The 259,673-nt window shown below is 41.2% G+C and overlaps 3 protein-coding genes and 3 long non-coding RNA genes across 14 annotated transcripts; 3 read left to right on the forward strand and 3 right to left on the reverse strand.

Moving 5' to 3' along the window:
* Positions 1 to 8,563: 8,563 nt before the first annotated feature.
* UCK2 (uridine-cytidine kinase 2) lies at positions 8,564 to 128,073 on the reverse strand. Of its 7 annotated transcripts, none has more exons than XM_081491341.1 (9): positions 87,740 to 87,885; positions 86,072 to 86,351; positions 72,836 to 72,950; positions 26,176 to 26,335; positions 25,281 to 25,377; positions 18,403 to 18,545; positions 12,470 to 12,567; positions 10,409 to 10,457; positions 8,564 to 8,807 (listed from the first exon to the last, which is right to left on the reverse strand). In XM_081491341.1, the coding sequence occupies exons 6-9, from the start codon at positions 18,449 to 18,451 to the stop codon at positions 8,668 to 8,670; spliced, it is 336 nt and encodes a 111-aa protein (XP_081347467.1). In that variant the 5' UTR covers positions 18,452 to 18,545; positions 25,281 to 25,377; positions 26,176 to 26,335; positions 72,836 to 72,950; positions 86,072 to 86,351; positions 87,740 to 87,885; the 3' UTR covers positions 8,564 to 8,667. The 7 variants fall into 7 exon arrangements, with proteins under 7 accessions (XP_081347467.1, XP_081347465.1, XP_081347463.1 ...); XM_081491339.1 differs by lacking the exon at positions 72,836 to 72,950 and adding an exon at positions 83,448 to 83,604; XM_081491337.1 differs by lacking the exons at positions 72,836 to 72,950; positions 86,072 to 86,351; positions 87,740 to 87,885 and adding exons at positions 127,521 to 127,657; positions 128,023 to 128,073.
* LOC145506510 (uncharacterized) lies at positions 82,554 to 100,717 on the forward strand. The gene is made up of 4 exons (XR_014053984.1): positions 82,554 to 82,991; positions 88,340 to 88,466; positions 94,115 to 94,367; positions 99,385 to 100,717. It is a non-coding gene; the product is annotated as an uncharacterized LOC145506510 (long non-coding RNA).
* Positions 96,327 to 127,028, reverse strand: LOC145506509 (uncharacterized). Of its 3 annotated transcripts, XR_014053981.1 has the most exons (7): positions 126,954 to 127,028; positions 125,898 to 125,988; positions 125,357 to 125,479; positions 111,185 to 113,307; positions 109,345 to 109,517; positions 100,297 to 100,464; positions 96,327 to 96,563 (listed from the first exon to the last, which is right to left on the reverse strand). It is a non-coding gene; the product is annotated as an uncharacterized LOC145506509 (long non-coding RNA). The 3 variants fall into 3 exon arrangements; XR_014053983.1 differs by lacking the exons at positions 96,327 to 96,563; positions 111,185 to 113,307 and having other exon boundaries at positions 99,611 to 100,464; XR_014053982.1 differs by lacking the exons at positions 96,327 to 96,563; positions 109,345 to 109,517; positions 111,185 to 113,307 and having other exon boundaries at positions 99,611 to 100,464.
* TMCO1 (transmembrane and coiled-coil domains 1) lies at positions 127,170 to 192,433 on the forward strand. Its single transcript, XM_081491343.1, has 7 exons — positions 127,170 to 127,360; positions 127,773 to 127,850; positions 138,536 to 138,595; positions 147,721 to 147,767; positions 149,347 to 149,414; positions 170,905 to 171,049; positions 191,876 to 192,433. Exons 1-7 carry the CDS (start codon positions 127,291 to 127,293, stop codon positions 191,972 to 191,974), a joined length of 567 nt encoding a protein of 188 aa, XP_081347469.1. The 5' UTR covers positions 127,170 to 127,290; the 3' UTR covers positions 191,975 to 192,433.
* A 27,100-nt stretch (positions 192,434 to 219,533) lies between these two features.
* Positions 219,534 to 249,050, forward strand: ALDH9A1 (aldehyde dehydrogenase 9 family member A1). Its single transcript, XM_081491333.1, is given in 12 exon segments — positions 219,534 to 219,616; positions 219,618 to 219,775; positions 221,690 to 221,835; positions 232,542 to 232,671; positions 233,510 to 233,644; positions 234,968 to 235,164; positions 236,067 to 236,207; positions 239,458 to 239,646; positions 239,878 to 239,965; positions 243,498 to 243,639; positions 246,457 to 246,569; positions 248,320 to 249,050. Coding segments are annotated over 12 exon segments (1,608 nt in total). The 5' UTR covers positions 219,534 to 219,542; the 3' UTR covers positions 248,415 to 249,050.
* Positions 234,968 to 244,918, reverse strand: LOC145506511 (uncharacterized). The gene is made up of 2 exons (XR_014053985.1): positions 243,229 to 244,918; positions 234,968 to 236,529 (listed from the first exon to the last, which is right to left on the reverse strand). It is a non-coding gene; the product is annotated as an uncharacterized LOC145506511 (long non-coding RNA).
* Positions 249,051 to 259,673: the final 10,623 nt, after the last annotated feature.

The raw sequence follows: 259,673 nt of genomic DNA on the forward strand, positions 1-259,673 counted from the left end.
GCTTTTATATTTTGGTAAATATGTCTCAGTATAATTTATTTTCTTAAATGTTTTTTGGATGCTATTTCATATGCATAAAAACATTATTATTCTGAGAAGTGGTCCTTAGACTGCTAGAGGGGTCCATGGCACGCACGCGCGCGCACACACACACACACACACACACACACACACACACACAAAAAGACTAAAAACCCAGTCAAGGAAGACAAGCCATTTTCATTCGCAGGGGTACCGGCAGGCCCTGAGTGTAAGGTGAACTCCCACCTTGAAGGGGCTGCCAGGACAACCTAGGCTGTCCCCCTGGAGATGCCTGGTGCCCCTCAGTGTTTGCCCCATGGACTCTTCAGTTACAGAGCAAGAGAACATAGTATCTGACCACTCTGGTTTGGTGCAAGGACTTTTTGATATTCGCCATTTTGAGGTCCTAAAGAGCAGACCATCAAGTATTTGAATCCATTTTAAATTACTAAATGATTGTACAACAGATATCTTTCCTATTCCATCCCTAATCTATCTCCCATCTCAGAGCCTCACACTGGGGTCAGGGTGAACAAGAGGCCCAGAAATGGGAGGGTTTACTTAGCATGTATATTGTCACCCTGCTTATTTAACTTATATGCAGAGTACATCATGAGAAATGCTGGTCTAGACAAAGCACAAGCTGGAATCAAGACTGTTGAGAGAAATATTAATATCAATAACCTCAGATATGCAGATGACATCACACTTTTGGCAGAAAGCAAAGAACCAAAGAGCCTCTTGGTGAAAGTGAAAGAGAGTGAAAAAGTTGGCTTTAAACTCAACATTCAGAAAACTAAGATCATGGCATCTGGTCCCATGACTTCATGGTAAACAGATGGGGAAACAGTGGAAACAATGACAGACTATTTTTGGGGGCTCCAAAATCACTGCAGATTGGAAATTAAAAGACACTTTAATTGGTGACTGCAGCCATGAAATTAAAAGACACTTACTCCTTGGAAGAAAAGCTATGACCAACCTAGACAGCATATTAAAAAGCACAGACATTACCAATGAAGGTCTGTCTAGTCAAAGGTCCATTTAGTCACTGAGCGACTGAACTGTTACTTAGCATGCAAGCAGGCACAGCCAGGGATGTTCTTAGCCCCAGGGCTGGGGTAGGCTAAAGCTCTGAACCCTTTCGGTTGGTCTGTGCATGACAGTGACAATAATCCTGTTTTGGTTTTGCTAAACCCTCCTCTGGCAACTAGCCTGAGGGCAGGGCTCTGACAGAAGCTACAGAGAAATATGGTTGAGGGATTCTTCCCCATCAGCCAACTTCTTCCAGGTACCCTGGACTACTAAGAAAAGGCCTTCTAGGAATTCAGTTGCACCCATGGAGCTCAACTACTAAGTGTATAAAGACAGCTGCCCCTCTCAGGACACCGTATGCCCAGGCAGTCCTGCCTCTGTGTACCAGCTTTCATTCAACACAGAGCAAAGCAGGGGCCCTTATCCCTACAGTACAGCTTGCCCAAGACCACACAGTCATTATGTAAAGCGGCCAACATTTAAACTAAATCTGTCAACTCCAGAGTGATTTCCCCCAACAGGCTACCTCCCCTTTGAGTTGAAACCAGACAACACTGAAATCGATGAGCAGAAGGTGGAAGCCCTTTTACAGAACTCAGCTGACCTCCAACTAACCAAATGCAAATCAGTCCAGTAGTAGCACCTCAACTTCTGCTACCAACACTTGCCCTGAAGAAGCCTTAAAAGGAAGAGGGGCTTTTGCTTCCAATCCCAAATCAAATCCACTACAGACCTACAGCCCAGTAGTGGGATCTGGACCCAGTCATTTTGCCTATGGGCCTTAGGTTCCTCATCTGTGAAATGAAGGGATTGGACTTCAGTGGTTTCAAAGAAAACCCTGAGAATTCTCAAGGGAGATGCTGCGTTTCTGCTTTCAACATTGAGACTCCAAGGAAGACTTGACAAAGGGTTTCATGACTAAAAGCACGTTTGAAGACGCTGGACTAGCTGACTTCTGAAAGCTTGCCCCACTTGCCAGGACATCCTAGAACTCTCCAAGGGCAGCCATACTCTAGTGTTTCCTGGTGACGGGGTGTGGGGTGAAGATGTCTAACAACTTAAGAGGGCAGTGCTGTATTTGAATGAGCTTCTGAGCAGAATTTAACACCCCTTTCCAGTCCCCATGCAGGCAGGGAAGGGCTTTAAACAGCACAGATGACATTTGGGGGAGAAATGGGCTCCCCAGTGCTATGAACAGTCTATAAGATTAAATACACAAGGCTTCAATTCGGCCTATACATCTGATCTTGTAGTTTGTTATAAAAGGTCCTCTACCTAGGCCTACAGAATCAGAATCTGCAGGAATGGATCATAGTAGTATCTTTAATGAGCCCCAGTGATGATGGCCAACTTTGGGAAACACCACAGTAGATTGTAGCAGTAGAGAAACTAAGAAGTAGGAGCTGATGCTCCTGTCTCCCTAGTGAAGACTTTAATAAAGATCTTCCAGGAAAAAAAAAAAAAGTCTAGACTTCTAGGCCCTGACAACTCTCATAAATAGCATTAGTCCAACAACCCAAGGCCAACTTCTGTTAAGAAATGAGTTCTACCACTAGATGGCAGACATGTGCCAGACCCATTTCCAGCTTGACCCACTTCCTAGCTTCCTCTGTAAAACTGGAGCAGGACCACATTGCTTACATACTTTGCAGGACTGAAGACTGGTAAAGTCCCAGGAATTATCATCAAAGTTAGGAATTTCAGGAACTGAAAAGAAAGTACATGGTGTACATGGTACTCACTGATAAAGAGGAATCTGGAAATATCCTCAACTCTAATTCCCTTGGTAAGAGCCTCCTGGGCCTGTCAGATAAAACCCCATGTGACACATGAGCCTGTAAGGAGAAGTTAGGCTGGCTTTCCCTGGCCCAGGGCAGTCAGCACTCAACTATGGTGAGCCCAAGGCCACTTCATCCTCACTCAGCAACACATCACGAGCACCTCATTGTAAAAGGACATGCCAAGCATCGATTGCCCGGTGTGAAAAATGAGTTTGTGTAATGCACAACTTCACATTCTCCCACCTTTTACCTCCATCCATTTATTCAAGGAGATATGTCTGGATAAATCTTTGTTGTTGTTGTTTAGTTGCTCAGTCGTGTCTGATTCTTTGTGACCCAATGGACTGTAGCCCACCAGGCTCCTCTGTCCATGGGATTTCCCAGGCAAGAATACTGGAGTGAGTTACCATTTTCTTCTCCAGGGGATCTTCCCAGCCCTGGGATCAAACCCCGTGTCTCCTGCATTGACAGGTGGATTCTTTACCATTGGGCCACCAGGGAAGCCCCGGATAAATCTTTAGTCCGGGCTCAAATTGATTCCACTGGCTAGTTTGTTGTTTCAGTTCCCGGTTTATTGAGAAGATAAACCATGGAAAGTTAACTTCATGTTGGGTTTTAGCAAATGTGTTTAAACTGTTTTAAACTGCCCTCAGCACCAGATGATGACAGAAATCAATCCCCGTGGTCCCCTCCTCTCAAAGCTACTTTCCCACATCCTAGGTCTCCTTCTCCACCTCTCATATGTAGAACTTTTATGCAGGTCCTAACAGGTTTCTTTCAATCTGAGTCGAGGTGGTTTGAATCAAGCAGCACTTACTCACTCATCAAACTAGTGAGTCCAGGCTGTGGAGCAGTAGGTGGCTCAAAGGACATTGTGACAGATGGGTGGGGAGGCAAAGCGAACGGCTCAAGAGCTTCACTGGCCTGCACCACTGCCCCTCCAGTTACAATAAGGAAGCAGAACTGAGTTCTGAGAAATGAGTGAAGACCCAAGCAAAGCATCCAGCTCCAGACATGGTACACGGATAGGGGAGATGTGAGAGCAATGTGTAGAGAAAACCAGATCGCAGCTAAAGTGGTTGTAAAACCATGACTCACAAGGTCTTCATCTGCCTGCAGATAATCACCAAGCTTGATAATACACACCTGTGTGTTATTTAGACACATACCAGCCTTCTGAGAGGGATTCCTCTTAAACTCAAGTTCTTTTGGACCCAAACTCCTCGGTGGGTTTGCCTCTGTCCTTGGGACAAGTGGCTGGAAATAGCAGGGCAGCTTTGCACACTGATGAGGGTCATGTGGTGCCTGGGGACTGCAGGTAAAAGGATGAAAGGGAAACTGAGAAGGTGGGGGGCGAGGGGGGACTGGGGTGCTACAAAGAGGGCAAAAGCCAATGATTTTAATTATTTTAAGATCTCTGGGGGTGGGTGGCCTAGATCTTTTAATAACAAGGAGGTCGATGGTTATCTGCATTGATTGTATGACTATAAACTAAATAGATATAGTCACTTAAGGTAATCACACACATGTATGTATGTGTATTCAGCTTGAAGTTGTTCATTGTTATAATGCCAACTTTCCTCCACCCAATAAGGGTTTAGAAGGTTTTGTTCTGGCTTTTATTATTAAAATTGAGGGAGGGACAGAAAAGGGAGGGGAGGGAGGGAAGACACTGCACAAACTGGATGACCTCAGAGGACGCAGAGCCAGCTAGAACCAGAGAACAGAAGCCTCCCAGGGACATTGGCCTGGCTTTCGGGGACGGAGCAGAAATGCGCAAGTGCACACATGGAGGCTGCGGCACAGTAGAGGATGGGGAAGCTTAGCGACAACAGGCTGGTGCCCATGTCCAGCCAGTGAAGGCCTAGAGCGTTACCCTCCCGTCACCTGCTGGCCTCAGTCACTGTTCCTCCTGCACAAACACCACAAAGAAGGCAAGAGTGGGTTCTTTTCTGTTCAGGTTTTATTTACAGCAAAGTACAGAGTATGTGGTCATTTAAGTAAGTGCTAACAAGTAAGTGCAGGGCAGTAGAAGGAAAAGGGGAAAGTGCAAGCATCCGAAAGACCAAAAAAAAAAAAAAAAGGCCTACGTCTCTATTTACCTACTCACCCTGTTCCTGAGGCAGGACCAGCTAGGCACTCACCACCTCTAAGGGTGACCGGACACTGCCTTGAAGCCAGCCCGCTGGCTGAGGAGGGCCGCAGAAGGCGCAGAGACCAAGTTCAAAGGGGGGGACTCAGCTCCAGACTCGCCCCAACGGTTTCCCGAGCGTGCTCTCACTCTCTCATCTGCTGGGACACTGAGACTTTGCCCACTCCACCCTGAGGTCAGGGTGAAGGGTAGGAGTGGCAGAAAAGCCAGCCCTTTCCAGAAGCCCAGCCCTGAGACCCAGAACCACCCTAGCCTGCCTCACCCACGTGGTCATTGACAGGCAGGTGGGAGACTCCAGGGTAGAGGAAAACATTTCCCTGCAAGAGGCTGCTAGCTTCTCCCAATGGCTTTGGGCCTCAGGGAAGCCGCACAACAGCAGCAAAGGAGGTGATGCACAAAAAAGCTGGGCTCCGGCCCCTGCTGCACACAAGCCTGACCTCTCAGCCTCCCAAGAGGCTGGCAATTCACCCTGGGCACCAAGACAAGCGTCCAAGCCACCCCAGGAGAGGCAGGAAGCCAAAATCCTTGACCATCCAGCAGCCAAGACCACAGTGGGTTGTTGCAGTTCACAGGTTCTGAAGGGTGAACTGGAGACTTCTGTGTTACCCTCCCCGGCCTGTTCTTCACAGACCATCGCCTCTCGAGGGCCCACCTTATCCACTCCAAATCCAATTACGCCTGAGGTAACAACACTGCATCGTCCTTATACACACTCCCATCTCTCTGCTCCTGCTGGTCTCAAGCTGCCCGAGAACAGGAAACCCAGGATGGCAGAAATTCCATTAGCGTGAAGGACCAGGACTTCCCACGACACAACGCCTGTTGACTAAGCACATGGTCCTTGGACAACACCTACACAGCAGGAGAAGCAGGCGCCCCTGGGCGTCTCTGAGGCCAAGAGACTCCCATGCATGCACAACCAACACTGCCCTACTCTGCTCATCCGTGTTGCCTCCCCAGACAGCACACAGTATCCATTCCTGGCCTAATAATTCTATCCAATGCTCCAGCAAAAACAGAGATCCAGTGGCTCTTAAAATACCAATTCCAGGATTTGCTGCATAGAAAGCTCAAGTTCAGATAGATACACAGTTGGCTAAATGCTGGGGTCCCCACAGGGCAGAGCTTCCTATCCCTTCCTTGCCCCAGACTTTCTGTGAACCAGAGGAGTCATTAGCACAGCCACCGAGCCCCTAGCCAAGAGGCCAAGATATCAAGAGGCGGGGCTTCCCTGGTGGCTCACACAGCAGAGAATCTGCCTGCAATGCAGAAGACCCAGGTTCAGTCCCTGGGTCTGGAAAATCCCCTGCAAAAGGGAATGGCTACTCACTCCAGTCGTTCTACCTGGAGAACTCCATGGACAGAGGAGCCTGGTGGGCTACAGTCCATTGGATTGCAGAGTCAGACATGACTGAGTGACTAACACTTTGACTTTTCCAAGAGGCAGGGCAGCCTGAGAACTGTTTCCTACCCAGGACAGGGCTACTCGGAAACCCTGGAGGCTTGGTCCCAACACCACAAGTAGATGAAAAAGCAGCTAAGTAAGTCAAGGCTCAGAGATGAGAAGACTCCATCTTCCAAGGCAGTAGGATAGACAGCCAAGGCACTGAATGGTTTGGCACCTGGGAGCTTCAAGTAAAGTTGAGCGTGCTACCCACCAAAGGGCCAAGGCTCCCCGAGATAGGGATGGGCTTCCCCTGAACACAGACAGGCCCAACAAAGCAGGAGGCCCTTGGGTCCTCAGGATCCTAACCCAGGCCTGCCATCCACCCTTCACCTTAGAACTACACAAGGCATGACTGGAAAGATAATCAATACTGATTTAGAAATGTGCACTTCAGAACTCAGCCAACCCACCGGGCACTGGCCTTCAGAGCAGGCACCTTGGGGGCCTTCCTTTGCTCCAACTCAGCAATTGCTACCCTCGGGGGCTCCTTCCAGAGCCTGTAGTACAGTCTCCTGAAGGTCTCAGGGGTGGCCAAGCCCTGTTGCAGATTAGGTTTGACTTTTAGACACAGCCCAACAGAGTTAGAGTCAAATGGAGTCCAGAAAAGGGGAAGCAAACCGGGTGAGGCTGAGCCTACAGGAACAATTTGATGTGACTAGAGTTAATGATGTTGGATTTATCAGAATGGCTCCAAGGGGCTACAAAAGCAATGGAAGGTGAAGGGGTCCCCAAAATCTTTCAGGTTGTGGCGCCACAAGGGAATAACTAAGGGCGTAGCCTATCAAGCACTGAGATGGTCCATGCTGAGATGAAAAGGTTCTGGCTCTTCTGCAGTTAAAAGATGAGGCTTTAGAACACTATACTCACAGGTCCTCCATCTTACTAGGTCCCCTGCTTCCTCCAGCCCTCCCCACCAAGAATCTTCAGGAATCAGTACTGCTTCCAAAGAAGGAAGTTTCCACCAAGAGGGAGCCTCGGGGAAAGCTAGAACTCTCCACCCCAAATGTTTTCAGCCTAAGACTCCAACTTGCAATTTAAAAACGCTACTCTTCCTCCCTGCCTCTTGTGCCCAGCTGCCAGGTGATGTGGCTGTATGGTAAATAAGTAAATCAGCGTGGCCGTGATGCTGCCTGTCATGGTCCCTGCTGTCTTCACCTCGTTGCAAATCCCTCAGGTTGGGGAACAAACGCTATAGCTCCCTACACAGCAGAGCTCTCTGGCTGCCCTGGGAGGAGCTGGCTGCCAGGAGAGGTCCTCAACCAAAGCCCAGGCTGCTAGGGTCCACTGTGCGCCCCACAATCTGGGGGAAAGCCCAAGGACTATCATTGGTGACCTCCCCGGAAGACATCAGCATCTCAGACACTGTGACAGGCACATCCCTCTTTCCCCACTCTGTCAGGAAGCAACCCCATCACATCCCCACCAGGGAAGGAGAGAGAAGCAGCTCTGGTTTTCGGAAGCAGGTGAGTAAGGAAGGAAACAGCGAGCTGCCTGAGCAGCCAGGGGCTGGGGGGCGGGGAGGGAGGGGGCAAGAAGAAAACACAGAAGACTCGTTCCCCTCAGTGGGCTTCTTCCCTGAGTTTGATTTTTTCATTGAGGTCTTGCCTAATTTCAACTCAGAAAAAAAAAAGAGAGAGAGAGAGAGAAGAAAAAATAATAGAGGATCTCTTCTCCACATTATCCTAAAGCTCCAGCTCCAAGAAGGTAGCATCTGGCAGGGGAGGCGAACCAAGGTTCCAAACTCCACTTCCAGTAAGTCGCACAGATGCTGAGAGCCACAAGCCATGAGCCTCCCTTCCACAGCCACCTGAGCCTGCCCCACCGGGCGCACGCTGGGTACCAGGCCTCCAGTGAAACCCTAGGTCCAGCCCCCAACACACTCAAGGACAGGCCCTCCTGCAGAATACTTACGGCAAACAGCTGTACAGTATTTGTACATTTACACAAAAATAGATCCTTTTATATATATATATATGTATATATATATGTATTTATAACTGGTTACACGTTGGACTCATAATTAGGCATCACCAGTAGTAGTTGGCACAGTTTGTCATTTAAGCTCAAGTTAAACTTCTGTTTCATTTCGTCGCTCCAAAGTACCAAAAAAAAAAAAAAAAAAAGGCATTTCATCTCCATGGTGTTTTCTTAAATACAGCAATGTCATAGGAAACCATATGTATAGATGCACAGTGCCTCCTGCCCCCTCTTCCTGTCCCTTGGAGACAGGGTCAGTGTGGCCGGCTGCTAGACTCCGAGGCCTGCCTCTTGCGTGAAGGGGTGTAGCCGTTGAGATAGCCATTGGTCTGCCGTTTGGAGAGCCCGCCGTTCAGGATGTCCTGGATGTGCTGCACAATGAGGTTGATGGCCACTGTGGAGCAGAGAAGGGCAGAGTGTCAGGGGCACATGGGGGTGGGAGCAGGTCTGCGGGGCTGTGGATCTGTTTGGGTGGAGGGCACACAGGAACCGGAGATTAAAAACTGTTCCAGGAAGCTGGCTCTGCTGCTTGTGGGCAAGTCACCCACCCTCCCCAAACCTCTATGGGGGCTAATATGACCCCGCAGGAGAGTTCTCAGAGTCAGACCATCCGGGACACAGTAAGCCCTGAGTGTAAGGCTTGTGACCAGAGGCACGAACTCGATGGAAGCAGTCAACCCAAATTCTGCAGACATGAGGACTGGCCTTTGTTCTGACACCATCAGTTAGCTGTGAGACCTGTCCACCAAGGAACCCAGCAGCTCCCCACCCCAAAGACAGGGAACCCCACAGAAGACCCTCTCCTCCAAAAGTAAGACTGAACTCTCCTTCCTTCGCCTTAGAAACAAATCATATGCTTCAAGCTCATGATCAATGTTAACATCACCAAAAACAAGATAGATATCAAGTGCTTTCTGGGACGATGCCCCAGGAACATGGCTCCCCCGGGGCATTCTCCACATTGTATGAGCTGAAGCCAATCATGAGGACACAAAGGCAAACCCAGGCTGAGGGCTGTTCTATAAAAACAGCGGGCCTGTACTCCTCAAGAATGTAGTGTCACAAAAAACAAAGAAAGGCTGAGGAAGGTTAAAGGAGATTAAGTCAATATTAAGTGTCCTGGATGTGACGAGCACACTGTGGCTTGAATGAAGAAATACACAGTGAAATTTTCATTGCTGTGACTAACTCCCAAATGGCTCGGCAAAAAATTAACTTTTTAAACAGAGGAAAACTGAAATAAATTATAAAGAGAATAGGAAAACAGAGTCTTCTCCCAATTCAACTCTGCCCCATTATGCCTAAATCCAGAGATATTCCTACTTTCTAGACAAGGCAAAGCTAATGCATAAATTCACAGTGGTAAAAATCCTTTTCCCCTCAGAAAAAGCTACCTTGATCTTTCTAAATGAAATTAAGAAGGAACTCTGCTTTAACTAAAAAATGGCCTTAGATACAAGGTGCCCGGGTATCACTGGGAACAACAGCAGAAGGTATCCACCACCCTCTGATCACTGCCAGAGAAGCAAGAACAAATTCACATCTGTCCCTGTTTATGTACATGCGTAAACAGTGGCCTGTCCTTGATGCTGGGTATGTAGGTATAAATCCCTTTCTGGCAATTCGTTTCAATGCCAGTCCAGGTTCAGTGCATGATACAGGGTGCTCGGGGCAGGTGCACTGGGATGACCCAGAGGGATGATTGGGGAGGGAGGTGGAAGGGGGTTTCTGGAAGGGGAAAACATGTACACCCATGGTGGATTCATGTCAATGTATGGCAAAACAAATACAACATGGTAAAGTTAAACAATAGAAAATAAACTAATTTAAAAAAAGTAAAATAAAATAAAATAAATAAATCCCTTTCTAGCTCACAGCAGCAGCCAGAGCCTCAACCACACCTATAGAGCCTTGTTTGGTTACCGCATTCTATCCAAAGTATACCTGACAAAGGGAGGAGTCATGCCCCATGGATGGCACCCCACGAGGACTCACCGAGATTATCTGCACCTCTAGGAATGATCACGTCAGCGTATTTCTTTGTCTGTGGAGAAAGATATTTATAACACGTTAGATGGATTACAAACCCTCCTCCAAGGGAATGTGGAGAAAGGGCCAGCCTTCACCTACTAATCCCAGAAGGCAATAATCTGTATTTTATCCACTTTATCTAATTTATAATAGATCAGTTTTTTCCTGAGTTCTCATTAACATTTAACACTTTTTCAGCTTACAACCTGCGCAATGAACATGGTCTTGGAAACCAAATATATAACTGCCTCTTCACCACTATGAAAAGCCTCAATTCGTAAAACCCAAACTTATGTAGAAGCAGTTCACCTTGGACTTCAACAGTTCATCTAGTTGGAAAAAGTAAGTCCCACTGATGACCATCTTCACTGGCTCTGTTATGACACAGCCTTAAAAAAAGAAAAAATAAAGCCCACAGTTTTTGGGTTTTTTAGTTTACTAAGACTTTGTGGACCATTTTACAAACTACTGTGTCCTGGTGAGACTGTGTAAACAATGCCTTAGGACATAGATCTTCACCCTGCGCCATGTCCACACTACAACTGTTGAATGGCCACTGAGGCCCAACTTGAACTAGGCAGACGATGTATCAGGTCCAAGCTCCTGGCTTACACAGAATGAGCTGCTCTTCCCTGAGCTGAGAGGCTGCATAGTGGGAACTAGTAGAAACAACCTAGAAAATACTTACGTAAAATTCTGAGTTCCACTACAGCTAAGTTAAACAGCAGAAAGTTGGCAGTAAACTCTAATCTATGTCCAAAAAGAATACTTTGTATTCTTATTATTAAGCTAGAAAGAGCAGAGAGGTCCTCAGATGGATGGACAGAATTTCAGAGCGCCACAGCCACCTCTGCCCTCTTCCCAGAAACCTAATCCTGTGACCCAGGCCTCTCCAGGGAATGAGCAGGGCATCAGGGTTACTCAGGCTGACTCACACAGCCTGCCTGGTTCCGGATCTGAAACAAAAGTCAAGTCTGTTTTGAAGCAAAACCTACTAACATACTTGAAGAAACAAAGACAGCTTGGAATCATATTTTTCCAGTACAGAAGAAAGAAGTTAATTATTAATATTAAGAGAAGTAAAGAAATCCCCACCCTACACTGCTTCCCAAAAGCCCCACATGAGCCAGTCTCCCTAAAGGCATCAGCCAAGACCAGGTGAAGACCCAGCCTCTCTCACTCTCTCTCAGAACTGAACTCTAAATTCTTAAGGAGTGAGAACACGGTTTGGCCAACCTGAAGAAGACGTATGAGGAGGTATGAGTCTCCTGAGTTAAAACTCTTTCCAAAGCTAGGCTATCTCCGACACCTTCCTCTTTCACACTCCTACCACTCCACACCTCTTGTCCCTGACAGCCTTCCCCAAACGTTCACCTATCTTTCCTCAGGAAGCCGGGGTGTTTCCTAGGCTGAGGGCCGATTCACTAAAAGCTGAACATTCCCCAGTCCCTACCCTTCCTTCTCTGAAAGTCATCTCACTAGAGAGTTTCCAGCTCATGGGGAGGCCTGACAAGCCTGTGCTAAGGTAGAAGTACAGGAAGCCTGTTCCTACATGGTATACTTCCCAAATGGGAACTTATATAGGGACCAATGACAAGCTCAAAATAGGGCTCAAAGGTGGTGGCAGAAGAGATTCAGAAGGGAATACTTTGCAGCTGAGGTCTCATGCACCAACACGCCAACCATCACTAATCTTCTGAAGACCCAAGTGGTCAAGTCTATCCTTGGATATGATGCACCCTCAATAAAATGTCTCCCACCATGAGCTCACCAAGCAAGAAGTATACAGCTTGCAGGAATATCAGACAGCAGGATCCCAAAGGGCCACCCCAAAAAAGAGTGACAGGACAGAGCCCCCATGGTAGGAGACAAAGCACCAGAGACTGCCCTTTCTTAGGACTCGAGGACAGAGGAGCAGTCAGAGGAGTGAGTGGGATCCTGGCTGGGGAGCTCAACTGGAAGACCTTTATTTGTTTGATTACATTTTAAAGACTAAATTCAATGAAAAACAAGAACACAACTCACTGGCAAGCAGAATTCCTCAAAGGCTGGCTTGACGAATGTAATGTACTGAGATAAAATCTGCTCAAGGTCCCTCCCTCTTTCGCTGATGTCCCTTAATACTAGAAGAGAAGGAAAAACAAGAATCAAGAAAACGGTGCATGAGTCAACACATGTCTTCCCTTTGCGAGGCTGATCAGGATCATACAAGCTCCACAAGGACTCTGGATGATTCACATGCCGGATTCCTGACAGACTGGACCAAGAGCCAGTTAGCAGCTGCTTTGGGAAAAACAAGTTGCATTTTTCTTGCTACAGTCAAATTCAGCTATGACGAAACGCTCTCTGAAGCAAAAGGTTTCCTGGAAAGGCCATTAGTCTTCTCATTTCAAGCAACAGTTGTCCCAAATAAAACTTCATTGTGAACCCCCAAAAAAGGTAAGACAAAGTCATAACAGGAAGTAGACTGGGCCCAGAGAAGTGGTGGGGCTTCCTGGCAAAAGGGGCAGGTTGCCAGGAGACTTCTCCTTTGCCCATCCTCATCCTGTTACCCTTGCACGTACTCACCTGTGTTCAGGCTGGCAACCCTCTGTGGATGTGCCACCTCTGTCTGCCTGGCTCCCATCCACACTGGAGCCCCTCCACCACGTAGAAGTAGGGCAGAGGGCCCAGCTGTGGTCAGCCACTCCTGCCCACCTCAAACACAGAGGTTTTTGCAAAGAGAAGACCACTAAGAAAAAGATGAGAAAACTATGGTGTCAGAAACCATGGGCCAGAGCTGTGAAGCAGCCCAGAGAGACCCAAACTTACCATCTTCCACCTTCTTCCTCCTTGAGGGCGGGGCATGTTTACCGCATCAAACGCTGCTTTTAACAGAGTCTTTTGTCAAAGCACAGAAAAGGGTCCAGAATCCTGGTTCTGCCACTGTACACTAGCCTCCCTGGGCCTGAGCTTCTCCCAAACTCAGCAAGTGAGTTTGATTCCCATATCAAAAGCAACCCCTCCCTACAAATGTTTTCAATCATGGCTATGAAAATCTTTCCCTCCCACCCCAGAAGGGTATCAATTTATCTACAATCATTTGCAGTGGACCTTTGGCTCCTCTCAATCACTTCTCAAGTAATCATTTCAGCCTGGGATGAAACAAACACAGGGAATACTTGTGAGTGCATTTATGGAAAGTCGTGTCTGTAAATAATCCTGTTGACATGTATGCATGCACACAGGAACACACGCACGTGGGCAGGGGCAGGAAACAGACAGCGTCTGTGGTTACAGTCCAGGCTGGCATGAACTCTGTAAGATCACATGGCTAGAAAGCTGTCAGGAAGACCCCACTCCAGAAACCCAGGTAATATATTGCTACCACCACTGACTGCCAGCTCCACAATTCACAAGGGTCTTCCCCCAATGAGCCCTGGTAATAAAAATGGTTGGTTGGTCCCTAACTGGTCAGGATTTGCTTCACAAACCCCACTGCCTGCATGCACAGCCCAGCCAGGAAATGGTCTTCTCGGGCATTTGGACATGGGGCCCTGCTGCCGCTGCTCTGCCAGGGACACTTGGCAGCCAAGTAGGAGCTCCAATAGCTGCCACGTGGCTCAGCCCCACGGGCCTCCAGAGTGTGGGCCTGTGAGCCAAGGGGCTGAGCTTGCCAAAACACACAGCCCGTGTGGCCTCCAGCTCTTCACATGTCTCCAGATAAAGCCCAAAGGAAAAAGGAAATCAGACGAAAAGGGCATTAGAGCTGGGGGAAATAAAAGCAAACACATGCCTGCACTTCAGCAGCTTTGATTCAAAATCCTGCAAAGGCCTGACGTTGGATTTGTTTTGCAAGACATACATTTCATACAATTGCTGACAGCTTCAGCACTGTGGAAATCTCCATCCTTCCCCCAGGACACACACATGCAGGTACTCTCCCCTTTCACAGTGCTCTACCACTGCCCTCGGCTCAGGTCTGCAGCTCTCCTCTGTCTTGCGGACCTAGAGCATCACCTGTCATGTCACGGGAGTGAGGAACAGGAGGGGAGAGGGCGGGTGGAGCAGGTGAATCACACCTGCATCTGCTCTGGAGCCCAAAGCTGCTTCTTGCCCCATCATCTAGAGTGATGGGGGCAAAACTGACCCTACTTGAATCCTGACCCCATTAACTATTACCTTTGTGGCCTCAGACCAAAAGCTCATTTTCCTTAACTGTAAAGCAGAGACCACAATAGCAACTTGTCTCACAAAGCTGTCACTTAGGAAGACTGGAGATGTGCAGAAAATTCTTCAGCACCATGACTGGCACGTGGTGTGTGTTCAGTAAGCTAAGCCTAAAATACTACAATTATGAAGGCGACAGGACCTGAGGAAGCTTCAGGAGAGGGATAGGTCCCTGATAAAGCAGACCATCACGAGGACATGAACTGTGAATTCAGCTCAGCAGGTTGGACCCGGTGGGGGTGGGGCTTCAGTGTGGGAGGGGAGGGCAGACACGTGGAAAGACAAGACGGTGAGGGAGAAACAGGAAGACAGGAAGGAGACATCCTGCAGCTTCCACACTGGAAAAGGAGACAGCAGTGGGCCAGAATGCTGTCCAGACAACAGGAACACGCAAAACCAGAAGGCATCGCCCACCTCTGCTCCCAAGAGCCTTCCATCAAATTATCACCTTAGACAGTCGGGACCCCCTCCTTGAGTCAAGGACAACTTGGGACCAGCTAGTTCACTACACTGAAATGGCCTCCTCCTCAGAGTCAGGAAATGTAACCAAGCCAACCACTGAATCAGAACAAGGTCTTGGCACAAACTGGAAACTCCAGAGACTCAAAACTGGGCTCCCTCGTCATCACTCTGACCCTGGCACACTTGCTGGGCCGGGACAGGTCATCTCAGAGCGCCTGGCAGGGTAAAGGGCAGGAAACTCCAGGCCTGCTCTTCCTTGCCTGGCTTCCACTCAGCCCTTCCAAATCAGCCTGTGCTGCTTCTGGTCAGCCAGAGCCAAGAACCAAATGTAGAAGGACCAGAATAAACACAATTCCTCCATGGTTGTCAATTCCCTTTAAAGATCAGTTGAGGAGATGTGTTATTCTAGTAAAAGAACAAACTGACTATTCCAAGGCTCAATGAAGCCCTAACTCAGTGTAAACTGGACAGAGATCCGTGGCAGGAGAGAGCCCTCAGGAGAGAGCCCTGAAGCCAGCAGTCCCAGAGCCCCCACCTCAGATCCTCTCTGTTCCTGATCCAAGGGTAGGTTAAATTCACACAGAAAAGGAAGGCAAGGCAGGCTTTGCTGGGAGGAAACCAATTCCCTAGACACCAAGGGTCCCCCTGGGAAGGAAGGAAATCCTTCCAAAGGCTGTAGGACTTGATGCAGATCCCCCTCCCTTCCACATGAGGGTCAACCTGGAATGTGCCCGGGAGGATGTGACCCACAGACAGTAAGACCATGGCACTCACTCAAGTCCCCAGGAATGTTCTTCCGCTCCACAGCTCCTGACTAACCCTCCTCCCCTCTCCCTTACCCCCACCCCGCCCCAGCCCACAAATCATGTTTTCCTGTCCTACGTAGACAGAGAGTGAGTCTGTAGAAACAGCATTTGGGAAGTCCCACTAGACCAGTAGGAGAGTAACTCAGCAGTAGGTGACATGACAGGATGGCAGATCTGAAAGAAGACAGTGAACTGCCACAGGGGCACCAGGGAAGGCAAGGGGTGCAGAACTGGCCCTAAGAAACCCCAGAAAAGGCCACTGTTATCTCAAGTCTCTCCTCCATTTCACATAAGGATCCTAGTATAAGATCTACCTAATCTATCCCAGAATTATCCATCTAAATCAGACATGTCGCACCACAAAATGTGGTTCCAATTTCCACATTTTTTGTACTTGCTTCTCTCTCAGGCATCACTCCATCCCTTGGGACGTTAGTACCACCTGCTGGACTAATGATGAATGATATCAGCCCAGGTGTTACCAGCTCCCAAGGACATGTCTACTGAGGTTCTGACAAGTCCTGACAGAACACTAGGGAAAACAGAACATCAGCTACCATCTCAAATGAAGCAGGTTTCTGATCTGCCACACTGACATTTATCAACTAAAGCCACCACCAGGCATTACCTCTAACAGCACAACTATCCTAGGAGTTTTAACTAATCATTACATGATCAACCAATAGGAAAATAAGGTACAAAAAGGTTAAAACACAACCTGCTCCAAGTCACACATCTACTAAACAGTGAAAAGTGAAAGAAACTGCAAGTGTTAGTTGCTCAGTTACATCCAACTCCTTGCGACTCCACGGACTGTAGCCCGCCAGGCTTTTCTGTCCACGGGATTCTCCAGGCAAGAATACTGGAGTGGGTTGCCATTCCCTTCCTCAGGGGATCTAAATGGTGAAACCAGGATTAAAACAAAGTCCAGTTCATCTGACTCCCATTTTTCCCCCAATGATGCCTCCCAAATCTGGCCAGCTAACATGGATTTCCGAGCAGATGAGCTGAGAGTAGAGCAGCCTAGGCAGGACCTGGATTCATGGATGAGGTTACGAACCAGACCCTGCGATGAGATGCATAAGAGATTCTCAGGCTCAAGTCTCAATTATCTGTCAAAAAAGACCATGCAACCCTTATCTGGCCTGTGTCATGACCTTAAAAACAGGACTGTTTCCTTCGTATTACCCATTTAAAAAAAAAAAAGGCCTAGGAGATCACAAGAGCCACCAAAGTCACAAAGCTAGGGGGAGGCTCTACTGGGACTAGAATTCTCTTCATTCCATCAGATTACCCCACTCCCACATGCCACCTGGGAGGCGAAGTACAGCTTCCCTGACTTACAGAGTATGAATCCTATTACTTCTTAGGAGGGCAAATCCCAGGGACTCATTTCTCTAGAGTCTGCCATTTCCATTTACAGTTCTTGCGATAAGCATACTAAATTGGATAAACAACAAATTTGTTTCATGAACTGGAAAAGGGAAAACATCATACACTTTGAGGTTGGAAGGCTCTGGCTTGGGGCTTAAGAAATCTGAATCTGCCACTGACTTGCCCTGTGACCAAGGGCTAAGCCTGGAGTATCCTGTGTCACTCCTCCTCCACATGATGGGGACTCAAACCTTAGTCACCCTTCATCCCTCTCCTCAGTCACTTCCACTCCACTGCCTAGGCTGTGTCCTGTCGGCTCCAACTCTGCTGGGTTCCCCATCTCTTCTCAATGGTTCATGCCCCAAGATGCCACCCACAGACAACAGCCTTCCCTGTCATCCAGATCAGAAAACAGTCCTAACCAGCCACAGTGTCTATGTTTGCAGCGAGTGCCTTCTGAGGTTGCCTACGCCAGCAGCCCACTACATCCACGTCCAGACTCCGCTTCTCCCACGAAGCCTCCCGAGCTCTCTGCTCTGTGCCCCAGGGCTCAATTCACAGGCTCCGCTTCCCTGCCAACAAGCATTTCAGTGTCTTCCGCACACGCTTAAATAAGGTGTTCAGAGGGAACAACCAACTGTGCTCCTGAGCTAGCTGGACAGAGTGACCAAAGCTTCACAGAACTTTCTGGACAGCAAAGGGTAAGGGGAATGGGCAGATGGGACTAGCTGCCCAGAGCTGCCAGCAGAGGGTGTTCCTGCCCCCAGATGTGCTACAGTGAGTCCTCATCTTGACTGGGACACCTATGGGGAAATCATAGGGAACTGAGCACTTAGCCAAACTTCTCCCCAGCAAAACCAGAAGGTAAACTTCTTATTTCATGTCTGTGACCTCACGAACCTTTAACAAAACAGTGAGTGAAACTAATCCCTTCTCAAATGTCACCAAGTGTTTGGGCAGCAGGACATCCCTGGGGCAAGACTGACTGGCCTGGGCTGGGCCCCAGGGACATGAGGCCACCTAGGGGAAAGCCCGGGCCCCAGACTCGGGGAGGTCAGGGGCCTGTCACAGGCCACCAACAGGCTGTCGGCAGCTTCTGGAACGCACCTCTGCGAGAGAGCCGGGTGTCCGCATCTGTGTCCACAAAAAGCTTCATCTGGAACAGGTCTCGCACCTCCTGGGAGTAGAAGGCCAGGATCCCTTCAAAGAGCACCACGTCTGCGGGGTAGACAGTAACCGTCTCCTCCTTCCTGCAAACCAGAGGGCATAAGATGGGCTGGGTCAGGTGGGAGCAGCAGGGGAGGGGAAGTCTAGAGTTCCATCCCCTTGACTGAAAGGGGGCTGAAAGGGTTTAAGCATAGCCTCACAGAGCCCTTGGACCACTATGGAAGACCTAAGAATGAGAGCCAGCATGCCTGGGACAAAGGTCTCCTGTAACCAGCTCTTTGGAGCTTTCACCATAAAGGAGAAATAGAGGGCCTGCGTCCCTCACTTTGGAATAAAGACACCTGCTGTTAAATGAAGAATAAAGACAGACAAAAGGAGATGTGAGCACTTTTTTTTCCCCCTGGAGGCATCCCTAGGAAAGCTCTGAGTCCTGGCATGTATGGAACCTCACAATCTGAACTTTCAAAAACAGAAACTCAGTTTTCTCCCAAGAAGCCCATCCGCTCCCCCAATGCCGAGGCAACTGTGAGGAAGACAGAAGGGGCAGAGGGAAAGGTAGGGATAAGAAAGCTTTAGATAAGAGGCTGGGAAGGGGAAGGATGTCGGTGGAAGGAGGAAACAGCCCCAGACCTGCCTGGTTTGGCTCGCTTCCTCATCAGCAAAGCAGAGACACACATTATGTCACACATCTACCCATGGGGTTGGGAAACCCAAGGCAGAGAGATACTAATGTAAACATGACTTTTCAAAAGCCAGGGCAGTGAAAACAAGAGGAGGGGCCTGATGGGGCCTAGCTCTGCCCTGCCTCTACTTTCACTGCACTCTTTTAACTTTTGCTTCTGTCCTAAAACCACCCTGCACCTCACTTCAAAATTCACTGGAAGGAAAGCAAGGATACCACTGCAAGGTTCACCGCTGACCCTGACTGGCAGAGCAGCAAACATTCGTGAAGAAAACCAAACATTTATTTCAAAAGCTCTTTAAGATGATAGGTTTTATTTGTGCAAACATAGGGAAGTCAATAGCAGCTGCCCGCTAACATAAACATGCTTCCCATAAACATGCTTTGATTCTTTATTGGCTCAGTCCCTTGGGCTCGGGTCTAAATTCTAAGGGAGCACTGTTGGAGCAGCTACCAAGGTAGCAGAACATGGAGCATAAAAGACGGCAGAAAAGGACCAGGTTAGAGCAGTTAGGAGACTCTCTAGAACAGTGGTGTAACTCTTGATGCACAAAGAATCATCTGGGGAGCTTTTAAAAATATTTATTCCTGGACCCTACTCCCCTGGGGCTCTGATTTCATTAGTCTAGGGTGTAGCTAGGGCATCAGTACTTTTTAAAAGCTCCCCAGGTATTTCTTTCTTTCTTTTTTTTAAAGTCATGAAACTTTATTTACTTAACAACAGAGGTTTGCAGTATATCGAGCAGATAAAAATACCAAGAGAAACTGCATCCACATTCGTATTGGAGAGACTTCTAACTTCTTTATTTTAGAAACTGACAGATAAAGAAGGAAATGGAAAGTCTGAATAACACAACTAACAAAAATATGTGGTTTGAGTATTCACACGACTTTGTACAAAACTTTGAAATACAACTGCAGCAGGCACAAAAATTAACTGTCAGGCCACAATGGAATATTAATCAATTCTAAAAAGTAGAACTCACTTGTACATTTGTTTTTTATCTATCCTGTTTGGGATTGTAGGGCATGAAATCTTTGGATTTGATTTCATTAGTTCTGGAAAAAAATTAAGCTAGTATCTCTTCAGATATTGCCTTTATTCTCTTCCCTTTCCTTCTGATTAAATATTTTTCAGATCTGAACTATCTTCCACATCTCTTAATCTTTTTGTTTTTTTTTTCTTTTTCTTTCTTCATCCATTAAGGCATTGTTGCATTAATGGATGATTTCTTCAGATCAATCCTCTATTGTCTGAATTGAGTTTTTTTTTTCCACTTTGCTGCTGATACATCTACTGAGTTTGAAAATTTTGCCATTGTGTTTCCCATTTCTAGAAGTAATTTCTTTTTTCATATTTATACATTATTTTTTTTTAAATTTACATTTGCTTCTCCTGATTTTATTAAGATATAAAGCTCTGTATAAGTTTAAGGTATACACATAATGATTTGACTTACACTATGAAATGATAACCATAATGGGATTAGTGAACATCCATCACCTCATATAAAACAAGTATCAAAGAAATAGAAAACAAATTTTGTGAGGAGAACTCTTAGGATTTACTCTTAACTACTTGAACACAGAACGTACAGCAGTGTTACCTATATTGTGTTGTACATTACATCCCTAGTTCTTATTTTTCTTTACAAGCTGGAGCGTGTACCTTTTGATTATCTTCATTTAATTCTCCCTCCTCCACAAACCCTATCTCGCCATTCCCCAACACCTATGGCGGTAGCAACAATCTGATCTCTTTTTCTATTAGTCAGTCAGTCTGTTTTTCTGCAGTATGATTGACCTACAATACTATGTCAGTTGCTGGCACACAACACAGTGATTTGATATTTCTATACATTTCAAAATCATTACCATGGTAAGTCTAGTTATCACCTGTCACCACACAAAGATATTATTATTGAGTAAATTCCCCACACTGTACACTTCACATCTGTAATTCATTTATTTTGTAGCTGAAAATTTGTACCTCTTAATCTCCCTGACTATTTCTTCTTCGCTACTCCATTCATTTCTGGCAACTACCAGTTTGTTCTCTATATCTGTGACTCTTGTCTCTGTTTTCTTGTTTGTTCATTTGTTTTGTTTTTAAAGTCTACATAATACATAAAATCATACCGTATTTGTCTTTGGCTGATTGATTTCACTTGGCATAATACCCTCTAGGTCTACCAATGTTGTCACAAATGGCAAGATTTCAGTGTTTTTTTTTTTTTTTTTTTTAAAAAAAAAAAAAAGCTTCTCCAGCTATGTCTGCAGCCAGGGTTGAGACATGTCAGTCTCCGGGATAATGTCAGGTACTGGAAAATGGTGCCCACTGTGGTTCAGGATAAGGAACCAAACTGGGCAGAGTTCAGAAGCAAGATGGACAGAAAAAGAGATCAACAAGTGAGTGAAATAATGAGTTGTTCTAGGCAGCTGCCCCGGGCCAAGAAGAGGGTGGAAGAGGTCGGAAAGGCAGCTGGGAAACTAAGAGCACATGTGTTTTCCTGGGATTTCTAGGGTTCCCACTGGAAAACACAGACTGTGCTACACTCACACAGACTGACACTGTCTGCTGGTGCTCATCAGCTTGCCTAACTGATAAATACTAAAAAGACTGCTGACTGTTTCAATTCAGTCATGCCTCTTCAATCCTGGGACAGTAAGGAGAACAGAACTGCCTGCTCCATGGGTGGTGCCCCAGGAAGCTGGAATCAATCACTTCCCTAGCCTACATGAAGGCCTAGGTGGGAGAAAATTTCAGTTTAGAGCTAAAAGCAACATTTATTGAGCAACTACTAGCGCAAGATGTGCCAGAAGCCACATATGGTGCAATATTCTGTTTAGGAGTTTAGAGATAGGCTGTGAGGTTCACATAAGAAACCTGGAGTATTAGAGCATTTGGGATAATCTAGCACAACCTTCTCATTTGAGAATTATTCCTTACAATAAAGAAGGGGAAAATCAGAGAAAGGTATTTACAGAGAATAGGTGACTTCTCAGTTTTCACCCAACATTCATTTGTAGTCACCACAAAAAACCCAAGGGTGGAACGGGATCAGTTAACCCTGAATGGCTGGGTCCCTCACAAGTGGCCCTTGAGAGCTGGGGGGACTGTTGGGGTCTTAGATGGTCACAAAGCCTCACAGAAGAGTTGGACTCTGGGCCACTAAAGAACAGGATTTTAAAATAAAAGATATGAGAGCAGAATTAGGAGAAAAAAGTAAAACACATCTGGATGTGCAACTCTGTGGGGTTTTTTGTTAATACATGAACTTGGAGCTCATGCCAAGAAGATACTCATCTTCACCTCCTGCCACCTGACTGCACTGGCCCGGCCCTGACTCCTCCGAACTCCCCTCACTCCACTCCCCTCCACTGGGCCTTTATGAGTGTCTCACCTGGGCCACTCAAAGGGCTTCATAAACAGCATTGTGTATCCTCTTTTCCTGTCACCAGAATGACCTCTCCACTCCTACATAAGAGCCGTCTTTGGCTGCCTACTGCCAACACGTTTGTGCTCTGGCTCTAAGGTCTGTGCCCTTCCTAATCTGAGGCCTATCTACCTCCCAGCCTCCTCCACCTCCTGCCATTCTCCCCACATACCGATCCCCTTCCCTCCATACCCAACCCATTGCAATCTCCCACCAAGCTTGCCCCTGAAATGCCTCCCTACCCATCACCTGGAGATCCCTTTCCCAATAACTTCTTATGCTTTTCAATGCACAGCTTAAGTATCACCTCCTATACAAGTGCCTGTTCTAACTACTCTAGCCTTCCTTCCTCCTTTACATCCCTCCACAGGCCTGTGCCTTAGTTGTCAGGCTGCATTTTAATTCTATAGCAGTGCCCCGCCCTAGACCTGAAAAGGGGGTGGGCTTGACTGTCTCTTGTCAATCTGACATCACTACCAATCTCTACTAAGGCTAGAAACTACAATTTCCAGAATCTCTTTCCCTAAATGGTCCCAGCTACTTTGCCAAAGGAAAACTTAGAAGATGAAAGTGAAACAAAATCTAAAATTTTTAGGAGAGCATAATATCTAGAAAGGAAACTGTGGACACTCCACACAAAGGCTGTGGGGGCTTCCCTGGTGGTCCAGTGACTAAGACTCCACACTCTGAATGCCCCCCTGAATACAGGGGGCCTGGGTTCGATCCTTGGTCAGGGAACTAGATCCCACATACTGTGACATGGTACAGCCAGGAAAAAAAAAAAGACTGTGGGCCCCGATGCAGCAGATTCATGGACTTGCCATGAACATGGTTTCTTTTCCAGTGGCCTAGTCAGCCATCAGTGGGAACTGATTCCTCTGATTCTTCACCTGCAGCCTCCCAGATCTTCGCTCTCCCAGCCCCTCATTATTTATGTTAGCTCCAATTTCTACCTAAACGTCCCTTTATTCCTGCACAGTCTGTAGAGGCAGATACAGGAGGGGTATCTTGTTCTTTGAATGTCAGTAGAACTGGGTTCATAATAGGAAGTGCTTCCATAGATACCAGAGAGATATGAAGGTGAGAACCAAAGCAACTGGACTTTTGATCACAGTGTGCTATCTCTTTTCTCCTCCTCCAACCAAACCTCTGCCGCACTCTCAAGTTCTGAGAAAGTTCCAGAGAGCAGCACAGAATGTGTGAGCTAAACTGCATTAAAAGCTGACATGTGTCCTAAAGGAATACATAGGGAGAAATGGAGAAAAAGACATAGAGAATAGACTTATGGACATGCGGAGGGGGAGGAGAGGGCGAGATGTATGGAGACAGTAACATGGAAATTTATGTTATCGTATGTAAAAGATAGCCAACAGGAATTTGCTGTATGGCTCAGGGAACTCAAACAGGGCCTCTGTATCAACCTAGAGGGGTGGGATGGGGAGGGAGGTTCAAGAGGGAGGGGACCTATGGCTGATTCATGTTGATTCACACTGATGACAGAAAACAACAAAATTCTGTAAAACAATTATCCTTCGATTAAAAAATAAATTAATTAAACAAGATCAGGTTTTTAATCATAGAAATATTTAGTAGTAACAGTTGCACGAGATCTAATTTCCCATTTAAGGAAAAAAAAAATCAACTCAAGAGAGAACAAGATAAAGGAACTAGGAAGGAAAATGAAAAGTGGGAGGGAGAAACTTTCAAAAACAGCCCAGAGCTGAAAACAACACTTACTGAGCCATTACTAAGCCCAGGATATGAAGGAGCTGCATGTTGTCTAACACATCGTTCGGGAGTGTCAGATGTGCCTGGGAGGCCCCAAATTGAGCAGAGAGCCCTGGGCAGCTCTGAAGGAGCTCCCCCAGCAGGAGGGAAATCCTCCAGAAGCCCCTTTTCACTGCTCAGAGGGGAGGAGGCTGCTATGGAAGTCAACCCACTCCTCTATTGATCAGGAGCATCACTGCTGTTGCTCAGACGCTCAATTGTGTCCAACTCTTGGCGGCCCCACGGACTGCAGCATGCCAGGCTTCCCTGTCCTTCACTGTCTCCCAGAGTGTGCTCAAACTCATGTCCATTGAGTCGGTGATGCCATCCAACCATCTCATCCTGTCACCCCCTCTCCTCCTGCCCTCAATCTTTCCCAGCATCAGACAGAGTCTTTTCCAATGAGTCAGCTCTTTGGATCATATGGCCAAATTATTGGAGCTTTGGCTTCAAACAGAAGCATGAAAACTAAAATGGAAGGACACATCTGACCTGATTGAGAAGCTCACTAGAGGGTCTAGTCCTGGTGACTTCAGGACTCCCACAACTCTTCACATAGCCCAATCCGAAGCAAACCAGAGAGGAGAAATAACAGCTTCCTGTTCTTCTTCCTGTTCTTCCTCCACCCTGCCCTCTTGCTTTTTATTCTAGGAACAACATCTCAGGCATGTGGAGAAGGATGAATTTGCAGTCCCTCACCTGAGCTCAAATTCACAAATCCGCCCTTCAGAGTAACAAAACATGATGATCATGATTGCACTGTTCCAGGAAGCATCTGGATGAATTCCTGACCTGTGTATCTACGAACACCTGACATCACTGCCCCACCACAGACAGGCTGCAGTGGGCACCAGGTGGTGGGGACGGGACAGGAGACTGGCACTTCTGAGGAGCAACGGGTAGCAGTGCCCAGCCCGGAACAGCTCACTTACCGGGAATGGGAAACAAAGTCGTACACGGGAATCTGGACAGTTTTCCCTTCGGTGATTTCTTTGAGTGTCTTGAAGATGAGTTCATTGTCAAAGGCATCTGAAGGAAATCAAACTGTTAAGATGTTTGCTAACTGTAAAATTATTTCTTCTATAATGATGAACAGGCATCCGTCTAAGCCTGTGTTCTACCCATATATGTATCACACCCTAGATAAGCATCCCTTCTCCCCAAAAGTATCTAATTTCAACCCAAAGCAGGATGCAAACTCTACATTTCAAACCAAAATGTGTGAGTTCTTAGAACTGGAAGTGGATTCTTTTCTTTTGCCTTAATGTCCCACCCCTGGCCTGTATCTCTCGCCTCTCTCTAAACCCAGTGTATGATAGATAACCTCACGACTAGGTGATGGCAGCAGGCACTATAGCAGTTGACTCCCGCAATTGAAAGAACCCTAAACCAGCTAAAGAGGCAGTGTGCTGATCTGGGACTGTCAGGGCAAAAATCACTGGACCCTCAATCTCCCTTTCTGCCATTGGGTGAGTTTAACGCACAAGCCGTGTACACCCATGTGCCAGGTGGTGGCAGGAGGGCATGACACAGGCTGCTGTAGACCAGAGGAGGCAGGAGAATCAGTCTGTTCTGGCCTGTGCCTGTCCCGCCCTGAGCAATGGGTTTCTCCAAGAGTCACCCTTGTTCAGACACAGATTCAATCAGTATTTAAGGAGCCAAGCATTACAGAAGCCACTATGGAAGCCCTTCTTTCCTATAAGCCCACAACAAGCCCGCAAGTTACCTAAGAGTCCTCCATTCAGTGGCTAGGAAACAGATTCAGAGAGGTTAAGCAACTTCTTCAATCAACACCTCCACATATGCCCTTTCAATGCCCCAACTTACCTGGGTGATCAAAATTGAACTGGCCCTTCAGGGCTTTGGCCTTCTGCTCTGAAGTGAGGACACGGTAGAAGCTATCCTGGCTCAGGATGACCACCTGCTTCTGGCGATAGTCCACCTCGTTCTGTCCCAGAAGCTGCACAATCTTAGCACAAACGGAAGACTGTAAGGAGAGAAGAGAACACCACAGACCACAGGATGAGGGAGATCCAGTCACCGAGCTGACTGTGTTTGCCCTGAGCAAGGGCCTTTGGAAGGAAGACTGCAAAGGCTACCACCATGGATGCTGCATTAGGGGAAGGGAGGATATGTCTGCCGAGAAGGAGTTCAGGGGCCCAGAAGTCTTTTCCTCCCCCATTCCTTGACACAGATTACTATGCTGAAGTATCCACAGTGATGACATGGGGAGGAGGGCAGTAATCTCTACTTCTATTTCATAAAGCCTTCCACAAAGCCGCAAATAAAAGGTGATGTTATTTTATCTTTCTTTACTTCCACCCTAGTATAGATACACAAAAAAGACAGCAGAAATTAGGGAAAGGGCACAGTGATGATGTGCTGATGGGCCAAAGGGCTGATGGGCCTAAGGGCTACTGGGTCATGAATTGACTGAGCATTTACAAGACATCTCAGCCCTTACACATCTCTTTATATCAAAGGAATCTCAGCTGGTTGGCAGTGAGGCCAAGGCCTTGGCTTCCAACCTACTTCAGTCTTTTGCCCTGGTCTATAGCCACGGACATCAGGGTCCACACAGTCCATCAGGCAGCCTTTTCACAGATGTGTGCCCCCACTTATGGAGCTGGAGACATAAACATCACCAGTACTGGAAACAACTTAGGGGCATCATAATTAAGAGTAAGGACACCAGCTCCCAATGAGCTTGAATCTACATAGTTGTAATACACATATCTGACTTCTTTTCCCTCCAATGAACTTATACTCTTTGTAAAAGGAAAAGTATAAAAACAAGTGCATTCAAAAGAATGAGAAAGTCAGGACTTCCCTGGCAGTCCAGTGGTTAAGATTTTGCCTTCCAACGCAGGGAGTGTAGGTTTGATCCCTGTCAGGGAGCTCAGATTGTATGTGCCTTGTGGCCGGGAAAAAGAAAAACAAACATAAAACAGGAGCAATATTGTAAAAAATTCAATAAAGAATTTTAGGGCTTCCTTGGTGGTCTTGGTGGTCTGCCTGCCTCTTACCATGTTCGATCCCTGGTCCAGGAAGATCCCACATGCTGCAGAACAACTAACCCGTGGGCCGGGCCGTAACTACTGAGCCATGCACACTGCAACAAAGTCTCCCCGCTCATCACATCTCGAGAAAGCCCACACACAGTAACGAAGACTTAGTGCAGCCAAAGTGTTTAAAAAAGTGAAACAAAAATTTTTTAAAGAATTTTTAAATGGTCCACATCAATAAAGATCTTTTTAAAAATGAGATAGTGAAGGATTGTATTTCTCAAATAACTGATTTCTTTCTCATTTGCTACAAAGATTAACTGCAAAATAACAATGTCTACATTACAAAACCTCTAGAAGAGGTAATGGAAGTCCCCTTATGGAACTGGCTGACCTGATTACAAGCGATGAAAGAATGAGCACAGTTAGAGGTTTCTTGGGCTCAGCCTTATAAGTCTTACAATTGAGACTATTTTACCAACTGATTTTAACAGGGAAAAACCAGGAAACTTTTAATTAAAAGTTACAATTCATATGAAGAATGTATTCGATTAGTCCAAGCATAAGGAAAACTCGCTATTCCTGTTGTACTACTCAATGTAAATTAAAATTATTTTGCACAGTATGTCCTGTTGTATAAGTTGTGAAACACACTGCCATTTTGCAAGGATCTGTGGGAGAATAATATTTTGACTCAACTGTTAGTTATTAGAAAGTTATTTTACTTTTATGACATTTTTGCACATTAATACACACAGAAAAACACTTAAACTACTTAGGATTTTTGGAACGACAGATGTGCCACCAAAAAAAAAAATCATAGGAAAATATAAAGCTTGCATATGACTTTGACTGAAAAATGAAAATGCTGTAACAGAATCAAAGGTTTTATGCAGTTAAAAACTTTTAAGTTTTTATACTTGTATAGGTCCATAATTTCCTTTTCCTAGCTTCCATCTGCTTCTTGCATCATAAGGCTATGAGTGGGGAACTTTAAACATGCAGTTTTCACTAGTAAATAGAATTCCTTCTAGAAGTCCAAAGAACTGGGGCTTTCCTGGTAGCTCAATGGTGAAGAATCCACCTGCCAACGCAGAAGATACAAGTTTGATCCCTGATCTGGGGAGATTCCACATGCCTCAGAGCAACGAAGCCCGAGCACTACAACTACTAAGCCTGTGCTCTAGAGCCTGCGAGTTGCAACTAGTGACGCCTGCACTCCCTACAGCCCATGGTTCACAACAACAAAAGTCACCACACAACTCAACTATAGGAGAGTAGCCTCACTTGCTGCAACTAGAGAAAAGCCTGTGAAGCAACAAAGACCCAGCACAGCCAAAAACAAATAAGTAAATAAACAAAATTGGTTTTTTAAGTACTAAAAAAAAAGAAAGAAAGAAAGTTCCAAGGCATAAGAAACCTTTTATCATTCAGGAGATAAATACTACTGCATGAACAAGCAAAGAAACACCAGCCTCTAAGTTAATCTAGATTTTTCTAGTATATTCTTCTCCCTGAAACTTTTGTTAAAAATGGGCCCAAAATATCTAGATAACTGCTGAATCAGGGAGAGGTTCACTGTATTATTCTGTCTTCTGGTGCTTAGGTCTGAATCTTTACACAATCAGAAGGAAGAAGTGCTACAGAGGACTTCTGCAATGAGTAAATACTTAAGTCCCTCCTTTTATGTCTTCTTCACTTTTAACTTCCCTTTTCTCCAATCCTGCTCTCTTCAAAAGGATGAAATGGAGCTGCAAGGTGTCTTCTTCTCTTAGGAAAGGGTTTGAGACAGGAAAAACATTAATGACTAGGGTTTGAGAACAAGGCAAGCAATCATGAGCTTCTAGAATGCTAAAAATGGGAGGGAGTACAACTGCTGTGGTGAGCTAAGACTTATTAATAACTATAGTTACAAAAACACAAGTACCATATGATGCCACTTGCATGAGGTATCTAGAGCAGTCAAACTCATAGAAAGTAGAATGGAGGCTGCCAGGGGCTCGGGGGAGTTGTATAATGGATATAGTTTATTACATGATGAAAAAGGTCTGGAGACTGAGGCCCAAAGCAAATATACTTAACACTACTGAACTATATGCTTAAATATGATTTTTAAGATAGTGTTGGTGCAAGAGTAAATGTGGTTTTGCATTGCTGAACTTTGACGTTTGATATTGTTATACATCATTTTAATGCACATTTCTCCATTTTTGCGCTACAGGAATAAACAAACTTATTTCTTGTTGGCAAATATGTGTTGATTATAATCGTTCCTATTTTCATTAATAACGATGTGCTTGAGCCTAGTTATAATGATTTAAAATTCACTTCCAAAACTGCAGTTACTTTTGTACCAACCTAACATGTATGTTTTGTCACAATTAAAAATAATAATTCATACAAGAAGAATGTGCCTTTAGCAGTAGTTTCTTCCTATGTGCTAGTTGTGTGGTGTGTGCTCAGTCGTGTCGGAATTTTTGTGACCCCAGGGACAGTAGCCTGCCAGCTCCTCTGTGCACAGGATTTCCCAGGCAAGAATACTGGAGTGGGTTGCCATTTCCTCCTCCAGGTGATCTTCCCAACCTAGGGACTGAACCCAAGTCTCTTGCGCCTCCTGCATTGGCAGGCGGATTCTTTACCACTGAGCCATGAGGGAAGCCCACACTGGGCTCAATATTTTTAAATCATTCCATTTATTATTACAACTTTGTATGCTGGCTATTATTAATATACCCACTCAGTGAAGACTGAGGTGAAGAGAGGCAAAGTGATTTGCCCAAGGCAAGCTGCAGTGGAGCCAGGATTCTAACCCAAGGAGTCCCACTCTAGACCCCACTTAATCTCCTTCCAGCTAAACCTCACCAGCAAACAGGCACTACTCACGGAGCTGGAAGTAAACTCAGTTTTGCCCGGTATCTCCACACATAGTGCAATGTATCTTGAATAGATTCTGTCCCTGCCGCTTTTAGCACAGTATTTTAAAGGGGGGGCAGGGGGTGCTGCAATGACACACAGTGACAAGTCAGCTTAGGGTTGCTGTCTGAATACAAAATTAAGATCAATATGAGGTTATTTTTAGAAAAAGAAAAATGATTAAATGGAAGAATCAGTGAAGATAATTTACAATTTCTTCACTACTATGCCACTTTAAAGATATTATCTCACTTAATTCTATTACAAAAGATATTGTTTTATCTTTTTTTCCACCTTAATGAGGAAACTGAAGCTTACAGATTTCAATTAAGCTAAACAACTTGCTCAAAGGTCATGGAGCTGAATCTCAAGCCTAACTGCAGATCTTCTACCTGCAAAGGCACAATTCTTTTCACTATTCTAGAACTGAAGCAGCTTTGGCATCACCCCCAATATTCTATATAAATTTACTCCACTTACAGAGAACAGGGAGGGAACTACTTAGAAATGTAATACTGTTTTGTCACACTGTATCATTAAAGTCAACTTTCACAGAATTTCATGTAATTCAAGGCAGTCAAGTGATTTGTATATCAAAAAGAAGCTAAAAAGTACACACACACACACACATTCAAGGTATTTAAGTGTTAAGGATTGTGTTCAAAGAATCCAGCCAGTAATGTTGGGGGGGCCTAGCAAATTCTTTGAAGAAAAGTCTATAGGACTAAGTCTCAAAAACAACTATGGTGATGGAGAACAACTCACAATGACTTTAAGATTCCTTCCTGCACTGTAATTTCTAGAACATGCCAACATTGGACCTCATCATTAGGCCTGTCCTCCAGATGTGCTGACCAATGTGGCAGTCTCTCTTCTCAGAGACACTTCTCACTTGGGAAGCCCCAAGAGAGGTCAGTCACTAGCGAGTCAATGGACCCTTCCAGCTAGTGGTTCCAACAGGGCGGCTGTTGAGTCCTCACTGGTTCCCATTTTGCTCTAAGAAGTACAGCGGTTTTCTAAATTGATTCTCACAGAGGAGGTGGCTCAGACAGCCTACACACTATCTTAGTGTGACATTTCTAGTGTGTATGTGTGTGTGTCTTCCAAGATCTTCCTTAAGATCCTCTTGTCCAATCCCAATACTGCCAAATGAGGGAAACAGAGCAGGAGAATCACCAACCAGTCCAACACATAACCTGGAAGAAGCCCCAGCTGGTCAGCTCAGAGCAACACAGATCAGCACTACAGAGGGCTTCAGGCTGGTATGTCCTCAGGAGATGGGGTAGGTATTTCTCAAGGCAACCTTACAGGAGAGTGCAGGATTCCATCAAGCTGTCTGTCCTGCTCAGAGTAAGCTGCTTCATCGTGAGAGAGCTCAGATGGAGGAAAATCTAGCCATGGCACAGCCTGGGGCTTAAAACGGCCAGCCAGCTCCAGGCACCTGTGGCCTCACTCCCTGACAGCCCTTCAGGATGGGTTCTGGATATCAGTTAATTCCTGCCCTGAAGGCACCTTCCAGCAGCTAAGAGCCAAGAAGACCAGAGGCTTAGTCTCCTCAGGCAGGAAGACCCTCTCTAACTCCTTCACCTCAATAAACCTTAACAGAAGCTTTCCCTGTCACTATCATTAAGAAACTAACCTACATGGTGTCCAGCATGCCCCCAGACATTACATCACTCCTTTGAAGGCAGGGGCTCCTCTCTATGCAGCTCAGAAGCTCTAATTCACAAGTATGAGAAAACCAAAGCCCCAGTAATCTGCCCTGAGACAGAACAAAGCTTAAACCTGCTGACTCAATTCCTGATCAAACCATCTATGCGGAAGCAATAGGGAGACGCCACTCAATGCTTCCCTGGGAATATCGGTAAGGCCAACCAACCGTGGGGCCATTGATGACCCTAGAACACACGCACCGCTAAGTTGGTTCTGCTAGCTCCCATATAGTTATCATCACCACATACATACACACACAAACAACTAAGATCTAAACCAGAAACTCACTAAGTTGCTATATAATATAATAACTAAGAGCTCCTAGAGCATAGGAACCAGTTGTGACTCAGCTTTTATTCCAGGGCTTGACAGGCCTTGGCACCTGGGGGGCTCACTCAAATGTGGTTAGAAGAATGAACACAGGGAATGTCTGAATTGATATCCAGCAGAGTATCTATTTCTTTTTCCTTCAGATCTGGAGTTCCAAAAACATAGTTTGCCCTGTTCATCCTTAGCATCCGTCTTGATTCCATCCTGTAGTACATAACATACTCAAACAGAGATAACTAGTTGTGTAACTAAATCTCAGTCCCTGAGTTTTAGCTGAGCACATGACTACATTTCCCAGCTTCCCTTATAGCTTGTGATTGTACTAAGTTCTGACAAATTAGACAAGCAGAGGTGTGAAGCAGAAGCTTCTGGAATCTCCTAAAAGGATAAGAATCCCCTTTTGACTCTCTCCTTCCTGTTGGCTAGAAGACTTGATGGCTGGAGCTCAAGCAGCCACTTTGTAAAATCAATATCATGCTAACTAAGGTAATGGAGCAGTTAAATAAAAGAGCCTACAGACTCCAGATCATAGAACTAATACAGTAATGCCTAAACCCTACTGTTTGAAGTTTTCCATCCCTTTCAACTTAAATAATACTAATGTCAACACCCACATATCCAAGTACACCTTAGTGCAAATGTTCTCTTGAAAGCTATGGTAATTCTCCTGTCCTGGACCAAGAGGGTGCCTTATTCATCACAATTTGCCACAAGCATCCCCTCAATCAAATAATTTCTTTGTTTTAAAAGGTGAGGTGGTAAAGGATGGCTGATTTTAATTATGGTTGGCATGTCTGGCCTTTTGTTGATGAACCAGTGATATTTGGATAATATAAAGGAATATGGAACTAATAAATTAGTATATATTTATTTCATAAAAAAATAAAAAATAAAAAAATAAAAGGTGAGGTGGGAACATTTGCCTCGACCAATGTCCCAGACCACTGGGTACATTTCTGCCACCTGCCAGCCTCTCTCTATGTATTTACCCTGATGTGTCAGAGTAAATATCATCCCCATCTTTCAGCACTTTGCTTGTGCTGCAGGCCAAGCTCTCCACAGAGGAAGGCATGACTGGGAGGGGGGGAAACCAGATTATAAACAGTACTAAATGAAAAATCTCCCATGATAGAAACTCTCAGTTTTAATTTCTGATTCATGTTGGTATTAAAAAGGTAGTCCAGCCTAGAAAATCCCAGGTGTTAGCCTGCACCTGAGAAAAACTCTGGTTGATCAACAGTCACAGATATAAACACATTCCCAGGATTTTTTAATGAACTGTGAATCAAAGCTCTACTCCTAGCAAAGACATTTAAAATAATTCACTTCTAGGTTTGTAAAATTACATAGTTGGTTCTGTTCTCTTTGGAGTCATGAACCCCGAAAAAGAAACTCCCTCAAAGAATACTTACTTGTGAAACTAAACTGGTTCAGAATCAACTGAGGGATGACGAACAATAGTGAACATACAAATGCCAGGGGCTCTTCTAAGGATTTTACATTTACTACGCTATTTAATCTTCAAATCAATTTCATGAAGTGCATGTTCTTCTTATGCACGTTTACACAGAAGAAATGGAGGTGCAGAGGGGTAGATTAAGTGACTTGGCCCAAGATCAGACACCAAGAGAGCAGCTGAGCTGGTCTTCAAACTCACGCAGGCTGGCTTCAGGACGCCAGACCTCAACAACCACACACACCGCCTGCCTTGCAACTGCGTCAGAAGGGGACGCGGACCTCTTCTCTTCATGAGAGACACAGTGACCCTACCACACAGGTGCAGTGGCCACAGTGTATAAGCTGGGAGCTGCTGGGAACGAACACTCTCAGCAAGGCTCTGTAATTTCTTTTCCTTGGGCTCTGTGAAGCACAGGCTTGCTGGACTTCCTTAGAAGTTAGTTTTCCTGAGAAATATTTTACTAGGAAAACTGTACGACAAGTCACTTCTGATCCACACTTTGCTGTACAAGTGAAACTAACACAAAATTGTAAAATAACTATATTTTTCCTATTTCCTATATCCTATTTCCTATTAGGAAATACAATATTTCCTATATTTTTCCTATATAGGGAAAACTATATATTTCCCTATTTTTCACTAGGGGAAAAAAAGAGGAGGGGGGCTGCTACCCATGGTCCTTATGTGAAGCCAAGTTCCACTTTAATCCACAGCCTGGTGGTAGGTATTAACCTGCCATCCAACACAGGTAAAACATCAGGCAAGAGACAGGGCCTGTGCTCAAGTGGTGATGCGGGCCTCACCACTGGCTTACAATCATTCAGTATAAAACAATGATTGATTTCAACCTCCTGTGCTGATTTCGAGCCTGAATATAAAATCTGTGGACACTTCTCTGTATTCCCCACAGGACATACAGAAAAGACACCACCACCGCTCTCCCCACCCCCCAAAAGCTGAATGCATCTAGGCTTACTGCTGGCTTTGATGGATTTGCTCCTCACGAAGCCCTCTGCAAAAGGCAGAAGCCAAGAGGAGGAGTGCTGGAGGGTCAGCTCTCACTGCCTTGTGGATATACACGTGAAGCTGGATCTCTTTCCTTCCCCTTTTACTTGAGGGGCAGGAAGTAAGCTAAGAGGGTAAAACCGAGACAACCTAACTCCCTGTTCGAGGGAAAAACGAGCACATCCTTGGACAAGGTGTACCAAAACCCACTCACTTGGTACAGTTTGGCTTACGAAGCAAGGATAATATGCCTGTTGCAAAAATTATGGCCCAAGACTTGAAGTCCTTCTGGAGAGAAGCACATAAAGAAAGTCGACTCCCTTCTGTTCTTAGAAAAATGAATGGATAAAGGCAAGCACAATGTGCCAGTTGGATGGGGCTGAATCTCTGCAAATCGAAGGCCACATATGAGCAAACATTTAACAAGGACTTAACAGCACAAGAATGCTTTGTTGCACGAAGTATACTTGAGTTAACTCTTCCTTTCCAGCAGTCCTTATCCAAATTGTGGAAAACCAGAAGTTAGACTATCTGGCTCTCAAAAGATTGTTTTTTTAATTTTAAGTTTGCTCCAGCACCCGTGTCTAACTGCAGAACAGCAGGGAGAGGAAACCGAAGTGTGTGCCAGGCACCCACTTCCCCTTCTTTTTGGAAATGCTCTTTCACTGTCCTCGAAAACCCAACTTCCCATTCATCCATCACAGCCTCTGAAGAAAGAGGTTCAAATCTTCTATTAAGAGATTCAATTTCCTCAAGTTGTCCTTTCCAGATTTTGACAGATTCATCATTCGTCAGCCACCTCTTTGGCCCCAAACTCCTCTGAAATCCAAAAACAAGTAAATAAATAAAAGAATTCCCAAAGCTACACAGACCAATTTACTCTATAAAGGAGTATAGTGAGGGGACTTCCCTGGTGGTCCAGGGATTAAGAATCCACCTGCCAATGCAGGGGGCACGGGTTTGATCCCTGATCCAGGGAGAGTCCACATACAGCAGGACAACTAAGCCTGGAGCCACAACTACTAAAGCCTGTGCTCTAGAGCCTGTGCTCCAGGAGAGAAGTCACCACACGAAGGAGGGATCCTGTGGTGATGAAATGTCCTGTGTTTTCACTTTATCCATGTCGGCACCCTGTAAGATACTACCACTGGGGAAACTGAGTAAAGGGTACATGGGATCTGTTTTATTTTTTTACAACTGTAGTATGAATCTACAATATCTCCCACAAAAAGTTTATTTATAAAAAAAAATCAATGACCATCCATCTTTTGTGACTCAACTACTGCCATGGGTTGAATTGTGATCCCTCAAAAGCTATGATCATGTCCTAAACCCTGGAATCTCAGAATGTGACATTATTTGGAATAAAGTTCTTTGCAAATGCAACTGAGGCTGAGGATCTCGAGATGATGCCATCCTTGGAACGGAGGAATCCTAAACCCAATGACAAGTGTCCTTGTAACAAAGAGAAGAGGAAGCAACAGAGACATGAGGGGATGCCACATGAAGATGAAACCAGCGACTAGAGAGATGTAAGCTGAGGAACTCCACCAGAAGCTAGGAGAGAAGCATGCACCAGATTCTCCTTCAGAAGGAACCAAGGCTGTCTAACATCTATATTTTGGACTTCTGGCTTCCAGAAATACAAGAGAATAAATTTCCATTGTTTTAAACCACCAACTTTGTGACGATTTGTTACTGTGGCCCTAGGAAACTAATATATCTAACATTTTCCAATGAGTGGGTTCAATTTCTCTCTTTTTTTAAGTCACAGAAAATATGAGCAGAGCATGTCCTTAACTTCTATTTATGTATATTCCTGGACATAATTTTTCCCCCCAGATGATATAGGCCATAAGGATATGTATCATTTCATTCTACAATCTTTTCTGCGGGGTTTTTCCTGGTATTTTATGTTTGTTCTAACTGTAATCTATTACTAGGTGGCATATAGGAGTGTCTACTCGTCAAATATCCTGGTTAATAATTATCATACATGCTAAACAGACTCAATCAATTTTCAAAGGTTTCTTAAAAGAAGCCATACTGACTAACAGGCTAAATCTACTGTTTCCTTGGTAACTAAGAATTTGCTTTTAGATCTAGCAATGTGCTTCAGAGTCTTCAAAATGAGTAGGCTGAAGATATACAAAAAGTACCATTTTGTATCTTTTGTATCTTGAGAGAAATACCCTAAGCTTCTGGCTTCTGAGCAGATAGATTTAAAAGGAAAAAAAAAAAAGGCCAAGATGGACAAAAACTACCCACTAACCACAAAGTTTTAAAAAGGTGAAAAATGGATCTTTTGAATCAGGCTGGCCACATAGGGCCTGGCTTGATTTCTGACTGTACCACACCAGTTACATGTGAGAAAACTCAGCCTCTCAGACCGTTAACTATCCTTGTGGTATGCAGTAGGACTGACAATCGTTCCACAAATGGGCTCCAGGTGTTATCAAGTTAATATACACAACAGTGGGTAACAGGAAATACATGCTCGCCTCTAAATCTCCTTAAACTTTCATTTATACAAATATTTATATACTTATACAAATATGTTAACTGGATAACCAACAAGGACCTACTGTGTAGCATAGGGGACTCCGCTCAATGTTATGTGGCAGCCTGGATGGGAGGGGAGTTTGGAGGAGAATGGATACATGTATATGTATCACTGAGTACCTGAAACTATCACAACATTATCAACTGGCTATGCTTCAATATAAAATTAAAAGTTTTAAAAAATAAAAAACAAAATCTGAGCTGAAATTCTGGATTATATTCTTTGCTTTTAGTTTTAAATCTTGATTTTTTTTTTGTACTTACTTATTTCTATTACCCTTTTCAAGGCAGTTAGGTTTTTAAGAGGCAATATTTATGGCACATAGTACAAGATCTAAAAGGTATGAAACAGCAGAATGTGAATTCGCCTTCTTCCCACCCCACATCCAACCACCTTTGACTTCCTTGTAGCCAGTTTTCAGTTTTCATGTACATCTTTTGAGGGGTGGTCACGTCACATAAAAACATTAAGTGTGTACAATTTCTAAAAAAAAAAACAAAAAAACAAAACAGTAATGCAATGCTGTCTGTACCCTCATTTACTCATATATTTTGAAGATTTTCCCAGTGCATTTAAGGCCACTTCCTTTACAAGTGCATACATTCCACTGTAAGAAGGAATTGCAGCTAGTCTTCCACTGATAAGCATTTTAATTGTGCTCAACTTTTTCTAAAACAAGCACTCTGTGTGGCCATATGTATATACCTGTAAGAAATGGGATATTTCCTGCCACACCAGTAAACAAAGAATGTTATAATCACCGGCAATTGCAGCCACAGATGGTGAGCTGGTGACCCTTGAAGGAACTCAGGAAGGAAAGCATACCTGCCATCTAGCAGCCAGCAGACTGCTGCCACTACCTACAGTGAATCTTGAGGAAACTGAAGAGGTGAAAACAGGACACTGGCCCCGATAACTGAGGTACATATCAAAGAAATAATTTCAGTGAGCCCAGATTCTTGTACACAGAAAAGCACTACATTCGTTAACTTGGGATACCTGGCTTTCTTTCACTAAAAATCATCTTTTGGGACTTCCCTGGTGGTGCAGTGGATAAGAATATGCCTGCCAATGCAGGGGACACAGGTTAGATCCCTGGTCCAGGAAGATTCCATAGACCAGCTAAGCCCAGGCACCACAACTGCTGATCCTGTGTTCCAGAGCCCAAGAGCCACGACTACTGAGCCCATGTGCTGCAACCAATGAGCCACAACTGCTGACCCCACATTTCAGAGCTCGAAAGCCACAACTACTGAAGCCCATGCACCTAGCACCTATGCTCCGCAACAACAGAAGCCGCTTTAATGAAAAGCCTGTGCACCCCAACCAAGAGCAGACCCTGCTCATCACAACTAGAGAAAGCCCAAGTGTAGCAACAAAGACCCAGTACAGCCAAAAATAAATAAGAAAATCACCTTTTGATATTCCAACTACTTTTTGCAACTCCTTTGTCATAAAACTTCTATATGATATGGATCTTCTCTCACCTCCTCAGCGCAGTTCTCTCAGGGTTACTTGAGATGATGCTTTCCAGCCTCGAAGTCCTAAATATTCCCATGTAATAAAACATAACTCTTCAACTTTTAGGTTGTGAATACTTTTTTTAAGCCAACACCCATCAGATAAATTTCTAGTACTGGATCTGCTAGGACAAAGAATCTGTATTTTTTAAATTTCCATACATGAGCCCAGGTAGCCCCCACCATCAATGATTTACATACACCTATTTCCTCATATCTGAAATTCTAACTTAATCCTCTCTACCTATTTAATTTACATTTCTATTTTATATGAGGCAAAGCATCATAAGCCTTCTGTTTTTCTTTTTCTGAAACCTGTCTGTTGATATCTTATCCTCACTCTCTGTTAAATTGCTGGTCTTTTCTCATTGAAAAGCTCTTGATTTCTATTAAGAAAACGGACTCATTTCTCATTTGTATCACAAATATCCTTTCTAGTGAACTGCCTTTTTCCTTTAAAAAATGTGATGTTTCCTAGACAAAATTTTTATTTATATAGTTAAACTGACTAGCTTTGTAAAAACTTTTTATCATGTTCTACTTTAAAAAGTTGCATCTATGGGGATTCCCAGGTGGCTCAGTGGTAAAAGAATTTGCCTGCAATGCAGGAGATGCTCAAGACACCAGTTCTATCCCTGAGTCAGGAAGATATTCTCACGCAGAAATTTATAGTAAACTCCCCCAAATTTTCTTCTTCTCGGGTATCCTTTCTTTGCCTTCAACTCCCAAGATGGAATCAGCTCAAAGGAGAACCACAAGAGGGCACCAGTCCAGCGGTTCTCTGAACCCTGAAGCTACAGATCAGCCACCCAGGGAACCCCCAGGGCAACAACTGAAAGGAAATGAGATCTAACTAAGAGGGCTGTAAGGAACTTCCTGTGCACATACAAAGAGCTACAGAAAAACCTGCAGCTGTGTCCCTCTGGAATGCATCCTGAAAGAGACACAGGGTCTGTTTTCAACCCTCTGGCCCACAGCTGCACACATGGTGAGAACAGACTTGTGCTGTGGCACAACTTTTGGGGCAAAAATCTGCGGCAGGTTTAGAGTCCATCATAGATCAAGGCCGTGTGTAAAGTGATCTTTTTTTCAAACACAAGATATGTTTTCCCACCTCACACAGGGTATTCCATTAACAGTGTGAAATCCTGTTTCTTCTCTACTGGGTCAAACAGCTAATGTAAGCACATACATCCTCACAAAAAAACCCCTCCACAAACTGATGGGGAATTTTAGGCCAAACAAACCTCCTATAAAGAACACAAATATAACTAAAGATAGTAGATTAAGAAGCACATTAAATATCATGTATTCTCAAGTTATTTTTTTTAATTTACTTAAATTGGGAGAAGCTTGCATTACAATATTTGTGTTGTTTCTGCCATACAACAATGCAAATCAGTCATAATTATATATGTGTGTGTGTGTGTGTATACATGCAAAAAGGCAAAATGGTTGTCTGACGAGGCCTTACAAATAGCTGAGAAAAGAAGAGAAGCGAAACGCAAAAGAGAAAAGGAAAGATTTGAATGCAGAGTTCCAAAGAATAGCGAGGAGAGAAAAGAAAGCCTTCCTCAGTGATCAATGCAAAGAAATAGAGGAAAACAATAGAATAAGAAAGACTAGCGATCTCTTCAAGAAAATTAGAGATACCAAGGGAACATTTCATGCAAAGATGAGCACAATAAAGAACAGAAATGGTATGGACCAAACAGAAGCAGAAGATATTAAGAAGAGGTGGCAAAACACCAATACAGTATACTAATGTATATGGAATTTGAAAGATGGTAACGATAACCCTATATGCGAGACAGAATAAGAGACACAGATGCATAGAACAGTCTTATGGACTCTGAGGGAGAACGTGAGGGTGGGACGTTCTGAGAGAATAGCACTGAAACATGTATATTATCATATGTGAAATAGAACGCCATTCCAGGTTCAATGCATGAGACAAATGCTCAGGGCTGGGGCAATGGGATGACACAGAGGGATGGGATGGGGAGGGCGGTGGGAGGGGGGTTCAGGATGGGGAACACATGTAAACCCACGGCTGATTCATGTCAATGTATGGCAAAAACCACTACAATATTGTAAAGTAATTAGCCCCCAACTAAAATAAATTAATTAATTAAAAAAAAGAAGAAGAAGAGGTGGCAAGAATACACAGAACTGTACAAAAAAGATCTTCATGACCCAGATAATCATGATGGTGTGATCACTTGCCTAGAGCCAGACACCCTGGAATGTGAAGTCAAGTGGGTCTTAGGAAGCATCACTACAAACAATGCTAGTGGAGGTGATGGAATTCCAGTTGAGCTATTTCAAATCCTAAAAGATGATGCTATTAAAGTGCTGCACTCAATATGCCAGCAAATTTGGAGAACTCAGCAGTGGCCACAGGACTGGAAAAGGTCAGTTTTCATTCCAATCCCAAAGAAAGGCAATGACAAAGAATGCTCAAACTACCGCACAATTGCACTCATCTCACACGCTAGCAAAGTAATGCTTAAAATACTCCAAGCCAGGCTTCAACAGTACGTGAACCGTGAACTTCAAGCTGGTTTTAGGAAAGGCAAAGGAGCCAGAGATCAAATTGCCAACATGTGCTGGATCATCGAAAAAGCAAGAGAGTTCCAGAAAAACATCTATTTCTGCTGTATTGACTACGCCAAAGCCTTTGACTGTGTGGATCACAATAAACTGCGGAAAATTCTGAAAGAGATGAGAAAACCAGACCACCTGACCTGCCTCTTGAAAAATCTGTATGCAGGTCAGGAAGCAACAGTTAGAACTGGACATAGAACAACAGATTGGTTCCAAACTGGGAAAGGAGTACGTCAAGGCTGTATATTGTCACCCTGCTTATTTAACTTATATGAAGAGTACATTGTGAGAAACGCTGGGCTGGATGAAGCACAAGCTGGAATCAAGACTGCCGGGAGAAATATCAATAACCTCAGATATGCAGATGACACCACCCTTATGGCAGAAAGCAAAGAAGAACTAGAATCTCTTGATTGATTAGAGTGAAAAGAGTGAAAAAGCTGGCTTAAAACTCAACATTCAGAAAACTTAGATTATGGCATACGTCCCATCATTTCATGGCAAATAGATGGGGAAACAATGGAAATAGGGACAGACTATATTTTTGGGCTCCAAAATCACTGCAGATGGTGACTGCAGCCATGAAATTAAAAGATGCTTGCTCCTTACTACAAAGCTGTGGCCAATCTAGATAGCATATTAAAAACCAGAGACATTACTTTACTAACAAAGGTCCATCTAATCAAAGTGATGGCTTTTCCAGTAGTCATATATGGATGAGAGTTGGACTATAAAGAAAGCTGAGCACCGAAGAATTGATGCTTTTGAACTATGGTGTTGGAGAAGACTCTTGAGAGTCCCTTGGACTGCAAGAAGATCCAACCAGTCCATCCTAAAGGAAATCAGTTCTGAATATTCATTGGAAGGACTGATGCTGAAGCTGGAACTCCCATATTTTTTCACCTGATGTGAAGAACCGACACATCGGAAAAGACTCTGATGCTGGGAAAGATTAAAGGTGGGAGAAGGGGACGACAGAGGATGAGATGGTTGGATGGCATCACCGACGCAGCAGACATGAGTTTGAGTAGGCTCCGGGAGTTGGTGATGGACAGGGAGGTCTGGCGTGCTGCAGTCCATGGGGTCACAGAGTTGGACACGACTGAGCAACTGAACTGAACTGATATATATCCCCTCCCTCTTGAGCCTCTCTCCCCTTCCCCCATCCCACCCATCTAGGTCATCACAGATAGCTAGACTGGGCTCCCTGGGTTATACAGCAACTTCTCACCAGCCATCCACTTTACACATGATAGTTTATATATATTGATGTTACTTTCTCTAGTCATCCCACTCTCTCCCTCCTGCATTGTGTCCACAAGTACATTCTCTACATTTGCGTCCCCATTCCATCCCTGCAAATAGGTTCATCAATACTATTTTTCTAGATTCTAAATATATGTGTTGGTATATATTTATTTTTTTCTTTCTGACTTACATCACTCTGTATAACAGGTTCTAGGTTCATCCACCTCACTAGAACTGACTCAAACTTGTTCCTTTTCATATCTAAGTAATATTCCACTGTTATTAAGCCCCACATCTTCTTTATCCATTCCTCTGTTGATGGGCACCTCGGCAGCTTCCATGTCCCAGCTGTTGTAAACAGTGCTTCTGTGAACACAGGATGCATGCCTGTGTGGTCAGCTGCTCCGTGGGGTCTGACTCTTTGCAGCCCCATGGACTGTAGTCCGTGAATCTACTCTGTCCATGGGATTCTCCAGGCACAAACACTGGAGTGGGTTTACATGTGTCTTTTCAATTATGGTTTTCTCAAAGTATATGCCCAGTAGTGGGATTTCTGGGTCATATGGTAGCTTTATTCCTAGTTTTTAAGGAATCTCTATACTGTTCTTCATAGTGGCTGTGTCAATTTACATTCCCACCAACAGTACAAGAGCTTTCCCTTTTCTCCACATCCTCTCCAGGATTTACTGTCTGTAGATTTTTTTGATTACTGTCATTCTGACTGCTGTGAAGTGATACCTCATTGTAGTTTTGATTTGCATTTCTCTAATAATTAGTGATGATAATCTCCTTCTCTTTCCCCCTTTCTCAACTGAAATAGCTCCTGCAGATACCCAGGAAACAGTGAAGGTGAAGTTCCCTCAGGGAAGCTTCCTGTGGTGTGCTCCCTCTCCATAATGCAGTGAGAGGCTTGAATCGCTTCCTCCGAGATCATTCAAACAGAACCTTCTTGCCAGAGACCATGACTCAGTAACTCCTGTGAGTTGCAGCTAAGCATCTTCTTTCCTGTGATAAAATTATCTTCCAACTAACTGTATTAGGAAAACTGAACATTCACATGCCAGAAAAAGAAAGAAAGAGAAAGAAAAATGAAGCTGGAATCCTACCTTGTACAATATACCAAAATTAACTCTAAATGGACCAAAGGCCTAAACCTAAGATTTGAAACGACAAATCCCAAACTCTTCAAGAAAACAAAGGAGGAAAGCATCCTGACACTGGATTCAGCAAAGATTTTTTGGACATGATACCAAAACCACAAGCAGCAAGAGAAAAAAAGTAAGATGGATTTCAACAAAAGTAAAACCTTTTGAGCATCAAAGGACACTCTCAACAGAGTAAAAAAGCAGCCTAAGGAGTGAGAGACAATATTTGCAAATCACGTATCTGATAAGGGATTGGTACCCAGAATACACAAAGAACTCTCACAACAACAACAAAAAAAACCGATTAAAAAATGATCAAGAACTTTCCTAGTGGGCCAGTGGTTTAAGAATCCACCTTCCAATTCAAGGGACATGGGTTCAGCCTGGTCCAGGAAGCCACGTGCCACATGCCAAAGCACCACGACGACGGGAGCCCACAGGCTCTAGGGTCCCAGGCCACACAAGAGAAGCCACCCCAGTGAGGATCCTGTGCACCCCAATGAAGAACAGCCCCTGCTCACTGCAATCAGAGAAAGTTCACACACAGCAACGAAGACCCAGCTCAGCCAAATAATAAACAAATAAAACCGAGGGGGAAAAAAGTGAGATATCAATAAAAAAATTGATAAAAAAAGATCAAGAATTGAACAGACACTTCTCCTAAGACTATATGAGTGCCCAATACACATGAAAAGATGTCAGCATGACTAATCATTAGGGAAATGCAAACCAATACCACAATGATACCTCTTCACACCCATTAGGAAGGCTATTAGCAGAAGAAAATAACAAGTGTTGACAAGGATATGGAGAAACTGGTACCCTCTGCACTGCTGTAAAATGTAGTAAGGGACTGTAAAATAGAGCAACCACTGTGGAAGATAGTACAATAATTTCTCAAAAAACTAAACACAGAATTACCATGAGATCCAGCATTCCAGTTCTAAATATATACCTAAAAGAACTGAAAGCAAAGAACAGATATTTGTACATTCATGTTCAAAGCAGCATTATTCACAATAGCCAAAAAGTGGAAGCAATCAAAGTATCTATCTATCGATGGGTGAATGGATAAACAAAATGTGATGCTATATAACTATACAATGGAGTATCTGTTTACCCTTAAGAAGGAAGGAAAAATGGAGAAGGCAATGGCAACCCACTCCAGTACTCTTGCCTGGAAAGTCCCATGGACAGAGGAGCCTGGTAGGCTGCAGTCCATGGGGTTGCTAAGAGTCGGATACGACTGAGCGACTTCACTTTCCCTTTTCACTTTCATGCACTGGAGAAGGAAATGGCAACCCACTCCAGTATTCTTGCCTGGAGAATCCCAGGGACAGGGGAGCCTGGTGGGCTGCCGTCTATGGGGTCGCACAGAGTCAGACACGACTGAAGCGACTTAGCAGCAGCAGCGGTGCCTAGCTCAGCAATGTGTTAAAGAATTTTTGCCTTATCCAGGTAAAAGAATAATACGACATCAGGAATGTTCTTCGTTGGCCACACTTGGTGACTCGGTGTGTAGTTCAGAAAATAAAGATGGAACCTTTGTCGGCCCTCTTAGGTTTACAATAAAAAATGTACCGTGTGAGATACCAAAAAAAAAAAAAGAAGAAGGAAGGAAATTATGACACATGCTACAACATGAATGAACCTTAATTCCTGGAGGAATTAAGCCAAATGAAACAAACCAATCACAAAAGACAAATACCATATGCTTCACTTATGAGTAGTGGCAGAATGGTGGTTTCCATGGGCTGGAGGGAAAGGGAAATGAGGAATTATTGTTAAACAGGTACAGAGTTTTAAGCTGGAGAAGGTGAAAAAGTTCTGGAGATGAATGGTGGTAATGGCTGAACAACAACGTGAATGTATTTAATGCCACAGAACTGTTCACTTTAAAATGGTTCAAAATGAAATTATTATGTTAGCTATATTTTACCATAATAAAAACTTATCTACTTATATTACTAATCTCTTATCACGAAACTACATAAATTATGGGCAAAGGTCCGATCTCATTCATCTTTGTACACCTATCCCAGTGCCAAGCCTTCAATAAAAATATACTGAGTCAAAGTCACATTTCTCAAGTAGAGTCTAAAGCCAAGATGTTTTCCAGGTTCAGAGTGCTGAAAGGTAGCCCCTGAAACTTTGATACGGAAACACACACACATACACACCATATCACATAACCCTTTTCTCAGTTATAGACATCAATTCTTTCACTAACAAATATTTAACAAAAAAAATAAAAATCAACAGCTTGCATTGCTATTTATCAACTTAAAGCCAAGCTCTTGCATGCGTGCTAAGTCGCTTCAGTGTCTGACTCTTTGCAACCCTATGGACCATAGTCCACCAGGCTGCTCTGACCATGGGATTCTCCAGGCAAGAATACTGGAGTGGGTTGCCATGACTCCTCCAGGGAATCTCCTCGACCCAGGGATCAAACCCCTGTCTCTTATGTCTCTTGCATTGGCAGGTGGGTTCTTTACCACTAGTGCCACTTGGGAAGCCCACATAATTCCCAGTACATCCTAAAAACACAGCATATACTCTAATCTTCCAGAGTTAACTTCCTCTTCCAGGAAGACTTGAAAGATTGCACCTGGAAAGTGCCCTTACTCCCTCTTCCCTCCTTTTTTTCCTCTCCCTACTCCCCATACTAGCTAACCAGTTTTCTGCAACCCTTCCTCAGTTTCCAGCCACACACCAAGTCCTATGAAGAAAGCCTGGATTACTGAAAAAGGATTAGATCTTTCTGCTAAGGAGGTGGGAAGCAGCAGGCTTGGTCTCAGACCTATATAAAAGCAAAAATCTTGGCACTGAGTCCTGCCACCACTGGTGGAAGTAAAGTCCGATGAGATGTGTGTTCTATAATTACGTATCATGGCCACTGTTACCCTAGTTAACCACCCACTTGCTTTTCCAAGTTCTTTCACAGGGTCCTTGGTTATGATGGGAGGTTGGTTCCTTTCGGATCACCTCTACTGTCTTCTCGTGGTGGACATTTCCTACAGAGCTTCCTACGGAAATGGAATGTATAGTCAGTGGCTCGCTTTTTCATGTTCAAGAGAGGTGTTTTTTGAAAGACAATATAGTGTGTACACGTCAATCACAAACTCTCAATCTATCCCATCCTCCTGAGTCTGTTTTCTGCTTTGTAAATAAGTTCATTTGTATCATTTTTCTTGATTCTGCATATAAGTGATATCATGTCTTTCTTTGTCTGACTTACTCCACTTAATATGATAATCCTGCTATATTTGGAGTAGATAACAAGCAAGGACCTACTGTTAATCAGGAAACTCTGCTCCATAGTCTATAACAACTTAAATGGGGAAAGAATTTGAAAAAGAATAGATGCATGTATGTATAATAAGTAAATAAAACAATATAGGTCTCTCTTTTTACATGAAAAAATAAGGAATATATAAATTAGGGCTGTTTTCAAGAAAGAACTTACCCCACCCCATTCCCAAAAAATGCAAGAGCAAAAAACGCTAGAAACAAGAGTTTTTTCTAGCTCTTTCTTCTGAGGCACTCACTGCTGCGCTCACCATGCCTGCCCAGGAAAGCTTACTACATTGCTGCCCCAGCAACACACTGCATCTGGGACCCAGCTGTCCTGAGAAACTACTCACAGTGTTGCCAACAGCAAGCACTAAGGATTCCACTCCCAGTTTGGCAAGAGTATGAAAAATGTTCATCCTCTTAACCTATAATTCAACTGTAAGGAATTTATCCTAAGGAAATAATCAAAGTGGAACGCAAAACTTGTAAAGATGTTCATCACTGCAAAAAAGTTGATGACAACCTACTTAGTCAACAATGAGGGGGGTGGGTTTACTAAATAAATCCTGGAACATTGCACATACAATATAATACAGGTACCAAGCCATGTCTGCAAAAAATAAATTTGGTAATATGGGAAAATTCTCAGGATACATTAAGTTTTAAAAAGCTATGTTTTTCTCAACTTTGTCCAAAACCAAAATAAGTTCCATGGACATATATATTAAATTCAGAGAGAAATTTAGTAGTTTTAACAATGGTTAGGTACGGGTGAAACAAATACAAAACACTTTTCTTCTTCGTTATACAATTTTACTTATTTTTATGCACTAAACGATAAAGTTCAAGCAGAACCCATAAACATAAAATGACATTTGTTTCTGAAATGTTACTTTTAAAAATCAGTCTATTTATTCTGGAAAGATTGCTAAAAGGAAAAGTTGTACATTCTGGTAAGGTTTACAATCCATTATCACTAGGACAGGTAGAGATGGAAAAAATCCTACGGTTTCCTATTCTCATTTGGCACCCTGAATCTGACCTTTAAAAAAGCCAAAGAATGCACAAAAACAGGAGGCGGATCCAGGACCCTGATATGAGGGGTCACTTACCTGGTTGTTGGAAAAACAAAGGAGGAACTATTAAAAAATAAAAGACACAATTTTTTATAATACAACGTAAGGTGATTGCTGTATTTCACAAATACATGATGTAACTGACATACACCATATAAGCTTTCTACAGACACTCAGAACTTAGTCTTTATTAAAGACCAAACTGGTTTGCAAACCAGCAATTAGGAAGCACAAGATGATCTCTATGATCCTACTACTAATACTCTGAATTTCTAAACACTCTGTTGGAAGTCATTCAGGCTCAACCATACTACAATCGAGTCCAAAACTAATTTCAAGCATGCTTTTTTAGCATCTGGTTCCAATGACTTCCCTTTAACCCACAAAAGGTCCTGGCTTGAAAAGAATGTTTCCTTCTTTACAAAATACCCTACAAGCAATCCCCAAACTTACACACACACACACACACACACACTGCCACCTAAAAGTTCACTGGCTGTGCAAAAGTAAAAAGTAAAACACATTTTTCCACATAAATGAGTGAGGACTGCATTCCCAGCATAGTTTCATTGTCATTTAACCCATACTGATGATCTGTCTACAAAATAAGAAAAAGCAATACTGCTGCAATTCTAAAGTTTAAGTGAAGAGCGCCAGCACAGCTGGCCGCCTGCTGGTGCCTGAGGACACAGACCTATGCTTCTGAAGCTTTTTTCTTCATGCCACTCACAGAAAACGGCCAACATGACTGGTTCTCCAATACACAGTCTGGCCATATCTCTCCAGGGGTCCCTACTCCAAACCTCTCCACCTCACTAGTTTTCTGTGTGTCCCCAGAGATGAGCCCTCAAGTGCATGAACCCCTCTCACGGTCAACCTGCAAAGCACATCTCTAGCACAGGAGGGCGCGCCCTCTAGACAGAGGTCCCAATAGCTGTGCAGTTCTTTCCTCGGGGCCCAAAGGCACACACATAATTACATGTTTCCTAAGTTCCAGATCTGGCTGAGGGCAGCTGAGAAGCAGACAGTAAAATTATCTCTAAGTAGCCAAATGCCTAGCAAGTTCCTGGATTTAGATAAAACTCTGCTTTTTCTACACAGGGAAATCCTCAATTATAGTTATTTACTCTTTCTTTTTACCCACAAAACTAAGAAGCTTCCCTTCCAGATTTCAGTTCAAAAGGACAGTAACAATTGCTGAGTGCGTCTGTGTGGCACTATTTTATTCTCACTTAAGCCTTTAAGTGTCTTGTCAAGGCCACTCGGCAATGACTAGGGCCCATGACCTAAAACTTGACCCCATCTGGTGGCTCTCAAGTCCAAGGAGGCAGAGTCAGTGCCAGGAGCCAGCAGCCAGCTGAGTGTACTATTAAGGTAGTTTAAAAAAAAAAAAAAAGCTGACACAAGTCTCAGACTGCAGCAGCTCCATTCACTAACTGCTCCTTATGCAAACAAAGGGTGCTTGGGATTTTTTTTTTAAATCATTTCTCCCTAAAATTAAGTTTCCCCAAAGTGTTGGTACTTACCTGGGTTTCTCTGAAATGTGCCAACCTTGAGGTTTGGGGGGAGGGAGGTGTTGGGGTTTTTACTCCAGAGGACCCCATACTCCTACTAGGCATCACAAGGCACCATTCCCTGAGCAACGGTGATGTGGCCAGACTAGAGTACTACATTCATTCAGCTGCAGCTGCTCATAGTTGCAGCATGCTAATCTTCGATCTTCCCTATGGCACAGGAGATATTTAGTTGTGGCATATGGGGTCTAGTTTCCCGACCAGGGATCGAACACGGTCCCCCTGCACTGAGAGCGCAGAGTCTTAGTCACTGACCACCAGGGAAGTCTCAGCCCTACAGGGGCCGTCTGCTGCGGACACAGTCCTCCTGGCCCTGGCTGCCTTAGCACGGGCAACCTCAAGCTTCCCTGAGTATTTGTGAAGCAGCAAGAAGAGACACTACAGAGCTCAGGTGACAGGAGGAACGTCTGAGAATTATAACCTCAGGGGTCACTCAACAGGAAGGGAAGACAGAATAAGAGATTATGCATATGAATAAGGAAACCAAGAATACACACACCCTAGTATTTAGTAAGGGTTTCTACTGAGGCTGATAAGAGGACTTTATGGCTTTCTTTTCTATAAGCAAGAGCTTTCAAGGGGGAACCATTAAAGAATAAAAAAAATGATGAGGGTCTCTATCAGAACTCCTCTCTCGGGGGCCATTCAATAATTATCCATCAGTTTAATGAAAATGATAACATAATTTACTGAAATTTAAAAGTGGCTTCAGGAAATTGGGATGTATTTCCTTGGGGGCAGAAGAGCACAGTGAGGACAAAACAGGCTTGCTTACAGGTCTGAGTTTGAATCCGGATGTGGACGGCTGACCTTGAGCAAAAGCATTCGCCTTCTTTAGCCTCAGTTTCTTCATCCACAGGAGGGCCAGATAGGAGACACCTATCTTACAGGAATGTATAAGCATTCAAGAAACCAGAGCTAATTCATTTCACTGGTGCTAAGATACAAACTATATTTGACAAGTCCCTTTCTTTTTTTTTTTTTAAACAAAAGGAGTTTTAAGCACTTACTCTGCCAGGTAAAGTATGGGGCATTTATGGAAAATCATGTAGAGCTTATCATCACAATCCCAAGGATATTAACAAGGGATATTGGATAAGATTCGATTTTAGATAAGATTAAGAATTTACTCTACATAAACATCATGTGTAATTGAAGGGAGGTGAGCTAGAGACCTCTGGTCATAGTCCTCCTTTTAATAACACTGAGAAGACTTTAACAGAGAAAAAGACAGCTCAATGGTGGTGGTGCTACAGCCTTAACAACTTCAGGAAGGAGGGGGACAAAAGTATGGGGAAAGAACAACTACGAAGTGGATCCTGAAAGGCAGGTGGTAAACACAGCAGACAGTGGCCCAGGGCAAACATCTCAATTCTGCCAGCACAGCAGGCAAACTTGGAATTAAGGTACAGAAAGGCTTCAGATGAAAGTCCAGTGCTCCCGTGGGACTGGCGAGGTCTTTCCTACTGCCAATGTGATGGTGATGTGAGCTGACCCAAATCTGGGAGTGATGAATCCAGACAGCCCTGGCCCCACACAGCAACCTACATGGAGTCTGGGGGGAGGGGAGGGTGCTGCAGTAGGATGGGAGAGCCACTGTCAAAGGCAAGGCAAGGTGGGCAGGGAAGGCAGAGTGTTCACAAGAGAGGGTAAGGGACCTTCCCCCCAGATTTGAGTTTGGAAAGGACTTTCTCCTTCATTCCAGCTGATCCTGCTAACAGGTGTGGTTTGGGTCTGAAATGCAGGGGGAGGTTTGTATATAGAAATTTATATAGATTTCATTAGTCTTCCAATCACTGTGACATAAATGTCACAACCCAATGAACTGCCTTCTCTTTCTCAGCCTTCAAGCCAAAAGGCAGGGAGTTAGTGCCAGGATCACCTGTAAACTTGTAGAATGGGATTTGCAACAGACACTGCTAGTTCAGCAGATTCTGTGATGCGTCCAGACACTTCTGCTTCAAGGCCTCGTGTAACCTTCCTGGATTCAGCCTTTTCCTCCAGGGGCAAGTTCCCAGGCCTATCAGAGCAGCTGCTGCTGGCTTGTTCATCTGTCAGCAAAAACCAGCTAATGTAGGCAAGGCCTCCCTCCAAGGGGGCAGACTGAGGAACCCCAGCTGCTTTCTGAACGACACCCAGGGCAGCACTACCAGACCCATGACAGTTGCAGGAGGCACAGGGCACGTGGGAGAGCTGCACAGACCCACGTGCGAATCCCTGGGCCCACCCCTGATTGGCTGAGCAACTTCGGGCAGGTTACTTAACCTCTCTGAGTCTCCACTCCCTCCCCTAAAACAGAGGACCAGAACCTCACATCTCAGGATAAAAATGAATGGGCAGCTTTTCATCTTTAGGTGCACCCTGCATGTTGCCTAGAAAGCCCAATGATGCTGGTGGTGGCTCCCACACCAACCTCATGCACACACCTCACGTACCTACCCGATGGTCTGGAAAACAAACCTTTCTCCAGTCCTCCTACCATTCACCTTCCTCACTTTCTCACAGCGCTGAGATCCTCAGAACTCCTCCTGTGCTGCTCTCTCCACCTCCAGGACACACACAGGGACAGAGCTGGCCTGGTGAGAGGGTGTCCACTGCCTGTGTCTAGCGTGTTAGTCACTCAGCCATGTCTGACACTTTACGACACCACGGACTGTAGCCCGCCAGGCTCCTCTGTCCACGGAATTCTCCAGGCAAGAATACTGGAGTGGGTTGCCATTCCCTTCAACAGGGGATCTTCCCGACCCACGGATCAAACCTGGGTCTCCTGGATTGCAGGCGGATTCTTTACCATCTGAGTCACCAGGGAAGCTCTGGTGTAACCCTTTAATGTGGGAGACTGACATTGACAGTCCAAGAAAAGGGCTAGAGAGGGGGATTAAAAAAGGAGAAAGGAAAGGGAGACAAAATGACAGTCAGACAACAGCCAGGGCAGCAGGTAAAGGATATGTGGGGTACACTGACAATGGGACACCACTCAAACGCCTCCGTTTGGCACACAGAGCTGCCAAGCTGGCGTCTACCGGCTGCTCATGCCTCTCGCTCCTGCCATGTACCAGACATGAGCACACACTGCTGTTCCCAGCCCTTCAGTTCTGTCTGGAACACCACCCTGCAGGTTTCCCCCCACCTTTCCAATCTGGCAAACTCTTGCTCATCTTTCCTACTTCACCTCAGCCATTGTCCCCGCCTTCTCCAACTCCCCAGCCCTGCACTGACGTCTCCCTCTGGGTGCTTCCAACATACTCTGCACTCCACACCATGTCACTTACCCAACGGCACTGCCTGCCATCACTTGCATTTTATCTGTCTTCTCCTGTTCCCTTACTCATCTTTGTTTGCCAGATAGAAGGGACTCAACAGGCTCTCAACATTGGCTGAATAAACTGATGACTCAGGTGGCACTCAGTATCGTAGCTTGCCTCCTGCTCTGATGGAGCCTCATCAGCTTAGTGGAAACCAGGATTCAGCAAGAAGAGGGTTCAAGCACCAGCTCTATCATCTGTTAGCTGTATGTGACTCAGTTTTTCATGTATTAAAATAAAGAGGGAGTGGGAAGGAGGTTCAAGAAGGGATATATATATATATATATATATATATATATATATACATATAGCTGATTCTCTTTGTTGTACAGCAGAAACTAACACATTGTAAAGCAATTTAGTTCAGTCGCTCAGTTGTGTCCGACTCTTTGCGACCCCATGAACTGCAACACGCCAGGCCTCCCTGTGCATCACCAACTCCTGGAGTCCACCCAAACCCATGTCCATTGAGTCGGTGATGCCATCCAACTATCTCATCCTCTGTCGTCCCCTTCTCCTCCTGCCCTCAATCTTTCCCAGCATCAGGGTCTTTTCAAATGAGTCAGCTCTTTGCATCAGGTGGCCAAAGTATTGGAGTTTCAGCTTCAACATCAGTCCTTCCAATGAACACCCAGGACTGATCTCCTTTAGGGTGGATGGTTGGGTATCTTTGCCATCAAAGGGACTCTCAAGAGTCTTCTCCAACACCACAGTTCAAAAGCATCAATTCTTCGGTGCTCAGCTTTCCTTATATTCCAACTCTCACATCCATACATGACCACTGGAAAAACCATAGCCTTGACTAGACAGACCTTTGTTGGTAAAGTAATGTCTCTGCTTTTTAATATGCTGTCTAGGTTGGTCATAACTTTCCTTCCAAGGAGTGCCCTTTAATTTCATGGCTGCAGTCACCATCTGCAGTGATTTTGGAGCCCAAAAAAATAAAGTCAGCCACTGTTTCCCCATCTATTTGCCATGAAGTGATGGGACTGGATGCCATGATCTTAGTTTTCTGAATATTAAGCTTTAAGCCACCTTTTTCACTCTCCTCTTTCACTTTCATCAAGAGGCTCTTTAGTTCTTCTTCACTTTCTACCATAAGGGTGGTGTCATCTGCATATCTGAGGTAATTGATATTTCTCCTGGCAATCTTGATTCCAGCTTGTGTTTCTTCCAGCCCAGTGTTTCTCATAATGTACTCTGCATATAAGTTAAATAAGCAGGGTGACAATATACAGCCTTGATGGACTCCTTTCCCAGTTTGGAACCAATCTGTTGTTCTATGTCCAGTTCTAACTGTTGCTTCCTGACCTGCATACAGGTTTTTCAAGAGGCAGGTCAGGTGGTCTGGTATTCCCATCTCTTTCAGAATTTTCCACAGCTTATTGTGATCCACACAGTCAAAGGCTTTGGCATAGTCAATAAAGTAGAAATAGATGTTTTTCTGGAACTCTCTTGCTTTTTCAATGATCCAGCGGATGTTGGCAATTTGATCTCTGGTTCCTCTGCCTTTTCTAAAACCAGCTTGAACATCTGAAGTTCACGGTTCACGTACTGCTGAAGCCTGGCTTAGAGAATTTTGAGCGTTACTTTACTAGCGTGTGAGATGAGTGCAATTTTGCGGTAGTTTAAGCATTCTTTGTCATTGCCTTTCTTTGGGATTGGAATGAAAACTATTACACTCCAATAAAAAAAATAATAAATGAAATGAGTGAGGAAAAAAAGGAGGGATGAATAATACCATCTACCTAACATGACTGTAATTGACCTCAGGATTTCAAGAAAGCGGGTATGAAAGAACTCTGGGAAGTCCAAATGCTTTCCCAAGCCCCTAACAACATTCTCTCCACAGAACAGAGCGCACAGTCCATGTGTGAGAGCTCAGTCTCATCTCTGTCAATATGTTGCCAGATGTTAAAAAGAAAGTCTGGGGCAGGGAGATGGGAGGGAGGTTTAAGAGTGAGCGAACATATGTATACCTATGGCTGATTCATGTTGATATCTGGCAGAAAACAAAATTCTATAACACAATAATCCTTCAATTAAAAACATGAATCCCTCAGTGAGCCCAAAGCTGAAGAGTTAGGAAGGTTAACAGTTAAATCATCACCTGGGCAATTAAACCAAGAGTAGAATGGTTAAAAAGAAAAAAGTTTTTTTAAATTCAATGCTTTTAAAGATCATTACAAGTTACACAGGGGAAACAATTGAAAAAAGACAACAAACAAAACTCAGCTAACACCTAAAATTTCAGGTATTAGGGATACAACACATTGTTTGCTGAAAAAAAGTATCAGATGGCACCTAGTACTATAAGTTGCCTACTCTTATGGACCCTGATTAGCTTAGTAGAAACCAGGTTTCAGAGGCAAGATTCAAGTGCTAGCTATGCCATTTACTAGCTGAGCAAGCTTAGGGAAGACATTTTTATTTCTGAGTCTTAGTTTTATCATCTGTTGTAAGCAGGACAGGGTACCTATTTTATAGACAATTTAACACACTGTTTAGAACACATAATGGGGCTTCCCAGGTGGTGCTAGTGGTAAAAAAAAAAAAAAAATATGCCTGCCAATGCAGGACCAGTTCGGTCCCTGGGTCAGGAAGATCCACTGGAGGAGGGCATGGCAACCCACTCCAGTATGCTTGCCATGGATGAGGAGCCTGGCAGGCTACAGTCCATAGAGTCACAAAGAGTAGGACACAACTGAATTGACTTACAGTGCACGCAGAACATATAATATATAATACCCTCTACACTGAAAAACACCTATTGCTTTATCATGGAGAGTTCTTTAGGGTTTAAAAACATTTTCATATTTCACATTTTATTTTCATTGACTCCTGGGTGCCATAGTCAGAGTAGATTCCTTTCCACTTTATAGAGATGATCAAACATCTGGGAATTCAGTCAACCTGCACCACTGCATACCAGAGGCTGAGCAGAGTGCAGATTCAGAGCATTTTGACCTCTCTGCTCTGTGGATCTTCCCAGGAAGCAGAGTTCCAAGCCTCTCCCAACCAGGCTGGCTCCGGAAGGCTGCACAACGCCTTCTCTCACCCCCGCTGCCCCACTCTGCTCTCACCACATTCCATGTCCTACATTACGGCGGGGGGGGGGGGGGGGGGGGGCGCTTCCACACACCAGTCTCAGGCCCCAGCACATCACCCAAAGTAAGTCTCAAACAGCACATATTCTACCACCCCGCAGGTGTTCAGACATCTACACAAATCCTGGGGTGTGCAATTCAGCTGACAGAGGTCATGTGGGTCCCAGTCAGGACGGACAGAAGGCACTTGTGACAGAAAATGCAAAAACTGGGAAGTGACTGAACCCATATGTGAGCACAGTTTTACTTCCTACCACAGTGGATTCTGTGCCGATTGAAACATATTCAACTGTGAGCTCTTCTGAAACAAGATGCAAGGAAGTAGGATCTGCTGCTATATATAAGTGCCTTATAGGAGGACATCTTTGTTGCAAAGTAAATGGAGATTCCGAGAGACTAGAAACAGGCATCTATGGAATGAATTCAGAAAGCCTGACTCACTGGAATTCACCTTTACACGCTAAGGCCCACGATTCGCGGAAAGAGGTCCTGAAGAGAGCTAGCTAGACCCTACATCATTCCAGAGATAAAGACCTAGCAAACTATTAATTACACCTTCAGAAGAGACTTACATAACTTTTCAAACCCAGTTAAAATCTTTTCAACTATGTCTTTCTAAGGAGGCTCCAATAAGTGCTGAGGTATCTGTAGGAAAAACAGAAGTATAAAGAAAAGAATTTGGGGGCTAAAATAAAGTAAGTAAGTTATTATTTATAGACTCAAAAAGATATGGCACAGCCAAAAAAAAAAAGAAAAGAAAAAATATGGTGAAGTAAGAGCTATGGATGCAGGGAGCTGCTTCAGGGTGAAGAGCTGAACAAAAATCAGGACATCAACAGAGCATAACACAGATTTCTTTTTTTTTTAATCTATAAAGATTCAAAAAACACATCTTAAAAAAAGAAGAAACAAGGCTGAGTTAGCAATGTACAGTTTAAGAGGTGGGGTGGGGGCTGGAGGAGAGGACACGGGTCAATTGAAAAGGCCCCTGGGCACACAGCTACACCAGTTGGAATGGCCATAGGGCCTCATACCACCCATCAGGTTCTCTGGTGGCCCCCCGGAGCTCCCAGACTCAGGACTGGGACCCATATATTCATATGACATGTAACTCACACAACGAAAGGGGCAACTTGAGAGAAAAGAAATGAGAGCCAGGGCCCTGGGAGGGCCACAGCCTGGGGAACAGGAGTCTTCAAGAGGGAGACCTCGCTTCTATATTTGAGAGATGTCTGACTCAAAATCACAACAAGAGTTGTACCAGCTTGAGTTGATTCTCACCATCCTCTAAGAGGACTTTTCAGAACGTCCCACTTAAACCAGACTGTACCAGGTATCCAGTATGGGCACTGAAGTCGGCCCTAAAAACCACACTCAGATCCAGGAAAACAAAAACCAGGGGCAGAAAACAAAACCTTCCTTCCAGACATTCAAAAGGAGACTAAGACAAAGGAACGAGCCTGAGAATCTGTGTGCTTATGAAGCCAGGAGACAAAAAAATAAACCAGAGAGAACCATCCTCACAATGCTTCCCCCAGGGGTTGACAGGATGACCTAATCTCAGAGATACAGGTGTGCTGGGTCAGCTCCAAAAATGAGACACATCACAGAAGGAACAGAGTCTTGGGTTTACCTTCACAACAACTTGGTACGATATGACCTGGAAGGGACTTTTAGGGCTAAATTCCTAAGGAAGGAATCTGCTTTGGGATATGGAGCAATCTCAGATTCTTTTCCTGGCTTTCCATACTGTTTCTGGGTCATGGCAGTCACACCTCTCACCTGTTAATCCAGTCCATCTCTCTGAATAATGAGTGTTCGTAATTATACCTATTTGATATGGAAGAGGGTGTCCCTGGTTGCTCAATCGTTAAAAAAAAATCTGCCTGCAATGCAGATGAGATTCAATCCTTGGGTCGGGAAGATCCCCTGGGGAAGGAAACAGCAACCCACTCCAGTATTCTTGCCTGGGAAATCCCATGGACGGAGAAGTGTGGTGGGGTATATTCCATGGGATCACCAGGACTCAGACGCAACTTAACAACTAAATCACCACCGCCACCACGATATACAAAATGACCGACAAGCTACAGATGCTTATGACTTACTAGTAACTATTCAGAAAAACCTGGTAAAGGCTGGATGAAAAATGTGGAGGAAGGCTCACCCCAAGAACAGAAGGGCAAGAACTACTGTGAACCCACACCAACTGTGTAGCCCTCTGCTACTCACTCCAAGAGACATGCTTTTCCAGCTAAAACCAGCTTTTCCTGTGTTTACAAACCCTCACTACAATCACCCAACAAAACTGGTCACTAACCTCCAACACAAAAAGGTTAGAGCTAAAGATGAGAAAAGCAGAAATGAATCTCGTGTTTCTCTCTCAACGCTGGATCTGACCATTCTATATAAAACAGTAATGAGTACCAGACCACTGGCTTCCTCCTCTCTTCACCTTACCACCCCCATGGCCCTGCCCCTTCCCCTCTACATCTCAGAGGCCAGGATCCCTTTAAGACTACTTCACTAACTGCAACTCCAGAGAGAAATTTTGCTTTGGTTGTGGTTTTCCCCCACTGCTCTCCTAGATCCGGAACCCACAGTTTCACCATGTGCTATACAAAGAGAATGTTTTGTCTCCAGCTGGGATTCTCAGAGCAGAGGCAGCACACTGCCTGACCTCCTAGGTCTGGTTCGCTGGTAAACACTTGAGATCCACGAGACCACAACTCCAGCTTTGTCCTTATCCCCCGCCCCTCCCCCTATGCCGGGCAGACTGTACCAAGTAAAAGTAAATCAACACTGACATTCCATCTATGAGAATCTGCCTAGCCATTCTATTGAGTGCACTTTGAAGACTCAGCTTTTCCCCACTATCATTCGTATTTCCTTTTCATAATCGTGTTACTTATCTGTCTTTTCCCACACTGGGTTCATTTCATTCTACACCCACCTAGGCATTCCCAACTTGTACTTCCCTGTGACCCACTGTATTTTCCAAAGCCTCAGGATAAGGCAGCTAGTAATAAGAGCTGACAGACCCACAGACATCCATGTCTGTTCCAAACTCCCAGTGTATCTAAAGCCCAACATTTCCTCTAGAAGTTTAACCTCTACCAATTCCTTCTCAAATTCCAGTATGGCCATACAAACAAATGAGGTAAAACTAAACAGCTGAGGAGAAAAATAAGCAAGTCACAAAATAATTCTAAACAGCCAGCAACCCACAGTTTCACCATGTGCTTAACTTCATAAGCAAGGGCAAGTTGACAATCAACTCATTTTTTTTCAACTCAGCATAGCACTCGAAAAATCTGCTAACACCCAACACTCTCAAACCAGACCCCACAACTCAGTATGAACAAAGTCTATATGATCATAATAATATGAAACTCTAACCAAAATGATACACTTAACTATATTAGAACAGACATAGGGAAAGGTTAAGTGTTAGCTAAAACCTCTTCATCTACAAGAGGAAGTCAATAAAGCATGCTTAATATTGGGAGAGGAGAAAAACAGAAAATATCAGTGAAAATGTGATTTTTTGAAATAGTAAAATAATCAAAAGAATTGGAAGTGTTTGTCTCTGGGGAAGTGGGATGGAGTGGGGGAGGAAGGACTCCTTATCAGGGGTTATAAGCTTTCCTGAAGGGGTAGTTACCCTCATTGTCATCATCATCTTCCTAAGAGCTAACATTTATTGGCTGTTTACTATATACCAGGTAACATTTCAATGGATTTCTCTGTATTATTACTGCATGTGTTATTTCACCTCTTTTGAGAGGGTCCGTTTTGGTGCCCATTTTACAGATGAGGAAAATGAGGCACAGCAAGCAACTTTGCCCAAGACCACTGCACTAGGTAGTAGCAGAGCTAAGGCAGGACTATTTGTCTTTAATATCAAACACATTTTTTTTTTACTTTTACCACAGTAATATACAGGTTAAATTTTCAATCAGATACCTGCATACAAGCAGCAGCATTTGGAAATAAAAAACAGCCAGTTAAATATGAGGGTGTGTGGTATTTCCAATCTACATGATAGAAGGCTTGGATGGGGACAAAGGCAGGCAAGACACTGCTATCACACCAAAATGGTTATTTAATCTGAACAGGTGCCCCCTGTACACAGGCTGAGACCACATATTCCCTCAATCAGTGAGAATCTCTGTGTCCTACTGAGGAAAAGTCCAAACTACCCTCTCTGAAGTTTCACTCACACACACATCATTTTCTCAGACTAGGAAATCTACTTCCAATCTCTAAATGAAGTCAGCCTCCAGGATCCCTGTAGCCAGAGAATGAGAGTGTGTTAATACCCATATCAAAAAGGGCTTTTTGTGTCCTCACGCTTGATTCTGGGATAGAAAGCTCCTCCAGCAAAATATGCACACTTCACAAGATGCTACATATTTTAAGAAACTGACGGTCTTCTGGCAGCTGACCCCATGCTAACCTAACAGTCCCTGTCCCACAGGGAAACCCTCTGCTCCCACTGGAGGGGAAGAGAAGGAAAGATAAGAATCACTTCTCAAACATTATTACAAAACGTTATGACACAAAGAAAAAATAATTTTAATTTTTTTAAAATTTATTTGGCTGTTTTGGGTCTTAGTTGCAGCATGCAAGATCTTCCATCTTTGTTGCAGCATGCAGGCTCTTAGTTGTGGTGGGGGGGATCCAGTTCCCTGACCAGGGATCCAACACTGGCCCCCTGTATTGGGAGTGTGGAGTTTTAGCCACTGGACCACTAGGGAAGTCCCATAAAGAAAATTTTAAGCAGTCTTTTTTTCTCATAAGCACAACTATAGGAACTGGGAAAAGATCAGAGTCAGTAACCAACACACTCAAACCTCCAAGTAGTATGCATGCTAAGTCGTTTCAGTCATGTCCGACTCTTTGCGACCCCATGGACTATAGCCCACCAGGCTCCTCTGTCCATGGGATTTTCCAGGCAAGATTACTAGAGTGGGTTGCCGTGCCCTTCTCCAAGGGATCTTCCCGACCCAGGGATCGAACCCACATCTCTTATGTCTCCTGCATTGGCAGGGGGTTCTTTACCACTAGCGCCACTTGAGAAGCCCCTTCCAAGTAGGTATACCCGCAGAATTGAGCACCATTAATTTTCTTTACAGGGATGACAACTCTCAGTAAGCACCAACAGAAGATAGGTGAGAACAGCCATCTGCAGGAGCACTCCTCTCCCCAGGACATTGCTGTTGAGGCCAAATCGTCCCCCACATCTCAGGGAGACTAGCATTTAGGCAACGTAAAATAATCTCAGTCCTGTCCATTCTTGCATAGCTAAGACAATGTCACATCTCAAGGGACATAGTCCCCAAGTGGTAGTGGAGGAATAGAAATGTTTCCCAAGACGGTAATGTTTATGTAAAAGGACTTTATCTATGAATAAGTGTATGCTTATAATTAAAAAGAAAAAGCTTTGTGAGGAAAACAACCCAATTGCACTGTAGAAGGGTGCTGAAAAAATACTTCATTCTTACTTTTTGTTTGGTATATTTCATGTTCATTCCACGCACCAGTGCAGAGCATCATGCTGGGAGCTGCAGGAAACAAGCCGCCTGCCCTGTAGAGCTCATACTGAGACTCAGCAGAGCAGAGTAGTGTTTGGGACACTGGAGTCAGCGGTGCGCGCGCGCGTGTGTGTGTGTGTGAGAGAGAGACTGGAGTCAAGGTGCATGTGTGCACACGTGCACACAGCTCAGTCATGTCTGACTCTTTGTGACCCCATAAACTGTTGCCCACCAGGCTCCTCTGTCTATGAAATTTTCCAGGCAAGAATACTGGAGTGGGTTACCATTTCCAACTCTAGTAGGAATCTTCCCAACCCAGGGATCAAACCCTCATCTCTTGCATCTCCCGCATTGGCAGGAGGATTCTTTACCACTGAGCAGACACGCTGCTTGGATTTAAATGCCATTCCCCCCATATACTGCTTATGCACTTAAGACTTACTTAACTACTCTGTACCACAAGCTCCTCACCTGGAAATCAGGGATAATTACAGTAACTTACCTTTCAGGGCTCTTAAAAGGATTAAAGGAGTTAATACATATGTGACACTTGGAACACACACAGTCAGTGCTCAGAAAAATATTCCCTATTATTTGTTAAAGTGTTTTGAAAAGAAATAGATAAGAAACACACATACAAATAATTTCAGATAGTACTAAGTGATATAAGGAAAATAAAATAAGGTAGTAGAATAGAGTGACTGCAGGCACTCCAACATGTCATGTCAATGTCTTATAAGAGCATGTGTTACTTTTGATTAAGAAAAAAAGTAGTGGCAAAAGAATAAAAGTTTGTTCTTTCTAACAAATTATAAGACTGTGCCAACCTCAAAATACTTGAGCCCAACAACTTGAAACTGAAATATCTACCTAAAAGCACAGAGAAAAGCAATGGTTTTTTCCTATAAATACAGAGTTCATTTAAAGCTGACTTTCTTTTCCACAGTCATGTATAGTAACTTTTGACATGCACTGCTGCTGCTGCTGCTGCTGCTGCTAAGTCGCTTCAGTCGTGTCTGACTCTGTGCGACCCCATAGACAGCAGCCCACCAGGCTCCCCCATCCCTGGGATTCTCCAGGCAGGAGAATACTGGAGTGGGTTGCCATTTCCTTCTCCAGTGCATGACAGGGAAAAGTGAAAGTGAAGTTGCTCAGTCGTGTCCAACTCTTAGCGACCCCATGGACTGTATGTAGCCTACCAGGCTCCTCCGTCCATGGGATTTTCCAGGCAAGAGTACTGGAGTGGGGTGCCATTTGACATGCACTAGTAGTTCTTAAATTCATGAGATGAAAGTTTTGCACACTAGTCCTATGTTCCAAAACAGTGCACAGTCCATCTGCCATCCCAATGCCTGCTCGTCTCCCTCCACACAGCTAAACACTCATGTGGCAGGCAGAGCAGGGGGTTAACCAGATGCAATATCAACAAGTATGGCTCCTGCTAGTACAGGTCCTACCAACATTAGTCTAACATTCAGCTCTGCAGAGAACAACTACCATGAAGATCAACCAAGAATTATATATATATGTAAGATTAACTTTTCAGACCTAAAATTCTGATGTTAGAATGAAAAAAAAATTTACCCAGATAAACCCATACATAACTTAATGTTATGGCCAAAAAGGGGGGTAAAAAAAAAAACTCATTATATTTACTCAAGTATTTTGAGTACCTATGATCTCCTAGGCACAGATAGGTAAATAGAGATGAAAGACATTGCTCAGTCTGCTGGTGGCTGGTGGTTCAAGATGACGGAGTAGAAGAACATGTGCTCATCTTCTTCAAGAGTACCAAAATTGCAACTAGCTGTTGAACAACCATCAACAGGAGGATGCTGGAACCCACCAAAAAAAGATACCCCAAGTCCAAAGACAAAGAAGAAGCCACAACAAGACAGTAGGAGGGGCACAATCACGATAAAATCAAACCCCATACACACCAGGTAGGTGACCCACAAACTGGAGAACAACAACACCTAAGAAGTTCTCCTATTGTTGTGAAGGTTCTGAGCCTGGGGACCTGGCAAAGGGACTAGGAACCCCAGAGAACCTGACTTTGAAGGCCAGTGGGACTTGATTACAGGTTTTCCACAGGATGGGGGACAGCAAACACCATGCTACAGGGAGGAGAACGCAGGATAGGAACCTCAATTCAGAGCACAGTGGATAGAGAACATCTCCTTTTGAAGAGAACAGACAAAAGTGGAGGGGACAACAGAAGCAGCCACACATCCAGAAATATGGAGGTGAGCTCTCTGAGATCTGGGAACTGGAAGCTGATGACTGGGTAGGAAAGGACAGGCATGATCTATGGGGAGACCCAAAGTAAGGCTGGAGAGACTAAGCCATAAGCTTAGGTGGGAGGCAATCCTGGCAGCAAGACTGAAGGCAAAGAAGAGCCACTAAGCATTGTAGGGGAGTGACAAGCATGACCCCTCCTGGAAACTGAAAAGGTCAGTTTTCTTTCCATTCTCAAAGAAAGGCAATGTCAAAGAATGTTAAAACCAGCACACAAGTGCACTCATCTCACACGCTAGCAAAGTAAGGCTGAAATTCTCCAAGCTAGGCTTCAACAGTACGTGAACCAAGAACTTCCAGACATTCAAGCTGGATTTAGAAAGGGAAGACAAACCAGTGATCAAATTGTCAACATCTGTTGCATCACAGAAAAGGCAACAGAATTTCAGAAAAACATCTACTTCTGCTTCATTGACTACGCTAAAGCCTTTGACTGTGCGGGTCACAACAAACTGTGGAAAATTCAAGAGAAGGGAATACCAGACCACCTTACCTGCCTCCTGAGAAATCTGTATGTGGGTCAAGAAACAGTTAGAACCAGACATGGAACAAGACATGGAACAACAGACTGATTCAAAATTGGGAAAAGAGTACACTAAGGCGGTTTATTGTCACCTTCCTTATTTAACTTATATGCAGAGTACAACGTGCAAAATGCCAGAATGGATGAAGCACAAGCTGGAATCAAGAGTGACAGGAGAAATATCAATAACCTCAGATACACAGATGACAGCATCCTTATGGAAGAATGCAAAGAAGAACTAAAGAGCCTCTTGATGAAAGTAAAAGAGGAGAGTGAAAAAGCTGACTTAAAACTAAACATTCAGAAAATTAAGATCATGGCATACGGTCCCATCACTTCATGGCAAACAGATGGGGGAACAGTGGAAACAGGGACAGACTTTATTTTCTTGGGCTCCAAAATCACTGCAGATGGTGACTACAGCCATGAAATTAAAAGACACTTGCTCCTTGGAAAAAAACCTATGACCAACCTAGACAGCATATTAAACAGCAGAGATTTTACTTTGCCAACAAAGGTCCATCTAATCAAAGCTATGGTTTTTCTAGTAGTCAAGTACGGATGTGAGAGTGGGACCATAAAGAAAGCTGAGTACCGAAGAATTGATGCTTTTGAACTGTGGTGTTGGAGAAGACTCTTGGGAGTCCCTTGGACTGCAAGGAGATGAAATAAGTCAATCCTAAAGGAAATCAGTCCTGAATTTCATTGGAAGGACTGATGCTGAAGCTGAAGGTCCAATATTTTGGCCACCTGATGCAAAGAACTGACACCCTGGAAAAGACCCTGATGCTGGGAAAGACTGACGGCAGGAGGAGAAGGGGATGACAGAGGATGAGATGGTCGGATGGCATCACCAACTCGATGGCCATGAGTTTGAGTAAGCTCTGGGAGTTGATGATGGAAAGGGAAGCCTGGCATGCTGCAGTCCGTGGGGTCACAAAGGGTTGGACAAGACTGAGCGGCTGAACTGAACTGAGGCATGACTCCTCCAGCAACAGTGAGGAGAATGTTTTGAAAGAAGTCCCAGATTGGCTGCTGGGACATCTGCCACAGGAGAGTTATCCAATCAAGAAACAATAGATGAGGAAGAGGAGCTGTGTTGTACTTAGTCGCTCAGTAGTGTATGATTCATTGTGACCCCATGGACTGTAGCCCATGAAGCTTCTCTGTCCATGGGGGTTCTCCAGGCAAGAATACTGAAGTGGGTTGCCATACCCTCCTCCATGGGATTTTCCCAACCCAGGTATCAAACCCAGGTCTCCCGCATTACAGGTGGATTCTTTACCTGCCGAGCTGCCAGAGAAGCCTCAGGGAAGGAGGGGAGGGGGGTAAATCCAAGAGAAATTCAGCAGGTAGAACTGCTGGGACCCTGGGAGTCTGGACGGATGTAAGGGGATGGAGGAGGCTGGAGAGAGAGAGGACACAAGGTTGCTTCCTTTGCATTTGTGTGGAGAGAAAACACTGGTAGTGTGGCACCTGTGACTGGAAGCAGATGAAGTTAGGTACTAGGGTCTAGTTCTGAATAAATTTAGTTCAGGACCATCAGTGGGCAATGCCCAGGAGACAGCTGGATAAGTGGGAAAGGAACCCAGGAACAGGCTCAGGACAAGAAATCACTTGGGAGTCACCAACAAAAGGAGGATACACAATATGCAGAGGGTGAAAACCAGTGAGACAAGAGGGGGTTCTAAGGCATAACACACTCACAGGCAGAAAAAACCCTCAGAGGTGACTGAGGGAGAACAGTGACACAAGGAGAAAACAAGCTAGCCTAGAGAGGTGAAATCAAAAAACTTTCCAGAGGAAATGGTCATTGTCAAATGTTACAGAAAAGTACACTAAGGCATCAGTAGCTTTAACGGGCTTAGGGACTAGGTGATTACTGGTGACTTTAGCAAAAAAAGTTTTACCATAGCCATTAACATTCTCCAACTCCTCTGCACTTCTGCCAATACTTACTGACTGTACTATTTACTTGGCACTTGGCACACCTTCAATAATCAGACTAAGTCCTTTCTGTGCAAGAGGCTAGAATGGATAGCTTACATTCCAGGATCCTGGAATCTAGAGGTCAGGTCTTGGATGGACTGAGGTATCAAGCTTAGTGAAATAAATAGACAGAAAAAGACATATATCCTCTGTTATCACTTATATGCATAATCTGAAAAATAAGTGAGTGAATATAACAACCACAATAACAACAACAAAAATAGACTCATAGATATGGAGGACAAAATAGCAGTTACCAGTGGGGGTAGGTAAGGGAGGAGGGGCAAGATAGGGATAGAGGATTAAGAGGTACCAACTACTATGTATAAGATAAATAAGCTACAAGGATATATTGTACAGCACAGGGATTATAGCTAATATTTTATAGTAACTATAAATGAGAGTATCATCTACAAAAAACTTGAATCGCTATGTTGTATATCTGAAACTAATATAATATTGTAAATCAACTATATCTCAAGAAAAAATAAGTTTTAAAGATATGGGAAAAGAAAATCAGAGATCTAACAGCTGACTACAAGAGGGTGGATGCCACAGGAGAAGAGTAAAGGGGGTATTTTTAGTTGGGTTTAGAAGACATTTACTAAACACCTACCACGTGTTTGGGTACTAGGTCAGTACTGGTGAGTCAGACCTAGACATGTAAGCCCAATGAGGTCAACGGCTTTATCTAATCACTGCTATATTCATAGTATTTAACAGCATGCCTGGCACTTTGTCAGAAATTAATAAATCTTTACAGAATGAACCAATGAATGGAAACATGAAATTTCTCTCGGGGGAAGACAAAGTTTTGAAAGCTGTAGTGGCTGTATTTTCATATGTGTATCTCCTATGCAAGACCAAGTTCCTAGAGTCCTATAAGTTGAGCATGGTAACCCTACACCTATCACATACTGCCTCGCCTCTAGCAGGCAATCAAAAGACAGCTGGGACTCGGGGGGAGCGATGGCGAGGGGCTTTCCGTGGTGCTGGTCACAGTCTACTTCCTGACGCCATGAGCACCTACACAGGTGTAGTCACTTTGTCATAATTCAGTGAATCTCACACTTGTAATTTACACACATTCCTGTGTGTTCTATTTTTAATTAAAAGGGCTTTTTAAGAAAGTAATGTTGAAAAATTGCTTCCCCCTCCCTCCCCTAACTACCCTTTATAAAACAAGTCCACTTCTTCAAAGAAAAGGAGCACCACAGGAATTCCCTGGCAGCCCAGTGGTTAAGACTCCTCACTTCCACTGCCGAGTGTGCAGGCTCCATCCTGGTTGGGGAACTAAAATCCTGCAAATTTGGGCCAAACCAAAAAAGAAAAGAAAGTAAAAGGTTCACCTTAACAATTACAGAACAGAATCACTAAAGCCGCCAGCAAGCTGGCGATGAGAAAAAGAACGCTGAAAGGCCAACATCTGACTAGTCGTGGCCTTTGATAAGGCAAAAAAGACAGGTCATGGCCTCAAGGAAAGAGCATCACAGTTAGCAAGTGGAATCACACACCATTGCTATCAATGCCGCCAAGCCCAGACAGCACCAGGCTCACGTGTTCATGGTGCTGAGTTGGTCAGAAGGGGCAGCATGACGGCCAAAGAGCATGAACCACAGTGCAGGCAGGCAAGGCTGGCGGCCGCAAACCTCTTGTCACGTGTATACTTCTGCTCCTTCTCATGGGATTCTAGCACTCTCCAAACTAGACATCATTTCCTTTTCACAGATATAGAAACAGGTTCAGAAGAAACAGATGGAGAGTGATAGACCTGGGGTGTTAACACAAGCGTGCTGACTCCAAAGGCCATGGAGCTATCTGGACCTACAGGAGTTCCACTTCAATCCTTGCTGGAAGGAGGACATCATAAGGCTTTGATTCTATCACATCAACAAGACCTGCAAAAGGAGCCTTGTGGCAGGTTGGGGATTCAGCCTTTCTCAGATGTCCAAAACACACACTTTTCCACTTCAAGCATGATGTCTCCTGATCTCGTCCCTCCAGAAGCCAAGTGGTCAACCCAGCACAGCCTCTGGCTTATGTCATCCAGAGGCAGACAAGGAGGGCTCCACCTGCATCACCTTCCAGAAGAGTACTCACTGCCTCTTATTCAGCTACGATGTGTCACTCAAGAGTCTGATCCTTCTGCTTTCAAACATTTACTTTCTCTACAGAGGGGGTAGAGGAAAATGAAACCAGTGACTCATCAAAATGGCATGTTTTACAATCCAAATATCCACTGACAGATGAATAGATATATGTGCTATGTGTGTGTATATATATATACATATATATACACAAACATACACACACAGTAGAATACTACTCCATCATAACAGAATAATGCCACTTGCAACAACAAGGATGGACCTAGACATTAGCCTACTAAGTGAAATAAATCAGAAAGATAAAGACAAACATCACATGATATCATTTCTACGTGGAATCTAAAATAGAACATAAATGAATTTATCAATGAAACAGAAACAGGCTTACAGATATAGATATCGGAACTGTGGTGGCAGAGGTGGGAAGGTAAGGATGGATTGGGAGTTTGGGATTAGTAGATGCAAACTATTGTAACAGAATGGATAAACATCAGGTCTGACTGCATAGCACAGGGAACTATATTCAATATTCTGTGATAAACCATAAAGGAAAAGAATATGAAAAAGAATGTATGTGTGTGTGTCTGTATGTAGTCACTAGGTCATGTCTGACTCTTTGCGACCCCATGGACTGTAACCTGCCAGGCTCCTCTGTCCATGGGATTCTCCAGGCAAGAATACTGGAGTGGGTTGCCATTCCCTTCTCCAGGGGATCTTCCTGACTCAGGGATTGAACCTGAGTCTCCTGCTTGGCAGACAGATTCTTTACCAGAGCCACCAGGGAAGCCCATATATATCTGTATATATAACTGAATCATTTTGCTGTACAGCAGAAATAAATACAACATTGTAATCAACTGTACTTCAATAAAAAATGTTTCTTAAAAAACATGTTTTACCTCAAGAGAAAAATCAACAGATCCCCAGGAGATCCAGCCCACCTGAAACAGCAGTCTCCTCACCAAATGCAACTTCAGTAGAGATTCTGGAGACAGTGCCCACAGACAACCAATACACCACACAACAGAAACAGACCCTCAGAAATCCTCCACTGAGACAAATGGCAGTCACGTCAGAGCTGCTCTGACAAATGCCAGGCTGATTTCAAAGCACCTGTTGGTAGAGGCACCAACTCATGAGCCACACAGATAGGCAGGCAACCTGGGGCCCCAGGGTCTCTTCCCTGGGTTCCCAGTTCTGTTCCTGCTCAGAACTACTTCTTACAGCATCAGTCCTATCATAAATTTACTAGAATAATAAAGACCGTAACTGTTTCAGTTTACAAAGTATCTGCACTTCTTTTGTCAAAAAAAGAAAACATTTTAAATGGCAACATCTCAAATCTCAACCTGGCTGTTTCACAGCAGAAGCTCAATACATATAATTATATATCATCTGTGTTGATGAAGAAAACACTAATAACCCCGACGGGATAATACAAAATTACACATATGGCTATAGGCCGTGTTTTTCATGTCAAATCTCTCTCTCTTAGAATGTTGCTTACAGGCCGCCCTAAATTCAGAAGAACCTAAAAAGCTACCTACAGTGTTTTCTCATCCTATGGCTCTACACAGCACCTCACCAACTCCACTCCATGTTACAAAAGGCCTACATTCAGATGAACGCCAGAAGCCTAAAGCAAAGATAGTTTTTCTCAAAAGATAATGCATCTACCTTCCTCTAAGATAATAACTGTGGTTTAAAAGATCTAGCATTCTAGCATTTCTTGAGTTTAAGATCTAGTTTATATCAACAAGTATTTCACTAAACAAAATTAGGAGGCATCGCTAGTAAGACTTGACAGTAAGGTACTAAGGTTGATTATATATATATTTTAAAATTAAACAGGGCTTTCCTTGTGGCTCAGCTGGTAAAGAATCCGCCTGCAATGCAAGAGACCTGGGTTCGATCCCTGGGTTAGAAAGATCCCCTGTAGAAGGGAAAGGCTACCCACTCCAGTACTCTGGCCTGGAGTATTCTGTACAGTCCATGGGGTTGCAAAGAGTCGGACACGACTGAGCAACTTTCCTTCCTTCCTTCCTCCTTAAACAGGCACCTAAGCCATCTACCATGTACAATGATGCTGAGCTGAGCAATGTGCCTACAATCCAATCCTAGTGAAGAGATGCCCAAGAAGAGGAAGCACAAATGTCACCAGCAAAGGAACAAAGATCTCCTAGCAACAGCCAAAGCAACTAGGTTAAGGGCTGAAAACCAGCATTAGAAGGGATAACTGAGCAATGGACTGGAAAAATCCAGTTCAGGTGGAAAATACACATGGCCCCAGGACCTACTGAACTGGAAAAATCCAGTTTCAGGTGGATGCTGGCAAGTGGCAAGAGACATCAATCAGTCTTTCAGAAGCCCATCAAAAGATTACAAATGCTTATGCAGGTTCGGAGTTGAGGATTCGAGAAGTACCTCATCTGGGTGATCAGTGGTAAGAAAACAATTATAGGATACTCAAGGCAAGTTGTGGAGAAGGCAATGGCAACCCACTCCAGTCCTCTTGCCTGGAAAATCCCGTGGTTGGAGGGGCCTGGTAGGCTGCAGTCCATGGGGTCGCTGGGAGTCGGACACAACTGAGCGATTTCACTTTCACTTTTCACTTTCATGCATTGGAGAAGGAAATGGCAACCCACTCCTGTGCTCTTGCCTGGAGACTCCCAGGGACGGGGGAGCCTGGTGGGGGGCCGTCTCTGGGGTCGCACAGAGTCGGACACGACTGAAGCGACTTAGCAGCAGCAGCAGCAAGGCAAGTTGCAGAATTGTGAAATGCTAAGGTCTGACAGGACCCTCGAACATACCTAATAAGTAACTGGCAAAGCTGGACTGGAGCCCAAGTTTCCTAAATCAGTGGCCATAAGGGGTGATTTGAAATACTAGTGCTGACACTATAAATTGAATGATCTAATCAGAGGGTAACAAATCGTTTTACAATTCTGGAGGTTTCCAGTTTTCTGCTTTCAACAAAATTAAAGGGAGGTAAGTATTGAGTTGGTTGATTCAAAAAGACACATAAAGGTTTTGACATATAATTTAAAAGATTAAAAACTAAGTGACCAGGGCAGGAATAACGTCACAGATGTAGAGAATGGATTTGTGGGCAGGGATATGGGAATGAACTGAGTGTAGCACTGATATATATACACCACCATGTGTACAATACATAGCTAGTAAGAAGCTGCTATATAGCATGGGGAGCTCAGTTCTGTGTTCTGTGATGACCTAGAAAGCTGGGATGCTGGGAGGGAAAGCAAGGACGAGGCTCAAGAGGAAGGGAATATATGTATACGTATAGGGGATTTATGTTTTACAGAAGAAACTGACGCAGCACTGTAAAGCGACTATACTCCAGTTAAAAATAAAAACAGTAACTGAAACTGATATGAAAAAAGTGCTTCTGATCCTGCCTACTTCTGTCAACAAGGTTTCTCAAATTTTACATCTACGCAAATGAAAAATCTTATTCTCGCATTAAGTAATAATCCTCAATACATGAATAATTCAGTGTTGGAGCTCCATTTGTCTCAAGTTGCTTTCTGACATAATTCTACCTTTCATGTTTAATTACTTATCCAAAATGTATACCTACTTGTTCTGATTAATTTATGTTAATAACCATACTGACACAAACCAAAAGAAATTAACACTGAAGAGACTTATGAGGATAGAAAATAAAAAATCATTCCCATCACTCCATATTTTTGTTGCAGAAGGATGACAGAATGATCAATAAAAGATTTTCAGGTATAAAAATAAATTAACAGTTTGTGGAGGAAGTGGAAGTGAAATATCATTTCAAGGAGAAAAAAATGAAAAATTAACATTTCTGATTCAATGAAAAGCTTAGTCATGTATTTTTTAAATGGATGACAATAGGTCAACTTACAACAGTATTTAGAGCCCACTAGATTCATTTTAGAAGAATGAAATAATTGTTATTTTAAAACACCAACATTTACAAAATATCAGAAATTACATGATTTGTTACTCTAATTATGTGATGAAAAACCATGTGATGGGGATAAAGAATTCTCCAAAATTCTCTTAGCAAATTTCTCTTAGAAATGTATGCAAACATTTAAAGGCCATAGTCCAAAATCCCAGGTCAGCACCCTTAGCATCCCTGTACCAACGTGCACAGAGCAGGAACAGAGCTCACCCTCCACCATCTAGGAAGAGATGATTCTAGAGACACCTGCAGAGCTCTGGGCTTCCTTCAGGACAGGCAGGCAAACAGAGGGTGTTTGCTGAGATATGACGCAACAGCGCTTCAGCTGAGGGGAGGGAAGAGAAGGGAAAGGGAGGGGAGATATCAGACCAGTAGCATACTTACAGACTGACTAAAGCGATTAAAGAAAGAGAGAAGCACAGCTCAACTTCAAGGACACATACAAATATTCTTATGCTTCCACGTGTGTACTAGACAAAATGTCTTACCTTACTGAAGCTCTAGAAAAATGTGCCACAAGTCATACAAAAGGCCAAGTGGTAGAATCTTCGGTTACCATTATTGTGAAAATGAATGCTCAACCAAAATGAAGTGTGGGACCACACAGGATGGGAATAAAAGGCACTGCTGGACATCTTAGGGCACTCAAGGTTACTATAGGAAGTAAGAGTGGTTCAGAGATACTCTTGACACTTTTCCTGCAGTTTCACACAGGGTATCCATGTGAAAATAACTGCTTTTTATTAATGAAAGAACCGTATGCGGGACTTCCCTGGTGGTCCAGTGACTAAGAATCCGTCTTGCAATGCAAGGGATGCGGGCTTGATCTCTAGTCAGGAAACTAAGATTCCACTCGCCTCTGAACAACTGCTGGTGGCTCAGACGGTAAAGCATCTGCCTGCAATGTTGGAGACCCAACTTCGATTCCTGGGTCGGAAAAATCTCCTGGAGAAGGCAATGGCAACCCACTCCAGTATTCCTGCCTAGAAAATCCCATGGACGGAGGAGCCTGGCGGGCTACAGCCCATGGGGTGACAGAGTCCGACATGACTGAGCGACTTCACTCTCTCTCTCTCTCTCTGAACACCTCAGTCCGTGTACCCCCATGCACCGCAAGGAAGATGCAACTAAGACCCAAGGCAGCCAAATAAACAAATAAAAAAAAAATTTTTTTTTTTAAAGGAACCCTATGCTCTGAAAAGATCATTTTTAATAGCCAGGTGCCAATGCAAATTGATCTTTTTTCATATTATCATCCCCTTCCATCATCATTCAAAACTCTCAAAGCATACATGACTCATTTTAGAACCAATGTCCCCAGGACTTCCCTGTTAGCACTCTGTGCTTCCACTGTAGGGGGCCTGTGTTCATTCCCTGGCGGGGGAGCTAAGATCCCACAGGCCGCACAGCATGGACGAAAGAGAAAATAGAAACAATGCCCTCATACCTAATCAAAGCACTGCTTATATAAGGCCTAAAAGTCCACCGTTTTATACGATTCTTTATAGTCCTCAGGTTACATAGTGTACTGATGGTACTTTTGTGGCTGTAAATACTTTGCTTTCTGAGTCAACTCTCCTATTAGACTTTACTGAACGCTGATGAGTCTGTTCTGTTCAGTTCAGTTCAGTCGCTCAGTCGTGTCCAACTCTTTGCGACCCCATGAATTGCAGCATGCCAGGCCTCCTGTCCATCACCAACTCCCAGAGTTTACCCAAACCCATGTCCATTGAGTCGGTGATGCCTTCCAACCATCTCATCCTCTGTCATCCCCTTCTCCTCCTGCCCCCAATCCTTCCCAGCATTAGCGTCTTTTCCAATGAGTCAACTCTTTGCATGAGGTGGCCAAAGTATTGGAGTTTCAGCTTCAACATCAGTCCTTCCAATGAACACCCAGGACTGATCTCCTTTAGGATGGACTGGTTGGATCTCCTTGCAGTCCAAGGGACTCCCAAGAGTCTTCTCCAACACCACAGTTCAAAAGCATCAATTCTTCGGCGCTCAGCTTTCTTCACCGTCCAACTCTCACATCCATACATGACCACTGGAAAAACCATAGCCTTGACTAGACGGACCTTTGTTGGCAAAGTAATGTCTCTGCTTTTAAATATGCTATCTAGGTTGGTCATAACTTTCCTTCCAAGGAGTAAGCGTCTTTTAATTTCATGGCTGCAATCACCATCAGCAGTGATTTTGGAGCCCAAGAAAATAAAGTCTGACACTGTTTCCACTGTTTCCCCATCTATTTCCCATGAAGTGATGGGACCAGACAGAGAAGGCAATGGCACCCCACTCCAGTACTCTTGCCTGGAAAATCCCATGGATGGAGGAGCCTGGTAGGCTGTAGTCCATGGGGTCGCTAAGAGTCAGACATGACTGAGCGACTTCACTTTCACTTTTCCTGTTCATGCACTGGAGAAGGAAATGGCAACCCACTCCAGTATTCTTGCCTGGAGAATCCCAGGGATGGCGGAGCCTGGTGGGCTGCCGTCTATGGGGTCGCACAGAGTTGGACACGACTGAAGCGACTTAGCAGCAGCAGCAGCAGCAGATGGGACCAGATGCCATGATCTTAGTTTTCTGAACGTTGAGCTTTAAGCCAACTTTTTCACTCTCCTCTTTCACTTTCATCAAGAGGCTCCTTAGTTTGTCTTCACTTTCTGCCATAAGGGTGGTGTCATCTGTATATTTGAGGTTATTGATATTTCTCCCAGCAATCTTGATTCCAGTTTGTGTTTCTTCCAGCCCAGCGTTTCTCATGATGTACTCTGCATATAAGTTAAATAAGCAGGGTGACAATATACAGCCTTGACATACTCTGTTCTGTTAACACCTGACAAATTCTATACTTCTTACTTTGTCTTTTAGAAAGTCTGTCTTTCGGGACTCCCCTGGTGGTCCAGTGTCTAAGACTCTGATCTCTCAATGCTGGGGCCCTGGGTTTGATCTCTGGTTGGGGAACTAGATCCCACATGCCACAACTAAGACCTTGTGCAACCAAATAAATAAGCAAAAATAAATATTAAAAAAAAAAATAATAAAGTCTGTCTTTTCTTTATTATCTCCATGTAAATTTTTCAGTGCATTTGGAAATATTTCATTTTCAAAAGAAGTTTTTGATTTGCTGTTGAAAGAAAATGAATACATGTATTAAAATCAAATTAACAAATTAAATATTAAAAATAATACTTTGAAAATGTTTCATTGTTAGGCAACTTAGTTGCCAAAAACTATGTGTGCAACTATAAAACTCATAAATAGAAACTTGTAAAAACCTGTAGATAATTCCAAATGAGGGTTTTCAGTGGGTTTTGAATCTACTAGTTAAAAAAAAATAAATGGAGCACCTTGGTTTGCAAAAACAGCTGATGGACAACAAAGAAGATGAAAATTTCCTAGCTATAATTGGGGGATGGGACTCTCATGATTGGATAAATACTACAAATGATGAGTTTCTTGTACCTGGATCATTTTGGGCAATAAGTTTCTCAAATACAGTCATTAAATCAAGATTTGAGAGACTTATTAACAGAACCAAACCTTCAGCCTTATATTATCACTAAGAGTAATATCACCAAGATCATGAATCATCACATTTAAGTAAGGTTTTTAAAAATCAAACATTCAGTGAGAACCAAAAGGCTTTATACTGTTAAAGAAGCCACATTTTTAAGTGTATATCTCATCTTTCTTATCATTCTATAATCCATATTTTTGTTTTGAATTATAGTAATTATACTGACATAATTTACATATACAGGTACATGATACTTTATAACAATATAATCAAATGCTTTAATGATAAATCAGTTTAATGATAAAGAGTTTGCTGGACAAGAAAGCACATACATACATACATACACACACACACACAGATTATACCCTCAAACTTTAAAAAATTGAGACACGTGTCTAAAAAATCTTAGGGATCTTAAGGAAATCCAACAGCACCATCTCTACAACCTGTGTCCATCACAAGATCTCATGAGAACAAGACTCAATGAAGATATAGTATCAGTGAAAGACACAATCAAAAAATGGGTAGAAGAAAAAGTACTACAAAAATGTCTGAGACAAAAAAAAAAAATGGGTAGAAAACCTAAACAGACATTTCTCCAAAGACACAGAAATAGCCAACAGGCACGTGAAAAGATGCTCAACATTGCTAATTATCAGAGAAATGTAAATCAAAATGGCCATCATAAAAAAGTCTACAAATAACAAGTGCTAGGGAGGGCATGGGGAAAGGGGAACCCTCCTACACTGTTGGTGGGAACTTAAAAAAAAAATTTAAAAATAGTATCAGGCAGAAGACCTAAGCAAATGCTATAGGTATGGTGAGCTGAAGCTAGGTGACCAGACAGTGTGCCTCAGAAACACACTTCAAAGACTTTCCAACAAGAAATAAAGGAGGCAACAGCAAGCAGCACGACCTGCTGTCTGGGCTTCATTCCAATAGGCACGTGCTAGGCACACTAGTGCAATGAACAAGAGGAGAATTTCAGTCAGAGCAAACAGCAGATGTAAAGAGCCCTGGGTGTTGGGGTGGTAGGGAGCTTGATGGGCCAAGTCAGGAGTGTGGCCAGAATCAAGAGCAAAGAGAGGAGTGGCAGGAGATCAGCAGGGCCAGATCCCGCCAGGCCTCTCAGCAGCAGTTTGGGGCAGTACAAAGCAGACAATGTCAGCTGTTTCTCCCAGCAGAGGACTGAAGCAGCCCTGTGGTTCTGGAAGCACCTGATGGAGGGATGCTATGGACTAAGTGATCTGGCTGTATGGGGGTGGCTGCTGAGGTTCCAAGAACCCAGGTCCAGGGAGTACTCCAGGGCACTCCAAAAGCAGATGCTGACTCATGGTCAAGCCAAGCTGACAGCTCCGACCTCTGAAGGGACTGCAATGTCCTCTCGTGGGCTGTATTATTCATACACTGTCCAACTGACCTGCCTCAAAATATCTCTGAGGGCTAGTCTCTGCTGGCAAAGAAAGTCCAAAACCGGAATAGGTTTAGTAAAGGAAAAACCTGGATTCCTATCCAGCTTCTGTCACTGACTAGCTACATGACCTCTCCCACTGTTACCCGTCATTGGGGAAGATACCTGCCCCACTTCAAAGGGAAGAGACAATCAAATGCTTTAATGCTAAATTGGCTGGCTGGTAAAAGCTCTTTAAGCAGTTTTAAACTATACTGAAGACTTTCTCTCATATTTTCTTATTTCCTGGCTTCCTCTCAAGTCCAAGCACTTGATATAGTGTTCTGCAGAATGACATTCAGCAAATACCCATTTAGTACACATTAAATAAACACTAGACTCTGAATAAGCAGTATCAATGAGTTAGGGTTCAGGTGGGCTTTTTATTGTCTAGTCATTGCAACACAAATAGGACAATTAAATATGGTTTCAACTGTGGCTTCAAAAGCCTAATTGAAATAGTCATGAATGAAAAGAATAAAAGGGTAATTATAAATTATGGTTTGCCTCAGTCAGTCCAACAAATGCTGAATGACAATGCTGCGTAAAACACTGTAACGGGCATTAAAGCAAAAATAAATGAGTTGCTCTTACAGAACTTTTATTATAGTGAGGGAAGCAGTCAACAAATAACGCCAGCAATTGGGAGCTTCCCAGGTGGCTCAATGGTAAAGAATCTGCCTGCTAATGCAGGAGTTATGGGTTAGATCCCTGGCTTTGGAAGATCTTGTGGAGAAAGAAATGGCAACCCACCCCAGTATTCTTGGGCTTTCCAAGTGGTGCTAGTGGTAAAAAAGCCGCCTGCCAATGCAGTAGGCATAAAAGACAAGAGTTCGATCCCTGGGTCAGGAAGATCCCCTGGAAAAGGGCATGGCAACCCACTCCAGTATTCTTGGAATTCCAGAATTCCAGGGACAGAGGAGCCTGTCAGGCTACAGTTCACAGGGTCTCAGAGTCAAGTAGGACTTAGCAACTAAACAACAAAGGCAAAATGTGGTGAAACTACAGAAGCATTAGAGATAAAAAATAATTCTGATTAAGGATATGGATAACAAGGTTCCCTGGGGGAAGTATTAACCTAACAGAAGCCTTAAAAGGATTATAGGCCATTCCAAAGAAAAGACCAGGAGCAAAAGTATAACTGAAAGCAGTTCCACAGATGTGTGGTGTATATTTGGGTGTGCAGAAGCAGGACAAGAGTAGAAAAATAAACAGTCTGGGGCCACATCTTCGGGGGAGGGAGCTGTGCAATGTGCTGAAATAGTTGACCTGTAGTCTGGGTGATGGAGACGCATCCAAGGCTTCCCAAAAGAAGAGTGACCCAGTCAGAGCTAAGCTAAGGAAGGCCTCTCTGAGGACAGTGCAGAAAAAGAGACTACTTTAACTGGCCAAGGAAGAAGCCACAGGGCAGTAAACAGCAAAAATGAAGACAACAGGGAATGGCAGCTAAAGGCAAGGGTATATATGCAGGTAAAGAAATTTAAACTGTCATTTTTCCCACCAATCAGGGTTACTTGTTGCTCTCTCTAGACCTATCCTTTAAGAGGAAATATGAGAATCTGGTCTTTAACAAACATCCAGATTACTTTCTCAACCCACCACAATTTTAGATGAGTTTTTAGCAGCGATTTGTCCTGTCAGCCCAGTGGAGCTTACTCTAGGGTTCTAATTCATCTTAATTTGTAAAACAAACTTTTAAAATGTGATATATGGAGCAGCAATCGCTACTTTTGCCTTCCACAACCAAAATAATTTAGGCTAAGATAAAATACTTGCAACTCAGGGCAGACACAACACTTAGACAAATTAGAGCTCTGCAGAGGAGCTAAACAGGGAGTTGTTTTCTCCTATAAAGCAGGGGAGAGAGCAGTGAAGATCTATACTATGGGGCCAATGTGCATTTCCATTTCCTTTTCGGTCAAGTACCTCTGAAACCATTCTGTAGCCATTTCCAAGTAGCCCCTTTCCAGGTTGAAGGTGTAAACTTGTGTCCTCCAGGCATGCCTTGGTCAAGTCTTCTTAAACAAGAACAACGGCTAGGACAGAGCAGTACCTATCTAGTTTTGGCTCCATCACTAAATACATGACCTAAGTTCACTATTTCCCTCATCCATCAGTGATGAGATGAAGTGCTGGACTCCAGGACCTCTGAGGTTTCTTCTACCTCTAAAACTGTCATTTTCTGTTGATGCCCTTGGACCTTCTCCCAAATGCCTTTAACAAGCCCAGAGCAAACACCCAGGAAGTACAGTATCAACCTTGCTTCCAGAGCCCCCTGTACTAAAATGTTCAGGCTTGAGACTCCCAAACGAGGTCCAATCTGTTAATGGGGACCATCCTTTAAACAACCCACCCTCCCCCCCAAAAAACGAAACAAAACAAAAATTCAAACTCCTTGGAAGAAAGATGCTAAGGACTGGAATATAGAGTCATGACATAATTGCCGCAAACTGACTACAACACAAAATTTTCAAAGTCCAATGCTCCTTGGGACTTTTTTAGTAACAAAAAAATTATAAAATAACTCTAAACAACGGCAAACTATTTGTCAATGCCCAAAAGGTACAACATGCTTTAAAAACTGCATGAGGGACTTTCCTGGCAGTCCAGTGGTTAAGACTCCACATGCTGCCAATGCAGGGAGTGCATGTTTGATCTCTACTGAGGGAACGAAAATCCCACATGCCACCTGACACAGCCAAAGATTTAAAACTGTGTGAAAACAGACCCCTTTTTGGGATTATCTTCTTCCTTGATTAGAAACAGGGACAAGAGAGAGTTCCCTTAAGAGCTCATTGCTAGTTCCTGCATGACACATTGCCAAAATAGCACTTATACGTATACTGTTTATCAACCGAGGACAGGCGATCACTGAGGAACACAAAAATAAAAAGGGAGCTATTTCACCTTTTAGGATCTCAATTTCTACCTCTGTAGTAACTAAATTATTTAGTTGATTACCAAGGTCATTTTGTTTCTAAATGCTACACTCATATGTCAGTTTCAGTCTCCCTACCCCTAGGAGGGCTGGATCTCAAGTCAATATTTGAGTCCAACTATACGCCACGTCGGCTTCCCTGGTGGCCCAGACGGTAAAGAATCTGCCTTCAATGCAGGAGACCCAGGTTCGATCCCTGGGTTGGGAAAATCCCTGGAGAAGGGAATGCCAACCCACTCCAGTATTCTTGCCTGGAGAGTTCCATGGACAGAGGAGCCTGGCAGGCTCCAGTCCATGGAGTCGCAGAGAGTCGGACACGACTGAGCGACTGACACATACACACACACACACACACACACACACACACGCACACACACACGCCAGGTATTGTGCTAGGAGCGCTGGGAATACAGCCATCAACTACAAAAAAGAAGCCGCGCAACACGAATATGCTCGGGAGTGGGGGGTGGGGTGCTGGTTCAAATGTAACAGTTAAACTTCCTAAAAGAACTGGCATCCTAGTTTGGCTTTGGCTTAACATGGAAAAAATTCCAAATTAAAAAAGGCATTCAACCAGGGGCAAATTCAACATAAACTTCTGGGCCCTAAAACAGGCAGATTTCCTAGCCCTGGGAGCTACGGACGAGATTAACTAATCAATAAACAAGTTCCACAGCGCTAGCTGCCGTGTCAGGGCCCCACGCGCCAAAGAAGTCCAGACCTGGAGGGAAACGTGTAAAACCAAAATGGAGGAGGGGCTCCGGCAGAGTCAGATCCGGAGTGAAAACCTCATGGCTCTCTTCTCATGGCGCCAACCAGCCTTCCTGCTCCGCTCTCCCCAACCCGAGGAGGCATCATCTCGCCTCGCCAAACCCAGCGCGCAGCACCCATGTCTCGCAGGCTCCCCTTGAGCCCGTGCGCCGAATCAACTTGCAGATTGTTAAACAGTAGGGGAAACAAGTAGCCACATCTTAAAGGAAGGGGAGCAAAGAAAGAAACATCTGTCAGGACTCCACCCTTCTCCACCTGCAGAAAAAGCCGGGGGTAAAGCTAGGAAGCATATCCCTAGCTTTGCTGAAAAAACAAAGAAAGCAGGCTGCTAGAGTGGTCAGACACGCAGAGGATGACCACTTTCCGCGGATCCAAGACGCCTACGGCCTCAGACATCTAAGAGCACGGGGCCAGTACAACTTTCTCATTGAAGCTGACCGCGTTTCCTCTTAAAACCAGAGAGGGAGAGAGAGAGAAAAGCCCCGGCTATGATCATTACATCGATGTCATCTCGCTTATTTGGCTTTCAGGATTTTTACCGGAAACCCCTGCAATCCCCGGCCCCGGCATCCAGTCCAAGTGCGGCTCCTCTTCTTCCCCTGGACGCCGCCTCGTGCTTGCCAGAGCAGCCGTCCGGGTAGGGCTACGCGGCTCGCTCCGCCCTTGGCACCCCGGCTGCGCCGCTGGGCGAGCACATCAACGCCAGGACAGGGGAAGACGGGTGTACCGGGGGTTCGTAGAGGACCCTGCTTAAAGCCCTCTCCCCCACGTCGGACTTGCCAAACAATAAGCATCTGTTTTCCCTGCCCCTCCCCCACAGGACCTCGGCCACGAGTCACTGCCGCCCTTGGAGCGTGCCAGCCCTGCGATCGGTAGCCGGGGTACCTCTGGAACCTCGGATGGCCAGCGTCCCCGCCCGCCCGTCCCCAGCCGCGGCGCCCGTAGTCCGCGCTGGGAGGACTCGGCACTGGAGCGCTGCCAGGAGCGGAGGCGCGCCGGCCACGCGGTGGCTGCAGCAACTGACACGGCACGCGGCCGCCGGCCACATGCGCCGCCGCGGGGCCGGGACCGGGGAGGGGAACCGTAGGGAAGGGGAGTGAGCGCGGCCCCGGGGCCCCGCTGTACCTTGCCGCTGGCCGTGCCCCCGCTGACGCCGATCAGGAAAGGCTCGCCGCCGTTGGGCTGCTGGTGGTTCTGCAGGGTCTGCTCGCTGTCCCCGGCCATGGCTCGCGCGGCCCCTCCTCCCGCTGCTTGTGCGAACAGACGCACGCTCCCCGCCCGCGCCCGCGCCGGGCTCCCTCTGCTTCCCGCAGCTGCCACTGGGCGCTGCCCAGGCCGAGGCTGCTGCCGCTCCCTGCGTACAGCTCCGAGCCCGGTGCTGGCTTTTCCTAAGGAGCGCTGAGCCTTCCTCTGCCCGCTGCGGCCGTCCCGGTTTACATCCCAGGCAGAGGTCAGCGTGATGCTGCTGCTCCAATCAGGGCGGGCAGCGCACTGCCATTCGCCGAGGCGGCGGCGGCTAGGCGTCTGGCCCCCGCCTCCGCCCCTCCCGGGCCCCGCCGCCACCGCCCGAGGTCTCTGGGAAAGGTGTGAGCCCGACCCTCCTCCCTATCCACCCGGTTAACCCTATCAGCGACAACGGCCTGCCGAGGACCAAGGGAGAAGAAAGGAGCCTTCTGCATGTTTTAATTGGGTATGCCCCCACCTATTTCAAAAGGGATAAAAAGCTAAAAGGGCAGATCAAATAATAGAGGGGATGCCTCAGGTTTGAGAAGCAAAATCAGAACAAACTTTAAAGAGTAAGATGAAACAAAGAGTTAATGTCATTTACCCATTATCCAGACTAAAAACTTGTGTTCTGAAAATGAAATTTTTTTCCCCTCCCGTTTGCCAAAATAGTAGTTCAGCCTCTGGCTTTAAATATTTCCTCTCTTGGAAATCTCCAAACACCATCCTCCTTAACAAGCGACTTTTTGGAGCCCTTCTTCTGAAAGAAAGGTAATTTGAGGGGACTCTGAGGAATGCCTTCCCTCCCAACATCAACGCCCTTTCTAACCATAGTTTGAAATCCCAAACACGGAGGTTCCTGTGGAGTTAAGGCTGTGGAAACGTTACAGCAATACTTAATGTCATGTTGATTTATTAATACCTTTAGGTGAACTGGTTTAGGTGAGCAGTTAGGCACTTGGTTACAAAAGACAGTAGCTGCTGGTGACCAACAGTGGAGCCACCTCTGGAACCAGACTTCTGTCTTCGCTGCAGTTCCCTGAGCAAGTTACTCAATCTCCCTTGGTCAATGTTCTCATCTGTTAAATGGGAATCATGGCAATTACATGCTAGGATTATTGTATTTTTTAAAATGAACTTTCATATTTAAAGTATTTAACAGAGTACCTGACACAGGTGCAAGACTTTATATAAAGGTGCTGTGAGAAAAGGCCCCTAAAGGGCTGAAACTGAAAAAGGAACCTTTATTGAAGCACAGGAAAGAGAGGGAGGACTAGCCTAGTCACTTCCAACCTCTGCTCCTGTGAGCCTGGGACTGGCATCAGTGAGCTTTAGGCCCTACCATCTAAAGAAGAACTTAAGTCTATTGCATTCTCTTTCAAAACTTAGTAAATTATCTTAAATTCAGAATTACTTTGAAAAAATTACTAAAGAAAATTAAGAGTATTAGAAAAAACAGATATTCTTTTCACTTTTTAAATATTTCAGGTTACCACCGCCAACCAAACTCCACAGAAGCTCAGACAAGAAACTAAACTGGGGAGAGCAGCTTCCTGGAACCCAGAGGCAGGCATTTGGGAGAAGTTAGCCAGAAGCCTTATCAGATTGCTGAGGGGTGGGTTTTGGCTGATTCATAAGTCTGCTTCTTCTCCTAAGGTTTCCCCCAGTGAAAAGATAAGGATCTTTTAGGATTATGGCAGAGCTTTTCAGAGTCCAAGAAAAGGCCAACTGGAATTTGGAACTTGATGGACTCATAGCTATGGGGATATTAGGTAATTGAGAGGAAGAAGAATAATAAAACAATGCCACATCCTCCTTGAACTTTTCCCAAATTCCCATCTTCTTTATCATTCCAATAACTTTTTTCTACAACATTTTAATCATAAAAATTTTCAAACTTAAAGTTGAAAGATTTTACAGTAAACACTGATATAGCCACCACCTAGATTCTGCTGTTAACATTGTATTATACTTGCTTTATCACATCTATACATTGTACCTTTTGATTCCCTTTCTTAAAGTGACTTACTACAAACTGGTTTACACATTTCTTGCTTTGTTTGTCTGTCTGTCTGTTTTCTATCCCTAGCACCTAAAACAGTTTCTGACACATAGCCTTAGTGAATAAAGAGACACCGTATCTCATTTCTACATTCTGAAGGCCCACAGAACAGAATAACTGGAGGTAGGAGGCACTCACACAATACATGTTTGTTGAATATTGGATGAATGAATGAACAAATATGAAAGAGGTAAGAAAATGTGCTATGCTGTGCTTAATCGCTCAGTTGTATCCAACTCTTTGTGACCCCATGGACTGTGGCCTGCCATGCTCCTCTGTCCATGGGGATTCTCCAGGCAAGAATACTGGAATGGGTTGCCATGCCCTCCTCCAGAGGATCTTCCCAACCCAGGGATCGAACCCAGGTCTCCCACGTTGCAGGTGGATTTTTTACCAGCTGAGCTACCAGGGAAGCCCAAATACTAACAAGTAAATTTCACTTCCACCATTTTGGAAGAAAATGTAGTTTTCCCTAGATTGCATTTATGTGGTTACTATTATTTCTAAATGTTTTGTTTTCCTGTCATTCCAAGTAACTGTCTACCTCTAATCCTAGTATTTGCATCTGTTAACTAGTTGAACTAACTCATTAACTGAGCTAACTCATTACACTTATCTGCACCCTGTTTAATAATAATAATATTTGACATGAGTTACTATACATAAAAGTGCTCTGAAAAAAACAAAAGCTATCTATAAAGGCCTAATCTAGCTGCTCTCTGCACTCCCTGTTTTCACTTTGCTGTTTTCTTTTTTTCTATTGTCCCTCGGGTAGGCTCACCTACACAGAAGGAAGTTCCCCTGTCCATTTAAATTATTAAAAATATCCTCAGCACTGGTGACCTCAACAAGGACTTCTGCATCTTTGCTTTCTATAAAGCAAGGTGGGCTGCCTGTGCTATTCCCTGTGCTGTGTCATCCTCTCTTGGGAGCCTGGTCACCAAATCCCACAGCTTGGGGTGTTCAAATCACGTTTGAGCCTCCTGCAGCAATTATACTGCAGATTCTGGATTAAGAGATTTCCAGATGCCCTTCTTCCCCTCCCACTAAGAAGAAAAAACAAAAATCAAATGTTTTCAATAAAATCCAGAGCTAGAACAGATGCACGGGAATACATTTTCTTGGTATCTGTGAGAATTTTCTTATACGTACAGAGATTTCAGTCTGATCAAGTTCTGGCCTAGTTAACATTTGGGAATGAAGTCAGCATGAATGTGCAACTACAGCTGTAGCCAAAGAAGAAGAAAAGAACTTGCTACTGACAGTCCTCTGCCTCCCTTCTATCCTTAAAGTAGCTACAGTTCTGAACTAGACTAGCAACCTTACATTTTGCCTCCAATTGACAAATGCTACCACCAGGTGCTTCAGACACCATAGCTAATTCTCTAATTGCTTATCACATTTCCCAACCAGAAAAAAAATGTTCTCACACTTCAGTATGTCTTCTGCAGCACGTTAGTTCCCTGTTATGCCTTTCCATTTACCTCCTGTCTTGTATTAATCGGCAATTACTTTGACAGGTCATAAGTACTGTTCTGAAAAGATGACCAGATGATGTGAAAGCTCCTTCAACATCTGGCTCTGTGATCTTCAGTTCACTTGCTCAGTCGTGTCCACCTCTTTGTGACCCCGTGGACTGCAGCAGGCTAGGCTTCCCTGTCCATCACCAACTCCCAGAGCTTGCTCCAACTCATGGCCATCAAGTCAGTGATGCCATCCAACCATCTCATCGTCTGTGATCTTAATCAGTCACATTCTCAGATGCTGTTAGGAAGCAGGACATAGCAGTCTTAGAGCAGCATCAGCAGCCTCTGAAGGCAAATCCATGGTCCCCACCCCAGAAGTAGTAAGCCTGAAACTTAATGGCCCAGGCAATTTGTCTTTCATAAACTGTACACATGACTCAAGTGCTTACCAAAGTTTGAACACTACTGATTTAGTGGAAAGAAGACAGTGTGAGCTCTAATAGAAAAGCACAGTTTACATCCTTGCTTTGTTACTTACTCACTTCATAAACTTTAGCAAGTTACTTTCTATAAACCTCAGTTTCTTTAACTGTTAAATGGTACCTGGCTCATAGGATGGTTGTAAAAAATAATAAAGATATTATCAGTATACATATAATGGTTGTTAAATAGGTATCATTTCTCTTTCCCTCCTATTTCTGTCACAAGTCTCTGTCTATTGCAAGAGTCACACCATTAGAGATTAGGAGTTCCAAACGTAAGGACTTCTAATCCCTATGGACACTTTAAACTAAAATGAAAAAGATAATGTCCAAAATAGGTAACTCTACATGTAGCACTTGCCTGCAGTTAGAGAAGTTGGAGATAAATGGAGAGTGGAAGCTAATGGGTCTGGGATCTCTTTTTAGAGTAAAGGAAATGTTTTGAAATTGTCTGGTGGTTGTGCAACTTTTGCGTAAGAAACTTTTAATCATATAAGTTAGTGAATTATATGGTATGTAAGTTATATCTCAGTAGAACAGTTTCAAAAAATAAGTCTCAACCTGCAGTCTAGGAGGAGAAAGAGGTTTTTCAGAATTGGTAACAGAAATGACAAAGGCATAGGGAAAAAAAAGAGAGAACTAAAAAGACAATGTTAGGGGATTTTGTAACCTATAAAACAGTGCCCAGATGCAAGTCAATAATTTTTTTATATTCAGTATACTGATTTTTGCACATATGCCCTTCCCCTTCCTCAGAAAGATAATACTCATACAAGGGCCCTTAAACTTTAGTTGGCCCAACTTCAGAAATCCCACACGCCCTCAGAACTCTTCCCAGACTTTGAAAAAGTTAACATACAGATTTTGGTCCTACAGCGATTTATTTTCTCTCCCTACCTTACAACATGATTTGTTAGTGTGAAGTGAAGTGAAGTGACTCAGTCGTGTCCGACTCTTTGTGACCCCAGGGACTGTAGCCCACCAGGCTCCTCCATCCATGGAATTTTCCAGGCAAGAATACTGGAGTGGGTTGCCATTTCCTTCTCCAGGAGAGCTTCCCAACCCAGGGATTGAACCCAGGTCTCCCACATTGTAGGCAGATGCTTTACCTTCTGACCCACCAGGGAAGTCAGGAGTTCAACTGTCTTGCCCAGCAAGCTTCCAGCATCCCTGTTTTGTTCACACTGTGTTCTAAGCCACTTACCTTTATTCTGTTCCCAGTTCTTATCCCAGACCTGTATCTGACCCTGTGCTTCTTTTCCTATCACTAGACTACCACCTTGCCCATCCTACTTTTCTGCAGTGACTTCCTTCACCTTCCTCAATTAGCTCCAAGGTCACTTTCTCTGTAAATAATCTACTTCTACCCCTCCCCCTTCACCCTAGGGCTGATGCTTTGTCCATTACACCATAATGGATGCATTATGGTAGGTGATGTACAATGCTGGGACTAGGGTGACACAAGGGTGTCAAAATGTAAGGAGGCTCTGACTTTCGGATGGAGCAAGTGCTAGAGTAGCTGTGTTGTGCTTAGTCGCTCAGTCATGTCCAACTCTTTGCGGCCCCATGGACTGCAGCCCACCAGACTCCTCTGTCCATGGGGATTCTCCAGGCAAGAATACTGGAGTGGGTTGCCATGCCTTCCTCCAGGGTATCTTCCCAGTCCAAGGATCAAACCCGGGTCTCCTGCATTGCGGGCAGATTCTTTCCTGTCTGAGCCACCAGGGAAGCTAGTATAGGGTGGGCCTTATAAAGGAGTCTTCCATATGTGTTTGTTCTAAATGTCTTCTTTGTCTCTCTCCAGTCCCAGCCCTAGTAATTGTCAACAGGAGAAGCAGAAGATGGTACAGCTGATGGTGTCAACCTCAGAGGAGTAGCTACATTTCGTCTGGTGGCTTGTCTTTTATTTAGACTGTGGCCAACGATGGCAGGTCTGACTGTCCTAGAGGTGATGCTGAGGTGCCAATTTGTGCTGGAGGCTAAATGGGATTGCAGATTTAGCAGATTAGTTTTTGCTCGGGGTTCAAATGGTATGTTGATGAAAAGTTATGTCGGTATCTCAAAGCGAACTCTCCCCATGTCATTAGGAGAGAAAATTAATTCAACTCTGCTTCATAATGAAATTACAGCTGTTCCTGGTGGCAGAGAGACCTAAAGGTTTGAGTGATAGAACCTAGTGTTTCAGAAATATTTTTAGTCAGAGACTGAGAAAACTAAAAAAAGCAAAAGATTCCCCAGGAACAGACAGACAGACAGACAGACACACACACACACACACACACTCACTCACTCACAAGTAGAATTTTGAGTGTAATTTACTTAGGTCTGACATAGCCTGCTGGCCAGGGGAGGGTGGTGGGGGTGAGCGTAACTTCAGAGGAGAGCACCTATTGCCAGCAGAATGTAAGTGTTAGCTCGTTTTAAGGAATATGGGTCACCTCTGCCAGCACAGAGGGCCCAGGGGCATGGTGGTTTGCAAGGACAGTATCCTCAAAGGCACGTATCCAGATGTCCCTACCTGTATCTTAGGATCTTAGGTTTTCACCACCAAGACCCTGACATCTTCCTACCAGTCCTGCCTTGGCTGACCAGTACAAGCTCAGGTTTGAGCTCTAGGCCTGTAACAATTAGGTATTCAGCTGGCTGAAATGACATGCACTATCCCAACTCGCTGCCACCAGGGACATTAGCTGGGGCTCTTGGTCAGTTATGTTCCTTGCAGGCTGAGTTCTTTGAGGTGCTTCTCCTGGTCACCATATACGGAGAGCAAAGTCTTAAAACCTCCAATTAAAATTGTTGCATTATCAATTTTTCCTTTCAGTTATGTCACTTTTTGCTGCATGTATTTTAGGACTCTTTTGTTAAGTATGTATACATTTATTGGGACTTCCTTGGTGGCTCAGAGGTTAAAGCGTCTGCCTCCAATGCGGGAGACCTGGGTTTGATCCCTGGGTCAGGAAGATCCCCTGGAGAAGGAAATGGCAAACCACTCCAGTATTCTTGCCTGGAGAATCCCATGGACGGAGGAGCCTGGTAGGCTACAGTCCATGGGGTCGCAAAGAGTCGGACACGACTGAGCGACTTCCCTTTCCTTTCCCTATACATTTATTAGTGGTCATATCCATTATGAAATGTCCCTGTTTATCTCTCAGAATATTCTGTCCTAAAGCCAATTCTGTCTAACATTAATAAGCCACTCCACCTCTCTTATGATTACTGATTGCATGGTATATCAGTTTCCATCTTTTAACTTTTCTCCTTTGCTTTTCGCTTCTCTTCTCTTCCCAGCTATCTGTAAGGCCTCCTCAGACAGCCATTTTGCTTTTTTGCATTTCTTTTCGATGGGGATTTTCTTGGTCTCTCTCTCCTGTACAATGTCACGAACCTCTGTCCATAGTTCGTCAGGCACTCTATCAGGTCTAGTCCCTTAAATCTATTTGTCACTTCCACTGTATACTCATAAGGGATTTGATCTAGGTCATACCTGAATGGACTAGTGGTTTTCCCTACTTTCTTCAATTTAAGTCTGAATTTGGCAATAAGCAGTTCATGATCTGAGCCACAGTCTGCTCCTGGTCTTGTTTTTGCTGACTGTATAGAGCTTCTCCATCTTTGGCTGCAAAGAATATAATCAATCTGATTTCGGTGTTGACCATCTGGTGATATCCATGTGTAGAGTCTTCTCTTGTGAGGCCTTATAGATAGCTGGGAAGAGAAGAGAAGTGAAAAGCAAAGGAGAAAAGGAAAGATATTCCCATCTGAATGCAGAGTTCCAAAGAATCGCAAGGAGAGATAAGAAAGCCTTCCTCAGCAATCAGTGCAAAGAAATAGAGGAAAACAACAGATTGGGAAAGACTAGAGATCTCTTCAAGAAAATTAGATACCAAAGGAACATTTCATGCAAAGATAGGCTCGATAAAGGACAGAAATGGTATGGACCAAACAGAAGCAGAAGATATTAAGAAGAGGTGGCAAGAATACACAGAAGAACTGTACAGAAAAGATCTTCACCACCCAGATAATCACGATGGTGTGATCACTCACCTAGAGCCAGACATCCTGGAATGTGAAGTCAAGTGGGCCTTAGAAAGCATCACTATGAACAAAGCTAGTGGAGGTGATGGAATTCCAGTTGAGCTATTTCAAATCCTCAAAGGTGATGCTGTGAAAGTGCTGCACTCGATATGCCAGCAAATTTGGAAAACTCAGCAGTGGCCACAGGACTGGAAAAGGTCAGTTTTCGTTCCAATCCCAAAGAAAGGCAATGCCAAAGAATGCTCAAACTACCGCACAATTGCACTCATCTCACATGCTAGTAATGTAATGCTCAAAATTCTTCAAGCCAGGCTTCAGCAATACGTGAATCATGAACTTCCAGATGTTCAAGCTGGTTTTAGAAAAGGCAAAGGAACCAGAGATCAAATTGCCAATATCCACTGGATCATCGAAAAAGCAAAAGAGTTCCAGAAAAACATCTATTTCTGCTTTATTGACTATGCCAAAGCGTTTGACTGTGTGGATCACAATAAACTGTGGAAAATTCTGAAAGAGATGGGAATACCAGACCATCTGACCTGTCTCTTGAGAAACCTGTATGCAGGTCAGGAAGCAACAGTTAGAACTGGACATGGAACAATGGACTGGTTCCAAATAGGAAAAGGAGTCCGTCAAGGCTGTATATTGTCACCCTGCTTATTTAACTTATATGCAGAGTCCATCATGAGAAACGCTGGGCTGGAAGAAACACAAGCTGGAATCAAGATTGCTGGGAGAAATATCAATAACCTCAGATATGCAGATGACACCACCCTTATGGCAGAAAGTGAAGAAGAACTAAAGAGCCTCTTGATGAAGGTGAAAGAGGAGAGTGAAAAAGTTGGCTTAAAGCTCTACGTTCAGAAAACTAAGATCATGGCATCTGGTCCCATCACTCCATGGGAAATAGATGGGGTAACAGTGGAAACAGTGTCAGACTTTATTTTTTGGGGCTGCAGAATCACTGCTGATGGTGACTGCAGCCATGAAATTAAAAGACGCTTACTCCTTGGAAGGAAGGTTATGGCCAACCTAGATAGCATATTTAAAAGCAGAGACATTACTTTGCCAACAAAAGTCCGTCTAGTCAAGGCTATGGTTTTTCCAGTGGTCATGTATGGACGTGAGAGTTGGACGGTGAAGAAAGCTGAGCGCCGCAGAATTGATGCTGTTGAACTGTGGTGTTGGAGAAGACTCTTGAGAGTCCCTTGGACTGCAAGGAGATCCAATCAATCCATCCTAAAAGAGATCAATCCTGGGTGTTCATTGGAAGGTCTGATGTTGAAGCTGGAACTCCAATACTTTGGCCACCTCATGCGAAGGGTTGACTCATTGGAAAAGACCCTAATGCTGGGTAGGATTGGAGGTGGGAGGAGAAGGGGATGACAGAGGATGAGATGGTTGGATGGCATCACCGACTCGATGGACATGGGTTTGGGTAGAGTCCGGGAGTTGGTGATGGACAGAGAGGCCTGGCGTGCTGCAATTCATGGGGTCGCAAAGAGTCGGACACGACTGAGCGACTGAACTGAACTGAACTGATTTGTATCTGTGATTCTAACGTGTATGTCTTATGAACTGTATATACTTGGATCTTGCTTCTTTATATAGCCTGACAATCTTTAGTAGATCTAACAGTATAGTATAATAAGTCTGCTAGTAACATCTCTCAGTTTTTGTTTATCTGGTAATATCTTTATTTCAATTTCCTTTTCGGAAAATGGTTTTATTGGATATAGAATTCTTGGTTAAGAGCATGGTACTTTTCACCCAGCCCTTTTAATATGTCATTCAACTGTCTTTCTGGACTTCATTATTTCTAGTGAGAAGTTAGCTATTAATTGTTGCCCCCCTATATATGATGAGTCATTTTCTCTTGCTGCTTTCAAGATTTTTCTCTTTGCCTTTGGTTTTCAGAAATTTGCCTCATGTTGAGGTGTGGTTCTCTTTTATCTTGTTGAAATTTCATTGAGTTTCAGGATTTGTAAGTTAAGGTTTTCATTAAATTTCGGATGTTTTTTGGCCAGTTTCTTGAAATATGTTTTCTACTCCTTTCTCCCTCCCCATTTTGGGTCTCCCATTAAAGTTGGAATACTTGACTCCCAGGTTTCTAAGACTCTGTTTAATTTTCTTCAATCCTCTTTTTTCTCTATCCTTAGGTGTGGACAGTTTCTATTAGTCTGTGTTCAACTTCACCAATTATTTCTCCTGTCATCTCCAATCTGCTGTTGAAACCATGTAATGAATTTTTCATTTGAGTTATTATACTTTTCAAATCTAGGATTTCCATTTGGTTCTTTTTAATACTATTTTCCTATTGAGATTTGCTTTCTGTTGATTCACTGTTAGCATTTCTAAAGTTATTTGAACATATGTATAATAGCTGCCTTCAGTGTTTCTCTGCTAAAAGTAAAAGCTGGGCCTGTTCCTAGTTTCTTTTTTTTTTTTTTGTATATGGGTATAATTTTCCTAGGTTTTTTTGCATGTCTAGTAATTTTTGATTTAAAAAAACTGGAAATTTTAGATAATGTATTTTAGCTACTCTGAGTTCCATTTTATATTTTTGATGGTTGTTGGATTTTTCATTTTTTGTTTAATAAGATGTTTAGATTTAAACTGCACAATCTATTTCCCTGATGTACAGCCTCCTGTCTCTGCTGTTTTATTTATTTTTAACTAGTTTGTTTTTTTTACTTTTGGCCTAACCCCATGGCATGTGAGATCTTAGTTCCCCGACCAGGGATCGAACCCACACTTCATGCATTGGAAGACACAATCTTAACCACTGCATCGCTGGGGAAGTCCCTCTGCTGTTTTATTTTTGTTTGTTAGTTTGCTGTGTTTGCTTAGCCTGGCTCCCTAGTGATTTCCTCTGTGACTAATTGCTTAGTGGTCAGTCAATGCTTTGGGCAGAGGTTGTACTGAAATATCTTGAGCCAGTTAGGCTCTCACCCTCTGCTGATTGATATGTGTGGATTAGGGAATGCATTCAAAGCTTCAGCCTGTGCTCAAGTCTCCCTCATCTTTTAGTTTTTGCTGGATTCTCCCAGGTCTCTTGGATCTCCTCTACACATGTGTAGTGTCCCAGTCAGCCAAGGATGTGAGCAGCTTATCTCAGCTCTTCTATGCCTGCTTCAATTCCAGGATCACCCTGTTAAATTTCTGGCAGCTTCACCACTTGCTCTGAACTGAACCTTATCTTCAAGCTGGCAGGGATGCTTGAAGCATTTTCCCTTGTGTCCAACTAAAGTGAAAGTGAAGTCGCTCAGTCATGTCCAACTCTTTGTGACCCCATGGACTATAGCCTACCAGGCTCCTCCGTCCATGGGATTTTCCAGGCAAGAGTACTAGAGAGGGTTGCCACTTCCTTCTCCAGGGGATCTTCCCGACCCAAGGGTCAAACCCGGGTATCCCGCGTTGCACACAGATGCTTTACCTTCTGAGCCACCAGGGAAGCCCTAAGTCCAGCTAAGTCCACTACTTGTTACTGGTGAGGCTGTAGGACTGTGTCCCTACACTGAATAGTGTCTGACTCCTCTTGCAGATCTGAGATTCTCTTGCAAAACTGAAAACTGTCCAGTGAAATAAAACACAGCAAGATAAAATTCCAGGCTCTGAAACTTTAATCAAGGAATTCTACCAAACATTCAAAGGAAAGTTAATACCAAGATTTCACAAACTACCAGAGAGAAGAAAAAAGATGGAACATTTAACAACTCATTTTATGAGACCAGCAAGAAATTTAACACCAAAACCTGACAACACAGGACAAGAATGGAAAATTAAAGGGTTTTTGTGTAAGCATATAGTCTCTCTTATAAGCATAGTAAGTAAAAATCCTAAATATAAACCACAATTTTAAATATACATGTTATGCTAAGTTGCTTCAGTTGTGTCTGACTCTGTGAGACCCTGTGGACTGTAGCCCTCCAGGCTCCTCTGTCCATGGGATTCTCCAGACAAGAATACTGCAGTGGGTCGCCATGCCCCCCTCCAGGGGATATTCCTGACCCAGGGATCGAACCTTGTGTCTCTTAATGTCTTCTGCGTTGGCAGGCACTAGTGCCGCCTGGGAAGCCCAATTTTAAATATATCAACACGTAAAAAGAAGAGTCTATCACAAACAAGGTTTATTTTTAAAATGTAAGGTTAGTTTAATATTGAAAAAATCTATACCTTCAATGTTCTAGATCTGGCTTAAAAACGATGTGCAGAGAGCAGTGTATATTTAGATATGGATAAATCCTGCAATAAGAAGAGGTAGTGCCCTTCATTACCTATCCCTATGAAATGAACTCTTTCTTTAATATCCTGCAGCAGTATTTCCCAAAGTTTGTGCCTTGGAACAGTGGTTTTGGGAGAAAAAGAGGTATTGGAAACAAGTAAGTTTGGAAAAACCTGTGTACTATCCTCCCCTCCCACTTTAACTTCTAGGCGGGAGTGACAGGGCACATTAGCATATTAAACACCCTGAGAAATACTGCAATAAAGAAACTCACTTATGTTTGTTGAAACCAGTGCTTTACCAAAGTGCAGAATCCTTTTTTTGGTATGCCTATTACTAAAAGGCAGAGCCAGTATTTTGTGGAGCTCAAAGTGCTTATCTATAGTAACCAAGAGTCCATACAGCAAATTATCTCTTACAAAGAACTAAACAGTATTTTGCTAGCTTGAAAGAGGCCCTAAGAGACCTATTTACACTGAGAAAGATATTTATTTACTTCAGCTATTAGATATCACATATTTAATGTTGTTATTAATATTTATTATAATTGTTTCCTAGCTTAGGTTATAGATGTTTAGTGTATAAAAATCAAACAATGAAGAAAACTTTTATATAGAATGTTGAAGTTCTCTTTAATTCCTTCCCTTAGAGATAATTGTTATTTTCAGTTTAGTGTTATTAGTTTTTAATATTCATATTTTTTGCAAAGTTTTTTTTAGAATAATTGCTCACTAGCAGAAGAGTTCATCAGTTTCTGCTAATGAAAAATATCAATACCTCTAAGCTTTCAAATGAATGTGAAAATATCAGAGTTTTTAAAAATATGTACAAGGGACTTCTCTGGTGGTCCAGTGGTTAAGAATCTGCCTTGAGATGTGGGGAATGCAGGTTTGATCCCTGGTCTGAGAACTAAAATCCCACATGCTGCACAGCAACTAAGCCTGCACACCACAACTGTGGGAGCCCATGCTCCACAACTAGAGAGTCCATGCACCACAACGAAAGATCCCACATGATGCAGCCAAGATCCCACACGCCACAACTGAGAACTGATGCAGCCAAATGTATATATATACACAAAATATGCATGAAAGAGAAACACTCAAAGTTAAGTACAGGGACTTCCCTGGTGATCCAGCAGCTAAGACTCCACACTCCCAATGTATGGGACTCACGTTCTATTCCTGGTTGAGGAACTAGATCCCACATGCCAAAATGAAAATTGAAGATCTTGCATGCCACAACTAAGACCCAGTACAGCCAAATAAATAAATAAAAATAATTATTTAAAAATGTTAAATGCAAAAGGGACGATAAAAGAAGGAAAAAACCCTCAGGAAAGGAAAGCTGAAGACTATGACATCTGATTAACTTTAAGGAAGAAATGGAACACACCAAAGATGGGAAACAAAATGGGATAATCATTTATTTTTGGATACACAAAACACTTTTTTGAATGTTCTGACAGTTTCATAACAGTTTTCACTATGGCTATTATAAATCAAGGCATACTTACACAGGAAAGTATTCACAGGCATAAAATTAGTTTATGCAGACAAGAGAAAATGGATAAAAGACATCAGTAGTTGACAGCTATGATTGATGGAGAGAAGGTGTCTCTCATTCACAATAACCCAGGATTTGGGATGAAATGAAGGTCAACAGAGGAAGAACTCCAAGTCAGTGTCGGCCTGTTGACAGCTGAAGTACCACTGACACCAAGGGAAACAACTAGGTATTCATTGTCCCTTCTCCATTGGTGATGTTTCTAGGGATCAAGAGGGAGTTGAAATGACATGAGAAAGGGTTTTGTAAATAAGACCATAGGAATTATCATACTGCTCAGTCTTTTGGATCATCTAATTCATCGCCATATCTGACAATGGCATCCAGGCCTATTTTGTGGAAGGGTCTCATTTTCCTCTGTGTTGCAACTTCAAAAGTTTCAGGTCCAGTCCCCACATTTATTTTCCTTTAACATCTCAGGTTGAAATGTAAGAATGTTTATATCCTATTCTTCCAGCTGTCAGGTTAGTTTCATTTCCTCTGGTGGTTCTTCTCTAGCTTTAGTGTATCTTTCCTCCAGTGTGGACACAGAACTATGTCCAGTATTCTGGTTGTGAACTCTTCTGTTTTTTTTTACAATGCCCTTCCTAATGACCTCACATTTTTGTTGCTCTCTGTGGCTAAAGAACCATGCTAGTCTGGACTAGCATGTTCAAAGAACAAAATGATTGTCTCTGACACCCCACTGGCTTGCTTGCCTTGATTTAGGTGGAAAAAAGATCTAGACCAACAAGTCAGGAGACCTGGCCCATAGTCTGGTATTATCAGTAATGAGCTATGTCACTTTGTAAGTTATTTAAATTGTATTGGCTATCATTTATTCACATATTAAATGAAAGCATTGACTTTTAGATACTCTTTAGTTCCCTCCCATCTCTGAACTTATATAATTATGATATGCAGCTTATCTACCATTATTATCTACATTGTTACACCTCATAGGAATTTTTAGTAGTATATTTGTATCTTGGCATTTCATTTACTGCAGTTGGTTAGTGTCAACTGCAAATGTAAATATCTCACCATAAAACCTCAAATCTTAATGTAACGTATACTCCTGCCATCAGTATGTAAGGAACCATATCCATAGTGCATTTCAAAACTCCAACCCGTTATTTTCTTGTTCTAAATCACAATTCTAATGGCCATCATCAAAAAAATCTACAGACAATAAATGCAGGAGAGTGTGTGGAAAAAACTTACACTGTTTGTTGGAATGTAAATTGGTTCAGCCACTATGGAGAACAGTATGGAGGTTCCTTAAAAAAACAAAAATAAACTGTCATATGATGCACTCCTGGGCATATATCTGGAGAAAACCACAATGCAAAAAGATATATGCGCCACAGTGTTCACTGCAGCACTATTTCCAATAGTCAGGACATGGAAGCAACCTAAATGTCCATCAACAGAATGGATACAAAAGATGTAGTACACATATACAATGGAATATTACTCAGTCATAAAAAGGAATGAAACTGGGTCATTTGCAGAAGTGGTGGATGGATCTAGAGAATATCATACAGAGGGAAATAAGCCAGATAAAGACAACTATAATCTGATACTGCTTATATGTGGAATCTAAAAAAATTATGGTTATGGCAGGGAGAAGGGAAGCAGAGAGATAAATTGAGAGATCAGGACTGACGTATACACATTCAATTCAGTTGCTCAGTCATGTCCAACTCTTTGCAACCCCACAGACTATAGCAAGCCAGGCTTCCCTGTCCATCACAATCTCCTGGAGCTTGCTCAAACTCATGTCCATCAAGTTGGTGATGCCATCCAACCATCTCATCCTCTGTTGTCCCCTTCTCCTCCCACCTTCAATCTTTCCCAGCATCAGGGTCTTTTTCAATGAGTCAGTTCTGTGCATCAGGTGGCCAAAGTATTGGAGTTTCAGCTTCAGCATCAGAACTAAAGAGCTTCTTGATCAAAGTGAAAGAGGAGAGTGAAAAAGTTGGCTTGAAATTCAACATTCAAAAAACTAAGATCATGGCATCCAGTCCCATCACTCCACAGCAAATAGATGGGGAAACAATGGAAACAGTAAGAGACTTTATTTTGGGGGGCTCCAAAATCACTGCAGATGGTGACTGCAGTCATGAAATTAAAAGAGGAAGAAAAGGTATGACCAACCTAGACAGCATATTAAAAAGCAGAGACATTACTTTGCCAACAAAGGTCCATCTAGTCAAGGCTATGGTTTTTTCAGTAGTCATGTATGGATGTGAGAGTTGGACTATAAAGAAAGCTGAGCACCAAAGAATTGATGCTTTTGAACTGTGGTGTTGGAGAAGACTCTTGAAAGTCCCTTGGACTGCAAGGAGATCAAACCAGTCAATCCTACAGGAAATCAGTCCTGAATCTTCACTGGAAGGACTGATGCTGAAGCTGAAGCTCCAATACTCTGGCCACCTGATATGAAGAACTGACTCATTGGAAAAGACCCTGATGCTGGGAAAGATTGAACGCAGGAGGAGAAGGGGACAACAGAGGATGAGATGGTTGGATGGCATCACCGACTCAATGTACATGAGTTTGAGCAAGCTCTGGGAGATCATGATGGATAGGGAAGCCTGGCGTGCTGCAGTCCATGTGGTTGCAAAGAGTTGGACATGACTGAGTGACTGAACTGAATAACTGATTCAATCTGCTGTACACCTGAAACTAACTGCCCAACACTGTAAATCAACTATACTCTTAACAAAACAACACCATTCATTTATACATTCTTTTTTTTTTTTTTTTTAATGTTAAGTTCCTACAATTTGCCAGGAAGACAGATATTATTTCTGTTCTCATTGAGCTTACAATCTGAAGACTGGTACAGGTACTTGAACAAGCCGTGACAAGAAAATGTGATCCTGTGGAAAACACTAGGGAATATTTAGCAGAGACATCTAACCACATCCCAAAGGAACCTCAATTTTTTTAAATAACTTTTGACTTCACTATTTGAAACTTTGAACATTTAAATTACATCTGCAGCTCTCTTTTCTTTTCTTTTTTTTTAATTACAGACTTAGTTGCTCCGAGGCACGTGGGGTCTTCCTGGATCAGAGATCAAACCCATGTCTCCTGCATTGGCAGGAAGGTTCTCAACCACTGAGCTACCAGGGAAGCCCCCCAGTTCTCCGTTATTTCAGATAAGATAATTTAAGTAATAACATTAGAAATTCTCCTTTCCCTAAAAAAGTAAGTACATTCAGACACCTTCATATCAATAACACCTTACAACCCAGGAGAATATTTTCCAAATGGCTTTAATAGTAGTTGGTTAGTTAACTTATTTATTAGTTGATAAACAACCCTGCAATTTTTCTAAGTTTCTAAGTATTGTGCAAAAGTGGCCTACCATAGGTGAAATAAGTCCAATATAATTTATCCATTGTTTACAGAAATGTTTCAGCTGTATTCTACATGGGATGCCCCACAAATCAGTGTAATGCATTTGTTACAAAGGAACATAATTGGCCAACACAGACCAATTACACACAGTCTTTTGTGTATTAAGACAGTAAAGCTTCACTGTTGTTATTGTTGAATATTTTTAATCTTAAATGTAATAGTTTTGACTTTTATTATTTCTCCATTATAAAAGTAATATAGAATTATAGTCAAATTAGAAACTCTTGAGTATAAAGAAAACAATCACCCTTAAAATCCCAGTCAGATATAACTCACATTAACAGTTTAGTGTATAACCTGCTAGCTGGTTTTTCTCCTTTCTTTTCTTTACTTTTTAAAATGGACTTCAACTGTACAAATTTGAAATAATCAAAATCCTTACTTTGTAACACATTCTCATCACTGACTCTCTTTATTATTTATTTAATAAGCTAGTAAATATTTGCCACCGTATGCAAGATCTACAGTGTTGTGTGCTGTGCTGTGCTCAGTCATGTCTGACTTTGCAACACCATGGCCTGTACCTGCCAGGCTCCTCTGTCCATGGGATTTCCCATGTAAGAATACTGGAATGTGTTGACATTTCCTTCTCCAGGGGATCTTCCTGACCCAAGGATTGAATCCGTGTCTCTGGTGTCTCCTGCCCTGGCAGGCGGATTCTTTGCCATTGCACCACCTGGGAAGCTCAAGATCTAGAATAGAGACAACAAATTACAAGTTATCATCAATATTCTAGATGTTTTTCTATGTATTATATGTAAGTAGAACTTTTTAAAAAGTGGTCCTTTCTAGCCAAGATCTCATCAGTCTAGTATCTACAAGAGACTGAAGAAGTGAGAAGCAAAGATTGTCCTAACACATATTTACCAATGAACTAATAGCATACCAATGAACAAATTATAAACTTTCAATGTAACCAATAAACATTTGTATCATTTGAAGTACTGAATAGTATTCCACTGCACAAATTTGTTATAATTTATTTAACAGTCCTCTTAACATTTAGATACTCTGTTTCTTAAATTAGGTAAGAATGTGAAAACATCCTTAAATATGCTTCTTGACCCATCTATCTGATTATTTCCTCTTGTTGTATCAAAGGGTATGCACATTTTTAGGGCCTTTGATACAACCTGCTAAATTGCTTTCAAAGTTTAAACTAATTTAGGCTCCAGTGACATCACTAGGAAAGTAAGGCTCCAGATGCCAGAAGACCTCAGCAGCTGGAAGTTGATGGCGTAAATACAACAGTCAGACCTGAGGATGGGTAGGGAACTGACAAAGTATACTATGCTTTAGGAAGAAATCATATATGCAACATTTAATTTGAATATTTTAGCATATTTTTTAGGTTATATAGGCAAGAATACTGTAAAATCCATGATTGAAAAAAAGCCACAGAAACAAAATTTTGTGTGGCCAGAGGTCTAAGTTTCTATCAAAAACCAAATTATATGATGAATATGTAGAAATATTTTTTTAAAATAAAAAGTATAACTATTAAATCCTATCCAATTTTTTATGTCTGTAACCCTTGGGACAACTTGAAATGTACCATATGTAAAGCTTCAGGCAGATGAAACCTAGGAAAAATATTTTTAAACCCTTACATGCTTCTATATATACTATGTATATATATATATGTACTATAATATATATATAATAGTGTATAGTGTGTATATATATATATATAGTATATATATATACTATAGTATATATACTTCTATATATACTATGTATATATACTATGTATATATTCTATGTAACAAACTCATATTAAATATTTTTCTAACATAAATTTAGTAATTTAGTAATAATCCCACATCATTCCAGTCCTCCTGCTTACCATTTATTTTGGTTTTAGAAATGGTAAACTAAAAACTAAAAAAAAAAAAAAAAAAGAAATGGTAAAAAATTTATCAAGTTATATATATATAAATAAACAACATACACGTATGTTTATATATTCACAAAGTAAAAAACTAAGCAATAAAAAGTATACAGTAAAAAAAAAAATCTTATGTGTATTCCTAATGTTACTATCCAAAGGCAGTCACTCTTAATGGTTTCTTACATATCCTTAAGGCTGTCTATGCACATAACAAACACACACACAAATATGTATATGTGTGTTCTCTTTCCAATTAAAAAAAATATGCTACAAACTCTTCTACATTTTGTATTTATCACTGTATCTTAGAGACTATTCCATATTACTACAGAGGTATCTGCCTCATAAAAAATTTTTTTTTAAATTAAAAGCACAGAACAAAACATTTTCAGGGCTTAGGGGAAATTACTTTTGAGGAAAGCTCAGTAGATACTCTGAGATTACTGTAATAAGAAAAAGTTGAAGGAGACATTCATTTATTCATTCCTTCACTTACTCATTCAACATGATTCGAATATTTACCAGCTATGGGGAACTTACTGGGTATTAGGAGCATAAAAATGAATTAGAAATCATTTCTACCTTCTAGGAGTCATAGGCTATTAGGAAATATACTCATATAAACAATTCAGCAATTGTAATACCATATGATGTGATATTATGCTATACATTGGCAACACAAAGAAGTAATTAACTCTATTTGTACCAGGAACAAATGTTAAGCATTCATGGGTATTATCTCATATAAAACTTACCACAACCCTATTATATGCCTGCACCAGGTCTTTATTAGTCAAGGCTTTATTAAAAGTCCCCACAGTTGAGAGATTGAGCAAAAGTTGCCTTGCTATATATTTACCAATAAATCAATCACTTATAAAATTAGTCATTAGATATCCTTCCTTACATAACATCTTTCTGTTCCTATCAGCCTGTTGGCAAATTCATTCCAAACTGTTTGCAAAATGAAATTGCAAATTTCCTGCAAAAGATGTAGGGCTTTCATGAAGTCTTGGAAAGTAATAGTGGAGAATTGCTCAGATTGCAAACAAAACCACAGATGAAGATAAGAATGTTGTGGAAGTATACTAGTTAATAATTGAAGAGAAATTCCAAAAGGGTAGTGGCATTTCACAAGAAAATGATTTGAATGGAAAAGTAAAATATCTGTTTTATGTATCATGGTGGTGGTGGTGGTGGTTTAGTCGCTAAGTCATGTCCGACTCTTGCGACCCCATGGACTGTAGCCCACCAGGCTCCTCTGTCCATGGGATTTTCCAGGTAACCTAAGGCAAAACCCTATAGCAGATATACAAAAGACAACAGTGGTACCAATAAGCATAGGAGTATAGAAAATCATCAAATCAAAAGGAAAAGAGCAAGAGAAGAAGAAAGGAACAAAGAAATTACAAACAGCCAGAAAACAACAAAATGGCAACAGTTAGTCCATACCTAAACCAATAATTACTTTAAATATAAAAGACTAAATTATCTAATGAAAAGACATAGAGTGTCTTGGGACTCCCCTGGCAGTCCAGTGGTTAAGACTCCATGCTTCCACTGTAGGGGCCACAGGTTTCAATGCTGGTTGGGGAACTAAGATCCCACATGCTATAAGATGCAGCCCCCTGCCCCCCAAAGACATAGAGTGTCTGAATGGATTAAAAAAACAAGACCCAACTATATGCTGCCTATAATAGATTCACTGAAGCTCTAAGGAAACAGACTAAAAGTGAAGAGATGGGAAAATGTATTCTTTGTAAATGGAAACCAAAAGAAAGGAGGAGTAAGCTATACTTCCCCTGGAGGACGAAATGGCAACCCATTCCAGTATTCTTGCCTGAAAAACCCTCATGGACAGAGGAGCCCGGCAGGCTACAATCTGTGAAGCCACAGAGTCAGACATGACTGAGCAACTGAGCACAAGCACGTTCTCTGTAAATCAGATCAAACAGACTTTAAGCCAGAGACGCATAAGAAGAAAAAAGGAAGGCCATTATATAGTGATAAAGGGATCAATCCAAAAACAGGATATAACACTTGTAAATATTTATGCATCCAAAATAGGAGGAGCACCTAAATATATAAAGCAAATACTATCAGACCTGAAAGAAATAACAACATAATAATAGTAAAATAATCCTTTTCAACAATGGATAGGTAATCCAGACAGAAAGTCAATAAGAAAACACTGCAGTTCCTACATTAGACCAGATGGCTTTACTGATGAATTCTACCAAACATTTAAAGAAGAATTAATACCAATCCTTCTCAAACCTTTCCATAAAATAGAAAAAGAGGCAACACTTCCAAATTCATTTAATAAGGCTAACATTACCCTGACAGACAAAATCAGACAAAGATGCTACAAGAAAAGAAAATTACAGATCAATATCCCTGATAAACATAGATGCAAAAATCCTCAACAAAATATTGGCAAACCAAATTTAACAATATACTAACAGGACCACATACCATAATGAAGTGAGATTTATTCCAGGGATGCAAGGATGACTCATAATCTGCAAATCATTCAATTTGATATACCTCATTTACAAAATGAAGGATAAACATCATATGATCATGTAGAAAAAGCATTTACAAAATTCAACATCTGTCCATGACAAAAAAACTTTGAACAAAGTCAGTATGGAAGGAATGTACTTCAACAAAATAAAGGTCATTAAGATAAACTTCCAGCTAACATCATACTTGATGGCAAAAAGCTGAAAGCTTTTACTTTAAAATCAGAGACAAGCAAAAGATGCCTACTCTTGTTACTTTTACTCAACATAGTACTGGAAGTCCCAGCCAGAGCAATTAGGCAAGAAAAAGAAAGAAAAGGCATTCAAATTGGAAAGGAATAAGTAAAATTGTCTTTACTTGCAGATGACATAATATTATATATAGAAACCCCCAAGGACTCTAACAAAAAGCTGTTAGAATTAATAAATGAATTCAGCAAAGTTGCAGGATACAAACTCAATATGTAAGCATCAACTGTATTAAAAACACTGACAGTGAGCTATACAAAACAGAAAACAACAAAAAAACACCACTTAGTTTCATCAAAAGAAATAAAATATCCAGGAATAAATTTAACCAAAGAAACAAAAGATCTGTATACTAAAAACTATAAATTATTGATGAAAGAAAGAAATAAATGGAAAGTTATTCTGTGCTCACAGATTGGGAGAATTAATATTCTTAAAATGTTCTTCATACTACCTAAAGAAATATCAAATTCAGTGCAATCCCTACAGAATTCCAATGGCATTTTTTGTAGAAATAGAATGAACAATTCTAAAATTCATATGTAATCACAAAAGACCCCAAACAGCCAAAGCAAACTTGAGAAAGAACAAAGCTGTAAGTATTACATATTCTGATTTTAAACTATATTATAAAAGTATAGTAATCTAAAGAGTATGGTTTTGTTATAAAAACACATAGATCAAAGGGACAGAATAGAGCCCAGAAATAAATTCATGCATATTTGGCTAATTAATTTATAACAAAGGAGCCAAGAGTATACAATGGGGAAATATAGTCTCTTCAATAAATGGTACTGGGAAAGCTGGACAGCCAGAAGAATGAAATTGGATCCCTATCTAACATTATACACAAAAATCAATTCAAAATGGATTAAAGACTAGAGTGTAAGACCAGAAATCATAAAGTTCCTAGCAAAAAGCATAGGGAGTAAGCACTTTGACATCAGTCTTGGTGATGATTTTTTGGATTTGTCACCAAAAGCAGAGGTAACAAAAGCAAAAATAAACAAGTGAGACTACATCTAACCAAAAAACTTCTGTACAGCAAAGGAAACAAGCAGTATGAAATGCCCACTTAAGAAATGTGAGAAAATATTTGCAAATCATACATTTGATAAGGGATTCATATCCAAAATATATAAATAACACACAATTCAACAAAAAACCATCAAACAATCCAATTAAAAAGCAGACAGGAACTGAATAGATAATTTTCTAAAGACATAAAAAAGGCAAGTATATGAAAAGGTATTCAGTATCAGTAATCATCAGGGAAATGCAAATCAAAACCACAATGAAATATCACCTTACACTTGTTAAATGGTTATGAAACCAACAAGTGGTGGTGAGGATGTAGAGAAATGAGAACATTTGTGCACTGTGTGGGACTGCAAATTTGTGCAGCCAGTATGGAAAATAATACGGAGGTTGCTCAAACAATAAAACTAGAACTACCATATGACCTAGCCATCCTACTTCTGGATATATATACAAATGAAATTAAAATAGGATATCAAAGACATACCTGTTGATTTATAAGTCATTGCAGCATTATTCACAATAGTCAAAATATGGAAACAGCCTAAGTGTCCATATATAGATGAATGAATAAAGAATGGATAAAGACTATGTAGCATGGACTTTATTGGTAGTCTAGTGGTAAGAATCTGCCTGCCAATGCAGGGGACATGGGTTCGAACCTTGGTATGGGAAAATTCCAGACATAGCAACTAAGTCTGTGTGCCACAACTATTGAGCCCAAGCTCTGGAGCCTGCAGACTGTAACTACAGAAGCCCATGCGCCTAAAGCCCATGCTCCACAACGAGAAGCCACTGCAGTGAGAAGCCCATGACAAGCAACTTACAGAGTAGCACCAACTCGCCCCAACTAGAGCAAGCCCTCAGGCAGCAAGGAAGACCCAGCACAGCCTAAATAAATAAGTTTTAAAATGATGTGGCATATATATACACACACACAGTTCAGTTCAGTCACTCAGTCCTGTCCATCTCTATGCACTGCAGCACATCAAGCTTCCCTGTCCGTCACCAACTCCCGGAGCTTGCTCAAACTCACGTACATCAAGTCAGTGATGCCACCCAACCATCTCATCCTCTGTCGTCACCTTCTCCTCCTGCCCTCAATCTTTCCCAGCATCAGGGTCTTTTCCAAGGAGTCAGTTCTTTGCATCAGGTGGCCAAAATATTGAAGCTTCAGCTTTAGCATCAGTCCTTCCAATGAAGATTCAGGACTGATTTCCTTTAGGACTGACTGGTTTGATCTCCCTGCTGTCCAAGGGACTCTCAAGAGTCTTCTTCAACATCACAGTTCAAAAGCATCAATTCTTTGGCTCTCAGCTCTCTATATGGTCTATCTCTCACACCCATACATGACTACACAGTGAACTGTTACTCAATTGTGAGAAAGAAGGAAATCATTTTATTTCTGACAATATGGGTAGACTTTGAGGACATTGTGCTAAGTGAAATCTGTCAGACAGAAAAAGACAAATACTGTATTGTTATCACTTATCTCTGGGTTGGGAAGATCCTCTGGAGAAGGAAATGGCTACCCACTCCAGTATGCTTGCCTGAGAAATCCCATGGACAGAGGAGCCTGGCGCGATACAGTTCATGGGGTCACAAAGAGTTAGATGTGACTGTGTTTTCCAACACCATCTGCTCACTCTATGTCTCATGTATCACTTATATGTGGAATCTTTAAAAAAAAAAAAAAAAAGACAAATACAGAGAAGCTGAGTAAAGAAAAGTTGTTGCCAGGGCCTGAGGGTGGGGAAAATAGAGGTTAGTAAAAGTATACAAACTTTTAGCTGTAAGATGAATAAAGTCTGAGGATCAAACGTAAAACATGGTGACTATAGCTGGTAACTGGTTAAAAAAATCACTTTAACCAACTAAATTTTAAAATCTAATTGGTTTTATTTAACATAAGGCAATTCATGAATTGGGTAGGATCCCATCTAGCAACTATTGGGCTGCCCAGGTGGTGCAGTGGTAAAGAATCTGCCTGCCAAGCAGGAGTTGCGAGAGACGCAGGCTTGATCCCTGGATTGGGAAGATCCCCTGGAGAAGGAAATGGCAACCCATTACAGTATTCTTGCCTGGAAAATCCCATGAAGCAGGCAATAGTCCACAGGGTCACAGTCAGATACGACTGAGCACCAGCGCTGACCTGGCTCTGGCTGCCTCTTGAACATCATCTCTCCCCAGTGGGGTGGGGTTATTCCAAAGGATACAGTGCAAGAAAAGAGGAAAAAAAGAAGCCATCTAGCAACTACAAGAGTGCTCTGAGGAGCTGTATGAAATGGAGGGTTACAATAGGCAGCAGGATGGTGGGGCAAGAATGTATCAGCAAAAGAGAAGAAAAGATTGTCTCAGTCCAGGCCACCTTTTTGGGTTGGTGGGGGAGGAAACAGCAGGAGTCTTTATCCTGCAATTTCAGGCCAACTGTTTTAAAGATCACATTTCTGTGGAATGTTGAAACTGCAATTACAGACATATCTCAGAGATATTGTGTGCTCAGTTCCAGACCACCACAATAAAGCAAATATTGCAATAAAGTGAGTCACATGAAACTTTTGCTTATCCAGTGTATATAAAAGTTAGGTTTACACTATACCATAGTCTATTAAGGGCTTCCCTGGTGGCTCAGATGGTAAAGAATCTGCCTGCAATGAGGGAGACCTGGGTTCAATCCCAGAGTTGGGAAGATCCCCTGGAGGAGAGCATGGCAACCCACTCCAGTATTCTTACCTGGAGAATCCCTATGAACAGAGGAGCCTGGTGGTTACAGTCTATGGAGTCACAAAGAGTCAGACACAACTGAGTGACTAAGCACATAGTCTATTAAGCGTGCAATAAGCATTATGTCTAAAAAAAATGTATCTGTGTTATTCATTCAATCATGTCCAACTCTTTGCAACCCCATGGACTATAGCCAGCCAGGCTCCTCTGTCCATGGAATTCTTCAGGCAAGAATACTGGAGTGGGTAGCCATTCCCTTTTCCAGGGAATCTTCCTTACCCAGGGATCAAACCTGGGTCTTCTGTATTGCAGGCAGATTTGTCACCATCTGAGCCACTGGGGACACAAGGTTTCCACAATACAATTGTCAAAATCAAAGCACAATAACACAAAAGTGCAACAAAATGAGGTATGCCTGTTTCAAATTAAAGAAAAACACTCAACGTAAAAGTTGTGAGTTGCCTTTTATTCAGGGACTTTACAGAGAACTATTGCCCAGGAGATAGCCTCTCAGTAATTCTGAGGGGACTGCTCCAAAGACATAGTGGAGAAGCCATTATATATATGATTTGGGGGAGGCTGGGAAATAAATACATGTTGAGAAACATATTTCGGGTAAAAGATGACTGCTAATTACAAAGGACAAATATCTCAACTTAATAGTTTTGATGCTTTTCTGTGTATGGGAAGTTTCAAGAATTGAGGGTCATTCAAATTCTTCTTTAAATATGAATCTTAGTTATCTACAGGCCCAAAGCAGAAGATGTTTTATGCTGTTCCCCTTACCCCATTCCGAATTCCCTTCAAAGAGCAACCTCAGTGAGTTGCAACTTAAACCTTTCATAAATGGGGTGATGAGCCACAATCTTTGTTCCCTTTGTTTATACTTACAAGTCTTGGTTTGCTGCCTTGGGGGTCAAATGACTCCATTTTGGACCTTTTTTTTTAACTTGATGCTGTATTACATAATCAAAATTTGCTTTGAAAGTAGAATCTAAATGTTCTCACCACACACATGCACACAAAAGATACGAGGTGATGGATGTTAACTCTCTAGATGGAGGGAATCATTCAAAATGTGTATATATATCAAATCACTACAATGTACACTTTAAATATCTTATGATTTCATTTGCCAATGATACCTCAATAAAGGTGAAAGTTTTTTGAAAAGTAAAATCTTTCAAAACTGAACCTCTGGGGACACAGCAGCAAACTTGGGCAGGTCTTCCTTTTCTAGCCTAGCTGTAAAAATGCCATAGTAGAAAGAAGGATGTTGATAGGTTCCAGAACTTTACATAATTGCTGTAAGAAAAGCCTAGGGGAGAAAAAATAGTGTTATCAGTTCTTGAATAGGAAGAAATGACAATCTGAATATGTAAGAGGGCCAGTATTATGAAAATATATATTCTAGATAAGAATTTAATTGTGATCTTTTTTTCTTTCCTTCTCACATTCTTCACTCAAAATGGTTCCCTAAAAGTTGATTTTAATAATTTTATCACATAATGTCAATTCCTTTCAATGCTATTGTACAATTTTGCATTGCCATCAGCAATATATCAGAGTATTTGCTAATTCACAGCCATGCTAATAAGAGTGTTCTGTCAAATTTTTAAATTTCTGACGGATGAGATGAGATTTGAGAAATGGTGTTCAATATTGTTTTAAACTTTCTCTTACTGTGTGATTCTCCTTTCATTTGTTTAAAAGATACTGTCTTTTTTTATGAACTGTGTATTGTGATTTTTGTCCATTTTCCTGTCATGCTTTGGCTTTCATTTTCTCAGTTTTTTATTTATATCAACCCTTTGTCTGTGGTACAGCTGCAAATATTTTTAGTTTTCATTTGTCTTTTACTATGTCTGTAGCACTTTTTGCCATGCAAAAGAAAATTTTTAAATCCTTAAGTGCTTAAATGTATCACTCTTTTAACTATCATTTCTTCTGATTTGGGCTTAATAGTTAAGAACAGATTTCTCCTCTCTCGTTCTAAAGAAATTCATCTTGGTTTCTTCTGGGGTTTGTATGTTTTCATGTTTTTTGATTTTAGATCTCAAACCTATTTTGCTAATAATGCTTTCAAGTCTTTTATAGTCTTATTGATTTTCTAGCTACTTGTATCAAACTATAATTGTAGACTTATCTATTTTCCTTTTCTGGTCCATCAGCTTTTATTTCATGTATTTTGAAGCTCTGAAAAGTGCATATACATTGAAGATTGTTGTGTCTTTATGTTGAACTGATCTTTTTATTATTATGAAATGTTTTCTTTACCTCTGGTAATATACTTGCCCTAAAGTTTACTTTGTCTCATATTAATACAGTTCAGCTTTCTTAAGAGTAACGTTTGCATATTTTTAACATGAATTTTAATATTTAAGAATATATTATATTCTTCCACATATATATTTGTGTTAATATGTTTCATTGGTTCTTTTTAAGCCAGTATGAAAATCTCTGCCTTTCCATTTTGATGTTTAGACCATTTATATTTAGTGTAATTTTCCATCTGGTAAGGTTTAAATCTAACATTTTACTATTTTGTATTTTTCTGATGTGTTCATTGTCTCCTTTTTTTTAAGTCAATTTTTTAATTCTATTTTATTTCCATTCTGGCTTATTAGCTGTATTTTTGTATCAGTTTTTTTAGTGGTTGATCTGGAGTTTACAACTGCATCTTTAACCTATACTCTAACTTCAAATACTATTATGATGGTGATAGTGGTTTAGTAGCTAAGTCGTGTCCAACTCTTGCAACCCCATGTACTATATAGCCCACCAGGCTCCTCTGTCCATGGGATTTTCCAGGCAAGAATACTGGAGTGGATTGCCATTTCCTTCTCCAGGGGATATTCTGACCCAGGAATCGAACCCGGGTCTCCTGCATTGCAGGCAGATTCTTTACCAACTGAGCTATGAGGGAAGCCCCAATACTAGTATACTATATGATAAAATGTTAAAATCACACAAGAGTATACTTACATTTCTCCCATACATCCTTTGTTGCTGTTCTTGTCATATTTTTCACTTTTATACAAGTTATTAACATCACATTACTATTGTTGTTCAGTTGCTAAGTCATGTACCACTGTTTGTGACCCCATGGACTGCAGCACACCAGGCCTTCCCATCCCTCACTATCTCCAAGAGTTTGCCCAAGTTCATGTCCATTGAGTCAGTGATGCTATCCAACCATCTCATCCTCTGTCACTCTCTTCTTTTGCCTTCAGTCTTTCTCAGGATCAAGGTCTTTTCCAATGAGTTGGCTCTTCGCATAATGTGGCCAAAGTATTGGAGCTTCAGCATCAGTCCTTCCAAAGAATATTCAGGGTTGATTTTCTTTAGGATTGAATGGTTTGATCTCCTTAACTTGCAAGGGACTCTCAAGCGCCTTCTCCAGCACTACAGTTTGAAAGCATCAATTCTTTGGTGCTCAGCCTTCTTTATGGTCCAACTCTCATATTTATACACGACTACTGGAAATACCATAGTTTTCACTATGCAGACCTCTGTCAGCAAACTGATATCTCTGCTTTTTAATACACTGTTTAGGTGTGTCACAGCTTTCCTTCCAAGAAGCAGTTCAGTTCAGTTGCTCATTTGTGTCCGACTCTTTGTGGCCTCATGGACTGCAGCATGTCAGGCCTCTCTGTCCATCATCAACTCCCAGAGTTTACTCAAACTCATGGCCATTGAGTCAGTGATGCCATTCAACCATCTCATCCTCTGTCATTGCCTTCTCCTTCCACCTTCAATCTTTCCCAGCATCAGGGTCTTTTCAAATGAGTCATTTCTTTGCCTCAGGTGGCCAAAGTACTGGAGTTTCAGCTTCAGCATCAGTCCTTCCAATGAATATTCAGAACTGATTTCCTTGAGGATGGAGGGTTGGATCTCCTTGCACTCCAAGGGACTCTCAAGAATCTCCTCCAACACCACAGTTCAAAAGCATCAATTCTTCAGCACTCAGCCTTCTTTATAGTCCAACTCTCACATCCATATACTGGAAAAACCATTGCTTTGACTAGATGTACCTTTGTTGGCAAAGTAATGTCTCTGCTTTTTAATATGCTGCCTAGGATGGTCATAACTTTTCTTCCAAGGAGCAAGCATCTTTTAATTTCATGGCTGCAGTCACCATCTGCAGTGATTTTGGAGCCCCCAAAAATGAAGTCTGTCCCTATTTCCATTGTTTCCCCATCTATTTGCCATGAAATGATGGGACCAGATGCCACGATCTTAGTTTTATGAATGTTGAGTTTTAAGCCAACTTTTTCACTCTCCTCTTTCACTTTCATCAAGAGGCTCTTTTGTTCTTCTTTACTTTCTGCCATAAGGGTGGTGTCATCTGCATATCTGAGGTTATTGATATTTCTCCTGGCAATCTTGATTGCAGCTTGTGCTTCATCCAGCCCAGCGTTTCTCATGATGTACTCTGCATATAAGTTAAATAAGCAGGGTGGCAATATACAGCCTTGATGTACTCCTTTCCCAATTGGAATCAGTCTGTCATTCCATGTCCAGTTCTAACTGTTGCTTCCTGACCTGCATACAGATTTCTTGGGTGGCAGTTCAGGTGGTCTTGTTGTGACCCATACAGTGAAAGGCTTTGGGATAGTCAATAAAGCAAAAGTAGATGTTTTTCTGGAACTCTATTGCTTTTTTGATGATCCAGCGGATGTTGGCAATTTGATCCTCTGCCTCTTCTAAATCTAGCTTGAACATCTGAAAGTTCACAGTTCACATACTGTTGAAGCCTGGCTTGGAGAATTTTGAGCATTACTTTGCTAGCGTGTGAGATGAGTGCAATTGTTCAGTGGTTTGAGCATTCTTTGACATTGCCTTTCTTTGGAACTGGAATGAAAACTGACCTTTTCCAGTCCTGTGGCCACTGCTGAGTTTCCCAAATTTGCTGGCATATTGAATACAGCACTTTCACAGCACCATCTTTTAGGATTTGAAATAGCTCAGCTGGAATTCCATCACCTCCACTATCTTTTTTGTAGTGGAGCAAGCTGTCTATGGGGTCGCACAGAGTTAGACATGACTGAAGCGACTTAGCAGCAGCAGCAGCAAGCACCTTCTAATTTCATGGATGCAGTCACCACCTGTGGAGATTTTGGAGCCCAAGAAGAGAAAATCTGTCACTGCTTTATTTATGAAAATCAGTATATTTATTGGGTTTATTATTTCTGGCACCTTCATTCCTTTGTATCGGAGAAGGCAATGGCACCCCACTCCAGTACTCTTGCCTGGAAAATCCCATGGACGGAGGAGCCTGGTAGGCTACAGTCCACGGGGTCGCTGAGAGTCGGACACAACTGAGCAACTTCACTTTCACTTTTCCCTTTCATGCACTGGAGAAGGAAATGGCAACCCACTCCAGTATTCTTGCCTGGAGAATCCCAGGGATGGCGGAGCTTGGTGGGCTGCCGTCTATGGGGTCGCACAGAGTCGGACACGACTGAAGCGACTTAGCAGCAGTAGCAGCATTCCTTTGTATAAATCCAGCTTTCCATCTTGTAGCATTTTCCTTCAGCCTGGAGTAATACTTCTTTTACTGTAGTACAATATGTTAGTGACCATTTATCTCAGATTTGTCTGAAAATATCTTTATCTTACCTTAATTTTGAAGAATATTTTTGTTACAGGAAGAATCATTTATTTTCAGCATATTAAAAATATTCTATCACCTGACTTGCTTAGGTTCTAATGAGAAAGTGGCTGTCATTTTATTTTTGTTTCTTTGTGTATAATATGTGTATTTTTGTTCCTTTTATTGCTTTTCAATTTTCTCTTTTATCAGTGCTTTTCAGCAATGCAACATAATGTGCCTTGATGTGCCTTCACAGAGACATGGAAGATATAGAAAAAAGATCACAAATCAAACTCATAGAAATGAAACACACAGTATAAAATTGACAGTATATTAGGTATTATAGAAGACTCATTAGTGAATTTAAAACACTAGAAAACATCCCAAATGAAACAGCGAGAAGAGATGAAAACTACCACAAACTACCTTGAATTTCTGAGAAGTAAAAGGTGAACTTATTGAATAAAAATGAGATGAGCTACAATGTAATGAAAGATGTGAGAAAGGTTCTACAAAGGGAATGGAATAAGGGTGTAGCAAATGAGATTTAAAAGATTGCAAAGAGCATACAAGACCAAGCTGAGTTTATAAAACAAGATTTTTATGGATATATTTTCCCATCTGCCACACTAGAAACACCAAAATAATTTTTGCCATTTCTCCTTTCTCTATTTCCTAAGCCATGCTAAGTTAGTCCCATGAATAACCTTCCTGGTTTCTAGTAGTCATCATCCTTTTCACTGACACCCTAGTTCTGGATCTTTTTTGTTTGTCTAGACGTCAGTATGGTTTCAAATTAATCTGCCTTCCATTCTGAATTGTGTTGCCAAATTCTTTTTCCTAAGGCAACAGTTTGATCATATCACTTTTTTTCTCTAAAATCTTCAAAGGTTCTGCTGTCTTCTGAATAAAAATTTGGACTATGTTTCACCTGCAATTCAAAGTCCTACTTATTTCTCTAGCTTTTTATAAGGCTTATGGTATATCTGTACTAAATTAGCAGGAAATAATTCTAACAAACTTTCATTTTATTGCCTCTTACTGTGTCATTAATGAAAACACTTACTGAGAACATTCAATGTAGTATTTTTGAAAAATATATATTTATTTATTTACTAATGGCTGTGCCAGGTCTCAGTTGCAGCACACTGGATCTTCGCTCTTTGTGGCAGCATGCAGGATCTTCTAGTTGTAGCATTTGAACTCTTAGTTGCAACATGTGGGGTACAGTTCCCTGACCAGGGATTGAACCTGGGCCCCCTGTGTTGGGAGCATGAAGGCTTAGCTACTGGACCAGCAGGGAAGTCCCTACCATGTGACATTCATCTAAATGCCAGGGATAAAGTCACTTTCTTTCAACCTAGTTTCATGGAAATCTGATCAACTTCATACAAATCCATATAATGAAGTTTCTGAACTTTCAAAGTTGAAGATCAGACTTAGATAAAAGTAAAATCACTATGGTACATTCATTTAGGAAGTTTTCTGTGAAATAGCCAACTGGCCTCTATGTTGAAAACATTATGGAATGAATTATTTGCATGAGATTCTAGAGAGAATCCTGAGGCAGAAAAATGTATGAGAATCATATTGAAATGAACGAAAAAGTTCTAATTTGTCCCGTACAGAACAATTTCCCTCTGTCTGGGAAAGGATGAATGACCTATACCACAAGAATGGAAAGTTAAAATTCCCCTGTGCTTTGGTGGAATGCTTTTGTGTATAGAATATGTATTTCATCTCTTTGACAAATAGTTTTGTGTATCTACTAATATGCCCTATACTAAATGCATAGGTCAATGAGATCCTAAAAATGGCCTGGAGTCAGAGAAAGGAAGCTATGAACATTAATAGCATTGTTTATGGCATTTATGTTTCTCCATGAATAAAACCCATGACTTTTTAGCAGCAAAGTGAATTACTAAAGTGGGTATGAGTCTAAGTAGTGAGTGCGAGTGAATTATTGGCCAACAGTCTATTATAGGAATACTGAGTAAGTGTGACAATGTGTATTCGTAAAGGGAAAAGTCACCTCATATTTTAGTCTTTTAAGATGGCCCAGACTCACACATCAGAAAAGGAATGTGGATTAGTTTAGGTATTCAAGCATTTTCAAAGGCCTCTTCTAATTCTTAGGATTATAGAAGTTTATTGTCAAAACTGAATTTTTTGTATTTTCCTCTCTTATAAGGCTACCCAGACACTCTATGTCAAGCTTGTCAAAATAAAGGTTAAAATTCTGAGACTGGACTTCCCTTGTGGTTCAGTGGTTAAGAACCCACTTGCCAGTGCAGGGGACCCAGGTTTGATCCATGGTCGGGGAAGATCCCACATGCCATGGGGCAAGGAAGTCGGTGCACCACCACTACTGAGGCAAGGTGCCTGGAGCCCAAGCTCTGTGACAAGAGAAGCCACTGTGATGAGAAGCCCACAAACCCCACTGAAGAGTCACGCCCCCTCACCTCAACTAGAGAAAGCCTGCATGCAGCAACAAGGGCTCAGTGTAGCCAAAATAAATAAATAAATAAATAAAAATTTAAAAATTCAGAGCCATTTACCATGAAATTAACGAAAGTAACTTAAGCTTTTGGGATCCTCACTTGCACTGGTTCCTTTTAAATAAGGAAGTAAGTACCCACTTTTGAATAAGTGAATGCTATTGTAATTCTATATTTTTCTTTGTTAAAAGACCCCAAGAATTGTATAAGGTTTATCTCTCTCTCTCTATTTATACATAGGGCTTCCCTTGTGGCTCAGCTGGTAAAGATTCCACCCACAATGTGGGAGACTTGGGTTTGATCCCTGACTTGGGAAGATACCTTGGAGAATGGAAAGGCTACCTACTCCAGTATTCTGGCCTGGAGAATTCCATGGACTGTATAATTCATGGTTGCAACGAGTCAGACACTACTGAGTGACTTTCACTTCCCTAGGACTCAGTATACCTAGAAATGCCTCTGGTATAAACCTCAGAATTCTTAGAACCTTAGAATTCTTGTTTACCTCATTTAATTTAATTCTAAGAATTAATATTTCATCCTTCAAAACTCTCTTGGATTTTTCTCTTTCTTGTCAGTTTCTGCTGATTACTATTCAATTTAGTTCAGGGCATCTTCACTTGAAAAATTGTATCATGATGATAGCCTGATAGTTGGTTTTACTGACTGCAACTCTCCTCCATATAAATCTATTCTATATAAAGTTGGGAGACTAATCTTCTTAAAAAGAAACAGATTATTTTGCAAAATTCCCATCCAAACTCAAGATATTTTGGTGTCTTTCTACTATCACAGCTCTTTTACACTTGAGATATTTAAATGCTCAGGCAAAAGTGTGGCAGTCAATCAGAGGGTACTTGAAGCCACATGAGAAATGTGAAATTTTTCTAGAGTATCATTTTTACTTGATAGCAAGTAATAATTTAAAAATTACTCCCCCCACCTTTTCTTCAACAATATCAAGCAGATATAGAGTTAAATGCAAAAAGAAAAAAATACTTTTAAGCTCAGATGCAGAGAATTAGATTTACTATTATTCTTGGCTCCTGACACATTCTCACCATTCGTTCATTCAAGGCCCTCAAGCCTTCATTCATTCTGTCAACTACAAATTGGCACTTACCAAGAGCATCACCAATAACTGAAAAAGGCATTTGCCATCTGCCTCTACTGAGATTGAACCCGATGCTGCTATAGCTGTTGACCTTCAACAACCCCTGAGGGAGTTCAGGGTGAAGTGAGACACTCTGTGCTCCAGGGAATCTGGTGGGACAGGTCTTTAGATAGTTGGATGTTTTTAGGAACAGATTTTATGATCTCATTCCTTGCATCTCCTCATATCTAGAGAAGCACTAAATCCCTTCATGATGACATCAGACCCTCATGACTAACAAAAACCTTTTGTAAATTGAGTGCTTCATGGTATTGAACTCCCCCTTCACCAAAATCTTATATATTGACTTTCCCCTACTGCCACTTTGGAGCAGTCTCTCAGAGCTATCTGAGATACTGCTTCCCGGGCTGCGGTCCTCTTTTTGCCCCAGATAAAACTGAAGTCCTAACTCCAAAGTTGTAATTTTTTTCAGTTGACAATTCTTTCATTTAAAATAATACAACAGGACTTTCTTGGTGGCCCAGTGATTAGGAATCCACCTACCAATGCAGGGGCACGGGTTTAATCCCTGGTTCCAGAAATTTCCACTTGCTGAGAGGCAACTAAGCCTCTGTACCACAACTAGTGAAGTCTATGCCACAGAACCTGTGCTCTACAACAAGAGACGCCCCACACTGAGAAGCCCACTCACTGCAACTAGGGAGTAGCCCCTACTCAATAAATGAGAATGCCCATGCACAGCAATGAAGATCCAGTGTAGCCAAAAATTAATTAATTAAATAAAAGCCAAATACCCATGAAATTACCAACATGAAAACTAGAACATGAATTTACATTTACATTCACCTCTTTGACCCTCCATTGCATCATGCAGCCTCTTCCTATTCAAGGTACCACTATCTAAATCATCACTCTCCAAGATGGTAGAGTACAAGGACATGCACTTATCTCCTCCTGTGAGAGCACCAAAATCACAATTAGCTGTTGAACATTCAGCAACCGGAGGACTCCAGAACAAACCAAAAAAAGATGTGATGTGAAAGTCGCTCAGTCATGTCCGACTCTTTGCAACCCCATGGACTATACAGTCCACGGAATTCTCCACACCAGAATACTAGAGTGGGTAGCCATTCCCTTCTCCAGGGGATCTTCCCAACCTAGGGATCAAACCCAGGTCTCCTGCATTGCAGGTGGATTCTTTACCAGCTGAGCCACAAGGGAAACCCAAAAATGCTGGAGTGGGTAGCCGTTCCCTTCTCCAGAGGATCTTTCCAACTCAGGAATAGAACCAGGGTCTCCTCCATTGCAGGGGAATCTTTACCAGCTGAGCTATCAGTGAAGCCACCCCCCCTCCCCCGCCAAAAAAGGCCCAAAGACAAAGAAGAAGCTGCAGTGAGATGGTAGGAGGGGTACAACCACGATAAAATCAAATCTGATACCTGCAAGGTGGGTGACCACAAACTGGAGAACAATAATATCAAAGAAGTTTTCCCACTGTTGTGAAGGTTCTGAACCCCACAGCAGGCTTCCCAGCCTGGGGATCCAACAAAGGGACTGGGAATTCCCAGGGAATCTGACCTTGAAGGCCAGCGGAATTTGATTATAGGACTTCCACAGGACAGGAAAAAAACAGAGACTCCACTCTTGGAGGGCACAAACAAAATCTTGCACACACCAAGATCCAGAAGAAAGAAGCAGTTACCCCCCAGGAGACTGAACTAAAATTATCTGCTAGTGTTGAACCATCTCCTGTGGAGGTGTGGATCAGCAGGGGCCCACCACAGGGACTGGCAGCACCTGTCTGGGAATGTCCCAGTTGGAGGCTACTCTTGGAGGTTGCCATTAATCCTACCTCAGACCCCTGGGCTTGGTTGCCTCAGGCCAAACTACTACCAGGGAGGGAGTATGACCCCACCCATCAAGCAGATAATTGGATTAAAGTTTAACTGAGCAAGGCCCTGCCCACCAGAGCAAGATCCAGTTTTTCCCACCACCAGTCCCTCCCATCAGGAAGCTTACACAAGCCTCTTAGCCTCCTCCATCAAAGGGCAGACAGAAGAAGCAAGACCACAGTCTCACAAAAATCACATTACAGAAAGTTAATGAGGGTGAAAGAGCAGAAAGTTACATCCCAGATGAAGGGACAAGATAAAACCCCAGACAAACAACTAAAAAACAACTAAATTCAGGATCTCAGGAAAATAGAGATGAATAATACACTAGAAGGAATAAATAGAATTACTGAGGTAGAAGAATGGATAAATGACCTTGAGGACAGAATGGTGGAAATCACTGCTGCAGAACAGAATACAGAGAAAAGAATAATAAGAAATGAAGACACTCTGAGACACCTCTGGGACAACATTAAATGCAACAACATTCACGTTATAGGGGTCCAAGAAGGTGAAGAGAGAGAGAAAGGACTTGAGAAAATATTTGAAGAGATAATAAATGAAAATTTCCCTAACATGGGAAAGGAAATAGTCAACCAAGTTGCAGAACCACAAAGAGTCACAGGCAGGAAAAACCCAAAGAGGAACACACCAAGACACATAGTAATCAAACTGACAAAAAGACAAAGATAAAATATTAAAAGCAACAAGGGAAAAGTGACAAATAACATACAAAGGAACTCCTACCAGGCTATCAGCTGATTTCTCAACAGAAACTGGGGAATGGCAGGATACATTTAAACCAATTAAAGGGAAGAATCTACAACCAAAAATACTATACCCAGTTAAGACTCTCCTTCAGATTTGATGGAGAAATCAAAAGCTTTTCAGACAAGCAAAAGTTAAGAGAATTTAGCACCACTAAACCAGCTTTACAACAAATGATAAAGGAACTTCTCAAGGCAGGAAACACAAAAGAAGGAAAAGACCTACAGAAAATAAACCCAAAACAATTAAGAAAACGTAATAGGATTATACATATAGATAATTACCTTAAATGTAAATGGATTAAATGTACCAACCAAAAGAGACTGGCTGGGCAGATATAGAATGTATATTAGATATATGTGTGTGCATGCTAAGTCACTTCAGTCTTGTTCAACTCTTTGTAACTCTACAGACTGTAGCCCACCAGGCTCCTCTGTCCATGGGATTTTCCAGGCAAGAATACTGGAGTGGGTTGCCATGCCCTCCTCCAGGGGATCATCCTAATTCAGGGATCCAACCCACTTCTCTTATGTCTCTTACACTGGCAGGCAGGCTCTTCACCACTGGCACAACCTGGGAGGCCCCAGTAGTTATATGTGCATGTATGCAATTCCACTTACCACATCACTTGCCTGGCCCCCAAGTTGTATTACATACATTGTTTTATACTGTTAGGTTAATCATGTTCCCATTATGGCTTGCAAAGTAATCGTCTTTTATTTTTTGTCTATAGATTGTGAAAATTGATAAATATTTTTTACTATTGTGATTACATAACTATTACTCACTTAATACCACTGTAGCATGATTGGTCAACAGAAAAATAATAGAACTCTATATCACCAAAACCACTATTTAATAGAAAAACCTGTAATCACTTTTTAAAATCCTGATGCATATCCTAATTATCCTGGAATTTTTTGAAAAATACAAATGCCCAGGTATTGTTTTATTTTCTCCAGAGCTCCAGATATGTTTCTAATGAGCAGCCATGTTTAAAAACAACTGTACTATATGATGATCTTTTACTTTATCTAGTTTGTTTCACTTTTTCTATTCCATATTCAGTGCTCCCATTTCAATTAGTTTGTTTTCCAATTTCTCCATCTCCTTTTTTTTTTGGATGTCCTTTCTCAAGCCTTTCTCAAGCATAGTAGCTTGATATATGTATATATATTTTGTATATGTGAAAAATATTTTGTATATACATATTTTTTGTATATATATTTTCAGTTCAGTCACTCAGTCGTATCTGACTCTTTACGAACCCGTGGACTGCAGCACATACATATAATATGTATAATATATATATATTTGAGAACTTATTAAATTTTGCCTAATTGAAACACTTATGACATTTTGATTCCACTTATTTGACTTAGTATGAATAGAATGCTAGATTTCTAATTAAAAAAATATGCAGCAAGCAATAAAGGTTTACTGTATAGCACAGGGAACTCGAGTCAATATCTTGTAATAACCTATAATGGAAAATAATCTCAAAAATACATGTGTATATGTATAACCTTGCTGTACATCTGAAACACTGTAAGTCAAGTATACTTCAAAAATATGTATATATTAAGACAACCATTTTCTTGCTTTTCTTTTTATTATCACCTATATATATATATATGTATATATACACATATATATTCCTAAATAGTGTTGGGTGTGGAACTTAGAAGTTATTAACATTTATAAAGTCTACTTCATGCTGTATGTAATTCTTACATTCTTTTCACTCAATGTTGTATTGCTAGGATTAATTAAGGCATGCTTGTGTGCATGCTCAGTTGCTTCAGTTGTGTCCGACTCTTTGCAACTCTATGGACTGTAGCCCATCAGGCTCCTCTGTCCATGAGATTCTCCAGGCAAGAATATTGGAGTGGGTTGCCATGCCCTTCTCCAGAGGATCTTCCTGACCCAGGAATCAAACCCGTGCCTCCTGCATTGCAGATTTTTTACCTGAGCCAACTGGAAAGCCCATTATTAAGTACTATAACTGTAGTACTGTATAATCTAGAGTATATATCCTAATTTATCTATCCTCTATTTGTATATGGGCATTTGGGTTGTTTTTAGATTTTGATATTAAAGAGAATGCTCATATGAACAATCTCGTATATATCCTGGTACTTGTTCAAGTTTCTTTTGGGTATATACCTAGGAGCAAAATGGTGGTCACGGGGTACGCAAATGTTTATCTCTACAGGGTAATGACAAACTTTTGAAGGGGGCTGTACCAATTTACACTCCCACAAGGATCAAAAGATTCTGCTGATCCATATCCTCTCGATATGGTCCAAATTAACACAATCTTTTTAAAATTTATGGTACCATATGCACAATATCAAGCCTACCTTTTTAACTGTGTCTAAGGGTATAGTTCCCCCTTCACGGATAACAGCTTTGACATGTTGAAGAGGCTTGCATAACTCAATGAAGCTATGAGCCATGCCAGGTAGGGCCACCCAAGACAAATGGGTTATAGTGAAGAGTTCTGACAAATCATGGTCTACTGGAGGAGGCAATGGCAACCCACTCCAATATTCTTGCCATGAGAACCCCATTGACAGCATGAAAAGGCAAAAAGATATGACAATGGAGCAATTACTAACAGCTCCAGAAAGAATGAAGCAGCTAAAAAAATACAAAAGCCAAAAACCATGAAGCAACTGGGCTAAAGTGGATACAACACTCAGTTGTGGATGTGTCTGGTGGTGAAAGTAAATTCCAATGCTATAAAGAACAATACTGCATAGGAACCTGCAATGTTAGGTCCATGAATCAAGGTAAATTGGAATGGTCAAGCAGGAGATGACAAGACTGAACACTGACACCTTAGGAATCTGTAAAGTAAAATGGATGGGAATGGGCAAATTTAATTCAGATGATCATTATGTATACTACTATGGGTAAGAATCCCTTAGAAAGAATGGACTAACCCTCTTAGTCAACAAGAGTCCAATTCATTCATATTGCTGTACAACAATCAGCCACCACATCCATCTTCAGAATTTTTCATCTTTCCAAACTGAAATTCTGTGCCTATTAAACAATAACTCTTCTCTCTCTCCTCTTCCCAGTCCTGATCATCCACCATTCTACTTTCTATGTCTACGGATTGACTACTCTAAGTACCTCACAGTGGAATCACACAGTATTCATCCTTTTGTGACTGGCTTATTTCACTCAGCATAATGTCTTCAAGGCTCATGTATGTTGTAGCATGTACCAGAATGTCTTTTTTAAGACTTAATAATTATATATATATATATTTATATATATAAAGGAAGTGTAAGTATATATGTAAGTATAAGGGAAGAAGAGAAAACTGGAGTTTGGGTGAAAGAACTGCATAGATTCAGTTTGGAATATCCACATGAAAATGCCTAGTTGGCAGTTAGATACTAGGTCTGAGAATCAGAAAAAAAATTTCAGCTACCAGTGGATAGATGGTAACTGAAGCTATTGAAGAAAGCAAGGTCACCAGGAAAATGAATAGAATGAGAAAAAGCTAGTCCAAGGATTATGTGCTAGGTGGTTCAATAAGAACCAATAATAGTAACTGTTAACACTTACTGTGAACTTTCTATGAGCCAAATACTATTTTAAATATTCTACTCAAATAATTTGAAAACCCTTTGGACTTAGGTGCTATTATTATTATGTCATTTAAGGAAACCAAGTTCCCTAAAAGTGCACACCTACTTGAGTGGTGAAGCTAAGACTTGAAGACAGGTAGCCTGACTCCAGAACTTTGCCCCTAACCTTATATAAACCTCATAGTAATTGGAAAGCAGATACTTTTACCTCCATTTCACATATTAAAAAAAAAAAAAACGAGGCTCAGAGTAATTAAATTCACTTTCTAGAATAATACAGGTTGCACGAAGTAGGGTTACAATTTAAACCTAAAGACCATATTCTTTCATACCTCAGTTGAGAAGGGATTTAATTTCACAATCTTTTACAATGCTGAGCCTAGTAGTAAATATAATTATTACTACTAATAATGTAAGAACACTGAAGTTTAGCTCCCACTTACCTTTCACAGAAAGTTACTTGAGGTTGTACCACAACATAAAAATATATATATATAAACTAAGGCAGAAGATATGGGTCCAGGAAATAGTGACTCCTATCCTAGAGAAGAGTGAGAGGAAGTCCCAGGACATAAGCCTTGTAATAGTCATAGAAATTAGAGCAGGACAATGACTTTTTGGAGTGGTCTTCAGGGACAAAACTTTGAAACCTAAAAATTAGTACAACCGAGCGCTTAAAGACATGATAAAGGAATCTGGTAGCTTGCAATAAAGATGTCATTGAATTGCCTGTAGCACTATTCTTCAGCAAGAGGGTCACATCATTGCCCTAGAGAGAGCTTCCCAGGTGGTGCTGGTGGTAAAGAATCCACCTGCCAATGCAGTAGACATAAAAGACAAGAGTTCGATCCCTCGGTCAGGAAGATACCCTGGAGAAGGGAATGGCAACCCACTTCAGTATTCTTGCATGGAGAATTTCATGGACAGAGGAGTCTGTCAGGCTCCTATGCATCCATTGGGTTGCAAAGAGCTGGACATGACTCAGTAACTAACACACACAGAGAAGGAAATGTTATCCTAACAGTAGACAGTTTTGTAGTAAATATTAACTGAGGAATAATTTAAATGCTTTTTATTACATTTTAACACCTCTGGATGAGATGTATTTTACAATCATGGTTTTATTAGTTATTTTCTTTCTTAATAGTACATAAAATAATAGCATGTTGGACTTGATCAAATGTGTGTGCCACAGTTTTATGTTTTATAATATAATTTAATCTTCATAATGGTTTCATGTAGTTGATGCTACTACTATTTTACAGGTAAGGAAACTGAGGCTCAAAGATGTTAATATGTTCAATGACTGCTGTCAATTAAGTGGAAAAGCAAGTACTACAAACCAGGTATGGGGAATTCCCTGGCGGTTCAGTGATTAGGACTCAGTGATTTAACTGCCTGGCCCCAGGTTCAATCAGCAAGTCTTGTGGCATGATGGCAAAAAAAGAAAAAAAAGAGAGAAAGGAAATCAAGAGAGAAAACCAAGTCTAACCTCAAAGGTCATGCTCTGTTGTACCTCAACATTTACCATGGGTGATACAAAGCTGAATAAAAACCATCCAAGTTGAATAGCTCAAATGGGATGAAACTTTTCCAGCTCCTCCAGAAAGAGCCAATCTTGCCCTCATCTGTGCTCATTAACATTTTATGAACATCTCTGTGGATGTAAAATGTCACTTGCCTCATGATGTTGCAGCCAACAAGCCATCAGCCACTATTCAGCCCTGAGGGAGCTCAGGAAAGAGACAAACAGGCTGCCCACCACCAAGCTGTCAGCCACTGCAGTAGTTCCCAGTGGTGCACCCTGAGGGGATTCAGGAAGGAGTTAAAAAAACAAAACAAAACAGGATACTGGACCTAGATAGTTAAGGACCTAGATACCATATCAAAAGAATAACTTCAATAAGCCCAGACTCGTGCATCTTCCCATATATGGCTAAATTCATTAACTTGAGATGTCTGGTTTTTCTTTAATTAGCAGTGATCATTCGACTTCCAATCTGGTTTTTGTTGTAAAAACTCCTCCTGGCTCCTCCCATAACCCTTTGGAGCAGTCCCTCAGAGCTTCTTGACTGCCTTCAGGGCTTAAGGCCTCAGAAAGACTTCCGAACACTTTGAGGTTGTAAGGTGTTATTTATTTTGTATTTTTTTAGTCAACACCTCTCTTACATCTTATTATAACATGTAACTTCCAAGGAAGTCAGGAATAGTATCTTAATTACCGTTTCCAATCACTGTAGTGTCTACCAGTGATCCTCACACACATAGAAGCTCAATGTCATTAAAAAGGAACAGGATGTCTGCACACTAAGTCTAAAGAGGAGACAAGAAATGCATATATAAGAAATAAAGGCCAAATACAGTTGTTACAGGGAAATTATAAATAAAGTGCATTGGTGTTTAGGAGAAAAGAACAAAGAATAGAAAATACAAGTTAAAGGGAGATAGTTCAGCCAGCTTTCTGCTTTTCATACACACTCACATAGACATAATCAGTCTGGAAAAGCTGAACCGGCTGAAACTAAGCTGCTAAGACAACTTCTTTCTTCAACCATTTTTCCTGTATTGCAGGAGGATTCTTGACTTTCTGAGCTACCAGGGAAGCCCTTTAATGAGTTACCAGCATTTACATAATAGAACATTTAAAATTTCACAGAACTCAGGATTTGGGGATTTTCTTGAAAAATGGGAAGATATTGGAAACTGGGTGCTCATTCTCCAAGGTAAACTGGTTATATCCATCAATCGTTCCTTTCAGATCAAGTTCGTGCTCCCTTACTCGAAGTACCTCCCACCATTTTCTTAATCCCACCCTGTGTAATGGTGGTTATTTGAGTGTATGTATGACCACCTCCTAAGACATGCCGCTCACTGCTCTAATTACACACCAGGCATTTTCAAGGACTGTGTCTTTGCCTTTCTCCAAAACACTGACTCCTCTAAGCCACTGCTTCCTTTCATTAGCTCCCTCTGACCACCTGAACCAGGTCACCGCAGCATTCTGATCACATCTCTATAAAAGTTCTAATCACATCATATGCACAAGTTTTTCTTTCCTTTGCTAGGATGGGAGTGCTTGGAAGCCAGCGGCCCCGGGCTCATTGATGTTCGCGCCTCCAGCCCCAAATCCGTGACCTAAACAGAGTTTAGATATGTGTATTTGGAAGCCAATTTCCCCACTTTAGGCAAACCGAAACTAAACTATCTACTCGGCCTTAAATGTGGGACTGAGACAGAAACACGGACACTCGGGGCGAAAAGAAAGAGCATCCCAGTACCCCAGCTAGCAGACGTTACCGGAGGAAGTCCCGCCGCTACTACTAGGTCTCAGGCACTCCAGCTCCAACTCTCGCGAGGTTGGGCCTGAAAGCCAGCCCATCCGCCCCAGAAACTTGCAGCGCGGTTTCCGCAGGATTCTCGCGGCAACAGGGCACGCCAGAATGAGCACTTCCGGCGCGGCGCCCAGGAAGCGGAAGTGAGGCTTCCTGTCTGTCAGACAGACGGGAGTGTGTTACTCCGCGGTCCTGAAATCTAGGAAAATCGTTTTCGCCTCAGTTTCCCTGGTTGTCAAAGGCTTCCCCCCGGAGGGTGGGAGTGCAGAGAGTGAAGTGCGAGATGAGCACGATGTTCGCAGACACGCTGCTCATCGTTTTTATCTCCGTGTGCACGGCTCTGCTCGCCGAGGGTGAGAGCAGCTGGTTTTTTTGGCGTGTGATCAGACCCCAAGGGAAGGGAAGGTTCCTAGGTCCGGGGTCCCGCGAGCCTCCAAGGGAGAGGTCACGAGCCTTGCTTCCTTTGGTGGCGGTGGGGATGGGTCTCATGTACTGTACTTAAGGGACTCTTACCTTCAGGAGTGGGAGGGAATCCATTGTGGAATCCATTGCCAGGTTTCTCCGGTCCAGGGTAGATTTCATTTGCGTGTTTGTGGCGACAACTTCGAATTGTGTCGTGGTTGTTTTGGTTGAACATCAGTTGTTAAGCACTGGTGAATATAAAGTAAAAAGTCGAAATCCATTCTTATCTAACAGTAACCACTAATAAGGGTTGTTGTGACGGTTCCAAACATTTCTATTAGCATTCTGCTTTTAATGTTTCAGGTATAACTTGGGTCCTGGTTTACAGGACAGACAAGTACAAGAGACTGAAGGCAGAAGTGGAAAAACAGAGTAAAAAATGTAAGTATGCCAGCATCCTTTAGAAACAAGTCAGGTTTACTGAAGTGCATGTTCATAGTACGTATTTTAGGAGCACCAACTGTTATAAAATTTTATAGGAAATACAAAGGTGAATCCGACTTGAAGTCTATTTAGAAACATAAGACTTTTATGCAAAATATGTACTACAAACCTCAGCAGAGCGACTCCCGGGCTGGTACTTGTTATGTGTTGTAGTAGCTCTAAAGAAGATATCCCGTTCAGTTGTGAAGGGCCACGGAAGCCTTTGTGATGCAGAGAGCCTTGGAATCCATCTTGGGTAGTTAGAATTTGGACAGAGGATGAGATGGGGAAGGAATTCCAGGCGAAGAAGATAGCATATGTGCAAAAAATGTGGAAATTTAAACTAGTAAGATGTGTTTGGAGAACATCAAGTCATTATGATTGGTGTCGAGTTTAAATGTCTTTAGGGATAAGCCCAGTTTTCAGTTGGGTCTGATGGTTGAAGGAATATTTGAGAAAAGGATTAAGAGCAAGTTGAGTTGTTTTTGAAATAAAACAGGAATTCCACAGGATACAGCTGAGGGAGCTGCTAGAGGTATAATGTGGATGGTTCCTTATAGGCTTGGTCTGGTTTTCAGTCTTCTATCTTATAAAGATTAACTTTCACATCTTAACTTTCTGTATTCCATAACTTTTCTGTATGTATTCATAGGATTTTGAAGTCTTCTTTCTTACAACATGCCATTTCTAATATCCACATAGCAACCATTTGTGTAAATATTGTTGTATAAATATTTTTCTCCCTTTGTAAAAAAGGAGATTGACGCTCAGAAAGGTTAAATGACATGTTAATGTCTCAGAGCAAACAAAGAATTAGAAACCAAATCCAGACCTTTCAAATTACAGTTTACAGTTCCTTCACTTATTCAGTGTTGATAAGGTACCTCAACATATTTGAAACCAAACTCATTATCTTTACCTTCACACATGTGATCCTTTTCTAGGATTTCTGTATTTGGAGAATGGTACTTCCTTGCTTGCAGTGGTACAAGCCAGAAACTTTGCTATACTTTCTTCATTTGGCTTTCAGGACACCACATTCTTGGTTTTGCTTTTGTTGATTGGTCATTCTTTTGCAATTTCCTTGTTCGTTCCTCTTCTTGACCTCTTACTGGGGTTGACCCAATTTTTTCTTTTCCCTCTATACTCACTCTTTTTTTTTTAATTAATTTTTTTAATTGAAGGATAATTGCTTTACAGAATTTTGTTGTTTTCTGTCAAACCTCAGCATGAATCAGCCATAGGTATACACATATCCCCTCCCTGCCCACCCCACCCCTCTAGGTTGATATGAGCCCCTGTTTGAGTTTCCTGAGCCATACAGCAAATTCCCAGTGGCTATCTATTTTACATATGGTAATGTAAGTTTCCATGTTACTCTTTCCATACATCTCACCCTCTCCTCCCCTCTCCCCATGTCCATAAGTCTATTCTCTATGTCTGTTTCTCCATTGCCACCCTGTAAATAAGTTCTTCAGTACCATTCTTCTAGATTCTGTATATATGTGTTAGAATATGATATTTATCTTTCTCTTTCTGATTCACTTCACTCTGTATAATAGGTTCTAGTTTCATCCACCTCATCAGAACTGACTCAAATGCATTCCTTTTTATGGCTGAGTAATATGTGTGTGTATGTACCACAACTTCTGTACTCATTCTTTTTTTTTAATTTATTTATTTTAATTGTAGGCTAATTACAATATTGTAATGGTTTTTGCCATACATTGACATGAATCAGCTATGGGTATATGTGTGTCCCCTATCCTGAACCCTCCTCCCACCTCCCTCCCCATCCCATCCCTCAGGGTCATCCCAGTGCACCAGCCCTGAGCACCCTGTCTTATGCATCGAACTTGGATTGGCAATCTATTTCACATATGGTAATATACATGTTTCAATGCTATTCTCTCAAATCATCCCACCCTCGCCTTCTCCCACAGAGTCCAAAAGTCTGTTCTTTATATCTGTGTCTCTTTTGCTGTCTTGCATATAGGGTCATTGTTACCACCTTTCTAAACTTCCATATATATGCGTTAATATACTGTATTGTTTTTTTTCTTTCTGACTTACTTCACTCTGTATAATAAGCTCCAGTTTCATCTACCTCATTAGAACTGATTAAAATGTGTTTTTTTTAATAGCTGAGTAATATTCCATTGTGTATATGTACCACACCTTTCTTATCCATTCATCTGCCAATGGACATTTAGGTTGCTTCCATGTCCTAGCTGTTGTAAACAGTACTGTGATGAACATTGGGGTACACATGTCTCTTTCAATTCTGGCTTCCTCAGTGTGTATGCCCAGCAGTGGGATTGCTGGGTTGTCTAGTCAAGGCTATGGTTTTTCCAGTGGTCATGTATGGATGTGAGAGTTGGACTATAAAGAAAGCTGAGTGCTGAAGAATTGATGCTTTTGAACTGTGGTGTTGGAGAAGACTCTTGAAAGTCCCTTGGACTGCAAGGAGATCCAACCAGTCCATCCTAAAGGAGATCAGTCCTGGGTGTTCATTGGAAGGACTGATGTTGAAGCTGAAACTCCAATATTTTAGCCACCTGATGCAAAGAGCTGACTCATTTGAAAAGATCCTGATGTTGGGAAAGATCAAAGGCGGAAGGAGCAGGGGACGACAGAGGATGAGATGGTTGGATGGCATCACCGACTCAACGGACATGAATTTGGGATACTCCGGGAGTTGGTGATGGACAGGGAGGCCTGGCGTGCTGCAGTTCATGGGGTCGCAAAGAGTAGGACACGACTGAGTGACTGAACTGAACTGAACTGATGGCAGTTCTGTTTCTAGTTTTTTAAGGTATCTCCACACTGTTCTCCATAGTGGCTGTACTAGTTTGCATTCCCACGAACAGTGTTAGGGGGTTCCCTTTTCTCCGCACCCTCTCCAGCATTTATCGTTAGTAGACTTTTTGATAGCAGCCATTCTGACTGGCGTGTGTACTCACTCTTTTACTAAACTCATTTATGTGCTCTATTTGCCATTGACCTCCAAATGTATGTCCTTAGTCTTTTATCCTTAATGCAAGATTCAGATATCCAATTATCAACTTGTTAATTCTACTGGAATGTTTAATAATCATCTCCAAACCCAACCTGTCCAAATTGAACTCTTGTTCCTCACTTCTAAGCCTATCATGTATGTAACCTTCACAATCTTGGTCAGTGGTAATGCTTTCCCTCCAGTTGTTCAGGACATAATCCTCTTGTTGTTATTTTTAATTTTTCTCTCACAGCCACATCCAGTACGTTGGCCTGCCTTCAGATATATCCAGTCTGACCACTTTACATCATGTCCACTGCTAACTACCAGAGTCTAAGCTGCCATCATCCTTTGCATGAATTATTATAATAACCTCGAACAAATGTTCCTGTTTCCCTGTAGTCTATTCCCAAGATAGCAACCAGAATAATCCTTTTTTATAGTATATCAGTTCATGTCCCTCCTCTACTCATAACTCTGTGATGGTGTCCCATTTCACTTAGAGGAAAAAACCACAAAGTTTTTACAGAGGTCCCAAGTTACAGCTCTGAGCTTCTTTCCCTCTCACTCACTGTGCTCCACCCTCACTGACCTGTTGCTGTTCCTCACTACACATCAGCCTCACTCCTATGTCAAGACCTTTCTAATGGCTATGCCCTGTACCTAGGATGTTCTTCTCTATTAGATCTGCTAACCTAACCCTCATGTGTGCTTAGTTGCTGAGTCATGTCCAACTCTTTGCAACCCCATGGACTATAGCCCGCCAGGCTCCTCTGTCCATGGGGATTCTCCAGGCAAGAATAGTGGAGTGGGTTGCCATGCCCTCCTCCAGGGGATCTTCCCAACCCAGGAATCGAACCAAGGTCTCCTGCATTGAAGGTGGATTCTTTACCAGCTGAGCCACCAGGGAAACCCAAGAATACTGGAGTGGGTAGACTATCCCCTTTCCAGGGGATCTTCCTGACCCAGGAATTGAACTGGAGTCTTCTGCATTGCAGGCCGATTCTTTACCAACTGAGGTTCCAGGAAAGCCCATATCTTCATATCTTCTTTAAATCTTTGTTTAGAGCTCACCTCAGTGAGTCTTAACTTGGCCACCCTATTTAAAACTGCAGTCAGCTTACCTCCTCTACCACTGCTACTCCTCATCTGCTTTATCCTGCTCTGTTTTGTTTTGAGTCATCTGCTAGAATGACACGTCACTGGAGCAGGATGCTTTTTTTTTTTAATCGTTTTTGTGTACTAATTTATCCTATACACCTAGAACCGTGGTTGGCACATGCTCAATGTCTAATGAATATTTGTTGATTCAGATACTTTCTTCTGTCACCCTGTATGTGCAGTCTGTTGTCAAGCCCTGATACTTTATTGTCCTCCTGAATTGTTTTCAGTCTTTCCACATCTCTTCATTTCCACCACCATCACCCAGTCTAAACTCCCATCAAGTTTCATTTAGTCTACTGTGACAGCCTCCTCATTGGTCTACCTGCTGCTGATCAAATTTCCTCCATACAGAAACACCTGGAGTAATTTGTCAAAACACAAATCTGATTATGTTACTTTTCCTTCTTAAAACACTCAATTTTTTCCCATTGCTTTGAGAACAAAGGTGTGGCCTACAAAGTCCAGCATGGTCATATGCCTCCCTGTCTCCTCTCTGACCACATCTGTATCATGTTTTTCCCTACTCTTTCTCTAGCCATCATCTGAACTAATTTTGCTTTTTCCTACTATGCACTTGGGCTTTTGTACTACTTTTTCCTCTGGGATAATTTTCCTTTCTCATTTTGTATAATGAACTCCTACTCATTCTTCAGATCTCAAAGCCTTATTTAGTCTCCCCTATCATGATCCCTAATTTATACAGCTACTTCTCCTTAGAGAGCTTGTCATAATTATAATTTTATCTGTGTATGATTATTATTGTTTGAATAATATCCTCTCCTTAACTAAACTATAATTTCTATGAGAGCAAAGGCCATTGTATCTCTAGTACTTAGCACAGTGCCTGACATAGATTTGATACTGATAGCTTATGTTGAACAATGTTGGATTTGTGATCTCTGAAGATTTAGCTTCGGGACCAGGGACCAGGCTTGACCACTCAAGAGTTTTTGTTTAGGAGTTTTATTAAAGTATGAAAGGGACAGAGAAAGGTTCTGACATAGACATCAGAAGGGGATTGGAGAGTGCCCTCACTCACTAGTCTTATCAAGGCCTTATACACTTTTACCAGACCCACTCTCACCACATACATCTTAAATTAACAAGATTAGAGATAACAATAGAAAGGTCTTACCAGACCCACTCCCACAATGTACATCATAAGATGACAAGGTTAGTCAGAAGGTTCTTGTTAAGGAGAAACGTGTCCTCATTGTTACATTGACTAAGACAAAGCAATGTAGAAAAAAAAATGTTTGTCCTTTTCTCCTTGAGAACCCCGAACCTCTTCCTTCTTGAGGGCCCCAGACTCCTTATCAACCTACCTAAGGATTATCTCTCTCAGTGCTTGATAAAAGTGTGTTGAATAGATTAAAGAATAAACTATTTCTGTAACATAACACCACATATATTCTTTGTGAGAAATTGTTCTTCTCTGATCATAAACTAGTTAGCCAGCATGTAGCAGCATCCATAGACAAATTTCTTCATGTCATATGTATCATGGAGTAGTCTTATGAAATATAAAGCACATTTAACTTTGAATTTGTTTAGATCAATATTCTCATACCTTAAATACTTATATGAATATGAATTTACTCTATAGATTTTGGGCTGCCTTAGTGTCCACAATTAATTACCTCATTTATAGTAGTTATCTGTATTATAAACATTGTCTCCTTCACCTGACACCTAAATTCAAAATAGTATGGTTGCCAGGCAAAGCTTACATAGTTGTATTTTTTAATGTAATTGACTAATGTTCTTTCTTTGAAGATAAGTATAAGGTAGGTTGACAGTGATTTGAAAGTCTCTTGGTATTTTTTTATGGTCTTATGTCCTCTACTTTATAAAAACTCAGTGAGCATGCACAGACATAGAAAAACATGCATAGACAAACAAAACAAATTTCCCATAGTTACCAAAGGGGGAAGGAAGGGGAGGAGTAAATGAAGAGTTTGGAATTAGAAGTATATATAAAATAGATAAACAACAAGGTCCTAATGTATAACACAGGAAACTGTTCAATATCTTGTAGTAAACTGTAATGGAAAAGAATCTGAAAAAGAACTGAATCACTTTGCTGTATACCAGAAATTCACACAGCATTGTAAATCAACTATACTTAAATTAAAAAAAAAAAAAGCACTCAGTGAGCATGTATTATTTTCATTTATACGATCAGTTGAAACTTATGATTGCTTGCTCTATATAGAGTTTACCATGATGAGTGCAGTATACAAGGAAGGGGCGTAGATACTGTTTTCTAGATATTCATAACAGGAAGGAATAAGATAAATTCCCTCTTTGAGCAAATGTCTTAATTGCAAACATAAGCCCTTCTGACATTCTGTGTTCAAAATTTGGTATGGATCAAGGCAAGAAAAGTTTATAGGGACAAAATTTAGAGATGGCCCAGGTATAGAACTTGTACATAAGTATGATTGGCGTGTTATAGGATCTGGTAGAAAAGGTAGACAACATGCATGAACAGATGGAGATTTTCAGGAGATGGAAACTATAAAAAAGAATCACATGGAAATGGCAGAAATAAAAATATATTCCGGTAGTCATGTATGGATGTGAGAGTTGGACCATAAAAGAAGCTGAGCATCGAAGAATTGATGCTTTTGAAGTGTGATTGTTGGAGAAGACTCTAGAGAGTCCCTTGGACTGCAAGAAGATCAAACCAGTCAGTCCTAAAGGAAATCAGTCCTGAATATTCATTGGAAGCACTGATGCTGAAGGTGAAACTCCAATACTTTAGCCGCCTGATTCAAAGAACTGACTCATTGGAAAAGACCCTGTTGCTGGGAAAGATTGAAGGCAAGAGGAGAAGGGGACAACAGAGGATGAGATAGTCGGATGGCATCACCAACTCAATGGACATGAGTTTGAGCAAGCTCCGGAAGTTGATGGACAGGGAGGCCTGGCATGCTGCAGTCCATGGGTTCATAAAGAGTCGGACACGACTGAGTGATTGGATTGAACTGGACATAAAGGATCCTTTGAGAAAATTACCAGATATGCAAGGTCTTAAAATTTTTTATCTCAGCAAGCTATTGGAAAATACACTACATCGAAACAAATGAGTAAACCAAAAAAAGAAGAAGATATGAACTCCAGGAAACAGAAGCACCAACACAGGATTCCGGTAAAGGGAATCCCCTGGACAATGGTGAAGGCAGATTTAGATCTGACATGCTTAAGAATGTCAGCTTTGCACCATGCTGAGCTTGTAAGAAGATGCTAGGAGAAACTTCTTCAGAAAAACTTATAATTCCTGATGATCTGATTTTATATTGAAAAGATGCAGACAGCTAGCCAAGAATTTGGGGCTAAATTAGTGATAAGTATGGAGACAACCAAACAAATTTTAAAATGACATAAATCTGGGTAAAACTTGCAGGAAGGAAAGAATCATCATAGTTTACTGTGTAAATCACCTGTGGACAGTATTTTCACAGTCATAATTTTGTAAATGTTAAACTCACATTTAACCAAAATTACAACTATGACAATGGGTTTTATGATATTTCAAGACACAGAGATTAAAACACACACACACAAACACACACACACAACTTTATGGGAGTTCCCACTACTATGGCCCAGGTTCAGCCCCTGGTTGGGGAACGGACCTGCTTCATGGCTCTGCCCAAAAAAAAGAAGATATAGGAGTAAATACCAAAAGAATCAGCTGAAAGAGGTAAAAGTGGTTTTTCTTTGAAATGAAGGAAATGGGGAGGTTCAGGGCAATCATAAGAACTTTGCTTTAAAACTGCAGAATGATTCTTTAAATGAGTGTTTTACTGTAGTATTTTAAAAATGTGTTTCAGTGACAACTCTCATTGGATGATCACCAACTTGTGGACTGTTAAAATACTTACTATGTGATATTTCAAACTTAAATAAAAATCTAATCTATTCACAGCTTTGTTGTTGGTGGTGGTGATTTAGTCACTAAGTCATGTCCGACTCGTTGCGACCCCATTGACTGTGGCCTGCCAGGTTCTTCTGTCCATGGGATTTTCCCAGCCAAGAGTACCAGTTGGGGTGCTGATTTCTTCTCCAGGGGATCTTCCTGACCCAGGGATCGAATTCATATCTCCTGCATTGGCAGGCCAATTCTTTACAGCTGAGCCACCAGGGAAGCCCATTTACAACTTTAGCCAAACAAAAATCCTTTACAAGTATCAATAAGTAGGCAGCCACAGTTGAAAAGTAGAAATTTTCTATCTGTTGAGACAGTTTTGAATCAGTTAATCCATTTTGGACTTTGATAGCTCAAAATGAATTTAAGATGACTAAGTGTATTTTCACACATTTCAAACAAACAAATCAATAGTAATAAACCAAACTGAACGGAGGCCTTGCTGTTTCATTTGCTCTTTTTCTGTAATAAAGTGGTTTTACATCTTGAGCACAGACTCAAAATGGAAAAGAATAAAATAATTAAAATCTCAAAAAAAAAAAAGGTTTGTTGTGCTTTTGAGGAATATGAAGAAATATAAATAGATTTGAATCACAGATTCAAATCTCATCTTGTGCAGATCTGATCTTAGGCATTATGTGGAGAATACTGATGTTATCTAGAAAGCTATGCTACTGTGATGGACATCTTTGTTGAAAGATACTTTCTTAAAGGTACCAAGTTGTTTGATTCAGGTGGTCTCTAGATGAATGTGCTCTAAATGTCAGTAAGTCTTTTTTCATTGTTTTACTTTTATAATATAGACTAATGAAAGAACACTTCAATAAGTGAGAAAGATTAAAGTACTATATGTAATTGGATTCTTGTAACAAAATTATTTGAGAACATTTATTAAGTACAAATTATTGTAAAGTATGAAGTATTTCTTTGGTTTACAGTGAAGCATGATAAAGCTTTTAGAGTAATTTATAAACTGTTTGACAACTCTGGAATTCAGAACGCAATAATACCAGGTCATAGGCAAAATTATGTTTCATAGTAGACATCTTTTATTTTTGTCAACTCTGATATCTCCATTTCTTAGAATTTCTTTGTAACTTCGTGAAGTTAAAAAAAAACATGGTATTATCCCTGGAAAAGATTTATCTAGTCTTAATCCATTGTGCTAGAAGATCAGGTTAATGTTCATAGTATCATCTTATGTTTCTATTTTCTAGCCTTCTGATTTTTTTCCCCCAGTTTTTATGCAGTCATGGTTAAATGCCAAGTAGTTGTGTTATAGTCCTTCTGGGGTGGGGAGAAATATTTTTTGTTTCTGTAACATCTTGTAGAATTTGACTCTTTCCTTTTGTGATCTCACAGTAGTAGTTCATTCTAAATCTCTCTCTTTCTCTCCCTATATATGTTATCTTTTATCTTTTTATCTACCTGGAATGGTGCCTATCACTTAGACACCCAATGTATATATTTACACACACACTTAGATTTTATTTTAGTCAGAATTTTACCATTTTATTTGTAATTGTGGAGTTAAATTGAATTTTACATCTCTGATAAAGGATAACACCAATTTTGCTTTTAAAATTCAAGCAGCATACTTAATATAGTAAGGGAAAGATTCCTACCTACAATTCTCTTTAATGCAACTTTTAGAAATAATACATACACTGTACCATGTGCTAGTAAAGGAAGTATACTAAGATAATATAAGAAGCAAATAATGTAAATAAAGGTAATTTTTACTGTATATATTGCTAGTCCATTCATAGGTGGTTCTTCTCCAGGGAATCTTCCTGACACAGGGATGGAACCTGTGTCTTCTGCATTGCAGGCAAATTCATTACCATCTGAGCCACTAGGGAAGCTGCATAGTTGATTAAAGATAGTAAACATAAAATATAAATATGTTACATTGTTCTTCTTCCAAAACTCACTCTTACTCTATCGTCATATTAATTGAAAAGTCTCAGGAAATGTTCATCTTAGCTGTTTTGACTCTCCTGATCTTCCTACCCTGTGCATTCTATGCTGTAATTGTTATTTGATTATGCACCCTCACTAGATTGCTTTTTAGATGGCAAGGGTCATGTTTATCTTTTTATCTACCTAGAATGGTGCCTATTATTTGGCAAACAATAACCGAATGAATGAATGACCATGTTCTATAGTGAATTTGAGAACGGAACTACAGTAAATCACCTGAGGAAGCAGAATTTTAAATTGTGCTTAGATTCTGCCTAAGGCAGTCTCAGCTAATGGCCTGCAAATCATCTCAGTTTTGATTACGACTTTGTCTTTATGAAGTCTTTTTTGGATATTTGATTAATGATGCTTACAATGTTGCTGTTTCATTCTTAGAATATTGTGTCTACCTTTTACTGTCAGCAGGTGTGGGAGCACACCAGTTAACTTAATCATGACCACCATCAAAGCCAATGTGTAACTTTCTTGTAAGCTTTTTTCATTGGTTCATTGTGATAAAATATGCATAATGCATAATTAATGTGTAACGCATAATTAATTTTTATGATGTCACTATGCTTACAGTGGAAAAGAAGAAGGAAACAATAACAGAGTCAGCTGGTCGACAACAAAAAAAGAAAATTGGTAAGATGAGTTATTGGTATATACAATATTAAGGTTTTCTTGGAAAAATAAATTCTTAGATAATGAAAATATAAAAAAATTAGAAAATTTTTTTGTATTTTTTTTTGAAAAATGTTTGGCTGTGCTGGTTCTTTGTTGCTGCACAGGCTTTTCTCTAGTTGCCACGTGTGGGCCTCTCATTGTGGTGGTTTCTCTTGTTGTGAAGCACAGGCTCTAGAGCATGTGGGCTTTTTTTTTTTAAATAAAGTTCTCAATAATGATAACTCATGTTTCAAGGCTGTATATTGTCACCCTGCTTATTTGACTTATATTCAGACTACATCATGTGACATGCCAGATTGGATGAAGCACAAGCTGGAATCAAGATTGCACAGAGAAATACCAATAACCTCAGATATGCAGATGACACCACCCATATGGCAGAAAGTGAAGAAGAACTAAAGAGCCTCTTGATAAAAGTGAAAGAGAAGAGTGAAAAAGTTGGCTTAAAACTCAACATTCATAAAACTAAGATCATGGCATCTGGTCCCATCATTTCATGGCAAATAGATGGGGAAACAATGGAAATAGTGAGAGACTTTATAGTTTTGGGCTCCAAAATCACTGCAGATGGTGACTGCAGCCATGAAATTAAAAGACACTTGCTCCCTGGAAGAAAAGCTATGACCATCCTAGGCAGCATATTAAAAAGCAGAGACATTACTTTACCAACAAAGCTCCATCTAGTCAAAGCAATGGTTTTTCCAATAGTCGTGTATGGATGTGAGAGTTGGACTATAAAGAAATCTGAGTGCCGAAGAATTGATGGTGTTGAACTGTGGCATTGGAGAAGACTCTTGAGAGTCCCTTGGACTGCAAGGAGGTCCAACCAGTCCATCCTAAAGGAAATCAGTTCTGAATATTCATTGGAAGGACTGATGCTGAAGCGGAAACTCCAGTACTTTGGCCACCTGATGTGAAGAACCCACTCATTGGAAAAGACCCTGATGCTGGGAAAGATTGAAGGCGGGAGGAGAAGGGGACGACAGAGGATGAGATGGTTGGAAGGCATCACCAATGCAATGGACATGAGTTTGAGTAGGCTTAGGGTGTTGGTGATGGAGAGGGAAGCCTGTTGTGCTGCAGTGCATGGGGTCGCAAAGAGTTGAACATGACTGAGTGACAGAACTGGCTGATCAGAAATCTTTAAACCTAAACTTGTATTATTTGGGCCTTTATAAAATTGCTTCAACTATATTTTGACTTGACATTGCACTTTAGGTATGAAAAACTCAGCCAGATACAATTTTATTTTAGTAGTACTATAGCCTACTATAGTACAACAACACAAGAGAAGACTCTACATGTGGACATCACCAGATGGTCAACACCGAAATCAGATTGATTATATTCTTTCCAGCCAAAGATGGAGAAGCTCTATACAGTCCGCAAAAACAAGACCGGGAGCAGACTGTGGCTCAGATCATGAACTGCTTATTGCCAAATTCAGACTTAAATTGAAGAAAGTAGGGAAAACCACTAGACCATTCAGGTATGACCTAGATCAAATCCCTTATGAGTATACAGTGGAAGTGACAAATAGATTTAAGGGACTAGACTTGATAGACAGAGTGCCTGATGAACTATGGACAGAGGTTTGTTACATTGTACAGGAGACAGGGATCAAGAAAATCCCCATGGAAAAGAAATGCAAAAAGCAAAATGGCTGTCTGAGGAGGCCTTACAGATAGCTGGGAAGAGAAGAGAAGCGAAAAGCAAAGGAGAAAAGGAAAGATATTCCCATCTGAATGCAGAGTTCCAAAGAATAGCAAGGAGAGATAAGAAAGCCTTCCTCAGTGTTCAGTGCAAGGAAATAGCGGGAAACAACAGATTGGGAAAGACTAGAGATCTCTTCAGGAAAATTAGAGATACCAAAGGAACATTTCATGCAAAGATAGGCTCGATAAAGGACAGAAATGGTATGGACCAAACAGAAGCAGAAGATAAATAAGAAGAGGTGGCAAGAATACACAGAAGAACTGTACAAAAAAGATCTTCATGACCCAGATAATCACAATGGTGTGATCACTCACCTAGAGCCAGACATCCTGGAATGTGAAGTCAAGTGGGCCTTAGAAAGCATCACTACGAACAAAGCTAGTGGAGGTGATGGAATTCCAGTTGAGCTATTTCAAATCCTCAAAGGTGATGCTGTGAAAGTGCTGCACTCAATATGCCAGCAAATTTGGAAAACTCAGCAGTGGCCACAGGACTGGAAGAGGTCAGTCTTCGTTCCAATCCCAAAGAAAGGCAATGCCAAAGAATGCTCAAACTACCGCACAATTGCACCCATCTCACATGCTAGTAAAGTAATGCTCAAAATTCTCCAAGCCAGACTTCAGCAATACGTGAACCGTGAACTTCCAGATGTTCAAGCTGGTTTTAGAAAAGGCAGAGGAACCAGAGATCAAATTGCCAATATCCGCTGGATCATCGAAAAAGCAAGAGAGTTCCAGAAATACATCTATTTCTGCTTTATTGACTATGCCAAAGCCTTTGACTATGTGGATCACAATAAACTGTGGAAAATTCTGAAAGAGATGGGAATACCAGACCATCTGACCTATCTCTTGAGAAACCTGTATGCAGGTCAAGAAGCAACAGTTAGAACTGGACATGGAACAACAGACTGGTTCCCAATAGGAAAAGGAGTCCGTCAAGGCTGTATATTGTTACCCTGCTTATTTAACTTCTATGTAGAGTACATCATGAGAAACGCTGGGCTGGAAGAAACACAAGCTGGAATCAAGATTGCTGGGAGAAATATCAATAACCTCAGATATGCGGATGACACCACCCTTATGGCAGAAAGTGAAGAAGAACTAAAGAGCCTCTTGATGAAGGTGAAAGAGGAGAGTGAAAAAGTTGGCTTAAAGCTCAACGTTCAGAAAACTAAGATCATGGCATCTGGTCCCATCACTTCGTGGCAAATAAATGGGGAAACAGTGGAAACAGTGTCAGACTTTATTTTTTGGGGCTCCAAAATCACTGCTGATGGTGATTGCAGCCATGAAATTAAAAGACACTTACTTCTTGGAAGGAAGGTTATGGCCGACCTAGATAGCATATTTAAAAGCAGAGACATTACTTTGCCAACAAAAGCCCGTCTAGTCAAGGCTATGGTTTTTCCAGTGGTCGTGTATGGATGTGAGAGTTGGACGGTGAAGAAAGCTGAGTGCCGAAGAATTGATGCTTTTGAACTGTGGTGTTGGAGAAGAGTCTTGAGTGTCCCTTGGACTGCAAGGAGATCCAATCAATCCATCCTAAAAGAGATCAATCCTTGGTGTTCATTGGAAGGTCTGATGTTGAAGCTGAAACTCCAATACTTTGGCCACGTCATGTGAAGGGTTGACTCATTGGAAAAGACCCTAATGCTGGGTAGGATTGGGAGCGGTAGGAGAAGGGGACGACAGAGGATGAGATGGTTGGATGGCATAACCGACTCGATGGTCATGGGTTTGGGTAGACTCCGGGAGTTGGTGATGGACAGAGAGGCCTGGCGTGCTGCAGTTCATGGCGTCGCAAAGAGTCGGACACAACTGAGCGACTGAACTGAACTTAGTACTATAGCCTGTTTTTTGAGAACATTACATTACTTACATTAGATGGTATTCCTTTGACAAGAGATTATGGAAACTTTCTAGTAGTTTAAAACATCAAGACAAGCAGTGATTATTATAAATAATTGATCTACTTTTATCTTATTGACACTGTGTTTGAACTGATGATTTTTCCTCCTACTTTAAACCAGCTGCTAATAAGCATAGAGTCAGATTTGCTATTTATTTCCAGCGGCTTTGTGAGACCATTAAATGCATTTCTGTCACTGACCCTATCTGTCAATATAATTTTATTATGTAACCCTTATCTTTCCTTTTCTCAGATTCCTCTCTTGGGTTTCTTTAAAAATTAAATGTGTAGGGATTTCCCTCGTAGTCCAGTGGGCTAAGACTCTGCAGTATAAACGCAGGGGCCTTGGGCTCAACCACTGGTCAGGGAGCTGGATCCCCCTTACCACTTGCTGCAACTAAAAGATCCCTCACATTGCAACTAAGACCCAGCACAGCCAAATAAATAAACATATATATACATGTACATATATATACATATACATATATATCTTCCCAGGTGACAGTAGTGGTAAAGAACCCACCTGCCAACACAGGAGACGTAAGAGACACAAGTTTGATCCCTGGGTCAGGAAGGTACCCTGGAGGAGGGAATAACTACCCACTCCAGTATTCTTGTCTGAAGAATCCTGCGGTCAGAAGGGCCTGGTGGGTTACAGTCCATAGGGTCGCAAAGAGTTGGACGTGACTGAAGTGAGTTAGTATGCATCATACACATACACACGTAGTGATCAGGGGACTAGAAAGAGTGATACTGCTGCTTTGAAAGAAGGGAATTTTTAGTAGGAGGGGAAAGGTCAGCAAATTCAGTGTTTCAGAGAATCAAAATGTCGTTGATGTCACTTAGGTGACGCTCTTAGATTGTGGTCTTAGACAGAGCCATTAATTTGAAACTGAGGTGTCTGAAGACTATATTTTTCATTCTTAATTTCAGGAGCAGATATTTTGGTTATTTTATGTTTCCCTCTCATAGAAGATAAACTACTTTTGATGTATTTTATTTAGCTCTTTGGCTATAGTAAGCTATCTCAAGTAATGACGGATTGAAGGGTATGTGTGATCAAGAACTCAGGAAAAGCTGAACTAACTGGTTACAGGAAGGCAAGAACTGTGTTAAAGCAATTCCTGCAGACAGAGAAAGCCCTGGGATAAGCCAGACATTGGGCTCACTATGAATTTATAGTACCTTTCTCTCTTCTGGTATGCAGAGTGCTTCCTAGCATTTAATTTTTGCCTGCACCTAACTTTGGCTTGTATCCTACAGTTCTTTCTAGATAGTGTTTCTCATACATGGTCTCTAGGCCACCCATATCAGTTTTGCTTGAGATACTTGTTAAAATGAAGGATTTTGAGTCTTTGTTGTTGTTCACTTACTCAGTTGTGTCCAACTCTGCGACTCCATGGACTACAGCACCCCAGGCTTCCCTGTCCTTCACCATCTCCCAGAGCTTGCTCAAACTCATGTCCATTGAGTTGGTGGTACCATCCAACCATCTCATCCTCTGTCATCCCCTTCTCCTCCTGCCTTCAATCTTTCCCAGCATCAGGGTCTTTTCCAATGAGTCGGCTCTTCACATCAGGTGGACAGAGTATTGAGTTTGAGTCTTACTCCTAGGTTTTACTGAATTAGAAGTTCTAATCCAGTGTCTAAGACTGTATTGTCCAATTCTACACCCTCTAGCTACCTTTGACTGTTTAGATTTTAAATTAACTGAAATTGAATGAAGTTGAAATTTTAGTTCCTCAATCACTCTGGTAATATTTCATTTCTCAGTAGCTATATGTAGCTGTATTGATAGCACAGATATAAGATATTTTTATAATTGTAGAAAGTTCTTTAGAATAGTATTGCATAAGGAATCAAGATTTTCCCAAAGAGGTGACATAAGAGCTGAGGCTTAAAAGTTATAGGCTAGCCAGGGAAGGAATTGATGGGATAGGATGAAATAGTCTAGGTAGAAGTAGGGTAGCAATCATTCCAATTTGTTTAGCCCAAGGAGTTTCTTGGGATGTGAGATTTTCAGAGCTAAAACTGGAACAATCTGGGAAAGCTGGGACACTTGGTCACCTGAGGTAAAAGAAACCTTATGCACAAAGATGCTGAATCAAGAGAAAATCATTATATATAAAGGAACTTTGGTGATGTAAGAACATAGAAATTTATGGCAGTGGTCAGAAATGTGGCTTCAGAAATAAACAGGAGCCAGACACAGGACTTGCAAGTGACACTGAAACAGCATCTTGGGACTTCTCTGGTGGTCCAGCTCCACTGGACTCTGCACTTCCACTGCAGGCAGTAAGGGTTTGATCCCTGGTCAGGGAACTAAGATCCCACATGCTGCATGGCACAGCCAAAAAAAAAAAAAGAGAAAGAAAGAAAGATGATCTTATAGGGAAAAAAAGCCATGGAAGGATTTTAAGCTGGCAAGTATCATGATCTTGTTCAGTTTGCCTTTTTGGTAGATCTGATATGCATTTATGTGGACCATGAATTTGAGGAGACAAGTTTGGAGACAGTGAGGTCTGTTAGGAGGTTTGAAAGTAATATAGGTAAGAGATGTTGGAAACCCTAACTAAGGAAGTGATAGTAAGGAGGAGGGGAGGCGGTAGATTTCATAAGTATTTGTGAGATATAATTAATAGAACTGGGTGTTTGATTGAAGGTAGAGTAGGAAGTCAAGGATGTGTAGGTTTCTAGCATAGATGCTTTTCTATACCTTTCTTTTCATGTCTCAGTGGCAGTCCTTTTCCGCTTCTACTTGTTCTTTGCCTGTTTAACTTCTAGTCTCTTACCCCAGTCCTCAAACCCCCAGTTTTAAAATGTCTTATTATATTGTAAGAGAGCTGCTCAGTAGAAAAGGAGCTCTAGCCCTCGAGATACACCTTAGCTCCATCCCATTTTGTTCATTTTCTTCCATATATCTTCACCTTCAACTCTTTCCTGCTTGTATCCTTTCCTCCATGGAGAACAAACTGGGTAGGAACTGTTTAAGACAAGGAGTCTTATATTCATCTCACCCATGCATTGTTTGAAAACTACAGTCCAGTCTGCAGTTCCTGTAGGCCTGTTTTTCTTCCTTCCTTTCTTTTACCTGCCTGAACTTGCCAGCCTTCGCACCACTTTAATATATTCCAATTGTATGTTTTTTATTTTAGAGGGTTTTTTATATTTTTATTTCTTAATATTCTTGTGAGGGTATGAATTGGTGTGTGTTTTGATCATTCATTTATCCCTAGTACCCAGAAAAGTGCTTGGCATGTAGTAGGTAATCAATAAGTATTTGTTGAGTGAATTAATCCTGTGTTAAAAATACACGATCAAAGAAAGTAGTAGGATAGTATATATAGAGATCATTGGATTGGAGGTTGGGAAACTTGGATTCTAGTCCTGGCTTTGCCATAAAATGCCTGTGTGGGCTCTGAGAAGTCACTTCTCCTTTGCTGGACCTCAGTTTCTTCATAGGCACAGCAATAAAGTCCATTATGTTGATGGAAAACTCAGCAGTGGACACAGGACTAGAAAAAGTCAGTTTTCATTCCAGTCCCAAAGAAGGGCGGTACTAAAGAATGTTCAAGCTACCGTGCAGTTGCTCTCATTTCACATGCTAGCCAGATAATGCTCAAAATCCTTCCAGCTAGGCTTCAGCAGTACATGAACTGAGGACTTCTAGATGTACAAGCTGGATTTAGAAAAGGCAGAGGAACCAGCGATCATATTGACAACATCCATTGGATCATAGAAAAAGCAAGAGAATTCCAGAAAAACATCTACTTCTGCTTCATTGACTACATTAAAGACTTTTACTGTGTAGATCACAACAAACTGTGGAAAATTCTTCAAGAGACAGGAATACCAGACCACCATACCTGTCTGTTGAGAAACCTATATTCAGGACGAAAAGCAATAGTTCAAAATTGGGAAAGGAGCACCTCAAGACCCTATGTTGTCACCCTGCTTATTTAACTTACATGCAGAGTACATCATGCGAAATGCCAGGCTGGATGACTCACAAGCTGGAATCAAGATTGCTGGGAGAGATATCAGCAACCTCAGATATGCAGATGATAATACCCAAATGGCAGGAAACAAAGAGGAACTAAAGAGCCTCTTGATGAAGGTGAAAGAGGGGAGTGAAAAAGCAGGATTAAAACTCAACATTCAGAAAACTTAAGATCATGGCATCCGGTCCCATCATTTTATGACAAATTGATGGGGAAACAATGGAAACAGTGACAGATTTTCTTTTCTTGGACTCCAAAATCATTGCAGATGGTGACTGGAGCCATGAAATTTAAAAAACACTTGTTTCTTGGGAGAAAAGCTATGACAAACCTAGGCAGTATATTGAAAAGCAGAGACATCACTTTGCCGACAGAGGTCCATATAGTCAAAAAGCTATGGTTTTTCCAATGGTCATGCTCGGATATGAGAGTTGGACCATATAGAAGGCTGAGTGCCAAAGCATTGATGCTTTCGAATTGTGGTGGTTCTCAAGAGAAAACTCTTGAGAGTCCCTCGGACTGCAAGGAGATCAAACCAGTCGATCCTAAGGGATATCAGCCCCGAACATTCATTAGAAAGATTGATGCTTAAGCCGAGGCTCCAGTAGTTTGGCCACCTGATGCAAAGAGCTAACTCTTGGAAAAGACCCTGATGTTGGGAAAGATTGAGGGCAGGAGGAGGAGGGGACGACAGAAAGATGAGATGGTTGGGTGACATCACTAACTCCGTGAACGCGAATTTGAGCAAACTCCAGGAGATAGTGGATGACAGGGAAACCTGGTGTGCTGCAGTTCATGGAGTCACAAAGAATGGTACACAACTTAGCAACTGAACAACAGCAACAATATTCATGGGATACAGTAGATAAGAGCATTAATGTGTAGCTGAAACTTCTTTAGCAGTTTAGTTTCGGTGTATATAACAATTTTCTTGAAATATACATCAAATTTCCTAGCTTCCCAAATGACTTAAATATGAAAGTATGCTTATTTTTAGCTTCATTTGACTGTAGGATGAAACAAGCTGAACCTTAACTTTATCTTAATTGGCTTTTAATTTTTAGATGCTTTGCTTTCTTAAACTGAAAAATGGGGAAAGAAACTTGAGATGGGTAATTAATATTTGAAACCTAAGTATAGTCATTATGATTATACCTCCCATTGATGTAATAATAAGGTTATATCTTAGTGTACAGAATTGAAACACTTAATACCAGAGGTAATTTTTAAAATTAAACTTTAAAGATTTTTATTTATTTAAATTGAACTATTTTAGTGCTCTCCTGCATTTTTATTTTCTGTTAGTACAAAGCATATGGTATTCCAAGTATTCAGCTTATCTTATTAAGTGACAACTGAGACAGAAACACTTCTGTAGTCACCAGTCAGTGACATTTTAACATCTGCTTCTTGCTTAGCACTGTGTATATTAACCAGTTTATTAATTCCTTGCAGAGCGGCAAGAAGAGAAACTGAAGAATAACAACAGAGATCTGTCAATGGTAAGAGTCCTAAATATAACTTCATGATAAACCACATGTTTTTCAGCAGAAGACCATGATTTGCCTCAAGTACATTGCACTTACCTTTTCAGAAATTTATAGTTATGCATGCTATAAATAATATAATGGGTGTTCCTAGACCAAATAGAAGTGAAAATGTGCTACAGGGCTGAAGCTTCATGTTGGTAATATGAACAGCTTTTTTTTTTTAAGAATGTCTTGAGGTCATAATTTTGTCATTTTCACAGTTTTTTTTTTTTAGCTTCTCCCTTATGTTTTCAAATGAAGTCACTTATTTTCTTTTTCTTCCTTATGTTATTACTGAATCTTTGGCTTATGGTGACCTGGTAATCCCATCATAAGAGTTGGAACATCATAGATGGCCTTTATTCTTTAAGAGGCCTTTTGTTCTGAAGGTCAGGCATATCATAAAGTGTAAGGAAAAGTGATTTTATTAGCCATTTACTCATTATTTATAAAGAGTAGAGTTTATTCAAGCATGTCTTTCTGAGGCATAGGTAGGCAACTTATATGGCTTGACTAATTTTTCTGCCTAATTTCTGTATATTCAAACAAGACACCTCAACTGTGCAACAGTTACCTTTTGCTTACTGAGAGACCTTTGCTATATTATTTTATCTTCTATTTCTTAAAATTCTTTTTTAAATATTTATTTGTTCGTTTATTTGGCTGTCAGGTCGTAGTTGCATCACATGGGCTCTTTCATTGCCATTCACAGACTCTCTAGTTATTGCATGCAGGCTTAGTTGCTCCGTGGCATGTGGTATCTTAATTCTCCACCCAGGGATTGATCCTGCGTCCCCTGCATTGCACAATGGATTCTTAACTACTGGACCACCAGGAAAGTCCCTTGAAATTCTTTTTAAGAAAGATTATAATATAGAAGTGTATTTTTTTGAACATAGCTTTTCTGTTGTCACAGTTATTCCATGATCAAGAGACCAAATTTGAAAACTGCAGAAAGAAGGGATAAAAATTTCTGATAAACTGTTAGTCATGTCTTTATGATCTTTTGTTTATTTATACTTTTATGGCACACGTAATTAAGAAAGTAGCTAGCTACAAGAAACAAAATACCTTATATGCTTGAACGTGTACTTGTTTTTTTACTTGATCAAGAGGTAGAGGTTGGTAGTCCTGGGCTGGTGTGGCAGCACAGTAGTATCACTAAAAACTCCAGTTAGCCTTCCTTAGCTTATGGTCGTTTGGTTGTTTCATGTTGCTTTACTGTCAGGAATTAGGTTCTTCATTCCAGACAAGAAGTATGAGCAGAAGGCTTAAAGGGATGCTAGCCAAGTTTGCCCCTTTTAAAAGTTCTGGTTAGTACTTGTACTTGTCACTCGTTGTCCAGAATTAGGTCATATGGCCACTCCAAGTACGGTTAATCAGAAGGTAACAAGGAGAAGAGGCCTTAGGGGTGGAGGGTGGGTTAGACAATAAACAATTTTTTTTGCCAAGGAGCACCTTTTAAAAATGATACGAGATCAAAATTTGGGGGGTATGCTTTAGTAGTGGTTTTCCTTTAGTGTGAAGTGACAATTTGTTGATCTCCTTACAGGTTCGGATGAAATCCATGTTTGCAATTGGCTTTTGTTTTACTGCCTTAATGGGAATGTTTAATTCCATGTGAGTATCCTTTTATATGGCTTTATCTAACTTGCTCTGTGTAGACAATTAACTTTTTTGTAATATTTTGATATTTCATATTTATAGAAAAGTTATAGGAGTAGTATATCCATTAACCAGATTCACAATTGTTAACATTTTTCCTCATTTGCTTTCTTTTTTTCTGTTTCTCTATATCATAAATATTTGTGCTCATTCATGTATTATTTGTGTATTTTTCTGAATCTTTCAAAAGTTTGATGTGGATTTCATACCCCTTTATTCATAACTACTAAAAGTATGTGTTACCTAAGAACATGGACATTCTCTTATCCTCAATCCAGTTGTCAAAATTCAGGGAAATTTAATTTTGTTAGAATACAGGCGAGGAATAGGACAGGGAGACCACTTTCTCCCCCACAAAGTCATCGAAAGAACATTTGAATGCTGAGCAAACTCCACAAAACAACTTCTGAACACTGGCAGAGGACATCAGGCACCCAGAAAAGCAGCCCATTGTCTTCGAAAGGAGGTAGGACAAAATATAAAAGATACAAAGCGAGACAAAAAAGGTAGGGATGGAGATCTGTCCCGGGGATGGAGTCTTAAAAGAAGAGAAGTTTCCAAACACCAGGAAACCCTCTCACCAGCGGGTCTGGGGGGAGTTTTCGAATCTCGGAGGGCAACATAACCAGGAGGAAAAATAAACAAATAAAACCCACAGATTACGTGCTTAAAGGCAACTCCCAGCAGAGAAGTAGCCCAGACGCTCGCATCTGCCACCAGCAAGCAGGGGCTGAACAGGGAGATGCGGGCGGCATTGCTTAGGGTAAGGACCAGGCCTGAAGACCCTGAGGGCAATCTGAGGGAGCTAACCTGAGATAGCAACCTAAACTGTGGGATAGCCAGAGAGAGAATTATCCCGTGAAAAGTCCAAACCTAAGGCATTGCCAGCTGCTCACAGAACAGAGGACTGAGCCAATACCAGAGGAGAGCTAGCTGGCTGAAGACTGGCCCATCCCCTGCCGGATGCAGCAGGCAGGTGGATGCCAGCCAGAGCCGGAAAGGGGCAAACTCGGGCCCCAGAGAGGGCATACCCTACCAAACTGCGAACAGGCTTCCAGTCTCTAACCAAAGACTTCCTGAGATTCTGGACGGTTGACATCCGCTGGGAGGGTTGCAGCCAGAGATCAGCTCCCCAGAAGAGACAGAAGGCGCACTGGAGACGGGTGCGCCTGGAAACTGAGCGCCTGGGGCCGGGGAGGTGATAAGACGCACTGCACCTGGGGAGAGTGCGCTCTCCAAGCACCTGGTCGCCTGAGCTACTCGAACCGGGGAAGGGCACAAAATGCAGGCCCAACGGAGTCTGCGCCTTTGTGAAGTATCCGAGAACCTGAACCTGAGCGGCTTAGACCTGGGAAATGCACGCAACCCAGGACCCGCTCCCTGCAGAGCAACCTGGAGCCTGAGCAGTGTAGACTGGGAAAGCACACATGCCGTGAGTGGGGGCAAACCCAGTGCGGCCGAGACACTGTGAGCACTCCCCACACACTCCAGTGATATTTGTTTGCAGTGTTCCTCCCTCCGCACAGCACAACTGAACAAGTGAATCTAAACAAGAGACCACCTCCACCCCCTTGTGTCAGGGCAGAAATTAGATACTGAAGAGATCTGCAAACAGAAGCCAAATAAACAGAGGGAACTGCTTTGGAAGTGACAGGTGCAACAGATTAAAATCCCTGTAGTTAACACCGACTACATTGAAAGGGGCCTATAGATATTGAGAAGTAAAAGCTGAAACAAGAAACTATCTGAAACTGAACTGCCCCACACTGCCCTCAACAGCTCCAGAGAAATTCCTAGATATATTTTTACTATTATCATTTTTTTAATTAAAAAAAAATTTTTAAGTCCTGTATTGCTCCTTTAATTTTCATTTTTATAACCTAGTATTACCTTGCAAAAGAAAAAAAAGACCCTATTTTTAAAGCAGACTTCATCTTCTACTCTAGATTTTTAATCTTTGCTTTATAGTATTTGTTATCAGTTTTGTACATTTAAGAATCCAGTCTTCAGTACCCATTTTTACTTAGGAGTGTGATTACTGGCTTGATTACTCTCTCCCCCTTTGGACTCTCCTTTTTCTCCCCCAGGTCGCCTCTATCTCCTCCCTCCCCCTTCTGTTCTCAACCGAATTCTGTGAATCTCTGTGTTCTGGGCTGTGGAGAACACTTAGGGACAGAGTACTGCCTAGACCTATATCTCTCCTTTTGATTCCCCCTTTTCTCCTCCTGTTCACCTCTATCTCCTTCCTTCCTCTTCTCCTCTCTGTGTAACTCCGTGAACCTCTCTGAGGGTTCCAGACTGTGGAGAGCACATAGGGAATAGATTGCTGGCTAGAGTGCTCGCTCCCCTTTTGATTCCCCGTCTTCTCCTCCTCGTCACCTTTATCTCCCTCCTCCCTCTTCTCTTTTCTGTGTAACTCTGTGAACTTCTCTGGGTGTCCCTCACTGTGGAGAATCTTTTCACCATTAACCTAGAAGTTTTATTATCAGTGCTGTGTGGATAGAGAAGTCTTGAGGCTACTGCAAGAATAAGTGTGAAAACCAGAGGCAGGAGGCTTAAGCCCAAAACCTGAGAACACGAGAGAACTCCTGACTCCAGGGAACATTAATTAACAAGAGATCACCCAAAAGCCTCCATACCTACACTGAAACTAAGCACCATCCAAGAGCCAATAAGTTCCAGAGCAAGACATACCATGCAAATTCTCCAGCAGTGCAGGAACATAGCCCTGAGCATCAATATACAGGCTGCCCAAAGTCACACCAAACCCATAGACATCTCAAAACTCACTACTGGACACTTCATTGCACTTCAGAGAGAAGAAATCCAGCTCCACCCACCAGAACACCGATGCAAGCTTCCCTAACCAGGAAACTTTGACAAGCCAATCGTCCAACCCCACCGACAGGGAGAAACCTCCTCAATAAATAGGAACTGCAAACTGCCAGAATACAGAAAGGCCACCTCAAACACAGCAATCTAAACAAGATGAAAAGGCAGAGAAATACTCAGCAGGTAAAGGAACATGATAAATGCCCACCAAACCAAACAATAGAATACTGTTATATAGTAACTTTTTCACCCTCTTAATTTTGAGGATATCTTATGTATAAAGCAAAGACTAAGCTATTATGAGGCCTCTGAAAAGAGTTTAGTATGTCCCTTGGGTTTTTAAGTTCTTTACTAGCAAACTGCTTCCAAATGAAGGTAGTCAGTCATTCAGAGATACGTTGACTCTTAAACTAATCTTAACAACTATAATCTTGTTTAATGATAAGTTAAGTTTCTGTTTTCTAAACTAATGTATAGCAGGCCTGAATAATTATGGGACTGACTTTGACAGAAGCTGGGAAAATAGCCAAAGATGACAAGCAGTCATTTATTACCTTTCAAAGCTCACCTGAGCTATCCCGCATGTATTAGGATTTTCCTCTTACTCTTCCTTCTCTTTCTCCTACTCTTCCCCCTGCCCCCTGCCTTCATTTCTGTCTCTCCTTTCCCTTATACTCATCCCGCCAACACTAGTCTGTTCTCTTCAACCTGTTAAGTACCTATTTTGTGCCAGGAATTGTGTTAGGTATCAGAATATAACAAATAAGATATGTTCCCTGCCCTCAATAGTATCAAAATTTTATGGAAAGAAAAGACTGATAAATCAATACATTAATGGATGTTACTAGACATATGTGTGTGTGAAGTATAGTAGGGGGAAAAAAGGGAGTGGTTAGGTGAGAGACCAAAAGAAATATCCAAAATTATTTCAATACAAAATTTCCACTTAACTAGTGATTTTGAAAAGGACCTTTGGAAGTTTAAATTACTTGCCCAGGTTATATAGAAGTCTCATAATTTCTAACTTACAACTCTAATCTCAGTATTCTTTTTTCACTGCTATCCTTTCTCTTATTTCTTGGATATATTTCACCATGGATTACCAGTCAAACCAAACACTGAAAGATTTTATAGTTAACTAGCAAGCTTAACTAGTAAGTTAACTAATAAGCTCTGTGGATCACAACAAACTGGAAAATTCTTAAAGAGATGGGAATATCAGACCATCTTACCTGACTCCTGAGAAACCTGTATGCAGGTCAAGATGCAACAGTTAGAACTAGACATGGAACAATGGACTGGTTCAAAATTGGGAAAAGGGTATATCAAGGCTGTATATTGTCACCCTGCTTATTTAACTTATATGCAGAGTACATCATGCAAAATGCTGGATGATTCACAAGCTACAATCAAGATTGCCAGGAGAAATATGAATAACTTCAGATATGCAGATGATGCCACCCTTATGGCAGAAAGCAAAGAGGAACTAAAGAGCCTCTTGATGAAGGTGAAAGAGGAGAGTGAAAAGGCTGGCTTAGAAGTCAACATTCAGAAAGCTAATATCATGGCATCCGGTCTCATCACTTCATGGCAAATAGATGGGGAAACAATGGAAACAGTGACAGCTTTTATTTTCTTGGGCTCCAAAATTACTTCAGATAGTGACTACAGGCATGAAATTAAAAGATGCTTCCTCTTTGGAAGAAAAGATATGGAAAGGAAGAAAAGATATGACAAACCTAGATGATATATTAAAAAGCAGAAACATCACTTTGCCAATAAAGGTCTATATAGTCAAAGCCATGGTTTTTCCAGTAGTCATGTTTTGATGTGGGAGTTGAACCATAAAGGTGGCTGAGTGCAAGAAGAATTGATACTTTTGAAATGTGGCATTGGAGAAGACTCTTAAGAGTGAGTCCCTTGCACTTCAAGGAGATCAAACCAGTCAATCCTAAAAGAAATCAGTCCTGATATTCATTGGAAGGACTGATGCTGAAGCTGAAGCTCCAGTAGTTTGGCCACCTGATGCGAAGAGCCAACTGATTGGAAAAGACCCTGATGCTGGGAAAGATAGAAGGCAAGAGGAAAAGGGGACGCCAGAAGATGAAATGGTTGGATGGCATCACCAACTCAATGGACATGAGTTTGGGCAAGCTCTGGAAGATGGTGAGGGACAGGGAAGCCTGGTGTGCTGCAGTCCATGGGGTTGCAAAAGAGACATGACTGAGCGACTGAACAACAGTAAGCCTTATTGCATGATGCGTGCTCAGTCATGTCTAACTCTTTGCAACCACACGGACTGTAGCCCACCAGCCTCCGCTGTCCATGGAATTTCCCCAGCAAGAATGCTGAAGTGGATTGCCATTTCTTCCTCCAGGGGATCTTCCTTGACCCAAAAATCAAATCCACATATTCTGCATCTCCTGCATTACAGGTGAATTCTTTACTGCTGAGCCACCGGGGAAGCTTCACTGGTACGACTCAAATACTCAAATATTCTTTAATTTGTCACATTCTGGACAGTACATAGCTGACTAAGTTTTCATCTATATTTTTAAAATTTGATGTTTAAGTTCAGCTCAGTTCAGTCGCGCAGTCGTGTCTAACTCTTTGCGACCCCATGAACCACAGCACGCCAGGCTTCCCTGTCCATCACCAACTCCCAGAGTCCACCCAAACCATGTCCATTGAGTCGGTGATGCCATCCAGCTATCTCATCCGCTGTCGTCCCCTTCTCCTCCTGCCCTCAATCTTTCCCAGCATCAGGGTCTTTTCCAATGAGTCAGCTTTTCACATCAGGTGGCCAAAGTATTGGAGTTTCAGCTTCAACATCAGTCCTACCAATGAACACCCAGGACTGATCTCCTTTAGGATGGACTGGTTGGATCGCCTTGCAGTCCAAGGAACTCTCAAGAGTCTTCTCCAACACCACCGTTCAAAAGCATCAATTCTTCAGCGCTCAGCTTTCTTTATATTCCAACTCTCACATCCATACATGACCACTGGAAAAACCATAGCCTTGACTAGACGGACCTTTGTTGGCAAAGTAACTTCTCTGCTTTTTAATAAGCTGTCTAGGTTGGTCATAACTTTCCTCCCAAGGAGTAAGCATCTTTTAATTTCATGGCTCCAGTCACCATCTGCAAAGCTTTTGGAACCCAGAAAAATAAAGTCTGACACTGTTTCCACTGTTTCCCCATCTATTTCCCATGAAGTGATGGGACCAGATGCCATGATCTTAGTTTTCTGAACGTTGAGCTTTAAGCCAACTTTTTCACTCTCCTCTTTCACTTTCATCAAGAGGCTCTTTAGTTCTTCTTCACTTTCTGCCATAAGGGTGGTGTCATCTGCATATCTGAGGTTATTGATATTTCTCCCAGCAAATGGAGTATAAACTTAAAAAATTGTGAGTCACTATGTTATACACCTGAAACTTATATAATATTGTAAATCAACCATAACTGAATTTTTTTTTTAAAAAATAAAGAGAAAGAATGATGGCCTTTTCTACCCATAGTAATGCTATATTATATTCATGTGATTCCCTTTCTTCATGTTAGTTGTGAACATATTGTGGTGTGAAAGGCTGCTCTATGGAAGGGACATCTGCTTCAAATAAATATATATATATATTTGATATATATGTATTTGGCTGTGTTGTGTCTTAGTTGCAGCATATGGGCTCTTCACTGTGTCATGTGGGATGTTCTCTTACAACATATGGACTCTCTAATTGTGCACACATGGGCTCAGTATTGGGATGCACAGACTTAGTTGCCCTTTGTCATATGGGATCTTAGTTCTCCCCACCAGAGGTTGAACCCATGTGCCCTGCATTTCACAGTGGATTCTTTTTTTTGTTGTTTCTTTGTTGTAAAATTTTTACAATGTCGTATTGGTTTCTAACATACAACAATGATAATCAGCCATAATTACACATATATCGCCTTCCTCCTAAGCCTCCTTCCCCTCCCCCAGTCCCAGCCCTCTAAGTCATCATAGAGCTCCAGGCTGGGCTTCCTGTGTTATACAGCAACTTCTTACCAGCTATCCACTTTACACATGATAGTGTATATATGTTGATGTTACTTATCTCCATTCGTCTCACTCTCTCCTTCCCACACTGTGTCCACAAGTCCATTCTCTACATCTCTGTCTCCATTCCATCCTGGCAAATAAGTTAATCAATACTATTGTTCTAGATTCCATGTATATCTGTTAACGTGTGATATTAGTTTTTCTCTTTCTAACTTACATCACTCCGTGTAACAGACTCTAGGTTCATCCACCTCACTAGAACTGACTCAAGTTCATTCTTTTTTATGGCTGAGTAATATTCCATTGTATATATGTACCAAATCTTTATACATTCATATGGCAATAGACATCTGGGTTGTTTCTATGTCCTGGCAATGATATTGTAAATAGTGCTGCAGTAAACATGAGGGTATATGTGTCTTTTAGAAGTGTGGTTTTCTCAGGGTATATGCCCAGTAGTGGGATTGCAGGGTAATATGGTAGTTCTGTTTTTAGTTTTTTAAGGAACCTTGTACTGTTCTCCATGATGACTGTATCGTTTACACTCCCACCAACAGTGCAGGAGGGTTCCCTTTTTACCATGTCCTCTTCAACACTTATTGTTTGTAGATTTTTTGATGGCCATTCTTACCGGTGTGAAGTGATACCACATTGTAGTTTTGGTTTGTATTTCTCAAATAGTTATTGATATCAAGCATCCTTTCATGTATTTATTGCCATGTGTATGTCTTTTTTGGAGGAATGTCTGTTAGGTCTTCTGCCCACTTTTTGATTGGGCTATTTGTTTTCTTGATATTGAGCTGTATGAGCTGCTTATATATTCTGGAGATTAATCTTTGCCAGTTGTTTCATTTGCATTTGTTTTTAAGGGTTGTCTTTTAATCTTGTTTATTGTTTCCTTTACTGTGCAGAAGCTTAAGTTTCATTAGGTCTCACTTGTTTATTTTTGATTTATTTCCATTATGCTAGGAGATGGGTCAAAGGGGATCTTCCTGTGATCTATGTCAAAGAATGTACTGCCTACATATTCCTCTAACAGTTTTATAGTTTCTGGACTTACATTTAAGTTTTTAATCCGTTTTGACTTTATTTATGTGTATGGTGTTAGGAAGTGTTCTAGTTTCATTCTTTTAGATGTAGCTGTCTATTTTCCCCTTATTGAAGAGGCTGTCTTTTATCCATTATATTTTCTCGCCTCTTGTCAAAGGTAAGGTGCTCAGAGGTGCGTGGGTTTATCTCTGGGCTTTCTGTCTTGTTCCATTGGTCTGTATATCCGTTTTTGTGCCAGTACCATACTGTCTAGATGACTTTGTAGTAAATAACTCCATAGTAAAGCTAGACTTTGTACTGTCTAGCTTTGTAGTAAAGTCTCAAGTCAGGAAAGTTGATTCTTCCAGCTCTATTTTTCATTCTCAAGATTTCTTTGACTATTCAGGATCTTTTGTGTTTCCATACATCAGCAGTGGCCACAGACTGGAAAAAGTCAGTGTTCATTCCAATCCCAAAGAAGAGCAGTGGCCAAGAATGTTCAAACTATTGCACATTTGCACTCATTTTGCCTGCTAGCAAGGTAATGCTCAGAATGCTTGAAGGGTTTTGAAGGCTTCAACAGTACATCAACCAAGAGCTTCCAGATGTTCAAGCTGGATTTAGAAAAGCCCGAGGAACCAGAGATCAAATTGCCAACATCCATTGGATCATAGAAAAAGCAAGAGAATTCCATAAAAACATCTACTTCAGCTTCATTGACTACGTTAAAGACTTACTTTGTGGATCATGACAAACTGTGGAAAATTCTTAAAGAGATAGGAATACCAGACCACCTTACCTCCTTCCTGAGAAACCTATGTGCAGGACAAGAAGCAACAATTAGAACTGAACATGGAGCAACGGACTCGTTCCAAATTGGAAAAGGAGTATGTCAAGGCTGTATATCGTCACCCTATTTATTTAACTTATATGCAGAGTACATCATGTGAAATGCTGGCTGGATGACTCACAAGCTGGAATCAAGATTGCTGGGAGAAGTATCAACAACCTAAGATATGCAGATGATACTACCCGAATGGCAAAAAGTAAAGAGTAATTAAAGAGCCTCTTGATGAAGGTGAAAGAAGAGTGTGAAAAAGCAGGGTTAAAACTCAACATTCATAAAACTAAGGTCATGGCATTTGGTCCCATCAGTTAAGTTCAGTTCAGTTCAGTCGCTCAGTCATGTCCGACTCTTTGTGACCCCATGAATCACAGCACGCCAGGCCTCCCTGTCTATCACCAACTCCCGGAGTTTACCCAAACCCATATCCATTGAGTCGGTGATGCCATCCAGCCATCTCATCCTTTGTTGTCCCCTTCTCCTCCTGCCACCAGTCCTTCCCAGCATCAGGGTCTTTTCCAATGAGTCAACTCTTCACATGAGGTGGCCAAAGTATTGGAGTTTCAGCTTCAACATCAGTCCTTCCAATGAACACCCAGGACTGATCTGCTTTAGGATGGACTGGTTGGATCTCCTTGAAGTCCAAGGGACTCTCAGAGTCTTCTCCAACACCACAGTTCAAAAGCATCAATTCTGTGGTGCTCAGCTTTCTTCACCGTCCAACTTTCACATCCATACATGACCACTGGAAAAACCATAGCCTTGACTAGATGGACCTTTGTTGGCAAAGTAATGTTTCTGCTTTTAAATATGCTGTCTAGTTTGGTCATAACCTTCCTTCCAACGAGTAAGCATCTTTTAATTTCATGGCTGCAATCACCATCAGCAGTGATTTTGGAGCCCAAAAAAATAAAGTCTGAGACTGTTTCCACTGTTTCCCCATCTATTTGCCATGAAATGATGGGACCAGATGCCATGATCTTAGTTTTCTGAACGTTGAGCTTTAAGCCAACTTTTTCACTCTCCTCTTTCACTTTCATCAAGAGGCTCTTTAGTTCGTCTTCACTTTCTGCCATAAGGGTGGTGTCATCTGCATATCTGAGGTCCCATCACTTAATGGGAAATAGATGCGGGAAAATGGAAACAGTCAGAGGCCTTATTTTCTTGGGCTCCAAAATCACTGTGGCTGGTGACTATAGCCATGAAATTAAAAAATGTTTGCTCCTTGGAAGTAAAGCTATAGTAAACCTAGACAGCGTATTAGAAGGCAGAGACATCACTTTGCCAACAAAGGTCCATATAGTCAAAGCTATGGTTTTTTCGGTAGTCATGTATGGATGTGAGAGTTGGACTGTATAGAAGACTGAATGTGGAAGAATTTATGCTTTCGAACTGTTGTGCTGAAGAAGACTCTTGAGAGTCCCTTGGACATCAAGGAGATCAAACCACCCAATCCTAAAATAAATCAACCCTGAACATTCATTAGAAAGACGGATGCTGAAGCTGAAGCTCCAATAGTTTGGCCACCTGATGCGAAGAGCTGACTCATTGGAAAAGACCCTGTTGCTGAGGAAGATTGAAGGCAGGAACAGAAGGGGATGACGGATAAGATGGTTGGATGGCATCGCCGACTTAATGGACACGAGTTTGAGCAAACTCTGGGAGGTGATGAAGGACAGGGAAGCCTGGTGTGCTGCAGTCTGTGTGGTCACAAAGAGTTGGACATGACTTAGCAACTGAGCAACAACAGCAAATTGTATAATTTTTTATTCTAGTTCTGTGAACTGTACCATATTTGGTAATTTGATAGATTGCATTGAATCTGTAAATTGCTTTGAATCTGTAGATTGCTTTGGGCAGTATAGTTCATTGTCACAGTATTGATTCTTCCAGTCCAAGAACATATATCCATCTGTTTGTGTTGTGTTTGATTTCTTTTATCAATGTCTTATAGTTTTCTGCTTACAGGTATTTTGTCTCTTTAGATGGATTTATTTCTAGGTATTTTATTCTTATTATTGCAGTGGTGAATGGAATTGTTTTCTTAATTTCTTTCTGATTTTTTCATTGTTATTGTATAGGAAAGCAAGGAATTTGTGTGAATTAATTTTGTATTTTGTAACTTCAATGTATTCATTGATTTGCTGTGGTAATTTTCTTGTGGCATCTTTAGGATTTTGTATGCTCCTAACAATGAGAGTTTTACTTCTTTTCCTATCTATATTCCTTTTATTTCTTTTTCTTCTCTGATTGCCATGGTTAGAACTTCCAAAACTATGTTGAAAAATAGTGATGAGAGAGGGCACTGTTGTCTTGTTCCTAATCATAAAAGAAATGCTTTCAGATTTTCACCATTGGGAAATGTTTGCTGTGCATTTGTTGTGTATGGCCTTTATTATTTTGAGATAGAGTCCTTCTAGGCCTAATTTAAAGAGGTTTTTTTTTTTTTAAATTATAAATGGGTGTTGAATTTTGTTGAAAGCTTTCTCTGCATCTATTGAGATGATCATATGGTTTTTATCTTTCAGTTTGTTAATACGGTGTATCACATTGATTGATTTGCATATATTGAAGAATCCTAGCATACCTGGGATAAACCCCACTTGATCCTGGTGTATGATCCTTTTAATCTGTTGTTGGATTCTGTTTGCTAGAATTTTGCTGAAGATTTTTCATCTGTGTTCATATTGGCCTGTTGTTTTCTTTTTTGGTGGTATCTTTGTCTTGTTTTAGTATCAGGGTGATGGTGGCCTCATAGAATGAATTTGGGAGTTTTCCTTCCTCTGCAGTTTTCTGGAAGAGTTTGAGCAAGATAGGTGTTAGCTCTTCTCTAAATGTTTGGTAGAACTCACCTGTGAAGCCATCTGGCTCTGGGCTTTTGTTTGTTGGAAAATTTTTGATCACAGTTTCAATTTCAGTGACTGTGATTGGTCTATTTATGATTTCTGTTTCTTCTGAGTTCAGTTTTGGAAGGTTGTACTTTTCTAAGAACTTGTCCATTTCTTCCAGGTTGTCCATTTTATTGGCATATAGTTGCTCATAGTAGCCTCTTATGATCTTTTGTATTTCTGCATTGTCTGTTGTAACATCTCCTTTTTCATTTCTAATTTTTTTGGCTTAAGTCTTCTCCCTTTTCTGAGTCTGGCTAGTGGCTTGTCCATTTTGTTTATTTTCTCAAAGTTTTTTTAGTTTTATTGATCTTTGCTATTGTTTCCTTCATTTTTTCCCATTTATTTCTGCTCTGATATATATGATTTCTTTTCTTCTACTATCTTTTGGGGTTTTTGTCCTTCTTTTTCTAGTTACTTTAGGTGTAAAATCAGGTTGTTGATTTGATGTTTTTCTCATTTCTTGAGGTAGGTTTGTATTGCTATAAACTTCCCTCTTAGAACTGCTTTTGCTGCATCCTCTAGGTTGGTAAAGAATCCACTGCAATGCAGGAGACCCTGGTTTGATTCCTGGGTTGGGAAGATCGACTGGAGAAGGGATAGGCCACCCACTCCAGTATTGTTGGGCTTCCCTTGTGGCTCAACTGGTTAAGAATCTGCCTGCAGTGTGGGAGACCTGGGTTCGATCCTTGGGTTGGGAAAATCCCCAGGAGAAGAGAAAGGCCACCGATGCCAGTATTCTAGCCTGGAGAATACTGTGGACTGTATTGTTCATGGGGTCACAAAGCGTTGGACACAACTGTGCAACTTTCACTAGGTTTTGGATTGTCATATTTTCATTGTTATTTGTTTCTAGATATTTTATAAATTTTCTTCTAGTGTCTTCAGTGAACTCTTGGTTATTTAGAAGTGTGTTGTTTAGCCTCCAATGTGTGTGTGGGTTTTTTACAGGTTTTTTCCCTGTAATTGATACCTAGTCTCATAGTGTTGTGGTCAGAAAAGATGCTTGATAGGATTTCAGTTTTCTTAAATTTACCAAGGCTTGATTTGACACCCAAGTTGTGATCTGTCCTGGAGAATGTTCTTTGTTCAGTTGAGAAAAAAGTGGATTCTGCTGTTTTGGGATGTAATGTTCTAAAGATATCAATTAGGGCCATCTGGTATAATGTATGCTTTAAGGCTTGTATTATTAATTTTCTATGTAGATGATCTGTCCTTTGGTGTAAGTGAGGTGTTAAAGTCCCCAATTATTATTGTTTTACTGTCGATTTCCCCTTTTATGGTTGTTAGCATTTGTCTTTTGTATTGAGATGCTCCTATATTGCATGCATAAATAATTATAATTGTTGTATCTTCTTAGATACCTTCTGCAAGGTGGGTTCTTAACCATTGGACCATCAGGGAAGTCTCTCCAATGTATTTTTCTCCCAATGTCATATTTTTCCTCTAAGAGGGAATTTCTTAGTACATTTTTTTCTCTTAATTATTGAATAGGTTCTTACTGGAAAATTTCCAATAGTATATAATTGTATAAAATGTAAAGTAAAAATCACTCTGCCTCCCTGAAATAGAGTGCATGTGCTTTCAAGGCTTGCACTTTTTCTGTATATATACAAACATTTAGATATTTGTATGTATTAATTTTTATAACCCAAAATGGCTGTTTTGTAGTCTGCTATAATTACCTGTGGTAATTTTTAATTTTTACTTATTTTTTAAAATGTTTATTTATTTTATTTGGCTATGTCAAGTGTCAGCTGTGGTACACTGGATCCTCACTGCATCCTGTGGAATCTTTCATCATGGTGCAAGGACTCTCTAGTTGTAGTGTGCAGGTTCCAGAGCACGTGGGCTCAGTAGTTGTGGGGCACAGGCTTAGATGCTCTGTAGCATGTGGGATCTTAGCTCTCAACCAGGGATCTGAACACTCATCCCCTGCATTGCAGTGCAGATTTCTTAACCACTAGACCACCAGGGAAGTCCCCCATGATAATTTTTAAAATACAGTACATGTGAACTTTGCATAATCATTTTTATTGTAAGTATTCCATTGAATGGAATGGAATACTTACGTATTTAATCTTCTATAAATCTTCATGCAGAAATTTCACAGGTAGTATATACACCAGTATATATATACTTATTTTTTCCCCATGTATATCCTACAAATATTACTTGGGTAAAGTTTTGATAGAAGTTGTTCTCTAGGATGTTGCTTTTTGTTTGGCTGTGGTTTGTGGTGTTGGGGAATCTCAGTTCCCCAACCAGAGATTGAACCTGGAACCATAGCAGTGAAAGCATAGAGCCCTAACCACTGGACCACCAGGAAATTCCCCTAGAAAAGTTTTTATTAATTTATGTTTTTAGATTACTGTCCTCAGGGCTTGTGAATAGTTCTTTTGGTATATATTTGTCATTGCTAGAAATTATGTATCTGTTTAATATTTGTAAATCTAATAGTTGAAAAACAATATTTTTTTAAATTTGCATTTCTGGTGAGGTTTAGCATCTTTTCATTTATTTATTATGCTTTTACTATTTCTAAATTTCTAGTTCATGTTCTTCCCCTTATTTTCTTTTTACAAGAATTCTTTGCATATTAAGACTGTTAAATTCTCCTTTTGGAGATACATGGACAATATTAATTTTTATGTCTCTTTTCTGTTGTATAAATAGTACCTTTCTTATACCAGATTATATAGTTTTTTCTTCTTTATATTTAAATTTTGTTTCATCTGTAATTTATTTTGGTGTTTAGTTTCCAACTTTACCAAGCTCTTAGCTGTTGTTTGTACTAGGTAGGGAATAAATAATATGTTTTCCCTGATGATTTGAAATGACCAGTTTATGATATATCACGTAGCTTCTGAAGCTTATGCAGTAGATCTTAACCAGGAATGTACATTAGAACCAAAGAATTTTGATTCCAAAATTCTAAAACAAGAATTTTCTTATGCTAGTGAGACACAAATACTTCTAAAAAATTCACACAATATAGAGTAATGCAGAATAAAAAGTGCAAGTGAACCCAAATGAGTTGAAAACTTATGTCCACCCAGAAACTTTCACACAGCTTTGTTGATAATTGTCATTAACTTGGAAGCAATCAGTTGTTAAATGGATAAACTGTGGGAATATCCATACAGTGGAATATTATTCATTGCTAAAAAGAAACAGGTTGTTGGCCATGTGAAGACATGAAGGAAACTTAAATGCATGCTATTAAGTGAAAGAAATCAATCTGAAAAGGCTACATACCATATGATTACAACTATATGACATTATAGAAAAGACAAAACTATGGAGATAGTAGTAAAAAGATCAGTGGTTGCCAGGAATCAGGTATGAGGGAGGGATGGATAAGCAGAGCACAGAGGATTTTTCTTTTTAGTGTAAAATTATTCTGTGTGATACTTAATGGTGATACATTTTCCTATACATTTATTAAAACCCAAGAATGGTTCTTGCCTGGTCATTCAGTGACTAAGACTCCATGCTCCCGATGCAGGGGGCCCCGGTTCAATCGCTGGTCAGGGGACTAGATCCTGCATGCCGCCACTAAAGATTCTGCATGCCACAGTGAAGACTCAGAACAGCCAAATAAGTAAATAAGTACTAAAAAAGAAAGAAACAAGAGTGAACCCTAATGTAAACTAGGAATTTGGGTAATAATGAGGTACCATTGTAACTTATAGTTGGCAGTTATGAATAATGCTTCCAGAAACATCTGTGTGTAGGTTTTTTTGTGAACATATTTTCTGCTCCTTTTTTTTTTTTTTCAGCCGCTGGTGCTTCCAGCCCCTTTTTCTGCTCCTTTGGATCGATAACAAAGAGCATGATTACTGGACTGTATTCATGTTTTATCTTTTTCCTGATATCTGTGTCCTGTACATTTAAAAATAAATAAATAAATATATAAATATATATATATATATTTCTTGTATCTAGGATTGTGAGCACCTAGAAGTTAAAGGCTATAACTATTTTTATAAGCCCTCATGTGAAATTAAAAGTCTAATGCATATTTTGGGACTTAACCAGTGTAAGACTTTGTTTTTCAGTGCAGGGGTTTCCCCTGGTTGGGAAACCAAGAGCCCACATGCCTTGCAGCCAAAAAAACCCAAAACATAAACAATATTGTAACAAATTCAGTAGAAACTTTAAAAATGGTCCACATCAAAAAAAGTCTTAAAAAAAAGGTCTGGTACATATTTTGACTGTACTGAACAATCACTGTTCTTTAGCATAATTTCTCTTAGTTTCACCTTGATCATCTGTTTATTGTAGAATGGAATGCATTGCCTATAATAACCATTTTCATCTTAAAATGTGTTGATAAGAAAAAAGCCTCTGCTTAGACTATATGGGAAGGACTTGAGCTCCTAGATTGCCAGAGAAGCAATATGAGGCACTATATTTAATTATTATCAATTATTTATTTCTGTTTAATTTCTCTTCTGGATTATTTCCATACAGCTGAAACATTATAATCTTAGAAGCGATCTTTAAAGTCATTTAACACATTAGTTCTGTGTCAGTACAGAAATCCCTCCAATAATACCTCTAGCAGATAATTTTCCATCCTCTTTTTAATTATTTTCAACAGTGAGGAGCTTGATGGTTTCTGACATAATGTTGTTTATCAGTAGTATGTAGGGTTTGAAAGTGGTTCCTTTTGGGGGCCAAAATACACCTTCTTGTTCTGTTCGTAAGTAGTGGTCCTTCCCTTTGGAATTGCAGAGAGTAAGTACACCTGGAGAAATAATCAACCTATTATAAGCCATGTATCTCTTTGTACTTTTTTCTTTCTCTCCCCAGCTCTTTTCATTATTAGGCTAGACACCAATTCACTTAGCTATTCCTGTAGCAAGCTTCCAATCTCCTGAAAAACTTAATTTGAAGGGTTTTTTTTAATTCATTTTTGTGGCTGGTCTGAAGTCTCAATTCATACTAAATTTTCAGGTTCACGTAAATGAATAATTTACTTATAGAACATAAAAGATTTTCTCTTCTTTCTTTAAATTTTTTTTTTTACTTTTATTTATTTATTTGGCTGTGCCACTCGGCATGTGAGATCTTAGTTCCCCAGCCAGGAACCCATGCCCCTGTACAGTAGAAGTGTGGAGTCCTAACCACTGGACTGCTAGGGAAGTCCCTTCTCTCTTTTTTAAAAGGCTTTTCCCAGCTTTATTGAGATATATAGTTGACATATAATATAGAATACTGCATACATTTAGGATGTATAAAGTGATAGTTTGGTACATATGTTGGTGCAACATTGCAAAATGATTACCACAATAAGTTTAGTTAACAAATCCTTCACATAAATATCAGTTTGTTGTTGTGGTGGTAAGACTAATCAAGATTTACTCTCTTAGCAACTTTCAAGTATATAATACAGTAGTATTAAATATAATTACTATTCAGTACATTAGATGCCCAGAACTTACTAATCTTAAGGCTGGAAGCTTGTACCCTTTGACCAACATCTCCCTGTTTCTCTCACTTCCCATCCTCTGGCAACCACCAATCTAGTTCTCTAAGAGTTAAGCTTTTTTTTAGATTCCACATATAAGTGATGTCATACAGTATTTGTCTTTCTCTGTCAGACCTGTATACAGTATACATATACATGTAGAGGTGTGTGTGTGTGTGTGTGTGTGTGTGTGTGTGTGTGTGTGTGTGCGCGCGTATTCATATTTCCTTTATCCATTCGTCTGTCGGTGGCACTTAGGTAGTTTCCATATCTTGGTTATTATGAACACTACTGCAGTGACATGGGAGTACAGATCTCTTTGAGATAGTAGTTTATTTCAATTCCTTTGGCTAAATAGCTAGAAATGGGATTTCTGAATCATATGGTAGTTCTGTTTTTAGTTTTTTGAGGAACATTCATGTTGTTTTTCATAGTGGCTGTACCAATTTACATTCCCACAAATAGTTCCAAGCATTTGTTATCTCTTGTCCTTTTGGTAATAGTCATTCTAACAAGTGAGAGATGAAATCCCATGGCTTTAATTTGCATTTCCCTGATGGTTAGTAGTATTGACCATCTTTTCATGTACTTCTTAGCCATTTGTATGTCTTTTTCAGAAAAATGCCTATTCAGATCCTCTGCCTTGTTTTTAATTGGATTATTTGGGAGAGTTTTGCTATTGTACAAATCCTTATATATTTTGGATATTAACTCCTTAACAGATATATTGTTTACAAATATTTTCTCTTATTCCATAGTTTGCATTTTCATTTTGTTGTTTCATTTGCTGAGCAGAAGCTTTTTTGTTTGATGTGGACACATTTGTTGAGTTTTGTTGCTGGTGCTTTTGGTGTAATATCCAAAAAATCTTTGCGAAGAGCTGTGTCATGGAGCTTTTTCCCAGTGTTCCCTTCTAGAAGTTTCTTGGTTTCAGATTTCATGTTTAAGTTCTTAATCCATTTTGAGTTAATTTTTGTGGATGGTTTTTGATAGGGGTCTGGTGTCATTCTTTTGCGTGTGAATATCCAGTTTACCCAGCATCATTTACTGAAGAGACTATTCTTCTCCCCTTGAGAATTCTTTGCTCCCTTGTCAAATACTAGTTGACAGGGTTTATTTCTAGGCCCTTCATTCTGTTCCATTGGTCCACATGTCTGTCTTTATGCCAGTGTCATATTTGTTTGATGACTGCACATTTGAAATCGGGAAGTTTGATGCCTCCAGCTTTCTCAAGACTGCTTTGCCTATTCAAGATCTTTTGTGATTCCATATGAGTTTTAGTATTGATTTTTCTATTTTTGTGAAAAGTAGAATTTTGATAAGAGATTATATTGGATCTAGGGATGACTTTGGATAGTATAGACATGTTTTTTCTTTTTAATATTTATTTATTTATTCTGCTAGTTGGATCTTTGTTGGGGTGCTCAGGCTAAGTAGTTGTAGCGCACAGGCTTAGTTCCCCTGTAACACGTGGGATCTTAGTTCCCCAACCAGGGGTCAAACTCACAGCCTTCACATTGCAAGGCAGATTCTTAACGACTGGACTACCAAGGAAGTCCCGGTATGGACATTTTAACAATATTAATTCTTCCAATCTATGAGTGTGGATATCTTTCCATATATTTGTGTCATCTTCAGTTTGTTTATCAATGTCTTACAGTTTTTAGTGTAAATATCTTTCACTTCCTTGATTAACTTTGATTAAATAAATTAATTACAAAAACTCCTAAGTATTTTTGTTTCTGATGCTGTTGTAGATGGGATTTTTTTTTTTTTGTATAGGGCTTCCCTGATAGCTCAGCTGGTAAAGAATTGCCTGCAATGCAGGAGACCCCAGTTTGATTCCCGGATTGGGAAGATCCTCTGCAGAAGGGATAGGCTACCCACTCTAATATCCTTGGGCTTCACTTGTGGCTCAGCTGGTAAAGAATCCGCCTGCAATGCGGAAGACCTGCATTTGATCCCTGGGTTGGGAAGATCCCTTGGTGAAGGGAATGGCTACCCACTCCAGTATTCTGGCATGGAGAATTCCATGGTCTGTATAGTCCATGGGGTCGCAAAGAGTTGGACACAACTGAGCGACTTTCACTTCACTTAATAGGTCATAGATGTGCAGCTGATTTTTGTAGGTTGATTTCTGTCTTGAAATTTTACTGAATTCATTTATTAGTTGTAAAAGGTTTTCGTTTTGGTTACAATTTCAAATTAAAAATAACAAGAAATAAAATGACTATAGAAGGTGAATTTGGGGGTGCATATGTTAGCAATAAGAAGGATAAACATTTTTGTCTATATTTATTTCAGCCCTGCTTCTCACAGTTAACTTTATAGAAAAATAGTAGAGTATCATATGTAGAACCAGCATACTGTAAACAGCATATATATAACCAGGAAATATTGCAACAACTATATATCATACTTCTTATGAGTAAATGGGAATTATCTCCTCCTGGAAAAGTTATTTCTTTTGTTTTGCTTTTATGAGGTTAGTAGACAAGAATGATTACTTCTTGTGGATCTTTCAATATTTTTGTCATATCCAAGTAACAGCACTTCATGATTGAGCCCTTTCCTGTGTAGATATATACTAAGGAAGGCAGTTCAAAGTAGTAAGTAGATAATCATATGTATTTATAGAATATGTTAATTTCATTTTGTTCCATTTTCTTTGGAGTTCAACTGTGTAAGAAGCTCTCAGTAGTTTATATGGATGGATATTTAGGAATTTTTTTTCTCCAAAGGAAAAGGTAGTAATGCTACCTCTCTTTTCCCTCTCCCTCTGTAGAAACATTCTAAATACCAAGCATTTTTTTTTTTAAGGGAATGTTCTTGGACTTCCCTGGTGGTACGGTGTATAAGAATCTGCCTGTCAGTGCAGGGGACACAGGCTGGATCCCTGGTCTGGGAAGATTCCACATGTCACAGAGCAACTAAACCCATGTACCACAACTACTGAACCTGCATTCTAGATACCATTCTTCACAACTATTGAGCCTGTGCTTCAGAACCTGGGAACCGCAGCTGCTGAGCCAGGTGCTGCAGTTACTGAAGTCTGCATCTGGCTCTGTGCTCCGCAGTAAGAGCAGCCACCGCAGTGAGGAGCCATGTGTCACACCAGAGACTAGCCTCTGCTCACCACAGCTAGAGAAAGTTCACATGCAGCAGTGAAGGCCTCGCACAACCAAAAATGGATAAAATAAATACATATTTTTTAAAAGCAAATGTTCTAGACATTTTAACTGGAAGTAAAGACTTTATTTGGATAATTTAACTGATGTGGTCATACATTTTTCTAATATTGTGAAGTATCACTATCCTTAATCACATTAACTTTATAATTCTCATTGTCTGATTATGCAACTTATTGAAAAGTATAAAAGAAGCGCATATCCCCAGCACCTCAAAATAAACACTGATATATACTTCTAGTTTTTTTATAAGTTTTTTCTCTTTTCAAAACATTTTTCTTTTCTGTTTTAGAAAAAATAAAAGGAATTAATTTCAAATATTAGAAGTATGTTAAAAGTTATCTCAGAATATTATGTATACTATTTTTCATTCACCACCGTGTATATTCTGTGAATTTCATGTTTAAGGTGTATACTGGGAACCTTTGACTCTTGGAAAAGAGGATTCTTAAAATCTTATTGATGTCATGGTTTAGAACAGTGCTTCTCAAAAGTGTGGTTTGGGGAATGCTGACAGTCTCAGACTTTTAGGAGGTCCTTGAGGTAAAAATTATTGTAATAATTCTGAGATTTTTTTTGTTTTTGCCTTTTTCACTTTCATTCTCTCATGAATGTATGGTGGAATTTTCTAAAGGCTCCATAGGGTATATAATATTGTAACAGCCCAAGTAATGAAGCAGCTATGAGATTGGAGGGGAGGAAGGAAGAAGCCTTTCTTCTCACTGAATTCTTTCTTTGTATGGAAAATATAGTTATTTTCCATAAAAATACTTGTGTTAACATATACCGAGTATTGCTGTCTTTTAAATGATTTGACAAAGATTTTAAAATTTCTCAGTTTTAATTTACTTAATAGTAATATTGATAATAGATGAAACCTCTAAATAAAACCTTTTTGGAGTCCTCAATACTTTTTCAGCGTGTTAAATATCCTGATATTGAAAAAACTAAGACTCTCTAGTTTAGAAAAACATTAATGGGAAAAAAAATCTCCTTATATCCTTATACTACAAGTATATTTATAGAATATCACCATTTCTTGGTTTTTTAGAGATCAAGGGACTTAAAGTTCTGTTTCTGTCCCAGATTCTTCTCGAACTAAGTTTGTCAGTCTTCTGAAAATAACAGTTCTCTGTTTTTTCCTTTTTAGATTTGATGGTAGAGTGGTGGCAAAGCTCCCTTTCACCCCCCTTTCCTATATCCAAGGACTGTCTCACCGAAATCTGCTAGGGGATGACACTACAGACTGTTCCTTCATCTTCCTGTATATTCTGTGTACCATGTCGATTCGACAGGTGAGTGACCACATCATCTATTTAATATGTATATCCTTTCTTGCTCTCACAATTAATGTCTGTTTCTGTAATACTGGAAGTGTCTACCTGTTGCTACTGAGATCTTTCAGTTGCTTGTTTCAGAATTCCAGAGTATCATCTGAAACTGTTTTAAATGTATATAGATTTAGATCACTGATGCCTAGGGATGGAACGTAGTCATAAAGTCACACATGGTTTTCATCTTCCTTTGAAGAAAGCTCTCAAGTTTCTTCTTTATTGTGGCTATCTAAAGGTAGAAAAGAGTAGATTTTGCCTTCCCACTATCATTTCTTCTTTATTATTCACCAGTGCCTTTTGGCACTTCATAAACACAAGTAAATGTAATAATTTGGTGACTTTAAGTTAGTCACAGTTGAGGTAAATTCTGAATTGTAGAATTTACATTCAGGCAACATGATGATCAGATATTCATAGTGAGAAAGAGTGAAAACTTAGTCAGATGGGATTGTGAGAGCCTGGAAGAGAGACTTAGCATTCAGTTAGTGGCAGACGATTCAGGCAGCAAGGTTGAAATAATAAAGTGGCTTTTGAGATGGGACTTTAAAAAATAAGAGAGGTTAAAGTCTCTTGCTGTAGAACCCTTCATATTTCAGGGCATTATTCAGTGTTCGAACATACTGTCATTCAGTAGGCATTATAGTGGGGAGGTTGACACATGCAATAAGTATGAATATGATTATTTCAATGTTTGTTACATAAATGATTCAGAGTTGTTTTTCTTCTTCCTCTGAATATTGTCTGTGGCATCAGGTTTTTTGATTGGTCTGACATGTGTGAATCAATAGGAAATGGAATTATAATTTGAAGTTCACAAAGATCTTCATGATCTTAGCACTTAATGCTCTCCCTACCTGATCTCTCACCTCATCCAGCACTCCAACCATTCTGACTTCTCTGGCAGTTTTCATTTTCCACTCACCCAGACTTGCTTTTTGTGAATATTCTTTCTTCTATCCAGATGCTTCCCACCTTCTTCTTTTGCATGTTAAATGCAACCAAGTTTTCAGGCTTCCTGGAATCATTTTCTGATACTTACTGCTTCTGAAGGATAGATGTGAGGGGGACATGACCACATGCAGAAATAACAGAAAACTATTAGAGTAGTCTAGTAAAAAATCATTGTGTTCTCAATTATTACATTGCTGAAATGATTGAAGAGGGGACAAAGTTGAGAAATATATAGAGGTAAGCTAGCAAAACTTAATGACTGATTTAATGTGAAAAAGAGGAAACTAATGTAACTTCAACATTATGGCTTTGGTGACCAAATGGAGGATGCGAAAAGAGGAAAGAGAAGTAGGTTGGTTGGAAGACATGCTGTTTGAGTTGTCTGTGGGGCAGTTAAGTGGTGTGTCCAGCAGGAAGTTGTATTCTTGTAGTGTTGTTCAGTCACTCTGTCATGTATGATTCTTTGCGACCCCATGGACTGCAGCACAGCAGGCTCCTCTTTCCTTCACTATCTCCCAGAGTTTGCTCAAACTCATGTCCATTGAGTCAGTAATAGCATCCAACCACCTCATCCTGTGTCTCTCCTTTCTCCTCCTACCCACAGTCTTTCCCAGCATCTTGTGTAACTGAGGTGTGTACTACATCTTTTGAAATGCTTTAGCATTTTGGCTTATCCCAGGTAAAACCCAAGACAGTGACAATGTGATTCTCTTTGTTGGTTTCATAGAGGTCATCGATAACTGGAATATTGCTCTTAAATTTGATTAAGAATGAGATATTAAAACTATAACAAGGGCCAGAATATTAATGTGAAGTCAAGTGGGCCTTAGGAAGCATCACTACAAACAAAGCTAGTGGAAGTGATGGAATTCCAGTTGAGCTATTTCAAATCCTCAAAGATGATGCTGTGAACGAGCTGCATTCAATATGTCAGCAAATTTGGAAAACTCAGCAGTGGCCACAGGACTGGAAAAGGTCAGTTTTCATTCCAATCCCAAAGAAAGGCAATGCCAAAGAATGCTCAAACTACCACACAATTGCACTCATCTCACACGCTAGTAAAGTAATGCTCAAAATTCTCCAAGCCAGGTTTCAGCAATATGTGAACTGTGAACTTCCAGATATTCAAGCTGGTTTTAGAAAAGGCAGAGGGACCAGAGTTCAAATTGCCAACATTCACTGGATCATCGAAAAAGCAAGAGAGTTCCAGAAAAACATCTATTTCTGCTCTATTGACTATGCCAAAGCCTTTGACTATGTGGATGACAAGAAACTGTGGAAAATTCTGAAAGAGATGGGAATACCAGACCACCTGACCCATCTCTTGAGAAACCTGTATGCGGGTCAGGAAGCAACAGTTAGAACTGGACATGGAACAATAGACTGGTTCCAAATAGAAAAAGGAGTACGTGAAGGCTGTATATTGTCACCCTGCTTATTTAACTTATATGCAGAGTACATCATGAGAAACGCTGGGCTGGAGGAAGGACAAGCTGGAATCAAGATTGCTGGGAGAAATATCAATAACCTTAGATATGCAGATGACATCCCCTTATGGCAGAAAGTAAAGAAGAACTAAAGAGCCTTTTGATGAAAATGAAAGAGGAGAGTGAGAAAGTTGGCTTAAAACTCAACGTTCAGATAACTAAGATCATGGCATCTGGTCCCATCACTTCATGGCAAATAGATGGGGAAACAGTGGAAACAGTGGCTGACTTGATATTTTTGGGCTCCAGAATCACTTCAGATGGTGATTGCAGCCATGAAATTAGAAGACGCTTACTCCTTGGAAGGACAGTTATGACCAACCTAGAGAGCATATTAAAAAGCAGAGACATTACTTTGCCAACAAAGGTCCATCTAGTCAAGGCTATGGTTTTTCCATTGGTCATGTATGGATGTGAGAGCTGGACTATAAAGAAAGCTGAGCATGGAAGAATTGATGCTTTTGAACTGTGGTGTTGGAGAAGACTCTTAAGAGTCCCTTGGACTGCAAGGAGATCCAACCAGTCCATCCTAAAGCAGGTCAGTCCTGGGTGTTCATTGGAAGGACTGATGTTGAAGCTGAAACTCCAGTACTTTGGCCACCTGATGCGAAGAGCTGACTCATTGGAAAAGACCCTGATGCTGGGAAAGATTGAAGGCAGGAGGAGAAGGGGACGACAGAGGATGAGATGGTTGGATGGCATCACCAACTCAACGGACATGGGTTTGGGTGGACTCCAGGAGTTGGTGATGGACAAGGAGACCTGGCGTGCTGCAGTTCATGGGGTCGCAAAGAGTCAGACATGACTGAGCAACTGAACTGAACTGAAAATACTAATAAAATACAATGATGTATACATTCTGCCTTTAGCAACAAGGAACAATTCTCTTTTAATTGCATGTGTTGCAATTCTATTTTAGTTACAAAGGTGTTACTACTATGTTTGTGATTGCTCACAGTAGTTTTTTGGCAGGTTTTTTGTTGTTGTTTTAAATAATTTTATTTATTTATTTTTGGCTGTGCTGGGTTTTTGTTGCCATGCGAGCTTTTCTTTAATTGCAGCAAGCAGTGGCTACTCTTCATTGCATTGTGAAGGCGTCTTACTGCAGTGGCCTCTCTTTCTACAGAGCACAGGCTTGAGGGCACGCAGGCTTCAGCAGTTCGGCACGTGGGTTCAATGGTTGCAGGTCCTCAGCTCTAGAGCACAGGCCCAACAGTTGCGGCACTCGGGCTGAGTTTTGCTCTGCCGCCTATGGGATCTTCCCAGACCAAGGATCCAACCTGTGTCTCCTGCACTGGCAAGCGAATTCTTTACCACTAAGCCATCAAGGAAACCCAGGGGTTTTTTTCTTTTTTTTTTGGCCGTCTCTCGAGATTTCTGGGATCTCAGTTCCCTGACCAGGGATTACACTCAGGCCACATCAGTGAAACAAAGAATCCTAACCGATAGGCCACCAGGAAACTCACAGTTGTTGTTGTTGTTCAGTCACTCAGTCGTGTCTGACTCTTTGCATGGACTGCAGCACGCCAGGCTTCCCTGTCCTTCACCATTTCCTGGAACTTGCCCAAATTCATATCCATCGAGTCGGTGATGCCATCCAACCATCCTCTGTCATCCCTTTCTCCTCCTGCCTTCAACCTTTCCCAACATCAGGATCCTTTCTAATGAGTTGACTCTTCACATCAGGTGGCCAGCGTATGGGAACTTCAGCTTCAGCATCAGTCCCTCCAGTGAATATTCAGGACTGATTTCCTTTAGGATTGACTGGCTTGTTCTCCTTGCAGTCCAAGGAACTCTCAGGAGTCTTCTCCAGCATCACAGTTCAAAAGCGTCAATTCTTCAGCACTCAGCCTTCTTTATGGTCCAACTCTCACATCCATATATGACTACTGGAAAAATCATAGCTTTGACTATACGGACCTTTGTCGGTAATGTAATGTCTCCACTTTTTAACATGCTGTCTAGACTTCCCTGGTACCTCAGCTGGTAAGTAATGCACCTACAATATGGGAGACCCTGGTTCAATTCCTGGGTCAGAAAGATCCACTGGAGAAGGGATAGGTTACCCACTCCAATATTCTTGGGCTTCTTTGTGGCTCAGTTGGTTAAGAATCTGCCTGCAGTGAGGGAGACCTGAGTTCGATCCCTGGGTTGGGAAGATCCCTAGAAGAAGGAAATGGCTACCCACTCCAGTATTCTGGCCTGGAGAATCCCATGGACTGTATAGTCCATGGGGTCACAAACAAAGAGTCGAACAGGACTGAGCAACTTTCACTTCACTTAAGTTTGTCATAGCTTTTCTTCCAAGGAGCAAGCGTCTGTTAATTTCAGGCTACAGTCATCAGCCGCAGTGATTTTGGAGCCCAAGAAAATAAAGTCTGTCATTGTTTCCATTGTTTCCCCATCTATTTTGCCATGAAGTGATGGGACTGGATGCCGTGATCTCATTTTTTTGAATGCTGAGTTTTAAGCCAGCTTTTTCACTCTCCTCTTTCACCCTCATCAACAGGCTCTTTCGTTACTCTTTGCTTTCTGTTATGAGGGTGGTGTCATCTGCATATCTGAGGGTATTGATATTTCTCCTGGCAGTCTTAATTCCAGCTTGTACTTCATCTAGCCTGGCATTTTGCATGATGTTCTCTGCATAAAAGTTAAACAAACAGGGTGACAGTATACAGCCTTGACATACTCCTTTCTCAATTTTGAACCAGTCTTTTGCTCCATGTCCAGTTATAACTGTTGCTTCTTGACTGCATACAGATTTCTCAGGAGGCAGGTAAGGTGGTCTGGTATTCCTGTGTTTTTAAGAATTTTCCACAGTTTGTTGTGATCCACACAGTCAAAGGTTTAGCATAGTCAGTGAAGCAGAAGTAGATGTTTTTCTGGAACTCTCTTGCTTTTTCGATGATCCAACGGATGTTGGCAATTTGATCTCTGCTTCCTCTGCCTTTTCTAAATCCAGCTTGAACATCTGGAAGTTCTCAGTTTACGTACTGTTGAAGCCTAGCTTGGAGAATTTTCAGCATTACTTTGCTACCATGTGAAATGAGTGCAGTTGTGCAGTAGTTTGAACGTTCTTTGGCCTTGCCTTTCTTTGGGATTGGAATGAAAACTGACCTTTTCCAGTTCTGTGGCTACTGCTGAGTTTTCCAAATTTGCTCGCATATTGAGTGCAGCACTTTAATAGCATCATCTTTGAAGTTTTGAAATAGCTCAACTGGAATTCCATCACCTCCGCTAGCTTTGTTCATAGTGATGCTTCCTTCCTAAGAACCACTTGACTTTGCACTCCAGGTTGTCTGACTCTAGGTGAATGATCATACCATCATGGTTATCTGGGTCATTAAGAACTTTTTTGTATAGTTCTGTGTATTCTTGCCACCTCTTCTGAATATCTTCTGCTTCTGTTAGGTCCATACCATTTCTTTTCTTTATTGTGCCCATTTCTGCATGAAATGTTCCCTTCGTAGCTCTAATTTTCTTGAAGAGATCTCTAGTTTTTCCCATTCTGATGTTTTCCTCTATTTCTTTGCTTTGTTCACTTAGGAAGGCTTTCTTATCTCTCCTTGCTATTCTTTGGAATTTAGCATTCATATGGGTATGTCTTTCCTTTTCTCTTTTGCTTTTCACTGCTCTTCTTTTCCCAGCTATTTGTAAGGCCTTCTCAGAAAACCATTTTGCCTTTTTACATTTGTACTGCTACCTGGGCATTATTACCTAGAAATCACCATCTGAAAACTGTAGCATTTTTTAAAGTGAAATAAATGTTAAAAATGATCATTGAGAAAGTTCAGCTCAAGCTAGTCTTTAAACTCCTTTCAGTTATTTCAGAAATTCTGGTGAGGTGTATGTTCAGCAGTTTATTTCATGAGGTCATTTACCATGGTAGTCAGCAAACTTTCTATTTACTCACTACTTTATATGGGTCTAGGTGATGGATATTTTTGTATTTACTTTTCAGACCATACAATTTTTATCACAGCAACTCAACTCTGCCATTATAATATGAATATAGCCCTAGACAATATGTAAAGGAATGAGTGCGGCTATGTTCCAACAAAACTTTATTTACAAAAAAACAGTTAACAGGGTTCAGGCAGACTTTTGCAAACTCTTACATTGTGTTATGAAACCAACCCTAGAAAATAAGTAAGTGAATGAGTGTGGCTGTATTCCAGTGGAACTTTATTTCTAAAAACAGGCGATAGAGCAGCCAACCATGCTATTCCCGAGAACCAAGAGTGTGTAATATGTCCTATAAAGTTAAAGTAAGAATATCTACAGATACTAGACTACTAGAGCTTAATGAAGTAATTGCTTACTGAATACCCCAAAAAGGGTGGGAGGAGAGAATGGGGAGCAAAAAAGAAAAACAAAGAAACTCAGTATTTCTTTTCAGCCAAGGAGGATGTATGTTCATACATTTAATTTCTGCTTGTCCAGTTCTCTGAACTGTTATTAATAAGAGAAAAGTACATAGAGCTATAGTATAGATATTCTGAGATATTAAAAATCTTTGAAAAATCCCTAAAATGACCTACTTTTATAATTTTTATTTTATTAGCTGCCAAAAGTTTCTGTATTCCTTTCCGCACTTCTTAGTATGTATACTAACAGGAGGATTCTGAACTTATATCCAGTCTGAAATAGATTAGCATTTGAAGTTTTTCTGTGGAATATATGCTTCTTTCTTTTAATTGAAATCCTTATTCACTTGCTCTTTCCATATTTTCTTTTGTTGTTTTATTTGCTTTTTAGGATCTTAGGTTACATAAGATTTGACTCTGTAGATGCCTGTGAAACAAGCCATCATAAAATATGAGGCTTTCAGAGTATAGAATATAATTCCCTCAATGAGACCATTCTTAGGCGAAGAAATAGGCCACTTGATTTCAGATATATATTGTAGCATGAAGTAATTTTGAGATAACATAATGAATTGTTTTTGTGTTGAGGTTGTCAAGTTGATTAAGCAATGAGGAAACTAACAGAATGATTCAAGTTTCTAAAATGATTGGTCATACTCTGCCTTACACTACAGGATTTTTTCATTTGTTTTTGTCTACTTGTAATTTTCATCTATATTATCCTTTCCTCCCCAACTCTTTTAAGGTAGTGATTTCTTAATTTCCTATATATACCTTAAAGAATCTATATAGAGTACATAGTATGCACCTAAAAGGCATGTGTGAAACAAAACAGTAGATACTGTACACAAATATAAACTTATAAACTTGGCAAATTGAGGTTATACCACTTTTTACTCCCTATCGCTATGTATGAAAATCCATAATTGCCCCCAACCTCCAGTAGAAATTGTCGAACTTTGGCGTTTTTACTGTGTAATAGGTAAGAATTGCTATCTCATTGTAGTTTTAATTTGCATTTGGAACGAGCATCTCTATTTGTCTAAGAGCTACTCATGTATTTTTTTCTTTCTTTGGTAAATGAGACACCGTATGCTTTTTGCCTATTTCACTATTGGGTTGTTGGTCATTTTCTTAACTTTTAGCTCTTAGGGAGTGTAGCCTTGTGTGCTCTAAGTTACTACTAATTTTTGCAAACTGTTGTTTGTGTTTCAGCTGTGCTTAGTATGGTTTTTGCCATGCAAAATTTTGTTTGCTGGAGTTTTTTGGGGTTTTTTCTTATTAGTCTTTTATTAAAGTTATACAGAAATTCATCTTTATTTTCTTCTACTATTTGTTAGTTTTGTATATAGTTTCTTATATAAGCATAGTTCAATCCATTTGGAGTTAATACTGGCATACCTTATTTATTTCTTTTCTCTCTTGTTCTTTGCCAACTTTTGTGTGATTTTTATGAGAAAAAACATGAAAACATGGATTCATTTGAGATCAAAGTTTGCCTCCCCATTTTTTTCAAAGACTAAGAAGCTAGAGGGTTGTAAGATTGCAGTGAGGTGAACGATAATTCTTGAATTTGATGTGTATTTGAATAGGGTGAATCCCTGTCAAATTATTAATTAATATTTTCTCTTTGAAATTTGAACATCTGTATTTGACTAGGGATGCTTCGCCTTTCTTCACACCTTGTGTAGCTAATCAGGTCTTTTGGAATGTAGGTGCCATAGGATGGGTTAAACAATGTTATCTGAGATCCTAGAGTAAAAGAATATGAAGGAGTGCGTCAAAACATACATGTCATACTTGGAGAGTCTCAAGGTTTAAATTTGTCAGTGTGACTGCCCCTGGTAGCAGTTTTCCCAAGGAATCCTCAAGGCAGTGCTCTCTTATGCCCAGAAACTACTTTCTGATTTCCTATACTCAGTAATTCCAGTACTTTTAATCTTTTTCGTTTATCGTGATAAAATAAATATAACATAAAATACACTGTTTTAACGGTTTTTAATTGTTTATTTCTTTGACATTAAGTACATTGTGTGTTGTTGTACAACCATCACCACTATCCATTTCTAGAATTTTTTCATCTTCCCAAACTGAAAATCGGTGCCCATTAAACACTAAATCTCCATTATCCTCTCCCCTCAGTCCCTGGCAACCACCATTCTAATTTCTGTCTCTGTGATTTTGACTGTTCGTGTTTGTGAATTTGCCCTCATAAATGTAGAATCATACTTACGTCGTTTTGTAACTGGAATGTTTTCAGGGTTCATCCATGTTGTAGCATATGTGAGCATTTACTTCCTTTTTAAGAGTGAATAAACTTACCATTGTATGTATATACCTTTTTTTTAATCTATTCATCCGCCAAAGGACGATTGGACTGCTTCTACCTTTTGGCTGTTGTGAGAAATGCTACTGTAAACACAGGTATATAAATGTCCGAGTTCTTGTTTTCACTTCCTTTTGCATTTATATTCCACAGGTAGAATTGCTGGTCATACTGCAATTCTACGTTTAATTTTTTTGAGGCAACAGCACACTGTTTTCCATAACTAGTCACCATTTTTACCCAGTACTGTTAATCGTAAGTCTTAGTTTACCACCAGTTTGAGACCATAATCTTATGAAAGATTATGGCGTTTACATATGTCAGTTAATAACATCTCTATAGTGTTAACTAGAATCCACTTCCTTTACTGAGAGTGATAGTGTGATTGAATCAACTAGCTCTAGTCCCTTCATGACAATACCCCAAGGGTAGGAGTGTACTAACTGGTTAAAAAAGAGCACCACCATAAGAACAACTGAGAAAAACAAACAAAAACAACTGCTAACTTATATATCATTGTCATGTGATTATCATAACACCGGGGCTTCCCTTTACAACATTGGCTCAGATTGTAAAGAAGCTGCCTGCAATGCAGAAGACCTGGGTTCAGTTCCTGGGTCAGGAAGGTCCCCTGGAGAACTAAATAGCAACGTACTCCAGTATTCTTGCCTGGAGAATTCCATGGACAGAGGAGCTTGGTGGGCTACAGTCCATGTGGTCACAAAGAGTCGGACATGATTGAGCTGCTAACACTTACTTATCATAACATGCCCCCTTATTATGATAGAGGTATAATATTAAGTTGAATAAGGGTATCTATCTGCTTCAGTAATTTTTCCCTCATCTGTAAGATAACTTATCGCAGTAGTGACAATTCCTTGATAGATTGATTCCTCTGTTCCTTTATTCATTTACTAAAAATTGAACACATATGTATCAGGCTCTGTGCTGGGTGCTTAGTTGTAAAAAAAAAAAAAAAAAAACTGACATATAATGATGGTCATTGCCCTCATGGAATTTGTTTCTTTTGAAATCAAAAGGTTAATTTTCTCTACCTGCAGCATCACTTCTAAAAAAATCTTTATCAAATATGAGGATATAGAAGTATATTTAAAACTTTTTCTCTTAAACTAATCAAGAGAAGGAAATGGCAACCCATTCCAGTACTCTTCCCTGGAGAATCCCAGGGACAGGTGAGCCTGGTGGGCTGCTGTCTATGGGGTCGCACAGAGTCAGACATGACTGAAGCGACTTAGCAGCAGCAGCAATCATTCAGAGTGGAGGCAGATTTTAAAAAGATTAAATTTTAAACCTAAACTAGGGAAATTTTATGACTTATTACTGATTCACATGTAAGTATTTGGGAGTCTGGTTTTATCCATGACATTTTTTTCATGTTGTAGGATGTTATTGATTATATGATTCATCATTGATTTAAGAGTTTTCAAGGAAAAGCAGAAATAGCACTGTACTGATCATATAATAGATTTTAAGACACATTCCTACTTCAGAAACTTTAAAATGGCAGGGGAGAGGGGGAATGTGTTATGAGGTTGAAGAAATGTTAGTCGCTCAGTCAGGTACAACTCTTTGGGATCTCATGGACTGTAACCCACCAGACTTCTCTGTCCACGGAATTCTCCAGGCCAGAATGCTGGAGTGGGTAGCTGTTCCCTTCTCCAGGGGATCTTCCCAACCCAGGTATCGAATCCAGGTCTCTCACATTGCAGGTGGATTCTTTACCAGCTGAGCCACAAGGGAAGCCCAAGAATACTGGAATGGGTAGCCATGCCCTTCTCCAGGGGATCTTCCCGACCCAGGAATCAAACTTGGGTCTCCCGCATTGTAGGCATATTCTTTACCATCTGAGCCACAAGGGAAGCCCACGGAAATACGATACTTGGAGGTAAAACACCAAGGTTTGATTCTTGTTGCCACTTACTAGCCTAATGTCCTTGGGAAAGTCATATAACCTCTCTGAGTCTCAATTTTCATAAAGATGAAAGCAGGTTTAGGGTTTAGTGTGCAACCTCACCACATTATGATAATCAGATGCCAGTGATATAGAAAGTTAGCTGTTATTCTTAAAGTGGTAGGTTTTTTTTTTTTAAAACAAGTTAGTGCCTGCCCCTGCCCTTGGGATGTTTTTAAAATTAGTGTTTGTTTCCCAGCCCAAGATAGGACTGATTCTTTTCATAGATTAAAACATGGTGGTGATATGTCATATTAACTGAAAATAAATCTAATTACCTTTCCTTATTTTATCTTTCTCCTTTTGTTTACTTCCTTAATGTGTGGTGATTAGTGATTAGCTGCCTTGACCTTCACATCACTATTTCCTTTGTGTGAATTTGTAGCAGCGGAAATGGTAGGTCTGCCAGCTTTAACGGAGGTGTTAAGTTAGTCCAGTGTAGTGATGGATTTTAAGAATAAAAGGAAATTTTCTTAATTCCTAAAATTAAAATACTTGCTTTTTTTTTTTTCCTTTCTTATTATGAGTCAGTAATGGATTGAGTAAATGATCTCCTCTATAGAAAGTGTTCTAAATCTTAGTGAAAATCCCAGCAAATTTACCTAGTAAACAGCTAAGGGAAAACGGGTCTCTTCTTATAAATATATATGATAGTTAAAGCCATAACAGAATTCTCTTTACTTCAAAAGCAAAAAGAATTAGTGTTTATGAGGAAAAGTACAAGAAAGAGTTTCTTATATTTTTTTTCCTTTGTCACCCGCATCTTAATATATTACCATATGGATATATGGCTATGATCTGAAGAAATGTCAGTGAGAATTTGTCATCGTCTCCTTCAACAGGTATATGTGCTTAGGACAGGGATAAAAATAAATAAGTTTAATTTTTTTATCACACTTTTGGCTTCTGTAGGGCAAAGAATTTTGATATGGCTTGTATGTCTGTAAGGACAGGTTCTAATTATGTCATGTCAGTTTATCTTAAAGTCATCAAAGTGATAGAAGGACCAACTAGATGCCTGCCATCTCCTGCATCTCATCATTAATTTATGTCAGTTTATTTAAGGGTTAGAACTTAATTCATTAATTCCAATATAGCACATCTTTAAGCAAAGTATTTTCATTTGTAGTATTTAAATGAGTTAGAGAATGCATTTGGTTTGAAAAGTGATAGGTAAGAGAACAGATTATTCAGGCATCATCTTAATCTGATCCATTTGAATTGTTTCAGTGAGTTTAAGGCTTCATTTAGACTATTCCTGTCCTTGATGAAGAATGATTCAAGTCCTTCACTATGCCAGGAATTCTTTGATGCTGAGACACAAGAGCAAGGAGTGATTGTCTCTACCCTTGTGAAACTCACAGTCTATGTGGGAAGACAGATCCATAAGTAATAGCAGCATGTGATTGATAACCTTTGTGTACGTGTATGTATATAAAATGGTTTGGCAGGGGGAAAAATGTGCTATGGAAGTGAAATGACTATAGGAATTAGTTCTGTGAAACTTAAGATTTTATACAGGAGGGGCATTTAAATTGTGTCTTGAAGAGGTTTTCCAATTTTATCAGAATTTTCTTGGCATAGTTTTGAGTAAAAACATGGAGGCTTGAAAGTAAGTAGTGAACATAGAGATCACTGAGTTCAGAATTGTTGGTGAATGTCAGTGCTTAATGTCTGTACTTCACAGTACAGTATTAAGTGATTTTTCCCTGTGTTTCTTTCCTTCTTTCTCTGTTTCTTTTTCCTTTGTTTATTTATTTATTTATTGGCCCTGTTATGTGACTTATGGGCTCTAAATTTTCTGACCAGGGATTGAACCCAGGCCCAAGCAGCAAAAGTGCCTCTGGACCATCAGGGAGCTCCCTCCATGTGTTTTTATAGTGTAAGTCTGCTAGTGACAAATTCTCTTACTCTTCAGTTATCCCAAAATATTTGTTTTATCTTTACTTTTGAAGGATATTTTCATAAGATATAGAATTCTGGATTGACAGCTTTTGTTTGTTTTAATCCTTTCAGCTTCAGTTTTGTTTTTTTTTTAAATAGTGGCAACCTGTATTTATTACAGCTATATACAGTTGGATCTTATATTCTGAAACCTATACCTGATCACAGGAAAGAACACGTTTGGGGATGGGGCGGAGGACAGACAGGAGGGCCCCAGGCCTGGCTCCTGGTGGGGTGGGACGTCTCCCCAGGGCGGTAGCGGTGCCACAGCAAGTGAGCAGTTGGGGGCAGAGCACTGTCACGTGTGGCGGGCAACCAGGCCGGGGCTGTGACAAGCACACACGGGCAGTGTCGTCTGGGCAGGGCCTGGCTGGGGGACCTGGGGGACCCACGCCATAGGGGAGCGCAGGGCCCTCACTTTTGGAATCAGGACAGTGTGGCCCCCGTGGCCACTGGTGAAACAGCTTCAGTTATTTCTGATGAGAAGACCTTTATGTCTTTGTATCCCTGTAGATAATAATAACTTTTCTCTGGCTGCTTTCAGATATTTTTCTTTAAGCTTGGTTTTCAGCAATTTGACTATTACGTGCCTAAGGGTACTGTAATTTAACTTTTTGGTTTTTTGCTGTACTGGGCAGCTTAACAGGATCTTAGTTCCTCAACCAGGGATTGAACCTTGGCCTCCATGGTGAAAGCACCAAATCCTAACTACTAGACCAGCAGGGAACCCCACCCCCCCAAGGGTATTTTTTTAAAAAAATTATCCCTCTATAGCTTCTGGCCCTTTTTCTTTAATTTGGGAGAATTTCAGCAATTATTTCTTCACATATTTTTTTCTGCCCCATTCTTTCTCTCTTAATTCCATTTACTTGTAGTCTGTTTAGTATTGTCCAATAGAAAACTGAGTCTCTGTTCAATTATTTAGTCTTTTTCTGTCTGTTGTTTAGATAGGATAATTTCTTATAATCTGTTTTCAAGTTCACAGGCTCCTCTCTTATATCTCTAATCTAAAAAAGGAGTTTCAAGACTCCTCTTTTATCTCTAATCTGAGTTACCTTAAGCTCATCCAATGATTTTAAAATTTTGATATAGTATTTTTAAGCTCCTGAATTTCTATTTGGTTATTTTTTAGCCTTTTTCCTTCCTTGCTGAAGTTTACTATTTGTTCATTTATTGTGAATGAATGTATTTTCCTTTATGTCCCTTGGCATGGTTAATTAGCTTCTTTTAAACCTTACTTACTAATTCCAACATTTGGATCATCTCAAGGTTGAACTCTATCTGTTGCCTGTTTTCTTTTGTCTGGGTCATGTTTTCCTGTTTCTTGGTATGTCTCAATTTTGGATTGTATCAGGTGTATTATAAATGATAAGCTATAGGGAGTCTAGATTCTGTTATGCTTAACAGAGAGAGGTGTTTTTGTTTGTCTGTCTGTTTGTTTGCTTAAGTGTACAGTTAAGTTGGCATTCAAACTCCAAGGTCTGTCTTCGTTGTGGTAGACATCTAGGAAATCTCAATTATTTTAGTCTTAGTTGGTTGAAGGCAGTCTCTCCCATGAATGGTTTAAGAGTTAACCAGAGAATTAGGCAGAGTTTGCATGCTAAGTTGCTTCAGTCATGTCTGACTCTTTGCAACCCCATGGACTAGCCCACCAGGCTTCTCTGTCCATGGGATTTTCCAGGCAAGAATACTGGAGTAAGTTGCCGTTGCCGTTTCCTTCTCCCGGGGATCTTCCTGACCCAGCGATCAAACCTGCATCTTTTATATCTCCTGTATTGTCAGGCAGGATCTTTACCACTAGTGCCACCTGGGTAGAGTTTAGATGCAAAATTTTACAGTCCCCTGTTAACTCTATTTTCCAGGAAATTTTTTCAGTTGCTGTGGTTGGAGAAGGAAATGGCAACCCTCTCCAGTATTCTTGCCTGGAGAATTTCATGGACGGAGGAACCTGGTGGGCTACAGTCCATAGAGTCACAAAGAGTTGGACATGACTGAGTGACTAACACTTTCACGTTCATGGTTGCCCTAAACTCTGTCCTTTGGTACTTCAAACTAGTAAGACTATAATTTCATACTGAGTTTTAGATACCCCGCATAGTGCCAGCTGGGTTCTACTATCTGTTATGAGATTGTAAAAGGATAGAACGTCTATCTTCTTACACAAAACTAAAATTCAGAACATTCTTCTTGACTGATTGAAACTGTCACTTGATCCTGTAATCTTCCCAAAAGAGACCCTGTTTACAAAAGAGGCCTTTGGACAACCTAAGGACAGAAAAATACTCATTCATTCAACTTTATGAAGGAAATGATGTTATTCTGGTGCAGATTTGATGTGCTTATCCTTTCAGAATTTTGATTTTCACCTTGCAAGATATATGTTGAAGTCGGCAATATACTTTATTATAACATAGCTGTGTTCAAGATTGTTAGAGTGCCGCAGCCACACAGGACTGTGGCTCCTTTCAAGGTGCTTGTTGGGAAAATTTGAAGGGCCCTACAAGGGGCTTCAGAGTCCTAACACTATTTTATCAATTTTCTTTGTGTTGACTTTTCACATGAGATTTTGTTTAAATAAAGGGTTCTGTGACTAAAGAGTCTAAAAATAATTGATCTAGTGAACCCCCTTCTTTTAAATGTAAGGAAAATTGAGATTTGGTACAATAAAAAGATATTGCGTATTGGGGTGTTTTTTTTTTTTTTTTTTGCATAATTTGCCAGTATTGGAAATCAAGTCTTCTGACTGTTACCCAGCACTATTTCAGCTACATCAGTGTTGTGCTACTGCTGCTGCTAAGTCGCTTCAGTCATGTCCGACTCTGTGCCACTCCATAGACGGCAGCCCACCAGGGTCTCCTGTCCCTGGGATTCTCCAGGCAAGAACACTGGAGTGGGTTGCCATTTCCTTCTCCAGTGCATGAAAGTGAAAAGTGAAAGTCGCTCAGTTGTGTCTGACTCCTTGCGACCCCATGGACTGCAGCCTACCAGGCTCCTCCATCCATGGAATTGTCCAGGCAAGAGTACTGGAGTGGGGTGCCATTGCCTTCTCTGCAGTGTTGTACTGTCATTAAATATTTAATCTTTCTGTCATCCTCCTGAACAGCCTATTCTGATACAGTGTGAAAATCCTGCGACTGTTGAATGGGGCCATTCGAGGTTTTTGGATTTTATAGGCAGCATTATGAATAAAGTAAAGATTATGTTATTGGAACTTGATGAGAAATTGTAATCAATTGGAACGGAAGGTTGGTTGCCGCCGGATGCCAGTGAAACTAACAAAGAGCAAAGTGAGGATGCCTATGGCTTGAGTTATTTTAGCTAAATGACTAAGAAATAAAATTTAGCAGAATGTGTTTATTGCCAGTGACCTGGGTCTTCCCAAAATATCCAGTTAGCAACCAACAACTTCCTTTTCTTGATCACTAGTCCTTATCCTTTGCAGAGAGGAAGGAACGCAAATCCTGTAGTGGTATTTTTCTGAGTTTCCTGCCAAAAGAAGGCATGATTACGGGAAAATGTTTTTCCTTTGTTTTTCCCTTCTGACACACACTCTTCAGTTGTTACCGTATTACACAGCACTGGACAGAAATTCAAAATAATTTTTCCAAAAAATAACTTCCAAAGCATTACCACATCTTATATTTTGTATTTATGTTAAGCATTCTTCTGTATCATCTTCTTAATATATTAAAACTCTTATCTTTTAGCATAATGCATATTCTAAACTGTATCTTGTAAGAAGGCCTGAAAAATTTGGAGGAGAATTGAGAGACTATAGGAAAGCAGTCAGGTCAAGTTCAATGAATGAAGTTCTTGAAAGATATAAAGGAGAAAGTGAAAGTGAAAGTGAAGTCGTGTCCGACTCTTTGCGACCCCGTGGACTGTAGCCCACCAGGCTCCTCTGTCCATGGGATTTTCCAGGCAAGAATACTGGAGTGGGCTGCCATTTCCTTCTCCAGGGGATCTTCCCAACCCAGGGATCAAACCCAGGTCTCCCGCATTGCAGGCAGACGCTTTAACCTCTGAGCCACCAGGGAAGCCCTATAAAGGAGAAAATACATATAAATGAACCTGCTATATAGTGTGAAGCTCAGTGAGTATTTATTGAACTACAGCCTGACAGTTGGATCTCCTTTTTTTTATCTGCATATAAGGATAGTATGTGTCACTGAGTTGTTGTGAGAATTAAATGAGAATATACATGTGAAGTGCTTAGAACAATGCCTAGCACTTTGAGATAGCACCTATGGAAATATTTCTCATTTTAAATTATCCTGTTCAACAATATTGTAAAAAGTTGAAGACAAGGAATGAGAAAGTGACTTACAACTATTTTTAATACAATTATTATTTTTCCATATATTCTTAAGTCTTTATGTGCATTTTTATAGACTCTTTTTTGGAGCACTTTTAGGTTCACAGACAAATTGAATGAACTGTACAGAGATTTCGTATCTGACTCCTTGTCCCCCAGTTGCACATAGCCTCCTCTACTGTCAACACCTTACAAAAGAGTGGTACATTTCTTTACAATCAGTAAACCTACATTGACACATCATCACTCAAAAGTCCATAATTTATATTAGTGTTCACTCTTGATGTTGTACATTCTATGGGTTTTGATTTATATGCACTTATTCACTTAACAATGTAATGTGTTTTTTCTTTCTATGGTGTGCTCTTATATAGTCTTCATAATTGTAAGTTTTTAATAAGTCAGGCCTGCTACAAGATTTTTCTCTTCTAAGATAAATTTTGAACTGTGCTTTTGAACTGTGGTGTTGGAGAAGACTCTTGAGAGTCCCTTGGACTGCAAGGAGATCCAATCAATCCATCCTAAAAGAGATCAATCCTGGGTGTTCATTGGAAGGTCTGATGTTGAAGCTGAAGCTCCAGTACTTTGGCCACCTCATGCGAAGGGTTGACTCATTGGAAAAGACCCTAATGCTGGGTAGGATTGGGGGCGGGAGGAGAAGGGGACGACAGAGGATGAGATGGTTGGATGGCATCACCGACTCGATGAACATGGGTTTGGATAGACTCCGGGAGTTGGTGATGGACAGAGAGGCCTGGCGTGCTGCAATTCATGGGGTCGCAGAGAGTCGGACACGACTGAGTGACTGAACTGAACTGAAGATAAATATCCTTTAGAGAGTTGTGGTTTAATAGAGGAAAACTGTGCCTGAGTTATAACCTCCATCTGCCACATCTTTCTCATCTCAAAAACAAGGATAACTAAGGACTGATATCTAGTCCTTAAAACTATTCGCAAACTTTAGAATTTATAGAAATGTAGAATGTTATTACTACTGGGGAGAGAATCACAACCTCTAGTCTTTTACCAAGGTCTTTTGCATCTAAAACCACCAGTTAGTTTCTACATGTGTTTTAGAGGAAAAGACTTCATAGACAGAGAAGCAGGGAAAATTTTATCTAAGAAAAACTATTCCATAAAATAAATAAATCTTTTTTTTTTTTTAAGGTAGGGAGGGGCTTCCCTGGTGGCTCAGTGGTAAAGAAATTGCCTGCCGATGCAGGAGACACGGGTTCGATCTGTGATCCAGGAAAGATCCCACGTGCTGTGGGTCAACTAAGCCCACGCACCCACAAGTACTGAGCCGGTTCTCTAGCGGCCAGGAGCTGCGACTACTGAAGCCCACGTGCCCTACAGCCTGTGCTCCGCAATGGGAGAAGCCACTGCAACCGCAGTGAGGAGCCTGGGCACCACAACTAGAGAATAGTGGAAGTTTTAGTCACTCAGTCGTATCCAACTCTGTGTGACCCTACTAGGCTCCTCTGCCTATGGGGTTCTCCAGGCAAGAATACTGGAGTGGGTTGCCATTTCCTTCTCCAGGAGATCTTCCCAACCCAGGGATCAAACCCCAATCTCCTGCATTGCAGGCAGATTCTTTACCATCTGAGTCAACATGGAAGCCAGGAGAGTAGCCCTAGCTCACTGCAACTAGAGAACAGCTCATATAGCAACAAAGACCCAGCACAGTCAAAAATAAATATATAAGTAAACATTAAAAATAAAATATTGTGGTTTCAATTGTGAGAGAATAGGAGTTCAAACTCATTTTTAGAGTTTCACTAAAAGATAAGATTGCATATAGTAAATGCAGAGCGTTGGTATTAAAATACAAATACTTGAGTAATGTACCACTGATAAACTTGACTTGGTATTTACAAAGGGAGTCTGGGATGAGATCCACAAGGAGAGCAAAGCATAAACCTTCCTGGATTTACATGAACTTCAGTCTTGGCTACTAAAGTGCCTTGTTTTAACATTTCTGTTGCTATTGTGGTCATTGCTGTTAGGGCTGTTTTCCATCTAGAAAAGTGGCTTGTGTCCAGTAGTTTTTAATTCATAATGAGATTGTCAACACTCTACCCTTTCAGTCTGCCCTTTGAAATATTTCCTATTTTCCTTTTACTTGTCTTCTTTAAATCACAGTATACCTGTGATTTAAAGGGCATCAGAGATTTTTACACTGGTCTTTATCTCTAAAATGATAAGGGCTCACTTAATTGACCCTTGTCTCTACAGAATAACTGAGCAAGGATTGTCTAGATTATATTATTGTATTTGTTAGCTAGACAAATGTGTTTATCAGTAGCTAATTCTGTAATGTCTTATTATTTTAGGTTTTATCTTTAAAGTAATTTCCCATCATGCTTTGCTTTGCTGGATACATTGTAGGTGGTCAGGGAATACTTACTGATTAAATAGAAGTGGCATTCTGTTATTTGGTTTTCTTACTGCTTTGTGCAATGAAATTTTAAAGGGAGCATGAAGGAGCTACTTTTATTATGAAAGTAATACAAACATTCTCCAGCTTTACTGAGGAAAACACCTGAACTACTAAATGGTTGTTTTTCTTCTTGTTTTTAGATTTCTTTTTATTATTTATTTCTCTATGACCATGCTTTGAGGCTTGTGGGACTTTATCAATAATTTTGGACAGGCCTTTCTACTCTTCCAGGTTTTAATTGATTTCTCAAATATTAAATGAAAGAATTAGCAAGCATAATTAGATATCTTTAAGGTTTTTCCCTCTTACAAATGCTGTACAAAATCTTAACTGACCTTTACTTACGCTTCCAAATTCATGTACCTCTTTCCTCCACGTTTAAAGCAAACCGATTCCTCCCCACATCACACCATCCACTCCTGATTGCCCTTTAGAATGCCTGCACCTGTCTGCTCCCACTAGTTGAGTTCTTGCCCTTCAAGAGTCAATTGTGTTTATTCCCAAACTGCTTGTTTTAGTTTTTCTCATTGTTGTATTTATATGATTTAATTTAATGATATATTATATTAACTGATGAAATCTGAGTATAAAAATAATTTTTTATGAGTTCTAGTTTCATAAAGTTGAAAAAAAAACCCAAAAAACTATTGAATTAGATTTAAGTGGGACAACTGAAAAACTTGAGGGGCTGTGCTAAAAATATAGGTGGATTCTGGACTCAGATTACTTTGCAAGAGTCTTAATTCTTTCACTTATTTGAAGAAGTTGATACTGACTATTTTAGTTTTAGCTTCAGGTGTTGCAGTAATGACTGAATTCAGCTATAAGACTCAGAAAAGGCAGAAAAATAACACAGTGGTAATCATTCTATTTTAGGTGATATCAGTACTTTTTATTTGTAAGGCTTCTCTTTATGAGATGTATTTTAAATATTTTTCTCTACATCTCATATTTAAACCCAGTTTTTATTCTGTTTCCTTCACAGAACATCCAGAAGATTCTTGGCCTTGCCCCTTCACGAGCTGCCACCAAGCAGGCAGGTGGATTTCTTGGCCCTCCACCTCCTTCTGGGAAGTTCTCTTGAAATCAAGAAGAACCCTATATTTCTGTCATTCTTTTCAGATATTCAAGTCAGACCCAGCAAATGTTTTACAGCAAGAGCCATAGGCAGCCTTAGCACTTGGGCTAATTTCTAGATTTGAGTTATTTTTAGGCTTTTTGGGGGGTATAATTTGAATAAGAATGGTACCTAACAAATGTGATAGTGCTTTTGGTCACAGATTAATTTTTTTTAAACAACTGTGTTGATTAAATAAGCTCAGGTGATGTTTATGTAATGAGAAACAAATTTGTATTTTGCTTACATGAATATTTCTATGGGGTCAACTTTCAAGTATGTGCTGTGTGCCATGTATCATGGAAGTTGGCGCTCCATGAGCATTTTGAGATCTAGAAGAAAAATTTAGTTTATGTAACTCTTAATTGAAACTATATGTTGTGTTTTTATTTTTAAGCCAAATATATGACCTGAGATCTAATAAAAGAGGCTAGAATTTTACTTATTTCATCTACAAGGAGACATCTGTTTTGATTTGCCATGTTTCTAGATACATATTTTTAGTAATCTGAACATAAGGGTAAACTTTGGCCAGAAAGGGGCAATGCTGTTTTTGTTTTTGTTCTTTTTCTCCCCTCCCCCTCACCATGGGGCAGTGTTTGAGAGTAACATTTTATCACTTTTGCTTCATATGCTCAAATATAAAGTTGCCCTGTTATAGGAATTGGAAAGCAGGAAAGGAAAGTAGTACCTCACGGGAGTGTAACAGTGGAGCTCTGCAGCAGTTTCCTTCATACCCCAGTGCAATCTGCTGAGTTCTTGAGAAGATTCAAGTTGATCCCACTCTTAGTTCTCCCCCTGGAGGCAAGTTTATAGTTGCATGTGGTTAATTTGCAGAGCTTCCTTGTAGTCACAATGGCCTTCAGTTCCTGCCGTGCTTCTTTATAAAGGATGAGAGAATGCTTATACCATGATCTTCCTCCCTAATCCATGGAATTGGAAATCCTGTGTGGAGTGATAGCTTTAGTTACTTAAGTATTTACATTTATCAGTAGTGTCCTTAGATGCATGTTTTCTACCAGTGAGAAAGTAACAGCTGGCAAACCAACAGCAGACTTTTCAATTGCATAAAATCCAGAAGACGGTAAGATAATATTTTCAAAGCTGGACAAAATAATTATCAACCTAGAATTTTACGTACAGCTAAACCATAAGTTTAGGGGCAAAACTGTGGACAGTATTTTGACAGCTGTGGTATCCAACATAGTTGAACTATTAAAGGATGCATTTTCAGAGACAAAAAAGAATACCAGGGGAAAGGTGTGGGATATAAGCAACAACGGTCAACACAGAAATTGATAAAATCTATGGATAAAGTTAAATGTTTTATGGATTATCTAGTTTAGGGATTGGAGAAGGAAATGGCAACCCACTCCAGTGTTCTTGCCTGGAAAATCCCATGGACAGAGGAGCCTGACAGGCTACAGTCCATGGGATCGCAAAGAGTCGGACACAACTGAGCAACTTCACTTCACTTCAGTTTAGGGATTATGTCAAGACAACACCACAAGGTTATACTGTTCTCACATTCATTTAACAGATGAAGAAACTGAGGCAAGAGAGATTAAATAACTTGATCAGCATCACATAGCTAGTGAGTGGTGGAGTTAGGATTTGAACCCAAGCAGTTAAAAGCCATCTAGCCCAAGCTCTCAAATGCTGTGTTGTTTTATAACTTCCCCACATAGTATGTGGTGAGTCTCTTCCCATTACTTTACCTTATCTCCTCAGAAGATATGAGCTCCAAAGTTGGGGTTTTGTCTTTTTTTGTTCTTGTTTCCTCAAAGCCATCACATCCCATGGTGGGAGAGAGCACCGCAGGAACTCATTAAATGCAGATGAAATGCAGCAGAGATCTCTGTTTCAAGGCTACTGTTATTAGAAAAGGGGGCTTCCCTGGTGGCTCAGACAGTTACAGAATCTGCCTACCAATACAGGAGACACAGGAGATGCAGGTTTGATCCCTGGGTTTGGAAGATCCCCTGGTGAAGGAGATGGCAACCCCCTCTAGTATTCTTGCCTGGAGAATTCCATGGACAGAGGAACCTGACGGGTTATGGTCCATGGGGTTGCAAAGGAGTTGGACACAACTGAGCGACTAATGCTTATCAAAAAAGCTGCCTAATAATGGATGGTGATGACTTCTAATGGTCTTTTCTCCATATCACTAACTGTTCTAGGAAAAATAAAACTTAAAAGGGTGACAATGAACAAAATGATGATCATAATAACAATGATGACAATGATAGAATACTTAAAATAAAACATAAAAAGATAAACCACACTCAAAATTCTGCCATCACCTGGTAAAATGAAAATATATAGTTCATCTTACCACCCACCCTCTTAGGTTTTGAAGCTGATGCTTTCTAGTCAGATTTCTAATGGATGTTGAGGTTTTTATAAAGTAAATTTCAGTGGAAGAGGATAAATAAGAGGGAGAAGTAAAAAGGGAGAAGGAAGGAAGAGAGATAACATCTATTCACCTTATTCCTAAAAGGAAGCAATAGCAAGGATGTATACAGAGGAAACAAAGCTGTCACATCACAGGAATGTAAATTCAAGGAGATTTTAAGGGCTACTGGAGCCTCACTGTTAGTTGTTGTTTTTTTTTTTAATTACTTGCCCCGAAAAATTTTAAAGACGACTAGTCGTTTGGATGACTCTAAATCCAGACCATCACCAAGTTAATGGAGATGACATTCGTGGCCAATCTTAGGTCTACCCTTGCTTGCTTCTGTTTTCCTTACATTATTTGTTTTAAAAAACTAATCCTAGGCATTGTATTTTTTACTCAGATATTTCAAAGCTTTAAAAAATATATATCTACATTTATATCTCTATATCTCAGTACCATTTTCACACTTTAAAAATTTAGCAATTCCTTGGTAGGATAAATGTTAAATTTTTTTACAATTTTTTTTGAATCTGGAGCAAATATTAGATTGCCATATTGTAGTTGGTTAATAAGTGTTGTAAATCTCTTCTGTTGTAGTGGTTCTCAAACTAGAACACATTAGAGTCACTTGGAAGTCTTGTTAAAGCACAGTCCCCTGAGCCCCATTGCAGAGTTTCTAAATAGAGCTTGAGAATTTGCACTTCTAACAAATTCCAAGGTGACACTGATGTTGGCTGGTTTAAAGTCTACTCACATTTTACTTCCCCATCATCTCTCTTTCATTTACTGCTTTGCAATTTTTAAAGAAATATGCTTAGAGAATTTTAATAGTGTTGGAAAATACTTATGCAATAATATATGGGAAAGTATCATTAAATTTAATAGAATATATCTTCAGTTCAGTTCAGTTGCTCAGTTGTGTCCGACTCTTTGCGACCCCATGAACCACAGCACGCCAGGCCTCCCTGTCCATCACCAACACCCGGAGTCCACCCAAACCCATGTCCATTGAGTCGGTGATGCCAATCTAACCATCTTATCCTCTGTTGCCCCCTTCTCCTCCTGCCCTCAATCTTTCCCAGCATCAGGGTCTTTTCCAATAAGTCAGCTCTTCGCAGCACGTGGCCAAAGTACTGGAGTTTGAGCTTCAACATCAGTCCTTCCAATGAACACCCAGGACTGATCTGCTTTAGGATGGACTGGTTGGATCTCCTTGCAGTCCAAGACACTCTCAAGAGTCTCCTCCAACACCACAGTTCAAAAGCATCAATTCTTCAGCACTCAACTTTCTTTCTAGTCCAACTCTCACATCCATATACTGGAAAAATCATAGCTTTGACTAGATGGACCTTTGTTGACAAAGTAACGTCTCTGCTTTTTAATAAGCTGTCTAGGTTGGTCATAACTTTCCTCCCAAGGAGTAAGCATTTTTTAATTTCATGGCTGCAGTCACCATCTACAGTGATTTTGGAGCCCAGAAAAATAAAGTCAGCCACTGTTACCACTGTTTCCCCATCTATTTGCCATGAAGTGATGGGACCAGATGCCATGATCTTAGTTTTCTGAATATTGAGCTTTAAGCCAACTTTTTCACTCTCCTCTCTCACTTTCATCAAGAGGCTTTTTAGTTCCTCTTCACTTTCTGCCATAAGGGTGGTGCCGTCTGCATATCGGAGGTTATTGGTATTTCTCCCAGCAATCTTGATTCCAGCTTGTGCTTTCTCCAGCCCAGGGTTTCTCATGATGTACTCTGCATATAAGTTAAATAAGCAGGGTGACAATATACAGCCTTGACATACTCCTTTTCCTATTTGGAACCAGTCTGTTGTTCCATGTCCAGTTCTAACTGTTGCTTCCTGACCTGCTTACAGGTTTCTCAAGAGGCAGGTCAGGTGGTCTGGTATTCCCATTTCTAAGAATTTTCCACAGTTTATTGTGATTTACACAGTCTATTTCTGCTTTATTGACTATGCCAAAGCCTTTGACTGTGTGGATCACAATATTTTCACTACATTTAATTAAAATGATAAACATAAATTGAAACCCACCTATATGTCCTTGAATACTTCTCCTAAGAGTTAGCTGTGGTATCTCTTAGAAGTAAAGTTAGTTACCTGTGGAACATAGCCTAGCTTTCAGATTCAATCACTTGCTCACTCATTCTTTACTATTTCCTGGAGCATATCTCAGTCCTGCCTTGCAATTTATTTGTTGAAGAAACGGCATAGTTTCCCCCTGTAAACTTTCTCTCAGTTTGAATTTTGTTGCTTGCATGCCTGTTTTACACACTGTTGATAGTCTCTTTTTGTAATGTTAACAGCTTTGCTAATCACTAGGGATTGAAAAATTATAATATTCTAGTATCCCCTCATTTATTAGGTAAAATACCTCTATAGATAGAAATGTCCCTTCATCTACTCTTTGTGTGGGGTTAAATTTTTTAGAAAAAGCAGAATAAATGCGTGATTATCTAGTTTTCAAAATAATGAGCTGTTTACTATGATCTTCCAGGGATGAACAAGGTGTGTGGGGGTGTGTGTAGTTGATAGGTTTAGACATACTTGCTTCACTTGAATTCACTGAAGTTATTTTTCTTGTGGATGCTCAAATTGTCCTATTTTTGGCCACTGAGAGGCTTTTTAATTTGGCTTCTGGGGCTGTTTGACATGACCCTAGTTTTCATTGGTGGCATCCTCGCTAAGGGATAGGATGTTTCAGTATCACCTCACATTTCCTGCCTGACTGGAAGGCAATGCTATCTTCAGGGAGGCCTGTTTCTTTTTAATGGGGAATGGTATTTGGAGAATGCAATCAGAGCATTAAAGATTCTCCTAGAGACTGGGTGACTAGGTTTCTAGGCCTTTTTTGTGGACTGAGATAGGTAATATATTTTGTTGTTTTAAGATAAAATACATCATGAGTTTATGCCAATATTCTATGTCTCACTTAAATTCAGGGCCACGGAGTTTTCCCTTAATTTCTTTGACCTATGTGTTTTAATTCTCATGCTAAGAATACCAGCTTTCATTGCTAAAAATGATGGAATACCATATAATTAGTCATTAGTATAATCCCACAATATCCACCCAAAAGTCTCAGAGTATCAATACCAATGTTACTATCAATCAACAATATAATTACTGAAAAATAATTGAAGTTTTTTTGTGGTAAGGGGATTCTTTAAAATACATCCCACTGCAGGTTCATAGAATACTGAGATTTCAAGTTATAGGAATAGTTTCTTTTTTCAGTTTCTCATTCATGTCTTCCCTGGCTCAAACGATAAAGAATCTGCCTGCAGTGTGGGAGACCTTGGTTCAATCCCTGGGTTGGGAAGATCCCCTGGAGAAGAGTATGGCTACCAACTCCAGTATTCTTGCCTGGAGAATTCCATGGATGGAGCCTGGTGAGCTATAGTCCAGGGGGTCGAAGAGTTGGATGTGACTGAGTAACTAATGCTTTCACTTTTTCATGTCCTCATCACTGTCCCCTTAATTTCTCTGAAATAGCCTCCCAGGTAGTGTCCATTATTCAGGTCTCTCCTGGCTCTGCTCCATCATTCACCCTGTAAAGGCAAATAATCTTTCTAAGATATAAACCTAATTATTTTGCTCCTCCAAGGAGAATTGTCCACTGGCTCCCAGTAGCCTGTAAGTAAACTCAAGCTATTTAGCATAGGAAATCATCCTATCCTGGATCTCCAGCCTCTCTCACCCCTAGGATCAACCCCTCTCCTATCCCTTTCTTGCCTATATCCGAGGCTTCAGTCAAGCAGATTTATTTTTTAAATTCTGCATTTTTCACATTCTTTTAAAACTTTACTACCTTTATTTTCTCTGCCTAGAATGTTCTTCCTTTTATTGGCCTGATTTTCTCATGTTTTCTTCTCAACTCAGCTTAAGCATCTCCTCCTCCTAAAGGTTTTCTCTGGTCTCTATGTGGTCATATTAGGTTTCTTTTCTGTGTATCTGTTTGAGCATTTCATATATAAGTCACTTATAAAAAAATGGGCAAATCTCCTGAAGGTTAATTACTTTACAGAATTTTGTTGTTTTCCATCAAACATCGACTAGAATCAGTCATAGGTACACCCATTAACCTTCAGTTAAGTAATAAATTTTAAAAAAATTTTTAAGAAAAAAAAAAGGGCAAATCTCTTAACTTTCAATGGCCTCATCCGAAAAATGAGATGAGTACTCCCACTAAAACTCTCATGTCCACCATCACTTGTCTGAATCTTCAGCTAGATGCTCTTAGTTCCCTCTGAAAAGCCTACTGCCTGGTGCCCACAGCACACTGGATGCTATCAGCTGCGCTTATGCACTTTAGCTCTTATCAGGGAAACATTACTCGTTTTACTTGTTAATTTTATATATGTTGACTGAGTATTATATAAAGTAATGAAATATGAATGCAAAAAAGAGAATTGTGTCCATGAAAACTAACTTGAATGGTTTGAAATGAATCAATAAAAGCAAATTGCTAAAAATAATTGCTCTGACTTACATATGGGTAAAATTGCAAGAACTAAAAAAGAAGGAATAAAAGTTTAGAAAGATTCAGTACTCATATTAATTCTTAGTGTTTTATTTAGTCCATACCTTACTCTAAACATACCAAAACTGGAAATGAGGTGATGCATTTTTTTAAATATTTATTTGATTTATTTGGCTGCACTGGGTCTTAGTTGCGGCATATGCGATCTCGTTCCCTGACCAGAGATGGAACCTGAGCCCCCTGCACTGGGAGCATGGAGTCTTAGCCACTGAGTCACCAGGGAAGTCCCCAGAGGCAATGCATTTTGGTCTTATAAACATTTTAAGAACGCATAACCACAAAACATGGAATTATCATTATCACAAATTCTGTTTAGGGACTTCCCTGGCAGCCCAGTGGTAAGACTCTGCACTTTGACTTCATGGGGCTTGGGTTCAATCCCTGGTTGAGGAACTGAGATCCTGCTTGCCGCATAGCATGGCCGACAAAACAAAATAGAAAAATAAATTAATTTTAAAAGCCAAATTTTGTTTCAATTCTTCCAATATTTGAAAGCTTTGAGTTGCAAATGTTTGATTTTGTTGTTTTATTGCTATAAAATATTCATGGAAAACAAAGAAAAGGTTTCTTTGAAATAAATGAGCCAATCATGATGAATCAAACAAGAGTTGATACATTATGGGTTTGATATATACAAAAAATAATAATAATAATGAGACTCCAAGCAATAGACTCATACTCAGGGAAAAGGCCTTGGATCTGCATCAAAAGTAAAGAGGTATATATGTGTTATAAGTTAAAATAAAAGTTTCTGAAGTGCATAAGAATTTTTTTTTCATGATTCTGTCATTAACTTTTTAGATTAACCTACAGGTTAGTGGTTCTAGTCACATCAACCACGTGGGTTTTTCCCTCACATTGTTTCTGATGGATCATATAAAGCAACTGACTTTATGCCTGGCATAATGAAAACATTTGATCTTCAAACACAACAATCCTATAAGGTAGACAGGATATCTTTTTATTATCCAGATTTTATATGTGACAAATCAGGTTATGAGATGTTATGGTGTTTCCAAGATCACAATAAGTGGCAGAACTAGGAATAACCGTAGGCTTCAGGATCCACAATCTTTCAGAGTAAGGATACTCTTTCATACTGTCAGCCTACAGAGCACCCAGTAGGCTGACTCCACTGGATCTACAATATGAGACTGCTGAGTTGGAATCCTGCTGGACTTGTACCCTGTATGCAAAATGTCTTCGTGTAAAGCAAGCTAGGCTTTCCAGGGAGTATTATTTAAGTGACTGTCAACTATCTCTTTTCTCTATTTTTAAAAACCTTTCCCATATTCCTATTGCACCATCTGAATGGTACATATTGACAAGACTTTGTGAATCTTAGAAGAAATTTTTAAATTATTAAGTCAATTAAGAAATTGCCCAACTGTCACAGATGAATATGGAAGAGGATAAATGTAAGTCTAAGATACAGTTTGTTTTGTTTTTTAATTTCAAAATTGCTTTAAAATTTTTATTTTTTAAACATATTTTACTGAAGTAGTTGATTTACAAGGTGTTATTTTCTGATACATAGCAAAGTGATTCAGCTATTCAAATATATACATTCTTTTTCATATTCTTTTCCATTATGACATCACAGAGATGATATTTGGAATGGCTACTTTTGCAGATGGGAAGCTAAACACATATTTAAATTCAGAAGATTATATTTGGATCCATGGCCCATATGGCTGCTTGTGAATATAATCAAGGGCCTGTTTTATACACGTAATTTTTAGGTTTGTAATTAATGCTGCAACCATTTGCTGAACAAAGTCATTGATCATAAATAGAGATCATATCAAGAAGGTTGAAAAAGCCTGAAACCTGCTTGAGCTAGTGACAGACTGTTCCATTCTAGAGGAAATTTCACATTTTTAAGCAAAATAAGATGATAACTTTAGAGCAGTGATTTTGAAATTTTTTTTGACCACAATCTATGGTAAGAAATACCATTATGCAACCCATTCACTGAAGTTTCATGAAACAATGTTTACCTCCTATATGCTCTTTGAAGATTTCATACTGTTTCATTTTTCAAAAAAATTGGTTACATTCTTTAAATGTAATTCTGCTCTTTTTTGGTAACACTGTTCCAAGAATACTCAGATATAAACAGTAAAGTCAGCTTGGGCAGGAAAATGGAAATTCCACTGGCTTCCCTATTTCCATTTATATCCCTTGACTCAGAGGTGATATTTAAAATGTAAAAATGCCTTTTAAAAAGCTTGCTGAAGAGATCCCTCTAAAATTTTGTTTGTTCTCCATGTCCACATCAGTTTTTCTATTTAATCTATAAAGATACTGTATGTACAAAAAATTTGGGTCTCAATCTATTAATTTTTACCACCTACTAGTAGGTGGTACCAGGAAGTTTGAAGAAGAAGAAGAAAAAAAAAAAAAAAACAAGAAAACCCCAAACAAACAAAAAAACAAGACACAGAGAAAGAAAGATCTTTTTAGAACTTGAATCAGGAAATTTGGTTGAAGCCAAATTTGGGGCAATAGAGAAGAACACTGCTCAAATTAGATATTGCTGGGCTCATCTAAGACTTTCTGACTATATTATGTTAATCAGTAATTGGGTCTTTAAAATGAAGAACAATCAAGTTCCTAGAAAGACTTTGGCCAAAGTATGAGTTCTTTCCTCAAATATGCTGGGATGATGGAATGACACTTTCTGGAAGATGAGAAAACAGAGGAACCTGAAATTAATGTCAAGATATAATTATATACATTCATTCACCCATCCACCAAGCACACACACAGCACCATCTTTTTGCAAGACTGGGAACATAGTGGCTACAAAGGTGAGGTGAGTAGGATTTTATATTCAAACAACTGACAATTTGTGACTACTGTATCAGTTACCTTATCTAACAAAAGAGGATGATAATTCCTTCAGTGGGCTGCTGCTCACAAAACTGTTATAGAAATGAAATGAGGAATAGATATATACTTTGTAAATTATAAGGGAATATTAATAAAAAGTATTAAGTAAAATGGTCATTTGCTTTATTTCTATAGATACTAAGCAATCATTTGACAGTTTGTTTTTCTTCCCCTTTAATCATCAACTTGTAATATAACTCTAGATTTCTGAAGTTCATTTGCCTAAAACCTTTAACTGTATTTAGTGAAATCTTGCTGATAAAAAGCACTAGACTTGTGGATGAACAAATTTCATTTCCTTCTAATCTTGGTTGTACCCCATAGCCATAGGATAATTAAAAATCTTATCTTCCAATAAAAAAATAACAAACCAATTTCTTGCTTATCTCAGTAGACAGGATTTATTGGTACACAATAAAGGTTAAAAAAACACCCAGAAGTCTTCAAAATAAAATACTATTAGGTCTGCTCTCAAAAAAGTACATGAGTACAGATAGAGAGGTCATAATCTGTATAACTCTGGTAACACTCAATCCTTAAAGGTTCTAACAATGTGAATATCACCTCCCCAATGTGATTTTTGTCAGTCATATCAGAACAACTCAACAGCACTAGGGAGGTGCAGGGATTAATAGTACATAGTCAATATCCTCTAGAAGCAAGGATGAACAACACTAATGACTATGGTGTATATTGCAATAGAGGTAGCTACATGGAGAGGAGACCATTGATTCTATTTGAGGGAATAGGTTAGCAAAATGTAGTAAAGCAAAGGCCCTGCCATCAAGGAGCTTACAGTATCGATGGGGTAGCATTTGGTTGACTCAACCAAGTATGGCAAGCAGAGATGAACATAATGTGTTATAGGACATAGAGGAGAATATCTAACACAGTCAAAGAAGGGGTTCTGAAAGAGGTGACAAGAACCAAATTCTGAAGTAATTAGTAGAGCTGGCTGGTAAACAATTGGAAGAAAAACCACTGGAGACTGAAAAAATAATGTACAAGTAAGGAAGAAAGCGAGAAAGAGCAGGTAGTTTGGGGTGACTGAAGCCTTGGGATGCCCAAGGAACTGGCAAGCCATGAAGCAAATTCCTGACCAGTTAAGGGTTTAGTTTGGAAGCTCCAAGCCACTGAGTGGTAAAAAAAAATCTGCCTGCCAATGCAGGAGATGTGGGTTCAATCCCTGGGTTGGGAAGATCCCCTGGAGTAAGAAATGGCAACCCACTATGGTATTCTTGCCTGGGAAATCTCATGGACAAAGGAGCCTGGCAGCCTGCAGGCCACAGGGTTGCAGAGAGTCAGGCATGACTGAGCAACAAGCACAACTAAACACAAACCATCCATTACAAGAAGAGAATTTGCATGATCAGATTTCCATCTTAAGCTCACTCTGGTACAGGGTGAACAGAGATTAAGAAGGGAAAGCCTGTGGACAAGTTAGGAAGCCATCCATTCCTCTCATGTATTAAGTACCTATCGCGGGCCAGGACACTGTGGTTATCAAAAACATACATGGTTATACTTTCATGGAGTTCCATTCTGGTGGGGTCAGTAGGTGTCAAAATAATACCTATTTACAAAATATGGACACATTGAAGCATGCTCAGTTGCTTCAGTCATGTCCAACTCTTCTGCGACCCTTTGAACAGTAGTCCACCAGGATCCTCTGTCCATGAGATTCTCCAGGCAGGAATACTGGAGTGGGTTGCCATTTTCCTCTCCATTACAAAATATAAGTATTCTAAATAATCACTGTGATAAAGTAGGACAATGCGACCGTGGTACATCTCTGCTGTTGCTCATGCCTAACATTCCTTCTTCCTTCTCACAGTTTTCTTTAGGTAACCATACCTTCCCTACTCCATGTGATATGTCAGTCACATCATTCCTTCTTCCTAAAAGGTGGGTGCATAACCAGGATTAGCCAATTAGAATGCTCTATCCTCCTGGCCCCAGGGCATAGGCTTCAGGCTGGGCATATGGGACAAACAAAACCAATCAGTAACTACTCTGGTATTGAATATGTGGATGCTAGGAAAGAGCCTCTTATTCTTTTGGATCAATGGCTTGAACCATCTTTCCTCATAAATGTAGAATGGATCCAATAAACTTATGGGAATAGAGTAGAGAGAGAGAGAGAAAGAAAAAAACAAACAAAAACTGCTTTGGCAATGGTATTTGGGCCACTGTATCTAACTATGCCTAAAGCTTAAGCCATCTTTGAACTCTCCAGCTACACTGAAGGGAAGACAGGGGGAAGAGGCACATGCTTTGGAGAAAAAGTGAGTCCAATTTTAGACAAAAAGAATGGAAGAAGTTTGTGGCTAGCTAGGCTAGCTGGAAATGCCTAATAGGGTCTCAATGTTTGTTTCTGGTGCACAGAAGAGAAATCAAAGATGGAGCTATGCATTCGAGTTACCAAAATACAAGTGAAAGATGAAGTCAAGTTTGGCTATGAACTACAAGGAAAATCTACTGATTGAGAAAGAAGAATAAATATAGGGAAACATTATCATTTACAGAAGAGACAGAGGCAAAGGTGCCCTATACAGAATAATAAGGAGGAAACCCAGTAGGCTATCTGAGTTGAAGATGAATGAGTTTTTAACAAGAAGACATTCTAGGTTCTCTGTCTCCTCACACCCAATGAACGAGCATATTCTGTTGGCTCTGCTTTTCTCATCACTTCTACCTAGACAGTGGTCTGCCATTGCCTCTCACCCAGGTTGTTCATAGCATCGCAATGGCTCCATTTGATTCCACTCTTCTGGTCTTACTACAGTAACAATGTGTGATTCCTTTACAAAGTCAGCAGATCCTCTGTTTAAAGCCCTCCACTTTCTCCCTGTATTAGTTTTCTAGGGCTGCCATATGAAGTACCACAAACTTACTGGCTTAACAACAGAAATTTGTTGTGTCCCAGTTCTGGAGCCAAGAAGTCCAAGATCAAAGTGTCAGTAGGGCCATGTTCCCCCTGAAGACACTAGAGAAGCATGTGTTCTAGGACTTCTAACTTCTGATAGTTTCTTAACTTGTGGCAACGTAACTCGTGTTTCACAAGGCCTTCTCTCTATGTGCCCGTCTTGTCTTTATGTCCAAATTTCTCCTTTTTTTAAAAAAGGATACAGTCATATAGAATTAAAGTGAAAGTGTTAGTCACTCAGTCATGTCCGACTCTTGTGACCCTATGGACTGTAGCCTGCCAGGCTCCTCTGTCCATGGAATTCTCATGGCAAGAATACTGGAATGGGTTGCCATGCCCTTCTCCAGAGGGTCTTCCTGACCAGGGCCCACCCTAATGATGTCATTTTATTAATAACTGGATATCTCTCTAAAGACTCTATCTTTAAATAAGGTCATGTTCTGAGGTAACAGGGTTAGGATCCCAATATATGTCTTTTCCAGGGGACACAATTCAACCCATAACAGTTCGCAACTCGGGGTAAAGTCCAAAGTCTATGCAAAGATCCTACTGGACTCTACAAATGTGTCCTCCCCTCCTCTTGCCTCTCCCCAGCCCTGCCACCTCTCCTTACTCTCTGACAGCTTCCCTTACTATTCTCTCTTTGTTATTCATTCCTATCCTGACAGAGGGCCTTCCAGATTGTTCTCTGTACAAAGAGCACACTCTACCTCAGCACCTTTGCACTTGCTTTCCCCTCTGTCTGAAAAAGTCTTCCCCCTAGTATTCTGCATGGATTTCTTTATCACTTTTTTTTTTTTTTTTATTTCTTGGCTCAAGGATCATCTTGGTAAGCCCTTCTCTGGCCCCATTATTTAAAACACTCTACATTCAAATCATTCTAGCACTCTATCGTATTTTGTGCTTCACTTTTTTCCATACACCTTCTGATGTACCATAGCACTTTCTCTTAACACATTCTGCTGTACCGTATAACTTTCTTATTGATTTATTTTATTGCCCATCTCTTCCCACTAGAATATATGCTTCATGAACACAGGCATTTGGGACTATTTTATCACTAATGTATCTTCAGAACCAAGAACAATGACTGCTGTATGGTTGAGGCTTAATGAACACGTAGTGAACAAATGAGTAAGTAGTTAATAGAGTCAAATGCCACACACAAAAATTGTCAATATGAAAACGTCATAAGAACATCCGTTGAATTTGGTAGGATGGAGATTATTAACACCTAGTCCAGAAACCAAATACAACATTGATAAGCAATTATCCTCCAACTAAAAAAGACGCCATTATTCAAAGAGGCTTCAACAGAGTGGCAGGGGGAGGACAGTGGATTAGGGAGTGAATGTGAGCTGAAGGAATAGAGACAGCAGGTGTACTATTTTCCTATCATCCTGGTTCTGAAGGAAGGAGACATACAGGTCTGCAGCTAGGCAGACACATGGCTAGGATGGAAGAGGACTGTTATTTTTAGATGAGAGGAACATGGATTTGTTTAAAGGCTGAAGAAGTAACTTAAGTAATGGCTGAGCTCACGTGTGGCACCTGGGTCCGTGGATTGCCTGGAGCCACACGGCTGGGACTCAGCACCATGCAGCTCAGAAGCAACTAGAATAGGGGAGAGGCAAGAAGAGCTCTGTAGGGCCAGCCCCTGCTCAGCTTCTTCTACATCAGTACTGAGGCTGCCAGGGGCCCTTGCAGCATCCTCCCCACCCACTCCCATGAGGAGAGCTGGGAAACAGAAGAGGAGGGGATGGGAAGAGGGCCACAGCCATGGCTTGGGCTCAGCTCTGAAGCTGTATGGGGGCTTCACAGCCCCTTATCCGTGTCTGGAAGTATCCCTGTTTTCACTGCTCCCCGGATCCCACCCCCCAGGAAAAAAAAGGATACTCTTTCTCCTCTTTCCCTTTCTTCCCCTTCGCCCCTTTCTTTGACTTTCTGATAAACCTCTTCCTTGCTTAGACAAACTTATTTTCCATACTGTTGGGAAAAAGAATGAAGGCTCTTATTGCATCAGGGCTTTTCTCTCTCTCCTTTTTTTTTTAATTGAAGTGTAGTTGATTTACAATGTTCTGCTAGTTTCTGCTGTACAGAAAAGTGACTGAGTTATACACACATATACATTCTTTATATTCTTTTCCATTTTGGTTATCCCAGTTGTTTGGATATAGTGTCCTATGCTATACAGTAGGACTTTGTTATTTATCCATTCTAAATATAATAGTTTGCATCTACCAACCCCAGACTCAAGGTTCATCCCTCTTCATCCCCCTGTTCTCCTTGGCAAACACAGGTCTGCTCTCTATCTCTGCGAGTCTGTTTCTGTTTTGGAGATAGGTTCTTCTGTGTCATGTTTTAGATCAGGCTTCTTTGGTGGCTCAGACAATGGTAAAGAATCCACCTGCAATGCAAGAGATTCCTGGGAGTCTGGAAGATCCCCTGGAGAAGGGAATGGCTACCCACTCCACATCCTTGCCTGGAGAATTCCATAGGCAGAGAAGCCTGGCAGGCTATAGTCCATGGGGTTGCAAAGAGTCAGATGTGACTGAGCGAGTAACAATTTCACTTTCGTAAGTGATATCATATGGTGTTTGTCTTTCTGTCTCTGACTTGTTTCACTTACTATGAGCATCTCTAGTTGCACTCATGTTGCCACAAATGGCATGATTACATTCTTCTTATGGCTTAGTAATATTCCATTGCATATATGTACCACATCTTATTTATCCATTTATCTGTCAGTGGATATTTAGATTGTTCTCACATCTTGGCTATTGTGAATAGTGCTTCTATGAACACAAGAGTGCATGTATCTTTTTGAATTATAGCTTTGTCCAGGTATATGCCCAGCAGTGGGACTGCTGGGTCCTATAGTAGTTCTATTTTTAGTTCTCTGAGGAACTTCCACACTGTTTTTCATAGTGGCTGCACCAGCTTATATTCCTACGAAGAGTGTAGGAGGGTTCTTTTTTCTCCATGCCCTCTCCTGCATTTGTTATTGGTAGACTTTTTGATGATGGCCATTCTGACTGGAGTGAGGTGATACCTCTATGTGGTTTTGATTTGCATTTCTTTAATAATTAGCAACACTGAACATCGTTCCATGTGCCTCTTTGGCCATCTGTATGTCCTCTTTTGAGAAATGTCTCTTAAGGTCTTCTGCTCATCTTTTGATTGGGTTGTTTTTTTGTTGTTGAGTTGTATGAGCTGTTTGTATATTTTGGAGATTAAGCCCTTGTCAGTTGCATCATTGCAAATAGTTTCTCCCATTCTGTTGGTTGTCTTTCTGGTTTTTTTTTTTTTTTATGGTTTGTTTTGCTGTGAAAAAGCTCGTAAGTTTGATTAGGTTCCATTTGTTTATTTTATTTTATTGCTTTTATTTCTATTGCCTTGGGAGACTGACTTAAGAAAATATTGGTATAGTTTGTGTCAGGGAATGTTTTGTGTATGCTCTCTTCTAGGAGTTTTATAGTGTTATGTCTTATGTTTAAGTCTTTAACCCATTTTGAGTTTATTTTTGTGCATGGTGTGAGGATGTGTTCTAACTTTATTGATTTACATTAAGCTGTCCAACTTTCATATTGGGGATTTTTTTAAGAGCTGGGAAATTTTTCTCATTAGATTCCTAGCTTCTGTAGTGCTCATTGGCTGGATCTGGTCACATTCTCACTCCCAAGCCCATCAGTGCCAAAGGGAATAAGACAATCCTTGTTGGTTTAGCCTACTCATGCTTTGCCCTAGTTATGTGGCAAAGAATTTAGACCCTGGAACAAAATCTAGGATCTTTAAGCCTGGGAAAAAGGAGAAATGGCTTTGTGTGGGATACAAATAGTTAAGAATATGGATAATGATTCAGGGAGGCCATTCAAGGTAGAATGGGCTGCCTGAGGGGACAACGTGGCCCTAAATGGATCATCAACTTCTCTTATTCTGTATCTTGCTATTTACTGCCACCTGATGCAGGGGTGGCTTCCCAGGTGGCTCAAGGGTAAAGAATCTGCCTGCAATGCGGGAGACATGGGTTCGATGCCTGGGTTGGGAAGATCCGCTGGAGAAGGAAATGGCAACCCACACCAGTATACTTACCTAATAAATCCCATGGTCAGGGGAGCCTGGTGTACTACAGCCCATAGGGTCACAGAGTCAGACACGACTGAGCATAAGCACAGGTACAAAGATATTTCTTTCCATCTTGACCAAGAATCCAGCCTCAAGTCTGGGGACTCCAGAAAATGCCACCTGGTGGTCAAGATTTGGAAAATGCAATAGATATTTGAATCTGTGGACCTCATTCCTGGATTCCTTCTTTGCTGTGTGTGTTTGCTTTTTCTACTTGTCTAACTTTATTCTTTCCACAGGCTTATGTGTGTATGCCACCTGGTGGTATGAATGGGTTCTGCAGGCTCTGCAGAAGAATGAGTTGCTGTGTCCCTGGAGCCTCCTGGCCCCTCTACAGCAGAAGGGACCACACACTGAGAAGATTGTAGAATGGGTGCTCAAATAGGGCCAGTGGGAGGCTCCCTGTAGTTTAGCATAAAGCCATAGATCTCATAAACACATGGCAAGTATGACCTTTCTCCCCCTCCTAGACTCTCTTTCCACCACGCCTCAAACCTCTCAATATGCTTCCAAGAAAAAACAATAACAATACCCCCAAAAGACTTGTTTCTTCCTTGACTTGGTGACTTGACTTGACTTGGTAAAATAGGAGAGAACGAGAGCAAGTGGACCCATAAAGTTTACCCTTACCTACTGGCCGCCCAACCATTGTTTCTTCTCTTATTGCCCATCTCTCTCCAGCCAAGCCCTTCTTCCTTCTGCTTCCCCTTTCCTGTCCATCGAATCCTCTGATGCCCTGCTCTTTGCTTAGACTTTGCTGCAGCCTCAATTTTATCACACAATACCCCAGCCACAGTAACTAGCAACCTGACTTTCTCATGAGGGAAATATAAATATGATTACATACAGGCATTTGGTAATACATGGTAATTCACAACTCTCTTGAGCAGAGGCTACGATTTCCCTGACACTCCTATCTGAGAACCAAGGGATGGGATGATATGCTCTTAGCTTTCCATTGCCCTGCCTACTATTTTTCAAGAAGCCTGTCTTCTTTTCAGACTTATCAGTCTATAACGTCTTATGTCGCTTCTTAAAAAATAATTTTTCAAAAAAGTAATATATTCACATAGTAAAACAACTAATATTTATAAAGATATAAAAATAGCAAAAGTCTATGCCTCCATCCCCTATGTTGTCCTTCTGCCTCACCTTCACTGCCTATTCCAAAATAACCACTGTTGATACTTGGATATCTGTGATGGTTTATTTTATGTGTCAGCTTGACTAGGCTATGGTGCCCACTTGTTTGGACAAGGCACACCTAGATGTTGCTGTGCAGATACGTTTTAGATGTGATAAACATTTACAGTTAGTAGACTTTGAGTAAAGCAGATCATCCTCCATAATGTGATTGGAGCCTCATCCAAACAGCTGAAGACAAAGAATGAGGTTTCCTAAATAAGAGGAAATTTTCTTTAAGATGACAACATAGAAACCCTGCCTGAGTTTCCAGCTTACTGCCCTGTGGAATTTGGTTTCAAGACTGCCACTTCAATCTTCAATTCTTTTTTTTTTTTAAGTATAGTTGATTTACAATGTTGTGTTAATTTCTGCTGTACAGGAAAGTGATTCAGTTATTCATACATATACACACTGTATTTCACATTCTTTTCCATTATAATTTATGCCACATCAACTCTTACCTGATTATCAGCCTGCCAGCCTGCCTAAGGAGTTCAGTCTTGCCAGCCCCTTCATCCTCTGACCTAAGTCAGTTCCTTAAAATCTCTCTCTCTCACTTTATCTATATAAGTATAACCTTGATTCTGTTTTGTTGGGTAGTTAGAATAGGAAACAGGAGTCCAGAATAGTGGTGGCTAAAAGACAAGGAGGGGAAAAGCCCGTGAAAATAGAACAAAGGAAGGTCGGAGGACTGGAGTGAGGACCTCAGGTAGAACAAACAGCACTCCTGGCTAGCCCAGTTTTCATAGGGCAGGCCCAGGCAGGGAGGGAAAAATATATGAAAAGAGGAGCCAAAGGGCCGGGGCTCTCTCTTCTCTTCACATCTTTGGGTCAGCATGCCGTCATGCCTCCAGAATGTATTTTCCTGCTATTTTCTAAGTAAAACTGAGCTGTAACACGGAGCTGTAACACTGATCTGTCTAAGAGCTATAACACAGTCTGTCTAAAAGCTGTGACACACCAAGGGCTTTAATATCCATCGCTTCATGTTTTTGTTGAGATGAGACAGAACCAAGGAGATTATACTCCCCTGACAGTTTCTCGGAAGAATCCTGACTAATAGACTATCTGTGATGGGGATGGATACTTGTCTCCACAAATCCATATTTTGTTCGCCTAGGTAACCAATGATGAGTTGCAGTTTGATGTGGCCATGCAGCTCAATTCTCTCCACTGATGTGGGAAGACAAGTAATATCAGTGACTTCCATGCCTGACCCATTACACCTCCTTGCTCTGGGTCTTTTCTGGATGACTGGCCAGGGGACACAGAGGGCACCCTTGGAAACCATGTGTTGCAGATGGCATCCTGGGTCCTTCTGTAACTGTAGGGAGCCAGGTGCCCCCCTCCTCGCCTCCAGCCTCACAGACCTTAAACATTCCAACCTACATACCCCTGCACTGTTAGGTAAGTTGTAAATAATTTCTATTGTGTTCAAGCTATTACATTTTGGATTTGCTTCATAAACTAATTTAGCATATGCTTCCCCAACCTTGGGTCAGATGGTAAAGAATCTGCCTGCAATGCAGGAGACCCGGGTTCAATCCCTGGGTTGGGAAGATGCCCTGGAGAAGGGAATGACAACCCGTTCCAGTATTCTTGCCTGGCAAATCCCATGGAAAAAGAACCAGGCAGGCTACAGTCCATGGGGTCGCAAAGAGTTGGACACGACTGAGCGACTAGCACACAATAGAGAAGTCAGTACCTTGAAGTGGAGTGATAAACACCTAGGGAATTCCCTGGCAGCCCAGTGGTTAGGACTCCTTGCTTTCACTGCCAAGGGCCAGGGTTTGACCCCTGGTCAGGGAACTAAAATGCTACAAGCTGCGCTGGTGTGACAAATAAAATAGAAAAATAAAATACAGGCATTGGTTTAGTAGATGCATAGCAGGAAGTTAGAAACTGGTATCACTGGCTGAAAATATGGCGGCTCCTCTTCTGCCATGGCAAAGCTTTTGGTAGAACTGATGCTGTGATAACTTGAAAGGCAGACACAATCCATACTGTGCCAGTAGTGTGAGGGAAGGTGGTTGGAATGATCCAGAATGTATGAGTTGCCCAAAGTTTTAAAATTTTTTTTAAATTGGAGTAGAGTTGATTTACAATGTTGTGTTAGTTTCAGGTGTACAGCACAGTGATTCGGTTATATATATATATATATTTCAGATTCTTTTCACATAGTTATTACAAAATACTGACTGTAGTTCCTCATGCTATACAGTAGGTCCTTTTGGTTATCTATTTTATATATAGTAGGGTGTTAAATGTTAATCCAAGCTCCTAATTTGTTGGTCTTTAGTACAGACCAGAACCTGGTGGACCAGAGTCGATGAAAAGAAAGAGAGAGAGAGAGAGCAGTATCTCTCGGGTTACATGGAAAACCAATAAAGCCCATGTACAGGACTTGTACTGCTCACGAAGGCACAGGGCATCCTCTCAAGGAGGTCCTGAAAGCCCAGGCGAGAGAGTGAGCTCGGCAGCCTTCCACGCTCCAAAAAGAATGAAGACAGAAAGAAGGACACGGGGGACCCAGGTATCTAGTGGAGCAAGGGTATTTTACTAGCAGAAATGCAGGCTTATATATCTTTAGTAAAATGATTACTCAGCCATTACGAAGGATGAAGCTCCATCAGTTGCAACAAAATGGATCGTCTAATACATACAAGGTCACTGACACTGAAAAGAGTCACTGAAGGGAGTTACTTAAAGGAATCCAAGCAGGTGCCCTTTCCCATGATCTCAGTCCTGAGAACTGCGTGCAGCTCTACTCGTTTCCGAAACAGGAACTGATAAGGAACAGAGAATCCTTGAGAAATGGCACACCAAGGAAGAAAAGTGCAACATATTGGATTCCTTAAAGTTGAACGTCCCCTGACACTAATTTATATCCCCCCCCCTTTTCTCTTTGGTAACCATAAGTTTGTTATGTCTGTGGGTCTGTTTTGTATATAAGTTCCTTTGTATCTTTTTTTTTTTTTTGGCTACAGTGTACAGCTTGTGGGATCTTAGTTCCCCAACTAGGGATTGAATCAGGCCCCCCACAGTGGAAGCATTACATAATCCTAACCACTAGATCACCAGGGAATTCCCTCTTTTTTTTTTTTTTTAGATTCTACACATAGCAGTATCATAATTATATGATAATCTCTATATCCACCCATGTTGCTACAAATGGTGTTAATTCATTGTTTTTATGGTTAAATAGTGTTCCATCCTATAAATATACTACATCTTCTTTATCCATTCACCTCTGGACTCATATGTTGACATTTAGCTTTCTTCTGTATCTTGGCTATTGTGAATAGTGCTGCAATGAACATTGGGGTGCGTGTAACTTTTGAAATGATGATTTTCTCCATATATATGTATATATCCAGGACCACGATTGCTGAATCATGTGGTAGCTCTTTCTTTTAGTTTTTAAAGGAAGCTCCATGCTGTTCTCCATAGTGCCTGTATTAATTTACATTCTCATCAACAGCGTAGGAAAGTTCCTTTTTCTCAACACCTTCTCCAGCATTTATTATTTGTAATGCTGCTTGCTGTTTTTATCTAGGCATTACAAAATAGAAATGTGCTTGGACCAGAATCTACTGGTTTGCAGGCAGAATAAGGGAATAAAGAGCCCAGAAATTTTGGACCTTGTAGATATTAATAAGCCAACTGCGTCAGTACCATAAATAGCAAGGGACAAGACTTGCTGCTTAGAAGCCTCTCATTAAGACATCTAGTCAGACAAAAACCTCATTTCAATTTCCAATTCTTTCAGATGGTTTCAAGGCAACTACCATTAACTTGACAAAGAGAAGCTTGGGGGCAAGGAAGCAATGTGCTGAAACAGATTAAAGACTCTGTCTAAGAACTCTGAGTATGGCCCCTGGCACATGGAACTGAATAAAAGCAGATAGATTAAATGCTTTGTAACAACAACACAAGAGATGACTCCACACATGGACATCACCAGATGGTCAATACCAAAATCAGATTGATTATATTCTTTGCAGCTGAGGATGGAGAAGCTCTATGCAATCAGCAAAAACAAGACCATGAGCTGACTGTGACATGATCATGACTAAGATCATGAACTCCTTATTGAAAATTTAGACTTATATTGAAGAAAGTAGGGAAAACCACTAGACCATTCAGGTGTGACCTAAATCAAATCCCTTACGATTATACAGTAGAAGTGGCAAATAGATTCAAGGGATTAGATCTGATAGACGGAGTGCCTGAAGAACTATGGACGAAGGTTCATGACATTTTATAGGAGGCCATGATCAAAACCATCCCCAAGAAAAAGAAACGCAAAAAAGCAAAATGGTTGTCTGAGGAGGCCTCACAAATAGCTGAGAAAAGAAGAGAGGCGAAAGGCAAAGGAGAAAAGAAAAGATATACCCATCTGAATGCAGAGTTCCAAAGAATAGCAAGGAGAGATAAGAAAGCCTTCCTCAGTGATCAGCGCAAACAAATAGAGGAAAACAATAGAATGGGAAAGACTAAAAGATCTCTTCAAGAAAATTAGAGATACCAATGGAATATTTCCTGCAAAGATTGGGCACAATAAAAGACAGAAATGGTATGGACCTAACAGAAGCAGAAGATATTAAAAGGAGGTGGCAAGAATACACATAAGAACTATACAAAAAAGATCTTCATGACTCAGATAACTACAATGGTGTGATCACTCACCTAGAGCCAGACATCCTGAAGAGTGAAGCCAAGTGGGCCTCAGGAAGCATCACTATGAACAAAGCTAGTGGAGGTGATGGAATTCCAGTTGAGCTATTTCAAATCCTAAAAGATGATGCTGTAAAAGTTTTGCACTCAATATGCCAGCAAATTTGGAAAACTCAGCAGCAGGCACAGGACTGGAAAAGGTCAGTTTTCATTCCAATCCCAAAGAAAGGCAGTGCCAATGAATGTTCAGACTACTGCACAATTGCACTCATCTCACATGCTAGTAAAGTAATGCTGAAAATCCTCCAAGCTAGGTTTCAACAGTACCTGAACTGAGGACTTCCAGACATTCAAGCTGGATTTAGAAAAGGCAGAAGAACCAGAGATCAAATTGCCAACATCTGCTGGATCATAGAAAAAGTAAGAGAATTCCAGGAAAACATCTACTTCTGCTTCGTTGACTATGCTAAAGCCTTTGACTGTGTGGATCACAACAAACTGTGGAAAATTCTTCAAGAGATGAGAATACCAGTCCACCTTACCTGCCTACTGAGAAATCTATATGCTGGTAAAGAAGCAATAGTTAGAACTGGCCATGGAACAATGGACTGGTTCCAACTGGGAAAGGAGTACGTCAAGGATGTATATTGTCACCCTGCTTATTTACCTTATATACAGAGTACATCATGCGAAATGCTGGGCTGGATGAAGCACAAGCTGGAATCAAGATTGCTGGGAGAAATATCAATAACCTCAGATATGCAGATGACACCACCCTTATAGCAGAAAGTAAAAAGGAACTAAAGAGCTTCCTGATGAAAGTGAAAGAGCTAGCTTAAGACTCAACATTCCAAAAGCTAAGATCATGGCACCCAGTCCCCATCACTTCCTGGCAAATAGATGGGGCAACAACGGAAACAGTGAGAGACTTTATATTTTGGGGTTCCAAAATAACTGCAGATGGTGACTGCAGCCATGGAATTAAAAGATGCTTGCTCCTTGGAAGAAAAGCTGTCACCAACCTAGACAGCATATTAAAAAGCAGAGACATTATTTTGCTGACAAAGATCTGCCTAGTCAAAGCTATGGTTTTTCCAGTAGTCAAGTATGGATGTGAGAGTTGGACTACAAAGAAAGCTGAGCACTGAAGAACTGATGCTTTTGGACTGTGGTGCTGGAGAAGACTCTTGAGAGTCCTTTGGACTACAAGGAGATAGAACCAGTCAATCCTAAAGGAAATCAGTCCTGAATATTCACTGGAAGGACTGATGTTGAACTGAAGTTCCAATACTTTGGCCGCCTGATGCAAAAAACTGACTCATTGAAAAAGTTCCTGATGCTGGGCAAGATTGAAGGCAGGATGAGAAGGGGATGACAGAGATGAGATGGTTGGATGGCATCACCAACTCGATGGACATGATTTTGAGCAAGCTCTGGGAATTGGTGATGGACAGGGAAGCCTGGTGGGCTACAGTCCATGGGATTGCAAAATGTCACACATGATTGAGTGACTGAACTGAAAATTGTGAAGTGAGAGAATCCTGGAGAAGCTGTAGAAAGCCTGGCCTAAAAAAGTTTCATTAAAATAAAACAAACCCTGGGCTCCCTGATTGTAAAATAAGGCTGCAAAAGCTGAATAATCCTTGAAGAAGGACTCTGTAACACCTATTTTAGAACTTGTACTTATCACAGTTTCCTAGAATTTTGGTTAGGACGTGTGTTGATGTAGTTTTGTTAGTATTTCTTCTGTTTGAGCTTGATTGAACTTCTTGGATTGGAAAATTTATAATTTTCACGAAATTTAGAAAAATGTGGGGCTTCTCACAAGTAAATAATCTGCCTACAATGCAGGAGCCACAAGAGACGTGGGTTCGATCCCAAAGTAGGGAAGATCCCCTGGAAGTGGGAATGGCAACCCACTCCAGTATTCTTGCCTGGAGAATCGCTATGGACAGAGGAGCCTGTTGCGCAATAGTCCATGGGATCACAAAGAATTGGACACAACAGAAGCAACTTAGCACGCACTGCACTCAGACTCCTTACTTGCTAAACTTTAAGTCCTATCTCCCAACTTGACTTCAAAACATTTTCCAAAGTGTTTATCAGTTGTCACTTGAAAAAACAGTGCTGCATTCAAATAAGGTTGGGAAATCATAGGTTATAACATCGAACAATTTTTTTCTTCTATTATTATTTTTGATTGAAGTATAATCAACTTAAAATATTACATTAGCTTCAGCTATACAACAGGGTGATTTGATATTTCTATACATTATAAAATGATCACCACTATAAGGCTGGTTGCCATATGTTACCATACAAAGTTATTGCAATATTATTGATTGTATTTCCTATGCTGTACATTACACCCCTGTGACTCTTTTATTTTGTAACTGAAAGTTTGTACTTCTAATCTCCCTCACTTGTTTTGAACAGATTTCTTTACTGCAGCACTTACTTGAGCTCTAAATGTGCTAATACTTACTGTTAATTTCCAGAAGGCTATATTAAGTAGAATCTTTTTTAAATAAGGAACATCTTACAAAATAAGTGTTCCAAGAGTCATAATTTGGAAACAAAGCTTAGTCGTTTTGAGTGTGGTCCAAGGACTACATGAGTCACCTGCATCAGAATTGTCTGGGTGCTTTTTATGATATACAAGATGGTAGCTATGTCTCCATATGTCTGAAGCTCCTCTATGAGAAGATAAGGGAGAGCTGTCTTTGAAAGAATATGGAGAAATCAACATGTGAGAGCATCAGAGCAGAAGAACCGAGGGGCCTGTATTCTAACACTTTAGGGCCACTGTATTATTGCTGCACTGTTTAGCATGTTCTATGATAGAGAAATAAATGTCTTTCTTATATAAGCATCTGCTATCTTTGCCTTTGATAACCCAACCAAGCACACTGCTGCTGCTGCTGCATAGTCACTTCAGTCGTGTCTGACTCTGTGTGACCCCATGGACTGTAGTCTGCCAGGCTCCTCTGTCCATGGGATTCTCCAGGCAAGAATACTGGAGTGGGTTGCCATGCCCTCCTCCAGGGGATCTTCCTGATCCTGGGATCGAACACCGGTCTCCTGCGTTGCAGGCAGATTCTTTACCAGTGCCACCAGGGAAGCCCAACCAAACATGATACCTAATTTATTCAGAGGTAAAGAGAATTAATTCAGAAGTAAAATTAATTCACTAAGTCACTTTGTGACTAATTATGGTGTGATTAATTTAACTCCTCTCTGTTGTTTATCATATGGAGTAGATTTCTCTGTTGTGCTTTCCTGCTAAAGTAAAAAAAAAAAAAGAACTCTCTTTTCAAAGTCTGTGTTACCTATTTGAACTTAAAACTCTTGTTTTAAACACTGATCTGGAAGAAGAAAGAAATGTAAACCTCATTATCTGTATGAAGATTGAGGTTTGGGAGATGTGTACCAGATAATCTAAGAAAGTTATAACATGCTCAACTAGGAGATATTGATAAATAGATAAATAAATATATACTTCCCTGGTTGCTCAGACGGTAAACAATCTGCCTGCAATTTAGGAGAGCTGGGTTCCATCCCTGGGTTGGGAAGATCCCTTGGAGGAGGGAATGGCTACCCACTCCAGTATTCTTGCTTGGGAAATCCCATGGATAGGGGAGCCTGGCGGGCTACAGTCCTTGGGGTCGCAAAGAGTCAGACAGGACTGAGCAACTAACACTTTCACTTTCTTTCATCACACACACACACACACACACACACACACACAGGACTGAGCAACTAACACTTTCACTTTCTTTCATCACACACACACACACACACACGCGCGCGCGCGCGCGCGCGCCCTGGCGTAGCATGTGTGATCTTTTGATATTAGTTCCTCCACCAGGGGTCCAACGGTGCCTAGTGCAGTGGAAATGGGGAGTCCTAACCACTGGATCCAATCCTCCCCTTTCCTTAGACGGAATGATAAGAAGATCCTAGGCTGATTACGTGTAGTAATGTACCTGAAAACTCTTGTTTTAAAGACTGATCTGGAAGAAGAAAGAGAAAAACGAGACAGTGAGGGGGAGAAAGCGCGTGTGTGTGCGTGCGTGCGTGCGTTTGTGTGTAAGACTCTGGTGTGCCACCCAGCCTCTAGGCTAAGCGAGGGGCGGGCCTGGACCACTGACTAGCCAGCTGACCGCCCGGAAAAGTCTCGCAAACTCCGCCCTGGAAGGCCGGCCGTTGTCTGGAGGCCCCTCAACTCTAGTCCTGGAGAAAGCAATGGCACTCCACTCCAGTTCTCTCGCCTGGAAAATCCCATGGACGGAGGAGCCTGATAGGCTGCAGTCCATGGGGTCGCGAAGAGTCGGACACGACTGAACGGCTTCACTTTCACTTTTCACCTTCCTGCATTGGAGAAGGAAATGGCAACCCACTCCAGTGTTCTTGCCTGGAGAATCCCAGGGACGGGGGAGCCTGGTGGGCTGCCGTCCGTGGAGTCGCACAGAGTCGGACACGACTGAAAGGACTTAGCAGCAACCGCGGCAACTCTAGTCCGGGCGCGCCACGCCCCTCAGCCCGCATTTTGCCCCGCCTCCCTGATGCCCCTCCCTCGGCCCCGCCTCCCCGCTGCCCCGCCCCTCCTTGGCCCCATCCCTCACTCGGCCCCGACCCTCCATCAACCCCGCGCCTCCCCCGCTGGCCCGCCCCTATTCGGCCTTGCCCCTCCATCGACCTCGCGCTTCCCCACTGCCCCGCCCTCTTCGGCCCCGCCCCTTCCGGCCCGCCCTGCCCTCCCCGACCCTCTCATGGCCCTCGCTCATCAGGCTCGGCCTTCTCCGCCGCTCCTGCCCCCCAGGTTTCTCAGAGCTGGCCTGGCTGCAGTCTACGCTTTCCCGCATCCTCAGGCCTGCTTCTGCTCCGATCGCCGCAATGAGCACTGGCACCTTCGTCGTGTCGCAGCCGCTCAATTACCGCGGCGGGGCCCGCGTGGAGCCAGTGGACGCCTCCGGCACTGAGAAGGCTTTCGAGCCAGCAACCGGTAACGGGTCGGAGACCAGGCGCTAGGGCCGGGTCGAGGGACGCGGCGGGGGCCAGGGTAGGGGCGAGGCTGTGGCGCGGATGGACGCTCCCCCGCCCCAGGGGTGAAATCTGTTCTAACTTCCTGAACCTTCGTGTAGTGCACTGAACAGACGTTTATTGAGCACGGGTAAGCGATGGTGTAGAGTATAAAGTTATCTGTAGGCAGCTAAGGATGCTGCGCAAACACGAGAGCATCTGGACCGGGGCAGGAAGGAGTCGTAGAAACGGGCAGCAGCTCGTGAGTGCGCCGTGGGGTCAAGGTTAATTTCACAACCGCCTGAACAGGGTCCACAGAGCTCCGGTGGGTAAGGTGGTGTCTTTGTGTTAATTACTAAATTTTAAAGGTAGGATCTCAGTAATGTCTTCAACGGTGCACTTAGAAGAGTTCTAGAAGGACAGGGTGAAAAGAAATACTTGTGCCAAATGGAGGAGCGTGCACAGATGGTTGTAATGAGCGTGAATGATTACTTTGTTGCCATCCCCTAGTGTTAAAGTATTTCCGGACACGAACCAGAGCTGGGAAAAGGAAATAAAAAATTCTGCTTTTATCCAGTGTTTAATGTGTGCCAAGCACTGTGCCAGGTCCTGGGAACTCCAAAGATCACAAAGCAAATGAGGAAGAGGTTGTTTTGTTTTGTTTTGTTTTGCTAGGTTTAATGTTTGCGAGGAGAGAAATATAAATGTTTGTGCAAACCAAATAGTATATCCCCAGAGGGATAAAACTGAATTTCAAGAGACTGGAGAATTTAGTTGTGATCAATTGCAGTAAACCACAGAGCAGCGACTTGTCAGAGCAGGAAGGGGCCACAGCCACCATCAGGTTCTCCTTTAGGCCTCTTGATTGCCCACTCCCATATTGATACAAAAGGAAGGAAGATTGCTCTTTGTTTTAACTGCCTGCAGTGTGTGCTGTGAGATTTGTAGCCACTGCCTCTATCGATTGGCTACTCAAATTTATAATAAAAATTACAGGTTTGTGAAATCTCTGGAAAAAGCAGAGTCCCAAATGTTCTGTGAGAGGGAAAACCCTTAACTGACATCCTAGAGATTTCTTTTTAGTAGTGTCAGTCACAACCCTTAGGATTTGGGTCTAGAAAAACTGATCACTTCATATTTTGCCCAGTGTAGGGAACAGGATTGAAGTAAGAAAATGAAATGGGCTTCAGAGGTGGCTCAGTGGTAAAGAATGCACCTGCCAATGTAGGAGATGTGGGTTCCATCCCTGGGTCTGGAAGATCCCCTGGAGTTGGAAATGGCAACCCACTCCAGTATCCTTGCCTGGAAAATCCCATGGACAGAGGAGCCTGGCAGCTACAGTCCATGAGGTCGTAAAGAGTTGGACATGACTTAGTGACTAAACAACAAAAACAACAAGAAAATGAGAGATTGGCATTTTTTTAGGAATATCTTTTCTTGATACTCTATTTATTAACCATGTTCATCAACTATCAGTAGTATTATATGACTTACATAGAACACAGACCAGTGATTTAAAATCAGAGTTCATAACCCAGGAGACTGAATACTTTGATTTTGCAAGACCTCTGAGATTCTGAAACATTGTTAAGGAGCATGAAATAATTGATAGGAAGTTAAGTAAACCTAAGTGTCAAATAGAAGAGGGCAGGAGTTCTTACCCCAAAGTTCAAGGTGTGCTAGGCAAGAGACACAATCAGTACATTTTTCTGTAGACAAGTCTTCAACTTTTATTAGATCCTTTAAAAGATAAGCTGTTGGTTTAGGGGTAGTCACTAAATCAGACTATACTTAAAAACAGGAAGAGGATCACTAAAGGAAAAATGGATACACAATACTTTATTTAAAATATGTGGCAAACATTTGAAATTAACACTTACTTTCCCTGTATTTATAGGTAGAGTGATAGCTACTTTCACATGTTCAGGAGAAAAGGAAGTAAATTTGGCTGTTCAAGATGCGAAGGCTGCCTTTAAAATATGGAGTCAAAAATCTGGCATGGAGCGTTGCCGAATCCTTTTGGAGGCTGCCAGGATAATAAGGGTATGTTTTAATTTAATCTCTTCCAGAAAAGTCCTCTTGCATGCTCTGTGATTTTTTGTGTGTGTGTGATGATTTGCAGTTAGACTGATGCATTATTAAGTGATACCTTTTTGATGAGATCCAAAAACATTTCCATATGCTTACCTTGATATGTACAACAAGCTTTCCTGCAGTGATTTCTTTCTGGCTCTTGGCTCCTTGTGACATCTCCCTGGGCAGGCTTTCTTTTCCTTCTTTGTTGTAATGATAATGTATCCTTTGTAGCTTGTCTCCTTTTCTTTTTAACTATATGTACTTGTCCCCTTTTTACTCTTCCCTCTGATGACTCTTAAGTTCATTTTTCTTTTTCAGGTTAATTTTCCGCCTTAGTTGCCTGGAAGATTTCATAGATTCATTCCTGTTCCCCTCTTATGAAATAAAGTTTAGCTTTTTACAGTCTTAAGGCAAAAGTCCTAGATTGTCCTTACAGAAAATGAGAAAATTCAGAGGATATATACCAAAATATAAATCAGGGATATCTCTCAGTGTAGGACTGTGATAATTTTTTTTCCTTATCAGTGTATTATGTCAGAAACTGGGGGTCTGAGAGTTACCCTGTTTGCAAGGTTATATGGGTATTCTGACAAGAAACAAAGTTTTCTGGATTAGAGAGAGAAAGAGTTTATTGCTCACAGCAAAATACTTTAGCACTAGTTTTCTGAGCCCCAGTCCCCATGGGGTGATGCAGTAAGAGCCAGATGTTACCCTGTTGCATACAGTGGGTTGCACTGTAGGAGAGGAACCCTAAAATTATGAGACTCAACTTTTAAGGGGCACACCTGCCCATTCTCTCCTTTGGAGAAAGGTTACTTGTTAAGGTTAATGAGATGTTACTGAGCAGATCTCCAAGGTTAAGGGGAAAGGTATCACTAGATTTATTACCCTGGAATGTAAGCATATCTCTCCAAGAACAGGAAATAGAGAGCTTTATGTCTCCATATCTTTTCAGAGACCTCTGTCTTTAGGGAGATGCTGTCTCTGCCTTCCAAGGCCTTTGCTTTTCAGTCAGCTTGCTTGCCAGTGGCCTTTGCAGAAAGCCTGCCCATGCAGTAGTGTCAAAATATTCCTGGAGAATTTTCTCCCAACAAGGTATTTTCTTTTATCAAAATTTATTTTTAATTTGGTAGATTAAAAGTAGTAACTCAAAGCTGATAATTTATTGTTTTAATTTGCCTCTCACTTTTGCTTGTGCATAAGCATTTGGGTTGTTTTACCTTCTTAAGAACTGGCTCTTTTATTATTATAAAATTATATTTGAAATCCTGAATGCTGCTGCTGCTAAGTTGCTTCAGTCGTGTCCGACTCTGTGCGACCCCATATACGGCAGCCCACCAGGCTCCGCTGTCCCTGGATAGTACCTACTTTTTTTGCTCTGAAATCGACTAATGTTAATTTTCTTTTCCTTTAAACTCTTCATTCCATTTTCTTTAATATTTTATATAATATTTTTACAGTCAAAAATATATTACTGTCTTTCTCTAAAGCTCTTGTCTGATGATCATGCCCTGAATCTACCTTTGCTGTTGTTTTTGTTCAGTCACTAAGTCCTGTCTGACTTTCTTCAATCCCATGTACTTTAGCTCTCCAGGCTTCTCTGTCCATGGGATCTCCCAGTCAAGAATTCTAGAGTGGGTTGCCATTTCCTTCTCAAGGGGATTTTCCCAGACTGATGATCAAACCTGCATCTCCTGCATTGGCAGGCAGATTCTTTAGCCCTGAGCCACCAAGGAAGCCCTGGATCTACCTTTACCTGAAATTATTCTATAACTATAATCCCAAAGAAAGGCAATGCCAAAGAATGCTCAAACTACCGCACAATTGCACTCATCTCACATGCTAGTAAAGTAATGCTCAAAATTCTCCAAGCCAGACTTCAGCAATACGTGAACTGTGAACTTCCAGATGTTCAAGCTGGTTTTAGAAAAGGCAGAGGAACCAGAGATCAAATTGCCAATATCCGCTGGATCATCGAAAAAGCAAGAGAGTTCCAGAAAAACATCTATTTCTGCTTTATTGACTATGCCAAAGCGTTTGACTGTGTGGATCACAATAAACTGTGGAAAATTCTGAAAGAGTTGGGAATACCAGACCATCTGACCTGTCTCTTGAGAAACCTGTATGCAGGTCAGGAAGCAACAGTTAGAATTGGACGTGGAACAACAGACTGGTTCCAAATAGGAAAAGGAGTCCGTCAAGGCTGTATATTGTCACCCTGCTTATTTAACTTATATGCAGAGTACATCATGAGAAATGCTGGGCTAGAAGAAACACAAGCTGGAATCAAGACTGCGGGGAGAAATATCAATAACCTCAGATATGCAGATGACACCACCCTTATGGCAGAAAGTGAAGAAAAACTAAAGAGCCTATTGATGAAAGTGAAGAGGAGAGTGAAAAAGTTGGCTTAAAGCTCAACATTCAGAAAACTAAGATCATGGCATCTGGTCCCATCACTTCATGGGAAATAGATGGGGAAACAGTGGAAACAGTGTCAGACTTTATTTTTTTGGGCTCCAAAATCACTGCTGATGGTGATTGCAGCCATGAAATTAAAAGACGCTTACTCCTTGGAAGGAAGGTTATGGCCAACCTAGATAGCGTATTTAAAAGCAGAGACATTACTTTGCCAACAAAGGTCCATCTAGTCAAGGCTATGGTTTTTCCAGTGGTCATGTATGGATGTGAGAGTTGGACGGTGAAGAAAGCTGAGCACCGCAGAATTGATTCTTTTGAACTGTGGTGTTGGAGAAGACTCTTGAGAGTCCCTTGGACTGCAAGGAGATCCAATCACTCCATCCTAAAGGAGATCAGTCCTGGGTGTTCATTGGAAGGACTGATGTTGAAGCTGAAACCCCAATACTTTGGCCACCTCATGCAAAGAGTTGACTCATTGGAAAAGACCCTAATGCTGGGTAGGATTAGGGGCAGGAGGAGAAGTGGACGACAGAGAATGAGATGGTTGGATGGCATCACTGACTCGATGGACACGGGTTTGGGTAGACTCCGGGAGTTGGTGATGGACAGAGAGGCCTGGCGTGCTGCAATTCATGGGGTCGCAAAGAGTCGGACACGACTGAGCGACTGAACTGAACTGAACTGAACTGATTCTATAACTGAACAGATCCCACCCTCTGACCACAACCTACAGTTTAGCCCTTGGTTGTTTTCTTTCAGTGATTTTTCTAGTTAATCTAGTTAATCATGATTCCTTGCCCTTTCCATTTTTAAACTACACACAATTATCTTTTATAAGATAAAAATATTTATATTTACATTTTTAACATATCTAGTGTTCTTCATTCCTTTGGGAAGGCCCAGATTTCTATGTTACCATTTTTATTTCTGCTTGAAGAAATTCCTTTAGCATGTTTTATAGTGCAGATTTGCTAGAGATGTTCTTTTAACTTTTGTATGTCTGAAGTCTTTACTTCACTTTCATTATTCATTTATTTATATTAGTTTTAAAATTTTTATTTATTTATTTTTAGCTGTGCTATGTCTTCATTGCTCTGTATGGGCTTTCTCTAGTTGCTGCAGGCAGGGCCTACCCTGTAGTTGCAGTGTGCAAGCTTCTCATTGCAATGGTTTCTTGTGTTGCAAATCACGGGCTCTAGGGCTTGCAGGCTTCAGTAGTTGCTGTTGTTAGGGCTCAGTACTCGAAGCCTGTGGCTCTGAAGTGGCGTAGGGGCTTAATTTCCCCGAGGCATGTGGAATCTTCCTGGACCAGGGATCAAAGCCATATCCCCTGAATTACAGGTGGATTCTTTACCACTGGACCACCAGGGATGTCCTTGCTTTCATTTTTAAAAAGAATTCTAGATAAATAATTCTAGATTGACAGTTTTTTCTTTCAGTACTTTAAAGATGTTGCATTGCTGTCTTCTGACTTGTTTTGTTTCAGAAGAGAATTCTGCTGTCATTTTTGTTCCCCTCTATTAAATATTTTTTATCTCTCTGGCTGCTTTTAAGATTTTCTTCTTATCACCAGTTTTAAACAATTTCACTGTCTTTTGATGCAGTTTTTTTTATATTTCTTTTGTTTGGAGTTTCTCTTGAATTTGTACATATATAGTTAAATTTGGAAAAATTTTGGCTATTATTTCTTTAGATATTTCTTCTGCCCCCACTCTTCTATTTCCTTTTCTTCAGAGCCTCCAATTACGTATACCTTGGGCTACTTGAAACTATTCTACAGCTCACTAATGATCTGTTCATTTTTTTCCCTAGTTTTTTCTCTCTGTGTTTCATTTTGGGTAATTTCCATTGTTATGCATAAAGTTCACCTACCTTTTCTTCCATAGTGTCTAATCTGCTGTTAATCCCATCTGGTATATTTTACATCTCTAGAAGTTCAACTTGAGTCTTTTTTGTTGTTGTTCCATGTTTCTCCTTAACATGTTCATGTTTTCCTCTACTTTCTTGAACACATGTAATATAGTAATAATAACTTTTAATATCCCCATCTACTAATTGTGACATCTACCAGTTCTAGATCTGTTTCTGTTGATTGACTTTTTCCTTCTGGTTAGGTGTTATATAACTTTCCTGTTTTGCATGACTCGTTTTTTTTCCTCCTGGTTAAATGTTATCTAACTTTCCTATCTTTTGCATGTCTAGTAATCTGTTATGATTAGACATTGTGAATTTTATGTGTTGGATGCTGAATATTCTTGTACTTGAAAACATATTAATGAGCTTTGTTCTGGGACACAGTGAAGTTACTTGGGATTAGTCTGATCCTTGCAAGACTTGTTTCTGTGCTTTGTTGTGTTTTGGTGTGATCAGAACAACTAATTTTCCCTTACAATTGAATACCCTTCTGAATACCTAGCTTGATGCTCTGTGTACTAGTGAGGTTTTTCTTAACATGGCTGGTGGGAACATGAACTATTCATGCCCCTGTGTGAGTTCTGGGGATGTTTTTTTTTTTTCACCTTCTTGGTTAGTTTTTTCCTAGCCTTGGGTAGTGTCCTCACACTGCCCAGTTCTCAGATGAAGACTTAACGGAGATCTCTGGGATTCTTCTGTGCAGCTCTCTTCTCTCCTATACCTAGAGTGCATACTGTAGCCATCACGTAGTCCTTGAAGTCCGGACCTGTTTCCTCAACTCAGAGTATCTGTTGGGCCCCGCCTAAGGCCCTCCTACTGGCTCTCTGATAGAGACTCTTTCCAGGCAGCAGGCAAGAACACATGTAGGGCTCACCTCATTTGTTTCCTTCTCTCAGGGATCACTCTCCTGAGCTGTCCAATGTCCAGTGTCTGAAAATTGTTTTGTAAAAATTGTTGTTTTGTGTATTTTATCTGGTATTTTTAGTTGCTTAAGGATGGAGCCTAAGTCTGATCTCTGTTACTCAACCTTAGCTGGAAGCCCATTGACTCCTAGTGAAATGAACAGTTTTCGGTATGTTTATTACTCTCACATTTCCCTTTTCACTTTGAATCTTTTGATGCTTTTTATCAAATTATAAAGATCTTAATAGTAGGCGCCAATCATTTCTAAGTTAGAGCCTCCTTAGAAAGGAGCTGTCATTTGGCTTTAAAAGGAGAGAGAAAATGTATTTTAAAACTATAATGTATTTTAACACTATTTACATACAGAAAAGATGGCGTGTGTAGATTATGCACTTGCCTTCAGCCACTCTTTTGCTCAGCTCTGCCTCTTGAAGCAAGCAGGGGCTCAGGCTTATTACGGTTTAACGGGTGTGTCTTTGCTTATGCGGTTCTCTTATAAAAGCTAGACACTTAAGCTTGCTTGGCGATTTGAAATGAAGGTGGGGGAGGGGGCTTCTCTTCTTCCCTTTCCTCCAGTGGAGCCGTGGTCAGGTCACATGAGAAGCGGGGTGGCTGAGAGAAGGACAGGGGTAGATATGAAGCACAGTTTCCCAAGAGATGCTTATAGCAGTGCATTGTTGTGGTGGACAGTTTTGTTTTATGGTGGCTTTTGTACCTAGTAGGGGCAGGAAACTTACATTGTTTTCCCCTTCCCCTTCTGCCCTCCTTATCCCAGGAGGGTAAAGGAATCCCATTTCCCTGAATGCAGTATTAAATATTAGAGATTCACTTGGACTGCTTGGTAGTTTTCATCAGGGTCTTTTTTATGATCCTTATAAGGTAGGTCAAAAGGCCTCACAATGGCTTTTTAGAAATAACCTTTTCCATGAGGATAGAGGATGCTGGAATAAGACAAGAAAAATTTCAGAAGACCAGCCAATAGATTGAATTTTCTCTTTGAGTTGAAACCTTGAAACAGTCCTCAAAATGAATTGCCTGTCCATTCTTTACAAAAAAAAAAAAAAAATCTTAATGAAACTTCCTTTCTTAGTAAATATTCCAAGGCTTTTCAACAACAGTCACAGTTTACTTCCTGTCTGTTCACGCTTGTATTAATGTGGAAGACAACAGCAATTCCCTTTTGCCAGTTTAATACTTTTTCATGTGTTTGAAGTGTAACATACTGATTTAAGAACTGTTACATCAGAACTGATGGCTTGTTGTCTTCCTAGGTACCCTCTTTCCAGTATCGGTAACTGGGAAACAAATTAATTGTTAAAAAGTTGTTTTGGTGAGTATAGAATCAGGAAAGAGAAGGTAAATTGTTGGTTTGAAAGGCAATTTAATTTAGACTGTGTTTGGATATAAACAAATCATCCTTTCTGAAGAAACATGTCTGTTCAGTAATTGCAGAATTTGTTTAGAATTTACTAACTTCCTTTTTAAGAAGTGAGCTTCTTGAAGGAAGAGACTGAATCTGTCCTTCTTTGTCTTAGTAAAAAATGTGAAATGATTGTCTAGCTCCGCTTCACTTAGTTGTTCTGGGGTTTATCCTGTCACTTCCTCTGGAACGTGCTTCTCTGCTCTCTTCTCTGTCTGACTCTCTGTATTTGTGGTCTCCATCCTGCAGGCTGCAGGGGAGTTGCTCCTCCTATTTCTGGGATCTGGTGCCTCATGGATGAGGCTGGTTTAGAGGCTTGTGCAGGCTTCCTGGATGGAGGGACTGGTTCCTGCCTACTGGTGGGTAGATCTGGGTCTTACCCCTCTGGTGGGCAGGGCCATGTCAAGGGATGTGTCTAGAGGTGGCTTTAGGCTCAGGAAGACTTGAGGCAGCCTATCTGCTGATGGATGGGGCTGTGTTTCCGCCCTGTTGGTTGTTTGGCCTGAGGCATCCCCCCACTGGGGCCTATAGGCTGTTGGGGGAGCGAGGTCTTGGTGCCAAAATATCAGCCTCCAGGAGAGCTCATGCCAGTGAGTATTCTGTGGTACCTCTGCCACTGATGTCCTTGTCCCCACTGTAAACCAAAGCCAGCCACCCTCCACCTTCTCAGGAGACACTCAAAGACCAGCAGGTAGGTCTGACCCAGGCTCCTATGAAGTCACTCGCTGCTTTTTCCTTGGGTTCTGGTGTGCATGAGATCTGTGCGTCCTCCAAGAGTGAAGTTTTTATCTCTTTCACTCCTGTGGAGTACCTATCATTGAGACCTGCTGGTCTTCAAAGCCAAATGCTCTGGGGCTCCTCCTCCTGATGCCAGTCTTCCAGGCTGGGGTGCCTGTTGTGGGGCTCAGAACTCTCACTCCTGTGGGAGAACCTCTGCAATATAATTATTTTCCAATTTGTGGGTCACCTACCTGGTGAGTATGGGATTTGACTAGATTACCAGTGTACCGCCTCCACCATCTTGTTGTGACTTCTTCTTTGTCTTTGGATGCAGAATCACTTTTTGGATAGGTTCTGGTCTTTCTTGTTGATGGCTGTTCAGCAGTTAGTTGTGATTTTGGTGTTTTCATGAAAGGAGGTGAGCTCAAGTCCTACTCTGTCATCTTTTCTGGAATCCAACAAATGTGGAATGAACGAATCAAAGCAGTTCATATCTCTGGTCTTTGTAGAAATAGACCATGTCCAATTATCATTATCGAATTGCCCTTTCCTGTATTTCATCCTTCCATGCTTTCTGAGATCTGTGCTTGGTAGCTCTTGTGTTAGACACTTGCGTTAATTTCTGTTGCCATTTCGTTTTGCTTCTGGTCAGCCATACTGATTGTCAGTTTTAGTAAGAGATGCATCTTCCTTGTCAATTGTTCAATTCATGTTTTATGTACAGATTTTGACCACATTGTTTTTTTAATTAAAATTGGATCTGTAATAGCAAATAACTATTTCTTACATATTCAGATTTTCTAAATAATTTTATTTATTTTTGGCTGTGCTACATCTTTGTTGCCATGAGGACTTTTCTCTAGTTGCAGTGAGCACGCAGTCTCTTCATTTCAGTGGCTTCTCTTGTTGCAGAGCGTGGGCTCGAGCGCCTGGGCTTCAGTAGCTGTGGCACATGGATGCAGTAGTTTCAGCTCCTCAGCTCTAGACCATAGGTCAATAGTTGTGGTGCATAGGCTTAGTTGCTTCATGGCATGTGGCATCTTCCCAGATCACGGATCGAACCTATGTCTAGGAGACACAGGTTGGTGCAAAAGTAACTGCAGTTTTGCATTGTTGAACTTTGCCATTTCATCCTGGAATACATTCTTAAATGTAGTTACATTATACATCATTTTAATGCACATTTCTCTCTTTGTGATTTTTTGGCTAATGACTTATTGCTTGCTGTTTATTTTATATTTATTTTAGACTATAGAAATGATGTTAGACAAAAAGCAAATTCGAGTGACTTTTTTATTAGAGTTCAAAATGGGTCATGAAGGAGTGGAGACAACTTGCAACAACATGTTTGGCCCAGGAACTGCTAATGAATATACAGTGCTGTGGTGGTTGAAGAGGTTTTGCAAAGGAGATGAGAGTCTTGAGGATGAGGAGCATAGTGGCTGGCCATCGGAAGTTGACAATGACCAATTAAGAGCCATTATCGAAGCTGATCCTCTTACAACTACATGAGAAATTGTGCAAGAACTCGAAGCTGATCATTCTATGATCGTTTGGCGTTTGAAGCAAATTGGAAAGGTGAAAATGCTTGATGAGTGGGTGCCTCATGAGCTGACCAAAAATTTAAAAAATCGTTGTTTTGAAATGTTGTCCTCCCATATTCTGTGCAACAACAAACCATTTCTTGATCAGAATGTGATGTGCAATGAAAAGTGGATTTTGTATGACAACCAGCTCAGTGGTTGGACCAAGAAGAAGCTCCAGAGCACTTCCCAAAGCCAAATTTGCACCATAAAAAGGTCATGGTCATTGTTAGGTGGTCTGCTGCCAGTCTGATCCAGTATAGCTTTCTAAATCCCAGCAAAACCATTACATCTGAGAAGTACACCCAGCAAATTGATGAGATACACTGAAAACTGCAATACCTGCAGCTGGTATTGGTCAACAGAAAGGGCCCAGTTCTTCTCCACGACAATGCCTGACTGCACATTGTTCAACCAAAAGTTGTACAAGCTTCAAAAGTTGAGAGAATTGGGCTACAAAGTTTTGCTTCATCTGCCATATTCACCTGACCTCTTGCCAACTGACGACCACTTCTTCAAGCGTCTTGACAACTTTTTGCAGGGAAAATGCTTTCACAACCAGCAGGAAGCAGAAAATGCTTTCCAGGAGTTTGTTGAAACCTGAAGCATGGATTTTTATGCTACAAGAATAAACAAACTTTTTCTTTTTGGCAAAAATATGTTGATTGTCATGGTTACTATTTTGATTAATAAAGATGTATTTGAGCCTAGTTATGATTGAAAATGTACGGTCCAAAATTGCAGTTACTTTGGTAGCAACCTAATATGTTTGCTGGTGGATTCTTTACCAGTAAGCTACCAAGGAAACCCCCATATTCAATTTTTTCATCTCCTTTGGGGACATTATTTAATTTTTCAGGTCTAATTTCCAAAATCTTTTTGTTCATTTTTGGGCCATCTGTAGTACCTCTAAGTTGTGTAAACTACATCTGGAAACAGAATTTGAAAAGACAATTGATGAGTAATGAGCATTAGAAAATAATTATCTTGTGATTTTGGCATGCTGCATTTCTTTGGGTGAATTAAAGCCATTTGTGTTGATGTGTATTTGACTGTTTTGTACAGTTTTCCTAAGGACTCTTTGTTCTTACTGTATACATGCAGTGTGTTAGTCGCTCAGTCTTGTCCAACTCTTTGTGACCCCATGGACTGCAGTCCTCCAGGCTCCTCTGTCCGTGAAATTCTCCAGGCAAGAATATTGGAGTGGGTTTCCATTCCCTTCACCAGGGGATCTTCCAGACCCAGGGATCGAACTCAGGTGTCCTGCATTGCAGGCAGATTCTTTACTGTCTGAGCCGCCAGGAAAACCTCATGCACAAATATCACCGACTTGATGGACATGGGTTTGAGTAAACTCCAGGAGTTGGTGATGGACAGGGAGGCCTGGCGTGCTGCGATTCATGGGGTCGCAAAGAGTCAGACACGACTGAGCGACTGAACTGACATATATAATATTTCTCAGAACATTCCTTTTCTAAGTAATCTTGGAATGAGGTGTTGGTCTTGTATGCGTGACAGTTACTTGATGGGGAGAACAGGATACTATTTAGCAATAACTTCCATCTCTTCCAGGTGTCACAGCCATTCCTTTTTGTTGGAAGTTCAAGCTGTTTCTATTTTTAAAACTTAGGCAATGTATTCTGTTTTGATTGTTGAATATGTGGAGGTGTATGGTAATTTGTCTTCAGTCTAGTCCTCTGTTTTGCCCAAAGGAACGGAAGGATGAAATCGCCACTGTGGAGACTATCAACAATGGCAAGTCCATCTTTGAGGCCCGCTGGGACATTGACACTTCCTGGCAGTGCCTGGAGTACTTTGCAGGCTTGGCGGGATCCATGGCCGGTAAGCCCACACCTGGCCTTCTGTGAGCAGCTTAAAGGAAGCAGGGGAGCAGAGCCTGGTGGAGTAGGGTGCAGATTTTGGAATTAAGACAGACCTGAGTTAAAATCTTGGACTTAACACTCTCTACTTGGGTGTCACTGAGAATTACTTTATTTAAACGGGAGAATTACTTTATTTAAACGGGAGATCGTCCCTATCTTCTTGGTTATTAGAAGGATTAGATGAGATGATGTATTGGATTGTAGTTTTTCCATAACATTGTATGGAAAAACCTGAACAAACTTTTTGCTCAACCCAATATATAAAGCACCTAACTTTGTAGCTGAGGTGTAGACAAGGTTGTGGAAAAACCAGTTCTTGCAAGACTCAGTGAGTGCCTCATATTTGTTAGTTTTATTTACTCAGCAAAACATTTTCTTTTACTATCTAGAAAGTGTCCATCAGTTGACATGTTGGCTGGATTAGCCAGGCCCAGGAGGTCAGTAGGGTGTGAGAAGTCTGAGGTTCAGGGTCCTTGGACTGTTTAGCTGCCAAGTCTTTCCTCATTTCTGTCCCATTTCATCTGAGTTATGTAGTGGATGCTTGGTAAATTTTTAGAGGATTAAATTGAGTTGAATGAACGTTAGGTTGAAAGATAATAAGGATTCTTTGTGTGGAGAGAACATGCAGATGCAGTGTAAGAATAACTATAATGAACAAAAGACCAGAGGCAAGGTGAGCCCAGTGGCTGGGGGATGAGAGGTGGGTGGTCTGACTGGAGTCCAGAGTGAGTCCAGGTGCTGGTGAACTCTTGGGACAGGCGGCCCTGCACTGTTCTCTACCCTGTTTGTCCCCTTAGGCGAACATATCCAGCTCCCGGGTGGATCCTTTGGTTACACCAGAAGGGAACCACTAGGGGTGTGTGTCGGAATAGGAGCGTGGAACTACCCCTTTCAGATCGCCTGCTTTAAGTCGGCTCCAGCTCTGGCTTGTGGTAAGAATGAATTATTCTTCCGCCTGTGAGCTACCCTTTCTCCCTGGGATGATTTCACCCCTGCTCTGCCCCCTAGGGAGCTTTGAGGTTATACATTATTCCCATTTTTATTTATTTTTGTTTATGGGAAGGAAGAAAGTTAATTTTGGTCTTGGACATTTTATTATTATTATTATTTTTAACTGTCGAATTAGATTTGTGCTACTTGCAAGTTCTCTTCCTTTATGGACAAGAATTCTGAGCATCAATTTCTGTGTAGCAGGTAGCACTTGGGAGTTTGACTTCATTTAGGAAGCAGAAGATAAACTTCTTCATTTGTGTCTTAAGAGAAATGAGAGACAAGGTTTCCATTAGAGAAGCTTTGGTTGATTAACAAAAAGATTTCTCGCACTATTTAAAGAGAAGACTCTGTGAGAAAAGAAGACATGTCTTAGAAAAACTCTCAGGTTAAAAGAACTCTAGTATTAAGACATTGTATTGAAATGCAGCTTTTTTCTTGTTGCTGCTTCATGTTCATTTTGCACATTTCTCTGATAGAGGAGAAAAAGAATTAAGTTACTAGCCTTGTGGACTCTCATCAAATTAATTAACCTTTCTTATCTTCAGATTCAGCTTTTATAAAATGAGTCTAATCATACCTACTTCATACTGCTGTTGCAAATGTTAAATGAAGTTAATATATGTGAAAAGCTGTAGATATATAAGGTATTACTGGTTGAGACATTCCAAGTGTGTGGCTTGGTCTGTTTCATGAGAGAAACTAAGGAGGGAAGAACAAGATAGGTTTACTTATTAATAATATTTTTTGGCCTAGCACTTGATGGGGAACAGGAAACAATTGGAGTTTTTTTAATTTTTAATTTTATATTGCATATAGCTGATTAACAGTGTTGTGATAATTTCAGGTGAACAGTGCAGGGACTCAGCCAATCACATTTACATGTATCCCTTCTACTCCAAACTCCCCTCCCATCCAGGCTGCCATATAACATTGAGTAGAGTTCCGTGTGCTCTGCAGTAGGTCCTTGTTGGTTATCCATTTGAAATATAGCAGTGTGTACATGTTGATCCCAAACTCCGTAACTATCCCTTCCCTCCATCCTTCCCCACTGGCAACCATAAGTTAGTTTTCTAAGTCTGTGAGTCTGTATCTGTTATTTTATCAATAAGTTCATTTGTATCATTTCTTTTGAGATTCCGCATATAAGGGATGTCATACAGTATTTCTCAATTGGAGTTGTTCTTGATGTGTCCTCCTTGTCCTGTCTTCGGAGGATCTTCAGTCTTCAAAAATCTTTCTGTGTTTTTATCTCGGTAACGCAGGGAACGCCATGGTCTTTAAACCTTCCCCCTTCACGCCCGTGTCCGTGCTGGTGCTGGCTGAAATCTACACTGAGGCTGGAGTGCCTCCTGGGCTCTTCAACGTGGTGCAAGGAGGGGCTGCCACGGGCCAGCTTCTGTGTCAGCATCACGATGTGGCCAAAGTCTCCTTCACTGGAAGTGTGCCCACGGGCTCCAAGGTGAGAATGAAGCCAGTAGGGGCATCTGCTTATGGCATCCAGATGTGGCTGTGTCAGGCCTCCGCAGAGTGTGTGCTGGAGGCTGATCCTCTGATTTTACCTAGCTTGTATTGGCAGGTAGGCTGTACGTATTTTTGGGCCAAGGTCTGAAGTGTACTTTAGAAGTGTGAAGGGATAATTAGAGCAGCTCAGTGTGTTAGGCCCACGAGGGATGGGAGTCATCTTCTACCTGTGTCTGAGAGGTCAGACCCTAGGCTGCCACTTGTATTCTTTGGTGACTTACGTCATCTATAGCTGCCGCCTCTGAATAAAGGGCGTTTTCCCAATTTATTCAGATTCATTGTTTTGACCTTAACTTGTGCTCTGAGTTCTGTCAGCCTGGAACACAGTTGCTGCTAAGTCGCTTCAGTCATGTCCAACTCTGTGCAACCCCATAGACGGCAGCCCACCAGGCTCCCCCATCCCTGGGATTCTCCAGGCAAGAACACCGGAGTGAGTTGCCATTTCCTTCTCCAGTGCATGAAAGTGAAAAGTGAAAGGAAGGTCGCACAGTCGTGTCCGACTCCTAGTGACCCCATGGACTGCAGCCCACCAGGCTCCTCCACCCATGGGATTCTCTAGGCACACAGTTACAGCAATAGAAAAGAATTTCTGCCCATGACAGATGAGTTGCCAGGTTGTTTTAAATGAACTCCCTCTAAGAATATCAGGTGCAGTTCTGTATATTCTCTTCAGTGTTCTGGAAGAGAATACTTCAAGTAGACTAAGGACAGAGTATGTTGAGAACAAGGCTGCAGGTCATACGTAGTTCAACATGCCTTTTCAGGCTCACGGTCTAGTTAACCTAGCATGTAATCGCATTGGTGTTAAACTTCTCGATGCTTTTGTTCTTGTTCTGTAAGATCATGGAGATGTCTGCTAAAGGAATCAAACCTGTTACCCTGGAACTTGGAGGCAAGTCTCCACTCATCATCTTCTCCGATTGTGATATGAAGAATGCTGTAAAGGGGGCGCTGATGGCCAACTTCCTTACTCAAGGCGAGGTGTGTACCTGACCCTGAGAGAGGTTTAGAGGGAGTCTTCACCTTTCATGTCACAGCATGTTTTTTGTTTTTTTTAATTATTTATGTTTTAATTTGAAGGATAATTGCTTTACAGAATTTTGTTGTTTTCTGTCAAACCTCAACATGAATCAGCCATAGGTATACATATATCCCCTCCCTTTTGAACTTTCCACAGCGTGTTTTAAAGCTTGTTATTTTAAAATAATTTCAGACTTACAGAAAAGTTGCACAGATATATACAAAGAATTCCCATATACCTTTGAACCAGGTTCCATGTTAACATTTTATCACATTTACCATTCTGTGTGTCTTTGCATGGGTTTCCCTGATGGCTCAGACAGTAAAGAATCTGCCTGCAATACAGGAGACCTGGGTTCAATCCCTGGGTCAGGAAAACCCCCTCGACAAGGGAATGGCAACCCACTCCAGTATTCTTGCCTGGAGAATGCCATGGCAGAGGATCCTTGTGGGCTACAGTCCCTGGGGTTGCAAAGAGTTGGACACAGCTGAGCTGCTAACACTTTCACTTTTCACTTACTGTTTATTCATGCATATGCATGTTACTATATTTTTCTGAACTGTTTGAAAGTTGCAGACAGAAGATCCCTAACCTCTCCATATGTGTATTTCTCAAAAAAAGTGAAAGTGAAGTCGCTCAGTCGTGTCTGACTCTTTGCGACCCCATGGACTGTAGCCTACCAGGCTCCTCCGTCCATGGGATTTTCCAGGCAGGAGTACTGGAGTGGGCTGCCATTTCCTTCTCCAGGGGATCTTCCCAACCCAGGGATCTAACCTGGGTCTCCTGCATTGCAAACAGATGCTTTACCATCTGAGCCACCAGGGAAGCCTATTGCCTTCTCTTAAATAAGCACAATATGGTTAGTAGAATCCGTAACTTGGTATTAATATACTACTGTTATTCAATCATAACCCTTATTCAGATTTCTGCATTTGTTTGACCAATGTCCTTTTAGAAACAGCTTCTGTTTTGCTGGTTCAAAATCTAATCTAGGAAGATGTGTTGCATTTACTTGTGGTGTCTCTTTAATCTCATTTAATCTGGAATAGTTCTAAAGTCATTCTGATCTTTCAGTACTTTGACAATTTTAGAGGAATCAACCCTTTTATTTTGTAAAATGTTCCTCATTTTGGGTCTGTTTAGGTTGTTTTGTTTTTTTTAATTGGATTTAGTTTATGGATTTTTGGCAAAACACCACAAAAAATGGTATTTTACAGTGGTGTCGTTGACTTTGATCACCACTTAAGGTGGGTCTTTACAGTGAAGTTGCTGTTTTTTCCTTTGAGGTTAATAAGTGTCTTGTAGGAGATCAAGTGAGACTACCTTGTTCCTTATCAATCTTGGATCTACTAGTTTTAGCACCCTTTGATGTTCCCTAGAACGTGTTTTTCTGGTGGTCACCAAGTGGTGATTTTCCAATTCTGTTATTCCTTCTACATTTATTTAGTTTACCGTCTATTGCAAGAAAGAACTTTCTCCCCTTCTCCCTAGTTTGTTTTTCATTCATTTACTTTTATCAGCATGAACCCATGGATTCTTACCTCATTCTGTGAGTTACTATTACTATTGTTATTTATTTTGATGCTCAAATAATTGAGGATTCTGCTGCCGGGAGCCTTTTTCTGTGACTTTTTGATATGTCCCCATTATTCTTTGAGCCCTGTTTTACTTCCTGGCATAGCAAGATGTTCTAAACACATCTTGTGCTTTCTGTGGTGGAACTCTGGAATGAGCTATTTCTCTAAGAAGACTTGATTCCATTTAATGGTAAATGGTTTTTAGAAACGAAGATCTGCCAGATGTACTTGTTTCTGCTGTAGTATTATTGCTTCTATGTCTTCTCAGAGTCCAGAGCCAGGAAATAATATTGATATTTGGCATATGTGTGTGTATGCACACACATATCTATTTATATCTGTCTATATTAATAACTATAAGTTTATACAGATATTTCCAATCATTCCAATGTTGCAAGATTTTAGCTTCCTCCCTTCCATGTTAATAATTTCCGTCTCTGATAGTGAAACATTTAGCATCCATTACTCACAATACATGCAATTGCTCAGTCCTAGAATATGTTTATAATAGTTTCAGATTTGTACCTGCATTACTGTGAAAAATAAACCTTCTAACCAGCTTGCAACCTTCTTTCTATAGTTCTTTTTGGTTTTAGCCTAAGGGTATAGTTAAAATCTGTGTTCAGAAATTAATGGGTCAGTTCTTCCTTCACCACCCCCTTCAATATGGTTATGATATTCACTTTATTTTAAATTGAGATCTTATTTTTAATGTATTATTTTATTTTTTTGGCTGCACCGCACAGGATGTAGGATCTTACTTAGTTCCCTGACCAGAGATTGAACCTGGAACCCAGCAGTGAAAGCATGGGATCCTAACCACTGAACCACAAGGGAATTCCTCATTATTTGTGATTTTAGAGACAAACATTGACTATGAAATGCTCTAGATTTTTATTAGACTCAGGATCTCAGTTCTTGATCTGTTTTTATTCTTCAATTCCTTCTACTCTTAACTTCCTGTTCTCAAAATACACAACCAATTTGAGCACCTGAGATGAGAAAATAGGAGAAGTCTTATGAGTCATGTAGATCTATTACTTGCTTTAAGGAAATTTAAACAAAAACAAAGGCTTAACTTTTATTTCAAGGGGCAGAGAGTTTGTGTGTAGGGTAGTACGTATTCAATTACATGTGTGATCCTGTTCAATATGGTGATAATTTTTTAGAAATGGAACTAATTTTTAAAGACTTTATTTTATTTGTTTGGCTGCACAGGATCTTAGCTGCAGCATGTGGGATCTAGTTCCCCGACCAGGGATTGAACCTGTGCCCTCTGAATTGGGAGCACAGAGTCTTAACCACTGGACCACCGGAAGTCCCCTGTTTCTTTTAAATTTAAAGCTGCTGGATTTTTTTCCCTTTTCCTTTTTTCCCCCTTTGTGCTGTGCTCAGTCATGTCTGACTCTTTGTGACCCCATGGACTGTAGCCCACCAGGCTCCTCTGCCCATGGGAATTCCCAGGCAAGAATACTGGAGTGAGTTTCCATTTCCTCCTCTAGGGGATCTTCTTGACCCAGGGATTGGATCCATGTCTCCTGTGTCTCCTGCATTGCATACAGATTCTTTACAGCCAAGCCATTGGGGAAGCTTTTTACCCCTTACTTACATATAATTTGTGTCTGTTTTTTAGGTTTGTTGTAATGGTACAAGGGTATTTGTGCAAAAGGAAATTCTTGATCAATTTACAGAGGAAGTGGTGAAACAGACCCAAAGGATAAAAATTGGAGATCCCCTTCTGGAAGATACAAGGATGGGTCCCCTCATCAACCGACCACATCTGGAGCGAGTCCTTGGGTTTGTTAAAGTGGCAAAGGAGCAGGTAAGAAACAAGTAGAGATGCGATGAGATGAGGGGAAGGGTAATTACTGCTGGGTTACTTGCTCTGTGCCCTTTCCTATGGTCATGTCCATTTGGGAGCCGTATTCTGCATTGTACTTGCAGTGGAGTGACTAAGTGTGCTTTTGTTCAGGCCACAGGTAGCATTTCCAGAATGCATATTGAAGTTGTATGTTTAACATAAAGTATACATTCTTCTTTTCTTTTTTGGCAGGGTGCTAAAGTGTTATGTGGTGGAGACGTCTTTGTACCTGAAGACCCCAAATTAAAGGATGGGTATTACATGAGACCTTGTGTATTAAGTATGTCCTCTTCTTGTTTGCTTTTAAATGTTTGAATTAAATGTTAGATAGAAAAAAAGTATTTATAAACTGTATATATGATGTAAGGCAAGGGTTGGCAAACTGTGTCCCCACTACTCAGATGTAAGAAGTAGAAGTTCTCTGTTACCTTGGAAGCCTCCTGTTTGCCCCTCTTCCTCTTGGATGATGTTATCAGTTACCTAGGACTTAACTAGGTACACACCTGTTGTTCTAGAAGCAAGGCGCTCAAAAAATGAAAATTCATGTTTGATTAAAAACTAAGTAATGAATTTCTTTTCTCAAGAAACTTGGTAAAGAGTGTGTTTTACTTTGAACTTTTAGATCATCAATATAATAAAACCAATTTGTCAGACAGTATACTAACACAAAAACTTAAATGATATAATAATTTTTAGCATTTCCTTTCAGTCTGAACAATCTCCTGGTTTGGACAATCAAGTATATGGTCATCCTACTGTCCTCATCCATCTGCTTCCCTCCTCCTGTGGGTGACACTGTTTTAGACATTGTTGTTGTCATTTACTTTTCTCTGTCATTTTATAATGCGTTAGTATCTACTATAAAAATATTGCCAGTTTTTTTGGCTTTAAAAACTATATATAGATAGAATAATGCTGTATAATTCCTTACACCTTATCTTGAAGATAGATTCAGCTGATTTTTGTCCCTGAGGTTGACAATGGTGCCACTTTTCAACACTTGGTATTTGATTCTATGCAGTTTAACCTTTAGCCCTTGCTAGAAAAACAATTACTGAGGTTTAAAGGCTGTGAATTTAGCATCCATACCATGGATTAGCTTGTAGCTGTTAAAGAAGAGGGAAAACTTACAATGTTTTTAAATAGAATATAGATTAAACAATAATGTATATGGTATTATCCCAAATCTGAAAAACCAAATATGTGCATGGAACAAAGAAGGAACAGAGAATATGCATCATAATGTTGATAGTGGATTTATTTCTCTAGATGCTTGGATTAAAGTTGATTTTTGTTAAACTTTATGCATTGCTGAATATTACAAATTTTCTATAGATTATGTTTATATATTTATTTTTAGTTGGAGGATAAATGCTTTACAATGTTGTGTTGATTTCTGCTATACAATGTGAATCAGCTATAAGTATAGACATATCCCCTCCCTCTTGAGCCTCCTTCCCACGAGCCCCGCCCATCCCACCCATGTTGGTCATCACAGAGCACTGAGCTTACCTCCCTGTTTATACAGCAGCTTCCCTCTAGCTATCTGTTTTATACGTGGTATATCAACGCTAGTCTGTCAATTTGTCCCACTCTCTCCTTCCTCCCGACCCTCGCACTGTGTCCCCAAGTCTGTATCGTAAAGATGACTGCCTCTATTCCTGCCCTGCAAATAGGTTCCTCAGTACCTTTTCTAGATTGCATAAATATGCATTAATGTATGATATTTGTTTTTCTCTTTCTGACTTACTTCACTCTGTGTAACAAGTTCTAGGTTGATCCATTCACTACAACAGACTCAAATTGAGAATGTGTATTTTGCAATTAGGAAAAAAAAAATTTTTTTAAGCTGTGAACCTATGCAAAGAACAGGGAGCTAACTACCTTCACTTCATCCTAGTGATTCTGAAAGCCTGATTTGTGGTCCACAGTGTCAGTATCGCTTGGAAAACTAGTAAAGAGGCAGATTTCTGGTCTCTGCCTTAGACCCCCAAATGTAACTCTGAGGGTCTGGAACCTCAAGACCTGCATTTTGGGAGAATAGATACATGTATATGTGTGGCTGAGTCCTTTCGCTCTCCACCTGGAACTACCCAACATTGTTAATCGGCTATACTCTAATACAAAATAAAAAATTCAAAAGGGAAAGAAAGTTCTCAGTTTGTTTTTATGCACATTAGAGTTTGAGACTGATTCCAGAGGCTCAATCTTTAGATTCAATTACTAGATTTGGGGCTAAAGTATAGTGCAGGAACCTCTCCTTTTCTCATATATGAGCTGCTGCTTTATCCCCTCATCTCTTTTGACTCTCTAGTATAGAACATACTGCACACAGCTCCATACCCTGTTATCAATGTGTGTAAGACAAACTGTATTCTGGGACAATTGGATAATGAACTGTCTTGGATCATTTAATATTCTGACTAACAATTTCCCTAAAAAACATGGATTAGCAGTTTTCAGAGATTTAGATAATAATAAACTATCCTTAATCACCACCTAAAATTATTTAATATACCTTTGTAGATAGTTTAGGTGTCCCCAAAGTATACTGTAACATACAGAGGAACAAAGAGCTGTTTTTACTTTGTATATACAAGCTCTGATCTATCTCTTGGGAGGTTTTAGAGTCTTCATCTTTGTAGCTACGTTAGTAGTTGGTTTTTAGCTTTGGCTGGTGTAAAGCTGGTATTTATAGTAGGGCCTTAAGGATGTTTTTCTGCCTCATCATTTACATATATCACACAGGCTAACAGATATCTCACTCCTTGCAGTGGTTGCCAGCACTGAGTTGAGCTGTCTTTCAGCCACAGTGAGATAACTTCTCTTGAAGTTCACTGGGGTACACTATTGCACATCTAAGTACATGAGCTTCTTTAGGTATACATGTATATTTTAAAAAATCAAGTGTGAATTTGATCATTTTAGGGAATTAATCACTTAAGTACATTTTCATATTAACTGAACACCCATTCAGTTATTTTTGTTTATCTTTTTACATTGTATTTTCTTTTTAAAAATACTGTTTCTCCTACTATCACAGTTATTAAGAAAATGTGAAAAAGTATAAAAACTGTTAATCTTGTATGACATTTTAACAGAAACTGGGATATGTACAGTTTGTGTTTTTTTGTGACTATTCATCATAAGCATTTGCTTATTAAATTGTCTTCAGAAATGTTACTTTTTGAGGCTTCATAGAAGTTCATCATTGGGGTGTGTTTTGTTCACATGACCATCCCATCTATTTTGGATGCCTTGTTTGTTGCTTCTAGTTTTCATTGTCACAGGAGTGTTGTGATGGAAGTCTTTGTACCTATATCCTTGTCCACCTCATTATCTATGTCCTTGAAAAGTGAAAGTGTTAGTTGCTCAGTTGTGTCCAACTCTTTGAGACACCGTGAACTGTAGCCCACCAGGCTCCTCTGTCTGTGAAATTTTCCAGGCAAGAATACTGAAGTGGGGAGCCATTCGCTTCTCCAGGGAACCATCCCGACCCAGGGATTAAACTCGGGTCTCCTGTATTGCAGGCAGATTCTTTACCATCTGAACCATTAGGGAAACCCTAACTATGTCCTTATGATGAATATAAGAAAAAGTAGATTTAGAATGAACACAAAGGCCATCACTCCTTAATATGTAGTGTTAATTATCATGCAGGATGGGTGCTCTGGTTTATAATCACACTGGAAATGTTACATTGAGATTTCTCTAAAGCTGTGTATTTCACTGTTTACTATGGACAAGAAATTTTAACATGCCAGAATGATAATTCCTTCACTGATGTTTGGTTTTTAAAATAATGTTTGCAGCTAATTGCCGAGATGACATGACCTGTGTGAAAGAAGAAATCTTTGGGCCAGTGATGTCCATTTTATCATTTGACACTGAAGCTGAGGTTCTGGAAAGAGCCAACGACACCACTTTTGGACTAGCTGCTGGTGTCTTCACCAGGTAGGTGGGGAAGGACACACCAAGTAGCTTTGAAGAAATGGGACTGCTGTATCTTCTTAGGTATTTAATTTATCTTATTCCTTCACTGGAGTTTGCCCTCATTGCACTTTCATCAGCATTTTCTCTTTGCTTCAGGTAAAGTCAGAAGATGCCAGAGTAGCATCACAGCCAGAACTCTACTGTTGAGTTTAAGCTATCGACTTTATTGATAAAAATCTTATTCTTTTTTCCTTCATTCATTGAATAAATATTTAAGTTTCTGATATATGTAAAGCATCATGTTAGGTCCCTATTAAAAAATACATGTCAAGGAATTTAGAAACCTGTAAGCATGTAAATATTGGCAGTAGTTTTCAAAGATTTTTAATAGCTATATAGTAGTACCTAAATTGGGATGCATTTAGATTTTTAATAGCTATATAGTAGTCCCTAAATTGGGATGCATTGTAACACATGTGGGCCTTCTATTGTGTATTTAGGGTGCTGCTTCCAATTTTAACTATTGTAAGTAATGTGATTACTATCTTTGTACATAAACTTAAACTGCTGAAAAGCAAAAAGTGATTTGGGACTAAAATTTCTTTGAAAATGATTGTAGACTGTTTGATTACACACAAACTTGGATTCGTCTTTGGCAATAGTAGGCAGTTTTCTAAGATTGCTTTACAATTGGGAATATGTTGTTTCTTTAGTGATATACAAGTTTGGTTTTTTGTGTGTTTTTTTTGTAGTTTTGTGGTGAGGAACTTGGTGAGGAAGACCCAAGTCTCCCTTGAGGACCTGATGTACTAGCTTCTTTTTGAGTTGTGAAGAAAAGAATGAGGAGCTCCTTTTTTGTTGCTGTTCCTAACAGACTTTATTTTTTTAGAGCAGTTTTAGGTTCAATGCAAAATTGAGTGGAAAGTACAGATATTTCCCAGTCTCTCTGCCCCAACATGTGCATAGCCTCGCCGTGATCAACATCGCCCACCAGAGTGGTACAGTTGTTAGCACTGATCGGCCTTCGTGAACACATCATTATCGCCCAAAGACCATGGTTCACGTGAGGCTTCACTCTTGGTGTGCATTCTGTGCATTTGGACGCATGTATAACATGTACCCAGTGCTGTCGTGTCAGACAAAGTAGTTTTCACTGTCCTAAAAGCCCTCTCTGAGGAGCTGCTTTTGTTGATGTGAGGAGAGAGTGGATTACGTCTCTCCTGCTACTTTGCTTCATCACCAAAATACAAAGCCCAGTTACAGAGGACGGTAACTCCTTTTTTTAAAAAAAAAAAAAAATCACCTTTGTTAGGATAATTCACCTACCAAATAATTCACTCATTTAAAGTGTACAATTTAGTAGTTTTTAGTTTATTTATAGATTGTACCACCGTCATTATAATCTAATTTTAGAACATTTTTGTCATCCCAAGAAAATTAACAGCTACTCTGCATTTTCCCCTCCCTCCACCCCTGGCAACCACTAATCTACTTTCTGGCTTTATAGATTTGCATATTTTGAAAATTCTACATAAATGAAATCATACAGTATGTGACTTTTCATGACTAGCTTCTTTCACTTGGTTCATTTACTAGCTTCTTTTCAAAGTTCATTTATGTTGTAGTCTGTATCACTACTTTATTCCTTTCTGCTACTCTGTGTGTGTGTGAAAGTCGCTCAGTTATGTCTGACTCTGCGACCCAATGGACTGTAGCCCACCAGACTTCTCTCTCCATGGGGATTCTCCAGGCAAGAATACTGGGTGGGTTGCCATGCCCTTCTCCAGGGGATCTTCCCAACCCAGGGATCAAACCCAGGTCTCCCACATTGCAGGCGGATTCTTTACCATCTGAGCCAACAGGGAAGCCCTTTTCTATACTGAGTAATATTCTGTTGTATGGATATATCACATTTTGTTTATTCATTCACATATTGATAGACATTTGGGCTATTTCTACTTTTTGGCTATTATGAATAATGCTCCAGTGAGCATTCATATATGAGTCTTTGTGTGAAAATTTCTTTGTGTGTATGTTTCATTTCTGCTTGGTATAAACCCAGGTGTAGAATTTCTGGATCATATGGAAACTCTCTGTGTAACGTTTTGAGGAAATGCCAAACTGTTTTCCAAAGTGGCAGCTGTACCTTACATTCCCATCAGCAATGTTTAAGGATTCCAGTTTCTCCACATCCTCACTAGCAACTGTTACTATCTGTTCTTTTGATTTTAGCCATCCTAGTGGATATGCAGTAGTGTCTTATAGTTTTGATTTGCATTTCTGTGAGTTGTCTTTTCACTTTTCTGATAATCTCACTTGCAGCACAAAATTTAAAAATTTTTATAGATAAAAATTATTCTATTTTTTTAATCTGTTACTTTTGGTGTCGTCTAAGAAGGTTGTGTCTAACGGCAGGTCATGGAGATTTATTCCTGTTTTCTTTGAAGAGTTTTATGGTTTTCAGTCTGATATTTTAGTTAAGTGATCCATTTGAGTTAATTTTTGTGCATTGTGTGAGAAAGGGCTCGCTCTTCCCTTCATTCCTTTGCATGTGGACATCCGGATGTTCCAGCACTGTTTGCTGAAAAACTATTTTCCCCCATTGAATTGTTTTAGCACCCTTGTTGCTGCTACACATTTTATAGATGCTTTTGGATGAGACTACAAAATTCAAATTCTTACCTATTTTGCCTGGATGGTATAAGATTTTAAAACACATTGTGAAGAAACAAGAATTTGGCAATGTTTTGAAACTCTTAGAAGTGACTATCTCACTTTTCCTGTTAAAGTCGTAGCAAAAGAAACTATGACTAACCAATGCAATTTATTTCTTCATAGGGACATCCAGCGTGCCCACAGAGTGGTGGCTGAGCTTCAGGCTGGAATGTGCTTCATTAACAACTATAATGTCAGTCCAGTGGAGCTGCCTTTTGGTGGATATAAGAAGTCAGGTGAGGAGGTGGGAATTCTGAAAAATTCTTGTCTCTGGAGACACTGGTCATAATTCAGTCCTTATAGATCAGGTTCCTAAACTTGTATCTGTATCAGAATTACCAAAATGTATATGAATTCCTCGTCCTCCCCAAGCTCACTGTATCCATGAGAATGGAAGCTGAACATCTTTATTTTTTCCAGAAGTTCTCCAGAAGGTTCTGATGTATAGGTTGGCTTGTGAACAGTAGGATTACTTTTTCCTCACAGTCTATAATTGCTGTAAGCATAAAACCATTCCAAGATGTCCTAACCATAGCAAGTTTATAATAGTCTGTTAGGAGATTTGAGGCGTCAGGAACATAGCCATTACTTTGAGGTTCTTTCTTTGGCATTTGTTGCAAATTTCACCGGTTTTGTGAATTGGGCTTCCCTGGTGGCTCAAATGGTTAAGAATCTGCCTGCAGTGCAGGAGATCTGGGTTTAATCCCTCAGTCAGGAGGATCCCCTGGAGAAGGGAATGGCTACCACTCCAGTATTCTTGCCTGGAGAATTCCATGGACAGGGGAGGCTGGTGGGCTACAGTCCATGGGGAAGCTAAGAGTTGGACATGACTGAGTGACTAACTCTTTGACTATATAAAAATCGATTTGGACTTTGTAGACACACTTTTCTAAGAGTCTGACCCCTCGTCTCTTGGCAGGTATTTATAGCCATCACAGTGTTGGCAAACACATAAACACTGGCGAGTAATGGTGAGATAGTGGGTGTTAATTTGACAGTTTTATTTGGTACTGTGTTTGGTATTACCCTGGCATTCTCTAGTCATACATCTCTAGATTCTTGTCCCTGTGGGGTTACCCAGAGAAGCTGTCACACAGACTCGAATGCAGGGTAGGAATCAGGACTCTGTTTTGTTCATTCTTAACCCTCAGTTTGTTTGGAATCTGTAGTGTTGGCCTCAGTGGGGCCTCTGCACCCAGCTCTCCCTTCCCTAAATCTGCATCTTTGCATCAGTGCCCATGGATGAGAGGACAGAAAGCTGGCCTAACGCGCCCAGTGAGCTCCATGCTGAGAGGATTTGAAAAGGAACAAAAACCAGAGAGGGCCCTACCAGGCCTTTGAGTAATGTCACCTTTGGAATGGTGCCCCCTGGAGATACGCAGTTTGGGAGACTGGGCCTAGGCCTTAGGATGCAGAGCCTGCCTCAGCCTGGAGCAGGAGCACAAGGAAGGCTGTCCTTTTTGCACGTAACCTCATCCACTAGTGGACTTTGGGTGGTGTCTTGCCTTTGAGTAACCTGAGGGTCTATAGGGTCCACTCCCCACATGAGTGGGCAGAGTGTAAATAGTTGGTGCTTCTAAAGATTCAATAGAAGAGGAGGTTACTAAACGTATTACGTAGAGTTAGGTTTTAAGTTAGCACTGACTTTTAAATGCATCAGGTTGATAATTGTAGAGAATGCTCTAATGTTTGATGAGGAAGTCTGAACATTTTAGACCTTAGCCCAGAAGAGTAAATACTGGAAGTTAAGGTTCATACTGGTAAGAAATGAAACCTAAGTATTTCCCCATCCCTGTCCTTGAAGGCCAGTGGGTCACTTTTCCCACGTCTAGCTCCACAGTCACAACATGAAGGGAAGGACTGGATCCCAGAACTTGTTGACGCTACACTCTTCCCCAGCCCTGGGAGCAGACCCTGCCTGTCTCTGTAGGCCACTGTGGCTGAGTCCCATCAACGGCGCACCCTCACCTTGTCTCTTTCTTTCAGGATTTGGCAGAGAGAATGGCCGGGTGACAATTGAATACTATTCACAACTGAAGACTGTGTGTGTGGAGATGGGTGACGTGGAGTCTGCTTTTTGAAAACATGCAGTGACACCAGTGAATAATGAGAGCCAGCTGTCATGACCGTGGCAGCCGCCTGCTGGTTTAGATCCAGAGTATTGGTCATTCAGGATAAGAAAATGGTTCAATGATGCTCTTCATGGCTCACTTTCCTAAGTGAAAATGTACTTAAATGTCTTTTATATACTAATCAAGAAAGCTTGATTTTCCTCAAAGCAAATTTCTCTAAATAATCTGTGAGAATCACTAACAACTTTCCAGAGAACAGGGGGAGGACCAGGATTGTTCATCTTCCATGGAGCCCACGCACTCATGGGTTCATTTTAGCATGCTTTAAAGAATACTTGCCTTTAGAGGTTCCTGGGAGTATCAGAAGAGATTTCTGCTCCTTGGTGTTTTTAAGTCCATGGTCTCTTGTCATTCCACTGAGAAGGCTGATAGTCGGGAAAGTGGGCTTGGCTAACAGGTGGGTCAGTTGGTGTGGACGCTGATTGGCCAGAGCCAGCGCTGTGGTGGTGGTGGTTGGGGGGGAAATCAGCTCCCATCCTTGAGTTACAGCTTGCTCTCTTATGATAGAAGGGTTTCCTTTTCAAGGTACACATTCTTTGTATGCCACTGCAGTATACTGAAACTAAATAAATCAGACTGACAGTCCTTTCAGTGTCATGTTTTGAAGCTAAACACATCTTAGGGTTATAGGGGGACACAGGATAGGCTAAAGTTAAATGTTGAAGACAGAGGATTTGACATTCTTTGCAGTGAGTACGCACAGGCAGGCTTCCATTGCTGTAATGAACTATCAATGGCCCACGCAGACTTCTGGGCTCCATGTTCTTTCCAGCTCCAAAGAACAGGGCCTGTCTGTGAAGGGCTGTCAGTTCACAGTGACTTCTCAGACTGTTGCAACAATCCTTACCTTTCTGCCTTATCGTTCTTTCACAGGAGTAACTTAGGTTTACTAGTATTAGGGTTCTCCAGAGAATCCGAAGCAATAGAGTAGAACAGGTAAGTGTAAGCAAAGATTTCTTATAGGAATTGGCTCATGTGATTATTACGGCAGCTGAGACAGAAGGCCCATAGTCTCCTGGCTGCAAGCTGGAACCCAGGAAAGATGGTGTAATTCAATCCATGTCCTGAGGCCTGAGAACCAGGAGTGCTGCTGTCTTTTAAGGGCAGAAGATGGACACTCAGCTCAAGCAGAGAGTGAATTTGCCGTTCTTCTGCCTTATTGTTCTGGTTGGAGGTTTTGAATGGATTGGATGAGGCCCACCCACAGTGGGGAAGGCCATCTGCTTTGCTTATTAGTTCATCAGTTCAAATGCTGATCTCTTCTGGAAACACCCTCATAGACACATTGGGGCATCATAGAGCCCAGTCTGAATGACACATAAAATTAATCATCACAGTAACTAAGAGGTAAGGGATGATTCTTGTTACTGGGCCTGCATCTGTTTATGTACTGTGGTGGGCAAATACTGTAATTAGAGGATGAGAACAATTGAATCAGCCTCTCTTGATGGATCCTTGCACAGCAGGTCCTCTCTTGATGGATACTTGCACACAGGGTCCTCTCCTGATGGATACTGGCACACAGGGTCCTCTCTCGGTGGATACTGGCACACAGGGTCCTCTCGATGGATACTGGCACACAGGGTCCTCTCGATGGATACTGGCACACAGGGTCCTCTCTTGATGGATACTTGCACACAATGTCCTCTTTTGATGGATACTTGCACACAGGGTCCTATCTTGATGGATACATGCACACAGGCTCCTCTCCTGATGGATACTTGCACACAGGGTCCTCTCGATGGATACTGGCACACAGGGTCCTCTCTTGATGGATACTTGCACACGGGGTCCTCTCTGATGGATACTTGCACACAGGGTCCTCTACTGATGGATCCTTGCACAGCAGGTCCTCTACTGATGGATCCTTGCACAGCGGGTCCTCTCTTGATGGATACTTGCACACGGGGTCCTCTCTGATGGATACTTGCACAGCGGGTCCTCTACTGATGGATCCTTGCACAGCGGGTCCTCTCTTGATGGATACTTGCATACAGGGTCCTCTCCTGATGGGTACTTGCACACAGGGTCCTCTCCTGATGGATACTTGCATACAAGGTCCTCTCCTGATGGATACTTGCACACAGGGTCCTCTCTTGATGGATACTTGCATACAGGGTCCTCTCCTGATGGATACTTGCACACAGGGTCCTCTCCTGATGGATACTGGCACACAGGGTCCTCTCTTTATGGATACTGGCACACAGGGTCCTCTCCTTCTGGATACAGGCACACAGGGTCTTCTCCTGATGGATACTTGCACACAGGGTCCACTCCTGATGGATACTTGCACACAGGATCCTCTCTTCATGGATATGTGCACACACGGTCCTCTCGATGGATACCGGCACACAGGGTCCTCTCTTGATGGATACTTGCACACAGGGTCCTATCTTGATGGATACTTGCACACAGGGTCCTCTCTTGATGGATACTTGCACAGAGGGTCTTGGATCCTGAGCAAGGTCAACAGAAATCTCACTCTGTGTCTCAGGGGATCCTGGTGTGACTTCAGCAGTAGGAGCCACCTGGATAAGACAAGTTTCTATCAATCCGTCTGAAGAGAAAGCAGCTAGGGTGTTCTGTCTGCTACTTCCCTTCTCATCGAATACTCACACTAAACATGAGGAAGTTCTTAGCCCTAATTTTTAGATGAAGAAACTCAGAATTGGAAAAGTCTTGACCATAGTCGAGTCAGTAGGTTGAGGAGCAGGGTTCCAACCCAGGAATGTGGGGTTGTCATTCTTGTGCTTTCTGCTCCTTCCACGATTCCTAGTCCTTAGTTCCGTGTATTCATTTCCTATGACAGTTTACCACAAACATGGGGACTTTGAGACAACACCTTTATTATTTCGTGTTTCTGGAAGTCAGAAGTCCAAAATGGTTTCTCTGGGCAGACCAGGGTGTTGGCAGGGCCAAGCTTGCTCCGTAGGCTCTAGGAGAGAAGCCTCCTGCCTTTTCCAGTCTCTAGAGCTGCATTCTGTGGCTCATGGCCCTCCTCTGTCTTTAGCACCAACAACTTAGCATCTTCAAGTCTCTCCCTGCTTCCCTTGCCCTCTTCTCTGTGTGGTCAGATCTCCCTCTGTTTCTGGACAATTGTGACAGCATTGGGGACCGACCAGATGGTCCATAATTATCTCTCATCTCAAGATCCTTAACTTAGTCATATCTGTAGAGACTCCTTTTGCCGTATAAAGTAATATTCAGAGGTCCCAAAAATTAGGACGTGGGCATACCTGATGGGGAGCATTCCAGCTGCCACACCCAGCCTTGTCCAGTGTGTTCTAGACATTAACAGCTAATGTATTTCACAAATTGACCTGAACAAAGACTTTTAGCTGTTAATGAAGCATCTTAGGACAATAATATATATATAAAATGCATTTAAGGAAACATGATTTAACCTAGAGGCCAGGCCTTCCTTTGGTTTAGAAGAAGTTGTGTCATCTAGTTAAATTCTCCTGGAATCTCTTTTTTTTCTCCACTAGTATTTTGATTCACTTTTGAAAGTTAAGCAGAAGGTACTCTGCTTTTTCTCTCCTCCCATCTAATCTGATCTTCCAGAGGTAACTACTGTTAATATTTGAGTGCATATCTTTCCCAAGATTTTCTTAGAAGTAGTAACTGTTAACTAACCCTGTATCTTGATGAAGCCACATGTAAATGTATTCAGCTCATGTTCCTTCATATGCATTTTAGGATTTCTTTCGTTGACAGATTCCTGTGGGAAAGCATCATGTAACTGCTATTGATAGAAACTGTCTTGGAGTTGTATTAATGAGAAAGAGGAAAACCAAGACTCATGTTGGCTCACTCCTTTGCAATAGCTCAGAGTGCTGATCTCTGGCCTGGCTGTTCAGTGATTCCATACAAATGCAGTCTCTCACTTGGGCAGGTCTTTTTCAGATAAAAGGTAGCCATTGGGCCCCTTCTTTCCACCTGCTTCTCTTTATTTCTTACCTTAGAGCCTCTTGCTGCCTAAGGCAAGAATCTGGCAGAATGGAAGTTGGTTACAGTTTACTGACACCAGCGTGGAAGCCATCCTACCAGGAGCTTCCAGAGATGGGGTTTGGACAGCCCCAAGCCCTTGCTTGCTTCTTACAATGGCAATTTCCACCCTGGCTTCTCTAAAGTGCCTAGTTCTGAATTTGGCTTTCATTTGAAGTAAAAATAATTCCTTGGTTTTTTAATACCTAAAGACCTATGTTTTTCTTTCTAGGGTATTGAGGGGGAAAAATCAGCAAAGGGGAAAAAGGAGACTAAGCTTTAGCAGTTAAGAGATGCTGTGAAAAACTATCAAGTCAGATCAGCAGTAAGCAGTCTCTTCACTGTAAACTAGAATTCCTCATGCTTTGCTTAAGACTCGACTGTGGCTTTTAATTCAGTTAGAACACAACCCAAATTCCTTACCATGACCACCTGTGTCCTGTGATTTCACTCCAGTCAGTTTCTCTGTTCACCTGTGCGTTACTGTGCCAGACTTGTTCTTGCCTCAGGAACCTCACATTCACTGTCCCTCTTCCCCGGAGAGCATGTTTTCCCAGATTTCCCATGGTTTCCCTATAAGCTCCTGAAAGCCAAAAACTAAACATTTACCTCCTTAAATCTACAGTAGCTGCACACACCCTCATCCCACTATACTATTTTATTTACTTCAAAGCATTTATCACTACTTGAGATTACATGCTTATTACATAGTCTCTGGTTAGAATGGACACTCTAAAAGCCAGAACTGCCATGCCACTGGGCTCACAGGAAGTCCTCAGTGTTTGCGGAGGTGAATGGATTAGAAGGGCTGGGGTGGAGCCCTGGTACACAGTATGGTCCCAGGGCAGCAGGCCTGTGAATCAGAGTCTGTATTTTCACAAGATCCCCAGGAGATTCTTACGCATAGTAGTTTGCCAAACACTGCCTTTAGAGCAGTCGTTCTCAACTTTGGCCACATGTCTGAACTACCCACAGGAAGCTTTGAAAATAGATTTTAATTTAATTGATTTGGGATATGGCCTACTCGTCTGTATTCTTAAAAGGTTCCTGCCAGGGTGAATTTAGGGGACAGTCAAGGTTGAGAGCCACTGCTCTACCTCAGTGCTATCACTAGCCACATGTAGCTATTTAAACACAAAACTAAATGCAAACTCAGCCTTTTAGTTGCTCTCACCACATTTCAAGTATTCCATGGCACACGTGGGTCGTGGTTACTGTAGTGGACAGTGGAGATGAAGAATATTTCCATCATATCAGAAAGTTCTGTTGGACAGCGTGGCTTAAGAGAGGGAACTGAGAGAGCTGTTTTCGACTGAGTTAGCGGAGCATCTTTGGAAGCAAATGCTATTAGGGGAGAAAGGGAAACGGGGCAAACTCTGGGTGGGTGGGGTCCTTGGAACATGAGTAGATACTCTGGTTGCTGACGTTTGATGAAGTTTCACCAGCAGGTGGCTCTCATGCTTTCTCCCACACTGTGCTGGAGCCTGAGCTGGCCCTTATCCATGGGGGGACAGAGCTGGGCACTGTGCACGCACCATTGTTTGCTTCTCCAGAACCTTGTATAGTAAAGATGGGCAGAGGTCAAGATGGTGGACTAGAAAGAAGGACGTGGCAGTCACCTCCTCCCACAAATACATCTGAAACACATCAACATGTGGAACAGTTCTCACAGAGTATCTGCTGAACTCTGGCAGATCTCATACAACCAGAGCTGTAGGAAAGATCGCTGGGTAGGACAAAAGAAAAACATAACTGGGATGGGACGTGTGGCCTTGGGAGTGAGCTGTGAGAGAGGAAATGTTTCCTCATTCTGGGAAGCCCCTTCAGTGGCTGGGGGATCATTGGGGACAGAAAGGGAGCTTCAGAGGCTTGGAGGAGACTGCAGCGGCTGCACTGTGGCAGGCAGAACAGAGACCTTCACAGACGGTCCTGGCCATGGGCAAACTGAATAATGCAGAAGAATGAATAAGTGACCTGGAAGATAAAATAATGGAACTTGCCCTATCAGAACATCAGCCAAATTAAAAAAATGAAACCAATATTTGAGACCTATGGGAGAACATAAAGTGAAACAATCTACACGTAATAGGGATCCCAGAGGGAGAAGAGAAAAGGGGATCAAACATGTATTTGAAAGAAATTAGGCTGAAAACTTCCCAGACCGAAAGAAGGAAACAGATATCCAAGTATAGGAAGCGGAGAGAGTCCCAAACAAGATGAACCCAAACAGACCTCCCCCAAGACATAATTGAAATGACAAAAGTTAAAGTGAGGATCCTACAGGCAGCAAGAGAAAAGCAGTTACAAGGGAACCTCCATAAGACTATCAGCCAGAAGGGAGTGGGAAGATACAGTCAAGGTCCTGAAAGAGAAAAATCTACAACCTAGGATGCTCTACCCAGTTAGAGTATCATTTAGAAGTGTTGGGCTACACCCCACGGGCTCACAAGCCCTGTACTTGCGCATCCTTGAGACCAAAAATGAGCCTGGAGTCAGTGACTGACATCAGTGGTTTAATGGGTGGGGGATCTTACATGTCTAAAGCAAGCTCCTGCAGCAACACCCCACTGTGTGCAGCAGAAAGGGGGCAGGACATGGTGGCAGTCTTTGCTCCTGAGGGGAGGTTACCAGTTATAGGGGGGATTGTGGTTAGGTTAGGTTGTCTTATCTGTTACCAGGGAAACTAGCAGAGCGTCATGCTCCTCACTGCTGCTTTGATAAGTTATCACAGAAGAGATACTCTGATCCAAAGATTAGAACAGTCCCTAGCTGATGTGGGGGCAAGTGTACAGGAAGGTTAGTCATGTGAGTAGGGTGCAGGCACTTGTCGAGCAGGGGACGTGCAGGAAGCAGGAGAACAGCCATCCTGGTGACCTGATCGTACACTCCACCCCTACATACCCTGCATGACCCTCACAGTCTGTCCACCTCTCTTCCATGATCCTGGGGACAGGTATGTAGGGGGGCACTGCAACCAAATACCACCAATAGAGATGGCAGCAGCCAGAGGGTATCAACAGTAAGATACCTAGTGTGCCAAGAACAATCATTTGCCAGAATGGGACAGATTTTGGAGCCAAGCACTTACTGGGTTAGTAGAGAGGAAGCCAATAGGAGCAGCAGTGCCCAGTCTGCTTACAAGAAAGGTAAGGCCACCGCTGGTTTTCACAAACCCAGAGCCACCCACATGGGGCAGGGAAGACTCTAGCTCTGAAGGAAACATTCTAGTGGTCTAGCCAGAAGTGTTTTGTTAGCAGTGCACACATTAGGTCTTTCCAAATGAAAAACAGTTAATTCTACTAGTTGGACTTGTGTGTTCAGCCCTATTCCAGTCCACACAGCATAGCCTGGGATAAGGGGCTCGTGGGCAGTCACCTTGGCAAAGTGTGAGAGGTATTGTATGGTAACGTTTACTGACAGGTCCTTCTGGCATATTGGCATGTGGGACCAGAAGCTGGTAAGAGTATTACCCCTCCCCCCACTGTCAGTCCCTCCCTATGTGGTCTCATGAACCAGGTCAAGTTTTCACAGAAGTCCAGAGGAAGACAACAGTGGCCTCTTGCAATATCCCTAGCAATCTGATTCATTTCTCAGTGAATTTCTCAGGGCATTTTTGCTGCTCAGTCCTCAGATAGACTTCCTCTGCTCAGGCTAGGGACAAAATATAAAACGTTTAACAGGCACAGCACAGGGAAGATAGGACTGTTAAGCAAAACACAGGCAATGTCCACATTCCGAGATAATACCACAGCTGTCCTGGTCTGTAGTACAGTTCAGAAAACTCAGGTTTTCAGTATTATACAGGAACATGTCCCAAATCACATCTACAATGGCCACCTAGCTTTACCTTGGATGTCTGAACCACAGCTACTCCTTCTGGACTTTCAAATGTATTCCCCTCCACAATGGCCAAAGCAGCTGTGCAATGCAGGTTCCTCCAGTCAGTAAAGTTTAAGTTAAACCATATATAAGTCAGAATGACTTCTCCATATATCTGTATGTGAAGATTTTCCCATCATTTCCCTTTTTGATTGCAGTTTTTTGATAGATCAAAGTATTTATCCTTCAAAGCAAGGGCGAATGCTGCCTACACTGTGTCCAGACCATGTTCCTCCATGCTAGGCCTCCTTTATATTTGCCTAGTTTGCTACATTGCGGGAAAACTGATCAGATACTGTTGATAAGCTCTGAGGTATGTTAATGGGGAAACATCAGAGGCTACATATTTTGTTGATTATAGCAAATTGTTACACAAACATGGTACATGTGCTTTTAGCAATAGACATAAAGCAAGTAGTGTTACATATCATGAGTAGTTATACTCTGTGACAGCTTCACTAGAGAATTTTCTTTTCCTCCTGAACATAAGGGCAAAAGTGTGGCTAACAGAATAACTTTCATAAATGTAGACTTCAGTTAACAGTCGCCGCCGCTAAGTCACTTCAGTCGTGTCCGACTCTGTGCGACCCCATAGACGGCAGCCCACCAGACTCCGCCATCCCTGGGATTCTCCAGGCAAGAGCACTGGAGTGGGTTGCCATTTCCTTCTCCAATGCATGAAAGTGAAAAGTGAAAGTGAAGTCGCTCAGTTGTGTCTGACTCTGCGCGACCCCATGGACTGCAGCCTACCAGGCTCCTCCATCCATGGGATTTTCCAGGCAAGAGTACCGGAGTGGGTTGCCATTGCTTTCTCCCAGTTAACAGTACTAGAATTTAATATCCACTGAAACATATTATTTTTCTCTCCAAAATTACCCTCATTTCTACTAAACACAGCCAAATAAGACTGATTTATTTGCAAAATGAGTCTGGTCAATTGACTGCTTAGGCTCCTCAAAACTGGCTGTGCTGGAACTCCTCAGGCATCTCAGACTGAATTCCTAAAAGGCCTTTCGAGGCCAGGAAAGTCAAGCCAGGGTCTGCCATCAGACTCTTCCTCAGTGGAATCCCCTCTTACAGGGGGCCCCCAAATACTGAGATTCCTGAACATGCCAAGAGAGAGTCTTTCCCATTTACCTGATAAGGTTGCTTGGAACCCAAGAATCTCCAATTTCTAAAGGGACCAGGCAGAAGAGAAGAATGTTTCAGTTCTACCCATAGGTATAGTTTACCAAATTGCTGTAAGTCATAATTAACTTCAAGGAAGGGCTTCTCTATATCTGGAAAACACAGATCATACTTCAGACCAAAAAAAAAAAAACCCCAGAAAAATTATAAACATATTCACCAGTTAACTCAGCTACCAATCCTTTCAACTTTTTATGAAGTCATCAGGTTTTCTGTTAGGATTCTCTGGTTACTTACCCAGTTCAGCAATATGATCTGAGATTTAGCAGAGACCTGTACTTGTCAAAAAGTCCTTCCTCTGAATCTTCTTGAAGTAGTTGTTGCAAAAGCATCAGAATACAAAAATAACTGCCTGTAAATGACAAAAGACTTTAAAAGGCCCAGTTAAACTTGATTACAATGTAATCAATACAGAAACTTGGTTACAATAACTAGAATTATGACTGATTATAATCTTGTGCCTTAAAAACCTTAGTCTCTGGTAAAAACCAAGGAGCAAGTAATTGTGAACTGTTTTTCATTCCAGCATTTCCTGATTGGAAAACTTATGCTTTAGTCTTCCTCTCCTAAGAAGGCAAAGGTAGGTAAACTTAGACCCGGCTAGCAATTAATGTTCCAATATTTTATCCTATTTGAAATGACCCAGATAGTCAATGAATTCTCTTCATTTAACTTAGTTTAAACTGTGAAAACCTGGAGAGACTGTTTTAGACAGGCATTCACAAAACATAATTATTCCTAGGGAGTTTACCCAAAAGCTCTTATCTCATGTACACTTCCTTAAAGTTTCATCATATTAAGTTGTTTTCCTTGCAGACAGATTTGCAACAGACATAATAAGGTCTTATTTGATCTCTAGTAAACCTAGATATACAACAGAAGTAGAAGTATCACACCTATCATTGATGACTCTAAAGACATATCTGTATTAATCAAACCAACAAGCTTAAGTAGCTTCAATACCAGATATCGATTCAGTACTGAACATTTCCTAGGTCATGTGAACCTGAAATTGAAATTCATTCTAGCCAGTTTCTTTCATACTTCTGAAAATTTATTTAAGTGCTTGATTTCTTTTAAGCCAGTTGAACAGAGCTCATCCAGAAACCAATCTTGGCCATGCCATTTGGAGACACAGACATGCCAAAACCACTTTTAGAATGTCAAGAGTCTCATCTTGAGCATCTTCAGGGTGTTTTTTTTTTTTTTCCAGTTTCTAAACAGCCAATTCAGTTAAAACAAATAACAGTAATAGTAATACATATCACTCACATTCATATGCATCAGTTTCAGAGGAACATGAATCATCATTCAAGTTACTAGGACCTCTGAAAGTGAAAGTGAAGTCGCTCAGTCCCTTTGCAGCCCCATGGACTGTAGCCTGCCAGGCTCCTCTGTCCATGGGATTTTCCAGGCAAGAATACTGGAGTGGGCTACTGTTTCCTTCTCCAGGGGATCTTCCCAACCCAGGGATCAAACCCTGGTCTCCCGCACCCTAGGCAGACTCTTTACCATCTGAGCCACCAGGGAAGCCCACTAGGACCTCTAACAAGGGTCAAAACCAGGGAGAGACAACAGGACTTAGACTCAGGTACTGGGGACTCATGCACACACCCAAGGTAAAAGCCAAACCAATTACAAAAGGTTCAGTTTGAAACAATAGCCGAGCCATTAGGGGCCATTACTCTCCATACTCTCTTGGTGGCCCTCATTCATCAAAGACAGCCACTCCCAGGATTGCCCCACAACTTTCAGGATTACCCTGTGCAACTTTTGAGCCCCACATGCTAGTGGACAGTCCCCCTAACTTTCCATTGCCCATCCTTATTTCCCAGTGTCTGTGCTCATGGGAGTTTCCTTGGTCTCTTTGCTGGCTCTGACACTTGTTGCAGGCCTGCAAGCCCTATACCTATGCATCCTTGAGACTGAAGAAAGAGCCGAGAGTCAGCAACAGAGACTTCAGTGTCTTAATGGGTATGGGGACCTTACATGTTTGAAGCAAGGTCCTGGAGTGATATCCCACTGTGTGTGGTAGAAGACAGGCAGGACACAGTGGCATGAGAAATTCTACCAGGCAAAAAAGAACTTACACCAATCCTAAACTCTTCCAAAAGGCTGAAGAGGAGGGAAAACTCCCAGAGTCATTCTATGAAG

Source organism: Giraffa tippelskirchi, chromosome 5 (assembly GCF_054371585.1).
Source record: "Giraffa tippelskirchi isolate mGirTip1 chromosome 5, T2T-mGirTip1v1.2.pri, whole genome shotgun sequence".
NCBI lineage: Eukaryota > Metazoa > Chordata > Mammalia > Artiodactyla > Giraffidae > Giraffa > Giraffa tippelskirchi.

What these genes read in the sequence shown, in the direction of transcription:
- TMCO1 (XM_081491343.1), top strand. Translation starts at nt 127,291, where the DNA reads ATGAGCACGATGTTCGCAGACACGCTGCTCATCGTTTTTATCTCCGTG. An exon ending in ATGGGAATGTTTAATTCCAT is followed by an intron (nt 149,415 to 170,904) that starts GTGAGTATCCTT and finishes TTTCCTTTTTAG; the next exon opens with ATTTGATGGTAGAGTGGTGG. An exon ending in GTACCATGTCGATTCGACAG is followed by an intron (nt 171,050 to 191,875) that starts GTGAGTGACCAC and finishes TTTCCTTCACAG; the next exon opens with AACATCCAGAAGATTCTTGG.
- UCK2 (XM_081491335.1), bottom strand. Translation starts at nt 82,095, where the DNA reads ATGCTTATTGTTTGGCAAGTCCGACGTGGGGGAGAGGGCTTTAAGCAG. An exon ending in GACTTTGTTTCCCATTCCCG is followed by an intron (nt 18,546 to 25,280) that starts GTAAGTGAGCTG and finishes TCTGGTTTGCAG; the next exon opens with GAAGGAGGAGACGGTTACTG. An exon ending in CACCCGGCTCTCTCGCAGAG is followed by an intron (nt 12,568 to 18,402) that starts GTGCGTTCCAGA and finishes CTTCTCTTCTAG; the next exon opens with TATTAAGGGACATCAGCGAA.